The sequence below is a fragment of the Suncus etruscus genome, chromosome 4, assembly GCF_024139225.1.
Source record: "Suncus etruscus isolate mSunEtr1 chromosome 4, mSunEtr1.pri.cur, whole genome shotgun sequence".
NCBI lineage: Eukaryota > Metazoa > Chordata > Mammalia > Eulipotyphla > Soricidae > Suncus > Suncus etruscus.
In genome coordinates this window covers 36,633,076-36,847,368 of record NC_064851.1, presented here as the reverse complement: position 1 = coordinate 36,847,368, position 214,293 = coordinate 36,633,076, and the positions used below count along the sequence as shown (strand labels likewise).

Below are 214,293 nucleotides of genomic sequence, written 5' to 3'. Positions count from 1 at the left end.
AACCTTTCTTTGGGCTGGAGAGAAAGCACAGTGGTAGGGAGTTTGCCTTAGAGGAATAAGGACAGTGTTTCGAATCGCTGCATCCCATATGGTCCCCAGAGCCTGCCAGGAGCTATTTCTGAGCATAGAGCCAGGAGTAATCCCTGAGCGCTGCTGGGTGTGACCCAAACACTAAAAATAAATAAATAAATAAAAACCTATTCCTTCCTAGAGTCATCCCTTAAAAGAGGATTGAGGAAGTAGAGGGAAATTAGTACATCATTATTTGGTTTATTGTAGTTTTCATTTGTTAACCAAAGCAAAGCACCATCACAAAGTATATCAGAGGTACTTATTTTTTCTTTTCAATTACATGGACAGATAAAATGATTAATTGTTAAAAATACAATCAGATTCTTTTGCTTATATTACCTTTTACATCACATAAATGCTTTGAACATTTCTTTAGCCATCGCAAGATTGTGATTGGTTTGGGGGTGGGGTGGGGGTCATAGCAGCAATCATACCAGACGGTTTGGATTAAAGTCAGCAAAGTGCCTTTGTTGTCCCTGACTCAAGAGTCTAATGATTTTGAATGAGAACTAGTAAGTCGCCAGCCCTAATATTTCATCATTGTACTTGTATGTCCTAAATTAAATGTCAGGAAAAAGATATAATACTTCCAAATGAGGAAGTAATTTCATAGTTAATAAATTACAGTACAAAGTTTTGAGGTTGGGCACTATTCTGAATTCCTTGTTCAATAACAAATTTTTTATCTAACACATTAATCTTTAAAATATATTCCTATATAGACAGAAACTTAAATGTGTTTTTTCTTAAATAGATTGCTCAACGTGAACAAAATTATATTAGTCTTAGATTAGAAGTATACCCTATCATATAGAAAGTGGATACAAAACAAAAGTAGTAACAGGAAAAAAAAACAAAACATGAAGTTGAGAACAAATCCAACAACTTCCTTTCTAATATACACTCAAAAAGCATGTGTCTTTCAGATATTCTGGTTTTACTAGTTTGTGTTTTGTTTTTTTTTTTTAACTATGACTAAATCTCTATTTCACTGTTGCGTACAGTGTGTGTTGCCAGTACCCACAGACCAAAATAATACCTAATTTTATAAAGGATTTGTTTATAATATTCCTTATCACTAAACAGAGAAAAAAATTTTTTCTTAATCTCAGCTTTCACTGTTGAAGTACAACTTTGGCAGAAGTGTATCTGTACATTAAATTTAAATTATAATTATAATTAAAATTAAAGTTATACTAAATTAAAATTATACTCCTGTTATTATAATAATAAACAAGAATTATGTGAACAAAGTGGAAAGGATTTAAACTTGGCGACCAAAAAATTGGGTTCATGTTCTGATATGGCCATTATTTGTGATTTTCATATTAAAATTTTCTTGGCCTTAGTATCCCAGAGTGTGAAATTATCTGTATTAAATTGAATCACCTATGAAAACCACCTGAAGAAAGTTATATAGAGATATGTAATAAATGCACCATGTACCCTAGCACTAATAAGTCAATAATTTTCTATGTTTATACTGCATCAATTATTTAACAATAAACAAATATGCATACAACAAATTAAATTAAGACCTTTTCTGTGTTGGAACAAAGCATTTTGGATATATAAAGATGAGTAAGATTTTTTTTTTCCCTGACTCAAATTTTTGTGTAAGGTAAAAATGGACAAATGCGTAAAATGAGATAAATCAATTATGTTTTGTTGAATAAATAAAAGCAAATCACTGAGGAAGTATAGAGGGAAGAAGTGTTGTTAAATCTCAACCTCATAAAGAATTTAGTATTGGGTTTTGATGTTACTCAGATTGGAAAGATTATTTAGAATGAAGAACAGCATGACAACTAGATCATTCTTGACCAGGTGTTATGGAAAGAAGCCTTCCTGCTAGCATATAAGTCATCACTTTGGTGTTTCCTGAGTGACGTCTGACACATAGTAGGTGTTGATATATTGTTTTAGAAAAGGGTTAGTAAATGAGCAAGCAGTAGTCCAACTGGATTATGCTCCTTTGGAAAATCTTCAATTACATTTAAGAAATGTGAGCTTTTTCTATGCAATTGGAACCATTGAGATATTTGGGAAAAGGGTAATTTAATTCCACATTTTATTATAAGCTAGTTTTTGTTTGTTTGTTTTGTTTTTTGTTTTTGGGTCACACCTGGCAGTGCTCAGAGGCTACTCCTGGCTCTATGCTCAGAAATTGCTCCTGGCAGGCTTGGGGATTGAGGGGGAGGAGGGATTCGAATCACCATCCTTCTGCTATCTCTCCAGCCCCTAAATTTCTATATTTAAAATATTCTGCCAAATAGAATCTTCCAGACTATCATCTCAAAGAACAAAGCCTTCTCTTTCCTATTATCTATATATTTTAATTGTTTGACATGGACTTCTGAAGAAGATGCAGGTACCACCATGATTGATATAGAATGAATGAGGTATAATTTTCTAGAAGAAACATAGGGAAGGCAAAAACAATAAGTACTCAGCAAAGTGGAAATAAATATTTGAAACTCTCAAAAAAACACATCAGGGATAAACAATTTTAATTAAAGATAAATTTTTGACTTGGTTCAGACCAAGTTCAAATCAGTAATGTTAGATCTATGTGGGGTGATGAATAATAGGCTAAGTAGAGTTAAATGAATTCTGAAATTATGAATCAGTATAAATTTAAGTCAAAGCTACAACTTGGAAAGAAAATTTAAAGAAAGAAAAGTATAAAGGGAAAAGAAGCAACTGAAAATGGGCAATTGGGAAACAAAGGGAGTGTCTGAAAAGGAATCTGGTGAAGTAAAACTTACCTCAGAGCAATCAGTGATGTTGAAAAAGAGTCAAATGATGTTATTGAAGCAAAGAAGAGTTAATTAGGTTGACCATGTGAGAAATTAAATTAATATAAAAAGCTATTAAAAGTTTACACAGATGCTTCTAGGAAGGAAAAGAAAGCCAAAGAACCCGACTTGGTTCATTCAAGAACCAGGATGCTCCAAAACATGGAAGAAGGAGTCAGTGCTTCCCAAGTGGATGATATGGAAAGCACCAAAATGATGGAGATTCATTGCTGCAGTGTCTAATTGGAGCACTTCCTGGTCACCCCACCCCTCAAAGAAGCACTGGGTAATATTTTTTCTTGAATGGCATACCAAAGTGTGGGTACCTCTGAAATAATAGTTGATATTCACCCCCACAGGAGTCAAAAGAACAAAACCAGAAGCACATAATAAATACTGTTTCAGCCACGTTCAGATTCTGAGCATACTCAGTCACAAAGCCAAAGTTCCTTAGTACCAAGAACCAATGAAACAAGTTGAGCACTCAAAAAAAAAAAAAAGTAGTGCTCACTATAAACTACGAGTTAATGAAAACTCTCTTTAATGGGACTGCCTTAAACTACCCCTCTTTTCACCAAAAGAAAAATAAAGTGATCATATAGACTTTTAGACCAGAGATAGTACAGTGGATAATGTGCTTGCCTTGCATAAAGCTGACCCAGGTTGAATCCACAGCACCCCAGGTTGTTCCCTGAGCCCTGCCAGGAGTCATCCCTGAGCATAGAGCCAGGAGTAAACCCTGCACAACACAAGGTGCCTCCTCTTTCCTCTAAAAAACTATAAGCTTATTTTGGATTAACATACCAGAAATATTTTCTTGATGTAGTAGGCAAAATAATTCCCTACACCAAAATAATCCTATTATAATCCCCAGTATTTATGAGTGTCACGTCTTGCATGACAAAAGGAATTATGTTTAAAAATAGAATAGATTAAGATTGTAATTTAGCTATTAAAGTTGCGATTTAATTTTTTATTAAAATAGGAAAACTATCGAGGACTATGCCCATGCACTCCATCTAATCTTAAGGATCCTTAAAAGTGAATGAAGTGGGGCCTGAGCGGTAGTACAGCAGTAGGGTACTTGCCTTGCACGCAGCTGATCCAAGATGGACCTCGGTTAGATCCCCAATGTCCCATATGGTCCCCAATCCAGGAGCGATTTTGGAGTGCATAGCCAGGAGTAACCTGTGTATCACCAGATGTGGCCCAAAATGGCAACAACAAAAAAAAGTGAAGTAAGTGTAACTTGGAGGTAACAGTGGTAGAACACATGCTGGTATGTGATTAACCTCAGTTCAACCCCCAGTACCATATAAGGATCCCATAAGCACTGCCAGGAGTGACTCCTGAGCACAAAGCCAAGAGTAACCACATGTATAGCTGAAACACACACTTTAAAAAGGGAAATGAAATCTAGAATCCAAAAGGCTAAAAACATGTTTCACATGTAACAACCAAATACCCCACCCCATTCTTAAAAATAATTATAATATAAAGTGAAAAGGGGAAGAATAGAATGTCAGTAGTGAATGCTAATGTGAAGACTCAATGCCATTGCCTACTTTAGAGATGAAGAAAAACAAGAGCCAAGGAATATGAGAAGCTTCAAAAACTTGGAGTTAGATAGCACACCTTCTAGTCTCAAGAATGAGCACTCTTGATGACACACTGATATTAGACTCATGTCAGATAACTCATGTATTCAACTGTAAGATAAATATTTTTAAACTTCTAAGTTTATGATGATTTGTTACAGCAGCAATAGGAAACCAATATACCCAACCCTATTCTTTTAAATAGAAAAACAGTTTAAGTGAGTTGCTGAATTGTCTGAGGCAAACTGAACCAAAATAGGCCCTCTATTCCCAAATCAGTGTTTACTGCATCTCACACAGATGTATTCAAGATTCTTATTTAAAAAAAATTTAAGCCATTTCCTTGGAAACAGGATAAAGTAGGAAAAGATAACTCAATTTGGTTTCATTATTCTGTTAAATAATTGTTCAATGTCAAAGTGAATAAAGTTAAATGCAATTTCTCGGTTTTCTGACTTGGAAATTGAGGAGATAGTTTAAATAGTCTAATAATAGTGAGATGTGGTAGAGTAAAGATCTAAAGAGAGAGAATTAAGAGTTTTTATCTTTTTCTTTTTAAATTCTGGGAAAACACCAAGCAGTATTAAGAGGCTTGAAGGTACTCTGGGACCTCATGTTGCAAGAAGTTGAATCTGGGTCTCTTGCATGAAAAGCATACTTCTCTGGCTTGTTTCTTTGTTTTGGGGCTACCCCTGGTTATAGGTTATAGGTTACTCCTTGCTCTGCACTCAGAAATCACTCCCGGTAGATTTAGAGAACCATATGGGATACTGGGGATCGAACCTGAGTTGGCCATGTGCAAGGCAAACACCCTACCTGCTGTGCTCTGGCTTTTTGAGGTTTCTTCCTGACTTCTAAATCTAGCAAATATATTTCAATAGTCACTTATTGTTTTAGTTTATATAAATGCTATGTTTATTGCCATAATTATTCTCTAAAAGATTATAAATTATGCTAAATAAAAGGTGCTTTATCATGCATAGCTTTGCAAATTTAGATAGTAAAGAGTTGAATTGTTTATTTAATTAAAGAGAAATTTAAAATTCCAAAATAATCTAGGAGGTAGGGAGTGAAGAACAGAAGAATGGAAGAAAGACTACTCACTAAGATGTCAGGAAACATGGAAATCATATATCTGGTGCGGTGCAATCACTTTAACATGTGTCTGCAAAATGGGTTTGACATGTAGTATCCAAATTGTCAGCTAAAGTTCTGTCACATACAACATCTATGTGTTGTGGTTCTAAAGGAAATGATCAACTACAAAGGACTTTTTCCTTTGTCTTAATATTCACAGTAGATAATTGGATAGAGAAGAACAGAAATTCCATAGAGACAGGAAATAAGAGCCAGTGGGATTCATGAAAATACAAGCCAATTGTAATGAGGACTCTGAAGACTGAAATTCAAATGACAAGGATTTCAAACAACTCCATATAAAGTAGCTGGATGGGCTGCAAAACCACTTCAATTTTACTATCAATAATACCAACAATAGTAATATCTAGAATAAAAATTTATAAATGAAAGAAACTATTACAGGTCCATTTCACAAAATGAAAATGTAAAAACAGAATAACTGATGAAATATTTTATATCTAAAAAATAAAGAACTAGATGTAGTAATTATAATTTATTTGAATCCAGATCATGTAACCCCAGAATTTTAATCAGTAAAATCATTGCAAATATGTAGTCTTAACCACTCTTATGACATCATTGGACATATTTGTTTTACAAAGATCATTAAATCAGTCTTTTGTTTCGGTTCTAAAAAATATTACCTATAAACAAAATATCACTGCACATGTGATTTTTATATGCTTAACATTAATTATTATACATAAAATAGTTGAGAAATCCTCCCTATGGTATTGCGATCAAAGTTTTAACTGTTCCAGATTAATAACTTAGACATTATTATTATTACATTAAAAATTAATACGTTTTGGTTGGGCCATCTCTTAAGCTTTTCCTGGAGAATAATAGACTCTTGAAATTGATATTGAAAATTTATACATTTATAAAAATACATTTTGCTTGGATAATCTCTTAACATTTTTGGAGAATAATGATCTCCTGAAATTGATATTGAAAATTTATATATTTATAAAAATTAATACATTTTGGTCTGGCAACCTCTTCACATTTTCCTGGGGAATACTGGACTCGTGAAATTGATTGTGAAAATTTATATATTTTATATTATCTACTAAATTCATAGTATATAACAAATTTCTACTCTACTTATATGTATATGTGGAGTATTAATTCAATGAAAAAATATCAAAATAAACAGTTACTAAACAATTATTGAGCCCTATAAGACATTTACATGAGCTCAGCTAATCTACTGTATTTTCCAGCGTATAAAATGACTTTTGAAATAAAAAAAAGTCAATCGAAAATTGGGGTCGTCTTATACGCTGAGTATATCCAGAAAAACGTCTCTATATGCCGCTAAACGAAAATCATCTGGATATTGCCATTAAACGAATTTTCCAACTCGATCCTGCACCAATCACTGCCAGGCTGCTCGGACCCCCTCTCTAACTCAGCCAATCCAAGCAGGCTTTTGATGCATGCAAATTAGACAATGTTCTGGACCCGAATCTACATTGTAAAAAGCCTGCTCAGATTGGCCAGAGTCAGAGAGGAATTCTATTACAGTATAACCTTTGAACCTTTGCTTGTTATGATTGGCTCACTGTGGTACATACAGTTGCAGCAAAGGAACATTCTGTCTTATACAGCAATAGAGGCCTAAACCTATGATTTAACTGTAAAATTAGAGGGTCATCTTATACGCCCTGTCGTCTTATGCACCGGAAAATACGGTAAACAATTATAAAGACTATCATTCCCACCTTACCTCCATATAAAACAATTTCTGGTTTCAAATCTCTTTTGTGTAGATAACTGCATTAGTTTTGTAAACTATCTCATCTCCCATTTTCTTCAGTTCCTTAGTAAGTAGTCTTAAATTGTGAAATGGACTATTTCTAATAAAACAGTTGATAAAATATAGACATACATATTTAATAATGATTATGATGACGAAGATAGCAAGCACATATCCATGTACATATACAAGTTATAGAAAGAATGTTATCAAACCTTAGGTATGCATTCTCAGAAGTTCCTTTTATTGATTATCCCCATTCAAAGAAAAAGTCATTTGTCTTGCTCTTCTCTATAATTGTTATGTGGATGGAGTTGTTAATTTTGTTTTTCTATATAAATATCTAGCTCTTAAAAATGCATTTTTCAACTGTGCTTGCCTTAGAAATTTTGAGAACTATACTAATTCTTCTTTAATTTGCTTCTTTGATTCTATATACAGTTGATTTATTTTGCAGGCTTATTTATCTTATATATTTATCATTGTAGTATTGTACCATTCATTTTACACTGCTAATGAATTTTTCTAGACAGGTTCTAGAATTTTGGGGGAAAATTTTTGCAACATTCTTCTTTTCTTCTTCTTTCCATCTTTCCTTCTATTTTTTCTGGGGGGTGCACACCTGGATACTCTCAGGGCTTACTCCTGACTTTGCACTCAGGGATCACGCTAGGTGGGGACTGAACCAGGGTTGACTGGGTACAAGGCAAGTACCCTACCCAATGTGTTGTCTTTTGGGCCTAACAACATGTTGTTTCTAATCAGCCACATACCATGATCTGTTTAAGTATATAGCTAATAGTGAGATTGTTGGGGTTGCAGGATTTGAGCACATGTTTAATTTTTCTGGGTAAAAGAAACCTACTTATAAATGCAGCATACCGGTAGATTTGTGTACACAACAGCAATATAATTATAATTATATATAATTATATATATATAATTATATATATATAATATATATATTATATATATAATATAATTAACCTATAATTATAGGTTTCTATTAGCTTATACTTTATATTCAGTTGCTTGTTTATAACTTTTCAACTTTAGCCAATTTGGAAACTACTAATATTTGCACACTGAAGAAACAAAATATAATTTCATATGATTTAGAGCCACTTACACATCTTCATGAATTCTTTTTTTTGTTTTGTTTCGTTTTGTTTTTTGTTGTTGTTTTTTGCCACACCCAGCAGTGCTCAAAGGTTACTCCTGGCTTTGCCCTCAGGTATCACTCCTGGCAGTGCTTGAGAGACCATCTGGGATGCCTGGGATCATCAAACCCAGGTTGGCTGCATGCAAGGAAAATGCCCTCCTCACTGTGTAATCACTCCAGCCCCCACGTGGATTTTTTATTTATTACTATAACACAATTTTTTATTGAGTTTTATCCTTTTTGTTATTTATTTTTAGCTACTCTGAGTACTTTCTGAATTTTATCCTTTGTAATATATGTATGTGACAAGTATCTTTTTTATCCATAGTTTTACTTTTTTTTAAATAAACTTTTTTAAAGAATATATTAAATCACAGATTTAAATTAATAAGATATTTTAAAATGTATAATATACATATAAACACATACACAAAATAATGAATATGGTCTTTACATTAAGAATTTCATTATGCTCCTTTACAAACTTTCTCTCCTACTATCCTTTTCACCCATTTTCAGGCAATAGATTATCTACTTTCTGTTGCTATAAATTCACATTTCAGAGAACTTTATATAATGTTCTCATATGGTATGTATTCATTTTGAGCCAGCCTTATTTCACCTGGCATAATTATTTTTAGATTAATCCTTGTTCTTTTATGCATGAAAAGATGATTTTACTTCTTTTATAATTTTCTATTATACAGTTATATTTGTACCATTGACCAGAAAGGTGTATCAATTCGTTTTACTAATTACAGTAAGACTAGTGTCTTTATATGAATATATACATATACATATATTTACCTAAATATGAAGGAATATAATAAGTAGCTGGTTATATTTTTCAATTTTAAAAGAAGCTGTCAAATTGTTTTCATAAAATATTCTATTATTATACATTTCTAAAAGCATGGTATAAGTGTTTCAATTGCTGCATATTCTCTCTTGAAATAATCTTTTAAATTTTAGACATTTTAACAAAATGTATTGTGGTATCTTTTTTTTTTTTTTTTTGGTTATTCCTGGCTCTATGCTCAGAAATCACTCCTGGCAGGCTCAGGGGACCATATGGGATGCCAGGATTCGAACCATCGACCTTCTGCATGCAAGGCAAATGTTTTACTTCCATGCTATCTCTCCGGCCCATATTATGGTATCTTAATATAGTTGTAATTTATGTTTCCCTTACAACTAGTGGCATAGGTACTTTCTTTTCTTTTTAGCATACTTAGTATTGCTCAGGCACTACTTACTCCCAGCATTGTGTTGAAAGTTTGCTTCCTGCAGTGCTTAGGAATTAAACCAGGCTTCTAAGGTTTCAATGCTTTTACAGCATCTCTTAGAGCTATCTCTCCAACCTGACAGTGTGCTTCCTATGCTTATTTGTTATCAATATATCTTTTATGGAAAAACTTTATTAAAATTATTTTCTTTCTTTTTTTGTTTGTTTTTGGATCTACTCAGTGGCACTCAGGAGTTATTCCTGGTTCTACACTCAGAAATCGCGCAAGGGGGACCATATGGGATGCCGGGATTTGAACTACTGTCTTTTCTGGATGGGCTGCGTGCAAGGCAAATGCCCTACCGCTGTGCTATCTCTCCAGCCCCTTAAATTATTTTCTATTTTTAGTTTTATTTTTTGTAAATGACTTCATCTTGAGTTAGATTATGATGATGGTGATGATTATTGGTTGTTGGGTCACACCCGGCAATGCTCAGGGGTTACTCCTGGCTTTGCACTCAGAAATTGCTCCTGGCAGAATGGGGGACCATATGAGTACCAGGATTTGAACCACTGTCCACCCTGGGTCTACTGCATGCAAGGCAAACACCCTACCCCTGTGCTATTTCTCTGGCTGAGTTAGATATTTTAAATGCAAATTTCATATTTTACAAATATATATCTTATTTTATTTAATCTTTCAAGAGAAGACTTTTCATTTTATTGAAGTTGAATGTATTGATCCTTTTCTTTTTTGGGTCATGCATTCAGAAAACTGGGAAAGGCAATCAAGGGTGTGGCCCAAGAGACAGATCACATGCTTTGCTTGTGCCAATTCTTGGCATCACATTCCCTCATCTAGTTCTGCTAGGTTTGGTCATGGCTCTGGCCCTGACTCCTAGAGAACAGTCTGGAGTGGTCCAGTCCTCATACTTTGCATGGAGTGTCTCTTCATCATGGTCTGAGACATCCCTGGTGGCCTCCATCACTTTCTGGTGTCTTTCCCACCACACTAATCATAACAATTAACAACAAGTAAAAGGCTTATCTATCATGAAATACAAATTCCAAGCTTTAGCTGCTATCAATTTTTTTTTTTGGCCACACCTGTGACACTCGGGGGTTATTCCTGGCTTTACACTCAGAAATCGCTCCTGGTAGGGTCAAAGCAGTGGCACTAGGGGTAGGGCATCTGCCTTGCAAGCGCTGACCTAGGACAACTGCGGCTCAATCCCCCGGCATTGGCTTGGGGGACCATATGGGATGTCTGGGGATAGAACCACGATCCATCCTAGGTCAGTGTCATGCAAAGCAAATGCCCTACTGCTGCACCATTGCTCTGGCCCCAGCACCTACCAATTCTAATCAGTTTTCCAGAAAATTGTAAAGCAGGGACTACTTTTCAACTGAGACTAACATGACTTCAAAATCCAAATTCAGATAGATATAAAAATAAACTATAGATCAATATCAATCATGAACACATATGCAAATATCTGAGAAATTTCAACAAAGCAATTCTATAACATACAAACGAAATAATACATCATGATCAAGTAAGGCTTATCCCAGTAATGCAAATTTGTCTAACATTTGAAGATCAACATATTTTGCTCACCATATTATCAGAGTAAAACAACACCAACATAATACACCATTTATCATGTTAATAGATTCAAAAATTATTTGAAAAATCCAGATTTTATTTCTTATTTTAAAAAGCAAAACCATCTAACCAACTAAGAATAAATGGGAATTTCAACCAGACTAAACATTTATAAAAGTTTTAGCATGTCGCATTTAATAATGATAAATCAAATATCTTTTCCTTTAGGTCACTTCTAATTTCTTATTGTTGTAAGAACTGGTTCTTATTCTAGTCAGGATATAATTTATTCTTTGCATGTGCTTGTCACTCCTGGGTGAGAGGAACCTCTGGATTTGCTCCTTTACTCCTACCTGTTCTCCACCCATGAGGCTGGAGAGACTTCTGGTTTTGGCCCCACAACTAGCCTGTTTGCCTGCAGGCACCCTACTCCCTAACCTGATGTGGATTATTTCCTGAGTTGGTGTTGCTTCCAGAGCTGTGTCTCTAATTCTCCCAGGTCTGGGATATGAGGCTTCCACTGCATCTTATTATTGAACAATGCATTATAATTCATGCATGAATAAATTTAATTTTAGACACATCATTTTTTACTACAAGGCATATAATAGTTTTCTTGTATTAGAAGCACTGGGCTGTTTTACAGAAATAGCCTTGGAGATAAGTGTGAAAAGAAAATTGCCAATAAAAAAGGACAAAGGGTCAGGGATAAGTCTCAAATAGTAGAGCATATACTTAATAGCAGGAGGATATTTTATTCCATACTTTATGTGATTGAGCACCCAGCTTCCTAGAAGTTTGGTTAATGCCAAACATTAAACATATTGTACTCATATCCACAGGAGTTTATGACTAGGGGTGGAGGTCAAGGAAAAGCATCACACAAGGACTTTTGGAAGGTTTTAGAAACACAGCTAGATGTGTGTAAACCATTTCAAGAATATCTTCATTCCCAAGAACCAGTGGCAAAGCCCACTTTGGATTCTTCAGCTGGCTCGCAGACAATCCCCACAATTTTGTGCTTCACTTTCCCATACACACATTCTGAGATTATACTCCTTCATACATGCTCTGAGGGTAGCAGCAACCTCGGTGTTTAAAAGATGTCTAGTAAGTATGCCTCCAAAACCTGTACAAATCTCTATATGCCAACAAGGCACCACAAAACAAGAGTTTTAACACACATTTTGGGAAAACAAAGCAAAGACTGCCAGTACTTAGTAAATTGCACACTTGAGAGAAGATAACAAGCTTGGACTCCGCCCATTTTCGGCGTATTTGATTTTATCCCCCAGTTTATTACTTTTCTCTTCTTCAAACAAAACCACATAACTTGAACTATCTAGTCCCGCCTCCCAACTAGAGCAGGAAATAAGGGAGGTACCAAGACCAAATAGGTGTAGGACCACTAAGTAGTTAGCTAGGCACAGAGGGGACCACTTATTCTGGCAGCCCCGGGGGTGAGGGAGGAGGATATGGGAGGTAGGACGGGAACGGAGGTGGAGGGAGGACAATTCGGTGATGGGAATTCCCCTGATTTTATGTTACTATGTACCTAAAATATTATTGTCAATGATATGTAGGCCACTATGAGTAAAATAAAAATTATATTAATAATAAAATAAAAAAATAAAACAAGCCAGAAAAAAAAAGAATTCTGCCACAAGATGGAGCAAGAAACATGGAGCAGATTCTCAAAATAGTCTAGTAGAATTGGTACAAGATTGCCCTATAGACAGTAAGCTCTGGAGAAGAGGTGCTACTTCATGTGCAAAGAGAGCAGCACACTCTTTAAGAAACAAGAAAACTTAAGTACTCAGGGCAACATGACACCAGCAAAGAATCACAACAATTTTTCAGTAATTTAATCCAAATACAAGAAGAGTTATTTATGAAGCAGAATTCAGAAATGGTTTGCAATATTATTAATGAAGTGGTACCATGCATATTACTTTATCTCTGTTCAGCACACATTTTTTTTTGTCCCAAGTGATCAGTTCTAATAGTCATTGTCATAGTGGACCCTTCTCTACTCTACATGCACTGTTCCACTATTTGTAGTAAGCTTACCGTGGACTGCTCCTCTTGGCCCTTATCTTTACTGTCTCTGCATATTACCATATTTTTTATCTTATATACCATAAATCAGAGAGATTATTCTATGTGTATCCCTTTCCCTCTGACTTATTTCACTTAGCATATACTCCCATATTTATCCATATATAAGAAAATTACATGACTTCATTTTTTTCTAACAGCTGCATAATATTTCATTGTGAAGATATACCACGTTTCTTTAGCTACTCACCTGTTCTCAGGAACTTGTGTTGTTTCCAAATTCTGGCTATTGTAAATAGTGCTGTGATGAACATAGGAGTGCAGAGGGCTATAAATTATTTTTTAAGAATTAATGGCTAAGAACTTCTCAACTCTGGGAAGAGACCCGACTATAATAAGACTTCAAATATCAAAAAACCATGCTTTTTAAAGAAGGGAAACAGCTTGTAATGTATAAAAAAAAACACTATTAATTTGTCAGCAAAAGAAGTGAAATTGTATATTAAAAGTACTGAAAAAAGTCTGCCAATCAAAGACACTTTTCCTAGCAAAGTTGTACTTTTGAAGCAAGAAGAAACATTTTCTGAACACAAGCTGAGAGAGTTTACTTTCAATAGATCTGCCTTATAATAAATGCTGGAAGTTCTTCAATACAAAGCATTTTGAAGAATGCTAACCAATATTACAAAAAATAGAAAATGTACTTCACATTGATAAGATAAGTATTTGGTGAAATTTTGAGAACTTAATATAATATGTCAGTTCTAACACAATTTTAAAGATGATATTAATATAAATATAGAAGTAATATATTTAACTAATTTTAACAAGGATCAATTGTAACTTCTAAAATTAAACGATTTGAAATCCCAAGACAATGGGTGGAGGGAAGTGAACAAGGGTGTAAGGTATGGTGCTGGAATAGTTCACATATGAAGTCCTACTAATAACAGTTTGTAAGACAGGGTGCCCTCAAAAATGTAAAACCTTTTTTTAAAAATTAGAGTAAACCCATAAGCATCTCCAAATAGCCAGGATGAGTCTAAGGAAAAAAAGTTAAGCTTCAGTCATCACTTTATTATTTCTTAGAAAGTCACCAACACATTATGACATTGGCATAAAATTGTCATAGGCTATTGTGATACCTCAAAAGCAAAAAAATTTTTTAGAAAAAAAAAAGAATGGAACACATAAGAACCAGATGAGTGGGCATGATAAATTTGCTTGTCCTGTATGCAGTGAACCAGGGATTGATACCTGTGACTCCATATGGTGTACCTTGAGCCTATCTGGAACGATCTTTGAGTGTTGGGTCAGGAGTAAACCCTGAGCACCTTCAGGTATGGCCCAAAAACAAAACAAACTAAAAAGGACACAGAGTTAACAGCACTGAAAGCCGGAGATCCAAATTCCAACAACTAACTTAAAAAGATACCTATCAAAGACAGCAGTTGGAGGGAATATATGGGGCATCAGAGAGGGAAGATGACACATTGTATGCCCAAAATTCAACTATGACTTGCTTTGTAAATCACAGTGTCTTAATAAAAAAATGTTAAATTTAAAAGTTAATAAATAAAAAGAAAAAAAGAGAAATAAAATAAAATAAATTATAGTTTAAAAAGATATTAAGGAGCCAGAGCAATAGTACAGTGTATTGCCTGTTTGCTTTGCGTGAGGCAAACCAGCTCATGTCCCTGCACCCCATCTGATGTTCTCCTGAGCCCAACCAGAAGTGATCCTTGAGCAGGAAGTCATGATTAAGCCCTAGGGATAGGCACCACTAGATACTGCTCCAAAAACAAAACAAAAAGATATTTGCTAAAATTACACTGTCAGAGTATCAAATAGATGATCATGGGACAACTCATGAGCAACACTTTACATGGAACATAATATTGAATGGGAGGTTAGATTCAGTGTTCAATACAAACAAGTATTTAAAAGCACATAACCAATCAGACATATATATTTCTTGAAATTTCATAAGTAGTGTCCAAGTATAGGCAAAGGAAAAATTAAAGAGAGAAATGTGCTGATGAATAGAGCCTAGGCCTAGAAATCAGGAGATGGGATATAGCTCTGCTTTCCAGGACAGCCTTTTTACTGGATCAGATGTTCTTATTGCAAGTTTTCTAATTGCATTCCCACTAATTCTTCAATTGTCCCACCAAACCATTACCTACTGTCAACTACTTAGAACAGATTTCTGCCTGTTGTATTCCAGGGAAAATAAACAACAAGATAAAGTAGTTAAAATTTTGCCCATGGGAAAGGATTTTCTTTCAAGGACTAAACAGAGTGGAATTTAATTGTAATTATATTGTAGTATAGACTGATTTTAAGGGAAAGTTAATATTAAAAGATTGACTCTGAAAACATGGTATTTTTCTTTATTTTTGTGGAACTCAAATAAAGTTTGATAACTTTTCCCATAAGGACCTTACACATCTTAATTATATTTTTTCATGGCACTGTTGCATTTTTGTTGTGATTATGTCAAAGCATTGAAGATAGAAAAGGAATATAAGAACATTATTATTTTTTGATAAAGTATAAGTTTATAAAAATCACAATACAAGGGCTGGAAAGATAGCATGGAAGTAAGGTGCTTGCCTTGCATGTAGAAGGACCTTGGTTCGAATCCCAGCATCCCATATGGTCCTCCAAGCCTGCCAGGAGTGATTTCTAAGCGTAGAGCCAGGAGTAACCCCTACGTGCTGCCAGGTGTGACCCAAACCCCCCCCCCCCCCGCAAATCACAATACAATATAAAGTAGGAGGCTGGAAAGATTGTAGAGCAGATAAAGCACTTTCCTTTGCATTAGCTGATCCTGGTTCAATCGCTAGCATGGATCCCTGTCAGGGGTCACTACTGAGCATATAGCTAGCAATGGCCCCTTACTCTATGTGACTCCCAAACCAAAACAAACAAAATTTAATGTTAGCATCTGTATTACTTTCTTAATATATAAATGCCTTAGAATGCATGATATCTACTACACATACTAGGAGAGTTAATATTTGCTTAGTTAGCCATGGATAAATGTTTCAGATAATTATCAGTTTTTTTACTAGGTTCATTAAAATTTTAGGTTTCACTTTTTCTTAGTATTCTCTTTAAATCCAGGGGCTTAGATGAAAGGCAGAATTTGGTGTGGTGCTTTGGTTTTGTAATATTGGTGCTGTGCTACTGAAAAATCCACAGAGAAGATATTGTATAATTCCCCTTTTTATATTGTATATATATTATATATATATATATAGTATAACTCCCCTTTTTTCCAAAAGATGGGGTTTCCCAAGTGGTACTCAAGAGGCCCAAGGGCCCACCAGTGATTCTCAGCTAACCAGTTGATGGCTCAACACAAAAGCTCAATACAAAGCTGTTAGAGTTACGTTTCCCTAGAAACGTGGTCTCCAAGGCTATACTAGGTAATGCTCAGGGCCTTTGGTGATCCTTGTGGCACTGGGACTGGGGATTTAATCCAGATCTGGAGCATATTGTACATGTGCCTTAACTGCTATATTATCTAATGGCCCCTAGTTTACCCATTTTTATGTAGTTATCCCTTTTCAACGATACCATGACATGAACACATGACACAAACTTACAAAACTTGCACAAGCATTTACTTTCTGAATCTCTACTTTTAAAGACAGTCCTGGGGCCTGAGTGGTGATGCAAGCAGTTGGGCATCTGCCTTGAATGCACTATCCTAGGATAGGATCGCTCCCCCGGTGTCCCATATAGTCCCCCAAGCCAGGAACAATTTCTGAGGGCATAGCCAGGAGTACACCCTGAGCGTCACCAGGTGTGGCCTCAAAAATCCAAAATAAATAGATAGATAGATAGATAGATAGATAGATAAAGACTGCCCTAACTATACTATACACTATCACTATACTGACCTTTAAACATATATCATTTCTGATGCTTTGTATTTTCCTTTCCTTTCTCTTACTCTTCTATTTAAAAAATTAAATTTTTTTCTTAATTTTGAGGTCACAAATAAATTGAAAGAATCATTTTATGTATTTAATGAAATAACTTTCATATCTGATCAATCCACCTGATCATCAGATCAATTTACCACATATCTGTTATTTGGGAAATTTTTTCTTTCCTCAAAATGGTTTTCTTTGCTCCTATATTATTCTCCATTTATTAACATGATATTCCTTGCCTGAGGGCAAATGCAGATAAAGTTCCACAGCAAAGAATTTTGTAAAAATGTTAAGTGGGGTTTTTTAAACACTCAGCAAGCATCAGAGCCTGAAACCTAAGAGTTTTTGACTAGTAAGGGTTAGGCTTTCAGAAGCATTGTTTTGTTTTGAATTCAAAAAAAAGTTTGACTTAGATCATCAAAGTCAGAGCCCGTAGGACTAGATCATAGATGTTATAATAGATAAATAAGAGTTTGATTAGGAAAGAAGACAGCAAATACTCAGTAGGGAAGAATATAATTTAGTTTTAAAGAGACAATATAAAAATAATTCACAAATTAAAAAATCAGTGTATCTACAAAAGGAGCACAACAAAAAAAGACAAAGGACCTCTAGCAATATCTGCAAATGGATCATCTCATCTACAGAACTAAGTTTGCAGAACAGGAGAATTTGAAAGGAATGGGCTTTTGGAACCTCGCATGAAGGAAGAGGGCAGTCTGGTGGTAGGTGTGGTAGAGGAATTAAGTACACATGAAGTCATAATTAACAGTATTATAAATCACAGTACCTCAATAAAAATTAAACAAATTGATTAACCTCATATGAAGGAATCAGATGGAGAGTTCAACTGAATCTCAAAGTCAACTAATCTGCGTGTCAAAGTGTTAACAGTTGTATTTTTTCAGTCTTATTTTCAATGTAAGGCACATCAGATAATACCAATTGTGTCAATACCTCAATTTTTAAAATGAAGCAGTGAGTTACAAAAATTAAAGGTCACATGATTAAATAAAATGTAGTATATTTAGGTAGGTTTTTCTTTTCTCTGCTTCCAGATACTACAAGAGAAAGAAATGAAGATAAAATTTTAAAATAGGGTAAAAGGTTTGATTTTAATTTAAAACTTAATGGAGAGGTAGGCAAGCACACCCACAAAAAAAAGTAGTCATGTTCAAACCAGCCACTTAAAGGAGATGTAAACTGAGCTGTGATAGATTATAGCTACACAGACCCACACAGCACAAAGCCAGCCATTTCAGGAGGAGGGATGGGTCAAGCCCTCACCCTGTCAAAAGCCAAGCTTGTGCCTCTGTCACTCAGAATCACCATTTTCCTGAAGGCTTGCTTCATCACTAACCCTCAACAATTTCCTGTGGGATTGCCAATGTGGCCACACTTCATGTACTCAGGATGTTGGCCTAATACTACCAAGGCTTTTTTTGAAGTGAGAGATGGCACCCTCAAACCTGTATCATGCTTCTTCTGGGAAAGCCTGGAGGCCCACAAGCACAGTCCCCATATTCAAATCAGGCCTTCTTCCAGGAAGTGAATATATATAGCTGAATATATGCCCCTAAAATTTGTAGTACTGTAGCTTTGAATTTTTGGGCAACTTTTTTTTGTTTGATGCTATCATCCTTAAAAGAACACCCCAATTTAAACAGACTGGACATATAACAACAAGAGTTTACTAAATCTTCTGCCGTTGTACTAATAACTTCACTGGTGATACAATAATTATTTCACAAATAAGGTTACTACTGCACTTTTTCTTTTCTCTTCCACTTTATTTTCATTTATTTTTCACTAACTTTGCTTTCACTTCTCTTGAAACAAATGTGTTATGATCAACTATGTCAACTATGTGATGCATTTTCTTTAAATAAAATTAAAAAAAATAAATGGGAAAATTCTAGTAAATGCTTTTCTAGGGGCCGGAGCAGTGGCACAGCGATAGGGCATTTGCCTTGCATGCAGCTGACCTAGGACGGACCATGGTTTGATCCCTTGGAGTCCCATATGGTCCCCCAAGCCATGAGCGATCTCTGAGCACAGAGCCAGGAGTAACCCCTGCTGGGTGTGATCCAAAAACCAAAAAAAAAAAAAAAAAAAATGCTTTCTCTAAAGTGAGCTACAGTGAACAGTCAATTTGTCACTTTGCTGAATCTGGACACACTAAGTTGTCTTACATTTCTATTTTTCAATCTATTAATAAAATACTTCAATTTAATAGAAAAATATGAAAGTGAATTAAAACACATGTATGTGTATATGACATTTATACTTTCGTAAGTTCATATTTTAAGATTTCTGAAGCAACCTTTAGTTCTGTTAACTTATTTTAAATGTTTTTATTGTTCTTTTTACAATAACATATTTACACTAAAATTAATGCTTATGGCTTTGATATGTTTACTGTATCTTACTGTCCCCTGTATACTCTCAGTCTTCTCCAATATCCTTATGTTACTCCCATTCTTCCTCAGGATGAAAATATTTAAGATGTTAATTCACAATGGGAGAATAGTATTATTTCACTTGTATGCCTTGATTCCTAAATTTGTGATAATAACTATGGGATAAGCAGCATTATGTATTGAATTTGAACACTGATACCATGTCTGAATCTTCAAAGACCACTATAACATTCATCCAAACGAGTTACTTCTGCTTCATAGGGTTTATGAAAGACCAGTGAATTCTGTGAGCACAGTCTCATTATCACATTTCTTTTGCCTTTTTATTTTTTTTTGAGTCACACCCAGCAGTGCTCAGGGGTTACTCCTGGCTCTATGCTCAGAAATCACTCCTGGCTGGCTGGGATGCCAGAATTCGAACCACCATCCTTCTGCGTGCAAGGCAAATGCCCTACCGCGGTGCTCTCTCTCCAGTCCCCCACATTTCTTTTGCTTTGAAGTTAATCAGAAGCATTGGTAAATCCACAAATGATAGATTTGGCATCTGTGGTGATGTAAGGAAGGCAAATATACATACAAATCAATTCTGGTAAGAATAAAGCATTATTTCTTCTATAATTGAGGTAACCCATTGTAATAATCTGCCGCCAGGCAACTGACTGATCATCCTGGAGAAAAGTAACATGATGGGAGATCAGTGTTATTTTAAGATGTTGGTAAATCGACACTCACCAGCAGTTGTGGCCAGAAGAATCTTCTGGATGAAATTTCATGCTGATGAGGTCTTAATCATAACTTTTGCTAACTTGACCACTTTCTGAACACTAGTGGGTTCTATGATTGAAACTGAGTCGCAGTCATAGAATGAATTCTTCTATCCATTTAATTATTAGAACCCGTATTACTGATGATATCTGATGGTCGGTGTTCATGTGGGATAAGGATATACAAAAATGGCATCATTTTCTTATTCAAAGAGATAATCAAGGGTCTGGAGAGATAGCACAGTGGTAGGGTATCTGCCTTGCATACAGCCAATCCATGCATCCAGGATGGACAGTGATTTGAATCCCAGCATCCCATATGAACCCCAATGCCAGGAGCGATTTCTGAGCGCAGGACCAAGAGTAACTCCTGAGCATCACCAGGTGTGACCCAAAAATATGAGAGAGAGAGAGAGAATCACATATCTAAATTTTCTTATAACTTATTTTATAGTTATTTTTTCTGTCTTTATCCTTCTCAATAATTAAACACAGTCCATGAATTAGTATATAATTCCCTATATGTCCATTTTTACTTTCAAAAAAAGTGAACAGGGAATTACATGGACCAAAGTTTAGTTAACTGAAAGTATTTTCCTTTCTCATTGTTCTTCAGGGATATCCTGAGGGTTATATCTATAGAAATCTAGCTGTCTACTTCAGAAAATGCCTGCATAATGTATAGAAACACCAGTGGTACAGGCCTGAACCTTTTTTCCATCCATTTATCATAGAGAAGTTATAGATCAGGAGAGAGGAGGTGGTGTAGAAAGTATAGGTATCATAGATGCTTGCTCCACTACTTCATAAAACTTATGCTACAGAGTTTACATAAGTCCAATTCCACATGCACAACTCCAATTTAATATTGTGTTGATGCCTTTGTCTTCCCAACTTCGTGATTAGGCAAGTCAGAGAACACCTAAGTAATTATGTACAACTCAAGTGGCAAGGTAACTTGATGGCCCATGATTAAATATTCTGTTTTTACTGAGGTTACTGGAGAATGAATTGTTCCTCAAAAGGAGAATAGTTAATGGTGAAGGGTGTGTTCCAAACTTCTAAGGTTCTTTACAGCAATTTTTCTATTACTTCCCAATAGTAACCTGTGCAAGGCTCCAAACAGAGCATCTGTTACTAACTCCAAGCACTATTCATTCTGCTGGATCATATTGGCACTGTATGCAAAGCAACTTAAACGGTATATCAGGCATATTTCAGAGTCTTCTCTGTTTCTTGACTTCTCTAAAATCTAGTAGCTATTTTAGTCACTCAGTAAATTATTTCAAGAAATATTCCCAAATGAGAAATAAAGAGGAGTGCAGACTGTCCCATGATCGTGATGTCTAATACCACAAAGGTTTTTCAATTTTCTCTATTTGTTAGGCTGAACATTGACTAAAATGCTGGCCACATATTCTAATCTTCGACTTCACATTGAAAAACCAACCTATCTGATCATTACTAATTGTAGAGTCATATAAAGGTGTCTATGACTTCTATCATCAGAATTTATCATCAGTTATCATCAGAATTTCTACTTCATTTCACTGGACACAGCAAGGCATCATTTTTTTGTACCATGGAAAGAGCAAGAATGATCAATAAAGAAAACAATATTTAAACTATATTTAGATGTGCCTCTCAAGGTTTGTATTCATGGTTTGATATTTGACAATGTTATAAAGTGAAATTCTAGGAAGAAATACACTTTATGTGGCTTTATTTTTTGTTGTTGTTTAGTATTTCTCTCTACCAAAAAATAAATTGGAAGATCAATATACTTTTTACTTCAGAGATAAAGGAACTCAGTCATTCAGAGGAGGGGAAGGATTTTAGGAAAAACATTTCCTTATATTTTATTTTTGCTTTCAAAGAAACATATTAGGGTTACCTAATTGCTGTTTTGTTTTGTCGTATGCAGATTTGATTGATAGTCTTCTTTTGAAATATACAAACTTACGGGAAGTCATACATGTTTTATTTCATACAGTGATCTACAAAACAGAAGGCAGCAAAACAAAACATTTTTTTAAAAATGACAATTAAAAATACTTTGAAGGAAGAGATTTTTTTTTTTGTGCTAGAAACAAATAGATAAAAAGAAGGCTGTACATCATAGTTGGAGCTCTTTACTCTCAGCTGCTCTTTAGGCAGGCAGACAGAAAAGGAATTAGTTGTCTGCAACTGTATTCCCACTCTGTGATGCTTATAAGTTCTGGTCAACCTATCCCTTCATTATTTCATACTAGACCCAGTTGCCTGAAATTTGCCTTTTTTTAAAAATCAGCTTTATCTGGGGGCCAGAGAGATAGCATGGAGGTAAGGTGTTTGTCTTTCATGCAGAAGGACGGCGGTTCGAATCCCGAAATCCCGGAGCAATTTCTGAGCGTAGAGCCAGGAATAACCCCTGAGCACTGCCAGGTGTGACTCAAAAAACAAAACAAAACAAAACAAAAATCAGTTTTATCTGATAAGTATAGGATATATATCATGTGATTTAATATGATATGGCATGATTAGATGCAAGTAATGGTGCTTATAATTCAAATCTCAGATAATAATGCTCATAATTCAATTCCCAGAATTAGAGCCTTCACACTAGAAATAATAAGCGGGGCCAAAGAAAGTACAACAGGCAGGACATTTGCCTTGAATATGGCCTACTCAGATTCTATCCCCAGCACTATGATCCCCCAAATGCACTGTAAAGGAGAGTAAGCCCTAAGCACTGCCAAGTGTAGTTCCAAAACAAATATATTATTAAGCTAGTTGATGTAAAATTAGAATCTAAATGAATTGGAAAAATCCATGTTTTATCAACTTATATCTCTAAATCTCTTCATAGGTAAATGTAGAAATTTGCAAAATAATTTTTCCATGTTCTGAGTATTTAAGTAGCATCTTCTCTCACAGAAGATCTATCAATTTAACAAAGATCTAGAAATTAAAATAGTAATAAATAAAATTTACTATTAAAAAAAAAGAAAGTGGTATTGAATTTTGCTTATTATTCAGACCCGTATGGTTGTTCTTACGTTGGTCAGTTTCAGCCAATATCTTGACAAATTTCTAAGTGAAATGACAAATATGTCATGATTAATATTGATGTTTATGATATAAATTTATAAAGACTTCAACCCCAGACACCCAATAGAAAAAAATTAGGTAATTTTGGCTCCTGATAATTCAATGACAAGTCAAAGCATAAAAGCACAGCTTGGCAAGACACGCATCTGAACCTGTATCCTTGGAGAGCGAAGACCAAGAGAAAGAAAGAAAGAAAGAAAGAAAAGAAAGAAAGAAAGAAAGAAAGAAAGAAAGAAAGAAAGAAAGAAAGAAAGAAAGAAAGAAAGAAAGAAAGAAAGAAAGAAAGAAAGAAAGAAAGAAAGAAAGAAAGAAAGAAAGAAAGAAAGAAAGGACAGAAAGAAAGGACAGAAAGAAAGGACAGAAAGAAAGGAAGGAAGGAAGGAAGGAAGGAAGGAAGGAAGGAAGGAAGGAAGGAAGGAAGGAAGGAAGGAAGGAAGGAAGGAAGGAAGGAGGGAAACAAGGAAGAAAGAAGGAAGGAAGGAAACAAGGAAGAAAGAAAAAAGAGAAAACAAAAGGAAGAAAAGAAAGGAAAGGAGGAAAGAGGTACAGAAAGAAGAATAAAGGAATGAAGAAAAAGAAAGAAGGGAAGAAGGAACAAAGAGAGGGAATGAGGAAGCACTCAGTAGAAAAATATTCAAGTTATCTTAAAAAAAGATGTGCTAAGGACACACCCATATAAATTTTTATAAATAAATTAATGCATAAAAGTAACTATTTTATCTAGCTATCATTACCCTCACCAATAAGTTCAATGGGAAAGTGCCAAGGAGCAATTCAGTAGACTAAATTTGCATTAATTTAAAATGTATGTCGAAAGGGTAAAAAGTGACTGCTCAGACTAATGGAAGATCTGGGTCATCTGAGGGTTCAAAGGATTAACTAGTGAATGCCTACTTTATAAGCATTGGTGATGCAGTTCCTCATGCTGCCACACCTGGCATGCTGCAGAACCTAGTGCTCGCAACTCTGCTACCTGTGATCCCTGTTCTACAGATGATTTCCCATTGCATCACATCATCACAGATGTGAGAAACACAGACGAATGAGACCCCCTTGAACACTACAACTGAAACAATGTGCAAGCATCATAGCTAGCAGGGTAACCTCTGGCAAAACTGTGTAGGCACCACAGCAACATTCAGCATGCATACAAGCGAAATGTGTTTGAAGACCATAAATAAAGAATGCAATCCTGATAAGCATCACAACTAAAATATGTGAACATCACATCAAGGAATCTGGACATGCACAAACACAGATGCACACACACACACACACACACACACACACACACACTAGCTCCTTCACCATCGAGACCACAACAAAAAGAGATATGAATCATGTCAAAGAATAAAGAAGTTGTTCAAAGAAAGAAATCAGCCAAATTTTAAAGAAAGAATGAATTGGGAGGATTTTGGATTTTATGAGACAGTTCTCTCTCTCTCTCTCTCTCTCTCTCGCTTTTATTTTTTGAGGGACATTGTTATATTAAAATACATATGGTGAAGTGCAAAGTGTTTTAATCATATCTAATATGACACAGAAGTAGTGAATTATATTCTTGAAAATAAGCAGAAATCTATGGAGTTAGCAGTCAATTGTAGTTCATGGGTGTGGCTGCTGGACTTCTCAAGTACAGAGGCACTAAGGGAAGCAGTTTGCACTGACTACAAACTATCCCTGGGGATGTCAGCCATAAATCAGCCATAAATCATAAATACCTGGAATTTTTGGCAGCCAGGAGTTTCTGCAGAGATTAGTGGAAATCAGAGAGAAAAAAACAAAGCTGGGCTTTTGGCAGCAGTTGTAGAGAGGCTATTTTTTGCAGCTGCCAGAACTTCCACAGGGTGGGAGGAATTGCCCTGCCCTCCTTTATGGGGCCCCATCAGCTGTGATGCCAATATATTCATGAGTAGTTGCTGCTACTGTGCTTCCCTTCAAGAGTTAGATGAGTCTATGGTGTTGCTGCTTGTGTAGACATGGCAATCAGCTGAAGATCCTGGGCATGGCTGCCAGTACTTTTGGAATTACAGAGGCATGAGGGAGAGGCAGTTCGATATGGCTCCATATCTCATTATTGGAGATATCAACCACAAAGCCAGCATACCAGAAGAATTTTTTTTCAAAAATAACATATTTGTTTACTTTATTTGTTTAAGTAAGATCTTTACTTAAGCACCATGATTGCAACATGTAGTTGGGTTTCAGTGAGGAAAAAGAACCAGTGCCACATTTCCACCAAGAATGCAAAAATAACTTTTTAAAAAGAAACTACATCGCTTAGCTTTGACAAAAACAAATAGTTCAAATACTAAAGTTGAGAAGTAAGAGATAGTTCAAATGATATGGCACTTGCCAAGCATTATCAGAATTTGATCCCCAACAGCATGAACTCTAAAGCACTGCAGATCTATCTGGCTCTGTGATGTAAAGCCTACTGGGAATGAGAAAGAAAGAAGAAAGAAAGAAAGAAAGAAAGAAAGAAAGAAAGAAAGAAAGAAAGAAAGAAAGAAAGAAAGAAAGAAAGAAAGAAAGAAAGAAAGAAAGAAAGAAAGAAAGAAAGAAAGAAAGAAAGAAAGAAAGAAAGAAAGAAAGAAAGAAAGAGAGAGAAAGAGAGAAAGAGAGAAAGAGAGAAAGAGAGAAAGAGAGAAAGAGAGAAAGAGAGAAAGAGAGAGAGAGAGAGAAAGAAAGAAAGAAAGAGAGAGAGAGAAAGAGAGAGAGAGAGAGAAAGAAAGAAAGAAAGAAAGAAAAAGAAAGAAAGAAAGAAAGAAAAAGAAAGAAAGAAAGAAAAAGAAAGAAAGAAAGAAAGAAAGAGAGAAAGAAAGAGAAAGAAAGAAAATTTGTTTAAGAGAAAGAATATCATCTATTTTTAAAATGATTTAAAGATTTTATGTGTCAATTTGCTCAGAGTGTGTTAGTTCATGAACTGATTGTGAGGCTGAAGGAAGGGGTCCTTCCTGCACTGGGAATAAATAATATTTGAAGAAAATATTAAGGATTGCCATAACAATTCTATTTGGCAGCACAAGGATTCTCATTAGTGTGAAAGAATGAACTCTGGCCTGTTAATACAAGTAGAGGCCATGCCAAAAGGTTCAGGTACCCAAGCTGAGGCCCAAACAGTGGTGGTGTTGGTGTTGGTGGTAGTGGTGGTGTGGTAGCAGTAGTGTGGTGGCAGCAGTACATTGGCCCTGATCTGTGCAAAAGAATGAACAAACTTTGAATCTGCCCACGTGGGAACTGTTTAAAGGCCTTAAAATAATCTCTCACCCACATAAACTTACCTGAGACCTCCATGGCCGTGGGGGAAGACTGACAGTGATAAAGGAAAAGGGCACCTTCAGACTACAAAAGGAGCCATGGTAAAGCAGCTAAAAACCCTATATGTTTGGTGGCAGGAGACTGCAATCCTGCAGACCCAATCACTACTAATCCTCTATATAAACTCTCTGAAATGGAGTTTAGAGTGGAAAGGCTTAGGATTTTGATGAGCTCAAAGAAACAATGGAACAGATTGCCAATAAAATACAGAGCAGAAAATGAGAGCAGACATAAAAAAAAATGCAAACAGAAAAGTCACAACTAAAAGTTGGTAGACAAAACCAAAAATTCATTGAAAGGCCTCGTCAGCAGAGTAACAGCTGCTGGGGAAAGAATGCAGAAGTGCAGAAAACTTCCAGAGGACAACAAAGGAAAAAAAAAAACTCAAAATAAAGAAAAAAAGATGAGGAAAAGTCCTTAAAGTAAACAAACAGATGACAATATTACTTTGGGATATATTCAACAGAAACAACCTAAATATAATTGGGGTCCCAGAGAGCCAGAAAGTAAACCATTATGCAGAAGTAGCAATCCAAGACATCATTGCTTAGAAGTTCCCAGAGCTAAAGAACACATGTACCAAATCTAATAGACCCAAATAAAAACACCCCAAAGCATATCCCTTTCATAATTTCTATCTGTGATTTTCCTCATTCTAAAGATGCTTTAAAAGCAAGATCAAAAAATGAAATTACATACAAAGGAGCATACTTAATATTTACAGCAGGCTTATCAAAATCAGCCTTCCATGCCAGAGGCAATGGTAGGATATAGTAAAAGAAAAAAACCTCAATGAAATTAAAATCTTATGAATACCTTCAACCAGCTGGATTTTCATTCCAGTTCAAAAGAATGATATACAGCAGAGGTCCTCAAATTATGGCCCATGGGCCAAATGCAGCCCACTGAGGACATTTATCTGGCCCACTGGGTGTTTTACCAATTCTGCCTAATCTACCCAGACCAGCAGTGCACATGTGTAGAATGTGTCCCGCACTCTCTGACTTCCCTCTTTCTCTCAGATGAATCACAAGCACGCTTGTGTAGAGTCTGAACTGAGGACCAAAGTGAAAATAAGTTAGGGGTCCTAAGCATTTGTCTTACACACGGCCAATCTGGGTTTGAACCCCAGCATCCCACATGGTCTGCTTAGTCTGCCAGGAGTGATTTCTGAACACAGAGCTAGGAGTAGCCCCTGAGCATGGCCATGTGCAGTCCATACAAAATAAACAAACAAAATAAGAAGTTAAGATTTTTTTTTAAGTTACACAGTCTTTTGGTCTTTTTCCCCCCCAGTTAATAGAGCCTTTTTTATGGTTAAGGGGCTAAGGAGGCACCTTTTGTCCACTGAAGTTTGGAGGTGTTTTTTTGCAGAAGGGAGACACTTTTTTTTAAGTTAGGAGAGCATTTTTAATTTTTTTTAATTTTATTTTATTGAAACCATTGTGATTTACAAAGTTCTTCATAGTTGAGTTTCAGACACAATGAATCAGGGCCAGTCCCACCACCAGTCTCAACCTCAATATTCCTAGAGTATTCCATTCCACTATTTATGCCCAGTACAACAGGCCCATTTTAATTTTAGATTGTTAAAGTTTGGTTAGTACATATATACAAAGGAATACTGCATAATTGTAAGGAACAATGCGATGATGCAATTTGCAACAGCATGGATGGTATTAAAGATGTCATTTTAAATGAAGTAAGCTAGAAGAAAGATAAATTTAGAATGATATCCCTTATATGTGATATTTAGAATAACTGCATGAAGAAATGCAATGGTTTAAATGGGAGTTGTCTTAAACACCACTGGCCCCAGATTATAGTAAAGAGAAAGAACAAAACTGAGTGGAAGAGGAGAAATACAAATATGAAATGATGGAGGCCAAGGGCCAAGTAGTCTCAGGAGCATTGGTAGTGTTAAAAAGAGGACAGACCTAAATATCCAAGCCAAAAGCAACAATAATGGAGTCAAGAGACCCAAACTTTAACAATCTAAACTTTAAATGGGCCTGTTATACTGGCAGACTGAGGGGAGTGGGGTGGTATGAGATGCACTTGTGCATTCATTGTATGTCTGAAACCCAACTATGAAGGACTGTGTAAATCACAGTGGTTTTAACAAAATAAAGTAAAAATAAATAAAACAACTTCTAATAAACTTGAAGAAGGTGTAAATAGCAACACAATAGAAGTTGCAAACTACTATTGCAATGCTCTGTCACCCCTTGATTGATTAACTAGGCTTAATATACTTATATATAACATATATATATAAACTTAATATACTGACTTTGAAATGGAAGAGAGGGTTTTGATATATATATAATATATATATATATATATATATACACACAAATATATACATATGTATGGGACATTCTCCAAGATAGACTATATGCTTGGACACAAAATATATCTCCATAAAATCCAGAGGATAGAAATTGTATTAACTATTTTTTCAGACCATCATGCCCTGAAAAATAGTAGTGAATTCCAAACAGAAATGGAGAAATAACTTTAAAACTTGGAAATTAAATAGCTTATTACTGGGTCAGAGAGGAAATGAACAGAACAACAGAGAATGAGGACATGAATTATGAGGGAAAAGGAGTATTAAAGAATAAAATGTATAGCTTTGCAAGCATATATCAGGAATGAAGAAAGTACCCACAAAAAAATGACTTGACTACTCTGCTTAAAAAATTGGAAAATTGGGGCCAGAGCGGTGGCACAAGTGATAAGGCATCTGCCTTGCCCATGCTAGCCTAGGATGGACTGGTATCCCATATGGTCCCCCAAGCCAGGAGTGATTTCTGAGCGCATAGCCAGGAGTAACCCCTGAGCATCATAGGGTGTGGCCCCAAAACCAAAAAAAAAAAAAAAAAAAGAAAAGAAAAGAAATGGAAAATAGGGCCCAGAGAGATAGCACAGCGGTGTTTGCCTTGCAAGCAGCCGATCCAGGACCAAAGGTGGTTGGTTCGAATCCCGAATCCCGGTGTCCCATATGGTCCCCCGTGCCTGCCAGGAGCTATTTCTGAGCAGACAGCCAGGAGTAACCCCTGAGCACTGCCGGGTGTGGCCCAAAAACCAAAAAAAAAAGAAATGGAAAATAGCCAAAGTAGTGGCACAAGTGGTAAGGCAGTTGCCTTGCACACGCTAACCTAGGACGGACTGCAGTTCAATCCCCAGGTGTCCCATATGGTTCCCCAAGCCAGGAGCTATTTCTGAGTGCTTAGCCAGGAATAACCCCTGAGCATCACCGGGTGTGGCCCCAAAACCAAAAAGAAAAAATGTGAAATTGGAAAACAACCAACAAAATGAGTGGAAAGCAGGCAGGACTAAGGAAATAATATAATGTATATGGGTGCGAGATTATCTGTGGCTGCATAAACTTTGGGGTGCTTAAATCCAAGCTCCTGGGGGTATCCTCTCCCTGAGTAGGTGGGCCAAAGTTAATTTTTGCAATGATCCAGGCTGCTGTGTTCAGCTGCTTCAATAATGGTAATGCTTGGATGACCTGTGTGCCCATGGGCATCTTCAACCTTTCTTGACCACTTAAATTTGAAATGCTGAGTGCTCAATCTTTTGGCCTTTGCTATTTCTTTCTTTCTTTCTTTCTTTGAGACACATTGCTAACACTCATTTATATGTTTTTCACTCTTAAATTTATTTCTTCGAATGCTGAAACTTATATATCAAAGTTCTACTTCATTGTTTCCCTTTGAAATACAGCTCATGTTTAACACATGTAAAACATAATTTATTGTTAACTATCCAGTCCTGTTTTGTAACATTACTAAGTCTTCTGCTGTCATATGCTTCTACAGGTTAGTTTATTCATCTCCATTATATTTTTAATGAGTCATGATGAAATAAGAACTTCTTGATTTATATTCAAAATTTGATTCATCAGCAATTCTTCTAGAAAGCCCTGCCCAGCTCTTTTACAGCTTTTTTTTCTTCCTAGTACAAATTTGGGAGGCTAGAATTTATTTTAAATATTAATTAGTAAAATGCTGGTTTAGTCTGATTTCATGGTCTCTTTGAAAATATAATTTACTTAAGATTTTAGAAGACTCCTGGCCCAGTTTTCTAATTTCTTCACTGATTTTTAATTTTCTACTACTTATATTTTTGATTCTTTAATGTATTCACTATAATCATTTTACTAATTCTGCATGATAGCTCTCAACAGCTAATTAATCTCTGAATCTATTTCTGTTTATTGCTTTTTCTCCTCTGATAGGTTATGTTGTTCTTGCTTAATTGTCTTATAATTTCTTGTTGACTATTGGACACCATGTGTAGAAAATAAAGACCAATAAAATTAGCATTTACTCCTATATGTGGGATACTTTTTTTCTTTTTCAATTTTTTTTTTTTTTTTGGTTTTTGGGCCACACCCGGTAACGCTCAGGGGTTACTCCTGGCTATGCGCTCAGAAGTTGCTCCTGGCTTGGGGGACCATATGGGACACCGGGGGATCGAACCGCGGTCCGTCCAAGGCTAGCGCAGGCAAGGCAGGCACACCTTACCTTTAGTGCCACCGCCCGGCCCCCTTTTTCAATTTTTAATGTGTTGTTGAATCAGTATGGTAGGAGCTAAACTGCTCTTGGAAGTATTGTCTATTTTCTTCAGTGTAGAGGCTTCTATGTTCTTAAGCTGTTAGCCTGTCATCTTTGTACTTGCTGGAAGAGAGTTCTGGAGTAGTTCAGTCATATCTTCTCCTCCCTTAGAGGAGAATAGTAGAATGGGGGGGGTATAGTAAAATGGGGAGAAGTGTTTTCTGTTCAGTTCTAGCTCATTCTTTGGGAAGTTGTGTTTGGCTGGATCTTGGAGTTGTAACTTTCTTTCTTTTTTTTTTTTATTTTTATTGTGACCAAAGTGCATTACAAATCTTTCACTGCATCATTTATGGTACATAGTGACAATGAATGAGGGGCATCCCCACCACCAGTGCTGTCCTCCCTCCGCCCCTGTTCCCAGTATGCATCCCATATCTCCCTCCTTTACCGCCCAGAATGCTAGTGCAACTGGTTTCCACTTTACAGCTTCTTGTAGATTGAGCATCCATTCCACCGTCATTGGAGATAAAAAGGATAAGAAAAAAGGAAGAAAAAAAATTGGTGACAACTACCAAAAAAAGAAAGAAGAGAAAGAAAAAAAAAGAAAGAAAAGAAAAATGGAAGAAAAAAGAAAAAAATGGACCCGGCAAATAAAAATAAAAATAAATCTCTAAATAATAACCACAAGAGTGAAAAAGAAAGAGAAAAGTGGAAGAAAAAAGAGAAGGAAAATAAAGTAAAAAACTAACATCAAAACAAAACAAGAAAAAGTATGGGTGCTAGAGTGGCAGGGTTTGGCATTTCCCCCACTTTTATTTTTTTGCATAGGCACAGTAAGCATTGGAAGAAAGGGAATTCCCGTGGCCTAAGAGATTCAGGGTTTCTCCATCCTTGAAGCATACCATCATGGGATCAATCCCTGGCTCTATATATACTCATTACCCCATCCCAAAGTCTTTTTTGTGATGCTAGGAAAGTTTCCTCTCGGTTGTGTGTGAGAAAATCAAGCCACTGTAGCTAGTGATCTTGGTATTTGCGCGGGTTATAGGTCAGGATCTAGGATAGAGTCTCTAGGTTCTAGGTTCCTATTCATTGTTGTTGTTGTGTTCAGTCTTCTGTAATACTTGCTCCCTGTTCTCGTTCAGTCCCTAAGGTGAAGCCTAGGATATTATGGATCCAAAGGTTCTGCTCAGTCTCTGTTGTCCAAGTTGGACCTCTGCAATAAGGCATCTTGTTGTTGTTGCTGTTGTTGTAGTCCTGGACTACAGCCTAGGGTAGGGTTTTCCTTATTAGTCCCAAGGTAGGCTCTGTTCAGTCACGGTTGTCAAAGTCAGTTTTTTGTTGTTGGTGCTCTTATTTTTTACAGTTCAAAGGATGATATCTCTTCTCATTTCCATTTAGTGTTGGGTGATGTGATAGGACAGCCTGGTCTTAGGTCAAGTTTTCCTTTCCTCGTTGTCATATCAAAACTGGCAAAAGTTGGTGCCAGAGTAGTGTTATAAATCTTCTAATGAAGCTTAGTTCCTGGTGGTGTTGCCCGGAGCTGTATCATTTCTACGTTGGGGATCTGGGGTTTCGGATTGGACTAACACTGTCCAGTCTCCTGGGGACTGATTGTATCCACATGACACTTGTTCAGGATGGGAGGCACCCTTCTGCTATAAAAAGTGAGTTCTTATCCCTAGAAGATAAGATCTTGTTTCTGTGTCTATGGTTTCCCCTTTTTTTAGTGTGCCCATACAAAAACGTATGGTGTCATACTGTGTTGCTGGTGCTATTCTGGGTAAGGATGACAGGCTGCACATACAGCCTCTGTCGTCTGGTTTTGTTCTGAGCTTTTATCCCAGTCAAGGCTTTTTATACCAAGCAGCACCAAAAATGGATAGAGATATTAAAATAGAACAAATAAATAAAACTGAGTTAAAAAGAAAAGGTATCAAATAAAACAAGTGGTGGAGAAGGCTACCTGTATATTTAGGAATACACATCTTAAGATGTGTTGTTATACAGGTATTGAACTTCCATAGGCAATATAAGACTCCCAATTAGGTCTTTTGATATAGTCTTGTGGGGAGTAAAAGCCAAGGTACTTTTCGATTCACAGGCCTTGGAATTGAGTTTGAGAGATGCTTTGCTGCATTACGAGACCATATAGTGTCTTTGAGTTGGGGGTTTTGCTGAGGCTGATTTCTGTATCGTGCAACAGTCCACAATTTGGTGGGGGTAAGAGGGGCCATCAAGCTTGAGTCAGCAGGCATGCTGGTTGTAGTTCTTTGCCTAGGCATGAGAACGGGGACCCAGAGGGTGTCTTTCACTGAGGATCTGGAAGGTGGTCTGTTGGGGCAGGAGGTCAATCTTGGTGCCTACCGAGTTAGGAACTGAGGTTAAAGAGGGTTGAATTAGGGGAAGATAACGGATCAAGATTGGGAGATGAAGGGATAGAAGAAACACAGGGGTAGGGGAAAGGCAATACATGACAGGGGCTATATACAATATATATATATGTGAATTGTTTGTAATTTCAGCTTGGAGTCAGTACAGAAAGTCACATCCACATAAAGACTGACTTTAAAGATCTATTTGAGTGTTATCATCCAAATCTTTGCCATTCCGTTTCCTTTCCTAGGAACCGTCTAGAATAAAGAACATTTTTAGATAATGCTTAAAATGTTATTTGTTGCGTGGGTGCAAATGCGCCCACATGGTTATAAAAATGAGTATTAGTAAGAAAAAACACCTCTTCAGGGGGTCCAGTATGAATATGGGAGGAGTTTCCCTCCTACCCCCTCCCCCCAGAGCCCAGTTGCCAGACCTGGCGCTGAAGATCAGTCTGGCATGGGGGGGGGGTGGGAATCTCGGTCTCCTGGACTAAGTGGTCAGCCCAGGAGGCCATTGGCCAGTTGTCTGCCCAGATTCCCAGCCATACTCATAGGAGAGGAGCAGGAATCCTGGCATGTGGGATCTTCTGGGTCCAGCTGCAGCCTCCCTCTCCAGTATGAAAAAGCATTGGGGGAAGAGTTTGTCTCCTCCCCATCCCCCCAGAGCTCAGATGCCAGACCTGGCCTTGAAAGCCAGCCTGGCGTGGGGGGCTCTCAATCTCCTGGTCTAACTGGTCAGTCCTGGAGGTTTTTGGCCAGCTGTCTGTCCAGATTCCCAGCCATGCCAGTAGAAGAGGAGCAGTAATCCTGGCATGTGGGATCTTCTGGGTCCAGCTGCAGCCTTCCTCTCCAGTTTGAAAAAGCATGGGATTGGAGTTTCCCTCCTCCCCCTCCCCCCAAAGTCCAGTTGCCATACCTGGCCCTGCAGACCAGTCTGGCATGGGGGGGATCTTGGTCTCCTGAACTAAGTGGTCAGCCCAGAAGGCCATTGACCAGCTGTTTGCCCAGATTCCCAGCCATACCCGTAGGAGAGGAGCAAGAATCCTGGCATGTGGGATCTTCTGGAGGAGTTGTAATTTTCTCCATGAGTCCTACCTCTTGCTACTGACAACAAATCTACCGTGTTTATCAGGTAGGTCTTGAGTAGGTCTATTTCCTTCCAGTGGCAACAAAAATCTAATTGATATGTCTATGATTCAAGATCCAAGATGATTTCTTACCTTTATTCCAGAAACAGCCAGAATTTCCTTCTTCTCTTTCTTTATATGCCTCAAGTCTATGCTTTCATGCAAGAAGGTATACTGTCTCAACATATAATGACTTAATAAGTCATTTATTTAAGTGTCTAGAAAACAAGTACTACTGCACAAGTTTGTTGGGTATATATTCACTGGAAGGATTAAATTCAACTGTACTAGTTTATAAAGATTCAGTTTGGGTATGGGAAGTTTTGATTGATGAGTGTAGCTACTTAAACTTTTATCTGGGTTTTAGGAAGAACAATGGAAGACAGGAATTATATAGAATATCCAAATAGAAGTCATATCACTGACATAGTAAAAATAGAATTTATGTAGGCAAAACAAAGCTGTTTATTTTCTATTAATGATATTAAATTACTGGTAATACTGGTCTGTTATAATTAAGATTTTACTTTGATGTTTTAAAAGTTATTTATTATATAAAATTTAATGTCTTGCTGTTATGAAAAGATAGATACAAAACAAGTAATTTAAAATCATTTAAATCATTAATGTTGGATATGTCTGGTTTTGCCTGCTTCCATTTTCAAAGTTTTTATTCTTGAATATTAAGATAATAATGAGAATCAAATATATTAATCTTTGCTTTAGTAGTGTAAAGTGTAAGGGAAGAGTGAAGAAAAATACCAGGAAATATTACTCACTAAAAATGAAAGTTCATTATATAATTTATGCAATTTGTTATATAATACTTTAAATAATTTAATCTTAAGAAGATAATACTCTTTCTAAAACCAAAAATACCCTTTTTTGTTTTTTGGGTCACACCTGGCATCACTCAGGGGGTATTCCTGGCTCTACACTCAGAAATCGCTCTTCGCAGGCTTGGGGGACCATATGGGATGTTGGGATTTGAACCACCATCCTTCTGCATGCAAGGAAAATGCCTTACCTCCATGTTATCTCTCCGGTCCCAAACCAAAAATACTTTTAATGCTTACATATTTTAGATGAACTTCAATGATTATCTCTATGTCCTGAGAATATTATTTTGTTAATTTTTGGTAGTGGCTTAAAGAAAAGGTCAAAGTCAAAAAGAATACATATGTTGAATATAATTATTGTTTGTTCTAAGTATGTGCATGAATATATACATATATGTCTATGTATGAAAGGCCCTCCAATCAGTTTATGTTCTAGGCACTACACACTGATATGCAGCTAATCGAGCTTAGTAATTGGGCCCAAGCATCTCTTGGAAGAACACTAAACTGGGTCCTGTAGTACTGAGGGGAGGCAAAGATCACATGTAGAGGTGCTGTGGAGCATACAGTGCTGGGGACGGAAATCAAGGCAAATGAGTGCCTTTGATCCCTGTGCTATCTCCTCATACTTTCCTTATTTACCATTACATCTAAAGAAATCATTCTTTAGAATCAGAGTGGGATAAGAAATCACTCTTTAGAATCAGAGTGGGATAAAAGGTTTGCAAATTTTATTTTTATCATTCTCTTAGTAAATAGATTGGTTGATAAAATGTTCTATGTCCAGCTACTTGTGTACAAAAATGAAATAGACTATACTAGTTTTTCTTTCATACACAACAGAGGTTAATAATTGGAGCTGGATCGGCTGCTCACCTTCGCCAGCTGTGGGGACTCTCCACAGCTAGGATTTGCCTGCTGCCTCAAGCCATGACTTTCGTCACCCCGGCAGCTATTGCATTCCCTTGTCTTCCTTGCCCTCTGCTACCGGCCTCCGGCCCAGAAAAATCATGGTCAAGCAAGTGACGGTCATAGGCGCAGGGCTCATGGGAGCCAACATCGCCCAGGTGGCTGCTGAGACCGGCCACAAGATCAAGTTGGTGGACCAGACCGAGGACCTACTGGCAAGATCCAAGAAGGGCATTGAGGAAAGCCTGAGGAAAGTGGCTAAAAAATAGTTTTCTGAGAACCCCCAGGCCTGAGACGATTTCTTGCAGAAGAGCCTGAGCAACATCTCCACCAGCACAAATGCTGCAGCTTGTCAAGTTCACTGCAGAACACACCATCTTTGCCAACAACACATCCTCGCTGCAGATTATGAGCATGGCCAACGCCAACACTCGGCAGGACCGCTTTGCTGGGCTCCATTTCTTCAACCTGGTACTCAAGATAAAACTGGTGGAAGTCATTAAAATACCCATGACCAGCCAGAAGATGTTCGAGTTGCTGGTGAACTTTGGCAATGCCCTGGGCAAGCATCCTGTTTCCTGCAAGGACACTTCTGGGTTCATTGTGAACCACCAGCTCAGGCCCTACCTCACGGAGGCTGTATGACTATACAAGCGAGGTGATGCATCCAAGGAAGTTTTATGTGGCCATGAAACTCAGGGCTGGGTACCCCCATGGGGTCCTTTGAACTTGTCAATTACATTGGGCTGGACACAGTGAAGTTCATCAGAGATGGCTGGCACGAGCTGAATTCTACGAACTCCCTGTTTCATTTATCGCTGCCTAACACTCAACCTGGTGGCAGAGAAAAAGATGGGCAAGAAGACAGGGGAGGGTTTCTACAAGTACAAGTGAGGCGGGTAGTTGGCACTGTAAGGAAGCAGTCTGTGCCCCCATGTCTGGGAATGTGCCGCTCTCCTCTACCCACGCAGCCTGACCTGGCCCCACATACCTTGTGTTTCGTGTAATCCCCTGGTAGGAGTGAGTTGAAGAATTAAACCTTTTCCTCCTCTGTTCATTTGTATCTTTCCACCCTTGGTGCCTTGAAGCCAACATATCTTTGTGCCTTGTCTGGTTCCCAGAGAATCTCTTAATGTTTTTCCTCTGGGTAAGAGAAAAGTACTTCTTTGGGGATGGGGTTTAGGGGGCACTGGCCCTGCCGTTGCCCACAGAGTAGCCGAGGGCATTGGCCATCACACTTGCCTCTGCCCTGAGATACCTAGTTTCCTCCTTGCTCCACAGGGTGCCCCAGGGAGCCCTACTACTCCAGGCTGCTGCGGATGGCCCTGGCCCCAGCCTGGCATCAGTTCCCCATATCTGCAGCCCGACAAATTCTTGTCCATCTCTTTTTCACGAGAATCAAAGTACCTCTAAAAAATGGGCTTAAATAAAACACAACCCTTTTGTTTTTGTTTTTTGGGTCACACCTGGCAGCTTCTCAGGGATTACTCTTGGCTCTACGCTTAGAAATCGCTCCTGGCAGGCTCGGTGGACCATATGCAATGTCGGGATTCGAACCATGGTCCTTCTGCATGCCAGGCAACACCCTACCTCCATCCTTTCTCTCTGGCCCCCAAAGACAACCTTTTAATCTAGAAATTTGAATGGAAATAAACGTCTAATTTTGAATTAAAAAATAATCGGAGTTAAGAAATCACAAACAGCTACATTAACTTATTTTACATAGCTTTTATTTAGAAAATATGAGAACAGAAACGAGAAAGTCCTAAGATAGGATATAGAAAACTCCAGCTTTGAGTGCATCTAAAAAGTGCATCATTTGGACAAACTTTGTCTTCCACTTTAGAAAATTCTAACTCTAACAGTGGTGCAGTTATTTGCTATCTTTAAATTTTCAGGTTCTTCATATAAAAATAAGAATATTGTAGGTTTTAAATGAAGCAAAATGAAGTACTTGCCACAATGGCATTGCTTTTATTGGATGGTCAGTCAGTACAATGATTATTATTATTTGCTCTTTTAGTAAAATAATCTACTAGGATTCTCTATGGATAACTTGTTTGGACTGTTTATAATTTGGGGTGGAGTGATTAGGCCACAGCTTGTGATGTTCAGGGGTTACTCCTGGCTATCTGCTCAGAAATTGCTCCTGGCTTGGGGGACCATATGGGACACTGGGGATTGAACCCAGGTCCATCCTGGGTCAGTTGTGTGCAAGGCACCCTATCTCTGTGCTATTGCTCTGACCCCAGCAATATCAATTTTTATAGCATTAATTTCAAAATAACCAAACTTGGAGATTGAAATTTTATAAAAATAAAGATATCTGTCATAAGGAGCAACATACAGAAAACCGTAAGTCACACTTCTGACATTATAAAGAAGTAATGTGGCTTTGGATATGGATATTCAAATTCCTTTTCCATAACATCATCTTGTATCAGATTTTTGCCCAAGATTACAAATCACTTTTTTTTTGGTTAAGACTACATGTTTGTAGTCCCTCAAATTAAATTATATTATATTTGCAAACATTATTGTCTTCTAAACAAGCCTTTACTTAGCTTCAAATAAGGGAGACTACCATACTTTAGACAGGTACCCTAGCATGATTGTCCTTTATGTATCCTTATTAACACATGAAAATCAGTGTTTGGGCATGTAATAATAACTAATATTGATGGCCCATCTCTGTTCAGATGTGGAGTCTGCAAAATGGGTGACTCAGTTCATTTATACACGTCTCCTATTCGAATATACGAACTCCATAACACTGTTCCAAAGAAAATAGAAGAGGATATTGAACTAAACAAGAATAAAATCTTTACTACTTAATGGAGTATAAAAGAGTTAAATAAAAGTTCATTTAAACAAAAAGTTATCTTCTCATGCCACAGAGACTGGCACACATCACAAAGAATAAGAACAACCAGTGTTGACGTGGATGCAGTGAGAAAAGAACACACATTCACTACTGGTGGGAATACTGTTAATCTTTCTGAAAAACAATATGGATATTCCTCAATAAAACATGGAAATTGAACTCCCCTATGATCTAGCAATATACTCTAGGAACAGAGCAACACAATACAAAAATGCCCTCTGCATTTCTATGTTCACTGCAGCACTATTTACAACAGCCAGAATCTGGAAACAACCCAGATGTCCAATGACAGATGAGTGTCTAAAGAAACTGTGGTACATCTACACAATAGGGATACTACACAGCTGTTATGTCACACCTTATGCTGACATAATTTCCTGTTTATTCATCCTTACGTTCAGCTCTAGGCGATCTGTCCCCACAAGTACTTGCAGACTATTGGTTGCTTGGTAACTGTATAGAAGTTAGTTCTCAGGCTCATGGGGTTCTAGTTGAGGGAAACTACTACTAGGCTGATATGTATTCCTTTATATGATTTGCAAAAAAACATTATCAGGGAATTGGTGATAATTAAAATAAGCAGATTTGGGGATATTGTGGAGGTCAGTGATCTAAAGATTTCCAGATAGAAACAATATTGGCCCAGACTTTGCTTAGAACAAGTTATTCAAGAAGGTTCTCCATTTATTAGGTTATAGGTATACTAGGAGTTTCCTTCTGGAACATTGTCAGTAACTGGAAAACCATTCAGCTTGAAGCTATTGGTCTCTTTGGGAAGAGATAGCTTCAACTTTCTCTGGCCCTGAGATTCCTGTATTTAGTATCTGAACTTAAGGGGATTTAATATGGACAAAGAACACATTCTGTAGGATAAGGAAAAAAGCAGTTATGAAGGACAAACATCATTGAAAGAATGCTCCAGAGGAAAATGAGACATCTTGAAGTAAGATAGAAAATCAGCATAAATATTACTTTTTAAATGGAAAATAGTCCTCAGCATGAAATAGTTTTGGAGAAGTGTTGAAAATAAGATTGCTTTTATTGAAATCATGAATCAGTGGTTTGGAAAACCATAAGTTAAATATTTCAGAGTATAGACAATGGGTTTTTGATAGTATACATATTTTATATGTGGAAAGCCTGGGGTGGTGGTCTTACAAACTGAAAATAAAGTAAATAAAAAATCTAAAAGCAAACAAGATAAAACAATGTGAGCATCAAAAGGAAATAAAAGTAAGGGTACTCAACACATGTCAGATTTCAAAGTGGGCTGGGAAGTAGTAAGAAAATAGTCTAAAATAGTGAGAAAAAAATTCCTAGTTGAAAATATAACTGGGGAAAACCCATGGATGCTAAAGGCCAGCGTGGTGAATATATCATGAAATGTCTAAGAAATAGTTCACATATTTTCTGCAAAGAAAAGATAGCATACTTTAGTTGACTCAACAAACAAAATAAGAGCTATTATTGAAAGAAGAATAAACTTAAAGCCACAGATTACTCTCAGATAAGATGACAACCAAATAATTCAACACCGTGACAAGACAATGTTCACCTCTTTGCATAACAAAAAACATAATGATGAACAAGAAACTATTTTACTACTTTGTACTTTTAACAGGAAAAATTATGCTAGAAAAATTTAACCTAAACAAATAATATTTTTTACTAGGGTAGAAATCTCAAGATGGAAAGATGCAAAAGCATGTAAAAAGAGGGAGAAAGGGGGAAATACAGGATCTTGATGAGAAAAATGATTTATATTTTACTTTCATAAATTAGTCTAGTAATATTGACTCATTTTGAAAGCAAAGGATTGGACAATACTATTTTCAAACGGAAAGTCATATAGAATTTAGGAAGAATCTTTAACAGATTTGCTAATAAGAAAAACTCAAGGATGGCTAGGGTTATAGATCAGTGGCAGAGCACTTGCTTGATTTGCATGTATACAGCCAAGATCAAACCATAGCTCTGAAAAGAGAAAAAAGAAAGGAAGAGAAACAGCATGGTAAGAAAATATTGGGGGGGCCAGGGGCTACTGTGATAATTCAGCAGGATAAGGCACTTGCCTTGCATCTGGATGGTCCAGACTTGATCGCTGACAATCCCACATCTTTCCTGAGCACTGCCAGGAGGGATTCTTAAATGCAGAGCCAGGAGTAATCCCCTGAGTATTGTCAAATGTGGTCCAAAATAAATAAAAAGGGGGGGATAGAAATATGAAATATTAGGGTCTAGAGAAAGAGAGAGACTTGCCTTGCATGTGGTAGATCCCAGTTTGATCTACACATATGTTCTCCATCAGTATTGCTGAGTGTCCAGAGAGCAACCTGAACATTACTGAGGGTGGAGGTCAGATATTCCCTGGAATCACAAATCCCAGGCAGCTCTCTGGTCCTTGCATTGGGCTATAGGCCCAGTTGGCAAAGAATTTCTACGAGGAGCTTGCAATACATCTGAACACTGTATTCACTTTCCCAGAAAAGATAAAAATATAAAGCTCATTCGTTGTCATGAAAATGTGAATAGATCAAAATTTCTCAATAAGAAATAGTATTAAGTGACAGAAAAGGAGCAAATATTTTACTCTTTCAGTATACATAAAGCACAAGAACAAAGATCCTTAAAAAAAGTTAAGGGAATAAAACAAAATAAAGGGAATAGCTATGCATGAAAATACACTAAAAAGGGCGATAGAGAAATAGAAGATAAAATAGGGTAAAGACAGGCACTGATTATGTTGCAGCATTTTTATCAACACAAACAAGAAACTAAACATGTTTTGGTTATATTGGTGATGTGAGAGAATGGTATAGATATAAATTCAAAGCATAGATTCAACAAGACTGGAAATATGAGATCTAAGCTGCAATAACCAAACTTTGTAGTGTGCCTGTTGAGGTGGCAGTCAAGAGATGGAAGGCTGTGAAAGATGGCAGTTGTTTGGATTGATATCAAAATATTATATGCATAAAACTCAACTATCAATAGCTTTATAAATCATGGTTCTTAAAAAACCCCAAATGTCTACAGGGGGCATATTTAGATCATAACCAAAAGAAATATGTAAATGCTCATAAGAGAAATAAACACTTCATATTATAATGATGAAGTACAGGAAACAACTCAGGAAAATGTGCCACATTTTTTAAAACTGTGGAGTTAAGAAGTTAAAAGTAAAGGGATTTAATATTTATCTCTATGAATTCAATAGCAGCCACACACCCCAAAAGAAAAAAGAAACAAATGGAAAAGGAATCACTGATAAAAATATCTGTAATGCATAGAACATAAAAAGTAGCAGAAAAAGAATCAAACTGGAATTTTAGTGGTGTTTTATAAGCCAGGAATTGAAGCAAAAGCCTTACACATTCAAGAAAAGTGCACAACCACGAAGCTACATTTTTAGCTCTCCAAAGCCTAGTTTTTCAAAATGACCAGTAAAATAAATTAACACCACATAACTCCAATGAATGAAAAAAAAGTCAAAACTAGCAATGTAGAAGATATTCAAAGAATTTTAAATAAGGGACTTTGTAGTAGCAGTACATTACAAAAAACCTACACTAAGTTAACACTTTCTTTGAAAGTATATAACCACAAATGACACAAAGTGAAAACTTGATTTATTATAGAAGAGATTGGAGCAGTGATTAATGATCTCCTACTGAAAAAGGCTGCAGGCAGATAGATTTCTAACTGAAGTTTTAATCTAGTCATTGAAGAATACCTAATTCCAATATTATTCAAATATAATCGGTTTTAGAAAAAGATTGATAATGCTCTAGTTAATTTTTATGAAGTCAGAATAACTGAATACTAAACCCTCGGAAGAAAAAGCAGCAACAGCAATGAAAAAATACAGGCCAATTTAGTCTACCTAAAGATGCTAAATATTTAAATAATACATTAGAGAATACAACGAGGAATGAACAAAAGAGTGATAAAACAGGCTTTATTAAAGAATGAGAGTGTGCTTCGATACCAGGAAGTCTATGTACATATTGATTACATTAAAAATTAAAAGGAAAAAAAAGCCCAGTCATTATCAATAGATGATAAAAGGATAAAAGCTTCATGAAGGTCAAGCAATTAGTGTTCATAAAAACAGAAGGAATACAAGAAAAGTATTTATATAATAAGAAAAAAATCACTAATGATGTTATTTTAAATAGTTAAAATTAAGTCTTGGATTTATTTTAAGATTATAGTTTCATATGATAAAATTAGACAGTCATCTCCACAATCATTTGTACTGGTGATTCTAGCTAATATAACATAACTTACATAAGGAACAGAAAAAAATGTTATGTTTCATAAAATATAAATATATACTTGCATTTGAGATGTCCTGTTTAATCAGAAAACCCAAGAGACTTACCTGTAATAAACAAGTATTGGAAAATTTGGTGTGTTCGATGAATACAAAATAAATTACAGAAATTGCCAATCCCTGTTTATTCAGAGATAACCTGCCTAATTAAATGTACCCAGAAATGTAAATGATGAATTTTTTCTTTCAAAAGAGAACTGCAGAAAATTATTTGGCATGAGTTTAATAAAAATAATAAAAATTGTAGAACATACATGAGCAAAACTGAAAATATTATTGCAAATGCAAGTCATAATATTAACAAATGCTTTCACTGGCTTACCATGACAATTTCTTCAAAATGAATACTATAAAAATGCTGTTGTTTCTAATTATTTTCTATTCCCTTACATGTACCATATACGAATTGAAAAGAGTTTAAAATTAAAGTACAAGCATATAATAGTAATTATAATTGAATATATAATATTTAACATGAGGCTTTTTGAAAGGTTTTTTTGGACCACACCTGGCAGTGATTAAGGCTTCCTGCTTACTCAGTATTCAGTGATCACTTCTGGGGGCTTTTTGGGAAGCTTATGAATGCCAGAGATCAAAACCCAGTTATCTGTGAGAAATGCAAACATTTTGTCCACTGCAGTGCAGCTCTGGCTCCATTTTTGAAGGATTTAAAGTGTGATCCAAACAACACAAAAAGAAAAGCTCTAAGCTGATTAATAAATAAATTTTTTTTTTAAAAACAAATGTGAAGTTATATATGGAAGGTTTTAATTGCCAGTATCCTAATGTTTTTATTTGTTTTGGGGTCACATTAGGCAGTGCTTATTTTGGAGAAAATTCCTGACTCTGTCCTCTGGAATTGCTTCCATCTGTGCCTGGGGATTGAAACCAGTTTTCCCATATATAAAATGTGTACTCAGTCCATTGAGCTATCTTTCTGGCCCTACCAGCATGCAATTTTTTTTTATCTTTATAAATGTTAGGACTAAGAAGTTAATTTTAGGGTGTCAGTGGCAGCACCAGCAGTGGCAGCATGATTACTGAATTGGCACAGAACAAAGAACTAAGAATGACATACCCACAGTGGCAGCACTGGTGTGGCTGTGGTTCACTCTCCCAGTGCTAACTGCTGCAGCTACAGCAACGTTGTTGCAGCAGTAGCAATAGTACTAGCGAGCCTTCATGATCAACACAGAACGAAGATATAAGAATAACTCACCCAGGTAGAGACCACATTGCTTGTGTATGGCCTCCCCAACAAAACATTTACAAGGCCACATTTTAATAATATCTCGCCCACATAAAATTCCTTGAGATCTCTAAGGCAGCAGTGGGGAAGACTGACAGTGATATAAGAAAGGAGTACCTTCAGATTACAAATGAAACTATGGTAAAGCAGCTCAAAACCCATTATGTTTGGAGACTAGAGACTGAAGTACTGCAGACCCAATCAGTATTAATCCCCTGTGTAAGCTTTCTGAAATAGTTCAGAGTGGAAATGCTTAGGATTTTCAGTGAGCTTCAAATGAAATAACTTAAAGAAGCATACTTAAGATGTCCAGTGGAGGGCCTGATGCTATAGCACAGCGGTAGGGCATTTGCCTTGCACGATGCTGACCCAGGATGGACCTGGATTCGATCCCCCAGCGTCCCATGTAGTCCCCCAAGCCAGGAGCGATTTCTGAGCGCATATCCAGTAGTAACCCCGAGCATCACCGGGTGTAGCCCAAAAACCATTAAAAAAAATGTCCAGTAGATTTATAACAAGCAACTCTTAAGGCCTAAAAGCAGTGGTGAGATATAGTGACAAAATTCAACAAAATGAATGCTTTGCCAAGGACATTTCACCCAGCCATACTTTCATTCAGGTTTGAAGTAAGAATATACCGCTTCATGGATAAACAATAGCTCAGAAACTTTAAAGACTCAAAATCAGCCTTAAAAGACAAACTTAAAGATTTACTTTAAGACAAGACAGACCAACAGACACACCAAACTCCTGCAAAATAATGGCACTAAATTCCATGACAATTCTCTCTCAATGTGAATGTACTAAATTAGCCAGATAATAGACACAGTTAGCAAAATAAATCAAACTTTTGAATCCAACATTTTGCTGCCTGCAAGAAACATAATTGAAAAGTAAGAACAAACAGATTAAAAATCAAAGGTTGAAGGACAATCCTTCAAATAAATAACTCCCCTTTAAAAGGCTTGGGTGGCCATATGAATACAGACAACATAGGCTTTAAGCTTTTAGTATTATTAGAGTCAGAGATGGACATTTCTTCTTTCTTTCTCTCTCTCTTTCCTTTCTCTATTCTTTTCTTTCTTTCTTTCTTTCTTTCTTTCTTTCTTTCTTTCTTTCTTTCTTTCTTTCTTTCTTTCTTTCTTTCTTTCTTTCTTTCTTTCTTTCTTTCTTTCTTTCTTTCTTTCTTTCTTTCTTTCTTTCTTTCTTTCTCTTTCTCTCTCTCTCTCTCTCTCTCTCTCTCTCTCTCTCTCTCTTTCTTTCTTTCTTTCTTTCTTTCTTTCTTTCTTTCTTTCTTTCTTTCTTTCTTTCTTTCTTTCTTTCTTTCTTTCTTTTTCTTTCTGGGCCACACCCGGTGACGCTCAGAGGTTACTCCTGGCTATGCACTCAGAAATCACTCCTGGCTTAGGGGACCATATGGGATGTTGGGGATCAAACCATGGTCCGTCCTAGGCTAGAGCGGGCAAGGCAGACACCTTACAGCTTACACCACCACTCCGGCCCCAGAGATGGCCATTTCTTAATAATAAAGGATATGTACAACAGGAAGAAATCACACACTTAAATATTATATGCACCCAAATGAGGGGCCAGAATAATACTTATAACAATTGCTGATAGATTTGAAGAATGACATCAATAACAACACAATAATAATGGGAGACTTTAATACCACACTGTCACTCCTCTATAGATCAACCAGGCTAAACTTCAACAAGGATATACTGCCTTCAAAGGAAGAATTGTAAGAGTGGCTACTGAACAGCCAGTGAGTTAGATATGAAATCAAAGAGGAAATCAAAAGATTCCTGAAAACAAATGAGAACGAAGATATGAATTATCAGAAATTGTGGGACACAGCAAAAGAGAGAGAAAAAAATTATAGCTTTGCAAGCTTTCATCAGAAAGGAAGAAGGGGCCTACATAAATAACTTATTGGTGCAGCCTAAAATAATTAAAAAATGGTCAACAAAATGAACCAAAAATAGGCAGACAGAAGGAAATAATAAAGCTTAGAGCAGAAATTAATGAATTGTAACTCAAAAAAAAAAAACCCAAAATATCAATGAAATCAAGAATTGGTTGTTTAAAAATAAACAAGAAAGACAAACCATTAGCAAGACTCACAAATAAAGGGAGAGAAAAACTTAGTAAAGCAAATTAGAAATAAGAAAGGGAGGTTACTAGAGATTTTGCAGAAATTCAAAGGGTAATCATAGATTAATTTGAGAAACTTTTTGCCACAAAACAAGAGAACATGAAAGAAACAAATAAATTACTGGACTGCTTTAACCTCCCATGGTTGAACCAAGATGAACTGGAATATCCGAAAAGACATATCACTACTGGGAAAATTAAAACGTTAATTAAATGACTTTCCAAAAACAAAATCCCAGGCCAAGATAAATTCACTAATGAATTCTTTAAGTCCTTTAAAGAGGACCTACTGCCAATCATTTTCAGGCTCTTCCAAAAAACTGAAGAAACAGATAGATTCTCAAATAGTTTTAATGAAGCTAACATCTACCTGATACCAAAAGCAGACAGATATGCCACAGAAAAAGAGAATTATAGGCTAATATTCTTGATGAACACAGATGCAAAGATCCTCAACAAAATTATAGCAAATAGGATCCAATGGCTCATCAAGAAGGTCATACACCATATCCAAGTAGGATTCATTCCAGAAATGCAAGATAGTTTAATATATGTAAGTCAATCAACATAATTCACCATATCAACAAAATGAAACATAAATATCATATGATCATATCAATAGATGCAGATAAAGCATTTGGCAAGGTTGAATACCCATTCATGATTTAAAACTCTCAACAAGATGAGAATGGAAGGAACTTCTCTCAATATAGTCAAGGCCATTTATCTAAGCACATGGCAAATATTATTCTTAATGGGGAAATACTAAGTCTTTCCTCTAAGATCTGGCAGAAGACAAGGTTTCCCCCTCTCACTACTTCTGTTCAACAGAGTACTGAAAGTACTTGCCATAGCAATCAGGCAGAAAAAAATATCAAAGGCATCCAGATAGAAAGGAAGAAGTGAAGCTTTCACCATTTGCAACTGACATGATACTATATTTAGAAATCTTAAATATCTACCAAAAGCTTCTAGAAATTATAGATTTTTATAGAACAATGGCTGTTAGAAAATTAGCACACACCAAAAAAAAAAAATATGTAAAAGGGGCCGGGCGGTGGCGCTGGAGGTAAGGTGCCTGCCTGCGCTAGCCTAGGACGGACCGCGGTTTGATCCCCCGGCGTCCCATATGGTCCCCCAAGAAGCCAGGAGCAACTTCTGAGCGCATAGCCAGGAGTAACCCCTGAGCGTCACAGGGTGTGGCCCAAAAACCAAAAAAAAAAAAAAATAGCACACAAAAATGTATGGTATTTTTATATATAAATAATGAAAGAGAAGAGACATTAAAAAATAAATCCCAATTACAATTGTGCTTCAGAAAATCAAGTATCCTGGAATCAACTTAACTAAAGAGGTGAAAGACCTATACAAAGAAAACTATAAAACTTTGCTTTAATAAATAAGAGGACACAAAGAAATAGAAACATATATTTTGCTCATGGATTGGGAGAATTAAAAAAAATTAAAATGGCAATACTTCCTAAATCATTGTACAAATTTAATGCAATACCTCTAAGGATAACCATGGTATATTTCAAATAAGTGGATCAAACACTCCTAAAATTTTTTTGGAATAAATGCCCATGAATAGCTAAAGCAATCCTTGGAAAAATGAAGATGGGGGGGCATAACTTTTCCCAGCTTTTAATTGTGCTATAAAGCACTAGTCATTAAAACAGCAAGGTATTGGAACAAAGTCAGATCCTAAAATCAATGGAAAAGATTTGAGTTTTCTGAGACTGACCCCCAGGTATATAACCAATTAATCTTTGATAAAAGGGCAAGAACAAAGTCAGATCCTCAAATTAATGGAAAAGATTTGAGTTTTCTGAGACTGACCCCCCCAGGTATGTAACCAATTAATCTTTGATAAAGGGGCAAGAAATATAAAGTGGAGCAATTAAAGCTTCTTTAATACGGGATGTTAGAAAAACTGATCAATTACATTGATCAATTACAAAAAAGTGAACTCACACATATCTTTATTTTCTTATTTTTTATTTAAAAAATTTTTATTGAGGCCACTGTGAATTAAAAATCTTTCACAGTTGTATTTCAGGTGTTTAGTGACAGTGAATTAGGGCCTTCCTACCACCAGTGTTGACCTCCCTCCATGATAGTTACCCATGTGCATCCCAAACCTCCATCCCTAGCCCCCTGGACTATACTAGTGTAACAGGTCCATTTTGTGTTTAGCTTATTATAGTTTGGGTCTCTTGATTCTTTTGTCTTGACATTGGCTTGGGTATTTAGATCTGACCTCTTTTTTTCCCACTCAATGTTTCTGAGAACACTTGGCTCCTGGGCCCCCCATCAACTTTTTTTTTTATTTTCTCAATTTGTAAAAAGACATGAAAATATGAGACAAAACAAAGTGATTCAAGTTCTATGGAAAAGTGGGAGCCCCTATCTAGAATATACATGAAATTAAAAGAAAAGAAAAAGGGGGAAGGAGCAGGTCTGGTTTTTTCTTTTTGCATAGATACATCGAATATTGGAGAAATTAGAAAGAAAATTCCTTTGGCCTAAGAGATACAGGGTGTCTCCGCCCATGAAGCATACTGTCAAAAGACCAACTATAGGCTTTGAGCATGTTGGTCATTCAACCACATGTCTCTCTTTACTGTCGAAGAAAAATTTTTGCTCAGTCATGGTTAACAGTCAGTCTTCTGTAGTTAGAGATCTTGGTTTTTGTGCAGGTTCTAGGATGAAGCCTAGGATAAAGTCTTTCTTTGTGGTCCCAGGGAATGTTCTGCTTAGTCATGGTTGCTGTAGACAGTCTTTTGTAACAAGAGATATTGATTCTTGTACAGATCCTAGGGCAGAGTGTCTTCTGATTTCATCTCACCATTGGGTGGTGAGGGAGAGATACCTGCCCTTAGATCAAGTTGTTACTGTTTCCCCATCATCAGGGTATCAGAATTATCTTTAATACCATGCATAAAGGTCAAATAAAAGTAGATTAAAAACCTGGATATCAGATCTGAAACCATAAGTAACATAAAAGAAAACATAGGCAAAACACTCCAAGGCATTGAGACTAAAGGCATCTTCAAGTAAGAAACATCACTGTCCAAACAAGTGGAAACAGAGATAATAAACTAATGGAATTACATTAAACTGAGAAGCTTCTGAACTTCAAAGGAAACAGTGACTAGGATACAAAGGCTACCACAGAATGGAAAAACTATTCAGCCAATACCCATCTGATAAAGGGTTAATCTAAGATATATAGGGTACTGGAAGATATTAACAAGGAAAAAAATCTAATCATATCAAAAATAGGGAGAAGACATGACTAGACTTTCTTCAAAGAAGAAACACAGATGGTGAAAGGCACATGCAAAAATGCTCCACATCAATAATAATCAAAGAGATTCAAATAAAAAATGAGGTGTCATCTCACACCACAGAAAATGGCACACATAAAAAAGAAGAACAACCAGTGCTGTCATAATGTGGGGATAAAAGGGAACTCTTATTCACAGCTGGTGGGAATGCCATCTAGCCCAGCCTATTTGGAAATTCATCAAAAAACTAGAAATTATAGGCCTGCATGATAGTGCAGCATGTAGTGTGTTTGCATGTGACTAATCTGTGTTCTATCCTTCTACTGATATAATTCCCTGAGCATGCCAGGAGTCATTTCTGAATGCAGACCCAGAAGTAACCCCTGAGCAGCACTGTGTGTGGCCCCAAAACCAAAAAAATATACAAAACCCTCCTCCCAAAACTGGAAATTTAGCTTTTTTTATAATACAGCAATACCACTCTTAGGTATGTATATACCCTAGGATAGTGATGGCTAACCTTTTTGAGCATGCGTGCCCAAACTGTCGCACAAAATCAAAGAATTTTCTTAAAAGTGCCAACATGTCAAATAAAACCTTAATAATAAGATTGTAGTATCTAAAAACTGTGAGGCTCTCACTGCATATCTTAATTGTGGACCTTCCCACATGCCAGCTGCTTCCTATTTGCCACCGCTGGCACACGTGCCATAGGTTTGCCATCATGGCCCTAGGAGATCAAAAATGCAATACAAAACTGCCTTCTGAACCCTATGTTCATCATGTACTATTTATAATAGACCAAATCTAGAAGCAACTCAGCTGCCCGACAACAGACGAGTGGCTAAAGAAACAGTGATATGTCTACACAACGGAATACTATGCAACCATTAGAAAAAATAAAATCACGTAATTTGCTTATACATGGTGGACAGAGATTATTATGTTGAGTGAAATGAGTCAGAGGGAGAGCGATAAATATAGTATAATTTCACTTAACTTTGAAATATAAGAAAAATAAAAGACAAGTGGGGATGATATTCAGAAACAATAGGACAAATCCCTGGTAGGAAGCTTATCACAAATAGTGGAGACTGCATTTATAGTAAGGAAGAGTCTACTATAACAGTGATAGTTGGAACTTATCACTCTGGACAAGAACTGGGTGCTGAAAGAGGATAAAGTGACATGCATGGTACCCTTTCATTAATAGTATTGCAAATAACCAGTGTGAACAAAGAAGAGAGAGAAAGAGAAAGAGATTGAGAGAGAGGGAGAGAGAAAAATAAAGTGCCTGACCCAGAAGCAGGCGGAGGAGGGAAGAGGGCATCTGTGATGGTGAGAGGGAAACTGGGGATGTGGTGGCTTGAAACACACACCGGTGAAGGTTGTTGTGCATTTTATAACTGTAACTTAATCGTGAACAGCTTTATCTATGAAAAAAACTCTAGTATGAACAACCCTGTTAATGACAGTGTTTATTTTTTTGTTTTTGTTTTTGTTTTGTGGCCACACCCGGTGACGCTCAGAGGTTATTCCTGGCTATGCATTCAGAAATCACACCTGGCTTGGGGACCATATGGGATGCTGGGGGATCCAACTGCGGTCCATCTTAGGCTAGCACACACAAGGTAGACGTCTTATGCCCTATGCCACTGACCCAGTCTCTAATGACAGTGTTTAAATAACATTTAAAATATAAAAAAGTAACATGCCATATCAATAAAAGAGAATATAAAAAGTTGAGTATATCAATAAACCGAGTGAAAGCATATGGCAATATTCAATACTCATTCATGATTAAAAAAAAAGGAAGCCTCTCAATAGAAGTGAGAATTGAGGGGCCAGAGTGACAGCACAACTAGTAGGACATTTTCCTTGCATGGGCTAACCCAGTTTCAATCCCTGGCATACAGTATGGTCCCCGAGCCTGCCATGAGTGATTTCTGAGTATAAAGCAAGGAGTAAACCCTGAGTGACACCAGGTATGGCCCCAAAACAAAAACAAGCAAGAAAACAAAAAACAACAAAGTAAGTGAGACAATCATCCTACTTATTCATTGCTGTTAGAAATGTTGATTGTCTTAGAAATACCTTATAAGAATATGGACATACCTTAAACAAATCTAGGAATGAGCTTCCATTTTATCCAGTAATTTTACTTCTTGTATTATGCCCTACCAGCCGAAAAACAAAATGGAGAAAGGACATTTGCACCCCTGGTGTTCCTTACAGCACTATCCACTATAACCAAAATCTGGAAAGCACACAAGTGTCTAATCATTGATGCCCAGATAAAGCAACTATGGTTCATATACACTTTGGGATTTTACTCACCGTAAGAAAAGATAAAAGTCATGTAATAAGTTGCTACATAGAGAGATCTGGAGAAAGTATCAAGCTGAGTAAATTGAGAGAGAGAGTGAGAGAGAGAGAAAGAGAGAGAGAGATTGACACAGAATTAGCGATATAAAGAACCATAATGCTGGAATAATAAATACCCAAGTACAATGGAAATAAATAAGAGAAGAACTGGTATTCGGTGGGAAAAATGCCCCTTGAGGGGCCTGGGAATAGGATAGGGAGGGGTATGGTAAAGGAAAGTGAGATGCTACTGAAAGGTGGTAAAATTGTTATGTATAAAATCCTATCAGGAATAGTACTCTATACCACAGTGCAAAAACTTGTGTGTATGTGTGTGTGTGTGTGTGTGTGTGTGTGTGTGTGTGTGTGTACATACATAAAATAGAGTGGATGCAGACTACCACACTACCAACCCCCACAGTGGGAGGTGAGAAGGATAAATGGTGGTGGTTGGCATTGGTGGAGGAAAGTGGATACTGGTGAAGGTATTGGCATTGAAACATATGCCTGAAACTCAGTCATGAATAATTTTGTAATTTAATGGTGACTAAATTAGAAATAAAAAGAATAGAATTTTGAAAAGAAGCAGCATAAAATAATGCTTTTTGGTTTTGTTATTGTTGGTGTTTTTTTTTTCAATTCTTTTGTGCTTTGTTTTGTTTTTAATTCAGGACTTTGGTTATTGTGTGGTGGTTGTCTTTATTGCTGTGGTGCTTTTTGGATTATTTTGTTTGATTTTTCTTTTTGTATAGTTGTTATGTTTCTCTTTCTTTTTCCCTTTCTTCTCTCAAATTGATATTTATAGGCTCTAGAACAGGAGTCCTCAAACTTTTTAAACAGGGGGCCAGTTCACTGTTCTTCAGACTGTTGGAGGGCCAGATTATAGTAAAAACAAAAATTATGAACAAATTTCTATGCACACTGCATATATCTTATTTAGAAGTGAAGAAACAAAATGGGAATAAATACAATATGTGGCCCATGGGCCGTAGTTTGAAGACCCCTGCTCTAGAAGGACTTTGCCCATTTTTTGCTTGTTTAATTTTTGCCCTATTTTATTTTTTTCTTTCCTTCAAACAGATCCACATAACGTGAACCATCTTATTCCACCTCACAAATTGAGGGGGAAATAATGGAGTGTACCAAGATCAAACAGTTGTAATAAAAAATGATCAAACAAACACCAAATCCAAAGCCAACGACAACAGAATTGATATCCAATCTACAACAAGCTAGACACAGAGGGGACCACTTGTACTAGCAGCCAGGGGGTAAAGGAAGAGGATACGGGATGCAAACTGGGAACAGGGGTGGAGGAAGGACAACTTTGGTAGTGAGAATTCTCCTGATTCAATGTCACTACGTACCTAAAATATTACTGTGAAAGATATGTAATCCACTTTGGTCAAAATAAAAATTATTATTATAATAAAAAATGAATAGAATTTTGAAAAAAGAAAAAGAAAACTGAAACAACTGAACCTGAAGTAAAGAAATACATACTTCTTTGGCTGAAGCAGGCCACTCTTAGTCATATGCCTGATGTCCTTGGTGATGAAGTGCCCTGGCTCCTTACCAACAGAGTACTTTGGGGATCTCTCATGCTGCCACTCACTTGGGAGCACAGAGAGCAACAAACATATAACAGCAATGGCACAACATAGAAAATCAACTTCATTTTATTCTTGATTTCTTAGAGCATACTTAAGATCAAGTAGGGATTGTTAATGTCCTTGTTTCTTTTTTTAAACACTAGTAAGGCATATGAGGTTCAGTGATTTAGTTCCTTCCCTTTTGGGGAGGGTGTATATGGGGGCTACACCCACATATGACAATATTCAGAGGTCACAGTGGTGTGGGGTTCAAAGTGATTTGGCTATGTGCAAGACAAGCACCTTACCTGCTGTATTATCTCTTTGGCCCTTAGTCCATTTAATTTTTTAAAATTTTGGAGCCACACCCAGTGGTGTTCAAGGGATCACTACTGGCTCTGTGCTCCGGAATCACTGGCTCTTGGTTCATTGAAATAATCTTGTTTTTTCCTTGGATTGGAAGAATGACAGTTTAAGCTAAAATTTAGTGGTAACAGACATATTGCAAATGTAATGCACAGAACACAAGTGTGGAAATAAATAACAAAAAGGTTATGGAAAGTTTCTTCTCACTCTTACATGATCCTCATATGGCAGTTTTGATGATATTTTAGGTTATTACTGGGTAAAACTCAGCCTCATTTGGTTCTAGGTTCTTTTTAAATCTGTCTCTCAAATATTTTGTGTTGCTGAGCCTTGAACACAGTCTCTTACGCATGCAAGGTAACTGCTTTGACACTCAACTAAAAGATTATAGGATTTCCATCTTGGTAACTTAGCGTCCATTTCTCTACCACATAAACCTAGTTTTCGCAAAGGAGGGATAAACACACTGGCATTTAAGTGCCAGTCATCGATATGATCCATATCTTTGATATCTTTCCCAGAGGCATTCTAGAGCAAAGGCATTCTAGAGCAAATGAAACACTCCAGTTACAAGGCCTGCTCTGCCAATCCACCACAAGGAAACTCAACACAGCAAGATCTCTGGGACCCACTTTCTCCAGTGAGCAACAAGAACAGTCCCATTCTTTTCACAGGAGTTTTGAGAATAAATGAAAGGAATGAGACTGGAAATGCTCTCAGTAGTGTTTAATCTACAAGTAGATGATTGATTTATATTAATTTATTCGAAAGATGACAAAACCTTAACCAGGGAGAATGTTTTTTTTTTTTTTTATTGTGGAATATCGTTTTGTATTACTTAAAAGACAGTTGGAGGGCTTCAGTTTTGTTTTTCATATATTTTATAGGGAGATGCCAACTCCTCTTTCTGTCTGTCTCTCTGTCTTTCTCTGTCTCTGTCTCTCATTTTTCTATAAGGAATTTCTATAAGGAATACTTCCCTCTGTGATGGTGAATGAAGCTTTGAAAACTGCTTATGTGGTGGGAGCAGGGACTATACCCGTGTTTCCCCAAGTTTAAGAGATGCCTTGTGGACCCTTTCCTTCCTATTTTCATGATCTCATTTTCCCACGAGGACAGGCTTCGCTTTCCAGTTCCCATTGGGAGACACCAATCTGTAAGTGGAGAGCAAGTCTAAAATATCATGGACTTTCTTCTAAAAAGTATATTTCAATTACTTTTCTGATCTACACCCTCCAACCCCGACCCCGACAATTACGTGATCTCAGTTCTTTCATTCTTCTGAATGAACTGCCATTCTCTAGAATGGGAACCTACTTCTGGATTCTTTGATCTAACTTTCTAAACAGATCTGGCAGCCCCTTTGATTTGGGGACGAGTCCCCAAGATGCTCAGAGAGAAGATCCGGAGAGTGCATTTCAAGGACTCTACCTGCCCTGGTGGCGCTTGGCGGCCGGCCGTCTCGGGAGCTCTGTGCACCGAGCTCTGGGCCATGGGGTCCCCTTGGCGGACCCCTTGGGGCGCAAAAGGAAGGGGTCACACCAGCACCCCTCCACAGAGCTTTCGAAGTGGGGGACCCCGCCCTAGCGCTGGGGTTGCTAGGTCCTCTGTTTGCAGCGTTCTAAAGGCGCTCTGAGCGGGACCAAGGCAAGCCGGGAGGGGGGTTCCCTAAAAAACAAAAAGACAAGTAGGAGAGTCCTCAAATAGCTTGCAAAATCGCTGCTCCTCCGCGCGTCCTAGAAGCCCCAAGTCCCCCACAGGAGCTACGAGTGAGGTGGGGTGCGGCGATCCCCCCTTTATGCTTGGTTCCTCCCAGCCATCGCCAGCCCCACGCGGTCTCGCCGTCCGCCCCACCCGGCACGTCGCGCACCCCCGGGCCCGGCTGGCCCTTTGGTCTGGACCCGCGGAGGCCGCACCCCTCTGGGCGGTGCCAGCTGCTCCAGCTGCTCCGGGTCGAGCACCGGAGCCGGAGCGGTGGCTTTCTCGGGCGCCGGGGGAGCAGCGGGCCGCCTGTGCCAGCTGCCGGGCCGCAGGGGGCTCTGCCCAGGAGGAGAGGAGGAGCCCGGGAGTTGCAGCTGGACCGCAGGCTGCGAGGAGGAAAGGAGCGGCGCGGGGCTCTCTTTTCCCTGGTAAGGACCCCCTGCCCCATCCTAGTGACCCCCCCTTTCTGTGTCCCTTAGCCCCTGGGATCAGTCACTGCTCTGGAAACACTGTCCCCCGCGGACTCTGGATGCTGCTGCTGCTTGTGATTCAGCACCCTGCGTGCCCCGAGAGGGTTGCGCGTCTGGGGGAGGGTGCCAATGCCAGCAGCCGCACTCTGCCCCTCAATGCCAGGCTCCCGAGGACCCACCAGGGCGGGAGCATCCACCACCCATCCTCTTGGCTGCTTGCTCCCTGCTTGCTCGGTCTTGAAATCTCTGCTTGTCCCCCTTTTGTTTTGTTTCCTGGGACAAATCCCCCTGGGGGTAAGGTGCAGTCTTCAAAGTGTGTCAGGCGGGTGTCTGTTTCGCACCGGGCCAGTGAAATCAATTCTAGGCCTCTCGGTTTCTGGAACTTCTTGCAATTGGGGGATGCTGACTTCATGGCCTGTTACTGCATCATCAGTTCAGTTTCCTGGCGCACCGGCTTCTGCTGCTACTGTGTCAGCAGGCAGGATTGCTGTCTCCCCAAGTTGTATTTAGATGGCACGAGGCTGGTTCTATTAGAAGAGCAAGAGATGTAAGTGCCATCTGAGAGGAAAGCTTTTAGAGCGGAGGCACTTGTTTTTAGATATCTATTATTACTATTACGTGCGCGCAACCACCCTAATGTGCAGAAGTAAGGAGGCACGGGGAAGTTAAAATCTATCCACTCAAGGTCACAAGACATGAATTTGAGTGCAAGTCTTTTGGTCTTCAAAGATGGCAAAGCCTTCTGTGGTATTAATAGCATATCAACGTGTTTAACATATCCTATATGTATATATGGCCTATTGTGTATTAATTGCTGCATTGATTTTTATTAGGCATAATTTCAAACATCAGCAACAACCTGTGTAAACTCCCTTGTATAGGACAGTTTGCTATGAAAGTGAGAGGAATTCTTTGGATCCCACGTGGAAAAAATTCCTATTTTCTTAGATATCTTATGCCAAAAAACTCTGCACAGTATTGCACCGACTAAGTATTACAATGATCATTGAGTTTTGGACAGGGTTATACAGGGATGTTGCTCAAGATAGCAATTAGGGAAAAGTAATAGAAAAACCAGAAGTTCATATTGGTAAAAGTACAATATAATTTAGGAACTGCAGAGATAGCACAATGACTAGGGAGCTTTGCCTTGCATCCTGCCAACCTTTGATTTAGTGGTTTTCCAAGTTCCTTAATAAATGATCCTGAGCACAGAGCTAGGAGGTAAGCCCTTTTGTGTGGCTCCAAAAGTAAATAACAAACAGACACAAACTCAACCAACTACAAACAGAAGCCTTTAAGGAATGTTGGTAGTAGAAACAGTTGACTAGTTCATGGGTGTTTGACAGAATTGCCTTTAATGCAAGTGTAATGGATAGGTACAGCTGATTGATGTTATTCATTTGATTTGACATAAATCTGATTTGACATAAATGTTAATAACTTATTTTAAAGCCAAAGAACTTGGAAAGATCATACCGCTAGTAATTGGTGAATTGTGGACAAGCACCAATTCTTAGGTGTTAAGTGTCTGTTTAAAGAGGTTGTGTTTAAACTAAGTGTGAGTCTATAATGTGGAAAAGTGAATTGATTTTTTTTTTGCCTTGCTCTCTATGGTTAACAATTTTGTTGATTTGTGTGCTCTTTTCTCTTTTTTGTTTTTGTAAAAACTGCAGATGGTAGGTGTTTGCTTTGTCTCTTGATTTGCCATGTGTTTTTCTCCATTTATGATTCATGTATTTTCTCTTTAGATGGTCAACTTTTTAATGTTTCAGGTGTCAGATTGCTAATGTGCAAATAATCATTAAGTACTATGATGGCAGACAGGAACATACTCATCTTAGCCCATCATTTCTCAAGTATTGAACCATCTGCTTGATAGAATCCTTTTAAAAATTAATAAGGGTATTGATACATAAAACTACTTCTTAAATGAGGTCATAGCATAGAGCTCATATTTACATTTATGATTTAGATTAGATTGTGAGAAAAGTTGGGTCTAGTAATAATTGATTTTTAGGAAGTTAGTTCTTGTTTACATGGCCATAGACTCTCTTCTGAAACTTGCTAAGATATTTTACAGTTCAATTTACATAATTCCAAGACAGAGCTGGTATGAACAAATAAGCAAAGGTACAAGATCACTGCTAAATTTTTCAAACGAGAAGTATACATATGGAGGATTAGTAGGAGTATTTTAAACAGAGGCAGCACATTCAAAGATGAAAAAACTTTTCAGGCAGGAGAAAGCTAGACCAAGAGGTCAGCTGAGAAATGTTTTCTAGATCTAGAGTGAGAAATTCTGACACATTTTGAAAACCAAGAACTGAAATCTGCAATTTAGCTCTAATAAGGAAGCTATGATAGTTTTCCAAGCAATTTAAGTTTCTCTTTGACTGATCTTGCTCATAAATTTTTGTATGCTGTGCTCCAATTTACTGAAGGAGTATTATTTTTGAGGATTGATATTTACAGGATTAGTTGTCATCAAAACCTAGACATTTTTCTATGCTAGTAGAATGTTTTCTTTCCCAAGAAAGTTTGCTTTTTACAGGAATAAAAGGTTTAGTCATTTTCAGTCATGAATAGTAGATAATAGAATAAGAAAAAAACTCACTAAAATCTGAGTAATTCACTATTAATATTTGATGTAGTTCTTTTCATTTTTTTTTGCCTGGTTTGAATCATCATATATGTTACTGATACTTTTTACTTTAAATTATATGGCACTGGTTTTTACTGAATACCTTGTACCATGAATATTTAGAATGTTTATATAACTGTTATGTAGCTATCATAATTTCCTAATCATTATTGCTATAATCATATGAATGCTATATATTATCGATAATAATAAGTAGAACTGAGATTAATAGTTCACTAGCCAAATATTTCAATATTTTAGAGGTTATTTTTTGGTCCTGAGGTCACACTAGTGATGCTCGCCACTGACTCCTGGATTTGTCCTTAGGTGATCTTTTTGGAAGTGTGTGTCTGGAAGACCATTTGTAGTCCCAGTGACTAAATAAGTTTAGTTCTGTGCAAAGTAAGTGTGTTAAGCATCTGTACCATCTGTCTTGCCCCTAGAAATTAATTTTATTTATTAGAGTTTTTTGTAAAATGAGACTTAAAAGTTTAAATTCTTAATTTTACTGTCTTAAGCAAATGGTTTTTGAAGCTATTGTATTGTTTATATTCTCTTTGGCACATTCACCCATTAAGTATTGTACATTAATAATTTATAAGTGTATCCTGTTCTGAGATTATATTATTTTAGTTAACATTGTTTTTTGAGTAGAAAGATTGGTGAGGAATGAAAAAAATAGTACAGAAGATAAGGCATTTGTCTTTCACACAGTCTGTGACCTTACTTAGAATTCAGGTATTGTGTATGTTCCACAAAACATCCAAGAGGTCAATAGTTTTTTTGTTTGTTTGTTTTTGTTTGTTTTTTTTTTGTTTTTAGGCCACACCCATTTGATGCTCAGGGGTTACTGCCGGTTAAGCACTCAGAAATTGCCCCTGGCTTGGGGGGACCATATGGGATGCCAGGGGATCGAACCTCAGTCCTTCCTTGGCTAGCACTTGCAAAGCAGACACCTTACCTCTAGCGCCACCTTACAGGCCCCCAAGAGGTCAATCTTGACCACAGAAATAGAATAAAATCCCCTGAGCAATGCAGGGAATGGCACAAACAAGTGAAAAACACTGTTTAAATTAAGCAGACTAGAGGCTTTCTAAAGGCTAACAGTAAGTGCCAGTGAGGAGAGAAGATGTAAATAAAGCTGAGAAAGGTTTAAGTATGAACAAGAGCACAAGTTATCTAGGAGGTATATTCTGTTTCTAGTATTGTGTTTGCTAACCTCAGTTTCTCTTTTCCCTCTAGTATCCATTAATCTCCTTCCTCTACAATATCTCTTTCCTTCAATCTTTAACTACTTCCCTACTCCTATACCAGATATCCTGGCTATACCTTCTTTATTCTGACTCTACAGAATACAAATATGAATTTTCTCTTGCTCTGTAGATGAGAAATCTACAGTATTTCTGGATCTATATTAAATGATCAACTAAAGTCCAGTTAATCTGATAGAGTTGTGTGTGATGAATATTGACAATTCGCATTTCTTTGCCTCTGCACATAGCCAACATCTCCAACATTTCCAACAGCTTCTTTCTTGTTCAAATGCTCCTCTTTGCTAATTTCCTTTACTAGACTATGCACCTCAATGTTTTCCATCAGTAGAACAGAGTGTAGAGAGGACTAATGCTAAACAAAATTGGCCAGGGACTCTGATTTATTTCCCTAGGCCCTTGCCTGAATTTCCTTCAAGTCTCTCCTAATCCTCTGTGGAATAAATAGGTAGGAAACCATGAGAAGGGAAGCATTAAGATTTTATATTACCAGGTCCAGAGCAGTAACACAGCAGATAGGATGCTTGCTTTGCACATGGCCAACCTAGTTTCCATCCCTGGCATCCCTCAAGCCGGGCCAAAAATAATTTCTTTTTTTGTTTATTTGTTTGTTTTGGGGCCATACCCAGTGACGCTCAGGGGTTAATCTTGGCTATGCTCTCAGAAATCGCTCCTGGTTTGGGGACCATATGGGATGACTGGGGATCAAACTGCGGTCTGTCCTAGGCTAGTGCAGGCAAGAAGGCGCCTTACCTCTTGTGCCACTGCTCCGGCCAAGAATAATTTCTGAGCTTAGAGCCAGGAGTAACTTCTGAGCATTTCTGGGTATAGACTCAAAACAAAAACAACAAAAAGGATACTCTGATAATCTTGGTTGCTAGTAGAAGGGGTGTCAAAGGCTATCAATCTGCTGAGGTCATAGAAGGGGGCAGAAAGAAAGATTGGTTCTACTATCGATCTGCCACTCGTCAAAGAAAACAGAAAGCCTAGTTATCACATTACAACCCTAAAGAGGGTCCTTAACTTAGCACAGGAGAGATTTTCTTTTTGAAAGCCCAAATTGGCTGGAGGAAGTTTTTTTTTTTTTGGGGGGGGGGTATGCCCGGCTATGTTCAGGGGGTTACTTCTGGCTCTGTGCTCAGATATCCACTTCCTGGTGGGCTCAGGGGACTACATGGGATACTAGGGATAGAACTTGAGTGAGCTGACTGCAAGGCAAGGTCCCTATTTGCTGAACTATCATTCCAGCTCTGAAGGAAGATTTATTTTGGTGGAGATTTTGTCTTATTTTATTTGGGACCTGTTATGAAAAACAAATTGCTTAAGATCTCTTGTTAGTATTATCTGTCAGTACTGAATGATATTAGAAAGCATATTTCCACGGAGTGTGGGCAAAGTTAGAGTTTTAAAATAAATTTAGTTTTTTCCAAGATAAATTTAAACAGGCTTGCTTATTTATTGTTTACTACTCCTTATTTCTGTTAGTTTCTGTTTGTCATACTGCTCAGAGTACACAGTATAGTGGACACAACCAAGGTAGTAAGAGTTATTTAGACTTTGGGAAGGTGAATGATAAATTCTTCTTTCTCTTGCACTTTTTCTTTTTTCTTTTTTTCTTTCTTTTTTTTTGGGTTTTTGGGCCACACCCATTTGACGCTCAGGGGTTACTCCTGGCTATGTGCTCAGAAATCGCCCCTGGCTTGGGGGGACCATATGGGACACCGGGGGATCGAACCGCGGTCCTTCCTTGGCTAGCGCTTGCAAGGCAGACACCTTACCTCCAGCGCCACCTACCCGGCCCTTCTTTTTTCTTTTTTTTACTTGTGAGCAACCTGTTGACCTATGTTTCATTTGTCTCCTAAAATTTACTTGGGAAGTCAAAAGTAACTTGGCCCCTTTCAAGGCTGACCCATAGGTCTCTAAGAACTCCTTTCTTTTTTAAGTTGATGATACTGTTGGTCTAGGGAGCATGCAGAGCAATGTATATTGCTTAATTTTTCTAATCTATGTGTGGCACTTAGATTTCTGTGTTACTTTTGTTCTACAGCATAGGCATGTGAAAAATGGAACATTTTGTTTGACAAGTGATTTATTCTGAATGTTTCTGCTTCTTTTGCCGACTTTTATCATCTGCACTGGTGCCACAACTATTTAGTAAAAATAGCTGTATTGGTTTTTTTATAAAAATTCCTTTCCTTTCTTGGAGTTAGAGAGATAGTAGTATTGAGTACTTGCTTTGTACAAAGCAGCCAACTAGGTTTGATACCCTGCACTGAATGTGGTCGATCCCCTGAATTTCACTGGGTTCATGATCCCTGAATACAGTCAGCAGTAAGTCCTGAGTGCCACTGGGTATGGTCCCAAGACAAATAATTTTTTTTGTTTGTTTCTTTCCTTGTTAGTGTGTTTTCAGTGAAGTTGATTTTTATATAGTATCTTTATTTAAACACTGTGATTACAAACATGATTGGAGTTGAATTTCAGTCATAAAAATAACACCCCCCTTCACTAGTGCAACATTCCCACTACCAATGCCTCCCAGCTCCTTCCCCACACCCTGCCTGTATTTGAGATAGGCATTCTTCTTTTCTCACTCATTAACACTGTCATGGTAATTGTTAGTGTATTTATTTCTCTAACTGCACTCATCACTCTTTGTGGTAAGCTTCATATTGTGAGCTGGTCCTTCTAGTCTTCATCTCTGAGCATTGTTACAATAATGTCTTAGTTTTCTTAAGACCCATAGATGAGTGAGACTATTCTGTGTCTCTCTCCCTCTGACTTATTTCACTCAGCATAATAGTTTCTATGTTCATCCATGTATAGGAAAATTTCATGACTTCATCTCTCCTGATACCTGTATAATATTTCATTGTGTATATGTGCTACAGTATCTTTAGCCATTCATCGACATCTGGGTTGTTTCCTCTATTGTAAACAGTGTTGCAATGAATATAGGTGTGAGGAAGGTATTCTTGTATTGCATTTTTGTTTTCCTAGGGTATATCCCTAGGAGAGGTAGATCTGTATCATATGGGAGCTCAAGTTCCAGTTTTTTGAGGAATTTCCATATTGTTTTCCTTATAGGCTGGACTAAATGGCATTTCCACGAGCAGTGAATGAGAATTCTTTTCTCCCCACATCCCTGCCAGCACTGATTGTTCTTATTCTTTGTGACAATGTGCCAGTCTCTGTGGTGTGAGTGGTACCTCATTGTTGTTTTGATTTGCATCTCTCTAATGATTAGTGATGTGGAACATTTTTCACATGCTTTTGGTCATTTATGTTTTTTCTTTGAGAAATTGTTCATTTCTTCTCTCTATTTTTTGATGGGGTTAGATATTTTTCTTGTTAAGTTCTGTCAGTATGAAGTTGATTTTTTTTTAAAGTAAATGGAAAACTTGTAGATTTGGAGGTTGGATTAGTTTAGATTAATTTATATTGATTGAACTCTAAGTAGAGTCTTAAAAATATTTTTTTCTGGTTTCAATGTGACATTTTTGGTTGCTTAGATAGATTACTCATTTAAGGGAGCACAATATTTGCTGATTAAGGAAATTTATTTGTGTAGGCAATGGGGCAATAACTCAGTCCTGAAGTTCAATATTTTGCAACACATCTTTTTCTGCCCCATTACCTCCCATTTATTACTGCCGGGTATACTTTGGTCACCCCTAAGGAGCACATCATCTTTACCTAAACTGACTCTCCCATTCCTATGGACCCATGTTGCTAGGGGTAGCATCATGCCTCTTGAATACTTCTAGGAGGAAATTTTACTTACCCAACTGAAGTTTCTTTCTTTTTATTTTATTTTATTGTGATCAATGTGAATTACAAATCTTCCAGAGATATATTTAAGGTACAAAGTGACAGTGAATTAGGGCCATTCCCACCACCAGTGTTGGCCTCCTTTCACCCCTATTCCCAGCATGCATCCCATACCTCCCCCCTTTGCTCCCTGGACTGCTAGAGTAATTGGCTCCTTTTTTATATATCTTGATGTATACTGAGTATTTTATTTTTTATTTATTTATTTATTTATTTATTTATTTATTTATTTATTTATTTATTTTTTTGGACCACACCCAGTGACTCCTGGCTCATGGGTTACTCCTGGCTTTGTGCTCAGAAATTGCTCCTGGCTAGGGACACTATATGGGACACCGGGGTATTGAACCACGTGCAAGGCAAATTCTTTACAGCTGTACCAATGCTCTGGCCCCTAGATTGAGTATCTTGATTCTGTTGTTGATGACTTTGGGTTTGGTGTTTGGGTCTGATAATTTTTTCAAATAGTTTCTTTTAATCTTCCAAGTGAAAATAATTATTTATATAAAATATGCTTTAATTAATGTCCTAATACTAAATTTGACTGGTTTTGTGATATGAATATGTGAATTATTAGTAGGAAGAACAAGTAAATATGGATTTAATTTGAATCACTGAATTCTGTGGGAAAATGTTTGTGCATAATTTTATTGCAGTTATTTAAAATATATTTTCAAGGCATTTCACAAATAAGATCCGTGACCACATGTGACAGTCATAGTGATTATTTGAAAAAACAACAACCAGGACAATTTTAGTCCACATCTGAGTTTTTATTTAGAATCAGTCTGTAGTTAACCAGCAAATATGTGATAGTTACTCTAATGGAGAGGAAAGATAAAAATTGAACACTATAATCAGCTTAATTTACATGAAAACCAGATGGGGGAATTTTTATTTAGCTTTAAGTTTGATCACATCCAAGAAGAAAATTTTCCTTAGCATCTCTTTGTCTAGAATATTAAAGATTTTCAGATATTTTTTCCTCCTATTTTAACAATTTTTTAAAAAATCAATTTTTAAACCAAGGCAACATTTACATGAAGAATTAAAATAGGATTAGAAATTGTTCTATAGTAGCCCCTCTCATAGTTATTTTAACACTAGGTGAAAGAATTTATTGCTATTTGTAAACACAATGGCCTTTATTCATGTATAGAAGTTTTAATGGTTTTACTTGTTTAATGGCATGTGAGGAAAACATAAATTTTCATCTCAAGTGGCAACGTTGCCCATAATTTGTGATATCTAATTTAGAGGGAGAAGGGGGATAACCCTTCTAGTGCTGCTCCTGGTTCTATATTTGGTGATACTCCCAAGGGTGTTGAGGATCAAACCATACCACCCACATACAACACAGATACCTTATTCCGTGTACTCTTTCAGACAGTCTGATATCTATTTCTTAGTGTATCAGCTTTATCACTGGACAAAACTCTAGATTTCAACTCATTTTCTTTGAACCATTCAGCATTTTTCTCTGAAACTTGTTACAATTAAAAAAGGATAAATCTAAGGAAAATTTGAGTTGGATAGATTAGTGCTTTTAAAATCAAGTAGAGGGTTCATATGTGGAAAAGCTTTCCCACTTGTCAAAAATCAGTGCCAACTGTGCATTTTTGGCAGAAAGAAAAGCTTACTGCTGCATATATTAAGAAATTGTAATTTCAGAATAGGAGATATCATTTGGGGGGGGGGGGTTTCGGGCCACACCCGTTTGATGCTCAGGGGTTACTCCTGGCTAAGAGCTCAGAAATTGCCCCTGGCTTGGGGGACCATATGGGACTCTGGGGGATCGAACCCAGTCCTTCCTTGGCTAGCGCTTGCAAGGAAGACACCTTACCTCTAGTGCCACCTCGCCGGCCCCAGGAGATTTCATTTTAAAAATTTAACTTCGTTATATAGTTTATATCAAGAGATATTTTCTTTTTTTTTTGACTAGGAATTAAATGAAGGTAAATATTTTATTTATTAGTTATAGTAGTGCATGTTTTATAATTATCACGAAAGTGTAAGGAACAAGAATAATAAGGGCAGGATGAAAGTCCAAAAATATAGCTTCTATTGGGAACAAAATTTCACTTAGAAATCTCTATAAATATAAACATTCTATTTTCTACATAAAATTATGTAATGATACCCCAGAGATTTTTTCTTAATATCTATAATTCTAGTAATTTAAATGCAGAATGTTCAGAATTTTCCATGTATGTAAAATTGATGCATTTGCAGAATCTGCCATATTTTTATGTATATATATATATATATATATATATATATATATCAGAGGACAAGTCTTAACTCATTATTCTAGGAACAGAGAGAATACTTCTTCAACCTAAAAAAAGCCATCTACAAAGGCTCTGTAGTTAGCACAGTTCTTAGCAATAAGAGAAGAAATAATTATCCTGTAATATTGTCAATATTGACAATATTGTAATATTGTCCTCAGCATTATTTTGGTGGGCGAGTGGCCATATTTGGTGTGTGCTCAGGGATTACTCTTGGTTCTTTTCTCAGGGATCACTTCTAGCTGACTCAGGAAAAAATTTGGGGTGCTGGGGATCAAACTCAGGTTGGCAGCAATCAAGAAAAACACCCTCCCTGCTGTATTGTCACTCCAGCCATTATTAGCTTTTGGATATTTAGAGACATGTTTTTATTTCTGGTGTTAGCCTCAAGTTGATTTCATGTGGTCAGAGATATAGACTGCATGGTTTGTATGTGTTATTATTTTAAAAATATTTTTGTGATCTACAATTTTATGCATCTTGGTGAACACTTCATGATACTCTAAAGAATGTGTATTCTTATGTTGAGGAGCATGTTCTAATGTCATTTAGATCCTATTGATTAATGATATAACATAATTAAGTTTGCCCATATCTTTGTTGATTTTAAGTTTAGTGTTTCTGACGATTAGTGAGGCAAGTAAAGATGTATCCAGCTGTACTTCTGATATTCTTTGGGGTGCTTTTTTTTTCAACCATAACTTCATTTATATAATTTGGAGCTATATGTACATATGTATTTGGGATTATTATGTCTTTTTTTTTTTTTTTTTTTTTTTTTTTTGGTTTTTGGGCCACACCCTGTGACGCTCAGGGGTTACTCCTGGCTATGCGCTCAGAAGTTGCTCCTGGCTTCTTGGGGGACCATATGGGACGCCGGGGGATCGAACCGCGGTCCGTCCTAGGCTAGCGCAGGCAAGGCAGGCACCTTACCTCCAGCGCCACCGCCCGGCCCCGGATTATTATGTCTTGATGTATTGAACTTTGTATACTTTTTTCCCCCATGAACCTGCCCCCGAACTTTGTATACTTTTATATAAAATTGTTACTTTTAGTTAATAACCTTAGTTATTAGTTATTAACCCTTAGCTGTATTTTTGGTTTGAGATTTAATTTATCTCACTAATATAGCAAATAATGCTTTCAGAAAATTAATAATTACATGATATATAATTTCTTATCTTTTTACTTTCAATCTATGTAATTCATTATATGTGAAGGGAAGTTTTAGAAAACAGTGTGTGGTTGGGCCACATTTTGAAGTTACTTCTCTTCATCTCTCCTATCACATATAGGTATAAACACAATGCATATATATTCTGGGGTCACACCAGTGGTGCTCAGAGCTTATTCCTAGCTTTATATTTGGTGATCACTTCTAGTGGTACCTATAGGACCATACAGTGCTTGGGATAGAACTAGAATTTGTCCTATCAGGCCCTACCAGGAACTATCTATCAATCTGACTTTTTTCTGTCATTTTTAAATTGCTTATTTAGACCATTATTATGGCATAAGGGAGAAGGGTGTGACCCAGAGACAATAGCGGAAGTGGACTTGTAAGTGGAGAATGTGGTGTTGGAACATCTTATGCATTCATAGTATAGTAATTGCAGTGCCTGGAAATTTTAAATAAAGTAATGACATGCCAAATTTTGTATTTTATTTTTGATTTCTATTTATTTTCTTTCTCATCTGTTTATTTTACTTTTATTCCCTTTTGCATTCCTGCTAGGTTTTGGATATTTTTAGAGATCTGTTTTGATGTATTTAAAATATTCTTTTCCCATTGTTTTTTTTTTATCACTTTCTGTTGTTTGTTTGCTTTTGCTAAAGGCATTATCACATGCATGTGTAATTTTTCACAGCCACTGTTGCTATTTTAGCACTTTGAGTAGATATAGAAACTTCTCTTCCATTTCAGTCTTACCTTCTCCATTTTGAAAGTTTCATTGTTTTAACTTTGTCTTCTACAGACGTTAAGCACCATAGCATGTTATGAATGTTATACTTTTACTTCAACTATAAAATGGCTAAGAAAGATTGTGAGGTTAAATTTTGTCTATTATAATTTACTTCTTTTTCTATTTTCTTTCTTTGCTGAAGGCCCTAAACATCTTTATCATTTCCTTTAGTTACAACATTTTATGTTAAACATTTTTTCAGAGTTGGTCTACTATTTGGTGGTTACTTTTTTAATTATTTTTTTTCTCAAATATTTTTCAACCCACTTAATTCCTGAAGAACAGTTTTTCCTTGGTAAAGGATATGAGACTGATAATTTTGATATTTTAATACTTGAAAAATATTGGGCCATAATTTTTGGTCTTCATGGTATCAGATGAGATATTATTTTCCATTTAGATAGTTCATCTTTTATAAGGTATCATTTATCTTGACTTTTAAAGACTTTTTATACTTCTTTTAGAAGTATAATTTTGTTGTTTTGTAGTTCTCTTTGAGTGTATTTTCCATGTAATTTACTTAGCTTTTTGAATCTGTAGGGTTATAGCTTTGCCAACATTGATTTTTCATATTTTTGCCAGAATTGACATTTTTTTGGTTTTTGTGGGTTACACAAAAACCAAGGGTTACTCCTGGCTATGCTCTCAGAAATCGCTCATGACTCAGGGGACTACATGGAACTCTGAGATCAAACCCAGATTTGTCCTGGGTCAGCTGCATGCAAGGCACACGCCATACTGCTGTTCTATTGCTCTGGCCCTGCCAGCATTGTTTTTTAGTATTTTTTCAGTACAGTACTCTTTTTTTTTTTATGAGACTCCAACAATATGAGTATTATAATTTTTACTTTTGACCCACAACTTCTGTAACCTTTGTTGTTGTTGTTTTTTTTTTTTTTTTTTTGGGTGGGGGATAGGGATTTGGGCCATACATCAAAGTGCTCAGGGGTTTACTCCTGGATCTGCACTCACAAATTAACTCTGGTGGGCTCAGAGCACCATATAGGATGATGCCAGGGATGGAATCCAGGTTGGCCACATACAAGGCAAAATACCCTACTCACTGTGCAATTGCTCTCGCCACTGCTCTTTTTTAAAATCCATTTTCTGTAGGGTTTGAATGAAAAAATATTGCTGTCTCAAATTTAATAATACATTTTTTTTTGTTTTACTACTGAGAATCTTGGGCACATTTCCTATTTTAACAATCATATATTTCACTTGTATTGTGTAACTTTTTTTGATAGCCTCTTAGATTTTATACTTTAGAGAAGATTTAGCACATTAAACTCCCCTAGGTAGGTTTTGAAGTTCTAACCAATCTATTTCCTTGTCTTTAGATTTCTGAGTCCTTTTATAGTTTGCTACCTGTTATACCATTCCTAGGGTAGTTGGTTGAATATGAAGATTAGAAGGTAAAGCTAATTGTGTGTGTATGTGTATAAGTATGTGTGTATTTGAGTTATGTGCCTGCCTCATACTGATTACTTCATGGGAAATACATATATACATATATAAATATACCTATATATACACACAGTATGTAGGATGTGTATAAAAGTATAATGTTTTAATGAACCATTGATTGATATTTATGAGCTGCCATTTGATATATCTACTTTTATTCTTGGAATGCCATTATTATTTAAAAGAAAATCTAAGAGACAAATCACTATTTTTTGGGGGGACATAGATATTTGGCAAGAATTTTTCTTATAAAATGAAACTATTGAACCTTTCACTTTAAATAAAACCTTGATAGTATTTGCTACTAGTGACAAAATTTGTTATTGAAAGTGAAAAAAAATCAGAATTTTGAAAAATTTCTAAGCTTAAATTACCCAGTGTTATCTTATAATAAAATGTACCAACATTTGCAAAACTTTGATAGTTTTGCAAAAATTTGATAGTTATTATGTTTGTTTAAGTCATGAGGCTACAAATCATGTGTAGGTAGAATTTCTATTCTAAGTATGAAATAAGACATTTTTTTTTGTTTGTTTTTTGTTTGTTTTTGGACTACACCCGGTGACGCTCAGGGGTTACTCCTGGCTATAAGCTCAGAAATTGTTCCTGACGTGGAGGACCATATGGGATGCTGGGGAATCAAACTGTGCTTCATCCTAGGTTAGTTTGTGCAAAGCAAACGCCCTACCCCTTGCACCACTGCTCCGGCCCCAAGACCAGACAATTTTTGTTTGTTTGTTTGTTTTGGCCACACCTGTTTGACACTCAGGGGTTACTCCTGGCTATGCGCTCAGAAATCGCTCCTGGCTTGGACGGACCATATGGGACACCGGGGGATCAAACCACGGCCCGCCCTATGCTAGCGCTACCTTCCCAGCCCCAAGACCAGACAAATTTTAATGTAACATTATACACGCTAATTTAGTAATTTAAAATTTTGCATTTCAATACACCTAAGAGAATATTGTTGTGTTTGAGTGTAGTATCTAAGTCAAATATATAACTAACAAAAAGGTCATTTAAACAAAATGTCACTACATATCATTTGAACTATTTTCCTACTACTTATCTCTATGCAAACTAGTTGATTAAATTGACTTGACTGTAGAAACAATCTTTTTTATGTAGCAAGATAAGAGATTTGATAAAGTATGTACTTATTCATTAAAATACAGTATTTAAAAATAAAACATTTTAACATACATTGGTTTTATTTTTTATTTATTTATATTCTTTATTTTTGTTTTTGTATCACTCTTGGCATTTTCAGGGCTTTTTACTCAGGGATCACTTCTGATGTTGCTCAGGGGATCATATGGGGTACTGCAAACTGGATTATCCATGTGCAAGGCAAATGCCTTATCTTCTATACTGTTTATTTTATTTATATTTATTCATTAATCACTTTATTAAAATAAACACACACACACAAAATATAAACACACACTACACCATGAATCTATCTGCTTACAACTAAGAACATCAACAAATACAGTATTCTCTGACAACAGTTTTTGGATTTCTGTTTTTATTCTGATTCTTGTGACCATTTCTGGCGATTCAGAGAACCTGCTGGCGAGGAAGAAAAAGTAGCAACAACAGCATCTCTAAATCCTTGAGGTGTGATTTCAAATGGCACTCTAGTTTTCTTCTGACTTTGGTGATTTTTTGTTGTTGTTGTTGTTTTGGGGCCACACCTGGCAGTGCTCAGGGGTTACTCCTGGCTATGTGCCCAGAAATCGCTCCTGGAAGGCTTTGGAGACCATATGGGATGTCTGTCCTTCTGCGTGCAAGGCAAATGCTTTACCTTCATGCCAACTCTCCGGCCCCCTGACTCGGTGCTTTGTATAATGTTGCCAATCTGCTTTGTTTTTGATCCCACTGAAAGATTAGCTAAATTGTAGCAGCATGTCCTCAGTTTTCCCCCAATGCAAGAACCAAAAAGACTTGATTTCTATCAATTTTTATTGTCATCTAATTGGTTAAAACTACAGCTAATCTGTGATTATTTGCAAGGCTGATCATTTGCCATTTAATAAATGAGTATGAAGAGTTAAGTTTTATTATTGTTAATATGAAATGTAAGCGGGCCCTGGGAAATACTTCTAGGCATTGGAGTGCTATGTGGGAGTCCCATATTCAACCCCAGAACCCTTAGTCCCCGAGCTCTGCCAGGATTAACCCTCCTCACTTCCTCACATTGCCAAGTATACTCTTTCCACCACTATAGAGTTTAGTTTAAGACAAGTGATTGATACTTTTAAGACTTAAAAACTTAATATATTTTATTGGAAACATAGCCTATTTTAGAGAAAAACTGGAAGATAATTTTGGGAAAGATACAATACAGTGTAAGGATGAGGAGAAAAGAAGTAATTTTGTCTGTGGTGTAGGTGAAAGTCTTGTCATAGAGTGGGGTTTGAGTGGGAGGAACAGAAACTCATGGTACCAGGGAGAGGGAAAGGGAAAAAAAAGTATTTTGAGGAAGAGAGATTGAGCTTTCCTTACTCCTCATGGGAAATCATAATGTTGCTGAGGATTGAATAAGAATGGCTACACTCAAGGTATGCATCTTACCTGGTGTACTATTTCTATGGTTCCTTAAGTATAACTTATTTATCAAAATTATTTCAGTGCATATTTTTTTCTGATATTTGTTTCATGCCTGGTGCTACTCAAGAAGTAGTTTTCTATTTTGTTCATTTCTTTGGCTCTTGACATGTATTTTAGGCCATTGAGCTATCTCTCCAATATGCATCTTTTAAAAAATTGTGTACTATTGTGTTATAAAAAATGTTTCAAAATATGAATCTTGAAAATTAGTTTGTGTCTGAGCTAAATTAAGTTTATTTTGTTGGTTTGTTGGGCCACACCCGGTGACGCTCAGGGGTGACTTTTGGTTCTATGATCAGAAATTATGCCTGGCAGTCTTGGGGATCATATGGGATGCTGGAGATTAAAACCTGGTTCAGTTTCGTGCAAGGCAGAGGCCCTGCCCACTGTGCTATCCCTCTGACTCCCAAAATTAATTTTAATTAAAAGAATTCCCTAATTGCATTTTTTGGGGGGATTTTGGGTTAAACCTAGAGGCACTCAGGGGTTACTTCTGGCTCTGAGCTCAGAAATCACTCCTGGCAGGCTCAGGGGACCATATGGGATGATGGGAATCGAACCACTGTCTGTCCTGGGTTGGAAGCGTGCAAGACAGATGCCCTACCTCTGTGCTGTCTCTCTGGCCCCCCTTATTGCATTTTATTTCTTTTTTTTTTGATTTCTACTTTAAGTGGTTGTTCAAAAGTATCTTTTAAGTTTGCAAATATTAGATCTTTACCACATTTAAAAACTATTTTAATGTCTGCTTTCATGGAATTTTGGTGTGAAACAAATTTTATATGAGATCTATTTTTGTGATTTTATGGGCACTGAATTGTGCTGCAATACATGGTCTCTCCTGGAGAATGTTTCATATGAATGGTGAAGTGAAGGTGGAATATCCCTATATTACATAATCACAATTCTTCTATTTCCTAATTTAAAGGTATTTTTTCTGTATGTATAGACTGTCTGGTTGAGCCCTGAACCACCCATTGATGAGAGCGGAATGATAGTTTCCCATTACTATTGCATTGCTTTGTATTGCGTTGCATTGCATTGGTGTATTTCCTTTGGTTGATTATCTGTTGCCTTATAAACCCCCCTGTACTTTTATTGGATGCAAGTAAATTGGTAAGATTTTTATTCTCTTGATCTTTTGATTTATTTATTTATTTATTTTTTGCTTTTTTTGGGGGGTCACACCCGGCAGCACTCAGGGGTTACTTCTGGCTCTATGCTCAGAAATTACCCCTGGCAGGCACAGGGGACCATATGGAATGCTGGAATTCGAACCACCGTCCTTCTGCATGAAAGGCAAACGCATTACCTCCATGCTATCTCTCCAGCGATCTTTTGATTTATTAATCAGTACATTATCAGTATATCCTTGTTGTTTTAAGGAATCCACCTTTTCTTTTGGCTTTTGTCAGTTTGATTATAATGTGTTTTGGGGGACCAGAGAGATAGTAAAGGGATTATGGCACCTGTCTTGCATGCAGCCTACCAACATTTGATACCTGACACCTCATATGGTATCTTGAGCATTGCCATGCATGATTTCTGAGCACAGAACCAGGAATAAGCCTGGAGCACTGCTAGACATGGTCCCCACATCTTTCTTTCCAAAAAATTCAGTTATCTGGTCAGTGTAATAGGTACTTGCCTTTTAAAAATCTTTTGACCCTCATTAGAGTTTGTACTATGGTTCTACTTTAGGGTCATTATCTTAGGTAGTGTCCTAAATTTATGGGTATTACAAAGTTGACTGATGAGCTAAATGGTCTGAACAGTTAAAAAATAAAGTTTCTCTGGTGTATATTGTTTTGGGGCACATTTGTAACTCAATATTCCTGATACTAAACTGTATCATTTTTATCCTAGTGGTTTGAATAAGTAGCTGCTTCAGATTCTATATAGTTAAATGATTATTTTTAACTTTTTATGTTTAGATATAGTAGGTGATATAGATTGTTTATAAAACCCAATGGGCTAAAATCAGGAAAATAGGAAATTCATTATTTTATTACAAGTTATATAACAGGAATTGTATTCTGTGTACAAACAATTTTTATCATAGAGTAGGTGTGACAGTTACATACTTCTTTAATTGAATTACACTAAAAAAGAAGTTACTGATATACTTTAAAAAAAACCTAAATTGGCCAATCTAAGTATTACAGTATTATTTATTTATACTCTCCTCTCAACCACATTTTCTAGTCCCAAAGAGTTACATTTAAATTGAAGTTAAAATGTAGCAAGCTCTATTGGTTCTACTTTTAGTTCCTTTGACTCTATTCCAAGAGGAAATAGCTTGCTTATGACCAATTCTTTACTCTCTTTGGACATCATCAGAACTGTGGATGCTGAGGCCTGTTTTTTCCTGAGATGAATCAGCAATGCTGAATATGGTCAGCTCTAGCTACCACACTGGCTAGCAGTTCAACTTTCAGTATTAACTTAAACTATACCACGTAATATCATAAAGTCATTTGATTTAAGTCAGGAATTTATAACAAAGGAAGACATTTGACTTCCTTCTTTTTCTTACTTTTTAAGAATATGTGTTTTAAACTAGAAATTTGGAAGATTATATTTGCAGAAAAACTGGCAGAATGTTTCATTGACTCTTGAAATAGATTTTTATGGAGCATGCTCTCTGGCATTCTTCCACTTTAAATTCTTATTTCTATTTTATTAAAACTGGAAATGGCCTTCTTGTGCAATCTAAATTTTGATTCAACTTCATTTACATTTTTATGGTGTTTACATACTAGATGCATAAACAGATGTAGTAAGAGACTAGTGCTTATTAAATATTGTGGATGATATCTATTAAATGTGTTAATTATTCAGATCATGGTGATAGTACTGCTTAGTTACTTAGATAATTTGTTAGTACTGGACTGGAGATCCGACCCACAAAGACTTCGAGGAGACAAGTTAGTAACGCAAAAGCAGGGGAGTTTATTACCAGCATACCAGGGTAGCATGTCTCATGACTGACCACCCTGAGGTAGGCTTACAAGTCATTTTAAAGGGCTGCTGGGGCTTCAAGCTAGAGGAGTCAGCCAGGTTTAAACTTGTTGTCTAAAGTAGTAGAGGAGGGGTTTGGGTGGCTGCTGGGTACCTGTGACTTTGGTGTGCAGTTACATAACTTTATTGCCAGTAACCTGGGGTGTTGCTAGTTTATCTAACTATCTTGGTACAGTATCAAGATTATGAAGCATTCCCTTATACTTTTATCTAGAAGTCTCATAATTTCATATAAGAAATGTATTTAGAGTTGATTTTTGCATGTGACTATAAGATACAGTATAATTTCTTTTGTTATACTTATTCATTTTTATTTTATTTATTTATTTACTTATTTTGGTTTTGGGCCACACTCAGTGATGCTCAGGAGAAATTTCTTTGCATTTTAATAAGAATTAACTAATTTTGTCACAGTTTATAGTCTGTATTTTTTATTTAATTAGCCTTTATAAAACATACTCAAATATCATTTCTTTTTTTTTTTTTTTTTTTTGGTTTTTGGGCCACACCGGCATTGCTCAGGGGTTACTCCTGGCTCTCTGCTCAGAAATAGCTCCTGGCAGGCACGGGGGACCATATGGGACACCGGGATTCAAACCAAACACCTTTGGTCCTGGATCAGCTGTTTGCAAAGCAAACGCTGCTGTGCTATCTCTCCGGGCCCTCAAATATCATTTCTTAAGTAAATCATCTAGTTTCTGATAATTCTCTACCCAAAATCTATCTGTGCAACCCATTCGAGATTCAATTTTTGAATGTTTTTTTGTTTTCCATATATAAAATTTTTGTTTTCCATATGTAAGATAATGAGAAAATACTTTTTCAACTTCTGATAACAGATAAGAAAGCAATCTTTATTAAAAGCAGACGTATGGCTTGAAAGCATAAGACTGTGTCTTATGTCTAGAAAACATAGATTAGTAAATATCAATATACAATTTGCTTGGAGGAAATGCAGGCTTTCCTTACTTTTTGTTAACCTTTCTGGATTTTCTTTCATTATTAAAACACTTGTAGAATACTTATACATCTTGAATTTAAATGAGTTAACAAATGCAGAGGCTCTTAGAAAAGTACCTGGTTCTGATTTGTAGTCAATGCCCATTATCAGTGATTTTATAAAGGGAATAATGTAAGTATGTGTTAATTATTGGGTGCCTATTTGTAATAGAAGTTAAATAACTTTGACATTGTGATTAAGAAAATCTTTGGTATTCTGGCCTGTCAGATGATGTAAAAGTGATATACTTGATACACCATTATGCATCATATTTTCAATATTGAAATTAGATATTAAAAATTGAAGTGTCTAGTTTGAGGAATCATGATGAATTTTTTTTGATATTTTGCAGATATTTTAGTTTAAAAAGCCTTACTAATAGGGATGCGAAAATAATTAACATTTAATAAAATCCTTTAATCTTTTGTTTTGGTAGTCTTGTAGACACAGAATTAAAATCAGGCAAAAGTATAACAGTTTAAAAAAGAAATTTAGTAAAAATAAAAAGGAAGAATACTTCTGAATATAATATTAGGTAAATTTCAAAGTATTTAGATATTATAAAAATGAGTCTTGAGCATGGTACACTAAAATTGGATTCTAGACTTGATTAGAAGTATTTGTACCATTGAATGCAATTTCATGAAGTGACATGTAGTGTCAGAGTTATTATCTGCTTTGTGTTCTTATTCTATAGTTGTTATTCTCAAATGATCTTCTCTGACTTTGTGGATATGGGTGAGTCGCTTATGATTCAAAATTGAAATCTCGAATGGGTTACACAGACATATTTTGGGTACAGAATGATCAGAAACTAGATGATTTACTTAAGGAATGATGTTTGAGTATGTTTTATAAGGGCTAATTAAGTCATAACTTCCCATGTGAGTGAAAAAATGGCTTTATTAGTGTTTGGAAGAAAAAAAGTAACTTTGAATTTGTCCCTCCCATTTGTTTCTGTCCTATCTCATTTATTTTAATCTAAATATGAATTTTGAAGATAATGTTTCTGTATCTTTACAAAACATCAAGTATATCCTTTTGAAAATTTTATGTATAAAATGGACGTGATCTATGTTTTTTGCCTTTACATGTTTAAATTAAGGTTTAAATAAATAGAAGAGATGCTCTGGAAAGGCAAACCAAAATATGCATGCCCCAGCTAGTTTAAGGTACAGATAATTTTGTTATTCTGCTATGCATCAGCAGCTATGGCATTCCATCATGTTTATGGATTTCTGAAAAAAAAGATAGTGCTTTGAGGAATTTATTGTAAGTGGTAGAAGGCATTTGGTTTATCTTAATGTGGATAGGTAAAACATGGAAACCAGTAGATGGATTTTCAAAATATTCAGAGGGTAAAGAAAGCATGACTCGTATTGGTATAGTTAGGGATGAAGGAGAGGAATATGCCAAGATGAAAATTTTGGTTTTGTTATTTTGAGCTTTGGTTTGCACTGAGAATATTTCGATTGAAATGTCCCATAAGCAGTATGGATTGATCATTTACTAAGAAAAGTAGCATTAGAAACTTTAAAAGTTATTATTGTTGACTTACTTTTGGGAGGCCTGATAATCATTTTTGGTTTACTTGTTTGTTTTCAGTATACTACAGATTCCCTATAGTAGAATAGGGCTCATCTTTAAAGTTCGTTCCTTTTCAACTATTTTGGCATAATTACATGCTTTCCACTCTTTTCCAGGCTTAACCTTTTTACCTCTTTTATTTCTATCTCTTTCTAGCTCTTTTCTGGCTCCCAGTAAGCTTTCGTGGGTTACTTCTATTTTATTCAGGTCTGCCTTTTGAAAGAAAAAAAAAAACAGCCTCAGATAATATGTAAACAAATGGGGAAGGGCGGCATTTATGTCTCACTGAATATTTATTTATAAACCAGTAGTGACTATGCATCTGGCCTGTGAGTTATCGTTAGACCATTGTGCCTTCTCTAAGTATTTGATTTCTCATTCATTTTTAGCTATTTTTAGTCTACCTGTTCTCAAACATACCCAAATATTAATTTATTAATCATTACTTATGCTTTTTTAAGAAGTAATTATCTATTCCTATTTTTTCTTTTAAATATTTTCTTGTATAATTCTTATAGTGTTTCTATAAACAATTTCTTTAGAGAAACCTGTTCTTTATTTCTTGCATCATGGATTCCTCTGATTCTTCTCCTATCTGTTCTGGCTAAGTATCAAAAATTGAGATGCCACTTTTTTACGTAAGTATCTCAATTACACATATATGTCTATTTGTAGAATATTGAGTATGAGATGAATAAATTAAGGGTATAGCTTGATGGACTTTAAGATATCTGTATAGACAGCACCCACATCGTGGTGTAAGACTATTTCAAGCGTTCCTTAATTTTCTCTTATGACTGTTCTTACCCCTGATCAGGCTAAAGTCAAACTTTACTTGAATTGATGAGTTTAATTTTAATTTTTCTGGTTTTTGAAGATCACATAAGCCATAGAGAATATGCAGACTTATCTTTTTGTTTGTTTTGGGACCACACCTTTTTTGTGCTTATGACTCACTCCTACTCAGAGTGAGGGGTCATGACAGGTGGGCTAAGGGAAATATGTATGGTGATTGAGATAAAACTCAGGTATGCTGCATGCAAGAGAAATGTATTACCAGCTGTGATATCATTTTGGTTAATTTTATTCCTGATTTACTTCACTCATATTGTTATGGTAATAATTCATGTTTCAATTTAGGTTTATTCTCACTATTAAATAGTATTATGCTATATGAATATAACTTATTCTTACTTTTAGTTGGCATTGAGTTATTTTGGTTTTTATTTATAAATAATTTTGAACATTTTATATGAGTATTTAGGTATATATGTTTATTATTTTTTATGGGAGTATTGAGGTTTTGAGTTAGTGTATACAGCACAGTTTGAAATATCTGCAAGAAAATCTTGGCAATGTGATTTGATGAGAGCTAGGTGGTCCATGTCCCTTCTTCCCTTCATCTCTTTCTTTGTCAAACCTCCTCATACCTTACATTTTAAAAAAAGTCTAGGTGTGTTGATGGGGTTTTCACCAGGCATGGAGATGGAGTCTTTATCCTTAAATACAACAGGGACATCAAAACCTAGCAAATTCCATTTGATATAGTAAAATTGTAATAAAATGATAGCTTTGGCAGTCTAGTACTGAGGAGTTACCTGTTGATATGAACCATAAATGACCATTTTCTATTAGCACTAGCAAAGTCACATACAAAAATCTGAATCTAAGTAAGTGTAGAATACTTTCTATGCAAATACATAATTATTATGGTTATTTTATTCTACTAGTCATTTAGCAATATACACACCAAAAACAGTTTTCCATTCCTAAATATTCTATATAGAAGCTGAATCCCATATCCTAAGAAGAACAACTGTTGACATTGAAACTTTTAAAAATATAACTGGGTCATAGCAGGTGGTTGGTTGATTTAATTTATGGAATGGAAGATAGTACAGCAGTAAAGGCATATGCTTAGCACATACTTAACCTGGGTTTTGATCCCTGGCACCACAGTACCTCAAACATCATCTGATGAAACCCCAGAGGCCCCACCAACCACTATGGTGTCCTAGATTATCCCCGACACTGCAGGATCTTAATATCAAGGCATCCGCAGGCCAGTTCATTAAATTGATGAAAGAGTTAAAAGGAGAGAAACACCAGCTGTGTCCTTGGGCCTCCTGAGCATTCATTATGAGCATTCTCAAAAATAAAGGCTGCTCATGGAAAGGATTTATTGTAAGGTAATTGAAATAATGAGCAAAAAATAACTTAATTTAGGGATAGAAGTTGAGTAGATGCCCTCTTTGTTCTGCCAACATCCCTAGCGTTTTGCAACTTTATGCTCTTTGTTACTGACTGCTTGTTAGTATTAGTAGTATTAGCAAATATTTTTACTTTTGAGTGTTTTACTGGAAGCTGTGGAACTAGCAGCCCTTGCTTTTATAGACAAGTGTTTCTCCCAGGTGTGTTTCAAATGCTATGGCAATCCCACGGCAGCCTCCACCAGAGATTATTCACCCTGGATTAATTCTGAGAAGATTGCATACTGCACTGATTCTGAATCTCTTAGGATTTGCCAGTTTCTATGGATATCAGCCCACCATGTAGTTGACTTTCTAACATGTCCTTAATTGGTGTTTTCCTTCCTTGCTTCATTTTCCTGTTTTCCTTATTATTTAAATTTCCACCATCCTGAAATTTTTTTCTGGGATGTACTGTATGTTCAGATCTCAAGCCTAATATTACCAAAATGAAATCAGAGCTTAAAAAGCAAACTGCTTCCACATTGCTTAGATTTCTGAGAATTTTGTCTGTGTACTTTTATTTATTTTCATCTCTAAAGGGAAACTCTTTTCAATGAATTTAGTTCATACTATGTGTTCTGAATTTCCTTGATTTGGAGTGTGAATAGCACCTCATGCAAATATAACGTGTGCTCTAATTTCACTACTAGCTATTTTTACTTGATGATCTGAAACTTGGCATCAGTTTCTGGAATCTGGTATTAGTTAGTTTACATTTTTGATTTATGCTAGAAGTATTAACCTCAGAGATTGTCTAGCAAATATTCCAAGTACCAAAATAAACAAAAACTGTTGTAATTCCTATGCACTGTTTAGGAATAAGCTTCTGTTTGAAGCAGCAAATTTCACAAATTATTTTGAGAGAGTTTTACTAATATTACATAGTGAAACCAATCTAGACATATGATTTATAATGAATCACTTTCATATATTTGCTTTAAAGTATTTCAAAATTTCCAAAAACAAAATATGACACATCAACACTGTTATATTTTCCTAGGAACTGAACTTTGTAGCTTCCTAAGGCTCAGCACCTCCAGCATTGTATTGTCAGAGCAGACCCATACACTGAACTTTCTTCAGTTCTGTATTGTCGGTTTTTTTTGGGGGGGGGAGAGGGTTTGGGCCACACCCGGCGGTGCTCAGGGTTTACTCCTGGCTATCTGCTCAGAAATAGCTTCTGGCAGGCACGAGGGACCATATGGGACACTGGGATTCGAACCAACCACCTTTGGTCCTGGATTGGCTGCTTGCAAGGCAAACGCCGCTGTGCTATCTTTCCGGGCCCTGTATTGTCGGTTTTATAAGCTGGGAGTAACCTTGAGGCACCAAATATTATAGGAGAGGTTCCAAAACAACTGATCAAGCAAGCAAGCAAACAAAAAAAGCATACAACAGCTCATCAAACTATGTTGCTATTATACGTCTTCTCTCATGTTCTTAGTGAAAACAAATCTTTTTAAAAATAATAGTTTAGGGGGGAGAAATCCCTCCCTATGCATCCCAAAACTACAGAGGCGCAGCTGGGCTCAGAACACTCCACATGCCAGGATTTCTGGGTCTTTGACTGGTATGTTGGGGGTTCTGGGTAGGACAGCTAACCACAGGCCCCCTGGGCTGAACTCCTAGTCCAGGGGACCAAGATCCCCCCAAACCTGGTGGGTCTTCAGGGCCACGCCTGGTTAATCGGGCACTGGGGGGAGGGGGGAGAAATCCCTCCCTATGCATCCCAAAACTACTTCATGTATTAAGAGCATTCCTTAATGTTATGTTACGTTTTACGTATCCAGAATCTTTATTTTGTATTGTGCCCTTTCCCACATCCCTACAAAGCTCTTTTTTTATCCCTTTACTCTCTATCCCCCCCCAAAACATCTCTAATCTACATTACTCTTTTTAATCAGTAGTGTACAAGCCTTATCACAGATCAAAGGCGTGTATTGTGTGTTACAACCCCAAACTGTTTCAAGATACATAAAATGGACACGTATTTCTTTAGAATATTTTGTGTTTTTTCTCTGACAGCTATAATTCTTACTAAATGTTGTCTTATATAGTGATGATTCTAACCACTTTTCATCTTCTCTTTTTGAGCTGTTTAACAAGGAATCTTAGATAAAGAGTCCCCCAGATTAATGCTTATGATTGAACCATAATTGTTCTTATCACCCCCATATGCACCAAGAACACCACGTGGCATTGCTCCTTTTTTGCATAGGCACATTAAAATGGGAAAATACTATACATATAAATAAGATCCTATCTAATAGAGATTGGTACAGACAAATCTTATAGTGCAAAGGGACCTTACACCCTGAACATTGACATAACGACCTGGCACAGACCTCAGAAGAAAGGGCATTTCCCTGAACCAGGGAAGCCATCCACAAAACATCCAGGCTGGTCTATAGCATCACATGGAAGCAATCCGCTACCAAGGAAGACTCTACACTGCTCAGACATTGTCCTGCACAAAAGAGACTTCCATTAACACTGAGAAGACTTAACAACAACAACGACCTGCTTACAGGACAGAGCTCCCTGCGTTGCAATTTGACTGTGAGGTGAAACCAGAGGACGCTCCACATCCTGACTTCAATGTTGGATATACAGATTCCAGGATCTTTAATACAGAAGCTTGATACCAACAACAGAGACTGTGTGAAAAATGTAAGTGTGTTGGCACTACAGACAATGTCTTGGATTGGACAATCTAGCTTGCCTGGAGCCTAGAGTTGGTCTTGTGCCAGGAAACTTCAGGGGTCGGGTCTTTTTGTATTTAGACCAAGGTTATTTCTTTCCAGGTCCCTCATATTTTAGTGGGCCTATGCAAACAACAATTGCCACTCTAACACCATTTTTGCGGTGCTCCTTTGACTCTAATCTTTAAAAAGAACCCACTTAAGATTTGAGGTTAACTTAAGCTAATATGCATGAATATCAAATGTAAAAAAAAATGCTATGCCTATAATGTCTAAGGAGTTATGTAAGTTTTATGGCTTTAGATTGCCTTGTGTGCTGTTAAGAAATATTACAGTGTGTTACAATCTTAATGTTCTTTGGAAGAAATTTTAAAGTTGGGATATCAGCAAGGAGACTTCTGAGAATTATGTTATGTATTGTCCTTCCATTGTAACTTTACCTTGTCCTCTTTCTTTGCATCCTTGTTCTCATAATTAAAATAAAAAAATTAAAAAAAATAGTTTAGTTGAATAGTAGTGTTAACATACAGGGTTTTGATGAACAAAATTATTGCACCTTCACCACCACCAAAGTGTTCAAGAAAGACCCTCTACAACTGTTCCATTGTCACTTCTAGACCTCCTCTTCTTCCTTACACCTCTTCTGTTTGGTATCTCAGTTCTGCAAAGGCCAAGGACTTGTCTTCATTTGGTCTGCTTCCTTGTTTATTTCTTTATATGTGACTGATATGAGTTCATCTAGTATTTGTTCTTTTCCTTTGATTTATTTCATTTAATATAATGTTCTCCTGTATTACCCCTTTTAAATAAGTACAGAATTTCATCCTTCCTCACTCCTAGTATTTCAGTATACATACAACTTCTTAATCCTGCTGTTGGATGTTTTATATATGGATGGTTTCAATATATAGGTCATTGTATTTAAAACTGTAACAGTTATACATTTGTGTGCATCTTCTTTAAATTGATATGCGTTTAAATTAATCTTGGGATAGATATCTTGAGATTTGGGATTGCCGGGTCATAATAGGAGCTTTGTTCTTAGGTTTTAAACAAGTTGCCATGCTGTTTCCACAGAATCTGAACCAGATAACATTCCTAACAACCTGTCTTCCCTTTCTACTCTATCCTTATGTTCATTGTTTTTTGTATTGAATAAGAACCTGGCTTAAACACAAATAAAAAGTGAGAATTTTTTGCTTATTACTGAAAATTCCCAGAATCTCTTTATGTGCTTCCTGCCTCTATGCTGACCTTATGCTCAGGGTCTGTATCAAGATAAGATAGGAGTCAATAAGTACAGGTTGACTTTTCAAGTTCAAATACCGGTCAGCACAGAGTGTCTCTTCTTTAGAATCTAAACAGCAGCTGTTCTGAAACATGCCTGACCTTAGTTGGATACTGCATCTCTCAACTAGTTCCACAGTCAAGAGGATTAGATTTCAATGTTTTTAGACCTAAGTTATTTGCTTACACTTAGTGCTGGAATCAATGTTAAATACACCCAAACCTCCTGGAAAGAGAGTACAGAGGGTAATTCTCCATAAGAGTCAATTCAGATTATTATTCACAAGAAATGGTTAAACTGGACTGTTACAAGGACTTGTCAAAAGTTACTGTGCTAATAATGGCTTTGTATTTTGCACAGTACAGTCACTTTTAGTAGAGAAAAATTTCCAGCAGTGCTCAGGGAGTACTTCTGGTTTCATGCTAAAAATTGTTCATGATATTGCTTGGAAATCACACTATTGGGGGTCAAGCACAGGCTCTTGCATTTAAATCATGTGCTCTGGCCATTGAGCTCCCTATGTCCTCTAAAGAGTAATTTTTTAATATAATTTTTATTTTGATCATAGTGGCTTACATATTGTTGACAATAATATTTTAGGTACATATTTACATAAAATCAGGGGTGATTCCCATCACCAATTTGTCCTCCCTACACCTCCGTTTTCGTCCTACCTCCCATATCCAAAGAGTAATTTTTAAGTACAAAAGGTAGATCTAATTGATGGTAACAGAAACTTAAAGTCACAGTAGCTTCACAAAATAGATTCTGTTTTTTCTGGAGATAGGAGTGTTGTAGGATTTCAATGGCAAAATCCAATGTTACTTTGAATTGCAATCACATTTATTTCCCATGCTGGAAGGAAACAAGCAAAGAAATGGCCATGTACCAATTGATTATACACCTGAGTGGCGCCAGGTAGATAAATATTACAAATGTATATCACAAAATGTATATCAAGATGTATACTGAGGGATATAGAGGATTCCCAGGTTTTTCGATGAAATTTAAAGTTAAATTTTAGGCACTAAAACTATAAATGCTGGCACTTGTGTCTTATCATTTACTCACCAGCTAAGCAGCTGCACAAGTTGCTATCAATTGTATGTTTCTGGTAGAACTAGATATTTGAATATTTTGGAAAACCCTTGTTTCCCACAGTCCCTGACTTTCAACATGTGATCTAGGTTAGTGAAAGTTAGGAAGTCTTGGATGCAAAAGACTTTCAATTCCAACTTTGTAACTTAGAGCAGGAGAGATCTTTGTGTAGTTAAACATGGGTTGGGTGTTTTGAGGATGTGAGCATCATTTATCTTAGATTTGATACAGTTTTTTTTTCCCAGTTAAGGAAATGATAGGAAACAGAAAAGAGTGTTAGATGTTAGTGTTAGATGTTAGAGTGTTAGATGCATAAGTTAAATTGAATCCATCACATGCTATTCTTAGAATCAAGTGAGAATTTTATTCTTATGCTGCTGGGGATTTATGTAGAAGTACAACATTATATTCTATAAAAAATATACTCTAAAGATATTTGTCTCTATTTAAAGATTTGACTGGTTACATCATTATATCACATAGCCTGCCATTTTAATAACTGAATGCTAGCTATTACTTGCTTTGAACTTGAATTCAACAGCCACTGAGTGAGCTTTATTTGCCTATTTCATTATCCCAAGTACTGGAAATATACCTGTTAGTAAGAAGGAAATGCCTTTAAGGTGCACTGTATTACCCTTACCTACACTTTTTCAGTTCACACTAGGCTAAATAACAAAGGCAAATCCACAGACCTCAGTGAATATTTTGCTTGAACATTTAACCATAACCATTGAACAAATACTACTAATTAGACCAAAAATGTGTGTTAGGGGAGCTGCTATGCTAAATGTCAGTGTTACTTTTTATGAAGAGTGAATTAATTTTTTCTCATTTTTATTATCTGTCATCTTTATGTGTATTGTTTTTAAAAAGATTTTTCAGGTCAATAGTATGCTGCAGATCCTTTCACTTTATACCTTGTCTGAGATAAACAAAAGATTCTATGTATATGGACTAAAGAGATCTGCTAGAATCTATTTTAATTTGAACACATAGTAAGTGGTGCCTATGTATCATTGTTCTGCTAGTTGTTTGCATGATCTCATTGACTCACTATTTAGGCAGCTGGACACTCTGAAAACCTATTGTTGTCATTTGTTGGCAGAAATTCTGGAAAGGAACTTTTTGTGCTTAATTAAAATAATTTTTAGAGATAGCAGTTTTATTTCTGCCTAGCCCATCATTAAATTTATTGATTTATTTTCTATTTCCTCTACTTGTGCTTTTTTGCAAATATAAAACAAAAAATTTCCCTTAAAAGTTACTCATATTGCTACCTTCCTTTGATGGGTTATGCCATTCTTCTACTCAGTTCTCCTAAACCCCCAAAATTAATGTCATTGAGATTATTTTTTCTTTTTCAGTCACTAAGCTGTTGTTATATTTATGAGCAATAATTTTCTTTCCACATGTCTGTTTCTTTATCTGTTATTAACTTAGTACCATCTCTTTTGGGACTTTTGTAACACCTTCCTTTTCGGGGGCCCATAGCCTATTGTGCTTAGGGATCCTGCCTGGCAGTGCTTGGGGGGGACCATAGTTGGTGCTAGAGATTAAACTGCACCATCTACATGCAGAACGAGTGCCTTACCTCCTGTCCTGTTTACCCACTCTCTGTAATACTTTCTTAGGGTTTTCCAATTTGGTTTTTCAAAAGATTTTGGTTGTATTTACTCCTCTAAAATTCTTCACTGATTTCTTATTGTTATGAGTAATGGCTGGACTTAAATTTTAATAGTGTTACTTAGTATACAGTATTTTCAATAAGAAGTAGTATAATGGTTCACACAAAATGTTAGTGCATTTATTGTATTTTCATCTTCAGAAGCTAAAATTTAATAAGGCATATTAAAATATAATTGTGAATTATATTTTTGATATGAATAAGAATATAACTACATATGCTCTGTGGGACAGGGCATGTTATTGCATTTTCCTTTTCTCTCAAGAGGTATAAAAATGAGATAACTCAAAAGGTAGCGAACTTATGTTTAACAAGCCCCTTCCTCACTTTTTATTTCTCCAGTCCTTAATTTTAAGCCTGTACTATTTGAGTGCTGGAAGTGTGACTTAGTGAAGTACACTCTTGTGTGAATGAGATCATTATTTGATCCCTGGTATTATTCAAAGAAACTCTATTGCAAAGGTGGTTTAGGCCATACCTAATGGTGCTCAGAACTGACCTGACCCTTTATTCAGAGATCAGTTGCTCTTAGTGGTGCATAGGAACTGAACAGGATTAGCTATGGTCACTGCAAGACTTATCTCTATTTTGGTGCTATCTGAATTTCTACTTGTTTTCTATTTTTGAAAATTAAAAATATTTTTATTAGTTACAATTTAGAATTTTAGAAAGGACTGTCTTGAACAGATTCACAGAACTGTATTTTGAAAATGTTCTTATGTGTCAGGAAGATAACTGAGGTACTAGGGCACATAGCTTAGCAAATGAAAAGCCCAACTTTGGTCTCCATTGCTATTGGATGTAGCTCTTCCAAATAGCCGAACACAAGCAGTCCCATATCACACTGGTCCCTCTAGTCTGTAGTGGGATCATAAGACCCCTTGAGCATTGCTTTGGAGGACCCACCACACAACAAATGTCCCTATAATAGTGACATTTAAAAGTTAATTATACATTTAAAACAACAGTATCAAGATAATTGTAATAGAATATTTAGGGTTGTAAGGTTGATATTCTTTAAATATCAAAACAGAAGAATATCTTGTATGTCTTTTATACATGACTGCTCTAACTATTTATTCTTTTTATTCCTTCTTTTTCCTTCTTTATGGAAAAATTTGTTTTCCACTTATTGATTATTATCATTTTGGCCTGAGTAATTGGGTTTAATTTTCGATTGTAAAGTCATGGTTGAGGTTATATCCAGAACATTATCTAACTGTTTTCTCAGACAGTGGAGAATATGTGAATATGATGTGGTGTGATAATTAGAAAATCATGTCTGTGAGTGAGTTTCCAGGTACAATCACAGGCAATCAAAGTTAGTATTTTTTATTGTTTATTACTTACTGTCTTTTTGTCCTAGTAATCTTGTAATATGATTGTACTTCCTAATTCATATTGTCTTGGGTTATATATCACTCCAGGCCATTGAATTTTAAGTATGAATTTTGCATGTCATTTGGTGCTTCTTCAGCATTCTCTTTCCATTTGTCACAGTGATTGGTTATTGATAGGATGATGACTGCTGATAGCTTGTACTCTTGAGTGACTATGACATATGTAACACTCCTTCCACCTTTCAGCTGATATATAGCATGATTAAGAAAAAAATAGACCTTGGATTTTTAAACTCCTTCAGTTTGGGGTTAATATTGTTGTGACATATAGCCTATTCTGACTAATAGAGATTAGTCATTGTTATTTGTTATTCAAATGTTATTATCATACCATTCCTATGACGTTAGGAGGCAAGATTATTTGATGATCAAATAGTCATCAAGAGTGTACAAAAATGTAATGTTTGAATGGAGACACAAGGTTGAGTGCAGGGCTGGTTTCTCTGTGTGCTTTTTCCTTGAAGTGTTAGAAAAGTGACAGAAGAATCAAAACTATATGTTTCATTTATTCTGAAACTTATTTGTTCTATTGTCAGTGTGAAGACACTAATTAAAAGAAATTACCTCGGAAAACGAGGATTTAGGACAAAGATGTTGGAGGGGCTAAAGGTTCAATAGCACAAAAAATAGTATATTCCCTTAGTTGTTGAGCATCACAAGTTCACATCCACACAGATATGCTAATATGATCACATACAATTTCTCTTTTTATAAAATCCAATTGTGATAACAAGTCATTACAATCTTTGATATAGCACATAACCAATAAGTTTTACCTGATTATAGTATTTAAAAATTGCATTCCTGTCTCCTTTCCCACCTTTTCCAACCACCAATTCTCTTTTGCATCTATAGTTCTTAGCACTTTTCAAGACACATTTAACAAATTGTTATCTCTCCTTGAATGTAAACATTCTACTGAAGGGCATTTTGATTCTTTCTCTCCTTCTTTCCTTTATTGGCTACACCTGGCTGTGCCAGGGATCATTTTTGGGTCTATAGATGATACAATGAATTGAGATAAGGTTGGCTAAGTGCAAGAGACCTCACCATTCTAGTATCTCTCTAGCCCTAAAGGTAAATTTTTACTTGTCTTGTTTTGTTTTTGTTCATACCGGATGTTCTCAGGGCTTACTTACTCCTGACTCTGCACTCAGGAATTACTCCTGGCAGAGTTTTGGTGAACATATAAAATGCTGGGGATTAAACCTGGGTTGACCGAATGCAGGCAAGCCCCTTACCTGTTGTATATCTCTCTAGTCCCCCACTCCCAAAAGATACTTTTTAATGTATTTTTTCACCAAGAACAGTACCTTGTATATAATAATATTTGTTCAGTTGGAGTACATTCATGAAAGATAAACAGGAAGATGATCTCAATTAAAATAGTTAGCTAGCTGTTCCAAGAAAAGAGATTAAATCTGATGCAATTTGATGATCTAGACAACATTCTAAACCACAGTTTTATTGTCTTATTCCCAATTCCTAGCTTTTAGAAATACTAGTCAAGCATAATTAAGTTTTTATGCAAAACTGTCAACATACCTTCTTTAAAATGTGTTTGAGTGTAAGATGAAAAGTAGGAATGAATATGGTACTCAGAAACAAACAGTTTCATTGTCACTGTAGGTGAACTTAACCACAGAGTCTAAATTTTCCCATATCTAAAGCTGAAAATAAATGGCCTGAATATGTGGGATGCACTAAATACAAACAAAATTATGTGAAAGAGCTTAATATCTACCTGGTCCCCTTAATTTCTGTTGGCTCCTTTTCCTTTTCCTTCCTTACCATAAAAGGTTTTGAATGCATTTTCATTTTATATTATAATACACATTGAAAATTTTGGTTTTATCCTTTTTGTTCCATCTGACTTAAGATAATTTTAGTAACTTATGGTTAACTGAAATTTAATTAATGCTTGCAGGGAACTCATACTTAGCCTTTACTGGACCACAGTTTTTTGGGTGGAGTTATTGGAAAAGATCTGTTTGCCTCATGCTACATTATTATGCTATCTTCATTGGTTAGCATTTTAGGTTTTAGGAACAAAAGTGATTAATACTTTTCTTTGCTTACAACAAAACAAAATAAAACAAAACCCCTAAACCTTCATTCTGGTGAATGGCAGAATAATGGAAATAATTCGAATTGACTTCTTTTTTCAGTGCTTTTTGTAGCATTCTTATATGAATAAATTTTTTTCAACTTGAAATTGTACAGATAATACAGCAGTTAAGGCACTTGTCTTGCATGCAGTTTACTTGGGGTCAATATTCAGCATTCCATATGGTCCCCTGAGCACTACTAGGCATAATTAGCTAGGCATAGAGCCAGGATTAAGTTCTGAGCACAGCTAGGTGTGGCCCCCAACCAAAAACAAATTAAAATTCTTTTCATATAAATTAAGCAATAAAATGGCATCAGTTTTGTTATAAAGATGATTATGTCAATATAATCTTTAAAATTTTTTTATTGAGGGCCCGGAGAGATAGCACAGCGGCATTTGCCTTGCAAGCAGCCGATCCAGGACCAAAGGTGGTTGGTTCGAATCCCGGTGTCCCATATGGTCCCCTGTGCCTTCCAGGAGCTATTTCTGAGCAGACAGCCAGGAGTAACCCCTGAGCACCGCCGGGTGTGGCCCAAAAACCAAAAAAAAAATTTTTTTTATTGAGATACTGTGATTTACGACATTATGAGTGATAATTTTATGCATTTATCATCTCAACATAACATTCACCATCAGGGTATCCATTTCCCCTCCATCAAGATCCCCAAAACACTCCCATTTTTCTCCTCCACTTTAATGAATAAGCTCAAATCTGTGGATCAACTCTCCAGTTTTGTTGCCTTTGATTATTTGTTGCTACCTTACTGTGTGAAAACTCTTATTTTTTGATAACTACTTTATTGTTTTAAAAGAAGTATATAGAGTATTAAAGGATGTACATAATATTAAGCCTCTTTAGTTCTACCTCTCTCAAGTTGGCCACTATAATCTATATATACTTTATTTTATCCAAATAAAAACACATACACATTTTACATTTTTTCTCTTAAACATGAAAATACAGTGGTATATGCAGCTAAAGCTATTGGTGGTGAATGAAGAAAAATACTATTTTTTCAGAACTTGACTTTTGGTTTTATAGTTGGTAATATGAAGGGGATACACATAAAAAAGCCTAAGGATAAGTATGTAAACTCAAAGTGGGGGAAACAAGAGAAAGAGAGAGAAAGGGAGAGAGGTGGGAATTTCTTGACACCAACAAGTTATGGGGAGGGGGCAGAGCGATAGCACAGAGGTAGGGCATTTGCCTTGTATGTGGCAGACCCGAGATGGACCTTGGTCCAATTCCTGGCATCCCATATGGTCCCCCAAGCCTGCCAGAAGCGACTTCTGAGTGTAGAACCAGGAGTAACTCCTGAGTGCTGTCAGTGTGACCCAAAAGCCAAAAAAAATGTTTTTGGGGAGTGGACTGGAGAGATAGCATGAAGGTAAGGCTTTTGCCTTGCATGCAGAAGGACGGTGGTTCAAATCTCGGCATCCCATATGATCCCCTGAACCTGCCAGGAGCGATTTTTGAGTGTAGAGCCAGGAGTAACCCCTGAGCGCTGCTGAGTATGACTCAAAAACAAAAACAAAAAAAAAAAGTTTTGGGGAAAAATGAACATTGATCTAATTTCATTGATGGGTAAACTGGCCACACTAGGAATGAGAATATAGTTTTAATTTTACTTAATTGACCATTTTGAGATATATATATACATATAATATATATATATATTGAGATTATATATATCTCAAAATGATCAATTAAGTAAAAATATATATAGTGCTTTCTTTTTTCTGATTGTATTGATATGCATGTATTAATTTATTGACATTTGCCTCTGTGTCATGTGTTTGAGGCAGGTGTTTTCAACCTTGGCTGCATACTTGAATCATTTGAAGAACCTTAATACTGTTGATGTCTGGGTTCCACAGGAGACAAGGGTGGGTCTTGACACCCGGAACTAAAAAGGTCTTGATGTAATTCTACTTTGTAGCTAAGTTTAAAAAACTAATGACAGGGGCTGGAGAGATAGCATGGAGGTAAGGCATTTGCCTTTCATGCACAAGGACGGTGGTTCGAATCCCGGCATCCCATATGGTCCCCCTGGCTGCCAGGAGCGATTTCTGAACATAGAGCCAGGAGTGACCCCTGAGTACTGCCGGGTGTGACCCAAAAACCAAACACCCGCCCCCCCCAAAAAAGAAAAAGAAACTAATGACTTCAAGTATTTCTTTGAGGTTACTGATACTTGCTTTCTTCTTTGGTGTAATAGTTACTGGGCTTCTTCGTTATACTTAGAATAAAGTGAAGTGTTTAGAAATGGGATTTTTAGTCAAGTCATAAATATTTTTCAATCATGTTTATTATAACTTACCAAACCTGAAAGGTAATGAGATTGAGCACATATATAGATAAAATAGTCCTTAGGCCTTTAATCCTTAGGCCTTTAAATTTATGGGTATGGGGAAAGATATGAAAGTTCTGTTGAAGGCCAGAGTGATAGCACAGTGGTATGGCATTTGCATTAGCACGTGGTTGATCCAGGATGGACTTCGGTTTGATCCCCGGTGTCTCATATGGTCCCCTAAGCCAGGAGTGATTTCTGTTTGAATAGCCAGAAGTTACCTCTGAGCGTCACCAAGTGTGCACCCCCCCCCAACAAAAGGTTCTTGTTGAGCTCTATACAAATAAAAATCATTTGGCTTCAGTTATATAAAAAAAGAATAAGGTTTTTTTGCATTCTGTAACAATTCTAATTTAATTTTAGTATAATTATTGAACTATATTACTCAAACACTTGTGGAGTTTTGTCACCTATATTAATATAACAATACTTTGCCACCATAATAGATCTTTGTTTGGTTTTCTAATAGGATATTGGGCAAGAATTTGTGAATTCAGATAGTTACTATCTAAAGATAACCGAGACCATCGAGAAAGTGATCAAACTGAGCTCTAAGCTACTTCTTCTCTTTCATTCTGAAGAGTAAGCTAGTATATTTTTTGTCTAGCATTGGGAGTTAAGAACAAATTAGGGATGTTTTCTATTTTCCTTTTTTCTTGAATACTTCTTTGAAATATTCAGAATATATCAATATATTACAGTATAAAATGTAATAAGGTTGCAATATTTAAACAGTTATATGTTTACATATATGTATATGTTTATAGCTGAAGAAATTTGGCACCATTGTTGGCATGGTATCTAAATATAGTAGAACTCAGGCTGGAGAGATAGGACTCTTGCCTTACATGAGGTTGACCCAGCTCAATCCCCGTCATCCTATATGCTCCCCAGGCACTAATAAAAGTATTTCTGAGTGAAGAGGCAGGAGTAACCCTTGAGTATTAACTGGTATGACCTTAAAACAAAACAAAATCAAATTTAAAAAAGTGGAACTCAGTGAGCTACATAATTAAGCACTTAATTTACAGTCAGTGTTTTCTATTAATGGCTTGTGTCTTTATTTTAAAAAAGCCAAACATTTAGACTAAGATTCCATATTTGAAAAATTAGGGGAAAGGGCTCCTAAATCCCAGGTTTGTTAATGAGGTATAAAATACTTAATTTAATACAATTTATTTGGGGCTTTTTAAGTAGTACTCTGGTGGCCCAGTCTTTGGTGATAACTATGCTTGTGAGGAGGTGAGAGAGGGAACAAGGCAGTGTTGGGATTGAATTTAGATCTTCTCAGGCCAGACATGTAGTCAACTTTTGAGCTGTCTTTTTAGAGGGTAAGTGTTGCATTAAGCCCTTTAGATGGGCTTGGATTGAAGTGAATGGTGATGGAGGCCATTTTCCTCTACCTCAGGACCACGTGGCTGCATACCCCTCCATTCAGCAGGTTATCAGGTTCAGGTAGAGGCAAGTAAATCATCCACACAGGTTCCAGGAAATATCAGCTTTATTTATGCCCTGGCCAACATGTGTGGCCTATAATCCTAAACCTATTTAAGCATGCTCTTGTTAGCTTGCCCTGCGTCTAGGTTTTTCCGGCCATCTCTCCTCCTGCCATTTCTCCTACCTCCATCCATGTTTTCAGGCAAATTCCCTTTGCCCCTCAGGCAAAACCTTTTATAACCTTCCAAGACCCCTCCAAGAAATAGGAGGATCTTTTAGCAGGTAAGATTACACCGGAAGAAATGAAGGGTGTGGTTACAAGTAAGGATTTCAAATTCTGAATGCAGAACCTTCCCAGACTTGGTCTGTATGAAGAAATAGTTCCCTGGTTTTGGTGTTGTGTTATTCTAGTAAAAATGGGGACTAGAGAGACAGTACAATAGGTAGGGCATTGCCTTATACATGATGGATCCAGGTTTGATACTCGGCCCCACGTATAGTATACTGAGTCCTACTAGAAGTGATTCCTGAGTGCAGAGCAAGGAGTGAGAACTAAGCACTGCTGAGCATGGCATCCCCAAACAAAACCAAAAAATGACAAAAGAAAAAAAATACAAAAATGATGGGAAGAAATTATAAGTTTTCTTTAATAGATAATATTGCTAAAATGGTTATATTGAGAATGATATATGAGCTACATTTTATATAGCTGAATGTCTGAGACTGAGTATATTGATGAAGTTTTCCTAATAAAACTGATAATTTTCTGATAAAGATATTAATATTATATTATTCAATGCAAGCTTTATAATTTTTTGTTGTTTAGAGATGTTCTGTAAGGACCCTAATATTCTTTAAAGTTGGTAGTATAGATGACAGTGTAGCATAGTAGTATAGTTAGGTACAAATACGTAGGTTCAAGAATATACAATGAAAAATAAGTGAGGAATACTCTTGGCCATATTGAAATGTAGCAAAAATCAAAATAGTTCAATTATTAAAAGCTTGCTCTCTTTTTTGTTTGCCCAAATAATGGCAACTCACATTTTCTGACACTTGGAAGTACTTTTCTTTTATTCATTTATGTCTTGCGATTTTTTGGTGGTGCTCAGTGCTTAATCACTGGCTGAACACTGATATGGTGTATCTCTGACTGTGCTCTGGCATTGAATTGGGGTTCGCCGCATTTGAAGCAGGTGTGTTAATCCCTCTTCTGTCTCTCCTACCCCCATATATGATTTTATTTATTTTATTTTGTTTTGTTTATTTTTTATTTGTTTGTTTTGGGGCCACACCCAGCAGCACTCAGGGGTTACTCCCGGCTTTGCACTCAGAAATTGCCCCTGGCAGACTCAAGGTCATCTGGGCTGCTGAAAATTGAACCAAGGTCCATCTCAGGTCTTCTGCGTGTAAGACAAATACCCTACCATTGTGCTATCTCTCCAGCCCCCTTTTTTTCTTTTGATTGTACAGTTTAACTGTGGTCCATTCTCCCTTTTGCTACACACACAACCCTTAGAAGGAATCTTTTTTTGGGGGGGGGCGGGGCACACCTGGTGACACTCAGGGGTTATTCCTGGCTATGCACTCAGAAATCGCTCCTGGCTTGGGGGACCATATGGGACATGGGGGATCATCAAACCATGGTCTCTCCTAGGTTAGCACATGCAAGGCAGATGCCCTACCGCTTATGCCACTGCTCCTGCCCCTTAAAAGGAATCTTTTATGCATTCTCTCAGTATGTGTGATCTCTATCTAAGCTGGCCCATTTTGCTGTATCATGTTATTATTTACTTCATTTTATCAATGCTTTTTCTACTGTTATAAAGGGAAATTAAGGCCCTGGGAATGCAGAAAGTAAGATGAGGCACACAGCATCATTTTGTCCCCGGAAGCAGAGTGAATGACTTTCTTTTTATATTAAAAGCAGTAAACACCTGAATGCAGCTTTGGGGAAAACAATAAAGAGAAAGACAGATTTAAGAGAGACAAAGACTGGTAGCCTGAGCCATAGGACAGTGGGTAGGACATTTGTCTTGCATGCAGCCTACTCAGGACAGACGTGGGTTCGTTCCCATATGGTCCCCCAAGCCTGCCAAGAGCTATTTCTGGGTGCAGAGTTAAAAGTAACCCCAGAGTGCTGCTGGGTATGGCCAAAAACCCCCTCCAAAAAAAGAAAAAAAAGAGAAAAAGAAATACATCAACTTCTAGGAATCATAATAGAGACACATAATGAAGTCATCTTTCCATCTTGTTTAGGATTATGAAGTCTCTGGAAAAAGAGAAGTGGTAAGAAACAGTTTTCAGAAAATATGGCCAATAGTATACTTCATTTAAGTAAAATATTTTTTGTTCATTTTGATAAAGGAAGCTGTTGCTTGGTATTCTGTATAATATTTAACTATTAGGAAATATTTTTTGATTTAATATGTTAACTTTCACCTATACTTGTCTTTCAAAAATACCGTTATTGGCCTTTATTAAAATATTTTATTAAATTTTCTATTAAATTACTTTATTTTATAATCCCTACAGGTGTTTTCACATCCTATTACTTCTGTGTCCTAAAATCTGAGGATTCCACCAAGATAATGATAAAAAGTTTCAGTGATTTGGGGCCTACTTAAACCAATGCAATCTTTCCAGATATCTCAAGACCTAGGTATAGTTGTATATACTGCTTGGTAATTGGCGATAATGCCATCTCTGCCTCAAGAAAGAGGTAAGCAAATTTTCTTAATGTTTCCCAGTATGGTTATTTTTTGTTAGAATTAATACCTAGTCAGAAATTCTTAAAGATTCATAACTTATAATTTTACATTCTTTGGGGGGATGACACTTGTATTTTCTGGTATAAAAATTCCTATTTCTTTAGTAATGTTTGGTTTAAAGGACTTCAAATTTTTTTTATAGTTATCCAGGGATCCTCTCCCTTGGAACTGAATACAGAATTGCCTTATGAAAGCACAATAAAAAGAAAAGGCAGAAAGAAGAAAAAGAAGGGAATAATTACAGCAAATGTTGCTGGGACAAAATTTGAAATTGGTAGGTTCCCTTGAGATCACGGTCTATCATAATCTTTGGAGAAAATAGTAAAATTTTGAAAGTGGTATAGAATATTATCTCCTATGTAATAAAGTTTATTAGTATTTATTTTATTATTTTATTTTATTTTATGTTTTTGGGCCACACCTGGTGGTACTCAGGGGTTACACCTGTTCATCACTCAGAAATTGCTCCTGGCAGGCTCTGGGGACCATATCGGATGATGGGCATTGAACCTGGGTCAGCCACAGGTCAGCTGCATGCAAGGCAAATGCCCTACTACTGTGCTATCACTCTAGCTCCTTTAATGAATTTTTAAATGTCTTGAAATTTTAAATTTGTCATAAAATTTGCCAGTAGTTAAATAGAATTATCAGTGTAAACTAAAAACTTTAGTTATAGTTAATCAGGATTAAATATATGATATTTAGATGAACAATTTTAAAGCAAGGAAACAAATATTTATAAAACAGACATTTAAACCCAGTATTTGAACTCGTTTTGTGTATTTACTTAGAATAATTATACTATTTGTATTTTTCATGGTCAAAGTTATGCCTAATGTATAAAATTTATTAATTAAAAATTAATGTGCTAAATGGTAAGTGAAAAGCTTGGAATTTGTGGTTTTTAATATTCAAACCCAATTTATAAAAATATAATATACCTCCATGCTTAAGAATCCTTTGTAAATGCTATGTTTTTTAAAATTGAAATTTTAGTTTTCATGCTACACTAAGCTATCAAAGTAGTATCTTTATTATAGAGCATATATAATAATTAATGTTATGATTTAAGACACTTTTGACCAGAATTGCAAAACTCATTATAATAAATACCATAAATACTCAAATAATTTTCACCTCTTCTCAACACTTAGAAATTAATAGAATTAAAAATTTAATAGAATTGAGGAAAATGGTATGAACTTTAAGAATATTTAGTATTCTTACCCTTACTAATCTTTGTAAGTCTCAATTTTATTTATACTAATTCATCAAACTTCAGTCATCAGTGAACTATTTCATCAAAATTGAGATTTTTCCCCAATCCTTTTCAACAAGTATTTCTCAGAGGAAAATACTAAAAACAAATGTTTTAAGTTACCTCTAACTTTTAGGAAGTTTTTCAAGGGATGAAGTTTTGATAGCTTTTTTTAAATACATTTAGTATTACCTTTTTAATCTACTCAGTAGTACTTGTCAAAATTCATGTGGCTAGACCAGACATAGAGGCTTGGATAAGAGATAATTGGGGAAAAAAACAAAAACAAAAACAAAACAAAACAAAAAAACAGAGAACCAAGTGCAAAGAAGAGAAAGAAAATTTTCCAGCTATCAAGGAAAAAGTGTTACCTTGCTTTTCTGTTACTTAATCTAGTGATATACCATTGCCTACTTTTGGAAATTTGATCATTGTTCCTTTGACAAGTTAAATAATAAAGGAAAAAGAAATTAATCCAAAGTAAGGATGCCTGTGTTTTCATCTTGGTTTTGTCTTATTTTTTCATGCAATTCTTGACCTACTATACTCACATGAGTGACCTTATTTAATCATTCAAATAAGTTTGAAATAGACTTTGTTGCTCCAATGCTTCCTTTTAGCTCTGTCTTTTCTCCGTTTGTTAATGAACTTGGAGTTCTAATAGCTACAAGAAAATAAATAAGGAAAATATAAGAAGAAGGATCTTGTGGCAAATGAAAATTAAAATATAATTCCTTCCTTCCCTCCATCCCTCCCTTCCTCCTTCCCTCCCTCCCTTCTTCCCTCCCTCCCTCCCTCCTTTCCTTCCTTCTTTCCTTCCTTCCTTCTTCCTTCCTTCCATGGCTATGCTCATGCTCATGAACCAGACCTGGTGGGACTTGACTATATGCCGTGCTAGGAATCAAACCCAGGTTGGCCACATGCAAGGAAAGCCCCATCACTCTCTACTCTCTCTCTGTAACCAGAAATTTCTTTTCTCTGCTGTGGCTATCTTTAAAATAACACCAGTTAAGTTTTAATGTTTCAGTTTAAATAGGTGTGATTGAATAGCATAGTCACACAAGTGAATTTGATGCCCATTACTGTAGTTTTCTCTGAAGTACACTTTTTCCATTCTTTGAATTTCATAATAAAATATTTAAGCACCATGATTACAAGCATGACTGTAGTTGGGTTTCAGTCATAAAAAGAATATCCCCCTTCACAGTGCAATATTCTCACCACCAATGACCCCCCTTTATTCCACCACCACCCCACCTGTATTCTGGACAGGCATTCTTCTTTTTTCATTCTTTAACATTGTCGTGTTAGTTGTTAGTGTAGTTATTTCCCTAACAGCATTCTCCACTCTTTGTAGTGATCTTCAAAATTGTCCTTCTGGCCCTTAACTCTATTGTCTTTGAGCCTTATTACAATAATGTCTTTAATTATTCTTAAAACCCATTGAAGGGTGAGATTATTCCATGTCTCTCTCTCTCTCTGACTTATATCACTTACTATATAATATTTCTACTGGCTCTGTACACAATCATTCTCAATAATAATGTCATTTCAGTAATACTAGTTTATTCTGATTATATCACAAGTTCCATCATTAAGATTTTCCCATTTATTTCTGAAAGGGTCTGAGCAATGTCTCATGATCTAAGGAACAGATCTGCTCCTCAGCTTTCTGGCTTTTCCATTCGCATTTACCTTTCAGCTAGTTGATTTCTCATGTCACGATTGCCCTGGCCTACCTTAATTATGTAAGTTGTAATTGTATAGCAGCATGGTGGCTGCTGACACATGAGAGAGGACTTTTCCTTTGCCAACTTTCATATTGTATATTGTCACTTGGTCTCTCCGAACAATTTTAAGTTTTGTTAGCCTCTCATGGAAATTACCAGTTTCAACTCTACAATTCTCTCTCATCTCATCCACTACCAATCACTTCTTTCATGTTTGTGTTCTAGGCACTATTCCATAAAAGATTCTTTCTTTCTCTTCAACCAAAATACAATCAAGTGGCCCCAGGACTTGAGTACAACAGTGTTTGGTCATCAGTTTTATACTTGAGCCAAGTAAATTCAAACAATTGATTCCTTTTCAACAGTTCTCCTATTTAGAGTACCAGTAAAGCAAAAAGAAAAAAACCCACTGAAACATTGCAATATGATAATTCATTCTGTTAGGATCCAGAAATGTTGAAACTCAAACTTTATCCTGTTATTTTACTTTATTCTACAGTTTAATTTTCAATAAAATTTATAATTTTATTTATTAAAATGAATTTTATTTTCAAGTGTGATGATTGTAGGTCTACATAACAGAGGGCAATATAAGTAGTTTGTTCTAAAATGCAAGCTTTTCTCTGAGCATAAATTTTTTTCAGTAGAAATAGAGTTTGGAACCAACAGGACAGGGGTGGCGAACAAGTTCGACACAAAGAACCAAAATTTTAAACTGTGAGAGTCAGAGAGCCACACCACACAGTGACCTGCCAAAACATACAAACACTCACACAAAAGCATATAATTTTAACAATAATCTATTAAACACATATTGCATTTTGCCATTTTGAGTGTGGGTCAAAATCCTGCAGTGATGGTGAGGGTGTGCTGCGTCCTCCACACTAAGAACTCACGGCAAGATGTGACCCAACATGTGACACACAGGTATGTGTGTCTTCCCCCCCCCCCTCCCCAGCTCGCTGGCCCGTGCAGTTGTGTCCGAGGGATGGGAGACGGGATGCCACAGCCTGGGGGAGGGACTGCGCGCTCGGAGATCTCTCCTCAGAGGTCCCTCCGCAGAAGCAGCAGAAAAAAAATCCAAACTTGGCAAAGAGCCACAGTATACGAAATAATGATAAGAGGCAAAGAGCAGCATTCATTTTGGCCAGGAGCCGCGTGTTTGCCACCCCTGCCATAGATGATCAGAATGGAAATCTCCACTACAAAATCTACTTCATTATTTCATAGCCTGAGTCAATATAATTGAGTTGATATAGCTTTTAAAAATGACTTTAATTAGTGACGTGGAAGTTGTAGCATAGTTCTGATGAACTGGGACTGTTTTTATTTTATTTTATGTTAATTTTCTATACCTTTTTTGATTTTGTCACTAATTCAGCATCACAACAATCCATCAAATTTTCCAATATGTGTTGCTCAGCTATATGTGTCTTTTCATCCTGCCATGAACAGTAACAAAAATTTTTAGCAGCTGTGTGAACCTGGTTAAATAGTAGAATTGAAATTTAGAATTTGGACTGCATTAAAAAAATAGTTCTGCTATAGTGAGTGTAGTATTTGTCAGTAAGTATACTTAACTTGACCCTCCTTTATCTTGCTGAAGCTCATTATGTTCAACACTATGAAATAGCCTTTTTTTAAAGTTATATATAACTTATGGCAAAAGAAATTCAGTACTCAAACAAACAAAATATGCTCTGCCATGTCACACACCTCTAGTGCTTCTTCCATTCATGTTTGGCTCCTGACCCTAATCTTTTGCTCCCTGTTATGCATTTTTTTTTGCATCTTTTGTGCACCTTCTTCTTGAAGGCAAACCAATAAAGCTGTTTTATTCTTTATAGGTAACCTATTTTTTTTCTGGAAACACACACTATTTTTTTCATTTCTGATAATATAAAATAATGTAGTGTCTGATTTGTCAAATAGTTGTAACTAAAAACAAGACTATATTCTAATTAATGATAACTAACTACTTCATCTTTAAAATAAAGTACTGAGAACTTAACTTCTATAGACCAAAAATGTTTCCACCATAAATATATTTCAGAGGTTTTTAAATTTTAGTTTAACTGTGTATTTGCAGTTCGTGTAGTAATAGATGAAATGGGATTTATAAAAGCTCCAGATGAGGATGAAACAAGTAACCTTATATGGTGTGATGCTGCAGTCCAGCAGGAGAAGATTGCAGAATTGCAAAATTACCAGGTAAGAAAACTGATGAGGAAATAAATTATGACTATATATTTTTGCTCATTAGGAAATTTGATGTGTTTGCATCTCAATTTAAAACATTACATTTTAAGTTTTTTAAATTAATTATTAGAATATTGAAATATTGACACTCAAAGGTTAGCTGTAATTATATAATAGCATTATAATATAATGTATATATGGCTATCTTAATTCAGTATGTTGAGTATATTAATATTTACCTTTTTGTTTTCCAGAGGATCAACCATTTTCCAGGAATGGGGGAGATCTGTAGGAAGGATTTCTTAGCAAGAAATATGACCAAGTAATATTCATTTTCTTATAACAGAGAAGACCTTTTTGAAGTTTGTATTTTGAATGTTTTAGTACTATATTTTACAAGGTTACACTGGTTTTAAATGGTATTTTGATGCTTAAAATCATCAAAATAGAGATAGAGTAATCTAAAGAGTTCCCTATTTATTTTTATTTGTTTGTTAATTTTGGAGCCACATCTGGCAATGCTCAAAGATTATTCCTGGCACTGCATCAAGGAGTTATACCCTATGTGATGCTGGGGATCTAATTTGGGTCAGTTACATACATGACAAGAGCTCTACTTGCTGTTGTGCTATTGCTCTGGCCCCAAAAGTTTCCTATTTCTGTTTCTGCATTTTTTTTCATGGAATATAATTGTGGTCCAGTTACATTAAACAAATAGTAGTGTTTGGGACAAAATTTCTGTTTCCAGAATCCTAGAGATTTTTTTTTTATCATGCAACTTTCTGGTGTTTCTTTTCTAGCAATATGTTTTTTTTTAAATTTCAGAGGTTATTCAATATGTACTATTGTCATGTAAGAACTAGTTGTTGCTTTATATGCTATATGTATAGTCTGTTTTTAAAATGCTTAGTGAGCATCTAATATGTATCATAGTTTCTGGTGAGGAAGAAGTCTTTCTTATACATAGAAAATATACATGTATCTTTGATAACTGCCATGATCCCAAAATTAAAGAGAGGTCTCCGAGATGACTCCCAGATATTTGTATTAGGATACTGTGCAGGTAGTTGCCTTATTTCAAAAAGAATTACAAATAGACTTGGTCTGTTCCCTGAACCTTATTTTGATTCTTATTTTGTACATTAGACACAGAATCAAAGGAAACAAAAAGCTCATATTTATCCCTGAACATGAGACTTTGAAACTAGGAGGAAAGTATGAAAGTCTCTTCTTGACTCTTCCCTTCACCTCTCCTAGCTTCAGTCTCAGTATTCTCTATGTTTCTAAGAGATAAGATTATAAGTAGATCTTTAGGATGTTGGTGTTTAAGGATATGGTTGTGCACTTCACCTGGGAAGAGTCATAGCACCTGAGTGATGATCAGAAAACCCTATAGGGTATATGATACAGAAACCTTTAGTCACCTGGAATCATTGGTAAATTCAGTCATAAAACCTAAAGTTATCTTCAAGTAGAGCAAAAAGTAGGTCCCCCCTCTCAGATACGCAGTCTGTGAATGACTTGATCAAGAACAAAAGAAAACGTCAGCATAGGCATTAGTTTTGGTCACTATGAGGAAAACAGCAACAAAGATGAAAGAGAAATTAGAAAATACTTTTAACTTGAGCTCAATTCACGTCACAAAACCAAGAATAAATAATTGAAACTCTTCTGGTAGGATGCCTGAGGTATATAATGTACACAAGAGTCATATTTTTGATTATTGGTCCTGATGAGACACATTCTTTATGGGAATATAAAGGACATACAACTTTCACATTAAAATATCACTAATGTCATAAATATCCAGAAATACATCCAGGTGTTAAACCTCAGGAATGTCAAAGAACTAGTCAATTTTTAGACATTAGTTGGCATCAGAAAAAGGAGAAAGTTAGGAAGGTAAGAAATGTGGGAAAATGTATACTCATCCAGAATCTGAGAATTTATTCAGTGTAGAACACTATAAAAGTACAGAATATAAAGAAAGTTTCTCATAAGTCACATCATATTACATATTAATTTATTCACATGGGAGAGAAACCTTAAGAATATCAAGAATGGGGCCGGAGAGATAGCATGGAGGTAAGGCGTTTGCCTTTCATGCAGGAGGTCATCGGTTCCAATCCCGGCGTCCCATATGGTCCCCCAGTGCCTGCCAGGAGAAATTTCTGAGCCTGGAGCCAGGAATAACCCCTGAGCACTGCCGGGTGTGACCCAAAAACCACAAAACAAAACAAAACAAAACAAAAAAAAGAATATCAAGAATGTAAGACTTTCTTATACAAACCATAACTTGTGTTAAGTAAGATAATTTACATTGGAAAAAAACTTACGAAAGTAACAAATATTGGAAATTATATGATTGTAAGCCACATTTCACTGTACATGAGGAGAGAAAATTTATGAGTGTAAAGTAAGTAAGAAAAACTTTACATAAAGGGATCCCTCATTAGGCCTCGAAGAATTCACTCTGGAGAAAAAAGGTATGGATGTAAAGTATATAAGAAAACTTTCTTCAGATTTTATTACACACCAGAGAATTCATACAGGAGAGAAACATTACTAACATAACCTATGTAGGAAAACTTTCTCACTGAACTAATACCTTAGTATGTAATTTACATAAGGTACCTTACACATGAAAAAAACCTTAGGAGTGTAAATAATGTAGGATTTTCTTACAGACATCAAAGCTTATTTCATCTAATAATCTCACAGGAGAAAATCCTAATATAGATTTGAAAAAAGTAAGAAAAATTCCTCCAGGAGTCAGTCAATCTTCAATTGTATATGAGAAAACTCACACAGTAGAGACCCTGTGCATACGGAAAATATAGGAAAACTTTCTCCTTGAGGAATGGACTCATTTTGCATCACTGAACTTACTGGGGTGGAAAATCCTAAGAAATCCGTATATAAAGAATGAAGGAAGACTTTATCTGCAAATTCATCTATCACTGTACATCAGAGTACATAGAGAAGACAAACACTATGAATGTGAAGGATGTAAAGAAAATGTTCATCAATAAGGCTTTTCTCACTTTATGTCAGTATGTAGGAAGGTTTTATTTTTTATAGAATTAGTCATCGTGAATAGCAAAATATTCATGATTTTGTTTCAGGCATCCATCCCTTTACCAGTGTCTACTTTTTTCCACTAATGTTGCCAGTCTTCTCACCCAACAGCCAGCCTATGATGACACTAAAAAAATTACAAGAAGAAGGGATTTCAATTACCACATTAAGTTCTGAACATGTGATTTATTTAGTTAGCGAGTTTTCATTTAATATGTATTTGTTTGGTTTTGGCCATATCTAGCAGTGTACAAGGATATTCCTGCTCAGTCCTCAGGGATTGCCCCCTGGCAGTGCTCATAGGATGTAGTTCTGGGGATCATTTGGTATGCCATATGGATTCCTGATTCCTACTGGTTTGATCCCTGAACTACCTAAAGCACAAAGTCTGGAGTAAGCCCTGACCACCATTAAGTATGAAACAAAACCAAGAGTTTCCTAAATTCTATTTTGGGGGTGGGGGGCACACCAGAGGTGCTCAGGGGTTACTCCTGGCTCTGCACTCAGAAATTGCTCCTGGAAGGCTGGGGATCTTATGGGATGCTGGGGATCGAACCCAGGTTAGCCCTGGGTTGTCCACATCAAGGCAAATGCCCTACCACTGTGCGATTGCTTCGGCCCTTTCCTAAAGTCTTTTTTTTGGGGGGATGGGGGTCACACCCAATAGCACTCAGGGGTTACTTCTGGCTCTATGCTCAGAAATCACTCCTGGCAGGCTCAGGGGACCATATGGGATGCCAAGATTTGAAATACCATCCTTTTGTATGCAAGGCAAACACCCTACCTCCAGGCTATCCCTCCTGCATGCAGATTTTAATATTGCAGAGTTTTTCCTTCCAGACCAGACTCTGGGTGTCAATTCTGATGTAAATTAAAAGATTAGCTAGATGGCACTTTTTTTTTTTTTAAATCAGGGTTATTTTCATCTACAGGAATAGGCTTTTTGCTTATGGGGCTTTCACAGAAAACCAACTTCCTAAGTCCTTTTAAAAGTCTGACTAAAAAGCAAGTTTTAGTAAAAAGGAGCAAATCTTTACATGAGAAAAGCTTTCTTTCTTTCTTTCTTTCTTTCTTTCTTTCTTTCTTTCTTTCTTTCTTTCTTTCTTTCTTTCTTTCTTTCTTTCTTTCTTTCTTTCTTTCTTTCTTTCTTTCTTTCTTTCTTTCTTTCTTTCTTTCTTTCTTTCTTTCTTTCTTTCTTTCTTTCTTTCTTTCTTTCTTTCTTTCTTTCTTTCTTTCTTTCTTTCTTTCTTCTTTCTTTCTTTCTTTCTTTCTTTCTTCTTCTTCCTTCTTCTTTCTTCCTTCTTCCTTCCTTCCTTCCTTCCTTCCTTCCTTCCTTCCTTCCTTCCTTCCTTCCTTCCTTCCTTCCTTCCTTCCTTCCTTCCTTCCTTCCTTCCTTCCTTCCTTCCTTCCTTCCTTCCTTCCTTCCTTCCTTCCTTCCTTCCTTCCTTCCTTCCTTCCTTCCTTCCTTCCTTCCTTCCTTCCTTCCTTCCTTCCTTCCTTCCTTCCTTCCTTCCTTCCTTCCTTCCTTCCTTCCTTCCTTCCTTCCTTCCTTCCTTCTTCTTTCTTTCTTTCTTTCTTTCTTTCTTTCTTTCTTTCTTTCTTTCTTTCTTTCTTTCTTTCTTTCTTTCTTTCTTTCTTTCTTTCTTTCTTTCTTTCTTTCTTTCTTTCATTTTTGGTTTTGGGTCACACTGGGTAGAGGTTACTCCTGGCTCCACACTCAGAAATCACTCTTGACAGGCTTGGGGGACCATATGCGATGCTGGATTCAAACCAATGACCTTCTGCACAAAAGGCAAATACCTTACCTCCATGCTATCTCTCTGGCCCCTGAAAAGCTTTCTTAATAACCCATTGTTCTAGGCCAAACCTCGAATGTTATTATTATTTTTGTTTGTTTTTTTTGGGGGCCACACCCAGGTACTCAGTGGTTACTCCTGGCTCTGCGCTCAGAAATCACTCCTGGCTCTGGGGGCCATATGGGATACCAGGAATCAAACCTGTGTACCTCCTGGGTCAGCCGCATGCAAGGCAAATTCCCTACTCCTGTGCCCATGGATGTTTTTGAGGTAGAAGATTAGCAAGTCATTAGGGATACCTTATGCATCAGACATCTTCCCAAAACAAACATTCCTTTTGTTTGGACAGCAGAGCAATAAAGCACAGGACATTCTATTAATAACTCACCCAGATCATGCCCAAGCTCGCTCAATAAGGTGCCCAAAGAGGGTAGGCAGTAATGGAGATAATCAAACTTGAATCTCTCCCATGCAAAGCATGTGCTCTAGCCCTTTGAGAAGTCTCCCTGTTCTCAGATGTCCTTATTTCCAGTATTTTTAAATGTATTCACTACACTTCACAAGATATGCAGTCTTGATTAAGATAGCATGGAGATAGGGCATTTGTTTTGCATGCAGAAGGACCGTGATTTGAATCCCTGGCATCCCATATGGTCCCGAGCCTGCCAGGAGTGATATCTGAGCATAGAGCCAGGAGTAACCCTTGAATGCTGCCGAGTGTGACTTCTAAGCATTGAGCCTGGAGTAACCACTGAACATTGCTGGGTGTGACCCAAAACAAAACAAAACAAAGCCAAAATTGCCTTCTTTGATTCAAGGAGAGCTTCATGCTCAAAGACTCATCTCTGTCTCTTGATTGAAGTTTATCTTTTAGAGGTTTTGTAACCCACCTTATAGGCATGTGAATTGTATTGAAGCAATTCATAGATCAAATAGTGTGTATTGATAAGGTTTTGTTAACAAGAATGTTATATTTGACTCAGAAACAAATGTGAGCTTCTTTTTACATATCGCAAAAATTATGACTTGAAAATAATCTTGCTTACATAGCCATATAATCTTCAATAAACCAGAATGCAGATTCATACTCAATCCTGAGCATGGCCTGATTCTCACTCGGTCTTGCATCCACTTTTTTGAGGGACCCTAAGAATTCCCTTAGTGTCTGGATCAAGATGGCTGTGGCAGAAATACAATTTGAATGCATTTGAAATTTAATAAGCACATGAACCTCAGTTGTGGATACTAAGTGAATTTGATATAAATAAATATATATGTATATAGTTATATGTAGAGAGCATATCCTATTCTCTAGTGTTAAAATTTAGGCTCAACATCTGTATATACTATATACTATTATCCTATTTACTGATAACACTTGGAGACATCTATACATCTATAGAGATTTTCAAACATTTATGAAATAGATTTATTTAAAATATTTTTGTTCATTGGTAATATGTAAACTTTTTCTAATTCAGTTTTATGAAATAGCTAATGGTTGGGATTTATTAAAAGTCAACAGACCTAATATTATCCTTATGCTTAGTTTCAAATAACCTTATTTGGAGCAAACACAAAAATATCAGTACAGTGTAGTCATTAAAACACATGAAATATTGGGGGGGGCAGCCAGAGCAATAGCATAGTGGAAGGACATTTGCCTTGCATGTGAACAACATAGGTCGGACCCCAGTTAAATTAATGGCATCTCATATGGTCCTGAAAGCCTGCCAGGAGCGATTTCTGAGAACAGAGCCAGGAATAACCCCCTGCTGGGTATGACCCCCAAACCAAAACCAAAACTAAAACCAAAACCAAACTAAACAAAACCCACATGAAATATAGAGCAATATAATTAGGTGAATATAATTTTTATTTAGACATTTTTAAAAAAAAACTTATTGACCTTCAAAACCAGTGGAGTAAATGGGTGATCAGAAGCACCCATGCTCAGATTGGCTTAAAGATAATACTTTTATTTTTAGAGCCCTGGGAGCCCAGAACACCATCAAATGGTTCCCCCTACCCCAGACAAACACACTCCCTCTTCTGGGTGTTTCAGAGAATACCCCGTTATCTTTAAAGAATCTATATTGATAGAACCTGGCTGTGAAGCATTTCCTACTGCCCACTTCTGTCTCTGAGGTAGTTTTCAGTTCTCTTCCCATATGACATTTTTCCTGATATCTCTTTATTGTACTTACCACATTTAACTAGCAGCCTACATATTGATTACTTAGGGAAGAGACCACATTAATTTATCTTAATGTCCTCATGGCTAAGCACATAGTATATATACTCAAATGTTTGTTATAGTAAATGACAACCTGGTGCATAGATAACTCTCTTATTTGTTTGATCCTGTTTCATTTATCACAGTATCTGGAAAAGGTGTAGTAGGTGCTGACTGAACTAAAGAATGAATCCATAATTGGTAGGAATTTAAATTCTTGCAGTAAATGTCACTATTAAAGAGAAAAGAAACAATAGGAAAAATGCAAATAGAAATTATTTTTGATGTTTTCTCTGATTTGTAGAATGATCAAATCTCAGCCTTTGGATTATACTTTTATTCCTCGAACCTGGATCTTCCCTGCAGAATACACACAGTTCCAGAACTATGTGAAGGAATTGAAGAAAAAACGAAAGCAGAAAACTTTTATAGTTAAACCAGCTAATGGTGCAATGGGTCATGGGTAGGTATTTTTCTGCCTGGAAAATGCAACGATTAAATAACACATTCTGCAACGTAGTCACCTGGAATATGCAACAGTTAAGAGTTTAGGAAAAGTAATGAAAGGGGTTTCTAACTATTACCTCTTGAAACTATTCCAATCTCTTATTGTGCTCCCATAGACTTTAGTTATTCTTTTGAAAATTAAGTCAAGTTGCAAGGCTGTTGAAACAGAGAAAAAGCTTTTCATTTTTCAAAGATTATATTTTCTTAAAATACAAACAAGATTTGTATATTTTATAACTTAAGAGTCAGCATCATAAAAAATAAATATGTTAGAGGTAAATTGGAAAAAGAAGTAGAAATGGAGTTATCCCTATTGTAGCTAGAAGCTAACCTTAAAACAAAAGCTATCTTCCTGGCTTATTAAATACATTTGAAACCAGAAATTATGTAAGCAAAACATTTGAAAAGCACTTAAGATTTATTTTAGATTAAAATGATTTCACTACATGCAAGAGTCACATCAAAACTTAGGAATTTGTCATTATTCAGCAATTATAAATGAAAAATATTGAAATTCTGTACTCAAGGTATACAATAGTTTTATGGTTTTTATTGTTGCTGTTAAACATTGAGAGCAAATAACCAACTTGATATAAGAAGATAAAAGCTGAATGTACATGACACAAATGGAAAAAGGGGTCATTTTTACAGAATCAGTATTTTTCTCTAATCGCATCTTTATGTCATCACTACAAACTAAATTGTCCATTTAGTTAGAACAATAAGGCATGCACACATATCTCGTTGCGCTATGTATAATAAAGTTATGACAAAGGGGAAATTGAAAGAATAAAGAAAATTACTGTTGTCAGGATGTGGTAGAACAAAGAGATCGTTTTCTAGTTGTCTTCTCGGTCTGGAAGAATAGAGTTCTGGGGTAAAGTAGCAGATTTCTTTTGTTAGCAGACACCTGTTTGAGGCTGGAGCACATCAATTGTATCTTGATCCTCTTATTTCTAACTATGCAGGTTGTGTGTCCTTGATTGGCTACCTATCACATTTGATGTGCCTCACTGACAAGTCTACCATTCACTGTTGCTTTCATTAGTTTACTAAGCTGTGTGTGCCCCTTAATCTGCACTATAGAACCTCCTGACCTGTCTGCTGTTTATAGTCTTCTCTCTTCTGGGATTTTCACTGACTATAGAGTGTCGGAATATCCTCAGATCCCCTCCACTACAAAAAAAAGAAAAAAAGTTTTTCTTTATGTAATTATGGAAATTGGGTTTAAAATTAATAGCATAGTTTGAGCTTAGAACTAGAATGTACAAATATGCTGAGAACCAAAAATGTTAGCCCAGACTATAGAATATTTAATTTTACCCTTTTTTGCTTATATTTGCTGGTTTTTGTTTTTAAAGAAAATCTAAAGCTGCTCATTATAAAAACCGTAGGTCTTTTTATTTTCTTGTCTTAAAATGTCATATGGGAAAAGATACTTGGAAATATAGCTGCCTGATAAATTATTCAACAAACTTTATCTTTTAGTCATAATTTACCCAGACTTTTTTTAAACTGTTATTTAGTAATTTTAAAAGATATAAAAGATATATTGTATGAATTTTATATTTAATGTAAAGTTAGTTTGCTTTATGTTGTATCAAAATTTTTGAAGGGATAAATGACGTTTATAATTTTCTCAAGGTTAAAGTATTTATACTTTATTATTTAATATATATCCAAGCTTGCTAATTGCTTTCTACCCTCCTAAACAATTTAGTTCACTAATATTTCTTATTTTTAGTTTTTGGTCACTCCCAGAAATGCCCAGGAGTTACTCCTGGCTTTGTATAAAGGAATTACCCCTGGCAGTGCCTGGGATACACATGGTATGCCAGTGATTGAACCTGGGTTGGTTGTATGCAAGGCAAACGCCATACCCATTGTACTATCTTTCTCTAGTCCCAACTTTTATATTTTACAATTTTTAGCAACATTAATTTTCAGTTTTAGATTTTTGTTTTATTTTCTTTTCAAATTCCTTTTTTAAAATTTTGGATGCTGAGACCTCAACATATTTAATACCAGTGCTCTAATTGGTCCATAACTGATGAAAACATTTTTCATCTTAGTTGATATTCTTTATTTGGTTAGATATTATTCTTATGGTTGGTTCTGTAGGCTCTCTTAATATCTTTGAAGAACTGAGATATTTATTTAAATAGTTGATTGTTTAGTAATTCACCTATATCTTAGCTTTTATTGATAACTTTTATATGGACCAGACATTTTTGTTTTATTTTTCTCATAAATATTTATTTTTGTTGAAAGCTAGACATTTTGAATACTATAGTTTATCATCCCAAGAAGTCAGTTTCCTCTCTCTCAGCAGGGTTTTTATTGCTACTTATTTCAGATGACTAATTGTCATGAAATATTTTTTAACAATTGCCCTCAAATAGCCACTTCAACATAGGGGAATTTCTCAGATAGGAAGTCCTTTGAGGTCCTCTTTATTGGACAGGTGAAAAACAAAGAAACAAGTCAAGCCAAACCAAACCAAACCACCCAAACCAAATCAAACCACCAAATCTTTTATGAGAATAAGGTTCATGGAGCCAGAATTATAGCCCAGTGGGCAGGACATTTGACTTGCATGCATTCAACCTGGATTTGATCCTTAGCATTTCATATGTTCCACTGAGGTTGCCAGGAGTAATTTCTGAGCACACAGCCAGGACTATCACTAGGTATGTTCCACACCTCCACACCCCAAAGAAAAAGATTAAGTTTCACTCTCTCCTTCAGGACTTAGAATCTTCACTGAAAGCATTGGCTACTTACTGTTCAAGGTGCCTACTTAACTGTGGGTTTGTGGACATAAAATGCCTTAAATATCTTTTACATATGGGGCCAGAGAGGGATAGTACAAGAGGTAGGGCACTTGCCTTACTTGTGACTGACACTACCTCAGTCCCTGACACTATGGTCCTCCAAGCAGCTTCAAGAATATCCCTGAGCACAGAGTCAGGATAAGTCCCAAGCACTGCCAGGTCAGATGTTGACCAAAACCTACAAAATTAAAATAAACAAACATACAAAACCCAGCAAGCAACAATAGGCTGAACTTTTTATTTGAATTTTTTTGGTTGGTGCAATTTTTTGATTTCATTAATAACTTTTTGGACATTTGGAATTTCTTATGTCACTTTTTCTTCTTCATTATAACTAATTATTTTCTAAATTTTTGATTACTTATCCAATTATTCCTTTTTTTCTTTTCTTTAATCTTAGGATTTCTTTGATAAGAAATGGTGACAAGCTTCCATCTCAGGATCATTTAATTGTTCAAGAATACATTGAAAAGCCATTCTTAATGGAAGGCTACAAGTTTGACTTACGAGTTTATATTCTGGTAACATCATGTGATCCATTAAAAATATTTCTCTACCATGATGGACTTGTGAGAATGGGAACTGAGAAGTATATTCCACCTAATGAGTCTAATTTGGTAAGTGAAAGCAGACAGAATCTATGAACTTATTTATTTGTTCAGCATATTTTTAAGTACCCATTATATATAAAGATTAAATGAATTTTATATGATTTATATTAAAGAAGAAATATTGATTCTAGTTTATAGGCAACTTTGGAAAAATCAGATAAATGATATTTTCTGCAGACTAAGAAAAGGCACACCATTGTGGGTAATGTGAGCACAAACTTGGATTTCAGAAAACACAGGAATATGCAGTTGCTCTCAAAATAAATATATTTTAGAGCAGTGTAGCCCTGTATGAAATAACTTATATAGAACTATAACTAGTACATCTCATTGAGAGTATAGATATGATGTAAGATTTAAACATATATATGGCTATGGAATATTATAGTCATATTCTCATGATCATCACTGGGTCTTTCCTTGGAGACCCTAATAAAACTGGTGTGGCTTTGAGAATCTTCAGAGTATCCTGAGTAATTCCTAGCATTGCAGGGCTTTAGCAACACCATATCTCCAGGACCTGCATAGAACCTGTCCCCATGGCTGAGAAGCACAGATAGCAGTTCCTAAGCACCTGTGCCCTAAATAAATAAACATATAAAAGGCAGAAAAATACATATAAAACAGAAAATGCACAGCTTGGCTAAAAGTGGAGATTTATTTTGTTGGAACAGGAAAAAATATTATATATTAGGTACCAAGTTAAACAAGAAACTTAAACTGGAAGTAGGTGTGCATCTTAAAAAATGGTACTTTTTGTGGTTACTTATCATTAAGTTTTTTTTGTGCAGTACTATTGGTGTAAGTCACAACTGTAATTTAAGAAAGTCAAATATTATGATTAAAATATATAAAATGTATATGCTTAAAAGTACTATAAATGCAATTTATGGCTTTTGAAAGATGAATTGTGATTTACTATTTATATTTGAAGTTTAAATACTTTTATAATTTTGAATTTACTAATTATTCCAAGAATTAAGATTAACCATTACTTTCCATATTGTCAGAGGTCTGTTTGTTATTCTTTAATATTATGTATATAATTCATTAATAGGTATCATATTTTAATGCAATGATGAATTGATCATAAATGTGCTGTAATTCATATACTAATAAATGCTATAAGCCTGTCAATTCAGAATAGAGGAAAGTTTTTTAGGAAAGGGAGATAACAAAAAAATTACATCTTTAAAGATTATAAAGTGTGAGTTGGAAAGATGGTATAGGAGTAGGCACTTGTCTATACATGTGACCAATCCTAATTTGATTCCTGGCACTGAATATAGTTTCCCAAGCCCACCAGGAGTGATTCCTGGGCACAGAGCCAGGAGAAGTTCTGATCACAGGTTGGTGTGAACCCCAAAGTAAAAACAAAATAAACATGATGATGTACTGATATATACAACCATCAAGTAATGTTTTGGAAAAACATTGACCAAGAAAGTACTTGATCTAAATAAAAGTACATGTGTAGTAGATTTGCAGAAACAACTGATTATAATTCTGATGACCGGTGTGATGTGCTGGGAAACTGAGTGGGCTAAGGCAGTGCTTATGAAGGACTTTTACTCCCCTTAAAGATGAAGATTAGAGAGAGAATTTTAAATGTGAAACTTGAATAGAACCTCTCCCACTCTCCAGATAACAAAAGGCCAAAGGGGACTGTGACATGGGATGTATATGAGTGAGAGAGCTTGAGTAAGGGCCATCAGAAGCTGTATTCTAGAATGACCATGTATGAGCGAAAAGATGGCAATTTGAAGTAGTAGCAGTAACAGTGAATTAAGAATAAAAGAGTAGATTTAAAATTTATTTAGGATTGCATGGATAACATCCCTTACTGACAGATTGGGTAAATAGAATGAGGAAAGTGAAGGAGAGATACCTTGAAGATAAAACTCAGGCTTTTCACGTAGGCAATAAAGATATGGGCTGCTGAGTGGAAATAAGCACTACATTGCTTATCTATTATAAAGAGCTATTAAAGGTTTTTTTAGAAAGCTGATATGTTTGATTGATTAGGACTGTGCAACCACTAGCAAATCTGTACTAAGAAAATTCAGTGTAGTATAAATTGAAAGTTTAGAAATTTGAGTCGTTGGCATAATTTGTGCTTCATAAACTCATAGGTTATAATTAAAATATTTGGAGTGGATAAGAATGGGTTATAGCTGAGTAAGGTAGATAGTTATCTGTAGAGAGAGAAGAGGAAAGAAAAAGTTGGGAAATAATAAGAAAGATTTGTAGTCTCCTTTGTGTGATAAAATGATTTGTTGTAGTATTTTGAGTTTTGTGTATGTTACTTGCTTAAGTACACTGAATTAGTGTACTCAATGAATCACAATGGAAATTTTATCAGGAAATACAGTCTTTGGGTCAAACTTAACCAAGTGCTTCTGAATCACATAACTTCTGGGTTTTAATTTTTACTGTATGTTTTCCTGTATAAGCATCATTGTTCCTCTACAGACCTCTAAAATTTCCTTATTGAATTTCAAGATTAACATTTGAGAAAAATAAAGCAAATTATTCAAAATTTGTTTGATCTCTTTCTTTCAATTATCACTTAATCTAAAGCTTTTTCTAAACTTTTAAAGGTAGAGATTATACCCCTATTATTTACTTTTGTGTTCTTTGCGCATGGCACAAATCAATGCTTATAATATATATTCATTAAATATTTTCTGTTATCATTTAATAAAACAGGAGGGCAAGCACATAGGTTAAGTAAAGAAAAATTAGAAGATAAATCTTGCATATTTTCTTTGACATTTCTGTTTTAATAAAATAGATCTAATTAATTCACTAATATATGTTAAATGACTTGCTATGAACAATCAAAATAATTGTGCACATAAGAATATATTCATTGTGATATATCAGTTCTATCTAAAGTAACATCTGGGTGTCAGTCATTTAATTTCATTTAAAAGGGATATAAATTTTATAAAAAATTGTCATTTGTATGTTTTTAACTTTACAGTTTTTTTTTTTTTCTGAGAAATCCTTTCATTCTAGAGTCTCCTTATGTGGTAAAAATGTTGGTTCTTAACTTGTTGCAGACCCAGTTATACATGCATTTGACAAACTACTCTGTGAATAAGCACAATGAACATTTTGAAAGAGATGAAACTGAAAACAAAGGGAGCAAGCGTTCCATCAAATGGTTTACAGAATTCCTACAAGCAAATGAGCATGATGTTGCTAAGTTTTGGAGTGATATTTCTGTAAGATTATACTATTACAAAACCATTACTGTCTTTTCTGAGATTAATTGCAACAAATGTCAATCATTTAAAATATAAAACAGATTAAATGATCATTTATGATAGATTAGTTGTATACAGGAAATGGAGCTTGGGGTGATGCTTGATAGAAAAGTGGTATCTTTACTATTAAAAATGGAAGTGGGGGGGCCCAGAGAGATAGCACAGCGGCATTTGCCTTGCAAGCAGCCAATCCAGGACCAAAGGTGGTTGGTTCGAATCCCATTGTCCCATATGGTCCCCCGTGCCTGCCCGGAGCTATTTCTGAGCAGACAGCCAGGAGTAACCCCTGAGCATCGCTGGGTGTGGCCCAAAAACCAAAAAAGAAAAATAAATGGAAGGGGGAAATTTTAGGCTTCAGCAAAAGCATAAAGAAAAGCTTGGAGGCATGAGAATTTTGGTAAGTAGCATTAAGTTGACACATTTGGTTTATGTAGGTAATCCATGGAGTTTTAAAGTTGAAAAAGGAGTTTGGAGGTAAAAATTTAGATGGAACTAATGTAAAGCTAGATTTTGTTGACAAAAAAGATAATTATTTTTTTCAAGGGAGGAGAGTAATAGGGTAAAAGACTCAGAACTTAAGAAAGAATTTGAAGACAATAAAAGGATGTTTAGAGTAAAAACCAAGAATTGGTGCTTAGGAAGTTTGTTTAAATGAGAAGAGTGGCTTGATTTGTACCACAGTAAAAGGACAAATTTAATTTGTTTAGAATGGGAGGACAGTGTTTTTAGTAATGTCTCCATGATTAGGGGGTAGAATCATAAAAAGAATTGGTATGATTTTATCTTAGAGAAATAGAAAGGAGTTTATTGTAAGATGTAGAGCTTAATTTTGCGTAAGGGAAGAGAATTATTCACTCATTTATTTTGTCAAAATTTGTTAAAGCTATAACATTTAGCTTGAAGAATTTATAAGATAGTTTCTGTCCTTTAAATGCTTAGAATTTGGGAAAATGAAAATTTGAGAAAAATGAAAAACATTTGTTTAATGATTCTCAGAGAAAAAATAGAGGAGGACTGACATGAAGCTCACCACAGAGATTGTTGGGTGCAGTCACAGAAATAATTACACTGAGAACTATCATAACAAAATGTGACTGAATGAGGGAAGTAGAAAGCCTGTCTAGAGTACAGGCCGGTGTGGGGTGGAGAGGAGGAACACTTGGGATATTGGTGATGGGATATTGCACTGGTGAAGGGTTTTATTAAAAAAATGCTTAGAATTTGGAACTTTTCATAGGTAGAGAGAAGAGGGGGACTTTTTTGAGACTTGGATATCTGAAATGAATTTTTAGCATTTTATAATGTTGTGATGCTGAGCTTTACCTTATATGTGCTGAACTGAAAATGCTAGACAGACTGAAAGATGAAACAACTTGTCATAAGTACATATTTGAAATGTAATTTATAATTAAAATGTGGATGAAATTCAAAATCAAACGGGAAGGTAAAAGTAAAAGGAAACCAAAATAGAGAGTTTGGGGGAAGTAAATCCGTTAGTGATCCTAGCCCAAATATTAAAATAATATTCCAATTTAGAGGAATGTATCTAATACACATATTTAAAAAAGCACTCTACAATGTGAGTTGCCTTCTTTGGGGAACAAATAGTATAATGGTAAATAAATCTTATGGAAAATGGCTGTGAAAGTACATAGTTTAATTTATTTCTCTTGAGAAAATAGAGAAAAATCAGTACCATACTTATCCTATTGTTAAATGTTTATTTAGTTGATTTTTTAACCTTATTTTCTTATCACAGAATATAAAACTGAAGGTCATTAGTGTCAGACAATGAAAAGAAATGATATGACCTGCGTAGAAGAAAGTAGGGTGTGCTGGAAACTATGGAAATTTGAAGAACTTTACAGGTTTAATGAGGGTAGATACCACTCAGCAATAGCCTAATTGCTTCACATGAAAATTTTGTTTTTGTTTTGTTTTTGGGTCACACCTGGCAGCGCTCAGGGAGTACTCCTGGCTCGATGCTCAGAAATTGCTCCTGGCAGGCTCTGGGACCATATGGGATGCCGGAATTTGTACCACCGTCCTCCTGCATGCAAGGCAAATGCCTTACTTCCATGCTATCTCTCCGGCCCTGCACATGAAATTTTTGACCCAGTGTTGCATATTCTTTTAATTTTTCCGTAGAAGCTATACATATATGAATATAGACATCTACTGACTTACTACCTTTCTATTATATCCTTCTTTTTTTTTTGTTTGTTTGTTTGTTTTTGTTTTTGGGACACACCCGGCGTTGCTCAGGGGTTACTCCTGGCTGTCTGCTCAGAAATAGCTCCTGGCAGGCACGGGGGACCATATGGGACAATGGGATTCGAACCAACCACCTTTGGTCCTGGATTGGCTGCTTGCAAGGCAAATGCCGCTGTGCTATCTCTCCGGGCCCTATTATATCCTTCTTAAAGACTAAATTCATCTAGAAAAGAAAGATAAGCACAGTAATGCTATGCTTAATAATTTATTTTATGAAGGCCAATTATGTGTAAATTCCAAAATAATGACATCTAATCAGGATCATTTACTACTACTTAAATCAGAAACATCAAAATGGTAAAATTTGCTATTTTTTTTAGTGGTTCCTTGCTGAAAGGCCTTATCTGATAATACCTAGAGGATTTAACAAGTGCGTGGGTCATTTGCTAATAGTGCAATAAAACCAAGAAAGTCTGATAATGGGGCTGGAGAGGTAGGGCGTTTGCCCTGCATGCAGAAGGATGGTGGTTCAAATCCGGGCATCCCCCGATGGTCCCCCGAGCCTGCCAGGAGAAAGTCTGATAAGTTCTCTGATACTCCTTTTTTCCTTGCCAACTTTTACTTTGCTTAGAGTCCTTGTGGATTTCTTTGTGAAAAGGTAGAATCTGTACGATATCTTTATTGAGAGAGTGAATCCATCAGAGTGCAAAATGAACAGATTGACTATACACACATTGGTTTTATTTTGATTTTGGGGAAATACTTGGCTGTGCTCAAGGCTTATTCCTCACTCCATGCTCATTGATCACTCCTGGCAGTCATGTGGTAATTTTGTTTTGTTATTCCTTATAGTAATTATAGTGTATATATCCATTACTATAATGTATATTAGTTAATATACAGGAATATATTTGCTTTCCAAAATAGTTTTTATACAGCTATATTATTAATCTATCTGCAGTTACATAATTATGCAAACATTTGTCTTAACTATTTTATTTGCTTTAGAAAGATATGTTCAAGTTGAAACAGTAGGATAATATAAGAGGACAGAAAATATTTTTTAAGGCTATATTTTATAAATTTTTGTGAATTTGAATTGGACTTTTAAAAATACCCTCTTGTGGGGTGACAAGTTTTAAATATAACTAGCATTTGTAAAGCATAGACATTAGTGTTTTGAATTGGTCAAGAATGAGTAAAGATCAGTAGAAAATCTGACAATGATGATTAAAAATTACACTTTTCATTCAAAAAATTTAAATATACTTAAGGTAAAAACTATTTAAATCAAAATTTCAAATAATGACACTGTTGGGAATCTTCAAAGAATTAGTGTAGTTAGATTTATATTAGACAATGTCAGTTTTGCCTTTACTTTCCTAAAATTGAAATAAAATTTTCCTAAAATTGAAATTTTTTTATGTAGAAACTCTGCCGCCAGGGGCCAGAGAGATAGCATGGAGGTAAGGCGTTTGCCTTTCATGCAGAAGGTCATTGGTTCGAATCCCTGAGCGTTCCCGGGTGTGACCCAAAAACCAAAAAAAAAAAGAAACTCTGCCTCCAAATTTGTAATTCAGGGTTTTATTAACTTCTGCCCACCCTCCACCTACCATGTTTTCTTCACATGGCTATTATTTATTGGTTTCCCTCCCTATTTTTTTACTTGTCTTAGCAATGAAGTAAATGAATTAATGAAGTATTTATATATAATAAATAAAGAATAAAAATAAATATATAACATATTATATTAGATAACATAAATATATAATATAAAAATAAAGATTAAAAATAAAGATTTTTTATGAAATCTAAATGAAGTAAATTTTAGTCCTTTATCTTTATGTGCTATGAATATTGTTTTCTGAGAACCACTTCATGTAGCACCTAGTTGTGTACATGTAGGTATAGCAAAGCCACAAATTAGTTCAGAAATTATGTCTGTAGGAACAACTTCTTAACTACTTATTATGCCTTTTTCTGTAGAGAGTATATTAAAAAGAAAACATGTTTTAAGTAAAAGCAAGTAAGCTATATTTTCTGTAGTTACTAACTTATTCTCAAATTTCAAAACAATTAAAAAAATTCAGGAGTAGTTGATGGAGCTGGAGTGTAGCCTGTAGGATGATTGATTACCTTGCATGTGGCCAACCCAGGTTGGATCCTTGGCATCCCATTTGGTCCCCCTAAGCACCACCAGGAGTAATTCCCAAGTGGAGATTCAGAAATAATTCCGGAGCATCGCTGGGTGTAGCTCAAAATCCAAACAAAATTAAAACAAAACAAAATAAGCATTAGTAACATAGTCATAGTGGAATTCTATGTCCTCATAGAAAACAATGATAGCAAGTTCTTTCATTGGTAGAAGTCTTATCTCAAATCAGATCAAAATCATTACTGTGCTAAGAAACTGAAGTCTCCTAGATTGTCCTCCAAGACTAGAAAACCCTTCTGTAATGCAGACTATGGATTTTATTTTTGGATAAATACCAATGGAATTTCCTTTTCCTTTTCCCTTTCTGTATGATTTCTGAGGAGGCTAAGATATGATCTACTCTTATTTAACAAATAGAAGCCACATTTATTAAATTTTAGTTTACTCTCCTGTTCAGAAATGCCTTTAAGGGGTTGGAGAGATAGAGTAGGGCTGGGGGCTTTACTGAACAAATAGCTGACCCTGGTTTGTTGCCTGACACCATATAATGTTCCTGCAAAGTTGGGAGTAAGCCCTGAGCACAGCTGGGTGTGGCCCTATAACTTTTGAATATGTTCTAAGTCTTGATACTATTGTAAGTAGTTAAGGTGGGTTTGTAAATAAAATGTGGGTTTTTAAATAGATGTGAAAGCAAAAGAAGAGAAAGACCAACTGTTCTATGAATGATACAGGAGAAGAAGTGTTGGGTGCTTGCTTCTGACTTGGGAACCATACCTGAATATCAAGGAGCCAGAAAAAGGAAAGTCACGGTGTAATCACGGTGTTTAAATAAAGACAATAAAAAAAAGGAAAGTCTTGAGAGGATTGTTTCTGGAAGAGTGAAGCTAGTTCTAGGGGCTCAGAGAAGACATAAAAGACTGGGATGTACTGGGAGGGGGGCACATTAGGTAAAATACAGCAGCATCAGGGACTAGATGACAAAGCTTTGTGAACATGGCCAGAATACCAGTTTCTAAGTCCGTGCCTTATTTCTCTATATGTAAATGAGATGCACACACACAAATAAGGTATTTTCACCTTAAAAAATTCATAATCCTTATAGGAATTGGTGGTAAAGACTCTGATTGTAGCAGAACCTCATGTCCTACATGCATATCGAATGTGTCGACCGGGTCAGCCTCCAGGAAGTGAAAGTGTCTGCTTCGAAGTTCTGGGATTTGACATTTTGTTGGATAGAAAACTAAAGCCCTGGCTTCTGGAGGTAAGGCATTTCTTTAAGAAAAGAATTGTTCATTATTCTTGGGTATAAAAGCAAATCTTTTTAAGTCTGTTCTTTGTATACTTTTTTCTTAAGGGAAAGGGGGCTGAGTAGAGTATGTGGGTAGAAGAGAAGAAAATTTCAGGAAATTGATGAGTTCTAAATCAATATGTGTTTGATATGTTTTTCCCCAATTTGTATTTTGAATTTCAAGGTCTGAATTTTTGAATATGTAGGACTCTACTTTGACTGTTTTACTGTCTCCTTTCTCCACTACTTTCTTAGCCACTTGGCTTCTATCTGTTCATGACTGCAGTGTGGTGTTTTTCCTTTTGCATGTGCTCAGGCTTTAGGACCACTCTTAAGTTAGCATCTCTGCAAGTGAAAGACTTCAACCAGCTCATTAATTAGTATTCTATATCTGATACCCAAGGTGTTGTGGAGTCTCAGATGAGATCATATTGTATGCATGGATGACCTTTTCATCTACCCTGTAAACTTTATGCCTCTGAGTGGTGCTGACAGTCACTGGTTTAGTCATTATTATAAAGGTGATTTAAAAAATTTTCACTGAAAATTTAGACAGTGGAAACAAAAGAATAATTTATTTAATATTTGTCGATTTTTTTCTAAAGCTATTTAGAGTTAGAGTCTGCCCAAAAGAAACCTTTTAAATGTTGATTCTCTACCTAGTAGAATAATCTACTCAGGAAATTCATTCAGGAAAATTGACCATACCCAAACCTTTAATATTTGTTGGATTATTAAGATGTATTTTAAGGTTTTTACTATAGGAGATAAAACCATTTTTTAACTTATTTTTGTGAATTTAGAAACTGAATGTTATATGACAGCAGTAGCAAAGAAATTTTCTAAATCAAATTGATAGGTGAAATCAGAACATTCAAAGCATATGTTTTAATAACAACTTTTATATTTGAGGATCAAGGGTGTTTATTACCTATTATTAACAAATAATAATGTATTGTGTTTTCAAAGAGTTATAGTTCTAAGGTAAGTGATAAAAATTTGCTTTAATTCTTGACTATAAAATCATTTTACTGTTCACTGTGATATTATTATTTGTGGGAAATATATATTTTGATTGCTCAGATGATTAAATTATGTTTTCCTCATACATAATTGGTTTTTATTCACAGAAATGTTGAAATTTCTTAAGTGTTGGAGATAACTCGTTATATTAAAAGTTAGTTAAAAGGGACTCCTGATACGTTAATAACATGACTTTTGGGTTGAGGGCTTATTGCCTAAAGAACCATCATATGTTAATATGACTTTTGGGCTGAGGGCTAATTGCCTAAAGAACCATTGTAAGTGATTAGAATATTGGAATTTTAAGTCCTATTCTTTTGACCTTTGAGAAGGGGGAGAGGGAGACTGAAGGTTGCTTTTAGTGGCCAATAGTCATTGAGTTCATTGTAGGCTTTCTACTGAAGCTGCTGTTCTAGGCCAAAAGGAAGGACTTTGGGGGAACTTCCAGGCTGGTGAACATGTAGAAATTTGGTTAGAATGACATGCCCAATGTGGTCATGGAAGTTTCTTGCCTTTTAACCATATCTTGTATTTGAGGTTTCTGAATTATGTTCTCTGTAATAACTTAGTGATCCCATGAGTAAATGAGTTCTGCAAGCTGTTCCAGCAAATTAATTGAACCTGAGCCTCTCATTTATAGTTGATCTTTCAGAAGCATACTTAGTCTGGGATCTAGTACCCTAAATCTGAGGAGGCCATAGTAGTAGTCTCATGACTAGTTGGTTGATCAAAAGTGAAGGAGCAGACTGGGTTTGCCAAGGCTTTCTTGAGAGACTAAACCCTTAACTCTTGGAATCTGATGGGCTCTTTGAGTAGCTAAAAATTAGAATTGAGCTGAACTCTTGGACAATTTGCTAGTGTTTGAAAATTGCTCAGTGTGGGGAAAACTCTGTATATAGTCAATAAGATTGGTCCTGGAATTAGTGTAATTCCTACATCTTATTACCAGATATTTTCTTCTTTAGGTTTATTCAGTTATCTGCAATCAGACTTCTGTTTGGCTGTGAACTTTTGTTTGATTGTTTTTTCAGGCTACATCTGTTGATGCCCAGGCTCTGAGTTACTCTGAAATTACTCAGAATTGTTTTTTCAGGCTACATCTGTTGATGCCCAGGCTCTGAGTTACTCTGAAATTACTCAGAATTTCTCTTGACAGGCTTGGAAGAATCATGTGGGATTTGGGGAACAAACCTGGGTCAGTTGCAAGGCAAACATCCTCTGCTATACTATCCCTCTGACCCACATTTAGTTGTAGTTTTCCCTTTTTTCACATCCTACTCGAGCTTTTTGATTCTTGATTTGGTGGAGAAAAAGTGAAGGCAGACACATGAGGTGGAATGGAAGGGATAGTAGGAAGAGTGTCTTTATATAAAGATATTTTATGGACCAGAGATAGTACAGTGAATGGGTATGGTTGTTGCTTTACTTCTATCTGACCTAGCTTTGATCAATAAATATGGTGTCCTGAGCGCTGCCAGAAGTGATCCCTAAACACAGAGTCAGTAGTTAACTGCTGGGTGTGGCCTTCAAATTAAAAATGAATGTTTTACTTACCTATTTTTAAAAGCATTTGCTCAACTCGTGATTCCATTAACTTGATAAATCAGAGTTGAAGTTGAAGTCTAATTTTGAAAAAGCTTAAAATGCCCTTGTTATGTTAATGTTTTTCATAGTTTATTCTTTCTACCATTTCCGAATCAGTAAGATCCAGTAATATCATATTTCAATTTTCTAGTCTTCATCTCAAAATCAATCACAAAATTAAAAAACTCTACAATAATCTAAGCATGTATATAATTAACCTTTCTACAATGAAAAATTAAAATAATCTTATTTATAGTCTCTAAAAGTCTTTTTCTGATCTGCAATAGAGTCTAATATAGTTGTTAAAAACCTTTTGGCGCCATCAAGTGGAATCAGGTAAAAATTGCTTCTGAAAACGAAATGAGAAAGAAGTCATGGGGAACTAGCCCTTACACTGGTGTAATCTTTTCCTGTACTTGTATCGGAGAGTTAAACATTTTTTGCATAGGAGTTATATAAACAAACTATAAGTCTTTAGAAGGTGAGATAAGGTCTGTGATGTACTGTGACATTGAAGGTGATGGTGGGGATGAGGGCAGTTAGTGGTTAGAGAAAACAATAATTAATATTGAATCAACATTCATTTAATTAATCACATATCTAATTATATAATTAATAAGTATATAAGCATAATATAATTAAGTAAAATTAATGAAGATAATATAATTTGTTATGGGTAGTTTTATATGAACATGAAATGAATGCATTTGTTTTGATTATAGTGCTATAATTCTTCTAGCTATGGAATTATAAACTGTTACACTTTAAAATCAACATATATTAGAATTTGTCTGTTTTAGAGTTGGTGTAGAAAATGGAGTTTAAATAAATCATCAATATTATAGGTTATAATCCCTGTCTTATTTTTAGTTTTTCTCGAAACAATTGCTATTATTTAATTATATATATTTGCAAATTTTTAAAAACCTGAAGGCTTAGCTAAATTGAAGAGGTATTTTTATGCATCTTCACATGCACATATTAGTTAATCTGTGTTGATAAATTTCTTCAGATGCTAATTTTGTTCTTGTGGGAACCCAAGGAATAACTCAGGGCTTGGGGTTAGAAGTAGCAGTATTCTGGGAACATCTAGCAGCAAAAATTGAACTAAGAGCCTTACACATGTATGCTAGAGTATGTGTCTTAATATTTGAGCCACAGCTTTAGTTTATAGTTTCTTTTCCATTAAAATAGAAGAATAAAAGGTAAGAAAAGATAGAGTGGGTATGAAGCTATATTTTTTGTACTTCACCACTATAGTGAAGACAACAGAATTTTAGACTGTGATTTTGATGAAACACACCTAACAAATTCTATAAAGATAGATACCATTTCAGAGAGACACTTAACATTCCAAAATGTTAGTTTATTTTATTATCTTATTACATACAATGACAAGACTATTTACATTTTATTTGTTTAATTTTGGCCCATATGTGCAGTGCTTATTCTGGCTCTGTATTCAGAGCCTGATGGTTCTTGGGATAGCATATGGAATGCTGGGGATTAAACCTGGAGTGATCCCGTGCAAAGCAAGTGCTCTGCTTGCTGTATCATCATTCCAGCACCTAATTATTATATTATAGATTTCAGAGGTGTGAATCTTTTTTTTAAATTATCTTTATTTAAACACCGTGATTACAAGTATAATTGTAGTTGTATGATTACAGTCATGTAAAGAGCACCCCCCTTCACCAGTGCAGGATTCCCACCACCAATTTTCCAGATCTACCTACTCCCCACTTCCCCACACCTGTACTCGAGACAGGCTTTCTACTTCCCTCATTCATTCACATTGCTATGATAGTTTTCAGTGTAGTTATTTCTCTAACTGCACTTATCACTCTATGTGGTGAGCTTCATGTCATTAGCTGCACCTACATGGGAGGATGGGGGGAAGTAAGGGTTGGGATAGAGGCATTAAAATATTAGAAATGAACTTTGTAGGGCAGGATCAAGGTCCCAATACAAGATGGATATTATGGATATATAGAATATATGTACACAATACTATCAATATGAAAAAAAAGAGAAAAAATTTTCACTGACTGTCCCAACATAAACCAGTGCTAGAACAGCCTGCCCTCCTCCCAGAGTGCATTCCCATTAGTGTAGGGAGAGATAGGGGGAAAGCCTGTTGACCCCTATAGAGTCCACCTAGACTGGTGCCCAGGGAAAGACTGAAGTCCAGGGGAGAAAAACCCTATTCCTGGCAAGAGCTGGTCTTCAGAATCAAGGAGGAAATCGGAAGTCAAATTGGAAGTCACCAATTTGGTGTGAATCTTTATGGAATAGTTGGAATTTTTATTTTAACATAAAATGCTATTTGGCCTTTTCCTGCAATTGTAAGAGGAAATATTTAGAGCTCTCAAGTAGCATATTTATAAACACCATTTTTTGATCAAATTTACTTTGGATAAATGAAAGTGCTTGCAGTTGACAGGCTATTTATATCTCCTGAAACCACATCGCAAGGCAAGGAATGTTTCTCACCCCCTAAATCAGAAGTCAGCAATTTAATCAAAGTACATGGCCTATCAACTTAAAAGAGTTACATGTATCTTTAGAAAAATGAAATATTTTTGTGATAAAAAAAGAAAATGTTGTATTAGAAAGCAGTATACTGAGGACAGTAAAGAAATCAAGGGAAGAAGTAAAAAGAGGCAGGAAGTAATAGGAGCGGAAGTGGTGACCTCTGACACATTGGTTGTATAGAGCTATGGTATATCTTTATATCTAAACCACAGAACCAACAAAACTAAAACACTAACAACCAAACTTAAAAAATATGTCTGTTGGGGCCAGAGAGATAGCATGGAGGTAAGGTGTTTGCCTTTCATGGAGAAGGTCATTGTTTTGAATCCCAGCAACCCATATGGTCCCCCGAGCCTGTCAGGAGCGATTTCTGAGCATGGATCCAGGAGTAACCCCTGAGCACTGTCGGGTGTGATCCAAAACAAACAACAGCAACAAAATGTCTGTCAAAGAGGCAGCTTTTAGGGATGGAGGGAATCTAGGGACAAGGAAAATGGACTGGTAGTGAGAGTGATGTTGGGATTTTGTGCCTGAAACTCAACTATATGTGTTAATAACAGTGACTAATATTAATATAATAATATACACTAATAAATTACACTCAATTTACACATGTGTTCATAAGATAAAGTACACTAATACAAAATAAAATATGTATGCATAGAAAGTATCTGAAATATATTGACCAAATTCTTATTAATATATTAAATAGTAGCATTTATTATAAGTGATTAATTTGGGTAGCTTTTAATCACTACTTTTCTGCAGTGATCTTTGACCACTTTTATATTCCCAAATATCTTAAGATAATGTGTCTTTCTTCTATTGTTCTTATCTCTTATGGTGGTGAATTTGTATAAGACAACATTCATCTAACACTAGTTTTTTTTGGGGGGGGGGAGGGAACACATCTGGCAGTGCTCAGAAGTTACTCCTGGCTCTGTGCTTAGGAATTATTGCTAGTGGTACTCAGGAAACTCTATGAGATGCTGGGGATTGAACCCAGGCCAGCCTCATATGACACAAATACCTGCCTACTGTTCTGGCCCATACTAGGCATTTTGAGAGATTACGTGTGGTTCATTTGTAGTCATGAAGCTGAAGTTTTGGTGTGAAATTGATTAGTATTCTAACAAATAAGTTCTTTTCATAAGTACCTGCTATTCTAAATTATATTTTTATAATATCAGATTAAAAAACAGACTTCCAGCTCTTGAGGTGGTAGCATTTGTCTGATGGGTTTCAGCACATAGAAGTTACTTATCATTTTCATTTTTTTAATGAATGAATACTGGAGTGACAGTAGGAAATAAGACAGTCCCACATGTCTTAGTTGGTCCATGAGTTCTTGTCTATATTTATTTTAATAGTGTTTGTTGAGCAATACAATCAGTGATTTGGAAATGAAATTCAAACAGGTAGAAAAAATTTTATTTATTGGTGATAGCTTAATTATTTATATACAAAGAGGACATTGATAGTTCCTATATACTCAGTATAAGCATACATATAAGTGTGGTTTTGTTCAGATAAATATTATTTCTGTTTTGTTTTGTTTTGTTTTTGGGCCATACCTGGTAGTGCTTAGGGCTTATTTATGGCTTTGCAGTTAAGGATCACTATTGAGAGGTTCAGAGGACCATATAAAGTTTTAGGGAGCAAAACCTAGTTAATCATTGCTAAGGGAGATACCTTACCTGCTGTTTCTCTCTTCGAATTATTACTAGGTTTTTTTTTTTTTACATTCTTTATTTAATCATGATGAATCACTTTCCTCTTCTTTAAATTGATAAGCTAGAATTCTTGTAGCAAAGGACTGGAGAATAGAGAGGGGAAAGGACAAGTTGGCTGACCAAAGATCCTTAAAGCAAAGACGTAAGGGGAAGAGTGAGGGAGGTATGAGTAATTTTCTTGCAATTCTTTGTCTTAGGTGATGGAGAAGGGAGATGTGGTAGTGATAACCTGGGTCATCTGTCTTGAAAAGCTTTACTGGCAAAAGAAACCCACATTAGATTAACAAAATGTATGAAGTATTTATTAGCCTTCCATTATATGGCTGTTCTTTATGGTTTTCTTTGTAAATTCCAGATCAATCGTGCCCCAAGCTTTGGAACTGATCAGAAAATAGACTATGATGTCAAAAGGGGAGTGCTGCTGAATGCACTGAAGCTGCTAAACATCAGGTCAAGTATTTATTTGTTCCATCTTCTGAAACTTTTTTTCCATTTTGACAAAGAATGTTTTTTTTTTTGTATCTGGGATTGATTTGTGAAGTTTCTACTTGTATTTCTTGGTTCTTTTAAACCATTTATTTTAAATATATATGTACTATTTATAGTGTATATATATATATATCAATTTTTATATAATGCTCTTAATGTAATTACAGTATTGGTAGTGTTTGACTGACATGCAAATACAGATTACTATTTGTAGTCCTTATGCTATGAAGATTGAAGTTTAGATGGTAGAGTATTTTAGGAAATAATCTAGATTTTCTTTTCCCTTACTGTACAAGAAGAAATGAAAGCAGAAATATAATTCAGGAGAAACGATGTATGCATGAACTTTTTTTTCCCTTCTCTGGGATAATATATGATATGGTTAAATAGAAATTTGAGGAAATTGTTAGTTTTTTTCTAGCCCGTTGTCTGTTGTTGACTGTCTTTATACTATAGGGAACATGGGACTGTAGATATATATATCTTTTTGAGATCTTGATTTCAAAAGTCCTTAGGGAATAGGCCTAGATGTGGGATTGCTTGATCCCTGGCATATTTTTCAGCCTTCAGAAGGAAAAGTTTTTACTTTTGATAACATAGATGAACCTGGAAAATTATTATGCTAAGTGAAATATATGAAAAAAATGCACTAGAGAGATAGTACAGTGGGGAAGGCATTTGCCTCTCCCCTGGCTGACCCAGACTCAATCCTCGGCATCCCATGTGGTTTCCTGAGCACCACAAGGAATGATTCTTGATTGCAGAACCAAGAGTGAACCCTGAGCACTGCTGGTGTGACTAAAAGAAATATGCAAAAAATTATTTGATTTTTTTTTGTTTTTTGGCCCACACCTGGTGATGCTTAGGGGTTATTCCTGGCTAGGTGCTCAGAAATTGCTTCTGGCTTGGGAGACCATATGGGACGCCAGGGGATTCGACCTAGGCTAGCGTGGGAAAGGCAGACACCTTACCTCTAACGCCTCCACTTCAGCCCCTAAGTTGAGGTTTATGCAGTTTAAAAAGAATTTTAAAGTCTTAAAACTAAGGAAGATATTCAAAATTTACTGTGGTTGAAGATAAAACATGCATTTTGAAATAGTGTGAAATTATATCTAAGTAAAACAGTTACCTCAATAAAACAGTCACAACAGCAATAGTGAGTTAAGGAGACTTGACATTCATTCTTTTATTTTTATTAGTGGTGTGTAAGAGAACTTAAACAAAATTCTTGGGGATCTGTGAGTGCAGTGGTTAAGGTATTTGCCTTTGCATATGGTGGACGGTATTTTGGGCACATCTGAGTGTAACTTCTGAGTACAAAACGTGGGATAGTCCCTGAGTATGTCAAATTGTGTCTCTAAATGGCTGCTCTTTTCCAGTAAACACTCCATAGTGAGTATGCTAAAGAAGGGTAAATTGCAAGGCAAGTTTTCAGTTCTTTGGGTTACCTGATAGGCACTAATGGATGTTTAAAGGGTATTTATTGTGCTGAAAGCTAAAGATATAATATGAATAGAAGTTAGAGACATATAGTTTTTATTAAAAAGGAAATTATGTGCTCACAGGTAAATACAGAACAATAATATTTAAAGCTAGTGTTTTATTATGCCCTTTTTTGCTAGTGAAGGCACAACATTCATAAAAAATAATCCAGGCTAATAAGCTAGGAGTTATCCATAACTTTTTTCTTTTATAATGAATCATCTAAATCGTGGCAAGTGTGTTACTACTAATGCAGTACTACTATTTACTCTTTTTTTTTTTTTTTTTTTTTTTGGTGCCACAGCTGTTGATGCTGAGGGGTTTAGTCCTGATTCTGAGCTCTCAGAAATTACTCCTCATGCCGCTCAGGGGACCATTTGGAATGTCAGGGAACAAACCCAGATTGACCATGTGCAATTCAAATTTGCCTTACCCACTGTACTATACTCCAGTTCCTACTATTTACTTTTTAAGTGTCTTCTCCAAATTTAAGAATTTCTCATTTCTGCTTTGGACTGTTCTGTTTTTTCTTACTTGTCCCAACCCTGATCTGCACCCCAGTTTGCACATTTCATTCTGTTGCTTTGCAAGTCATTCAACAAATGCATTGTGTGCCCACAATTTATTGTAGTAGATAGGTACTGGGAGTCTTCCAGGAGTGATTTCTGAGCATAGAGTCAGGAGTAACCCCTGAGCGCAGCCGGGTGTGACCCAAAAACCAAAAGAAAAAAAAAAGCCTCTTTTGATTTAAATGTTTCTGACTTTAAATGGCTTGTTGGATAATGTCACTTATTGAGATAAAGATTTTAGGTGAGAATCAAGCTTATAGGAGAGGAATTAGTTTTAAACATGCTAATTTTGAGGTGCTCTGAGAAACCTGGCTGAATAGTTATATGAGACATTTGAAACTTGGAAAATTTGAAGTTCAGGAGGTAGAGATAACCATTTGACTGACATGCAGTTATTGATTGTTATTCAGTCTAATAGAATCAAGCACACAGTTGGAGTGCATAATATATTGAAAAGTAAAGAGGGGTAGGGCCAGATCCCTAGGGGTGCAAACATTTGAAGAAATATTTATAATTTATGATATTTTATAATTTTTTCCACATCATCAGATGAATGATAATCTCCAGCACATTGACTAAAAGGCACTTTTCAATCTCTAAGATGCTGTAAAAGATAACTTCTTCTGATAATTATGTTATGGGTGATTGTCCTTCCACTGTAACTTTACCTTATCCTCTTTCTTTACATCTTTTGTTCTCATAATTCAAAATAAAAAAATTATAAAAAAAAATTTCTACTCAAATTTTCCCTATTTTACCACTATCTCATCCTAAGGTTTTCCTTGGGGCTTACTTCATTTTAGTCTTGTATATATCTCAAACTAGAAAAGGATAAGCAAAGAGGAACAAGTACTGAGTAAAGCAACCAGGATGGAAGAGATAAAAAGAATGCAAAAAATAGGGGGAAAATCATGGAAACTATTCATTGATATAAAGTAAATAAAGCAATTTTTCCCTAGTATGCATTTTCCAAATCCTATATATGATATGAGAAATGGCAGCAGCAACTGATAATACTTTTAAAGGAGACTACTTGAATGAAAATCACTTATGCTCTTTATGTTCAGCTTTTTTTGGGGGGGATCGAGAATCTCCCAAGTAGTGTTCAAGGGTTCACAGAAGTCCCTTCTGGTGACTTAGACATCTGGACATGTGGGATTTAGTGCTACTCTAGTCCTTGCAGAGTCTGCAGCTTACTGATTTCACTTCTGAGGATGTTCAATTACCTAATGTTTAGGAGTTATTTTAGGACATGTATTTTTATGGCTTTCTATTTTCAAGCAGTATACACATGGTTGTTTGTGATAAGTAGGTGGGAAAGTGTCAACTACCCTAATAAATCTACCAAGAACCTGTAAAAAAAAAAAAAAAGATAATTCATGGTCAGACCTTGCATCTCTTTCTAACTTAATCTATTTTTCTCTTTTTCCTGCCTGAGAATTGATTTCTCTGTGAACCTTAGTGCTGTGCTGTTTCACAAGCTCATGTTTTTGCTTCTTTATCCTTTGAATGTTCTTTTAGGGTGAAAATGAAGCCAGTGGTTTTAGATGGCTTTCATCAACATTGTCAGGGGAAAATGAAGTCTTTTAGTTGTGTCTTTCTGATGTCTTTACATGTTAATTGTTTTAAAGTTGTGCAGTGATATTAAATTCATCTTAAGATTGCGAACCATCATCATCATTGGGTTACATATTTCTTATCTTACAAAACTGAAACACTGCTCATTCTAACTACTGCTCTCCTTGGTAATCAGTCACATCTCTATTCTGATTTTGTTTCTGACAATTTGGCTGCTAGGGACTTCAGGTAAGGAGAGGAAGACAATATTTGTGACCAACTTCACTTGATGAAGCATGGTCTTTTGCTTTGTTTTGTTTTGTATGTGGTTTTGGTGCATACTCAGCATGCTCAGGGGATACTCCTGATTGTATTCAATGGATACTTCTAGCAGTGTTTAAGGGAGAATATGTAGTTTTGGGGATTGGTCCAAGCTAGTCACTTCAAGGCCAGTGTCTCACCTGTTCTATTTAATTTTTCTATTATCATATTATCATCGTATTAACACGATGTTTTAAAGGTTCACCCATATTGTAGCAATGTTAGAATTTCCCTCCTTAGGTTGAAGACTAGTATTCCACTGAGTGCCTTTCAATATTTTTTAAGCTCATTCTTTAATACTTTGCTCAATTCTTCAATACTTTCTCTTTGAAAGCTTTTCAAAGGCAAAGAAATTTGCTTTCTCCTTTATGCTTTGTTGTACATTTTAAAATAGCATCGTTGTACTTTGTTTACCTGTCATTGTACACCTTGTATTTGTGTATATGCCAGGGTCTGTGCTCTGTGGACAGTGGTGACTGTGGGCATGTGAAAACATTACCTTTATCGGTTCATCTTTGTGTCTTCAGGAAAGATCTGTAAAAAAATATGTTTGGATATGAAATAAAAATCTGGGTTGGAATGTAAGGGTGGAGGAAGGTTATTTATTCAAATATAAATACTTGTGTACAGATGAGGAAATGAGACAAAGTACAGAATGTTCATGGAACTTCTGGAGATTTCTTAAGATGGGAGCATAGTTTGTGTGTGTTTGTGTGTGTGTGTGCGTGTGTGTCTGTGTGTGTGTGTGAAGGATAAATCCCTTGGATGGAATCACCAGATAATGAGGGATGGGGAAAGACTGAAGTATTCAATAGAGTTATATGAAATCAACTAACTGGAAAATGATTATTACAATGCCAGGGAATCTTAATTTCTACTTATTATTTATTCTGGTCTATAAGGTATCAGCTAAAGTAAGCTTGTTAGTGCTTATATTAATAGAAATACAATGTTTTATAAAGACATTTTTTCTGAACGTCTGAAACAAGGGGACATTAAATCCCTTGACAAAAGAGACTCATTTTTATTGGCTCTTTTTTATTTCTTAATGTACCTGATAGAACTTATATGTGCTCATTTCTGTGATTCTTTGTGTGTGTGTTTAAGCTGTTTGTGGTCAGTGTCTTTTATTGTGCCTTGTTTGCTGTGGATGTGGTAGATCAAGCTTCATTGCTTTCATAATAACCTCTTCCTAGCCTTTCTTTCATTCTTTTTCCACCTCTTGTTGATCCTTTTTTCTTTACTTTAAAAAATTAGAAATGGTTTTAGTTCTTTGTACTTGCTATGTACAGACCTACAAATAATGAGCTTATTAAAAACATACTATGCCTAAAATATTATTAGGCATTGATCCCATCTTTTTGCTCCTTTTCTGCTCGTTCCCTTCTCATATCAGGAGTTTTGAATCCTAGAATTGGTCTTTTATTTTATATTTTAGGACTAGTGACAAAAGGAAAAACTTGGCCAAACAAAAAGCAGAGGCTCAAAGGAGGCTTTATGGTAAAAATTCAATGAGAAAACTCTTACCAGGTTCCTCAGACTGGGAACTACAGAGACACCAGTTGGAGAGGAGGAAAGAAGAATTGGTATGAAACTTTAACATTGTGTCCACAATCTCGGTTGCATTACTTGTCACTTTTTTTGTTTTGCTTTTTGGGCCACACCTGGTGATACTCAGGGGTTACTCCTGGCTATGTGCTCAGAAATCGCTTCTGGCTGGTGGGATCATATGGGACGCCCAGAGATCAAACCGTGGTCCATCCTAGGTTAGCGTGTGCAAGGCAAACACTCTACTGCCTGTGCCACTGTTCTGGCCCTCTTATTTTTTAACAATTGAATCACCACGAGATACAGAGTTTAAAAGTTGATGATGTTTGAATTTCAACCGTACAATGTTACAACAGCCATCCTTTCAACAGTGTACATATCCTGGCACGAGTGTCCCTGCTTCATGTGTAAAATTTCATTTCCAGAAAGAAAGACTCGCCCAAGTACGAAAGCAGGTCTCAAAAGAAGAACATGAAAATAGACATATGGGAAATTACAGGTAATTGTGCTTACTTTGTATTTTTAATGGATTGAAGAAATGGAGTGTCAAAATAAGGATTCCATCTTTTTTTTTTTTAACATTCTAGGCTTATTTTAGTACTTTTCCATTCAGTTTGAGAAACCTTTTTTTTTTTTTTTTTAAGTTTTATAGTAAGAAAACTAGTAAGTGGATAATGTAGGTTTAGGAAAGTCACCGCGGACCTCTCTAGAGTGATTCTATGGGGTTTAAAAGTTAGATTTGAACCTGTGGCCTTATTTGATTTTACAGTGGTATCAGGAGAAAATTGAATTTCAGATATCTTCTTATTCTTTCTGTGAGTTCAAATTATATGTACTTTTCTCTAAACTCAGATATTTCAAGAATTAGAACAATGAAAATGTTTGAAGGCCTCAGGTATGGAGCAGGATGTAGATAGTACTAAATGAGAGTCTCTCAATGGTATCAAGTGTTGATAAGATAAAAGGGGGGTTCTCTGCTGCCTGTGTTTTTGGGAAGACTGCTTCTTCTCTAAAATCTTGACATGAGCACAATAGAATTAGGAGGACTTGAGACCACATAGATTTTCCCCCCTGCTTGCACATTATTTTCTTCAACGTTAGCACACATAGTAGTATGAGAATGTTTTCCTCTCACCCTACTTCTTTCCATTTCTGCATATTAGAGAGACAAATTCTATTGCCTTTAGAAATATCATAAAGGCTAATTCTCATATTCTTATGTACTTCAATTACCATGCTAACTAAATTTCCAACTTATTTCCCACCACTTAAAACCTCTCCTATAAAGTTCTGTATTTCCCAAATATGTCCAATTGCAATTCCTTCCAGTTACCTTCCTCTAACCAAACCTTACATTGTGTTTTCTGAAACTTCATTGTCTAGTGATTACAAATTAACATTTGTGAAGTTTATCATAATTCATCTTTATTTCCATAAGTTTATCATAATTCATCTTTATTTCCAGCACTTAGTAAAGAGATTGGCACTAAGTATGTAGTTTGCCAAATACTTGACTTAGTTCATGTGCTGCTAGTTCTTTTAACACATATTGGTTAATCTGATTTTATTTTAGACGAATTTATCCTCCTGAAGATAAAGCGCTTCTTGCAAAGTATGAACATTTGTTGGCAGTTGCCTTTCAGACCTTCCTTTCAGGAAGAGCATCTTCACTCCAGCGAGAGATGAATAATCCATTGAAAAGGATGAAGGTACATATGTAGCTGTTAATAGAGAAAGAATGAAGTATACAGAAGCCTGAGAGATAGTCAATAAGTTAAACACCTGTTAGTGCATGCAGAGGGCCCATCTTGGATTTTTTGGCATACTAGAGTACTTCTAGTACTGGGAGTAGAACTCAAACACTGCAGTGTGGCTCACCCTCTCCCCTTTCTTTATCAAAAAGAAACCATAAGGTATGTCTTAAAACAACTCACCTAGTTCACATGTAAAAATACTTTAATTTTTAACATTCATTTTCTTTATATTTTAATAGCTGGCACCATTTTATAACCATCTAAGTGATTTTATAGACATATTATCTACTGAGGAAAATCAGTCATGAGAGATTTTTTTTTTTACTTGGGGTCACACCTGGCAGTGCTTAGAAGTTATTCTTGGCTCTATGTTAAGGAGTGACCTCTGATGGTACTCAGTGACATGTCCAGTACCAAGGATTTAATTGGGGTCAGCCACATACGGATTTAATGCTTTACTCTTGTTATCTATTTGCTCCATGGTAGACTATTGATTTTTGTATTATGTATTATAATAAAAATATCTGATTTCAAAGATGTATATGTGTAACTGAAAAAAAATACACTGAGTTAGCTTAGTGTTTTATGATACTCTCATTTTTTTTTGACTCTAGCATTATAGATTCCTCCGTTTTTAATATGGTGATTTAGAAGATCTTGACATCTGATAGGGTATTTCATCAACATCGTTTTTCAGTACTGTGAAAGGTGAGGGGAAGAGAGAGAGAGGAGAGAGAGAGAGAGAGAGAGAGAGAGAGAGAGAGAGAGAGAGAGAGAGAGAGAGAGAGAGAGAGAGAGAGAGAGAAGAGATCTGGAGTTGTTTCCACTTTGTCAAATGTCTTTTATTGTGTGTGAAGTTGGCTTTTAACTAGTGATCAGGGAGCCTCAATATCTAATAGGCAATTTTTGGCCAACTGTAATGGCAGTTCAATGGAAGGTCTCTAGGATATAGTAGTGCTTGGACCTTGCAGTACTGATACTAGGGATTACCTAGGCCACAATGGCAGTGTTGTGGGCCTCCAGGGCTGTACTTGGTGATGTTTGACCATGTAGTGTTAATAAATGAATCTGGTTCTGGTACATGCCAGTCATGTGCCCTAAACATTGCACTCTCTCCTGGCTCTGCTATGGGAATTCGGGTTAACATGACGAAGCATTTTAAGAAGATAAGATCAGTGTGTAAGTGCTAATCCAGTTTTTGCATCATGCCTGTTAACATACTATTAGACAAATAAGTTTATATGGACTGTTAAAACTGTAAGGAGATAATTAGTGTCTTGGATTCTTTATTGAGAGAGTGATAGAGTAAGGCACTTTCTTTCTATAGGTTTACTTGTTTTGATCAGATATAGTTCCTGAGCACTGCCAGGAGTAAGTCCTGAATAGATCCAGGTGTATCCTCTGCACCCAAAATTCCCACCCAAAATCACAATAATAGTTATTGTGGAGATATTTATTTTTTGCTATAGTTTTTTCTACTTAAATTTTGTAACAGAAGGATATGAGGCCACTCTTAAGCTGACTTGACCTCAAAGAAGGAAACCCCAGTCATTTTTTACTTCAGATTTTCCCCTTTTATATATGCAGGTTTTTCTATTAGATTTATGATTTATGGCCCTTTCATTTTTTTGACCCAGACCATAAGACCCTTTGTTTCTTTTTTTGTTGCCTATTCTATTTCTCTCTCCTGTGAACAAAAGATGTTCCAACTTCTCAATATCCTAACTCCTACCTTCATTTTTTTCTGCTAAAAAAAATCTATAGATTTTTGAATAATATAGGTGCATTCCATTAAATTCCAGCTTCTGTTTGTATAAATTTTATAGGCTAAATTTTTGATAACTAATTCATAAGTTACTAAAATAGTATTATTAAAACTAAACTTGAAGAGTTGTTAAAATAAAATCAATGTTAGCAAACATATTTATAAAGTACTTGGTACCTAATATTTAGGATTAACATATAATTCCTTTCTCCCCTCTATTCTTTAAAATGTAAAATTTTACTTTTCACTTATTTCAATTCCATTGATCTGCAAACCTATTATTTTTTAAAAATAAAAATTTAATTGATTAAAATTCTATAATTCACACTGCTGGGTTATTTTTTTTGGGGGGTGCACAACTGGCGATGCTAAGTGGTTACTACTGGCTCTGTGCTCAGAAGTTACACCTGGCAGGCTGGGAGACTATATGGGAGGTGGGGTATCAAACCCAGGTTGGCATGCAAGGCAAATGTCCTACATGCTGTGTTATTGTTCTGGCCCCATGATTTTCAATACTATTAGTGATCTTTTCTCAGACACATAATTTCAACCACTGCACAACTATCACCAGTGTACTCTCTTCCTTCTTTCAAGAATCTTAATACTCTACCTTTCAACTCTTCTTCCCACCTCCACCCCCACCAACTCAGTTGCATGGATCATTTCTCTCATTATGCAGTCTTTGGCTCTTTGTTGTTGCCTTGTTAGGTGGGCTTAAATCCCACATATTAAAGGATTATTTTGTATCTATCCCTTTCTTGCTGGCTTACAACCACTTAACATGATATCCTCTAGTTCTATACAATTTACTATAGAGTTGCATGATTTTATTCCTGCTTAGAGTTGCATAGTTTTTTATTCTGTATATATACAACTATTTTTTTCAAATAATGACTTTATTTAACACTATGATTTCAAAATTGTTCATAATTGAGTTTCAGTCATAGAATTTACATCACTTTGCACCGGTGCACATTTCCCTCCACCAATGTCCTTTGTTTCCCCTCCACAACCTTTGCCACAACTGCCTCTGAGGAAGGCATTCCACCCCCCCCTCTTGTTCTCTCTTCCTTTATGACACTATGGTTTACACTATTGTTAATGAAGGGGTACTATGCATATTATTTTATACCCTTTTAGCACCCAATCAATTCCAACTGGCATTGTCATAGTAAACCCTTCTCTACCCTAACTGCACTCACTGCTTTTTGTGGGAAACTTACTACCATGGACTGATCCTCTGGACTCTTCTCTCTATTATATTTGGATATTATTACTATACTATATATAGTATAACTATACTATCTTTTATTTTTCATATATTCCACAAAGAAATGATATTATCTATGTCTAATACTCTCCTCTGACTCATTTCACTCAGCATAATACTCTCTACATCTATCCTTCTAGAAGCAAATTTTATGACTTCATTTTTCCTAATAGCTGCATAGTATTCCATTGTGTAGATATACCACTGTTTCTTTAGCCACACACCTGTTCTCAGGCACCAGAGTTGTTTCCAGGTCTTGGCTATTGTAAATATTGTAAATGAACATAGGAATGCAGAGGGCTTTTCTAAAGCATGGCATTTTTGATTTCCTAAAATATATCCCTAGGGGTATTATTGTTGCATCAATGGAAACTCAATTTCTAGTTTTTTGAGGAATATACATATTGTTTTCTAAAAAGGCAGGATCAGTCTACATTTTCACCAGCAGTGAATGAGAGTCCCTTTCTGACCCCAGCAATGAATGAGAGTCCCTTTCTCCCCACATCCATGTGCCAGTCTCTGTGGAGTCTCTCACAGAGTCTCTCTGTGGTGTATGATCATTTTTTCATTGTTGTTTTGACTTGCATCTCCCTGATGATTAGTGCTGTGGAGAATTTTTTAATGTGCCTTTCAACCATTTGTATTATTTCTTTGAGGAAAATCTTTCATTTTCTTCTTTCCATTATTGAATGGGGTTATATATTTGTTTTTGCTGAGTTCTACCAGTGCCTTGTATATTTTTTGAATATTTTTTGGTTTGGAATAGATGCCAAGAAGTGTTATTAGCAGGCCTGTTCATAAACAAATTTCACAATATCTTTATTGCTGCTGCTTTGTATCAGTTGCTAAAGTCATAAAGCAAGCTGTCCAATTTGATCTTTTTCAGATTCCTTTGGCTTTTTAAACTCTTAAATTTCCATATAAATTTTAGAGTTGACTTGAGAATTTGTTACAGATTTTTCTTGAAATTTAATTGAGATAGTAAGAAAACTAGAATAGATTATGGGGAGTTTATAAAATTAATCCCTGATTCCTCTGATCCTTTTATTCAGGATATACATCTTTATCTGAATATTAATTATCCAGTCAATATATTTAATGTTTTCAGTGCATAAACAGAGCAAATCTTTGATTAAATTGTGAATTAAGTGATGTTTACTGCTATTGCTAATATGATTTTATAAACATTTCCTTTTCCTGTTTGTTGTCAGTGCAAGCTTTACTACTTTTATATAATATACCTATATCTATTTGTGTGTATGTGTTTGTGTGTGTGATGCTGAGGATTGAACTCAAGATCTGACACATGCAAGTCATATACTTTACTACTGAGCTACATATATGCAGTCCTCTAGAGCTATTTATATATTATATTTTTATGAGCTGCTAGTTCAACTTATTTTCTGATTTTTATTTTTGTTATTTAGAAGTTACTTCCTTCACATCTGTCTATTTAAATTATAGAAGCTTTAGTAAAGGATATTTAGTTTAGTTCTTTGATATTCAAAATCTATTAAGTTTCAGTCCTATAAAATGAATTAAAACTTATTCTCTCTCAATATAGTATTTATTTTAGTAAATACTTTCCAAGTCTTTTTGAAAATCATAAATATACTATAGGTTCTAGTATAGAGTTTTATGTATTTAATTTTACATAATTTGTCTATTGTTCAAATATTATACATCTTTTTGGATTGTTTTGGCCTTTTTATTCTAATTACTGGTGGAAAGGTGTTAAAAGTTCTAAATGGAATCATAGATTTAGTCTGTCCCTTTTTTTTTTTTTGGCTTTTGGGCCACATCCACTGTGCTTAGGGGTTACTTCTGACTCTGTGCTCAGGAAATCTGGCAGGTTCAACAGACCATATGGGATGCCAGGAATCAAACCTGGGTATGTCACTTGCAAGGCAAATATCCTACCCACTGTACTATTGCTCTGACGCAGGTGCTATTTATTTTTATTTTGTATTCTTTGAGGTTGTGTTATGATGGTATTTTCTGTATGAACTTTTCATTATTTTTGAAATCTTTTCTTCATTTTGGATAATATTCCTTGTCTTAAAATTTACTTTGTGTGATTGGTATGGCTACATTACCTCCTACCTTATGATTATAGTTTAATTATTAGATCTCCTTTCTTCAGTTACTTTGCACTTACCTACGTTCTTATTTTTAACACATATATGGTAAATATATATCATTATATACATTTTAAAGCACTCCTTCACTTTTTTCCTTTAGACTCTCTAGTTCTTTTGTGAATTGTTACTGTATTTTATTTTGTGTATTTGTAAATTTTATATTTACAAATTCACAAATTACACATTTGGTGAAATCATCCAGTACTTACCATTTTTCTGATGAATTTTGCTTTGAACAGTTTTATTGATCTACTTGCATTTTCTTTGAATGGTAAAATAGTACTTATTTCTATAATTTGTATATCATTTTGCTGTGTAACTGTGTCATATCGTTTTTTATATCTTTGATGGGAACATGGCATTGCTTAGTTATAAGAATAATGCTGTAAAACTGTTGGGGTGCATATGACTTTGGGGATCTCCTAAGCTGTGCCCATGACTCTTGGGAGGCTTGTGCCATTCTCATACTGTCTCGCTTGTGGTTTAGTGTGAGGTACTGAGGCTTCAATGCCTTTTTGACTCTTTGGTGTTGGAGCTACTTGGGCCACCCCACTGGTGTTTAGGAGCCTTTAGGGTTATATCCGCAATTCTTAGGGTATAGAGGGACTATGTCATGATAGAAATTGAACTGAGGTTGGTTATATGCAGTACATGCACCTTCCCATCTCTTTACCCTTGATATAACTCTTTATATTAGTATCATTTTTTAGACAAATGACAACTGGATTATAGTGTATTTTTAGCTTTGTGAGGAACTTTATAATATGTCCTAAAGTAGTCAAGTTACACCAATTTATATTCCTAGGGACACATTTGTTTTAAATACAGTTTTATAATTTCATGCAGTTACTAATATGGTGTTTGGGCTTCTATCTAAACTCTTAGTTTTCATTTTCTTTCTTTTTTTAGAAAAAATAAAGAATTCTTCACTTGCTTCTTCTGTTTTGGGGAAATCAGTTCTTTTTTTAAAAAATTAAGCTACATCATTGTCTCTTGAGTTTTAGTTATAATTGTATCATTTATTGAAATCTTTAGAAGTAAATTACATTATACATCCTTAAATTATAATAGCTTATCATGTAGTAGTAGTTTACCACTTTGTTTACTATGTTAAGATTTAGTTTAATTTAAAGCTTCCCTCCAGCTTTTTTATATATAAAATCATATATTTTACTTTTATATATTTTATAAGCCTTAAATGCAGTTTTTTTGTAGAGCAGTGACTTTTGTTTTCCAAATAGGCTTTCATACTTACCCACATATTTATCTTTTCTTGTGTTCTTCATTCCATCATGTAGATTCATGCTGCTGGCAGGACCATCTTCTCTCACTTTGAAGAAACTGTCCTAGTACTCTTTAAAGCATGAATGCAGTGGTGATGAAATTTCTGCTATTATTATTATAATTATTAAAAAAACAAATTTGCTCTAAAATTGTGTATTTTTTGGCTTTATTTAAGAACAGTAATTGATTGGCTGGACAGATAGGCCAAGGGCAAATAAATGCTTTGCATGAGTAAAATCTGCAGCATCACATTTCCCCTCTCCCCATTTTCTAGATCCCCTCATGTAGTTCTGTGATCTTTGGAATGACCCTCGAATTCAACCATCTCTCTCTCTCTCTCTCTCTCTCTCTCTCTCTCTCTCTCTCTCTTTTCGGGCCACACCCATTTGATGCTCAGGGGTTACTCCTAGCTAAGCTCTCAGAAATTGCCCCTGGCTTGGGGAGACCATATGGGACGCTGGGGGATCGAACCGTGGTCCTTCCTTGGTTAGTGCTTGCAAGGCAAACACCTTACCTCTAGCGCCACCTCGCAGGTTCCACAACCATCTCTTTTGTTGAGTGTTACCATTGTGGCCCCCAGACCTCCTCAGCACAACTGATGAGCCCATCCTCCTAAAAATAAATCAATTGTAGTTTGGGAATAGAATTCTTTCATTCTTATCCTTGGACTTAAGACATTTTTATTATGTTAATTAATCCTTGTCACCTTGTTTTCTTTGCTTCTCTTCAGAAGTTAGCCATTATTTTTCTGCCTGCTTTTTTTCATTTTATTACTTGGTTTGATGTATCTGTTTATTTATTTTTTGGTTTTTGGGCCACACCCTGTGACGCTCAGGAGTTACTCCTGGCTATGCGCTCAAAAATGCTCCTTGCTTGGGGGACCAAGCCGGGGAGACTGGGGATAGAGCTGAGGTTCGTCCTGGTCAGCCATGTGCAAGGCAAACGCCCCAAGGCTGTGCTACCGCTCAGGCCCTGTGATGTATCTGTTTATTAACTTATTTTTCTCTATCCTGATTGTAGTTTTTTCAACTATTTGAAGTGTGGGTTAATAACCTTCATTCATTTTTGAAAATTCTTTATTATTTCTTCTGGTGTTTTTTACTGTATGTTGTATTGTAAATTGTTTCCTTACAAGAGATTGGCAATTGTTGCATTTCGTGTCCTTATAAGATTCAAGTTACACATATAATTAAGCTATGTCCTACATGTCGCTGATACCCTATTTTTCTTTTCTTTGTTCCCATTCTGTGCTTTATTTTGACTTATTTTTTTCAGTATATCTTTCCTGTGTCTAATCTGCCACTGAGCCCATACAATTACTACTTAATATTCTATTTATCAACTAAAAATGTCTATTTGACTTTAAAATTATTTTGTTGTTGAAGTCATGCATTTTTCATTATTCTATTTTCAAAATGAATTTCATTTAACATGTATCTAACATTTATTTAAAAACCATTGTCTGTTAATTTTAACATTATGGTCACTTGTGGGCTTAATTTTACTGATTTGCTTCCCTTTTGATTATCATTTTGTTGTTATTTTGAATGTGCTCTTATTTTTATTTGTTTAATATTTAATATTAATTGTTTATTTGAAAACCATAAAGACTTAAACATATCAAAATTGAGACATAGCTTCATTATATTTAGGTGTTAGAGTGGGAAATGCCAAAGAGAAACTGAGCAAAACCAAAAATTAAAGATGAGACTACACCAATCTAGATGTTTCTGCACAACTAAGAAACAAAGGATGAAAAGTCAGTGTACAGAATGGGAAGAAAAGTTTTTCAGACCACATACTGGATGAGAAGTTAATATTTAAATTTTATAAAGAGTTCAACAGCAATTAAATCAACAAAAATTAAAGAATTTTATTTAAAAAATGAACACAGGCACTGAATAGACATATTTCTAAAGTAAACATTCATGTGGGCCAACTAATACCTGAAAATAAAGTCATCATTTTGAATCATCAGGGAAATGTTTAAATCACAATAAGATTTCATCTCACTCCTATTAGGATCAACAAAATGATGAGATGACAGATGTTGGAAAATATATTGAAAAAAATGAGCTATTGATGGTAGGAATGTAAATGGATTCAGACATTTTCCTTCTGGGTATTTGAACAGAGAAGTTGTAAACAGGATATCAAAGAGAAAATGCTCCCTGTGATTAGTGAAGCTTTATTCACAATAGCCAATTTATGGAAACAATATCTGTGCCTGTTAGTATAAGAATGGCTAATTAAATGTGAAGTGATATATAATAAAATATTCAACTATGTGAAAGAAGGAAATCCCACAATTTGTGATATGAATGGACATTGGAATCTGATGTGAAATAAGATGAATTCTATGGAGAAAAAAATTACATGAAATCACACATATAAGGTCTGAAAAAAGCAAATTTGCATGAAACTGAGTAAAATGATGGCTTCCAGAATTTGATGAATAAGGGAATAAAAGATATTAAGTTAGAGGGAGAAGGAGAGAGATAGACATAGAATGATGTGTTGGACATAAAAAAAATGGAGTATGGTAATAATATTCAAAGACAATAGAGATGAGGACTGGAGGAGCAGTCCATGGTAGGAAGCTTGCTACAAATAGTGGGACAGTTAAATTAGGGTAGAGAAGGGACCAGTATAACAACTGGAAATGATTGAAGGGGATGGGAGGGAGAAGGAAAAGAAGAGGAGAAAATAAACTGCCACAGAGGCAAGTAAGGGGAGAGCAGGGGGAGGACAGGAGGAAATTTGGGGACATTGCAAGAAATATGCACTACTGAAGGGTGTTGTACATTTTATGGCAAATTCAATAATGAGCAACTTTGTAACTGTAACTATCTCACAGTGATTCAGTTAAAAAATTATTAAAAATGTCAAGAATTGGGGCCGGGCGGTGGCGCTGGAGGTAAGGTGCCTGCCTTGCCTGCGCTAGCCTAGGACGGACCGCGGTTCGATCCCCCGGCGTCCCATATGGTCCCCCAAGAAGCCAGGAGCAACTTCTGAGCGCATAGCCAGGAGTAACCCCTGAGCATCACAGGGTGTGGCCCAAAAAAAAAACAAACAAAAAAAAATGTCAAGAATTGGGGTTGAGTGATAGCACAGCTGTGGCTGACCTGGGTTCCATCCCTGGCTTTCCATATAGTCTGCCGAACAAGCCAGGAGCGATTTCTGAGTGCAGAGTCAGGAGTAATATCAGGGCTGCCCTCCCCCACAATAAAACGTCAGAAAATTACTATCAAAAAAAAAACCCATGCATTTTCTGGTCACTGATTTGTAACTAATAATAAATAATTCCTGGAAATTTAATTTACAATATAGTGAGTGGAAAAATTATTATATTAGGGCCTTCAACTTGTTAAGAAGATGAATCTTAATTATATCTTAATCTTATCTATATCTATCTTATCTATACATTATTTATATTTTAGTCTTAATCTAACAAAAATATAATTCTTATACATAGTAGAGGAGCTGTCACTATAAGACTATAGTTCAGTGTAGACATATAGGTATTCAGGCATTTCATACTTTACATATGTACCTTAAATTTATGCAGTTATGTTATATTTAAATCAAGTAAAAAAAGAGAAATTAAACTGGCTTCAGGATGGATTATAGTTGTTTTTATTTTACTTTTTGTTTCAAATGCCACGAGGGGGAAATATCTTCAGGCCTCTTTATCTTATATTCTCCAGGTTTCATTGTGTTAATATGATTTATAATGCTGTTAATGATAGTTTCACGTATACATTGTTCCAGTGTTACGTCTACCACTCTAGTGCCTAATTCCTTCCACCAATGTTCCATGTTCTCCTAACACCACCACTAGATAGGCAAATTTAATTCTGTAAACCAAGATTCTAATTCTGTTGCTTGTAGCCACTTGTTGCTCCCTTACTGTGTATCTGTACAAGTGAGAGATCATTCTTTATCTTCCCTCTCCTTCTAACTGATTTCATCAGCATTAGTCCTGTAGTTCTATCAACATAGTGGTACATTTCGCAATTTCATATTTTCATACAGTTGAGTACTCTTACATTGTGTGTATATATATATATATATATATATCACAAATTCTTAATTTATTCACCTGTAGTTGGACATTTGTATTGTTTCCCTATCTTAGCTATTTTGCTAAGCACTGCAGTGAATTTTGGTGTACATATATCCTTTGAATGTTTTTGTATTTAGGGGATAGTTGTTAAGAAATGGTTTCACTGGTTTTTATGAGAGTTCTGCTCAGTTTTTTTTTTATTTTCTTTTTTTTTTCTGGTTTTTGGGCCACACCCGGTGTTGCTCAGGGGCTACTCCTAGCTGTCTGCTCAGAAATAGCTCCTGGCAGGCACGGGGGACCATATGGGACACCGGAATTCGAACCAACCACCTTTGGTCCTGGATCGGCTGCTTGCAAGGCAAACGCCGCTGTGCTATCTCTCCGCCCCCCCTCTTTTTTTTTATTTTCTGACATATCATATTGATTTACACAGTCTTTAAACTAGACAACATTTCCATAAGCAGTGATCTCTCACCATATTGCTCAAAACTTGCATGGAATTCTAAACTCGCCTAATAGGCAAGCAATTCTATTAAAAAAAGAAGGGTGGAATTATATTTTCTGACTTGAATTGTAAAGGAAAGCTATAATAATTACAACCGAGTGATATTTGAGCAAAAACAGACTCACAGACCAATGGAACAGAATTGAAAGTTCTGAAATAAACCTTAAGATTGGTGGCCAGTTAATTAATGACAAAGGTGCTAATTACATGAAATGAAGCAAGGTACATCTTTTCAATAAATGTCTTTGGAAAAGCAGTATACACATGGTTAACGTAGATTAAAAACCTGGAGATTTGACTAGAATCCATAATATATATTTAGGAAAACAGGTAAAATTATATAAAATAAACATCAGAAGTGTCACCAGGGCTTTGAAACCAGAAACAAAGAGAACAGAAGCAAATTATTGGGACACTTATTTATTTTCAGGATGGGTGGCTTCCCAAGAATTCTCATGGAATTTCATCTCATTGACTCTAGGCAATGATCAGTCAGATGGTTCAGTGCTAAGACTTGTTGATTGAGCTCGGTTTAGACTTGGTCTGCTGGATGCTACCAGACATACTGGAGAATGAACTTGTGTTCTTATCTATGCAAAGCTATCTCCCTGGCTTCCAGGTCTTTTTCTTTGTTGGTATTTAAGGAAATGTACTACTTTGAGAAGTATTTCTTTCTCTCTATGCCTTCCTTCATCCTCACACTAGAATATGCTGATTAAGATGAAAAAGCAATATATGCAAACTACTGGAGAGAGCCTTAAGATGAACAACATTTTCAGCTTGCCTCTGCATATCATACTGGGCTACATGTTCATTGAAAGTCCCACTGGATTTTCTGACTTTTATGGATCCTATCTTCATCCATATTCAGACTTGACAAGGGATATTAAAATGAAAAGTGGTCTGCTCATTTAAGAACTTTCTCTCAATATTTAGATTTGTGTATTGATTTTTATACAGGACAGGGTGGAAGACTACTTGTTGTACTTCCTTTCTTGTTGTTGGGCCACACCTGGCTCTCTGTGCTCAGGGTCTAGGCCTCACACTGCTTGGAAGATCATATATGGTATCGGAAGAATGTCCAAAGCCACATGCTAGACAAGCAACTTCATATTATTACTTTCTCCATAGTGCCATTAAATTATTGTCTTTTATTTGGGTTTTGGGGCCACACTAAATGGTGTTCAGGAATACCTCCTCACTTTTATCAGGGATCTTACCTGGTATAGGGGATCAAACCAAAGTTGGCATATGTTGTGCAAGTAAGTACCTTAACCCCTAGTCTATCTCTTTGACCTTTATTTAGTTTAGTAACTAAGTTTATTTTATTTGAATGAGGAGTTCACTTATTTTGCAAATTTTCATTGTATGATACTTCAAATTTCACTAAAATATTTGTACTGAAAACTGAACTTTAACACCATTGACTTATAAAAAAATACTTTATAAGTTAAATGAATAAATAACTCAATGTAGCAGTTTGTACTCTTTCAGTATATATATGAATATATGTATTCATAGAAAATTGTTATGCAAAGAAGCCATCTTAGTGTATGACTTCATAACTTTCCCTTTTAACTTCAGATTAACTCTAAAAGAGAATAAAAATACTCATTCAATAGAATGGATATAACATAAAATTTTAAAGATTTTTTTTTGTAATACACTTTAATTTTAATTTACTTATATTATATTGAAATTTCTCAACAAATTATAAGTTTTCTTTCTGAAGTTATAATATTTTGCACCAATCAGTATATGATGATTATTCATTGGCCTGGAACATTAAATAGATTTTTTTTGAAAATTTTTGTATGTTTCTAGTTTTGAGTCACACCTTACAGTTCTCAGGGCTTACTCCTGGTTCTGTAATCAGGGATTATTCCTGTCAGGCCTTATGTGCCACTGGAGATCAAATCCAGGTTGGCTGCATGCAGTGCAAGCATTGTATTGGGATATTTCTCTAACTCCAACTTTTAGATATGGCAAAGCATCCAATAGACATTGTATCAAGATTTAGTTGTGTAAGGAACATAAGCATATGTGTGTTCATGATCATTCGCAGTGAATTTTATCTATGTATTATTCCTATTTCCATAATTACTGAGTTTTTTATTTTATAATCATTCCTTATTTCATATTTTATCTCATATTTTATTTTATATTTTATCCAGTTCCAGGAGTACATGTTATATACTATCTTTTAAGGATTATTGACTGACAATTCTAGAATCTATTAGTGATCATAATTGTTATTAAATATTTTTCAAGGAAGAAGATATTTTGGATCTTTTGGAGCAATGTGAAATTGATGATGAAAAGTTGATGGGAAGAACTCCCAAGCCTCGAGGACCAAAGGTATATTTCGCTATCTTCTTGAATATCAAAGTTAATGCTAGGCACTGCATTTTAATTTTTTATTATTTTATAATAAATTACATTAAATGCAATATACTACACACTTCTGGTCCTCCCAAAGATTGGTCAGGGTCACAAAGGCCACTCCCCCCTCTACTTAGCTAAGCAGATTAGATGGTTGACTGCTAAACCTGAGGATGCAGTGCTACATGGGCCCTCTGGTGTTGTGGAATCTGCTGAATCACTCTGGAGATGCTCAGGTGCTTATAAACTATGCTTAAGGGGGTCTGTCAGACTATATCAGGCTATACATGTTGGTGCTCAATGCCACACAAAGCTCAAATGTAAAATTCAGTGACTGCTGAGCCCTGTATTTTGTGATTTTATTTCTTTTGATAAGAATAACAGATAGCCATTTTTAATTTTTTAAATTTATTTTGGTTTTGGGACCCTGCCTGGCAGCACGGAGGGGTTACTCCTGGATCTGTCTCAGAAATCGCTTCTGGCAGGATCAGAGGACTATATGGGACACTAGGGATCAAATCTGGGTCCATACCAGGTCAACTGTATGCAAGGCAAATGTCCTACTACTTGTGTTATCACTCCGGTTCTAACAGATGTCCCTCCCTTTTTTTTATTTTAAGAAATTGTATGGACTAATATCCAGTGAGGAAAAAAGGCAAGGAGATGATATTTATAGATTCAGTCAAAAAATTATTGTCAGTATTTCACATTTTAAAATTATTTTTCTAATTTTAGTGAAAATTCTATGAATCCATCCCCTTATTTTACTCACAGTATTGTTTTCTTGCCTCAATCAGAAACATGTGTTTAGGGGCTGAAGTGGTGGCACAAGCAGTAAGGCGTCTGCCTTGCCTGCACTTGCCTAGGACAGACCTCGGTTTGATCCCCCAGTGTCCCATATTATCCCCCAAGCCAGGAACGATTTCTGAGTGCATAACCAGGAGTAACCCCCGAGCATCACCCAAAAACCAAAATGAAAAAACAAACAAACAAAAAAAGTGTTTATTGCATTATAGATAAGGCAAATGGCAACTCTCAAGATCTTTATGGTGAACTACATTGTTTGCAGACCAAGCAACAGAGAAATTAGGATCATTAAGATAGGTTTGTTTAATAATAAAGAGAAAGCTGTCATGTCAACAAAATATTGACAGGTGCTTTATTTTCATCGGCATTACAACATTCATATGGCATTTTGTTATGTGTCAAACTAGAAGAGAAAGTCAACATTGTAAAAATCTTGAAAAATGTTTTCATTTTCTTTTACTTACTCCTTATACATCAAGTAACAAAACTACATCCTTACATGAGCCATGATAAAGTATACTTTCATGCTTTTTTCACGTCTTTGGAATGCCTGTATATTAAACAAAACATTCATTTCTTGTTTGATTGAAGACCTTTCAAAATAAACCGAACCACTGCTACCTTTGTGAACTCTTCCTCCCCTAATTAAATATACATTTTCTATTTCTCTTTTTTGTATCACTGATACATTGATAACATCTTCATAGAGTATCTTTAGTGAAACTTTTTTGCATGTTTGCTTTACCATGGGGTTCTAAATTCTTAATGGTATGAAATACCATTTCATCTTTATATAACTCTAGACCGTAGTACACCCTCTGGTACTCAGATTTGTATTCTCTACTCTGTACTCTGGTACATCTCAGTACTGAACAATGAGTAAGTCAGAGAGAAACTCAAAATATTTCTGGAAATAAATGAGAATGAGAACATGAACTATCAGAATGTGTGGGACACAGCCAAAGAGGTATTAAGAGGAAAATTTATAGCTTGCAAAGATTTCTTCAGGAAGGAAGAAGGGATCCACAGAAATAACTTGACTACACAGCTTAAGAAACTGGAAAAATATAAATAAATGCTATAAATGATATAATAATATAAATAAATAAAATGAGATGAAAGCAATCAATAGAAAAGAAATAATAAAATCTAGAGCAGAAATTAATGAAGTGGAACCCCCCCAAGTCTAAAAGATCAATGAGAGCAAGAGTTAGATCTCTTAAAAATAAGTATTTGTAAACCATTGAAAAACTTACAGAGAGAACCCACATTTACTGAATTAGAGATGAAAGGTGATATTACAACAGACACTACAGAATTTCAAAGAATAATCTATTTCTTTGAGAATTTTTATGCCACAAAGCAAGAGAACCTAGAAGAAGTGAATACTTTTTTTGATATTATAAGGACATATTTATTAAGACTCAGCACTAGGACAACCAAGTCATTTATGAATGAAGGTTCCTTTGGTTCTGGTTTCCTAACAGCACTTTTATTTATCAAAATATTTTTGCTTAAAATTGTTTTAGTTCATTTAAAGAACTATGATTGAAAGTTGAAGTTTAAGTATGTAGTGTTTCATCTCCAATCCAATAATCAATATCAACTCCTATCACCAGTGCTCTCATACTCCATCATCCCCCACTCCCTGCCTGCACCTCTGACAGTTTGGTGGTTGCAAATTAGATTTTATATTTTAGTGTTTTTGAGTCTCCAACACTTTTCTTAGATAGGCCTTTCTCGTTGATGTGAAGTGATTCCTCATTATTGTTTTGATTAACATTTGCCTTGCATGCATCCAGGACCAATGGTGGTTCGAATCCCGGCATCCCATGTGGTCCCCCAAGCCTGCCAGAAGCAATTTCTGAGCTTAGAGCCAGGAGTAACTCCTGAGTGCTGCCAGGAATGACCCAAAACCAAAAATAAATAAATTAAAAAGAAATAAAAAATAAAATGTTTATTTTTGTTTTACTGTTATTTTTTTCCCCAGTGTAAAGCTTTAACTTTTTTATTTTTTGTGGTTTTGTTTCCCTTGTCTTTGTAGTTGAATCATTAAAGACCATTACAACCCATAACATTGAATATTTGCCTTTTTAGGATATTTTTAACATCCTTTTTTTTCTATTTTGAGCTATTTTGTGTTTTTCAGAGATAGTGCTCAAATTTTATTATGTATTTTTTTTTTACTATACCCGTGGGGGGGTACTCAGGGGTTACTCCTTGGTTCTACACTCAGAAATCACAACTGGTGGGCTAGGGGGACCTTATGGATTTCAGGGGATTGAATCTGGGTCAGTCACATGCAAGTTACATTGCCCTCCCTGCTGTACTATAACTCCAGCCCCTTCTTTGCATTTTTTTGAAAATTGGCTTAACCTTCTCAAGAGACACACCTTCCTCTTTTTATGATCTTTTTATGATCTTGACTTTCTTATTATCATTTAACTTTCTAAATGTCTAGAGTTTATTTATGGTCTGTTAGTTCTATTTAGTTGAAATGAATGCCTGATTTTATTTTTTTTTTCAGCACACACTTTTATTTAGATTAACAAAGAAATCAGAGAAAGGTTTGAGCATGTTTCTTAGTACTTTATCAACAACTTTCCTCATATGTGAGACTTTTCTGAGTAAAATATTTCTTTTTTTTCTTTATTTAAACACCATGATTACAAATATGATTGTAGTTGTATGATTACAGTCATGTAAAGAATACCCCCCTTCTCCAATGCAAGATTCCCACCACCAATTTCCCAGATCTCTCTCCTCCCCACCCCACCCACACCTGTAATCGAGACAGGCTTTCTACTTCCTCATTCATTCACATTATTATGATAGTTCTCAGTGTAGTTATTTCTCTAATTACACGCATCACTCTATGTGGTGAGCTTTATGTCATGAGCTGCCTTCTTAGCCCACGTCTCTCTTGTTTTCTGAGATACTGCTAAAAATGTCATTCATTTTTTCTTAAAACCATAGATGAGTGAAACTATTCTGCGTCTTTCTCTTTCCCTCTGACTTATTTCACTCAGCATAATAGATCCCATGTACATCCATGTATAGGAAAATTTCATGACTTCATCTCTCCTGACGGCTGCATAGTATTCTATTGTGTATATGTATCATAGTTTCTTTAGCCACTCATCTGTTGAAGGGCACCTTAGTTGTTTCCAGAGTCTGGCTATTGTAAATAGCGCTGCAATGCATATAGGTGTGAGGAAGGGATTTTTGTATTGTATTTCTGTGTTCCTCGGGTATATTCCTAGGAGTGGTATAGCTGGATCATATAGGAGCTCAATTTCCAGTTTGTGGAGGAATCTCCATATCGCTTTCCATAAAGGTTGGACTAGATGGCATTCCCACCAGCAGTGGATAAGAGTTCCTTTCTCTCCACATCCCCACCAGCACTGCTTGTTTTCCTTCTTTGTGATGTGTAGTCAATCTCAGTGGCGTGAGGTCGGGTACACATAGTTGTTTTGATTTGCTCTCCCTGACGATTAGTGTTGTGGAGCATCTTTTCATGTGCCCTTTTGGCCATTTGCATTTCTTCTTTTACAAAGTGTCTGTTCATTTTTTGATGGGGTTAGATGTTTTTTTTTCTTGTATAATTCTGTCAATACCTTGTATATTTTGGATATTAGTCCTTTATCTGATGGGTTTTGGGTGAATAATTTCTCCCACTCAGTGGATGGCTTTTGTATTCTGGGCACTATCTCCTTTGAGGTGCAGAAGCTTCTCAGTTTAATATAGTCCCACCTGTTTATCTCTGCTTCCAATTGTTTGGAGAATGCTGTTTCCTCCTTAAAGAAGCCTTTAGTCTCAATGTCATGGAGTGTTTTACTTACATGTTGTTTTATATATCTTATAGTTTCATATCTGATATCAAGGTCTTTAATCCATTTGGATTTTACCTTCATACATGGTATTAGCTGGGGGTCTGAGTTCGCTTTTTTCAAGTGGCTAAACAGTTGTGCCAACATCACTTGTTGAAGAGGCTTTCCTTGCTCCAATTTGGATTTCTTGCTCCTTAATAAAAATCTAGGTGGTTATATGTCTGGGGAACATTCTCTGAGTATTCCAGCCTATTCCACTGATCTGAGAGTCTGTCTTTATTCCAATACCATGCTGTTTTGATAACTATTGTTTTGTAATACATCTTAAAATTGGGGAAAGTAATGCCTCCCATATTCCTTTTCCCAAGGAGTGCTTTAGCTATTCAAGGGTATTTATTGTTCCAAATGAATTGTAGAAGTGTTTGATCCACTTCTTTGAAGAATGTCATGGGTATATTTAGAGGAATCATGTTAAATCTGTACAATACGTTTGGAAGTATTGCCATTATATATATATATATGTATATATATATGTATATTATTTTTCACAGCATTATTTATGGTACATAGTGACAAAAAATGAGGGGCACTCCCACCCCAGTGTTGTCCTCCCTCCACCCCCGTTTCCAGCATGCATCTCATAATCTCATATCTCCCTCCCTTTCCCCCCAGAATACTAGTGCAAGTGGTCTCCACTTTATAGCTTGTTGTAGATTGTCTATTCTGTTGTCATTTGCGATAAAAAGGATAAGAATAAAAAGAAAAAAAAAAGAAAAAAAGAAGAAAAAAGGAAGAGAAAAAAATTGGCCACAACTACCAAAAAAAGAAAGAGAAAAAGAAGAAAAAAAATGCACTCGGCTAATGAGAAAAGAAAAAAAAAATCACCAAATAATAACCACAGGAATGAAAAGGGAAGAGAAAAGTGGAGGAAAGAAGGAAAATAAAGCCAAAAACTAACAAATCAAAACAAAACAAGAAAAAGAAGGGGTACTGCAGTGGTAGGGTTTGGTGTTCCCTCCACTTTTTTTTTTTTTGTATAGGCACAGTAAGCATTGGGGGAGAATGGGAATTCCTGTGGCCTAGGAGATTCAGGGCTTCTCCATCTTGAAGCATACCATCATGGAATCAACCCCTGGCTCCATAGGTGTTCATTACCTCATCCCAAGGGCTTTGTATGTGGTGCCAGGAAACTTTACTCTCAGTTGTGGGTGAGACAATGAGGCCACTGTATTCAGCAGTCTTGGCATTTGTACAGGTCCTAGGACTGGGTCTAGGTTAGAGTCTTTATGGTTCTAAAGGTTCTGTTCCACCATTGTTGTGTACAGTCTTCTGTATCAGATGCTCTCTGTTTTCATTCAGTCCCCAAGCCAAAGTATGGGATATTATGGATCTAAAGGTTCTGCTCAGTCTCTGTTGTCCAAGTTGGGCCTCTGCAATAAGAAATCCTTTTTTTTTTTTTTTTAATTTAATAAGAGTTCTGGTCTACAGTCTAGAAAAGGGTTTTCCTTATCGGTCCCAAGGATAGTTCTGCCCAGTCACAGTTGTCAAAGTCAGTTTTCTGTACATGGTGCTCTTATTTTTCACTATTCAAAAGACAGTACATCTTCTGGTTTCCATCCAGTGTTAGGTGAGGTGATAAGACAACTTGGTCTTGGGTCAAGTTATCATTTCCTCGTTGTCATATCATCAGTGGTACAAGTTAGTGCCAGAGCTGTGCTATAATTCTCCCAATGGAGTTGGTTCCTGGAGTTGTTGCCCAGAGCTGTATCAGTTCTACATCTGGGATCTGGAGTTTGGAGTTGAACTGACACTGTCCAATCTCCTGGTGACTGGGTTGTATCCACATGACACATGTCCAGGATGGGAGGCACCTAGTGTTATAAAAAGTGTGAGGTCTTATCCCTAGAAGATAAGATCTTATTCTGTGTCTATGGTTTACCCTTATTTACTGTGCCCATACAAAAACGTATGACTTCATATTGGATTGCTGGTGCTATTCTGGGTAAGGATGACTGGTTATACTCACAGTTTCTGTGGTCCGTTTTTGATCTGCCATTTTATCCCAGGCAAGGCTTTAGTACCAAGCAGCACCAAAAATGGTAAGGATAGCAAAAATATGTATACATTAAAATAGAACAGATAAATAAACCTGTGTTTAAAAAGAAAAAAAAGAAAGAAAACAAAGGTATTTGAAGACAACAGGTGATAGTTGAGTTTGAGACATGTTTTGCGGCATTACGGAACCCTGTATTGTCCTTGAAGTAGGGGTTTTGCTGAAGCTGATTCTGGTATCATGCATCAGTCCATAGTTTGATGGGGGCAAGAGGGGCCACCAAGCATGGGTCAGCGGGTGTGTTGGTTGTAGTTCTTTGTCTAGGCATGAGATGGGGACTAAGAGGGTGTCTTTCAATGAGGAGCTGGATGGTGGTGTGTTGGGGCAGAAGGTCAGTCTTGGTGACTGACTCAATTAGAAACTGAGGATAAAGAGGGTTAAATAAGGGGAAGATAAAGATTTAGGGTTGGGAGGTGAGGGGGGTAGGAGAGACACAGGGGTGAGGGGAGAGGCAATACATAATAGAGACTACATACAATATATAGATGGACTGTTTATGGTTTAGTTTTGGAGTCAATATGAAAAGTCACGCCCACAAAAAGACTAGAGAATAAAGGTCTATTTGAGTGTTTTATCCAAATCTTGGGCATCCTGATTCCATTCCTAGGAACAGTCTAGGATAAGGAACGTTTTTGGATAATGCTTAAAAAGTATATTTGCGCCCGCGCGGTTTTGAAAATTAGTATTAGTAATAAATAGTACAGCGGGTCCAGTATGTGTAGGGGAGGGGTTTCCCTCCTCCGCCCGCCCCCCAGGGCCCGAGTTGCCAGGGCCGGCCATGAAGACCAGTCTGGCGTGGGGGTGGGGGGGGAGTCTCAGTCTCCTGGACCAAGTCAGATTGACTCCAAAGTATTTGACCAGCACACACTGTTGATTACTATAACTTCAAAGTATAGTTTGACGTCAGGAACAAGATGCCTCTTCTCTTCTTTAGGATTGTTCTAGCTATTGTAGTGAGTTATGATGAGTGGTTCTCTATCAATTTTACTAGTATTTTCTCTCTGTTCTGAAAAAATACCACAGGGATTTTGATAAGTGTTGAAAGAAATCTGTAATGTTTTGGAGAGAATGATCATTTTAATAATATTAAGTTTTTCAATCAGGAACATACAATATTTTTCCTTTTCTTTGTGTATTTATTATAGATAGTGACTTAAATCTCTTTAATCTCTTTTGTTATGTGACCTGTTTTTTTTTTTTATTATATCTCATTTTAGCTCAGAGGCTATTTTCAGATGAAGCTATCTTTTGCCTTTCTTGATATATCCTATTTATAGAGGTTTCTCTGACCCTGTTCTTTTCTTTTTGGTTCCTCCTTTCACTCCTTTCTCATCTCACAAGAACACACATATACAGTTGTTTCTTTTTTTTAGTAATTTTGAGCATGAATGAGATATGTCAAAAGGGCATCTCTTGATTCTTGTTGACTAATGAAAGGTATACATGGCTTTGATTTTTGTAATATTTTTTCTTTAATTCCTTTATTGGTGAATATTTTCCCTGAATATTTATTTTTATCTTTTTGTTGAAGGAACATTAGTTTGCAAGAGTGTTGGTAAATATTTTTATTTTTTAAAAGCAGAGCTTATTCCATACCATATCTATACCCAAGGTGCCCTATATGTAGGGTAAATTTTTTTCTTTTCTATTGTTTTATTTTATTTTATTTTATTTTGTTTGCCTTTATATTTTGTCCAGACCTCTGGGCTTACACCTGGCTCTGTATTCAGGCATCACTCCTACTGGTGCTCTCGTACCATATAGGGTGCTAGAAATTGAATTTAGGAATTATCTAAGAACAGGATCTTCTATCACTCTAAGCTCCTGGTGAATATTCTTGTGAGGTTTTTGTTTGTTTTTAATTTTTAAATAATTTAATTTATTTCACTCATGTAGAAATAATATTTTGCTCATCAGAATAGAACTAAATTAATTTCAGAAAGACAGTTTTATAGGAAAAGTATCATTAGTGAATGCTATTGTAGACTAGTACTAGTCTTTATCAACAGTTCTTTGGAGATTAGACATCATTAATAAGCTATCAGTATAATGAGGAATTGAAAATAGTGGCAAATGCATCAGTCATCATTAAAATAGTTCATCTGGCCCGGAGAGATAGCACAGCAGTGTTTGCCTTGCAAGCAGCCGATCCAGGACCTAAGGTGGTTGGTTCGAATCCCGGTGTCCCATATGGTCCCCCGTGCCTGCCAGGAGCTATTTCTGAGCAGACAGCCAGGAGTAAGCCCTGAGCACCGCCGGGTGTGGCCCAAAAAACAAAAAACAAACAATAAAAAATAAAAAAAATAAAAATAAAATAAAATAAAATAAAATAATTCATCTTCTCCTATGTTTTAGCCTTTGTGTTCAATGCCGGAGAGTTCTGAGATATTCAAGAAACAGAAGTATTACAGCAGTGACAGTAGTTGTAGTAGTAGCTGCAGCTCCTCAGACACAGATGAAAAAGAAGAGTGCCAAAATCAGAAAAAAGAAAATCAACCTTCATATAAGCAGCCTGACCACTACAAATATATCCAGCATTCTGGTAAGTCCCTTCCTTCTGAACTAACTCTTTTATGAAGAATAAACTGAATATACTTTCTAAATAAGATGCTATTGGGTCAAATGAACCTTGTTTATGTGTGAGGAGACATGCATTGGATCTCACCTCCTCCTCTAGGCACATGCTTCAGTCACTTATTGGATGTGCAGTAGAAAAAAACTACTGCATGTTGAATATCTATAGACCTTTCTTTCAAAGCCATAACTGTGGTTAAGTCATAGATTTTGGGTGGATATTATAAAATGTGGTATTTATTGACTGCTGATTGTAATCTTTCTTTTTTTTAATGGCAATCTTTTTGAAGCCAGTTTATTCCATCTAGGTTTTCCCTGATTCTTTGTGCTCTCAACCTTCCCAAGCCCAGGTTGTTTAATATTATTCTTATCTGTTTTTTATTGCATGGCTTGACTGAGTCCATGAACTACTGAATTATAAAACAGTTGATGCTTTTTTTCCCTCTTCTTTTAATAATGGGTAAGGACTGAAGTCAGTGTTTGGGGGGGATTTAGGAGATCAATAACCAACTTCTTTTTTCTTTCCTCTTCTCTCTCTTTTCCCCTCCCCCTCCCCCTCCCCCTCCCCCTCTCTCTTTCTCTCTTTCTCTTTCTCTCTCTTTCTCTCTTTCTCTCTTTCTCTCTCTCTTTCTTTCTTTCTTTCTTTCTTTCTTTCTTTCTTTCTTTCTTTCTTTCTTTCTTTCTTTCTTTCTTTCTTTCTTTTCTTTTCTTCTTTCTTTCTTTCTTTCTTTCTTCTTTCTTTCTTTCTTTCTTTCTTTCTTTTCTTTCTTTCTTTCTTTCTTTTTTCTTTCTTTCTTTTCTTTCTTCTTTCTTTCTTTCTTTCTTTCTTCTTTCTTTCTTCTTCTTTCTTTCTTTCTTTCCCTTCCTTCCTTCCTTCCTTCCTTCCTTCCTTCCTTCCTTCCTTCCTTCCTTCCTTCCTTCCTTCCTTCCTTCCTCCTTCCCTCCCTCCCTCCTTCCTCCCTCCCTCCCTCCCTCCTTCCTTCCTTCCCTCCTTCCCTCCTTCCTTCCTTCCTTCCTTCCTTCCTTCCTTCCTTCCTTCCTTCCTTCCTTCCTTCCTTCCTTCCTTCCTTCCTTCCTTCCTTCCTTCCTTCCTTCTTCTTTTTCTTTCTTTCTCTCTTTCTTCATTCTTTCTCTCTTTCTTCTTTCTTTCTTTCTTCTTCCTTCTTTTCTTTTCTTTCTAACCTTATCTTGTCTTTTATTTTCTTAGTAATTTTACATATTCATTCTTGTGTATGTGGTTCTGTTTCAATCCCCACATTCCGGTGCACTCATAATTATTTCTCTAGCCCCTAGGTGACTACCCATTCCTGAAGCTGCTTACAGTTCAGCTTTTTCTTTCTGTTACATCTCTATTTGCCTTATTCTTTCTTGTTCCAGGCTTCACTAAAGAACTGGTTCATTAAACAATTGTGAGCTTTTGTTGGTCTCCAATCAATGCTTATTTAATTAATTGGTCTTCCTTATTCCATATTTTTGATTACTGGCTTTGATATTTAGGGCAAATGCATGAGGAATACAGATCCAATGGATAATTATTTTAATGGACTTTTATTTTCAAATTATTTTATGGAATACCCTACTAATATTTATGATTTTGAGAGTTAATGTTATTGAAAGGAAAATTATGCATTATGTTCTATTTAATTTGTTTATTTAACCATTCAATTTATAGAAAACCTGCTCCAGAGTTTGCAAGCTACTTTTATTAATCACTTCCCTTTCCCCTTAAAGATGCCTTAAATACATTCAGTGTTTCTCTGTAAGTATGGTCCTGTTTCTTTTATACAAGCTCTCTCTGTTTTTCCAGTTTGACAGTTTTTTTAGTCACTCCCCTTTCTCATAGGTGGGTACACTGGTTTTCAACCTTCTTTTTCCCTACCTTGATGAATTTTCAAATTATACTCATCTAGGCTATAGCTGGTGGTGCTCCGGGGCCATCAGAGGTATACCCAGCATTGGGGGTGGGAGGTATAAGATACTAGGAAGCTAGGAGGCTTTTGCAAGACATACTTTAGCCTTGAGCTTTCTCCCTGGCCCTTGTGTCAATGTTTCTACACCTGCCTATGGTACCTGTTCACAGCCTGGCGTTTGAATACTCTGGGCTAGTTGTGCATCTCTAACAGCATGAACTGGCAAGGAGAAAGGTAAGGATAGAAACATTGCCAATGTTATAGAATTTTGAGTGTTCTTTGTTCTAAGACCAATAGGTTCATAGATTGATATATAGAAATATACTAAAATAAATTTTTAATTTTTGTTTTCAAATCAAAATCTTCATTTAAAAGTAGTGTGATTCAATTTAATATAGTTTTTTATATTAATCAAATTTTAGTCTTAGAAACTGCAGCAATTGTCAGGAATCACAATTTTACTTTTTTTTTATTCTTGCCATAAGGAATACCATAGTCTCAAATCCCACTGAGCTGTGTCTCCAAAATGATACTGATGCCTGAGGATGAAATTAGCATCTGTGCTCACTCTGGCATCATGATTGGATTATCAGGTCCAGTCCTTCAACTTCAAAGAGAGCAGGACCAAGTGTTTATAGTATTACCAGTTTGAGATTTTCTTAGTAGAAAATGGATTTAGCTACATGTTCTCTACAGTTGAAGCAGTGTCATTTAAAAAAAATGGACTCTCAAATACAGGATAGTTAGAATAATGATTAGAACAATTGGAAGTTTTCTTAAAAATAAAAAGCATTTTTGTAGCTTAAATAAGTATATATTAGATTATATTATATATAAGTATATATATATTTTAAAATTTATAGACCATGTCAATTACCGTATTGCCGCCGGGCATATAAGATGACTCTTCAACCCATGAAAAGCTTCCTAAAAGTCGGGAGTCATATTATATGCTGGAATATATGCTGAAACTTGTTCCAGCTTCAGGGACGAGTGATCCACACCCTTCTTACTTTTAAGAAGTAAGTTACTTTTAAGACTTTTAGGAAGTTTTTCATAGGTTGAAGGGTCATCAGATATGCCGGCAAATACGGTATAAGTCTTTCACAGTTGTATTTCAGGCAGATAGTGACAGTGAATTAGGGACCTTTCCCACCACCAGTGTTGACCTCCCTCCACCATAGTTCCCCACAAGCATCCCATACCTTTACCATTAGCCCCCTGGACTGATAGTGTAACCAGTTCATTTTGTGTATAGCTTGTTATAGGTTGGGCCTCTTGATTCATTGTTGTTGACTTTGACTTAGGTACTTAGATCTGACTTATTTTTTGCTCAATGCTCCTGAGACCACTTGTGAATAAGAATATATTTTATATATTATCAGCTGAAATAGGTATTGTTAGGCCAATTATCTATTTAAATATCTTTTACAAATACATACTAATATAAAGTTTATGTCCGTTGCTTTTTAGAAGGTTTAATTTTTTTTCACTTAGAAAAATATTTAGATATTACCAAAATTTTTGTTAAATTATTTTATAAAGATTTATATATTTCCCAAGGAGAGTAAAATATAAAGCAGAAGGTATATAGACTATTTGGAATAAACATATAAATATTGATAATAGCAAGTACTACAGTTTCCCTATAACAGGAATTAAAATTTACCTGAACCATGCATGGATCTTTTCAGAATATTCTCCATATGTTCTGGGGAAGATATTATCCTATTATTTTCCCCCATTGCTGCTTCTGATAACATACTTTACATGGACTATTTTTTCCTTCATTTAAATATTTGATTCTGGGAATTTAAATATCTTTTGAATAAGATAATGGTCTAATACTGCTCTTCTAGTAACCAGTGGTTTATTCAATCTCTATAGATATAACTTTTTTCTTCTGTTTTATTTTTTTCTTATTGACTCACAGTTCTATAACTTACTCATGAAGCTGGGAAATCTTCAAATTCCTTTCCATCTTTCCCATGAATTTGCTATAAAGTATTTTATTCCTAACATATACATAAGATTCTGTCAAATGACTGGGGTCTAATTCGAAGATTATGATTGGATTGACAGTTCTTTTGATACAGGGAGGGCATGGACATATGCTAAGTCAGGAATCACAACTGAGGTTGCCCACTTTCTTCTTATGTGGTCTTCAGTAAATACTCAGAAATTCTAGGAAACAGAGATTCCTATGCCCAATGGTTTATATGAGAATTAAAAAAAATTTAGCACCTAGTATAACATCTATCTTAGGGAAGATGCTTCACACATACTAGTTTTTTTTTCTTCTGGCTCATCTTTTTTTCTGGGTTTTTGTGGCTTGAGCATAGAACATGAAATAACTACATAAATATTCTGATATTTATTCTTCATACGTGACAGAGTTTCCAATTCTTCAATCGAAGAATTAAACTTATGTCCTTATGGTACTGTCTATGTGTCTACTTTTATTGCAACCCTCCTACTCTATGGTCTAATTGTTATTTTATATAGACCCAGCACAGTGAGTAACTTCAACACAATTACTTTGCTGTGCTTTCTCTCTCTGTCATCAATAGGCCCCATGAAGCGTTCAGTTAGCTGCCCTCGTTCCATCTCTGCTCAGTTCCCTTGCAACACTGAACACCGGCCTTTATCTGCTGCTCAAGTGATGCCAGCATCCCAGCCAATTTCAGGGTCTCGGTCACATTCTTTAAATCGTTCAAACTCTGCTGGAAGACATTTGTTTCAGAATAATAATGCCCCCTCCAGCTCTCACATGGTAAGTTATCAATTATTTTTACTTTTAGTTACTGGAATCACTGTTCTCAAGATTTGTTTGACAAAGGGCTAAACTTAAACAAATTAAGTATCAGATCCTTTATATATATATATATGTATATCCGTTCTATTCAACTCATTGTCTCTTGGTATTTAGGTTATATTCTAAATCAATAGAATGAAATAATAATAATCTATATTAATATGGACTATTAAAAGGGATATTCTGCTGTATCATATAACTCAAGGATAGACACCGAGTACATCCTATTCCATTTGCTAATGGAGTAGAATAAATGTGCTTAGAATTTTCACAATAGGTGTATGATTTTGCAGTGTATTATGGTATATATTTCTTTTTCTTTTCCAGAGGAGGGCTTTTTAGGCTACACCTAGTGGCACTCAGGAGTTACTCCTGACTGTGCTCAGAAATCTCTCCTGGCAGGCTTGGGGAAGTATATGGGATGCCAGGAATCAAACCCAGGTCTGTCCTACTAGGCAAACGCCCTACTACTGTATTATATCTCTAGGCCCTATGCTATATATTTCTAAATTTTAGAAACTTTATATGAAAAAATTAATTGGACTATTGATGGATAAGTTAGAGTAACCATTAAAATATTAGAATACTGACATACTGTGTTTTATTACATTAATCTATAGTATTCTCTTTCTAACATGAATTTCAGAGATTGAATTTTTTTTCAATATTAGGTCACTCTAGAAATACTTTGGGGGTTATCTTGACTTTATTTTTGTGATAGCTTCCAGCTTAGATCCATGATGTAGTAGGGATTTAGCATCATCTTCTACCTGCAAAGCATGAGCACTAGCCTTTATGCCCCTCTCCTAACCCCATAGATTGAATATTAAGGAGTAAGCAAATTTATTTTGTAATAAATATTACTCGTTGATGCTCAATTAGACAGCATCAAGTGTTTTCACAGATACCACAATTTATTTATTTCTTCTGGGTGATGTCTTAAGTAAAAAGTCTTAAAATTCTAAGTGAATGAATTTCACTTGGAAATGAATGATTTTTAAAAGATAATGATTTTTAAAATATAATCAAGAGCTACTAAAAATATCAGAAGTCTTTTTAAAACAATACAGAGAGGGGCCCGGAGATATAGCATAGCAGTGTTTGCCTTGCAAGCAGCCGATCCAGGACCAAAGGTGGTTGGTTCGAATCCAGTGTCCCATATGGTCCCCCGTGCCTGCCAGGAGCTATTTCTGAGCAGACAGCCAGGAGTAACCGCTGAGCACCGCCCAAAAACCAAAAAAAAAAAAATACAGAGAGGTAAATTTTAATATAGTGAGATAAAAAAGAGTTGTGCAAATGTAAGACACTTGAGAATTTTTTAAACCTATATTAGTGTAATTTTTTAAATTATAATTTTTATTTTCAATTAAAATGCATCATTTTTACTTAGAAATATCTTTCAGATTATAGTGACACAATGAAATAAGACCCCCTCCAAATGTCTGTATTCTTTCAAATTTAAGAGTGAGTCTTTGCGGCAACCAAGAACAAAAGAACAAGAAGATTATCTTATGAATCAGACCTTGTTTATTCTTAAGGACATGAAGATCCGATTTCCAGGGAAATCCGAGTCAGAATCGGAACATTTGATAGAAAATGTGAGTACTTGACATATATGAAATTCCCATGAGCCCCATACATTTTAATCTTTTTTCTTAAACTACTAAAATGTATTTTGTCTAACATAATTTACAATTATGTGAAATTGAAATTTTTTCAGCCACCACAAGCTTAAAAATAGGGCCTATTTTAATGATTATGTAGGAGAAATGAGTTTATGTTGATTGTTAGCAATGCAAAGTATCTTTTTGTGTATCATTTTATATAATGATACCACTTCTTTAGAATAGTTATATATTATTGTTCTTAATTAAAAAATTATGAAATACTTAAGAAAACTCTAAATTTAAATAAGATAAAAAAATTGGACCCTGGAAATTAAATGTCAGTGTCATTTTATTATGTTTCCTTGAATAGTTTGGGTCAAATACCGAAATGGCTTACACAGCATATTTTTTGTCACAAACACCTTGGTAGAACATTTTAAAATGGCAGAGCTCTAAAATTAAAGTCAATGACTTACTCCTATTTAGTTTTCTATTATTTTTGGTCACAGACAATGTCTTCACATAACATTCCAATTCTTACTCAGTTTATTATTCCTGGATGCCTCTCAGAAAGTTGTTTCCTGTATTTTTTTTTCCAGAGGAGAAGGCACCACCTTGTGGCCAACTGTAGTATAAAAGCCACTATGGTGTTCTTGGCTGCTGTATTTTCTTTTATACATTATTTTAGACATGACTAAATCAAGTCATATTTAAAAAATAAAATAAAATAAAATATAACAATAATAAAAATATCTTATTAGCTAAAAAGTAACTATACTTTATTTCACAGTATGCTTATAAAAACTAAACACGATGCATTGTGTGTGATAATTTTGAAAATGATCTCTGTATCATGTTTGCTCTTTATTGCTTAATGGGAAAGTAAAAATGAGCATTGGCTAAAAAAATGAGCATTGGCTGTTAAACATGCTTTATGAATTTTTATTTACTCATGTAATCTTATTTAATTAAGTTATGTTCTAGTAAAAGACGATGCTTTGTACCAGATATTTTATACAAATTTATTAGACATCAGTTCTACTAAGTGAATCAGAGAAAAATTAGATAATCAGAAACTAAAACTAATAGTTTATTTATGTCATTATTCTCTAAAAATCATATTATATTTACCATAATTTACCATAATATACTTATTACGATCAGTTATAATATATGTAAAACATTTTAATACTTCATATAATACATACGCATTTGTACAAGATACCCTAAAGAACAAAATAATCTTGATTCTATATAGATTGACTTTTAATGCAGTATGTAGTATTCTGTTATTTTGCCTGGAAAATACAACTCTTGGGATTAATAAAGAAAATTGTTTTTTCATTTTTTCCAAAATCTTATGTACCTAAAGACATTCGACAGCATTGAATATCTCAATATCAGTAGATATTGTGTACTTGATTAACATTCAAAAACTTTCAATTTAGGTGCTCAGGGCTTACTTCTGGTTTTGTGCTCCAGGATCACTCCTGGTGGGGATCTGAGCACCAGCACAATGTGTGGTGCAAGGGATGGAACCTGTGGCCACCATATGCAAAGCAAGCACCATACCTGCCATACTATCTCTTCCTAAGCACATGTCTTATAATAAAAGTAGGCATTTGTTTTAGGGTGAGGAAGGGAGCTGAGTCAGGGTCTGAAGCAGTGCTCAGGAGACCCAGAGGCTTTGCTGTATTATTTTTTTCATTCAGGGATTTAATGTGAGAGTCTGAGGATTCAATGCTGCTTGCACTCTTTAGTGTCAGTGATTACTAGACCATCCTGAAAGTGGTCCACAAAGTCAACTCTTGCTGGTGGTACTCAGGGACCACTCAGGAAACTTGGAGAACCATGCTGGGAAAAAAAGCCAGAGTTGACCTCATTCAAACAATACACCTTAATTCATGTACTATCCCCTGGTCCTAAGAGTATGGTTTTTCTAAATTGCAAGGAAATTAGTGTTCTTACTTCACATTTGAATGAGTAAAATTGGTCTCAATGCTTTTATTTACATTTTGCTACTTTTAAAGAAAATTTTAACTTTGAATTTTTATTTTTCTACCTTCAAATAGATCGTGGATAACTGGAAGTTTCATAAATCAAAAGTGGCTTCGTATTGGCTCATCAAATTGGACTCTGGAAAACAACGAAAAGTGAGTAATGATCCCAGCAAACTTTATGTCTAAATTTGCATTACTAAGCCACATTCATATGGACCTATTTTTTCAGTATATGTTTGTTGTTTGCCTATTCTTGTAGGTTGCTACTGTTCTAGGTTAATTTAAAAAAGACACACTGAGACTAGGAGAGGGATTCAAGTGCTAGATATTCTATACCTTTTATGCAGACATCCTAATTCAATCTTTGGTACTGCCTAGTCCTATGAACTGCACTTGGTATGCCCTGACTGCACCCAGAACTGCAAGTCCCAAGCAGGACTAAATAGCCCTGTATTGCCTACCCAGCATTGAGCCATCAGGCCTGCACAGCTGGAATAAATATTGCTGGAAATATCTGCTGAGTCCACTGAGCAATGCTTGAGGCACACTCCCAAGACAAAAATAAAAAACTGATGATCTCACAAAGCTTATATTCACATTAATAGTAAGTAAATATACAACAGAATATGAGGTATCCCTCATATGGATATGGCTCAAGTGGTAGTGTACATGCACTGTATATGCAGGTTCTTGGGTTTGATCTTCAGCATCTCATGGTCCTCTGCATACCTCCAGGGATAGTTCTTCTATACCCTTAATACTGATGATTCTGAGATTGGTGAGTACTGACCCTTTGTTGCTATTATATATGAAGAATAACAAATCAGTATATTTTTTAATAGGGGTGGGTGCTTGAAAGATAATATAGCAGGTAGGTGACATGACTCATATCCCCAAGATGGGTTTGAAACCAGCACCGTATATGGTTCCCTGAGCTGAAGCAGGAATGATCCCTGAGCTCAGAATGTGTGTGCAGCCAGATGTGGCTAAAAATAGTGAGAAAAAGAGAGAGAAAGAAAATATAATGGGTGAAGAGCCCTAAGTTAAATTAAAATAGCATTATGCATGTATAAGCATAGAGTGCATCAGAGAGGGAAAAATACATAGAAAGGCCTAAGGATAGAAGTGATATGTCTCTAAGACATAGGAAAAAATGTAAGACTTTTCCAAAGTCTTACTTTCTTATATAAAGATTGTTGGTTTGTGTTGGCCAGGTTAAATGATGTGGTAAAAGTGAGTCTGGGCAGTTAGACAAGGATCATATCAAAGTGTAATAGGTCAAGGAAAGACTGGGTGTGGGATTTATTCAAAGAGATGGGATGCCATTGTCAAATTGTGAGCAGAAGAATTATGTAATCTATTCTAACTGTAAACGGATCATGAGAGATCTTTATGGAGAACAGAATTGGCAGGGAAAGACCAGCAAAATAGAAATAAGAAATGATAGATTTTTAGAGTGAGGTAAGACTAAATGGTTGTTGAGGGGGATGACTCAGTGGGTAGAAACTGAAGAAAGAGCAGAAGTCTTCCTGCATGGTAACTATTATGTATAATTTGATTTGCTTTTGGAGTTGTAAGATTGCTACGTTGATTAGAGGGCCAATTGAAGATTGTAATCATTGCATATTTGAGTTTTTGAGCTCAGGAATAAGGATTTTCAAGGACATATAAAATTTTAAGAGTCTGCACAGTACTTATAGCTATTGGAGTAGAGCATGACTAGAGAAGAGCTGTGGGGTTGAGCCCAGAACACTGCTATGTGCAGAAATTAGAGAGAAGGGAAAGTTAATCCAAAAGAATTAAGGAACAGCTGGGGAGGTATGCAAGTATCATGAGAACCAGTTGTCCCTGAAACCATATATTTTAATGAATAAGGTATTAATTAAGTTAATGTTATTGATAGGCATGACTAGTTAACTATTAATAACTCCCTGTTATTTTTGGCAATGTGGAGAACAATGGTGTCCCTGTCATAGCAAATTCATGAATGTCAGTTCATATATGTCAGTGAGTGGACTTGGTTCGTGAGGTGAAACAGAGAAAAGAATACAGCCAGTATAGGCACTGGGTCAAGGAATTTGCTGTGTAGGGCATAGGGAAATAATATAGCTTAAGTAGGAAGTGGGTTAATACCAGAACTTTTTAAAGGACGAAGAGATTTATAATTATGTGTTCTTAGAATGATCTAAAAGAAAAGAGGTACAGGAAAGTGATAGTCTCTGAGTAAGTAGTTTTGGAAAGGGCATTTATTGCAATAGAAGAAAAAGTGGAATGTACAGTAGTGTCCTTGAAATCTGAGAATTTTCTTTTGAGGGGAGTGAGGCCATTGATGATTAGATATGGGAGTACAGTGTTTGTAATATCTATCACAGGGAGTTCAGGGGGAAATGGCCAGAAGCCCCAGGGATTTATTAAATGCATCACATTATTTGGGAGAGATAGGCTATTATAGTAACTTTAGTAATGTCATGATGTTCCTTCAATAATGCAAGCTATCATTTCCACTTTCTAGAATTGGGTAGTAATAAGATCAAATTTAACACTGATCCATTGATGACTTTTAAATTGCCTGATTTTATCTGACTAAACTGAACTCAGCTATTTCACATTAACTCATTCAACAAATAATTACTTGGTGTTCTTCCATGTGCAAAAATACTGAGCTCCTGTTGAGGTGGGAATAGCAATGCTGGTAACAGGTAGACTGCAAACATATTGTGAGCTCTTAATTTATGTCCGTCAAGCCATTGATTGTGACATTGTTTAATTAAGACAGAAAAATTTTATTAGGAGTAGAACCCCACTTTTCTTAATTCATTTTTTGTAATCTGGAAGATAAGAGGAATCTAAAGAAATTGCTCATTAACAAAATAGATTGTCCAGAAATAGATTTGAATATTTTACAGATATTAATACACACTAAATGGGATGTTTTAAATCTGTAGGGAAAAGATAATTTTCTTCTAAATTACTCTGAAACAACTGACTATAATAAAATTAAGTGGGAGCTTCATCTCTCATCATATGCAAAAAAATTCAAGATAGATTATAGTTTTATATATATATAACATTTCAAAGAGAGTATAGAGGCCCTATATTTATAATTTTAGAATGAGAAAATAATTTCTCAGAAAAGACCTGATGCCCAGAACTTTTCAAGAACAGGATTGACATATTTGATCATATAAAAAATAAACACATGGAGATGAGAGGCATCATCATTAGAGATTAGACAAAAAAATAAACACATGGAAAATTTTGTCTTTAGCCAAGTTGAAGGTAAAAGTGTTGAGAGAAACAGGGATGAAGGAGGATAGAAAACTTGCAGCACATAAAATACAAATGTATTAATAAATGAACATGTTCAACAAAGATAAATCATACTAAAATATTAATAAGTAAAATATATTAGAATTATGTGCTATTAATAAGCAAGACATATCAGAAGGGTATGAAGAGACAAATTATGAATCTTAATAGCTAATTATAATATAATTGGTTTTTGGCCTCACTTATGATGAAAGCAAAGTAAGTAAAACTTTTCCGGTAAAAGTTAATAAATAATAATCACCATTGGTGGAAATCATCAGTAAAGGGCCTATTAACAGGGTAAATTGGTACAACTATGTAGAAACATAATTTGCAATATCTATTGAAGTTACAAATGTTCAGAACAATATGACTTAGTAAAATCACATCTGAATTCTATCATACAGAATAAGAATGTCAGTATTTAAAATATTATGTTTGTAAAAATTTATTGCAGTGGATTTGTGAAAGCAAGTCACTTGAAATAGCAAAATGTCTAGTAGGGACCAGAGAGATAGCATAGAGGTAACGCATTTGCCTTGCATGCAGAAGGTCAGTGGTTAGAACCTGGCATCCCATATGGTCCCTTGAGCCTGCCAGGTGCGATTTCTGAGCATAGAGCCAGGAGTAACACCTGAGCACTGCCGAGTGTGACCCAAAAACAAACAAACAAAAATTATAGTAAAAACATAGTGTTTAATTGCATTAAATTGATACTCTTTTGGAATTATAGATATTGACCTGAGATATAGCAGAAGAATATGATGTTAACTTGAAACAAATATACATTAGTAATAATTTTACTAATTATTTATTAATAATTTGGCTAATTTGCCAAATTCTATCAATCTTAAGTGAAGGATACCAGAAATACCACAGATACATGCATTCTGTGAGACTTAGTCCAACAGCTTTAAGATGTCTTTTCTCATACTTGGAGGCATTCTGAGTTCAGAGGTAACAAATACTGAATATGTGTGGCCCACAAGTTTACCAAGGGATCCTTCCATATTTGGAGGACCTTTATGTTCATTCTCCATTTGTCATTCATATGACAATTACAAACATAAGGTTTTTGTTTTTAACTTCCATTTTCTAGCCAGATGAATTAAATACACCCAGTTTGTTTGAGTGTTGCTGCACACACCTTTCCATAACAATGGAAATACTCTATGTAATTACTACAGACTGCATAATGTGCACAGAGTGCATAATTATTAAAATGTGCATAATGCCATTCAGTGAGCACTTGACATGTGATTCTTGAAGCTGAGGAACTGAAATTTTAACTTTCACTAATAATAAGTGTAAATACACAATACCTAGTGATTACTTTATTAACATTCTGCATACACAGATCAGATTTAGTGTTCTAAATATTGTCTTGGGTTAGAACTTATCTGCTATTTTCCTTCTGAAAATTTTGAGATAGTTTGCAAGAATATCTAGTGAGGTCACATTAGCTTCGTTATCTCATAGGGAGCACCTCTGCCACCCTCTCCATTCTTTGTACTGTACTAAAGGAATAAGTAAATATGTATGTACACATTTTTTAAATACTGAGCACCAAATTATTAGGATAATTTATTTTTGGAAGCTGTATTTACTGAGCCAGAGGAAAGAAAAGTGATGACATTAGGTGGTATTTTTCCTTTTGTTATGTGTCTCTCTATTTTTTATTCAAGTTAATGCAGACTATAAAAATGAAAATAAAACCAGGAAATAGATATTCCTATGAAGTTTAGCTGTCTTCCCTATAGCCAGATATTACTTTATTAACTTTTTGGGCCACACCCAGCAATGCTCGGCCTCTTGCTCTACATTCAAGGATTACTTCTAGTGGGCTTCAAGGACCATATGGGTTCTGGGGATCAAACCTGAGTAGATTATGTACAATGGAAGATCTTTACACTGTGCTATCTCTCCACTCCATCCCTAGATATTATTTTTTATTGTAAAACCTCATATTATTTTGTATTCAGTTACACTTATCTCAATCTCCCTTGAGAGATTTATGTATTATTATTTTTTACTTCTCTGAAAGTCAGTGTGTGTGTCCTACTTTACTCCCCTGTAGATAATTTTCCTTAAACACTTTTTTTGTTTGTTTGTTTTTTGGACCACACCCAGCAGCACTTAGGGGTTATTCCTGGCTCTGTGCTCAGATTGCTCCTGGCGTGGACCATATGGGATACTGGGGAGCAAACCTTTGTCTGTCCTGCGTCAGCCACATGCAAGGCAAATGCCCTATCCCTGTGCTACCATTGTGGCCCCTTCCTTAAACATTTTATAGGTTCAACTTCCTTGGTACTAATCTTTTTTTGTTTTTTACTTGGTTAGGAGCATGGATTTGACAAAAATACCAATTTCAGAAAAGCTATTCTATTTTTTATTGTGTGATATGAGAAGTTCTGAGAAATATATGGATGATCAATTAAATGATTTTTGTAAATATAATAACTTTTATGGATAAAATGATTTCATTTTATGATTTAAATTTCATTAAATTAATTAATTTCAGTAAAAGGAAATTGTTTTTAATTATATATTTACTAGACAGTACTATGTTAGTATATCTATTCTGCTGATTCAGTCTAAGGATATTTGTAGTGAGTTCTCTGTGGAATTCTTTTATTTCAGTTCTCTCTGTGAAACCATCTCTATATTTATCATCCATTATTATATTAAGGGAGTAACAATCTAAATGAGGGGTCATGGTTTACAGCCTTTATATATCTAGGCACCTTTTCTTCCAACCTCAGTGTAACTTGTTCTCTTTTGGCATAAAGGTATTGTGGTTATAACAGTAATACTATATTAAAACATGAGGATAAAGCTTATTAAAGTCTCATAGTTTGTAACACCTTAGAAGTTATAATCATTCTTTTACAAGATAATAGAATGCTTAGCAGAAGAACTCATAATTTACTGTATTTTTTCATACCATAAGACACACTTTTTAAAAATTTTAAGTAAATTTATTTAAAGAAAATGTATCATAGTTGAACTAACTGATCAAAATACATTTGTTTCAGGATGACAGGAAGTGAAGTTGTCAAACAATAAAAGAAAATAGGAGATCTAAAAACATAACATAAAAAATAAAGAGAATTGGAAAAAGGAAAGTTTACTAGCAGTTATATTCATGACAATTATTTTATCACCAATAAAAATTGTTAATACAATAGCAGAAGCTTTAGTATGCTCTTTTTTTTAAGATAGTAAATGCACTAGAAAAAAGAAAGATGTGTGTTTGTGTGTGTGTGTGTGTGTGTGTGTGTGTGTGTGTGTGTGTGTGTGTGAGACAGTTGTTGTTTGCATAGGCAGAGCAAAATATGGGAGAAATTGGAAGGAGAAACCTTTGGCCTAAAAACAGGGAGACCTCACCCTTGAAGTATTTTCGATTAAGAACAGCTCCAGGCTTCAGGCCTACTAGGTTGTCTTAGTAAGTTCTTCACCATCACCATTGTTGCTGTCAGGTTTCTGTAATTATAGATCCTGGTTTCTGTAGAAGGTCTTTTGTTGAAGGCCGCGTGATGTATAGCGTCTCTGGTTTTGCATAAGATGCACTATTTTCCCTCCAAAAGATGGGGGGAAATCTGTGGGATTTGTCATTGTGACTAGGATGTGTCTTGGTGTGGTTTTTCTGGGGTCTCTTTTGGTTGGTACTCTTCGGGCATGCAGGATTTGATCACATATATTCTTTAGCTCTGGAAGTTTCTCTTTAATGATGTTCTTGACCATTGATTCTTCCTGGAAATTTTCTTCCTGGGTCTCTGGGACTCCAATGATTCTTAAGTTGTTTCTGTTGATCTTATCATAGACTTCTATTTTCGTCTGTTTCCATTCTTTGACTAATTTTTCCATTGTCTGCTCATTTGCTTTAAGTTTTTTGTCCAATCTCTCCTGCTGTATGGAATTGTTATGTATCTCATCTTCCACAGCACCAAGTCTATTCTCAGCTTCTGATACCCTGTCCCAGAGCTTATCCATTTTGTCATTCACTTCGTTTACTGAGTTTTTCAGGCCTGTTAGTTGACATGTTATTTCAGTTTGGAGTTTTGTCATTTCTGCCTTCATATTTTCTTGGTTCTTATTAGTGTTCTGTTCAACTCGATCCATGGTTTCTTGGAGTCTGTTGAGCACCTTCCATATTGCTAGTCTAAAGTCCTTATCTGAGAGGTTGATTAGTTGTTCAGTCATTATCTGGTCCTCAGAATTGTCATCTTCATTCTCTATGTCTGATGCTGGCCTGCGCTGTTTCCCCATTGTCACATTTGTATTGTGGGTTTTTCTACGTGTTGTAGTGGTATTCATTGTCTATATGATGTAGGCAGCACACTCCTCTGGCTCCTCCCTTTCTGGATGGGCTGACTTGCCTCTAAGGGAGGGGAGTCCTCCGTGGATGAAGCCTCACACTGGGTCAAATCTTAGGCCCGAGCATGTAACAGAGAAGACAGTCCAGAGAGAAATGTTTGCTTCTGTGATATAGCGCCGTTCTTAGTGTGATTTTTCCTTCTTGTTGCAATGGAGTTCTTTCCTTAGAAAGAGTGCACGGCCGCGTAGCGAAGCGGAGCGGCCGTGCTCCTCTGAGCCTTTTTTTGCCCCACTCGCAAGAGTTTCACGCAAGAGGACAGTAGACAGACATAGACAGGTCACACTCACAGTCTTTCACAGCTGAGCCCCACTGGGCTGGTGTACTTTCGCGGATTTTCCCCGCCTGGTGTCACACACAGGGAGCCAGCTTTTGCAAAGGATAGCCGGTTTTTATGCTCTGAAGTCCCTCCCTGAAAATGGCGTCTGGGCGAGCGAGGTTTCTGGAGGCTCTTTTTGCCCCACTCGCAAGAGTTTCACGCAAGAGGACAGTAGACAGACATAGACAGGTCACACTCACAGTCTTTCACAGCTGAGCCCCACTGGGCCGGTGTACTTTCGCCCCCATTAAATCTCTTAATTCTGTTTTGTGAACATTGTTGAAATACGCATATAACTTTCTGTTTAAAGATCTGCTGATTGCTCATTAGAATATTGTGAAATTCTAAGATTAGAATGACATACACACAAGCTCTTCCAAATGATTTTCTTTTTCTGTGTATGTTCTTGGAGATAAAAGAAAGTTATCTGCTTTATTTCAAATTGTCCTTAATGTGTGTAAAATTTAAAGGTCAAAGATGTGAATTAAATACTGAAAAAAATCCTTACCAAGTTAAAATGAAAATAGTTAAAATCTTATTAAATGCCATGCAGTGGTAAGATGACACTTACATAATTTGACTTTCTGCCAAGAGTGAAGTTGCTTTATATAATTTGTAAGGAATATATATCAAGTATGAAAATATTGTAGCATTGCTAGGTCTGAAGAATGCCAAATTTGCTAAAATGCTTATTTTCTAATGTGATATCTAGGCATAAACTAAAATTGGAGTATGACCAGATATTAGTAATAATATTAAAGTTGTTCTCATGTTTATTTTAGGAAGAAAGTCATTTCTAAGAGATCCTTGTTTACATGTATTCTCTAACTAGCTATTTCATATCAATATCTCTTGTTTCTGAATTCATTTTGATATTATTATTTTCTCTTTTTCATTTGGGCTGACATACATGACATGCAGAACTGTTCATTTTACATCAGCAGAGGTGCCTTTCCTCTATAGCCATGGCTGCTGCACGCATCATTAGTACAGCATGTAGTGGTTTTAATGTTATTTCTAAACCTCCGTCACCTCATGCCATTATTTTAATTTAGGGCCAACTGTTCAGCCATATGGAGCAGTTTGTCACTCAGCATCTGCATGTTCTTACAAAATATGAATTTGTCTGTGTGATTTGTGCCTTCAAATATGCTATATTTCATACAGAAAAAATTCTTTTACTTTATTAATGTTTTCATGGACTGAATCTCCCATTGGCTTATTTTTTCTTGTAGAGATCAGTGTTGGACTGAGGTGCTTTTAAAGTCACTTTATCAGAGAATAGATACCTATAAAAGTAATCTGCACTTAAGTCCATCTGCATTTAAGACCATTTCTTTTTGTGTTTCACAAATTATTCATCTTTAATCTCTTTTATTCTAATCTGCAAGCACTCAGAATTGCAGTGTAGCATGATAAATAGAACTGGCAGGCACTGTTACTCCATTTCAATCCAATTGCTTGCTTGCTTTTTCTCAGCCTTCCTAAAATTATGCAGTGGGTTTTCTGCTAAAGGTAGAGTTGCTGACTTCTCATCTATTTAGACTTTTAAGTAAACTATTCTCTGACCCTACTGGAGGACCTGCCAGGGCAGCTGTGTTTGTACACAGAACCCCACCCATTTCCTCAAATATATAGGGGAACACTATAGGCAATCAATCTGAAGGGAACATTGGAATTTTCTCCTAGGAATTTGCTATTAGTAATGGACAGTTCATTGTAATACCACTTTGGGTAGTGGTTAAAAGCATAGTGTTCATATAGTTATTTACTCTCAGTGTAATCTTGAATAAGCTGCTTATATGCTTTATGCTAAGTTCTTCTCACTCCTAAAGTGAAATCCACAATGTTTTCAAAACCCAAAGTATTTGTATAAACAGTAGGAGGCAAAACCTAATCCAATTTATTTATTTGTTAAATGACATAATGGGAATTTGTCTTGTTTTTCTTTTTCTATCTTTCTGAATATTCACGTGTCTTATTTTCTATTGAATGGTTGCACATTTATTTCCTCTTGTAAAATTTCTGGTTTTGCATTTTGGCCAATTTTCTATTAAATTGTTGATATATTTTAGACTGGCATGCTTTTTTTGTTTTTATTGTTATTTTTAACATTTTATTTTAAGCACTGTGGTTCATAAAACAGATTTTGTTTGTCTTTCATACATAAAACTTCCAGCACCACACCCTCAGTCAATACTAATGATCAGTTCTCAGTTTCTATTAAGCCATTGAATTTTATATGAATATTTTTGTCATCAGTCTAAGTTTTGAGATTATAATTTGTATATCTCTATTATGTTCAATTTAGATTTAATCTTTCCATACTTCATACTGACAATTCTGATTTGTCACTTGTTACATAACAAAGATTCAGAAGAGCATGGGTCTTCTTCTGCACTTTTTATTCTGTGCTGTTGTCAAGTGTGTGTTTATCTTTGAATTGTAGACATTCATAGATATATCTGTATATATGCATAAAATATACATATGATGTGTCTATATGTAAATATGTACACATTTTTGAATTTTAGAAATACATATTCATTTATATTTTGAAACTTTTGATTTTTACCACTAGATTTTGGACATAGTAAGGACAAGTGTTCGTACAGTTCTTCCACGTATCTGGAAAGTACCTGATGTTGAGGAAATAAATTTATATCAGATTTTCAAGAGAGTTTTTAGTCGCTTACTCTGGAATCATGGCCAAGGGCTGTGGAATTGTTTTTGTGATTCAGGGTAAGTTCAAAATTGTATTTTATGATTTCTACTTTTATAATGCTAATATTAAATTGTTAAGAAAACTTAATAAAATAATTAAAATTCCCTAATGTCTTTTAAAATATGGAACTTAACTGCATGTTTGTATGTGTGTGTATATTATATATATATCTATATTATATTATATTATATATATATATATGTGTGTGTGTGTGTGTGTGTGTGTGTGTGTGTGTGTGTGTATCTTTGTCTGAGGTTTGGAATACACACCTGGAAGTGCTAAGAACTTACTTCTTGACTGTGCTAGGGATCACTTTTGTCAGTACTAAAGTACTGTTAATGTGATCTGGGGATCAGTTGGGGGTGGCATCAATGCAAGGCATATACCTTCACTCATGTACTATCTCTCTCTAAGCCCTACTCCTTTCTTAAAATAATACACAACTCTGATTTTTTAAATGCCAACACCAACAGTGCTGGGGAATATACCTCACTTTTTGCTCAAGGGTTGCTTCCAGTGATGGTGGTTTTGGAGGACCATGTAGTGTGTGGGACTGAATCTGAGACTCACACATGCAAAAGCATTATTGCAGTTCTCTCTAAACTATCTCTTAACTCCTAGCTTGATTTAGATGAGAGGAGGATTGTGTTACACAATAACACCTAGCCAGTTTAATTTTCTGTAAAGAAGAGATTCAGTGTGTGTGGGGAATTTCTCAGGTTGTTCTGAGAGGATCTTCTGTCCACAGCAATATGTGGACAACCCAGTCAACAAATTCAATTCCAGGCCTGAAAATGCAGAGGTGCTTAGGCTCTGTGTGGTGCCATAGACTACCATGGGCCACCCCAGCAATGTTCAGGGTGTCTCTAAGGCCATATTGGTAGTATTTGGGGAACTTGAGCTACACTAGGTGATGTTTTGGGAGATAGGTATAATGTTAGTGATCAAATCCAGGGGCTTATACCTACAAGACATGTGTCCTCATCCTATGCAATCTTCCTTCCCTCCAGACCCAAGAGGTGATTTTATTTGATAAATAACTTCAGTTTACAAAATCTATACCTTGTAAGGTTCTAGAGCTGTTCCCTTTATTTAGCTAACTTTCAAATTATGCCTCAACTCCTCTTCTGAATAATTCCTTGCTAATGCTATTGTGACTTATTTTTATCTACTCCTCAGAATATTCAAACTCAAACATCCATATCCCTTTTTTATTCAGAAATGTCTTTCTATATGAATACTCTTTTATCCCATTTTTATTCTCCTACTCATAAAAGTTTGGTATCTCAGGAGCATCTTCAACTTCTTTTTCTTTCACTTTCTTAAATTCTCGCTAAATTCTACTAGAACTTTTTCCCTTTCCTACCCACATCTATGGTTTTTACTCAAAATGGTTTTGATTTTAAATTTTCTATTTTAAATTTGTGTTAAATATTTCTGGGGATGTGATTTTTGTTGACCCAGGCCCTGCTCCACAGAAACTTAAAAAAGAAGAGGATGGAGTAGTAGTACATCAAGGAATGTGTTTGCTTTGCACACAATCGACCCACATTTGATTCCTGGCATCCTATATGGTCCCTCAAGCAATGCCAGGAATGACCCCTGAATACAGAGCAAGGAGTAAGCACAGAGTCAAGAATGGCCACCACCTCACCAAAAACAAAAACAAAAACAAAACCTTAAAAAGAGAGTGACTCAATTATGTGGTTTATATGTTCCAGTCATTCTTCTAAGTACATTATATGAATTCAGGAAAAATTTGAAGGAAGTTCTATAATCACATTCATTTTATAAATAAGGAAACTGAAGCATAAACAAATTTACAAGGCATTTGTTCAACTGGATTTGAATTTAATAGTTAGCCTAATCACTGGCTTATGCTTTTAACCAGTAAGTGCTGCTGTCACTAGGGGACAAAAATAAGATACATACAAAAGAGATCATTGTAAAAGATCACAGAAAAAGGATTTTTGGATTTCAAATAAAATGAGTCCTATAAAGACTATGTGATCTGAATAGATTTCTAAGTATTTTATAATTTTTTTGGTTTTCCTTTTCCATAATACTTTAAGAATCAGTTGCTATAAAGCTAATGATTTTCCTCATATATCCTAAAACTCAAATTCTAATCTAAATATATAAAGCTTCAATATGTTGATATTTTTATATCACCTGTATTTTTACACTTCTTTCTTATTTCACTGCTGCTCCAGAAAAACTCACTTAACTTTTGCTATTTTTAATTTAGAAAGTATCTTCAATATTATTTTGACATCTATTATTGAGTCAAAAACTAAAATTTTTTAATTATAGATATTTATGGGGATAATTTCATGATTCTTCAAAATAAATACTGCCAGCACCATACCCACCAGAAAATTAATCTAATACCAGAAAAAGCAAGTCTTGTTCATTTTTGTTTTTCTTTTTTTTAACTTTTAATTTTGATTCATAATGGGCTTACATAACTTTTCACATGTTATGTCATATTAACATTGAATCAGGGGAATGCCCATCACCAAATTTGTCATCCTCCCAATCCCAGTTCCTTTCTTCAACCCAAAAATCCCACCATCACCCCCGGGGCTGCTAGAGTAGGTGGTCCCCTGTTTGTCCTAGCTTACTATTAGTGATCTTATATCCTGTTTGGTCCTGGTACCACTCCCTTTGTTTCCCCTACTATTTAAGAGGCGGAGCTAGATAAATCGAGTTATGTGGTTTTGTTTGAAGAAAGAAAAGTAAAAGAATGAGGTACAAAATAAGAAAAAAATAAATAAAAAAGAAGAAGTCAAATATGCTGAAAATGGGCGGAGTCCTTCTAGAGGCTTCTCAGTTTGAGAGAGGACATGAGAAAAGGTAATTGAAACACCACAACAATACAGAAAGAAATATCAAATTAAATATCCAGTGAGCACAACAGCAATAAAGACAAGCACCACACAATAGTCTCAGTTCTGAAATCAAATCATGCCAGAGTGCAAAAAGAAAGAAAAAGATAAGATAAAATAAAATAAAGTAAAATAAAATTGGAGACATCAACTTCAATATCTACACCAAAATAAAGATGTCAAAAATCGATCAATCAATAAATAAATATGTTGTTTTCCTTTTTTTAAGGGAATTTTCTGTGCTGACACTTAAATATACATTAATTAAATAGAATTTGGTGGTGGTGATAAACATAATACCCCAAAAGGGATTGGGATCTTGATTTTTATGCTTAATTTTAGCTGTTAAGGAGAATGATACTATCACTCATTTTATTCAGGAAGTCACCTTATTATTTTGTTATCTCTGTACTTTTAAGTAGAGAATGAAAAACTATCATAAAGTGAGGCACCTATATTATATAACCTGTATAATCTCATGACTTCAAAGGATAAATACATCCAAACTTAGAGGGAAAGGTGGTAATAGAAATAAACATTTGTAGAAATGCTCAAAACCCTCAGTAAAAAGGAGAGAATTCATCTGGTTAAACACAGGGTGTTATGTGTATATATTTATATGATAATTTTTATCTCCTCAAGTTTAGATGATTAGGGTCTACTAGATTAGCACATATTGATTACAAATTAACTTATTTTCTTATATCTACATTGGTCAAATAAAGTATATGTAAAATATATTGTATAATTATATAAAGTTACATATGAATTTATATATAATTATATAAATTATCAGAATTTATAAAGTAAAAATATAATACTTATTTTATCTTCTTTATTATATTTGTTAGTAATTTATTGATATAATATAACTAGCATATTACTGTTGAATGAAAACATTTTGTTCTTCTGTTAGTATAAAAATATGTATAATTATAAAGTTCTAAATAGTCCTTAACATCTGAGAACATGAAAGATAAATTTACTCCTTTCTGTGTTCTTATTTCACTCAATGACAAGGCACTGTCATTCACTAATATACAGTCTTTCTGGAAAATATAAACAACTTTTCTACTGAAAAATGCTTTTTTTAATTTTTAAAGAATTCTTTTAATTCTTTCTAAGTATTTGATACCCAGAGATATCAAAACACATCTTCAGATGATTGAAAATGGAGTCCTTGAATTTTTCTTTAGAAGTACATTTCTTCTGAAAAAATGCTTTGCTTAATATTTTTTTCTTTCTGAGAGTTTTTTTTTCTCTCTCTGAGGATTAAGCAAATTGGCTTATGCAAAATGAGACTTGAACCAGGACCAAGACTTAAACCAAGCTTTCCTTTTAAGTTTGGAAAAGCATTTAAACTAGGGAAATAAGTCTATCCTCCCTCCCTCCCTCCCTCCCTCCCTCCCTCCCTCCTCCATCCCTCTCCCTCCCTCCCTCCCTTTCTTCTCTCTCTTTCTCTCTCTCTTTCTCACTCTTTCTCTCTCAATCTCTTTCTCTCTCTCTGCCTCTCTCTCCCTCTCCCTCTCTCTTCTCTTTTTTCTCGCCTAGCTTCATGACAGCTTTAGGGTTGTGAATGCATATATATTATCATAGTTACACATAATTGAGAGATTACGGAGTGATGTTCTGGGTCATTATCACACATATGTGACATGTGTTCTACCACTGTACTATGTCTCTTGCCCCCAAATTAAGGTTTATCAAAGTCTGCTGTAGAATAAGCCTGTAGAAGAAGTAAAGCATACTAAACTACCTTTTGGGGTTTAGTACGGCATTACCTTTTGTAGAACAGTTGAGATAAAATTACTTCTAGTATGTAGAACCTATGTTCTAAAAATATCAAAACATAATTTTATTTAAGAGTTTTTTCAAAGAGGTGGCTTTACTCCAGGGAATAATCTAAAGTCTAGCAGTTCAGAAAGATCGCATATAAAGGTACAGAAAATTTTAATTATGTTGTGGGATCATATTAATATAGCAGTAAATAAAGCTTCCAAAAAAAAAAACAAAATTCATAGATTCCTAACTTCTGATAAATGGCTTGAAAATGTTAAGTCAAATATTTTAATATTAGAGTAATCCAAATTTTATGAAGATATTAAGTAATCATTTTTTAGCTTCCACATTAGTAGTTAGCAGTAAATTATTTTAGAAAAATGGTGCTGAGTGAAACATTGTGCTTTTCTAGTATAAAAATTAATATCTGACCTTGTGTTGATTTTTATCTTTCAACTATCTCTTTCTCTTTAAAGGTATACTGAAAGGTGTTTGTGTGAGTGAGTGTATGTGCTAGATAAATGACTAAAGTGGTTGCTGCTTTTAACAATTAACGGGTAATTTTTGTTTCCATGCCAACAGATCCTCATGGGAGAATATTTTCAATAGAAGTCAAGAGGTGGTGACTCCTTTGCAGCTTCAGTGTTGCCAGCGCCTGGTGGAGCTTTGTAAACAGTGCCTACTAGTGGTTTATAAGTATGCCACTGAAACCAGAGGCTCATTCTCTGGCATTGGTCCTGAGTGGGGTAATCCCAGGTACTGCTTAATAATCCTAGACTTTGTCTGTTTTATATTAAATAATGCTATAATCGAGCTTGAAATAGGAAAATCTTTTTATAGCATCAAAGAAAAGCTGAAAATTAAAATATTCAGACATGCTGGCATCTATAGTATGCTTTAAATTTGTACAATATTTGAAGAACTGAATGAGAACACTAATCACAAACCCAAAAATGACAGAAAAGCTACATGGAAGTCAGATATTTGCTTTATGAATTTTTCTTTTGAACGTCAAGAACATCTGAACCAATAAATTAATGATTTTCTTTTTCTCAAATAGTGATATTGCAGTATTTATCTAGCAGTCTGATATAGTAGAGAAGAAGCCTAGTTTATTCTTAATTGTTTGATATGTTTCCACTACTCTATCACCAAAGAATTCTGGGGACTTGATGCTTTTAAGTTCCATACAAACATTTTTATTTAATATTTTTTTTCAAAAAATATTTTTAAAATAAATATTAATCATTTAAATTGTTTCCCCAAAACACAAAAACTAATATTGTTTTAAAGATTCCTGAATACACTGAGGAAATAAGAAACATATTTTATTAATATTAAGATAGACTTGGGTCCCATTAGAATAAACAAAGTGGGGCCAGAGCACTTGTACAGTGAGTAGGGTACTTGACTTGCATGAGACTACTTGAATTTGATCCCAGCATCACATATGTTCCTCTGAGCCAAGCCAGAAATATTTTGTTAGTGCAGAGCCATGATTAAGTTTTGAGCACCAAGCCATGATTAAGCCCTGAGCACCATTTGGTGTAGTTAGTAAATAAGAATAAATGTTTAGGAGCCAGAGCGATAGCACAGCAGTAGGACGTTTGCCTTGCACGCGGCTGACACAGGACAGACCTACGTTTGATCCCTGGTGTCCCATATTGTCCCCCAAGCCAGGATTGATTTCTGAGCGCATAGCCATTAATAACCCCTGAGCACCCTTGGGTGTGGCCCCAAAACAAAAACAAACAAAAAGAATGAATGTTTAATTCTACTTACTCTTATGTATGTAGATTTTGAAAAATGATAGTCAACAGATAATTGAGTTCAGCTAGCAGTTAAGAGAATTAAGATTATGTAAACAGTATAGCATGGCTTTTGTGAAAAACAAAAGAAAACAAAAACAAAGCAAAACTAGAAATTGATCTAATTACTAAAAAGACTAGCATGGGGCTGGAATGATAGTACAACAGTGTGCTTGTTTTGCTAGGTTGACCTAAATTCAATTCCCATTATGCCACATAATTTTCTGAGCACCAGAAATAATCCCTGAACACTGGCAGGGGTAGCTTCTAAACCCAAAATATAAATAAACAAAAACATAAATAAAAATGCTAAGAGGGGCTTGGGAGATGATAGTACAGTGGTTATGTTGGCCATACACATAGTGAACTCAGCTTCAATCCCCAGCCCCACATATAGTGCTAAGCCCTGAGTACAGTTTTATAGCCTGTGTGGCCCTATTTTGCTCCCTGCCAAAAAGATTTAAAACTAAAAATTTTAGGGCTGGAGAGATAATACATTGGTTCAGGCATTTGCTCTGCATGCAATCAACTTTGGTTTGATCTCAGACACCATCTATGATCCCCTGAGTCTCCTGGTGAGGACTGTTCCCTGTGCATAGAGCCAGGTATAAATCCTGAGCACTGCCTGCAGTTTCCTCAAAAGAAAACAAAACAAATTAAGACTAAAATGACTAAAATAAAGCTGGATTTTATACAGGTGATACATAATTGCTGAATACCTGGAAGGCTTTTTCTAAAAAGATTTGAGATGTTACTTTAGTCATTGTTGTCTTAAATTTTGTCATATTGTCAGAGTACCCTTAAATTACTTATTTTAAAATAATTTTTGTGACCAAAGTGAATTAAAATTCTTTTACAGTAACAGTAATATTTAAGGTACATGGAGACAATTAGTCAGGGCCATTCCCACCACCAGTGTTGTCCTTCTTCACTCCTACTTTCAGCATGCATCCCATATCTCCTTCTTTTGAACTCCCTCAACCCCAAGACTGCTAGTGTTAACTGCTCCTCCCTGTGTATGGCTTGTTATAGATTGGGTATCGATTCTATTGACATTGACTTTGGGTTTGGTATTTGAGTCTAATCATTTTTAATTTCCACTCAATGTTCATATGGCTGTTCAGTCTTGGTATCCTCCATCTCCCCACTCAATTCAAATTGAAGCAGAACAAGATGATTCATGTTATGTGGTTCTGTTGGAAAAAAACCAAAAAACAAAAACAACAACCACCAAAAAAAAAATAACCTGTGAGGATTCCTTCTAGAGTTTATAAATATTGATTTAAAAGAAGACAGGGAAAAAGGAAAAAAATCAAAGCATAAATAAAGACAAAAAAGGCACCTAGCTACTAAATACAACCACTGTCATAAAATAACCAAGAGAATGAAAGTAAATAAAAAATTGAAATAATAAAAAAGAAAAAAATAGAAAAGATTAGAAAAAGAAAAAGTGGCGTGGCAAGGCTTTGTGCTTATTTTTTTTTGTTAGTTTTTTGTTTTTCCATAGGCACAGTAAGTATTGGGAAAATTAGACAGGAAATTCCCTTGACCTAAGAGATACAGGGTTTTTCTGCCCTTGAAGCATAATGCCATAGGAGCTACTATAGGCTCCATATATGCTCATTTTCACTCCCCAAGGTCTTTTTTATGGTGCCAGGAAACTTTTCGCTCAGTTGTGGATGATAGTATCAGGCCTCTGTAGCTAGAGATCTTGGTATTTGTGTAGGTTATAGGATGAAGGCTAGGGTAGAGTCTTTTTTTTACAACTTCTAGAAGTTCTGTTCCATCACTGTTGTTGTAATCAGTCTTTTGTAATTAGTGGTCTTGGTTTTTGCTCAGATCCTAGGATAAAGATTAGGATAGAGTCTTTCAGTATGGTTCCAGAAGTTCTGCTCTGTCGCAGTTGTCAAAGTCAGACCTCTGGAATTAGATATCTTGGTTTTTGTACAAATCCTAGGCCAAGGCCTAGGCTAGGATCTTTCTTATTGGTCCCACGATAGGTTCTGCCCAGTCATGTTTGTCAAAGTCAGTCTTCTGTAGTTAGCGATCTTGATTTTTGCACAGAGGAAAGGATGACATATCTTCTGTTTCATTAGACCATTAGATGATGAGTTAGGGCAACCCTCTCTTAGATCAAGTTGTTGCCGGTTCCTTGTGTCAGGAGGTCATATCAAAACTGGCACAAGTTGGTACTAGAACAGTATTAGGAATTTCCTGGGGGTAGTTTGGTGCCTGATGCTGTTGCTAGTAACTGTGTCAGTTTACGTCTGTTATCTGGGGTTCTGGATTGGACGGTCACTGTTAAATCACATGTAATCTAAGTTGGGTCCACATGACACGTGCTCAGGGTGGGAGGCAACCCTATATTATAAAATTATGGGTTCTTATCCCTAGGAGATGAGAGCTTGTTTCTGTGCATAGGATTCCCCCCCTTTTTTAGAGTGCCTATACAAAAAGGGATAGTGCCAAATGCACTAGCACTATAATATAGCATCATCCCCTTAAATTATTTTTAAGTTTTTCACTGTAAGCAGAATCTGAATGAACACAGTAATGGTAGAAATAAAGTTAAACATGATGTTTGAAATACACAAATTAGAGCCATTAATAACAACCATGTTATATTTATGGTTTTACTGACGAAATATTGAGGTAAAACCTACCTTTCATTTTTATTTCTATATGATTTAAAAGAACAATGCCTATGATCCAGTGATTCCACTTTGTATCTAGCTCAAGAACACATAAACTCTAATTTTGGGGGAGGGCTTGGGGTCTTACCTGGAAACTCTAATTTAAAGAAAATCTAATTTAATTTACAAATACCTATGTATATGAATATACCTATTTTCATTGCAGCATTATATAAGGTCTGGAAACAGGCCAAATGCCTAACTACTGTTTTGAGTATGCTTTAAAAATTATGGTACATATTATGTATATATGCATAGGAAATATTCAACTATAAGGAAAGACAGAATTAGATGTTGTTACATTAACAAAATAGGTTAGAACAAGAAAGACATATACTAGATGATTTCACTCATGTGACATATAAGGAAACAAAACAAGGGAATAGAAAAAGTGGCTAATGAAAATGGGATCTTAAATCCTGGGAACAGAGATGTCGTTTTCAAGGAGGAAAGGTCAAGGGGCATAGAAGAGAATGGACAAGAAGGGTTCTAGAGATTCTGGTGGAGATATAGTGATTGACTGGCACTGTTAGTTGATGTGGTGCAAAAACATTTAATATCTAAAGCATACATATTAACAAATGCAAAATATTACCTAAGTAATAATATTGTTTTTATTTTATCTAATATATGTAATAAAATATATTATATCTAATGCAAGCTTATTACCTAAGTAATAATATTGATAAAATAAAGTCAATCTAGAGTATATCACAGTATATAAGTGAAGAGGCTTTGTATCAAGGAATCATTCTCTGAAAGCATGATCAGGAGGCTTACAGTCTTCTTTCTGATATTTTCAAACTGTTTAATGTCACTTTATAGATGAATATTTTGTAACTCTTGTTGCATAATCTTGTAACTTGGTAGGCAAGAAAAATAGGGTATCTTTCTGTTGACATATAGGAAGAAGCTATACCTGACAGTTGCTCCTGTTTGTTTCATTTCCCTCCTTTTCTGGTTAATGGTTGTCATTAAAGGTATCTGTGCATCAAGAATTAGAGGTACTAAATGTATGATAAATGCTCAGAATGGCCCTAGTATTGTGATTATAAATATTTTGGAAGGGGGTTGTCTATAAACTCATCTCCCTTTCTTTACAAGTTCAAAACCATTTGAGAGTCTGACAAAAGATTATAGAACTTGCCTCATTAGTGCAAAAAACTACAAGGTATTGAGCAAGATACAAGTCCTATTATTAGAGTTTTCTAAGATTGACTTTCACAATTAATGAGTGGATTCATGTAGTCAAAGACCAACTCAAAATTTCACTTACTCCACCCTATATAGTTCTTTTAGTCTTTGCTGGAGGAAGTTTTTCTTTAGATTGACAGATCAAAAAGAGAAAGGGGCCGATTCAAGCATTCCTGGTGATTCCTTCTTTTAAACTCACACCAGATAACTCCTAGTAAGAGACAAGAAAGATCACCTTGGTGGAAGTTCCTTCTACAGAAACTCTGGAGAGATACATTTCCTCCCAGTATTTTGATATTTAAACTCAAAACAATGAGTCATTAATTTAAAAAAATGGAAAAAATGAAGAGAAACTAAAAATAAAATAAGTGTTATGGTACATGGGCCTTATTTGTTTATTTTCAGTTTTTAGGCTATTCTCAGGGTTTTCTCTTAGCTCTATATGCAGGGCTTACTCTGGCAGTACTCTGGGGGCCATTTCTGATACCAGGGATTGAATTTAGCCTTAACACATGCAAGTCAAGCATTCTGGCTCCCCTGGGCCATAATTTAGTGGCCTTCAACATTGCAATCCCTAAAAAAATTATATAAATTGTAGAGCAATTTTTCAAAATAGTTTACTCATAACTAAGCAGATAGAGCTAACAAATAAATACATGTGGTTAGTTATTCTATAAATATATAGTGCCCAGGATGCTAGTTTATTTTTTTTTCTGGATTATCTCAGTATTTCCCTTAACTAGGCTTATTTAAAAATAAAACTGCACTCTCCAAGCAAGTGAAAGCTGAGATTAACAGATGGGAATATATTAAACTGAGAAGCTTCTGCACCTCAAAGGAAATAGCGCCCAGGATACAAGAGCCCCCCACTGAGTGGGAGAAACTATTCACCCAATACCCTTCAGATAAGGGGCTAATCTCCAAAATATACAAGGCACTGACAGAACTTTACAAGAAAAAAAATTTAATCCCATCAAAAAGTAGGGAGAAGAAATGGACAGACACTTTGACAAAGAAGAAATACAAATGGCCAAAAGACAAATGAAAAAATGCTCCACATCACTAACCATCAGGGAGATGAAAATCAAAACAAGTATGAGGTACCACCTCACACCACAGAGATTGGCACACATCACAAAGAATGAGAACAAGCAGTGCTGGCAGGGATGTGGAGAGAAAGGAACTCTTATCCACTGCTGGTGGGAATGCCATCTAGTTCAACCTTGATGAAAAGTGATATGGAGATTCCTCCAAAGACTGGAAATCAAGCTCCCATACTATCCAGCTATACCACTCCTAGGAATATACCATAGGAACACAAAAATACAATACAAAAATCCCTTCCTTACACCTATATTCATTGCAGCACTATTTACCATAACAAGTCTCTGGAAACAGCCAAGATACCCTTCAACAGATGAATGGCTAAAGAAACTGTGGTACATATACACAATGGAATATTACACAGCTGTCAGGAGAGATGAAGTCATGAAATTTTCCTATACATGGATGTACATGGAATCTATTATGCTGAGTGAAATAAGTCAGAGAGAGAGAGAGAGAGAGAGAGAGAGAGATGCAGAATGGTCTCACTCATCTATGGGTTTTAAGAAAAATGAAAGACATTCTTGCAATAATGATTTTCAGACACAAAAGAGAGAAGGGCTGGAAGTTACAGCTCACCTCATGAAGCTCACCACAAACAGGGATAAGTTTAGTTAGAGAAATAACTACATTTTGAACTATCCGAATAATGAGAACGTATGAGGGTTATAGGAAGCCTGTCTAGAGTATAGGCGGGGGTTGGGTGGGGAGGAGGAAGATTTGGGACATTGTGATGGGAATGTTGCACTGGTGATGGGTGGTGTTCTTCACATGACTGAAACCCAAACACAATCATGTATGTAATCAAGGTGTTTAAATAAAATATATAAAAAATAAGCCTAATCTCCAAATACTTCACAATCTCATTTCTCTTTGCTGATTTTTACATTTCGAACTTCCATATAAGATTGTTTCATAAGGCTTCAGATATATTTTTAAACTACTGTTAAAACTTCTGCTCTCTGGAAATGAAGCATTAGGTGTTTGGACTAATCCTTCTGACAACAGCTAGAAAACATATACCAGAAATTTAATCAGGTACATTTTATTAAGTACTTACAATGAGTAATACTTTTGATAGAACCATACAAGAAAAACTATAGTTATTCAAAGTCCACCAAAGATGAGGGTTTTGGTAAAATTATAAATGTATAAAAATACCAATGTTCCAGATGTTATGCAAAGCAAAGCTAATAGAATTATAAGGAGAAAAGTACACATCTATAGCTATAGGACAAAGTATACAGTTGTAATTCTCAAAAGTATCAGATACTAAAAATTTAATAACATTATTAATGGACTTATATAATATAGAAAACCTTTTGCTTTAGTATATAACACACAAGAACAACAGAAATGTTAAAAAGACAAGCAAGCAGTAGTGGATTAATGAATCACTCATTAACAAATTTCAGAAAGTTGAAATAAGAAGATTTTTTTTTTCTGAGGGGGCCAGTTTGAAACACATCCAGTGGTGCCCAGGGCTTACTTCTGGCTATATGTTCAGAGATCACACCTAGAATTCTTGGGACAATATGGAGTGCCAGAGATTATACCCATATTGGTCATGTACATGGCAAGCACCTTACCTACTATAATATCACTCTACAAATAGAGTATTTTTCTGAACACATGGCATTAAGCTATGAAGAATAATAAATTATAAAAACTTACATTTTTAAAAGATTATTAAAACACTTAAATCTTGTCTCCCAGCATTCAAGATATAGTTCAGTGGTAAGGTGCTTGCCTTATTTGCAGCCAACTGGGTTTGACACTTGCCAGGAATAAGTCTGGAGAATAGAGCAAGAAGTAAATCCTGGGCACTGCCAGGTGTAGCCTTCTTCTGCCCAAAATTGCTTATGAGAAGTTTTCTTCCTAAAATTAGAGGTTTCAGTGTTTTAAATTTTGACACTGTGACATTACCAATGTATGATTTTTCTTGGTTAATGTTCAGCTAGTCAATTTCATTTATTCTTAATACTTATACATATTTTCTACTTTATATTTTGAATTATTTTATCTACCTCAGAATATTTATTTCTGAGTAAGGAAGCTTGCCATTTGGTTGTATATTGCAAATAGCAATGCCATGATTTTTTCCCATTATTTTGTTGTGTTTATTTAGTTTTTGTTGAGGAGCTATGCAAGGAAATACAATCATGTACTACTTAAAAAAAGAAAGACTAACTCATGATTTACATAAAAATATTTAAAACTGATGGATATAAACATCACAAATAAAACTTGCAGGATGTGGCTAAGTTATTTCTGGATGTTTAATAGACTTGCGAACAACAAGAAAAGAGGAAAGACAAAAGTAACTGAGCTAATTAACCAAGATGAGAGGTGACAAATTGACATTGAAATAATCCTGGAGAAAACAGAAAGAGCAAGTAATAAAAATTATGAGTTAATAATACAATAAAATCTGAATAAATATGGTCAACATGCCCAGAAGTGTTTTTAAAAAAAAAAAAAAACTAATAATATTGAAGTGGAAAACCCTATTAGCTGAATGTCATAAATAATTTCAAAAAAAATCCTATAGATCTTATAAAACAAATTTTTATAAAAACCTATGGAAATTTTCATAGTGATACATTTGGTCATTAGTTGAACAAATTCCTAAAAAGCATGGGCTCAGTGATCCTCAGGTGTTATTTTTGTTTCTGTACTGAGAAAACACTACTAGGGAACTATCAGGGATTGTAAGGCAAACACCCTACCTTCTGTATTACCTTGCAAGCTCCAAAGATATCTTTGGAGCTTGCAAGGTAATACAGAAGGTAGGGTTTTTCTATGAGTGAAAAAATGGAATTGATAATTAAAAATTTTTAATAAAATAAAACAACTTTTGTAAATTTATCTTTCCGCTACCTAATGCTATTAACTCACCCAGAAAACAAAGAAGGAGGGAAAACTCAAATTTATTTTATGAGGCTCCTTAGAACCTGATGCTATGCTAGAACATCATGATGAAGGATAATGTCAGTTAAATATTATCCTGAAAGTAGATGCAAAAACCATAAATAAAGTACCATTAAAATGAACCCAGAAACTTTAAACTATAAAATGCTCAATTCAATTTGCACAATCATAGAATAAAAAATAATTAAAAAATTAAAGATTAGTCATTTAATAGAATTTTACATACTCATCATGTTTTGCAAGTAGGTTAGAAAGTGAAAGAAAAATTTCTTAATGTAACAAAAGAAAAAATCTATAAACAACTATAGCAAATTGTGAAATGTTGAACACTTTCCCTTTAATATAAGAAATAAGACAAGAGTTCCTGTATTGTCACATTTGGCATCACAATGATCCTAGTTGGTTTGTTAATACAAGGTGTAAAAGTAAAATATATTAATTTTGAAAGAAAGAACTAAAACTCTATATAGTCAGATAAAATTTTCTTCACAGAAATCTAAATAGATATATAGTTTATCCAATAAATATGAATTTTGATTAGCTATATATTGAGAATAAAAATAATTATGTTTTCCACTGTTAACAAAAAATTGGGTATGAGATAGGTGATTTTTATATCAAAGAATAGGTAACTGAAATGAATAAAATAAAAAAGGTGTAATAAAATATAGGCAGTGGGAAGGTATTTTTTAATTTATCATAAGAATCAATATGTCACTATATTTTTAAAATGTGCTAGATCTTTAAACTCAATGTAATCCTAATATAAGTTTTAATTAAGAGTTTGAAGTTTGGTATTTGACCAAGGCTTTTTCTAACATACATACAGATAAGCAAAGGTTCAAGAATAGATGACACTTGAAATAGGATAATTAAAATGGTAGGATTTGTTAACTACAATGTACTATTGTAATAAAACTAAAGCCATTCATAGATCAGGACTATATTAAGACACAATTTATAGACCTAATTTGATTTATTACTAATGGGAATAGGAAGTTTGTTTGAATAAACTGTGCTGGACAATTAAGTTTCTGAAAAACAAAGAAACTATCCATATAATATGTGAACACTTTTTTCCCAATGAACTAAATATAAAGATGTGAGAGAGAAACTATTTTAGAAAATAATATAGGAGAATATTTTATGTCCATTAGGCATGCAAAGATTATAAAAATAGGAACAAGTAGAAATCATCAATGGAAAGGAGGATTTATTATATTAATATTAAGAAATTATGTTTACCATAATTTCTCATTAAGTGAAATATATAACAAACCATAAAATGGAAAGTGTATGCAACCTATATAACTTATAGATGTTTCTCTTATAGACTAAAAGTTCTTACAAATTCTAAGGAAAAATATTTCTTATTTTCTGTTTTAGTTCCAGGTACATGGTCCCCTGAACACTACCTTGAGTGACTACTAAACACAAAGCCAGGAGTCTCCCCCAAACACCACTGCATATGGCCCACCTTCTGTTCACCCTTCCAAAAGTAAAAAAAAATTAAATTATGGTGTTTGTAAAAAAAATATATATATATGAATTGTAAACACTGAGGTAATTACCACAAAAATTAGGATAGTGAGTATGTTTATGGGGATTGGGAGGATGCTGTAACAGAACTTTGAGGTGCTACGAAAGTTCATTTATTTAATCTGGTTAATAATCTGTAAAGTAATTTTATAATAGTTACTGAACTACACATTTGTGTAGTTTGTAATGTATAATATGCAATTAAAAGTTTTTAAAAAATTTTTTTAAAAGTTTTTTAAAAATTTTTTTAAAAGTTTTTAAAAAATTGGGTTTTCGGAGCTGTAGCACAAGCAGTATACAATGTCTGCCTTGCCCACCCTAGCCTAGGAAGGAGAGCGGTTCAATCCCCAGCCTTCCATATTGTCCCCCAAGCCAGGAGCGATTTCTGAGAGCATAGTCAGGTGTATCCCCTGAGCGTCACCGAGTGTGGCCCAACCCCCCCAAAAAAAGTTTTAAAAAATTGAGTTAAATGCTGGTACCTTATGACTTAGGATAAGACAGATTGATCTATTTCTAGTGAAGGTTTATTGGTGAGGCCATTATTCCTATGTAATACTATTTCTAATGTATGTGCTCTGTTTTCATTGATTACATATGCTGTGAACCATGCATGTAAGAAACGTTTGAACTCTTCTCATCTTATTGAATCTTTAGAGATTGTTTCATGGAAACTCACATTGCTAGCATGTGGCAATAGGAAGATATAAAATTAGAAATTCTCTGTGACCCAAACCCAGAATCAAATAAAAAATTACAGAGCAGTGTGATGCATTTGGATTGTTATTATTAAAACTTGCAAAGTAAAAAAGTATTGGTGAGTATATTAAGAATATGTTTCATCTCTTATATAAAGCTGATATGAAAAAATTGTGGCTGGTGGGAAGACAGTTGAATAGTCCCTTAAAATAAAATATAGAATTGTAATATGACTCAGAAACTCTGCTTCTGATTATAGAACCTCCCCCAAAAATGAAAAATAAGGACTCATACAGATATTTGTATACCATATTCCTAGAAATATTTTAGTAGCCAAAAAGTAGCCTATATTTAGTAGCCAAAATTTATTTAATACCAAAGTATTATATAAATTAAAAAATTGGCATCTGTATCTAAAGGAGCATTATTTAGTTTATGTAAAATATAATGGAAATACAGCACATTCTACAATATTTAAACAAACTTAAAATACAGTAATTTAATAAGCCAGACACAAAAGGATAAAGTATAACCTACTACTCTGAGATACGTAGGAGATAGGAAGTAAAATTAATATTACCAGCTAAAATAATGGGAATAAATTGTTTAGTGGGGACAGAGTTTCTGTTGGGGCTAACAACATAGCTCTGGAGGTAGATTGTGATAAAGGTTGCTCAGCAAAATTCCATTATTATGGAATTTTATGCACAGAATTATGCACTTAAAGGTGAGAAAGTTGTAAGTTTTATGTCACATATATATATTTTATATATAATATAGTTTTGTATAAAACACAATAAGATGATTAAAAATAAATTATTAAAAATATAATAATACTTTAAGTTCCCAAGTTAATGTATCTTCAACCCAGAGGCTACATATATTTTGGAAATCTAAATGTCTTGATTTTTTTTTTAAAGGGAGCTCGGAAGGTGGTTGTATTTTAATTAGTTGGCTCATTTTTTGCCAGTCTAGATCCTCTGAGCAATAAGTACTGAACAATAAGTCATCTCACATACTTCTCCTTGGCCCACATTAGTCAAATATATATATATATATATATATATAAACATATATATACATATAAAGTATACTAAAATAAACAAACGTTTCACATTTTCTGGTGCTTTACTCAAACTCTTTAGAGTCTATAAATCCACTTCCTAGAGATATTCTTTCTACTAGAAAGCCCAAATTGTAGTGTTTAACTTTGTTGCAAAGAATATTTTAAAAATAATCTTTGATATTTAGGCAGTGTTGGATCTCCCATGAGATATTAATGGAAATGTTAAGGCAAATAATCCTTTGTGGTTTTCCTGTAATGTTTTAAAATACCTCACAGTACTTGCTTTAGGAAAGAAAAGTGTTTCTTCCCATGTGATTTTATACACATTTTTTTAGTGCATACTGAAACTATTTTTTTTAGGTTTTAAAAAGCTTTGTTTTTTTAAGGTGGCCTTTTTAAGAAAATGAACTTTTAACTTTTTATGGTTTTTAAAATATCTAGGATTGTGGGTATATATTATCTTTGTACAGTTGAGATGGTTTTATACCTCATATTTCTGAAAAGTGAGTATTATAATTATATTTCTAATTAAAATCAAAATTCATATACAAAATGTAAAATACAGTATAGTCGCCAGGAGCACTATTTGTGAAGCCAGTTTCAAATATTTAAAGTGACTATTCAAATAGCTATTTAGGCAGACCATCTGAATCACCTTGTGTGCTCATTTTATTTCTGTAAAGTGGTGTTTCAGTAATATATAGAATTGTTACAGACAATTGTTAAAAATAAGCTCATGTTTGTGAAGCAATTAAAATAGTGCCAGACATATTGGATATTTAAATTAATTGTTAAATGATGTTAAGTAAAATAGTTATTAAGTTAGCTAGAGCCATGATATTTGTTCTCTTATTTGTTTAGCTAGAAAAATGAACATTTCTTAATCAAAAGACTGTCTCAGTGTAATTTAACATTTTCTTGAGAATGATACAAAAGAAAGCTGACCAAAGTTACTATTTATCGTGATATTTATCAGCATAATTAGAATGATTTTTAATGGAAGATAGGATAAATTTCAAGTAATATAAATAGAGCTATGGATTTTGATCAATTAATTTAAACTTTTGTACCTTTTCCTTAAATTGGGAAAATGGCAGGTGTAATCATTATGACTACACTATCTCATAACATAATAATTCATATAAATTACCCACACTGTATTTCAAAAATAATTTATATAATTGGTAAAGTGAGAAAAACAGTTGTTTCATTATTCATCACCCACTGTGCAACTTTGATTTAATTTTGCTTGCATATTATTTTAATGCTCTATTAGCTAAATGATTTGGGCAATTATTTATACTTTGTGATATTAGTCAATAGATTTAGGATACATTTATCAGATAATTCATAAAGAAAATTTATTATAGACTATACTGTTGCCATTTTAATCTGGATGCTTTATGTGCTTCAATAATGAATTCATAGTCTACAAAATTCATATTATACAGTTATAAATGCAATTGTACATTGATATATATATATAGTAGTTATAAGTAATGAATATGTAATGTGTAGCATAGAGAACCCTTGGTCATCAACTTCTTCATATATATGGAAACATGGTGCTAACATTAGAATATTCTATGTCAAAAGAAGCAATATCTACTATTCATTTTTCAAAACTGCTGTTAAACTAATGACAAATGTCCTTAAACTCTTATAGTATTTATCTTTACTTATTAATATTAATTTTTGTATTTAAAATATTTTTTATTTTTTTAAATTTTGGGCTATACCTGGCAGTGCTCAGGGGTTACTCCTGGCTCTGTTCTCAGGAATCATTCCTGGCAAGCTCATGGAATCATCAAACCTGAGTTTTTCGCATGCAAGAAAAGCATCCTACCTGCTGTCCTATTATTCTGTGCTATTCAATTTTTACATAATTTTCTTCTAGCATATAGTTTGGACTTGCCTAATGCTAATAAGAGTTGTTCAGAGGAAATTAGATGAGACTTATGTCTTGTCTGATAGTAATTTCTAATAGCAAGCCCCTGAAAACAAAGCAAAACTGACCAATTATTACAAATCTGACCTTAATTGATAAGAAATATGGTTATGCTTATATTATTATGAACATGTTTGAATGAAATATTTGTACTTTAACTAATGAAGATATCATAATATGTGTAATATAGTATTGTATTATATTATCAACCTAAAATCTGGAAAATATTCTTGCATGTATATATCTGCCAAAAAATTGGGATTTAAAAAAATGTATATAAAGTCATTTACAGCACTCTGAGGTTAAAAAAAATGATAGGTATAACCTAGTTAAGAATTCTCATCTTTAACTTTAATTTTGGATTGCTCTTTTTGTTTGTTTGTTTTGTTTTGTTTTGGGGTCACACCCGGCAGCGCTCAGGGGTTACTCCTGGCTCTACAATCAGGAATTGCTCCTGGCAGGCTCAGGGCACCATATGAGATGCTGGGATTCCAACCATCGTCCTTCTGCATGCAAGGCAAATGCCCTATCTTCATGCTATCTCTCTGACCCCTGGATTGCTCAAATATAATTATAAAATCTAACATTTATTTTTGTATTTTGTTTGTTTGGGGTCCACACCCTAGAGTGCACAGGGGTTACACTGTGCACTGGCTTTGCACTTTGTAATCACTACTGGCCGGCTCAAAGGAAAATCTGGATCCCGGAGATCTAACCAGGGTCAGCCACGTGCAAGGCAAGGGCCCTCCCCTCCAACCCAATTCCAGTATTCTTTTTCTTTTGGTGTGGGTGGGGCTTTGGGCCACACCCAGCAGCGTTTAGGGATTACTCCTGGCTCTGCACTTAGAAAAATCGCTCCTGGCAGGATAGTGGTGCAGGGAATTGAACCCAGGTCTGTCCTAGGTTGGCTGCATGCCTTACTGCTGTGCTATCATTTTCTTGATAATATAATTATTGTTAATTAAACTAACAAAATTCTTCTCAGGTGTTTAAAGGCATATTTGACTGACTTCACTTTTTAGTTACAGATATCCATGATGAATTCCAAATTCAAATGAAACCATTTCCGAGCATTTGAGGACAATTCATTTTGGAAAACCTGGGCACACTAAGATCATAGGCCTTACTCAACTTTGCTTGAATTTCTGTGTTCTTGTCTATTTCTCTTCCATTCAGTCTGAGAGAGGAGTTTTTGTGTGTAATATAATACATTGTCATTATTAGTTTTATTTTGTTTTGTTTTGCTTTGGGGCTACTCTTAGCTCTTTTTAGGCTATGGCTCTGTGTTTACTCCTGGCTCTGAGCTCAAGGATTACCTCTCACTGAGCTCAGGACACTGACTGTGGTGCTGAGACTCAAATCCAAGTATGAATTCAAACAGCATGCAAGGCAATTGTCGAACCTGCTGAATAATGTCTCTGGCCCAAATACTTTATCTTAGTGTGTGTGTGTGTGTGTGTGTGTGTGTGTGTGTGTGTGTGTGTGTGGCTGGCTTCTGGGCCACACTCAGTGGTGTTTGGACTTTATGCATGGCTTTCTGCTCAAGAATCATTCATGGAATAACTTGGGGGGCCAAATAGGATTCTGGAGATTAAGCCTGGGTAGGCATTGTGTGAGGCAGGAACCTAGCAACTATACTATCTGGCACTATTGTATCATTTTTTTAATGTAGAATTTATAAACTCTTATATAATCTCTTAGTAAGATAATAATGATTTGTTTATTAAAAATCTAACTTTATATTATTATTTTTTAGGTATTTACTACCAGGAAGTACACAATTCTTCATGAGAACACCAATTTACAATGCTAAATACAATTCACCTGGAATGACTCGCTCCAGTGTTTTGTTTACATCCTGATATGGCCATTTGTGAAACAGATGAGAAGATCACTATGGGTTATGCATATTATCAATTCATCCCCCAATTTAAACATTCAAAGAAATTGGCCATTAAGTTCTGGTTTATATATATGACATAGACATGTTTGAAATTATATACATACATGTACACAAATTATATATATTTACTAGAATATGTGAAAGAAGAATTAGCAGAAAGTCATAAAAGCTATAATCTTTCTGAAATGTAATAAACCATGTTAAAATTGTTTACAAAAATATGTGATTGTCTAGAATTTGCTAGGTTTGTAATTAATTCATTCCTACTAGAAATGTTATTTTTGCTGAAGAGTATATAAAACAAAATTGATCTTAAAGATTCCATTACAGTGTTAAATTATTTTCTATAAGACAAGTCTTTTGACTTGAAGGAACATTAATAGTATAATACCTTATTATATTACATATTGTAGCCATTTAATTAAAAATTAGACAGCTGATGTTATTTGATGGTAGGATTAAGACTAAAACAGGCTTATCATTACTGTAGCACACTGTTAATATGCCATAAAGAGTTGAACCTAATTCTTGGGCATTTTTATTTCTCTCTGAAAATTTATGTACTTCTGACAATGTATATTTCAGTAAAGAGCAACTAAAATTATTTAAATATTATTTAAATTGTAGACAATCTATAAAGTCAAAAATAAACATGGGCTCACTTTAATTTAAATTTTCCTCAGGAGTTACATAAATGAGTAGAAAATGGTAGTAATGACAGAGTCTATATGATTATTTTTATATCTCAAAACACTCACCTTAATTTGGAAAGTGTATCTCTGATAGGTAAAACATCTGAAATAAAAGAGCTGACCTTTTAAACTCATTCAGTCTTACAGGGCAATGAGTCACACTTTAAATCTTTCAGTCTTGTGACCTACATACATTATAGTCTAATATAGAGGTCAGACTGTATCAAGGAAAGCAGGCTAAATTTTTGCAAAGAGAAGATAGTTATTACTAGGCACTATTAGTCATTATTGATATGCCCTTGATAATTTTTTGAAATTCAAATAGAATATGAAAGCTTTTTCCTGTCCAAAGTTATTATGCATGTTTCATGATAATTTGCTTCCTTGTCTTGTTCACATTTCAAAAACAATGAGTAAGCTTTCAGTTTTCTATAATGTATATAAACCACTTTCACTGAAATGGAAATTATTAGAAGTTCTTAAAATTGCAATATTCACCTTTTAGAACTTTACTGAACTTCTCCCTTATTCCCTTTGATGCTAATTTGAAAAATCCATAAATGTTTTATCTTCTTTTGCTATCCTAAAAGCTCTTCTCAGTAAACCAAGAATTGGACTCAAAGCTGAAGGGGACCTAAAAGTCAAACTGGACTGTTTTAATTTACAAGTTGGATAACTGGCAACCTAAAATTATAAGTTAGATATATTTTGTTTTCAAAGCTGTATTCTGGAGCTTTTGTCTGGCTGGGTTGTATTCATCTTCCTTCCTGAAATTATTGCTAACTACTTGATTCCATATATCCATATTCTAGTAAATTATTCTCTGTGCTCAATGCATCCCAAATGAAGGACTTTGTGGAGAAAGAGAACTAGTTAAAGAACAACTCTGAGTGTTTATTTCTTGTTCCATTTTGTGAACTCTTAAATATGTTATGAATTCGTTGGAATAAATAAGAATTTTGGGATAGTATCATAAAATGATCAGCAAGATTTTGTGGAGTATTATTAATCATTTTTAAATGATTTCAACATGAATACAAAGTTTGAAAATATCTGGAATATATGCTTATTAACTGCTTGTTTACATTAGTTTAATGGTTACTTATTTCTAAGTAGGAATTCTTTGACATTTATGTCCTTAATAGTGCATAGTAAAATTTTTATTGCAAATGAAAAAGGAAAACTGTTACAATTTTTCTTTTCAGTGTAAACATTTTCTTGAAGGAACATTGAAGTTCCCTGGGGGGGGAACCCACAAAAAAGTAAAATTAAATTGAATATTAAATATTTGAAACTGTCAACTAATTGAACACATATTTTCTCTAGCTTCTTTAGCTCTAGTTTTTATGAATTATAATTTTAATGCCCCCATTTTCTAATTTATATGATTTAGTTTGATATGATAAAGTTTTGAGTAAAGGCTGTGTACTCATTATTTATACTATTTGATGGCTTATGATTACTGCTACTACTGATTTCTTAATGGAAAACTAAGAGAATAATAAACTATGAAAGTATGTAATGGCCACAGAAATGTTTTAGAGATATAAACTAGTCCTTATAATTTACTATGAAATTTTAATTTGTAGGGTTAAAACATGTAAGTTATTATATGATTCTGATACTCTCTTCTAAGAGAAAAAAATAACTTATTTGAAAAACTCCAAAAGCTATGAGGCTGACCAGAAGGTTTAAAAAAAGATTTTGGTTTATTTAAATGAAAACAATTTCATTCTATTGCTGAAAAAAATCTCTGGTCATTCTACAAATATTATATTGCAATTCTTTTTCATAATGTATATGGTTAGGGTGGCTTCTAGGATTCTAAACAAGGCAACTATTAAATAATTTGTGAACATAGTTTGACATTAATCTTTATTTTAAGAATCCAAATATTTAATTACTACTTTGTGTAAACTACTGAAGAAACTATTGTGATTCATGTTGATTGTTTATTAGCAACATTTTATTTTATTAGCATTTAATTTATCTGCATGTATAAAATAAATTATAACAGGATGAAATATGGAGAACAGTAACTTCTGTCTAGATAGTTGAACATATTTGATTATCTGATAAGATATAAAGGTCTTTACAGATTTTTCATGTCAGTAACATATAAATACATAAAAACTTGAATTCATCTCCCTTAAATGGAACTGAGGCAAATAATTAATGTCAACTTTCTCTTCTTATAATATTTAATACAACTAAATGATACTTCTTATGGATACTAAGAAAAGTATTTTATTTGAGTTTTACTTTAATTTGCATTAATTTGTGATTATAAATGTCAGATCTAGAAAGACAGTAGACTGCCTGCTTTGCAGTCAGCAAAGCAATACCTAGTATCCCATGTGTTTCATCATCCCTACCTAGAGAGTCTAGAGTGAGAGCCAAGAGTAAACTGAACAGAGCTGCTTGTGGCTCAAAACCAAACCAAAAAATTTAAAAGCTTTACTAGTATAGATTAATTCAAATGCCTTTAAGAGAAAGCATGTCAGGGCCATTCCATTAAAAATTATCATAAATCTAAACATAAACATTACCTGACCTTTTCAAATGTACAAAGAAATGAAGGTTTAAAATTTTTATTATTTCTAGTTTTCTATAAAACATTGATTTATTCTTTGGTGTATATTTAAAAAGTAAGAGAAAGTATAGTAGAAGAGTGACAGAACATATCTTCCTTTTCTGTTCTATGATGTTAATTTATGTTTGGTTTGGTTCTAAGGATTTACAATAAAACATCTTAAATACAAATAATTTTGTTTTTGTGACTGATGAGATTTGAGATTTTGTTATAATCTTCAATTTGAAAAACTTACATTTTCCAGGACTGAATTATTTATCTAAATATTTTGAGTTATAGTAATTAATGAATTAATTAAAAACTTCAAATATATTAAACATCAAAACTTTACTGCTTTCTTTTCTCCTTTATTCAAAGTTTTTTGAAGTTGTATTCTATGCATGGTTAAAGTCTAGGAAAGAAAATTTTGCCTTTTAAAAATGCTTTTTCCTCTTTGTTTTTGTGTTTCATTTTTGTCACAGCAACAATAAAACTTAGATAACAAATATATTACTGGGTCAACTTCAGTCTTTCTGCCGAGATTCTAAGTACCATGCTGAAATTTCTATGACTAAAAAGCATTAATTGTTCAGGTTCACATGAAATAAGATACATGACTTCAAATAATAATCTGGTTCTGGGGCCGGAGAGATAGCATGAAGGTAGGACATTAGCCTTGCATGCAGAAGGATGGTGGTTCAAATCCTGACATCTCATATGGTCCCCCGAGCCTGCCAGAAGTGATTTCTGAATGTAGAACCAGGAACAACCCCTGAGCACTGCTGGTGTGATCCAAAAACCAAAAATAAATAAGAAATAAATAAATAATAAATAAATAAATAAAATAATCTGGTACTACCCTGAAACTGATGAGCTAGCATGTAATACATCCTTTGAGATCACTGAGTTTTTTTTTTTTTGCAGCATTTTATTTGCAGTATCATAAATGGTTCTCTGAGATAATGAAGGAAAGCACATATTTAACACATTTTGTATTAACTAGGCTGAATTATCAAAGAAGAGCTATATAAGTTTTTATACACTAACTTGAAAATTGCTAAAATTATTATTCAATAGACATTTAAAAATCTATTAAGCTAATATAAAGGACTTACAATAGCACTCAGATAATGCTGTTAATTCTCTTTCAAATGCTGACAACAATTCTTGGTTCTGAACTTATTGGTACATACAGTAACTATTGCATATGATACAACATTGACTACTACTAGATTGCCAAAGATTCTGGATTTGAAGGTTAATCTGAAAGTAATGCATTTCCTAACATGAAATATAACACAAATAATACTCGTGTGACTACTTCATGTGTATATGAATGCAGGAATGCAACTGTTACAGAAAATATGCTTGAATTGTGAACAAATATGCTTTTAACATTGCATTGTCATGTGATACATGAGAAGTTATTCCAATTATTTCATTATATTGTAATAAAAATGTTTGGCATAAGAACACTAATATGTCATCAAATGGTTATTTCTGTTTTACGCACATATACACAAAGTTCTTGGCACAAAATAGATTTACTCTCAATTAAGTTTTCATGGTAATAAAATATATTTTCACAGTAATTTTCTTTTGTGGTATCAGCAAAATAGTACTCTGAGGATAACTTAACTTACTTTTAAAGTCATGTCAAGAAAACAGAAATGGTGTCAGCTCCTTTCAGCTGAAAGGCAGACTAGTCAAGTTAGGGTTTGCAATTTTATATCTTCCTAGATTCTCGGATTATAACAACAGAATCAACAGTTTTATTAAATGATGTCAGCGTCTCAGCCATGAAGATTTTTCCCAAGAGCTTATAATTTTATCATTAAGAAATAGCATTCTAAACCTAAAGAAGAAACATCACTTAGTTTTTAGTTTGTTGGTTTTTGTTTTGGGCTCAGGGCTTACTCCTGGCTCACCACTCCTATCATTCAGTGCTCAAGGGATGAAGCTGGGTCAGAAACATGTAAGACAAACACTTTACCTGCTATACTAGTTTTCTGGCCCCACATAACTCCATTGTATTGCCATGAATATCGTTGTTCTTTAAGGTGTTCATTTGTAAAGGAACATAACTTTTTTTTAAAAATGAAAGAAAACTATTTCAATAAAAATTCTACCATGTTGTAGGACTTTTAAGGCATCTATGAACTGCATTTTGGAATTAACAACTAAATGGTATAAATGTAGAATTAAAAATAATTTGTGACAATAGAGATAATGGCCAAGAGGATTATTCTATGATAGGAAGCTTGGCACAAAGAGTGGGGGAGTGCAGTTAGAACAGAGAAGAGACCATTATGACAATGAAATGATCACTCTTGACAAGAACTGGGTGCTAAAAGGAGGTAAAGTTATAATTCATGATATCCCTTTAGTAACAATTTTGCATACCACAGTGCCTAAAAGGAAAAGGGAGAGAGAGAATGAAAGAGAGAAGAAAAAATGTCAGGAGTAAACACTGAACACCATCAAATGTGCCCCACAAATAAAATGTCTAGCAGGGGTTTCAAACTCAATTTACTTGGGGCCGCAGGAGGCAAAGTTGGGGTGATCCTTGAGTGCAAAGTCAGTAGTAAGCCTTGAACATTGGGGGTGTGACCCAAACAACTAAAACAAAACAAAACAAAAAAAAGATTCCTCTAGGGCCGGGCCACAAAATGTACAGAGGGCCGCAAACGGCCCGTGGACCGCGAGTTTGAGACCCCTGGAGGGTATATAAGACAATATACTATCAGAAAATATTTTAGCACATTACTACATTTTCATTAAAATGATGAAAATGTGATTGAGAAAATCACTTAATTCTTAGAGTAAATATAGGCAGATTATCAAAACCTAATATTGCAGCTCAAATTTGTATTTATTAATTAAATCTTTTATATAAAACAAAGATACAAATAAAATCTTAGATTTGAACAAGAAATGAAAGGGGGATTTTTAAAATAAGCAAACTTATCTAATTTTAAGATTGTTTTTATTCTTCTGAAAGTTAAACAATAGACTTGTAAAAATTAAGAATAAGTAAATTCCTCAGAAATCAGTTTGACTTTTATTTTGGCCTTGGGCATTCCAGCCAAATACTGCTTACATTTGCATTTTGAGTTTTCTTCTAAACATTATTGTTTCTCCATTTTATTAAGGTCCTTTTTATTTTTATTTTATTTTTATGTATTTATTGATTGCAAGTCTGTGTCTTCAAGCCTGTTAAAAATTGTCTCTCATATATAATTCCAAGAACACACCCATCATCAGTGTATCCAGCTCCCTCCTCCAAAACCCCCAAATCTCCTCCAACTCAATTGTGTAGCTAAGTTCTCCCATTGTATTGCTTTTTAGTGTTTTGTTGCTACCTACTGTGTATCTTAAGTCCCACAATTGGGAGAGACCATTCTGTATCTATCCCCCTTTTTCTTTTCTTTTCTTTTTTTTAATCTATTTAAACTATTTGTTTATTTTTTACATTTTTATTGTGGTAAAAATGAATTACAAATCTTTCGCAGTAATATTTAAGGCAATAGTGACAATGAATGAGGGGCATTCCCACCACCAGTGATGTCCTCCCTCTGTTCCTGTTCCCAGCATGCATCCCACATCTCCCTCCTTTACCCCCCTTAAAGTCAGAGGAATTGTTTCCCACTTAATGTCAGAGGAAACACAGCTTGTTGTAGATTGGGTATCTATCCTGTTGTTGTTGACTTTGGATTTGGTATTCAAGTCTGATCACTTTTTATTTCCACCTAATGAACATATGACTGTCTTGTCCTGGTACCATGGGGCGGGGGGGGGGGGGAAGCAAACAAAAAAGAAAAACTAGGAGAGTCCGTCTAGATGTTATAAATATCTATTTAGAAGAAGGAAGTGGAAAAAAGAAGAAAAAGGTAATAAACAACACAAAAACATAAAACAATAAGGGAGTAACAACAAAAGTACAAAAAATAATTAAAAAAAGGAATAAACCTAAAACAAAATCCATCAGGTATGGTAAAAAACAAAAACAAAAACTAAAAACAGCAACAACAAAAACTAAAAAACAAAAGAGAACACATTACTACTATGTGCCTTAAATATTACTGTGAAAGATTTGTAATTCACTTTGCCCACAATAAAAAAACAAAAACAAAACCAAAAACAGGCCAGCAGCTTCTTAAAAAAGGGCTGTGGTACTTCTTTTATTTTTTATTTTTATTTTTTTTGCATTGGCACGGTAAATATTGGGGAAATTAGAACGGGAATTCCCTTGGCCTAAGTGGTCGGCAACCTGTGGCTCTTTACACTTAATTTGGTGGTTCTGTGTGCCGGGCGGCCGCTCCAGGAGTCAGGACTCTCTGCTCCTAGCCTCTGTTAGTGCTCTGTGTGGCTCTCAAAATAAATTTCAATCGTGGTTTTGGTGAGATTTGGCTCAGTTGAAAAAAAAAGGTTGCCGACCACTGGAAGAGATATAGTGTTTCTCCGCCCTTGAAGCATACTGCCATGGGAACAACTACAGGCTCCGTACTCACTCAATTACAGGACCCGAAGGTCTTTTTATCCTGCTGGGAAACTTTCCACTCAGTTGTGGGTGATGTCACCCGGCCTCTGTAGCTGGAGCTCTTATTTGCGTAGGACATAGGGTGAAGGCTACGGGAGAATTTTTTCTTTATGGTTCTAGGAGTTCTGTTCCATCACTGTTGTGATCAATCTTCTGTAATTAGTGCTCTTGGTTTTTGTTCAGATCCTAGGACAGAGCCTAGGGTATAGTCTTTCAGCATGGTTTAGCATGGTTTCAGCATGGTTTGACAACTCAGTCGCAGTTGTCAAAGTCAGATCTCTGGAATTAGGGATCTTGGTTTTTGTAGAAACTCTAGGTCGAGGCCTAGGCTAGGAACTTCCTCATTGGTCCCTCAATAGGTTCTGCACAGACCATGTTTGTCGAAGTCATTCTTCTGTAAATAGTAATTTTGGTTTTTGCTTAGGGCAAAGAATGACATGTCTCCCAACTGTATCATACCGTTAGATGGTGAGATAGGGCAGCCCTCTCTTAGCTCAAGTTGTTGCCGTTTCCTCATGTCAGGATATCATGTTAAAACTGGTACAAGTTGGTCCTAGGCCGGTATTTGGAGTTTCCCGGGAGGAGTCTGGTTCCTGGTGTTGTTACTAGAACCTGTATTCCACTTCTGAGATATGGGGTTCTGAATTGGACGATCGCTGTCCAAAAGCCTGGAGACTAAGTTGGGTCCACATAATGCAAGCTCAGGGTGGGAGGCGACCCTGCATTATAAAAAATATGGGTTCTTATCCCTAATGGATAAAAGCTTGCTTCTGTGCATAATATTTTCCTTTATTTAGAGTGCCTACGCAAAATGGTTGGTGACATATTATATTGCTGGTGGATTTGGAGGCAAGAATGATAGTCTACACTATCTCTGTTGCCCTGGTTTTGACCCGAGCTTTTATTCCAGGTAAGACTTTTCTTGTAGATTTTCATACCAAGCAGAACTCAAACAGATGAGATTGGAGAAAGAAAGAGAGATAATATATATATATATATATATATATATATATATATATATATAATAGAAGAAATAAGTAAAGATACATTTAAAAGAGGCATTAAATAAAAAATGCTGTTCATAAGGCTAACTTATCCCCCTTTTTCTTGTTGACACTATTCGGCATGATAATCTCGAGTTCCATGCAAATTGCAGTATATTACATAACTGCATATTATAAGACCTTGTTTCTCTTCTTTTTAATTACTATATTTATGATTACAAACATGTATATAGTTGGGTTTCAGTTATAATAAAAGGAGACCTTCCCTTCACCAGTGCAATATTCCAACCACAAGTGCTCCTCATTTCCCTTCTTTTTTAAAGTTATCCTCATGATAGTATGACTAAGTAAATCACTACCTATTGTAGTTTACCTATTTTAGTTGTTTGATTTAAGTACTAAGTTATCAATGACTTAGACTAAGTACTTGAGAAAAGCACATTTATTGTGCAAGTATGGAAAGAATAAAAACAGATTCTACTTTTGCAATATTATTTACACTTTGGAAGGATACATATTTTAAAGCAATTGACCTATAGTCATAGTGTTCCATTTCTCTGAGCAGCTGGTAATTGGTTATTTGAGAATATATGCCCCAAGAAACCATAAAAGAACTCTCTCTTCTGGATTCAAATTTCTAAAATTTTGCTGTTATTGCATATGCTAGAAATAGTATCAGTTTGAAGATACTTAATTGATCAAGGTATTTAATTACTACATAGCTGGACTAGAGATTTTCAAGACTCCATTGGTACTATAACTAACACATAAAGAAGTAATTCCAAGGCTTTAGGGAAAAATATGAAGATCTTGTGGGTATTAAATATTCTATCATTGTCCTTAGTATCTTACCTTATATTCTTCATTTTTTTCTTATGTAATAGAATAAATAGAGCGAAGTTACAAACAGAAGCTGTGGGTTCCAGTCCTGGTTCTACTATGAATTCCTGGTGTGAGGACAGGACTTTGTTTATTAAAAATAAATACACTTTGTTATAAAATATTGTCATAAAATAGGAGCACTACTCTGTTGTAAGGGAAAATACTAATTTCTTATTTTAAAAATATTCCACAGTGAAGATTGTTGATACAATTTCTATTTTTTATTGTGACTGAAGTTCATTACACAGAATTATTTACAGTATCCTCTTGTTTTTATGGAGGTATATTTTATGGCTCAGTATCTGGTCTCCCATGGAGAATGTCCCATATGCATTGGAGAAGAATGATTATTTACCTTAGTAGGGATGAAAAGCCCTATATATGTAAATTAAGCTATTCTTTTCCATTTCTTCCTTCAAAGCCAGTATGTCCTTGTTAAGTTTTAGCCTGGGTCTCTGCCAGCATGGGATTCGGCAGGCATCTGCCATGCCAAAGTGCAACTTTCGTGGGAGTCCCCCGACCCGCGGGGGTGTGGAAATGAAAGTTGCTAGTTATTAGTGGGTTCACTCAAGCAGAACCGACCTGTAAAGAAGAACTAGAGAGATTAGTAAAAGAAGCCTTCAAGACAACACATGCTGTTCAAAAAGGGAAGTTTATTGTTGGGGGATCAGCTTTTAAGGGCTGAAACACGTCAGGGGTGTTACAAATTTTACACCAATCACAGTTACAAGCATTCATTAGCATAAATTGGGGCAGGTAGTAGGGAGGGGCAGAGGTAGACCTGAGCACGTTTTACTAAAAGGCATAAGATTCAAACAAAGTTTTTAATAATGTTTGCTAACACAAAGGCAAACTCTATATTTTTCTTTCTGGCTGGATATATTGGGCTGCTCTGAATTACTTTATTTTTGTCTATTTCCTTTGTTCTCAAGGCATGGGCCTTTTGGTCACGTGGGTGACCAGATTAGGAATTACTGAGGTGTCCTATGTCCCAGGTTTCATCAGCTAGGCTCCCCACAGTTCCCCCTTTACTGTAATAATAATAGAAGAAGAGCAAAGTGGGTGGAGTCACCTGTCTTAGGTTATTTGGTGGGCTTCCAGTTCTGGACATGGCAACAAGAGACCAAATTAAAAGTTTTTTGCGCGCAAAATATTAGGAATGCCATGTTTGCACCCAGACACTGGCACCAAACTATTCCCCGTCATGGGCATCTCCACAGCCAGGAGCAGAGCAAGCAGGGGCGTTTAGCCAGATACTCAAAACTCCTTAAAGCTCAGAGGTATATCCAAGGCTTCAAGTTCTTCGGGGTGCATTTAGGAGAGCCACTGATATTGGACCTATACTGAACATTAGGGCAATCTCAGTAACCGGATTTTTAACAAACTTGTGAGGCGACAGAATGCCTTGGGGCCAAAGGAAAAATTAGCAAAAAGCCAATGAAAGGACCGAATTAGGTAGCAGCTTAGACAGCCAGGATGAGGTAGAGGACCAATTTTTATATCAGGACTCATCTTAATCCCTCTGTCTATTTCTATCCTCTAGACTTTCCTCCACAAGTCCAATGCTATCTCTAGCTAAGCCAAGTTTATTTTAAAAAGCAACATTTTATTCTAAGGATGACACAAATTTCCCCCTCCCTCAAAAAAGGTTAATTTTAAACCACGGCAGTTTTTCTGCTCTAATACTGCTAGGGATTGAACAGTTAAGTAGTGTAAACTTTTTCTAAGTTTGTAAACATTTTTAACAACAGTTATGAGGCATTAACAGATTTTAGAGTATGAACCAATGAATAAATTTTTGTGCTTACACCAGTAACACCCAGGCCTTTCAATAAGGCTGGGGTGGAGGCAATGTTTGTTTTTATACTGCAGCGGGAGAGAGACAAAGTTATATTTAAGAGATAATAAGGCAATTTTTGATTTAACAGTTAATTTTGGCATTAAAACAACCAAAACACAGTAGTTCTAGGACTAAAGAAACAAATGTAAAACAATGGGGGAGATAAACCAGTGAAAACAGGCAAGAAACGTTGAATTGGGGGCAATTATGAACTGAAAGGAGAAATTAACGACAAGAATTTGATTACAATTTTCAATAGGGGGAATCATATTGGGTACCAAGGGGCAAAGTTTAAGTCCCACCACTAGTTTTAAAGTTAAGCCACGTTCTTGAAGCTTCATACCGCATCGCAGAAGGTTGGTGTCATTGGTGAAGTAAGGCAGGTCAAGGCAGCAATTTAGGCCGGTGAGGTGGGTGAATAGCAGGTACCGAAGGCGTCTGGGCGGAGGCGTTGATTATGACAAGGATGAGCTGAGAAGAGGAGGGGGGTCCGGAGGACAGCATGGGCTGGAAGGGTGGGGAAGCAGGCAGAGTTCTGAAGAGCTTCGGCGCCATAAAAGGGGAAGGGAAGGAACCAGAGGTGTTGTCAACGTCTTGCAAGGGAGAGTCAAGTGTAGCAAACAAATTAATGAAGCCTTGGTGCGAAGGGGGTGGTTGGCGGCAGTGGGCATTAAGGACAGCCAGGCAGAGTACCAAATTCAGCATTGTTAAAGGTGGAGTCAGTCAGAAACAGGTTCGCAGGAATGGCAGCTAGCAGGTGGGGTGGCAGGCTTTTTTGAAGTGAATGAGGACAGGACTGCAGGAAGCTGTAGGAGGTTTATAAGAAAACAACTTGGCAGGAGGTAAAATGATTATTTTTGAATGCTACGAGAATGCCTGCTGACTTTTGCCAGACTTTAGCATTCAAAAAATTTTATAATTAACAATTGCCAATTGTTCAAAAACTTTTAACCTGAACTTAAATGATTTCTTTTAAACTTATTAGTTATATTTTAAAGCTAGATGCTATTTTTTTTTTTGCTACAAATTTATATTTATTAGGCCTTAAATTACACATAGCAGGAAAGTTGGGGATTGTAAAGTTCATAAATTTTTCAGGGAAAAGTTATCCCGGATGGCCATTGAAAAATTTTGGATTTTACCATCCCCCACACTTTCTGCCATGCTGTTAGGACAAAGCTGGCTTAGCACAGGATTTTTTAGCAGGATTTTACAGTTAGTTAGATGACCAGACTAAGCCAGATAAAAAAAAAATTAATTGAAATTTCAAAAATGGATAAGACTTTAAAAATTGTATTATTATGAAATGCAAAAATAACAAACAGACAAAACAAACAACACGAAACACAACATTGTGGCCACTTTCACACATAACACACACACATGAACAGACAAGAGGATTTATTTAAAACTTGCATTAGAAAAATTGACAAGCGCTTTTAAATATTTAGCCGGCATGTTTGTAAAAAAATTTTTTAATGTAGCTGGAGTGGAACTTTGCTGAAAATAAATTTTAAGGTTTAGCTTTAACACAAAACATTTTTAAAACAATTCTAATTTGAAATTTAAAACATGAAGTAAAATGTTAGCAATTAAAAAAAAATTTTGTTAAGTGAAATGGTTAGGGGAGCACTGAAGAAGGAGTTTCCACTGTGAAGTATGATATTAT

General features: G+C 35.3%; 1 protein-coding gene and 1 pseudogene across 4 annotated transcripts; both read left to right on the top strand.

Annotated features, from left to right (window-relative positions):
• Nucleotides 1-28,632: 28,632 nt before the first annotated feature.
• Nucleotides 28,633-37,678, top strand: LOC126007029 (hydroxyacyl-coenzyme A dehydrogenase, mitochondrial-like; annotated as a pseudogene).
• Nucleotides 37,679-56,973: 19,295 nt separating this feature from the next.
• Nucleotides 56,974-204,866, top strand: TTLL7 (tubulin tyrosine ligase like 7). 4 transcript variants are annotated; one of them, XM_049771241.1, is made up of 21 exons: nt 56,974-57,151; nt 97,740-97,926; nt 98,118-98,249; nt 103,053-103,174; nt 103,417-103,484; nt 110,577-110,735; nt 114,014-114,230; nt 117,290-117,454; nt 122,968-123,126; nt 130,384-130,478; nt 135,885-136,032; nt 136,420-136,493; nt 137,568-137,703; nt 151,051-151,137; nt 160,267-160,453; nt 164,966-165,168; nt 166,674-166,808; nt 168,890-168,970; nt 179,402-179,562; nt 184,795-184,968; nt 200,948-204,866. In XM_049771241.1, exons 2-21 carry the CDS (start codon nt 97,902-97,904, stop codon nt 201,051-201,053), a joined length of 2,634 nt encoding a protein of 877 aa, XP_049627198.1. In that variant the 5' UTR covers nt 56,974-57,151; nt 97,740-97,901; the 3' UTR covers nt 201,054-204,866. The 4 variants fall into 4 exon arrangements, with proteins under 4 accessions (XP_049627198.1, XP_049627200.1, XP_049627199.1 ...); XM_049771242.1 differs by lacking the exon at nt 56,974-57,151 and adding an exon at nt 87,129-87,217; XM_049771243.1 differs by lacking the exon at nt 98,118-98,249.
• The last annotated feature ends 9,427 nt before the right edge of the window (nt 204,867-214,293 follow it).

Coding starts and splice junctions, on each gene's coding strand:
- TTLL7 (XM_049771241.1), top strand. CDS start 97,902: ATGCCATCTCTGCCTCAAGAAAGAG. Junction 130,479..135,884: donor CTGAAGCTGCTAAACATCAG/GTCAAGTATTTA, acceptor TTTATATTTTAG/GACTAGTGACAAAAGGAAAA. Junction 137,704..151,050: donor ATCCATTGAAAAGGATGAAG/GTACATATGTAG, acceptor ATATTTTTCAAG/GAAGAAGATATTTTGGATCT.